This window comes from Triplophysa rosa, linkage group LG16, assembly GCF_024868665.1.
Source record: "Triplophysa rosa linkage group LG16, Trosa_1v2, whole genome shotgun sequence".
NCBI classification, from domain to species: Eukaryota; Metazoa; Chordata; class Actinopteri; order Cypriniformes; family Nemacheilidae; genus Triplophysa; species Triplophysa rosa.
This window is the reverse complement of record NC_079905.1, coordinates 17,252,164-17,529,988: the sequence shown is the minus strand read 5'-3', so window position 1 is coordinate 17,529,988 and position 277,825 is coordinate 17,252,164. Positions and strand designations below refer to the sequence as shown.

The window sequence follows — 277,825 nt, the reverse complement described above, 5'->3', positions numbered from 1 at the left end:
GCTCTCTCTCTCTCTCTCTCTCTCTCTCTCTCTCTCTCTCTCTCTCTCTCTCTCTCTCTCTCTCTCTCTCTCTCTCTCTCTCTCTCTCTCTCTCTCACTGTAGGCGAGAAGGCAATCTGTGGAAGTAATGTTTTTTAGTAGAGCAGAGTGCATCAGTTTAAATCAGACAGATCATTTTTATGTTAAGTCGAGACATCTTTTCATCCTTGGTCTCAACCGTACTCAGGGGAACAATGAACAATGAAATGCCTACATCAGGATGACTAACACGCACACGTAACATAAGGAATTCCTAAACACCAACTCTTAAAACACATCGACATCTTGCAGCAGATGTCGGTTCATTATATTTAAAGTGTGGCAAAATGGCATTGCAAAAATAATGATTCACTTTATTCAATGTAAAATGCTCAGTGTTCATGGTCTAAATTCTGATGGACAATTAAGAAAAAAAGACAAATTAAGAAAAAAGGGTTATAGTGTCCTTTCCTTTCAATACTGGATTGCAAATTTCCCATCATGCAACTGCACAAATAATACAAAATTGGTACAATAGTGACCACTGAATAAATCAAAACTAATAGAAAATAAGACCGCCATAAGAATTGAATCACACCATTTCAAATGAGCTCTCAAAAGTATTTCATGCACATCAACAATAAATCATTCGCTAAACAAAGACAAAAAAAACGTGCAGTCTGTCTAGGGCATTAAAGAGCAGGGAGAGAAAAATGTGTTAAACTATAAACGCATGCTGTTGAAACAAGTCCTAGTGTACATGACAGTTCTAGCGGGCTAAATATAGCCTTCTGGGCTATCCGCTCACTGAGAGCACAGAATCACTGTTCCCCCTCATTATTTACAAGTCTGTGCTTGTGTCCTCTCTCGATCTTTGTTTCTCTCCGTAGCCATTTCCATCCACATCTCTCTTTCTGCCTCGCACATACCTTTCCTCTCACGTTGTAGTCTCCATCAACCTCCATCCCGCTGGCGTGTCCTCAGGTTAACCAAACACCCCGTAACGTGAAATCAAGCACGAGACCCCTTTCGCGTTTTTCAATGCGAGCATTCTTGCATGCCAGGGTGGAGGTTTATTGAAGCGCGGGCAGATATAAAAATGAAGAGGTCGACTGAACTCACCATGATGTAGTGCCTCTGCATTTCGGTCTTCTCGCTGGCCAGCTTCTCACACTCCAGTTTCAGACTACAAAAGAATAAAATTGTGATCACATCGGTACATTTTAGTCGTATATGTGTCAAATGTTTTAATTGCATTTGTTGTCTAATTATATTGTTTTATTAAAAATATTTCAAAATAAATTTGTATTATTTATTTTATATATATATATATATATATATATATATATGGTTGTATAGTAGTAGTACTTTTTACTTGTTTTAAAATGAAGTATTCATTATTATCTGGAGGAGAAAATAGAGAACACAAAACAGGTTTAAGAAGGGAGACATGGAAAGTGGGATTTATTCGGAGGGACCTAGGTAAGTGTAGCCGGTAAGTGACAGGGTTTACTTTCCTAGCTATTTTGAAGGGACCAATGAATCTTTGGGACAACTTCCGGGACTCGACTCTGAGGGGAAGGTTCTTGGTCGAGAGCCATACTTTTTGTCCCTGACGCAGACTCGGGGCAAGACGGCGCCTGCGGTTAGCTTGCCTCTGGTACTGCTGCGCCACCTTGAGTAGCCCCTGACGGGCCCTTGACCACGTTTGGCGGCAGCGTCGAACAAACCTCTGGGCAGAGGGGACCCCAACATCGACCTCTTGGTCGGGAAACAGTGCGGGAGAGTAGCCGAACTGGCACTCGAAAGGAGAAACGCCAGTCGCAGAGCTACGCAGGGTGTTATAGGCATATTCAGCCCACATGATGTATAGAGCCCAGGAGGAGGGATTCTTAATGGTCATGCACCTCAGCATCGTCTCAAGGTCTTGGTTTACCCTTTCCGTCTGACCGTTGGACTCTGGGTGGAAGCCTGATGAAAGGCTCACAGCAACTCCTAACAGTTGGCAGAACGCCCGCCAGAAGCGGGAGGAGAACTGAGGCCCTCGGTCAGAGATGATGTCCAGTGGGATGCCAAACACTCGGAAGACGTGGGTGCTGATCAATTCTGCAGTCTCTCGGGCAGTGGGCAACTTGGGTAATGGGATGAATCTAGCAGCTTTGGAGAACCTGTCCACAATCACCATAATGGTGGTGTTGCCTTGGGAGGGGGGGAGTCCGGTTACAAAGTCCATGGACAGGTGGGACCAAGGTCTCTTAGGGGTGGGTAAAGGGTGTAGCAGGCCATGCGGCGCCTGGTGCGAAACCTTCCCCTGATTACATGTGGCACAAGCGCTGACAAAACCCTTTACGTCCTGCTTGATGGTAGGCCACCAAAACCTCCTTTGGAGGAACTCGAGGGTGCGTCTTGTGCCCGGGTGACAGGTCAGGCGAGAGGAGTGAGAACTTGAGCCCGGAGAACTGGAGAACTTGAGCCCGGACTCTTTTAGGCACAAACAGGCGATTGGCCGGACCTCCTCCTGGGTCTGGTTCTCGGGTCTGGGCCTGCCTGACCAATCCCTCGATCTCCCACCGTAATGGGGCCACAATCTTGGAGCTCGGAATTATAGGAGTCACAGGTTCCTCTTGGTGACTGCTAGCATACACTCAGGACAGAGCATCCGGCTTGAGGTTCTTGGAACCTGGACGGTAGGACAGAGTAAACTGGAAGCGGTTGAAGAACAACGACCAGCGTGCTTGTCGAGAGTTAAGACGTTTGGCCTGCTGAATATACTCCAGGTTTTTATGGTCAGTGTGGACTTGGAACGGGTATTTAGCTCCCTCAAGCCTGTGCCTCCACTCCTCCAGGGCCAGCTTAACGGTCAACAGCTCCCTGTCTCCCACATGATAGTTCCTTTCCGCCGGGGAGAGGCGACGAGAGAAGAACGCACATGGGTGAAGCTTGTTGTCCTTGCTATTCTGGGAAAGTATGGCCCCTACGCCCACGTCAGAGGCATCCACCTCCACTACAAAAGGCTTGTCTGGGTCCGGGAGCGTGAGAACAGGTGCTGAGGTGAACCGGTGCTTGAGTTCCTTGAAGGCCCCCTCAGCCTCAGAGCTCCAACGGAATCTAGCGTTTCCTTCCTTGGTGAGAGCTGTCAAAGGAGCCACCACTGAGCTGAAGCTACGGATAAACCGGCGATAAAAATTTGCGAAGCCCAGGAACCTCTGTGTCTCCTTAACTGACTTGGGAGCAGGCCAATCCTTCACAGCCCTGATCTTCTGAGGATCCATCTGTATGTGAGCCGGCTTGACGATGTACCCTAGGAACTGAACTTGAGTGGCATGAAACTCACATTTCTCCGGCTTGACATAGAGATGGTTCTCTAAAAGGCGGCTGAGGACCCTACGAACATGGACAATGTGCTCATCTAGAGACCTCGAAAAAATCAGAATGTCGTCCAGGTAGACGAAGACGAACAGGTTAAGCATCTCCCTTAGGACGTCATTGATAAGGGCCTGAAACACAGCAGGGGCATTAGTAAGCCCGAACGGCATCACCCTGTATTCATAATGCCCCGTTGGCGTGTTGAAGGCAGTCTTCCATTCATCACCCTGTTTGATCCGCACGAGATGGTAAGCGTTGCGTAGATCCAGTTTTGTGAAGATGGAAGCTCCTTGCAGAAGCTCGAAAGCCGTGGTCATGAGGGGCAGAGGGTACCGATTCTGAATGGTAATCTTGTTAAGTCCCCTGTAGTCAATGCAGGGGCGCAACCCTCCGTCTCTCTTCCCCACGAAGAAAAATCCAGCGCCTGCTGGAGAAGTTGAAGACCGGATGATTCCGGCAGCAAGGGCATCCTCGATGTATGAAGTCATGGCCTCCCGTTCGGGAGGAGACAGTGAGAAGATGCGGCCTCGAGGAGGACAGGTGCCTGGAAGCAGCTCAATGGCACAATCATAAGGCCGGTGAGGAGGTAAGGTAGTGGCCCTTCTCTTACTGAAGACCATCTTGAGATGATGATAAGGGGACTTGAGACAGATCTAGGGACTCGAGATCAGGAGCAGAGGGGACGTAAGAGAAGCAAGAAGGTTGACAATTGGATCCCCAGTCAGAGACTGTGCTAGAGATCCAGTCCAGACGTGGGTTGTGCTTGAGAAGCCAGGGGTATCCCAGGATAACCGGAAATTCGGGTGACATAATCAGGTGGAGACATAACTCCTCCTGGTGCTGGTAAATGGACAGGTGGAGCGGAATGGTAAGGTGAGTAACTGCGCCAGGACCCAGAGGTCTCCCATCCACCGCCGTAACGACCAGAGGTGAGGGGAGAAGCTCGGCAGGGATCTTACGCTCCTTGGCCAAGTTAAGGTCCATAAAGTTGCCAGCAGCGCCCGAGTCCACTAGGGCCTTTACCTGGTGTTTCTGATCGCCCCAAGCGAGGGTGATGGGTAAGAATAGTCCAGTGTTTGAAGGAGAGTGAGTATAGCCTATTCCCGAGACAGTCCCCTTCTTTCTGCTCGACAGCGAACGTTTCCCAAAAGTTCCGGGCAGGCATCTCGGAAGTGTCCATGTTGACCACAGTAGAGACAGGAATGCTCTCTCATGCGGTGGTCACATTCAGTGGGAGAGATACGGGTATTACCCAACTGCATGGGTTCCGTAGGCTCTGCAGGTGGTGGTGACTGCTCTACCTGGGACTGAACACCCACTCTCCTTGGAGGGGGTATCTCTGACTCCTCTCCCTCATACGGTTGTCCAGCCGAACCGCTAGATCAAAGAGGGACTCGAGATCGCAGGGTGAGTCACCTGGAGCAAGCTCGTCCTGGAGAGCCTCGGAGAGTCCATTGAGGAAGCAGGTCATGAGAGCCTCTTGGTTCCATCCACTCCCTGCAGCAATGGTTCGAAACTCAATGGCGTAGTCAGCGGCACTGCGACTGCCCTGGTGGAGAACCAGCAGCCGCTTTGCCACTTCACGTCCACTGGCGGGATGGTCGAAGTCTCTCCTGAACTCCTTCTCGAAGGTCGGGTAACTAGAGCAAAATGGACTTTGTGCCTCCCAAATGGCTGAAGCCCAGGCAAGGGCCTTACCAGACAGGAGAGTTATCAGGTAAGCAATCCTGGCCCGATCCGAGGGAAATGAGGATGGCTGGAGCTCGAAGGTAAGGGAACACTGGGTGAGGAACCCCCGACAGGCAGCAGAATCCCCAGCAAACCGCTGAGGAGGGGGTAAACGAGGCTCAGCATGTGGAGCAAGCACTTGAGAACTGGTGGTGGGAACCGATTTGGCAGCCTGGAGAGCCTCCGTAGTAGGAAACAGCTTGTCGAAGATCTGCCGAATGGATGAGGAGAGATCTGACAACAGCTGGGAATGCTTCTCCATCACGGTCTCCAGTTGGGCAAGTGCCGCTTCATGGCGTCGAACAGAGCTTTCATGCTGAGCGATAGTGGGTAGCAGGTCTCGAGCCGTAGGCGTCTCCGGGTCCATATTGGCTCGGTCTTTCTGTCAAGGCCGAGACTCGAACTCGGGTCTCTGGTGTCGAGGGCGAACACTCTACACCGATGCCACTGAGGAATGGAGGAACCCAGAGGAAGACGCACACACAGAGGCTTGAGTAGAATCAAAATAATCCTTTTTATTAACGCCCCAGAAGGCAAGGTACTCCACAAGGCTCCCGAAGGTAGGGAAACAAAAACAACTCCGAAGAGGCCAAGCAAAAATCTTTAGAATCCAAACAAAACTCAGGTAATCCACACACAAAAAAAGGAACAGGAAAAAGGGAAAAAAAAAGCTCTTTAAAGAAATCCAAAACAAGAGATCACGAGGCACACACAAACTAAATACTCTAGACTGGATACAACGGGGGTGACTGGCTGCAATAACATTAAAGACCGAGCAACGAGACAGGGAACAGAGAACAACTTAAATACACAGGGGACAAATAAGGCACAGGTGAAAACAATGACACTAAGGACACCACCTGTGGAGACAGTGACATCCAGTGGCTGGAGCCAGGAACTACCACCCCGAATCCTGACAATGACATCAACCATTTATTTAGAGCAAATAGTATACTGAACTTTTCATTCCCTCGTCGGTAGGTAGGAAGCGGCCCTGATACGATGATCCTCGCCGTGGGCGATGCGTTGCGTACCGTCTCGATCAGACTCCTGAAGTCCCTCTTCAGAATCTCCGACTGCCTCATCCTGACGTCATTCACCCCCGCGTGCAGCACGACAGCTCCGACGTTAGCATCGCCCTTCAGGATCGCAGGTACCTGCGCAGAGACATCAAGAACACGGGCGCCAGGAAAACAATGAGTGCGCACCTTACCTTTAGTGGAGGAAGCGCGTACGTTCCGGACGATTGAGTCTCCGATGACCACAGCGTTGCATTCCGTCTTGCAGAGGGCGGCAAAGCGGTTCCTGGTCGGGATCTCGAAGACCGGTGGCGGCGTTTGGGTCATCGCTCCAGTCCTGGCTCGCGCCTTTCGCCGTGGGTGTGCTGGTGCAGGAGTGAAGTTCATTTGGGCTGACCGTGTTCTCGAAGCCTGGGCTCTGTGCAGAGAAATACGCGGAGTAGAAGTGGAAGGAGTATTAAAATCGCGATGAAAACTTACCGCGGATTTGCGAGCGTCAGCTCGGGATGTTTCCAGCGCCGTTTTTCGTTCTCGCAGGCGTGTCTGCTTCTCTAGTAGATCCTGGATCTGCTTCTCCACAGCCTCCAGTTCCGACTGAAGTGCGATCGTTTCCTCATCTGCACACAGAGGTACAAACACATCTGAAACATTAGCCATCAGTGATGTAATAATGAGAACAGTGTGTTAAGCAGTGAGCAGGCAGGCTGGGAATGCTAACAGCCTGAGGCTAATAGCGAGTGATCCGATAAAAATAAATTATCGGTGCGTTTAAGGACGATTTTTGGTATGGGATATACTTAAGGATATGTTTTACCCTCGGTGAATAACAATTTAAAACAAGTCTTAAGATATAACAAGAATAAACGATGTATTAAGAATAAGTTTGAAAGAGCTCCGACTCAAACCACGCGCTCTCAGCAAACAGGAAGTGACTGCACCCACCATGCTCATCATTTGATTACAGCTAATAAGATTAAATTACATTTTAATTTCAGATCAGCATCAGATGCTAAACTTGTGAAAGCGAAACAAATGTTTGTAGCCATTTTCTTTCTGCAGCCAATGTAATTTGTTTAAAGCATTAAACAATGTTCCATAGTCACTTTACAGTAAATACTTAAACATGCTACACCATATGGTAATAGGTATATGATCACATCTGTCATATACAACATTGTCCCATAAAATGACAATGTAAAAAACGTTATGCCTCAAACTCTGATAAAGCACCTGCTGTTTGGGTGATGAGAGTTTAGCTTTTCAATTCATGCCAAAGGTGTTCAGTTGTGTTCAGGTTTTGAGGCTGGCTTTGAGCAGGTCAGTCAGCCAGTCAAGTTTTTCCAGATATGTTGGAATAGCAATGATCCCTGTCCAAACTTGTCATGATCGTGGTGAGACATGGACAGAGGACCCAGGTGCAGACATATAATAGCATGACAAGACAGGACTAAGACTAACTACACTTAAACAAGACTAAAATTAACTTTTGACATGAACTAGACTAGACTAGACTAGACTGTCAAGGCCCAAGAACTCACCAAACAAATCACAATGAACCAGCACAGGACAGAAAACACAAGGGCATTATAAAGGGATCAAATCAAGAGGGGGACAACTGTGGGGCATGAAATAATTAACAATCAATAATGAGGAAACGAGGGGGCGGGGACAAAGACGAGACCGGAGAGAGTGTATGGCAAGCCAAAAATGCCTCTCTCCACATTAAGTGCTCAGCATACTACATTCAAAATCGAAAAACGACCGTCTGTGACCTGATTTCGAACAAACTCTGGTCCAAACGTCAATTCGTTTCACTAGTTCGCAGCAGTAAACCAAACAGAACTCTCCGGGAAAGTTCGTGTTGGCCGGTAAACACCCTCGAGCCACCATTGGTCCATGGCCATTACGTAATAGGTGGGTGTGTTGTTTGTGTGGCCACGTGCGCAGAGGCTATTTGGATACGTCATGTAAACCCCGCCTCCAGAAACAAAGGGGTGTTGGATTGTTCGAAAACACTATACCGTCTCTCAACGTTTTCGAGCTTCGTTTTATCCCCAAACGCAGAACGAAAGTGCAATTCGCATGGACTATGCCGAGCCCTTTAAACATGAGGTTCTGTCATGATTCTGCCTCCTCATGTCATGTCTTTCTTGGTCTGGTGGCAGAACCATGACAAAACTGGTGTGTTTTGAAACATTGGAAATTTAGAATTCTCTCTAAAATTGGAACCATACAAATCATCAAATACGGTAGCATTGACTTTATGTGCTAAATTAGTTACTTAAAATAGCCAAACCTGATCATTAGAACACTAAAATAATTCAAGCCTTAATGGTTTTGCAATGAGGGAAAAACAGTTTGTTCCATAACTTTACAGAAATGTACAGAACTTTAACTGAGCCAATTGAAAAATTTTGAGTTTAATTTCTTTCATTTATTTTTTTACAGTGAAGTGAGCATCCACATACATGGACATATAAGTTAAAGGACTTTAATCATTTCAAGCATGTTTCAGAACACATTCGATTCACAAGGGTGGCTTTAGTTTAAACACATTTCTAATATGAAATGCATTAACCAAACAGGTTGCATTGATTCACTAAGATTTTGAATAAGATGAGACATAAAAGAGTATAGCCTATGATTGTTAAAACTAATGCTGAAGTACAGTACATTTAGGGGGATAACTCACATAGTATTAAGGTCTATGTTTTATCCCTGTCTGGGGCAAAATGTACAGAGCCACCATCACCACATACCTAGACATTTTTGGGATTTTTGTCTGCTTGGAAAATATGTCCTTTTTGATTTGGCCAAATATGCAGTTTGTAACAAAGCACACTGTGCAGAATACTGTAACAATGCAATGCACTCAATCTATGTCACCATTCCGAGTGTGATGAATGAACCACAATACAATATAAGCAACATATTTTAAAGAGTAAATATTTTGTGATTTTTTGGTTTATGGAGTGTCCAACAACAAGTTTATGTACATACACTGTATAAAAACACTTTCCTTTTCTAATAATGTGCAGTTATTATTACCTTACTGCTTGACTGACTCTCAAATTATTCATTTGGTGATTCATCTGTCTAATCCCCTCCTTTCTGTCAGCCTACTCTGATCTGATTGGTCGGTCTAGTCTGCTATGATTGGTTTACTGCGTGCAGTGTCACAAATGGATCGTAGGCGGGCATTACACGGAGTGATGCAAATCTGACCCGGGATTGAAATTCAAACGACAGACGACTTGTTCGCGTGATTCAGAGTCGACTCCTTTTTTTCCCAAGCCAATAATATTGTTATTTGTTCACTTTAGGCTTTACAACTTGGCAGACTGCTTTCTATTTACACACAGCAACATTACACACTGCATGAAATGTAATTTTAAGGACATTGTAATTGTTACTCTTTAACATCTCTTTCATGACTTTTTTAATTGGACTTCCGAAAGTTGAGATATATTTGTAACAAAAGGATAAAAACAAGCATTTTTTCAGAATTGCAGGATGACAACTGGAAGCTATTCACTGAATGTGCAATTTAATGAGGTATTGTGACAACAATGTGGCATAGTACTGTATGAAATGATTACGTTTGTAGGCTAGTGTACGGTTTCACACAAATATATAAAATAAGAGGCATAATGTATATTATACATATGTGGTGAGCAGAACACCATAATTACATTTCAAACACAAGTTCTTATGAGAGTTGTGTATCTAACAACTCATGTATCATAATCTGATTTGTCAATAAAATAAATGCAATATTGAGCCACAAAGATGGTAAAAATTTCTAGTAACTTCATATCAACTGTGACAAAATATATACTGTATGACCATGACTTAATATTGCAACAAATCTCTATAATTTTGAGAAATTAAATTGAATGTCTTGCATTTGGAACCCGTATGAAAACTGTAATATTGCGGCAGCTGGGGCGTAAAGTAATGACAGGTTTTTAAAGGGATAGTTCACCCCAAAATAAAAATTCTGTGATCATTTACAGTACTTACCCTCTTGTCATTTCAAACCTGTTTGACTTTCTTCTCCAAAACACAAAATATTATATTTTGAAGAATGTTGGTGAACAAGAACTGTTGGTGCCCATTCACTTCTATTGTATGGGCCCAAAAGCAATGCAAGTCAATGGGGACCAATGGTTTTCTGTTACCAACGTTTATGGAAGTATTTCAATGCCATTAGTCTTTGAAGCAAAAAAGCATGTTGAATTACCACTAATCAAAAATAAAGCTGTTGCATTACCAGTGCTTGCATTTTTAGAGTCTGCAATTCAATATGGTTGTATATTTAAGCTGTGAATATTTCAAATTGAAACATTTCACGCACAATTTCACCGTTAAAAAGTTCAATAATCAAAATTCGCCTTTTAAATTTCACTTAAAAAATTCAACTTGTTATAAAATACAACCTTTAATTTTCGACAGACAATTTTCAGTCCATATTATTTCGGTTTAAAAATTCGCTTCCACAAATTCAGTGGTTCAAATTCGACTTGAAATTCAAAGTTTCACATCCGGGAATCCCAGGAGAAGCAATAGAGCGCCGATTCCGCCAATGCATGATCTCTACCTGCTGCCTGACCGCTTCACCAGCAGGTGGTGCAAGTCGCTTCTGACGAAGACCAAAGCAAGAAATGCAGATACTTTTTATATGTTTGCAGCACAGTCCACTCATCTGCTCGATTAAGTGAATTTATTTGATCTCATAGATCTCTTATGCATCATCAAGAAAAAAATAATTGTTTCTTGTACTGGCAGCTTAGCTCACCACTATCAGCCCTGGAACGGACATGGAGCACGGGGACAATTCCAGGTGGCCTGGAATCAGTGGACTATTCATACATTTATAATATTAATTTAATTATTTAAATATCCTACCCGATCTACTAGTACTGCCTATCTATAGTAAGAGTTTATGTTTGTATTTGGCTTGCTATTTATACGCATTCATTACTTTTTACGTGCATATGATTACCCCCTTGGTTAATATGGTGTGGGTTAAGTCGGTATGTACATAAAAAGTGCACGCAAAACACATGCGTATCATATGCACGCAAAATATAATTTCTGTAGCTCGCCAAATGCAAACATAAAATCGTGCTTTTGATAAGCACGATCTTAAGTCATCAAATAATGGTTTGAGTTTCGAGGATGAGAAAATTGTATGTTACAGTCAATTACTGAATCATACTGTGTTTGAATAAAATAAGCTAATTGCATGAAGCTATTTGAATGACACATGCAATGGTATCTGATTAAATGTGCCAGAAAACAAGACAACAAGTTTTTAAATCATTACATTAGTTACATAACACCATCACAATAAACTTAACATTTAAATTCAAATAAAACATTTTATTTCGGTTTAAAACTAAATAGGAAAAATAGCAATAATTATACATTTTAAACAGACAATAGTAGTAGGCTAACTGAAATAGTAATGAAAACAGATGTAAGAACAAGCCATGAACAATTTTTCATCAGAACGTAAAATAATCTACAATATAAATAACAGTCTTTTCTTAAAAACGTAATTGTAAAATATTTAGTAAATGTAGGATATAAATGTAACTTAAACAAAGGAATAACTACACCACTTAAAAGAGAAATATCAATGGAAATAATTATGCCTATACTTTTCATCTGAAATCTGAGAACGCAAACAAAATAAAGCCAATTATAACCTATTGTATGAACGAATGAATAAAAAAACAAACTGAAATACTGCAACAATAAAGACACCTATACCTAGTTCTGGTATTATGTGAGAAATACGGGGGGACATGCTAAAATTCTCATTGTGTCATTTTGTGCTTTTTGCATTCATATTTAGGGCTCTTCCGCATTTCTGTAGCCTACGGTTATTAAAAAGGTGTAGGCTATACTAATCATCTGGTCTGAAGATTAAGCAACATTAAGCGTTTTAGCATGGTACACCGGCCGTGATGGCGTGGTCCGTGGACGCTAAAGGGGCATAGTAGGCCCTTAGCAAATCTTGCAAGCTTATAACGTTTTTGTTCCACCATGCCACCATACATGTTGTGGATATTCAGCTAAATGTTTAGCGTAAGTTTAAAGAGGGTAAATTTGATAATTTAACTGAACTGTACACATACATTTTAGACACGTACATTACGTGTTTCTCCAACGTGGTTTCAGTGTATTTCTGTGATTTAAAATGCATAAATTTAACAATATGTTGACTTATTATGTGAGCATATAGATTAAAAATTATTATAACATCTGTAGATGTTGCCAAACAGCAACATCTACAGATAGTTGTGTATATTGCCATGGAGCACTCATATTGTTTTCTGACCAGTAATTAAATATATTTTTCACTGCTCGGCCATGCAAACTGACTTGCGTTGAGGTGTATGTTAGAGAGGTCCTCGTGTGTCCCAGCGGCTTCGGGTCTAAAACATTGACAAAATATGCCTTGGGCACAGGTCGTGTCCGATATGGCATCGGGTCTCTGGTAATTTATAATGAATGTGCTTTTACCAATCGCCCCGAAAGACACAAATTAATTACATTTTATGGTTAGGTAAACAACAAATATGTGTTACGCCAAACTTTACAAGACATAATTAGGTTAATATACCGTGAGTGATTGACATTTTAGCATTTAATGAACAGACAGCAACTCAAGCAATTAGCGTGTAGTCATACTCGCATGTTCGTGTGTGGCACATTATGTAGGAAACGCACACAGCATGCAACAAAAGTTTTTATCTTTGCGCGTATAGATCCATAACGCCGTGAGGTATCTTGCTTGGCTGCAGGCTGCACAAGACGTTTCGGGTCTAGTCGGGTTCTAAAGAAAGTGCTGACTATTTTTATCTGGTCTATTTTATCTGGCCTGCTCAAGAAGTTCGCTTGGCTAAAATATCAGTTTTTCTGTCTCGTATTAACAAACGAACGTTTCCACAATTCCACAACATCCAGCATGTTCTGAGAGTCTCAAATTAAAACAAGATCACGCAAGGAAAATAAAAAGAATGTTTATTGAGATTGCAGCTACTTCATATAAACAGAAGCACATGGGAGAGTACGGGTCAATAAGCTCCTAGTTGAGATCTCAGTTATTTGACCGCTTCAAACACAATACATGTCCTGTAAATGCTGATGATGCATAGTATTTATGTGAACACGATGTGCTGAAGTAAAAAATAACTTAATTCCTTCGAGCCAGAGCAGGAAACCTAAAATTTCTGATGTTGATGATGCATAAGAAGAGATCTATGAGATCAAATAAATTCACTTAATCGAGCAGATGAGTGGACTGTGCTGCAAACATATAAAAAGTATCTGCATTTCTTGCTTTGGTCTTCGTCAGAAGCGACTTGCACCACCTGCTGGTGAAGCGGTCAGGCAGCAGGTAGAGATCATGCATTGGCGGAATCGGCGCTCTATTGCTTCTCCTGGGATTCCCGGATGTGAAACTTTGAATTTCAAGTCGAATTTGAACCACTGAATTTGTGGAAGCGAATTTTTAAACCGAAATAATATGGACTGAAAATTGTCTGTCGAAAATTAAAGGTTGTATTTTATAACAAGTTGAATTTTTTAAGTGAAATTTAAAAGGCGAATTTTGATTATTGAACTTTTTAACGGTGAAATTGTGCGTGAAATGTTTCAATTTGAAATATTCACAGCTTAAATATACAACCATATTGAATTGCAGACTCTAAAAATGCAAGCACTGGTAATGCAACAGCTTTATTTTTGATTAGTGGTAATTCAACATGCTTTTTGCTTCAAAGACTAATGGCATTGAAATACTTCCATAAACGTTCTTCAAAATATCTTTTTTGTGTGTTTTCTGCAGAAGGAATAAAGTCATGTTAGGGTGAGTGAATGATGACAGAATTTTCATTTTGGGGTGAACTATCCCTTTAATATTATTTTACACCTAACTTGTAAATTTGCTCCTATTTCTGTAATTTGACATTTTACCGCATTTTAAAAATATGTGAAAATTATGTCAGTTCCTTGAAATTACAGTTTTTTTTACATCACTGGTTGAATGAAAACTGTGCTTATATATTTTCTCAAATGTTTATCTTTCTAAATGTCTAACATCGTTTTTCTCTTACAAATCCCAAAGCCATAAAGAAGCGTGACTTGTCAGGATCGTGCAGTTAACTGGAGCTCTTGGCGTCATATTTGTAACCTTTTCCTCAAATAACCAATTCTCAGGGTATTTTCAATGGGTTTGCTGGGTTTCAATGGGTTTGCTCAGGTTGGCTGGGGAAACACAGACAGGGGGTTTATGTAGCTGGCATCATAAATGATTAAAATGGCATGCAGCTAAAACACCAGTCCTCTTCTTATTATGTAAGAGTGACCAATGACATGTCACAGCTTGTGATTTTGAAATTTAGCAGAATGTCCAGAAGCCAGATTTATTTTTAAGCCCATTACATAATCATTTGTCCTATAATAAACACTCAAGGTGAGGAAGGATGTGGCATTCTTTCCAGGATTTAGGTAAGCTAGTGATGAGCAAAAAACTAATCTGCTTTAAAACGAATACTGTGCATTATTATTATCTAATTGTCTTGTATGTATGTACATATACAGTATGTATGTATACACTCATGTTCAAAAGTTTAGAGTCACTAACACTCTCTCTTGCTGTTTTTCACATTTTGATTTCCACATAATAGTAAACACATCAACAACACCACTAAAACAATGGAACATAAACACAATTTTGTGACCCAAAAAATACAATTTTAGCATATTAGTGTAACCACACTAAGGATGTTTTTATCAACATTGATGTCTTACCCTGAGATGTTTTTTAAATGTGTTCTTTGTTACCTTGTCATGCATTTAAAAAACTTTTTCATTTTAATTTTGTAAAGAAAACTAATTAATTATGTTGGCACAAATGTATTTTTGTCTACAAAATAAATGAAATACATTTAAGCATATGCCTTAAGATGAAATAAGATAAAGATAAGGGATATTTCATATTTTTTGAGAGAGGATTTAATAGAGATTTCTTATTTAGTATTTTGAATGTAACCAGGTTGTACATTATACTGTACTGTATCTAAGTGTATACATTTTATTGGAACTCTGCCATGATCCTCTTTTGGATGCTGGATGGTGAATTATCTGAGATCCATCTACATTAATCCCTCTTGTCTTTGTCCTCAGCTGCTTCTGCGCTCAGCAGAAAACTTTGCTGCACATTCAGGGTTTTCACAGTGTCCATGTGCAGGTGAGTCTTTGTGTTAAGACACACAACACAACTCCACAATAGTGATGATGTGGCTTAATAGTGCTGAGCCTGACCACTAAATATAGCACACAAATCACAAAAACTATAACTTTTGTCTGGGACATATCAGGACTGTAGCCTTTAACCAGTTCTCATTAAGCTAAAAACATTTACCTCTGTAAACTACAACACACAAGTGTGACAATGTTTTTACTGTATTTAACATGTTGCTTTGTGCGTTACAGATTTTTGTATTTACAGTACATGGCTTTACCCAAAGTGAGTCTTATTATTTTGAAAGTAGCCTACATTATTGCAGGGTTTTACACAAAACTGTTCATAGCAGTGGGCATTTACTTATACAAGGGCTTGAATGTGAAACATCTGTTACAACAGCATCTCTTAAAGAGCGAGTCAAACCAAGACCAAAACAGTCTATTACTTCAGAATAATTATGTTTTTTATGTTCAAATTTTGCTAACAGAGAACATTATACTCTAAAAAATGCAACTGATGACATCTTTAATATAAGGCTTTTACAGAAGCCACTGAAAAAAAACTTTTACAGTATTACATGCAGTAAATTGCTCTGGATAAAAGCATTTCTGACAACTACTGTGAGTCTTTTTTTCCCAAAATAAATACACTGCCAACAGAGGTATATCTCTTTCTAGCTAAGGTAACAATTGACATTTTCAGAGGCAGACGGTACATAAGCAACCTAATTACATTTCTGAATCATAATGCTTTATGAACTGTTTGCGGTTTCAGAGACTGGCTGCTTTATAAATTTAATTATTTTCACAATTAGCGTTCAATTTTCTAACAGACAACCAGACAACTCACCAGGGAACCACAACTTCATCAAACCGAGAGTTTGAAGGTGATAGCAGCCATTTCAATGCTGATGTTGGACAGTAACTGTGATTACCAAATAAACTGGATGGCAAAAACTGACGTGACCTTAAATTAGCATAAACTGGGGCATTCGCGGTGGCAAATATTTTACAACAGATGAAATCAACTTTAAATAGCAATTAATCCTAAAATGTTTGTATGTTTGTATTCTGTAGGGTAAACACAATTTATGTTCACTGTAACAAGTTACATTTTTGTTTTATAAATACTATGCCTATTTGAATGCTTATTTGAAGAATGACCCAACTGTTATGAGATCTGTAGTTGAATATCTGCATGTATTTACTGAAATAATGCTCGGAAGGTTCCTGTTGATCTCGTAGATCACCATAAGCTAAAGTATGCACATTCTCTTAAAAATAAAAGGTGCTTAAAAGGTTCTTCACAGTGATGCCATGGAAGAAACATTTTTGGTTCCACAAAGTCAAAGATTCTTTATAGAACCGTCTCTTTCTTATTTTTTTATAATCAGAAGGATGTTTTTTGCCCACAAAGAACCTTTTGTGAAACAGATGTTAAAGGTTCTTTGTGGAACCAACTTTTTTTAAGAGTGTAGAAATGAAAGCATTAGCGCAAGCTCTGCCAGGAAGACTCTAATGCTACATCACTCGTCATTACCTATAGTTCTAGCCCATCACCATCTAACACTTGGAGTATATAAGATCCGTACTTACTCAACATGTGTCTTTGCAGATACTGACGTCAAAATTAAATGCGCATAATGTTTGGAAGCTATTACACAGATTAAAGATTACACGTTGAACCTTTGAAATGTACTCCCTGGACTCATCCCCCCATTCCCAGCCCCAGTAAGGATCTCATGAAAAAAAAATCTTTCTGAGAATACAACCACAGTCTGTCAGGAGGGGGGAACCCAGATACAGGCAGCGGTGCACAAAAACTAAAACTTTATTAAATTACAGACAAAAAGCCTACAATGCGGAGTAAAACAGGAAAATAACTAAAATACAAAACTAGAAACAAAATACTTCCCACGAGGGGGCAAAAAACAGGAGAACAGGAAACTTAACTATGCTTATAAATTTAGACGAGAGTCACACACACACACACATGCACACACACACGCACACACGCACGCACGCACACACACACACGCACGCACAACGAAACCGCACAGGACAGCAAACACAAGGGCATTGAATAGGGTAACTAACAAGGGAACATAACAATGGGCAGGTGTGGGTAATGAAACACTGAAGGGAAGCTAAACGAGAGGATGAGAGGGTCGGGGCCAAAGACGAGACCGGAGAGAACGCATATGTCGTGACCGACAATAATATGTTTCTCTCCACACAAAACACGAGGCTCTGCCATGATTCTGCCACGATTCAGCCACAAGACATGACATGATGAGGCAGAATCATGACAAAGGCCGGCTGAGTCGTCAGCTGGAGGGCCGGCTGATTCGCCGGCTGAAAGGCCGGCTGAGTCATCGGCTGGAGGGCCGGCTGAGTCGCCGGCTGGAAGGCCGGCTGGGGTGCCGGCTGGACAGGACTGGGTGTCGGCGGGATAGGACAGGGTGTCAACTGGACAGGACTGGGTATCGGCTGGACAGGGCAGGATGTCGGTGGCTGAGCAGCGCTCTCCGATGGCTGGGCAGCGGACTGGGTCACCAGCTGGATCGCTGGTGGGCTCGCAGGTTGGGGTGCCGGCTGGACAGGAGGGAGTGCCAACTGGACAGGACAGGATGCCGGCTGGACAGGGCCGAGCGCCGGCTGGATTACCGGCTGGACTTCCCGGCTGCGGAACCGGAACTGACGCCGGCAGCTGTGCCTGGACTGGATGCCGGCTGGACTGGAGGCTGCGACCCCCTCCTCGAGTTCCACCTCCCCAAAGACAATCTCCTCTGCAGCCTCCAGGAACCTGTCAACATAGTCCATGAGGTCAGAGTTCCCCTGGCGAAGACCACAGAGGAGGTGAGCCTGGCAAGATCGTGCTGTGGCCATAGCTGCCTGCTGGGTTCAGTTAATTCTGTCAGGAACGGGGAGGGGGGGAGAACCCAGATGCAGGCAGCGGTGCACAAAAACTTTATTAAATTACAAACAAAAAGCCTACAATGGGGAGTAAAACAGGAACATAACTAAAATACAAAACTAGAAACAAAAGACTTCCCACGAGGGGGCAAAAAACAGGAGAACAGGAAACTTAACTATACTTATAAATTTAGACGAGACAAGGACTACAAAGCATCAAGACACAACTATCACAGGCAAGGTATAAATCCAGAGCAGGATACACACAAGGTATGCCGGGAAGCAAACACACACACACACACACACACACACACACACACGTACGTACACAGACAAGTACGCACACACACACACGCTCAGTGAGAGCACACATTTAGGATAAAGGAGAGAGAAGCACAGGTCAAATATAACAGATAATAAATTCCTATATGCAATATTAATTAAGTAAAACTTTAAGATTCTAAAGCAGCCCCCCCGGTCAGGCAGATAGTGCAAAAACAGTATGCAAACGGTGGCGAGGAACCCAAAACTCTAATCGAGAAAAAAAACCTCAGGAGAACCCAGGCCCAACCAGGGGATTCCAGTTCCCCTCTGGCAAAAGCTGCTGCCTCTGCACAAGCTCCAGAGAACTTGCACAACAAGGCTAAATAAAATAAATAAACTTAATAATAAAATAAATTATAGTTTAAGATTATCATTAATAATCTAATAGCATTTGAAATTTTGTGGTGAAGACATGTCAAGAGACCGCGTCCTTCTTTATCCAGCTCTATCATCTCAGCTCTTGTCAGGTCCCCACTTCCCATTCTCCGCTCTACCATCAGGTCAGGCCATGAACTGCATCCTGCTCGCTGTGGTAACCTTGGAACAATGAGACAAGACTGGCTGAGAGTAGAGTACTGTTCTGTACTCTTTGATGCAACAAGTACATCAGTTGTGTTTTTGGTTCCGGTTGATCTAACTAATGCAGCCTAAACCCTCTGAAGATTTATATTATGGAAGAGTAGTGTATGCAAGATTAAAAAGATGCGTCTTTAGTCTAGATTTAAACTGACAGAGTGTGTCTGCCTCCCGGACAGTGCAGGGAAGACTATTCCAAAGTTTAGGCGCTAGATAGGAAAAGGATCTACCACCTGCACTTGATTTTGAAATTCTAGGTATTACCAACTGACAGGACGCCTGAGAGCGTAATGCACGTGAAGGACTGTAATACAAAAGGAGTTCATTCAAGTACTGAGGAGCTAAACCATGTAAGGCTTTATAGGTAATAAGCAAGATTTTAAAGTTAACGCGATGCTTTATAGGTAACCAGTGCAAGGTTGACAGAACCGGGCTAATATGTTCATACTTTTTTGTACGTGTAAGAACTCGAGCTGCCGCGTTTTGGACCAATTGGAGTTTTTGTAATAAGCCTGCAGGGCAACCACCTAACAGTGCATTACAGTAATCTAGTCTTGATGTCATGAATGCATGAATTAACTTCTCTGCATCTGAGATTGACAGCATATGACGTAGTTTAGATATATTCTTAAGATGGAAAAACGCAATTTTACAGGTGTTGGCGACGTGGCTCTCAAATGACAGATTACTATCGAATAGAACGCCAAGATTCTTTGCTGACGACGAGGGTTTTATGGAACATCCGTCAATAGTTAAACAGTATTCTTGGTTGTTACTTATAGCAGTTTTCGGTCCAATAAGTAACACTTCCGTTTTGTCCGAGTTCAGTAATAAAAAGTTGTTACTCATCCAGTTTTTTATATCGACTATGCATTCCATTATTCGATGGAACTGCTGTGTTTCATGAGGCTTCGAGGAAATATAAAGTTGAGTATCATCAGCATAACAGTGAAAGCTAACTCCGTGTCGCTTTATTATATCTCCTAGAGGTAGCATGTATAATGCGAAGAGCAGAGGCCCTAAGACTGAGCCCTGTGGTACACCGTACTGGACTTGCGATTTGCGTGACACCTCATTGTTTATTGCTACAAATTGAAAACGGTCGGATAAATAAGATTTAAACCATTTCAAAGCTATTCCCTTAATGCCAACATAATTTTCGAGTCTATGTAGGAGTGTGCTGTGGTCAATGGTATCGAATGCAGCACTAAGGTCTAGCAGCACCAATAACGAGATACAACCTCGGTCAGACGCCAATAGCAGATCATTTGTAACTCTGATCAAAGCAGTCTCTGTACTGTGACATGCTCTAAATCCAGACTGGAATTCTTCATTGATGTCATTCCTTTGGAGGAAGGAGCATAATTGAGTTGAAACTACTTTTTCCAGAACTTTAGATATGAAAGGTAGATTCGATATAGGCCTGTAGTTCCTTAGTTCTCTAGGGTCGAGTTGGGGTTTTTTGACAAGGGGCCTTATAACAGCCACCTTATATGCTTTAGGCACATGTCCTAATGTCAGAGATGAGTTAATAATACCAAGAAGAGGATCTATAATTTCTGGGAGCATCTCTTTCAGTAGATTTGTAGGTATAGGGTCTAGTATGCATGTTGTTGATTTAGATGATCTAATAATTTTAGACAGCTCATCTTGATCTACGGTATAAAATAATTGCATTTTCTCCTTAAGGGCGCTGTAGTTAGTTTGTTCAGCGGGTTTCACTTCTGATTGCATTGTTATAATTTTTTCTCTAATATCTTGGATTTTATATGTGAAGTAGTTCATAAATTCATCACTGCTATGCTGATATACAGGATCAGAAGTCACTGACGATTTATTTTTTGTTAATTTAGCCACCGTGTTAAATAAAAACCTAGGGTTGTGCTGGTTTTCTTCTATTAGTGATGAAAAGTAGGCGGATCTAGAAGTTATTAGGGCTTTCCTGTATTTTCGAATACTATCCTTCCATGCTGTACGAAATACCTCTAATTTAGTTTTCTTAAAGTTGCGCTCCATTTTTCGGGCCGCTTTCTTTAGAGCCTGAGTGTGTTCATTATACCACGGTGTGGGGCTGCCATTTTTAATCTTCTTTAAACGTAGTGGAGCAACTTTGTCTAGCGTTACCGAGAAGGTGGAATTAAAATTTTCAGTGGTAATGTCAAGATCTTCAACGTTATTTCTCATGATTTGAGACAATTCGGGCAGATTATCGAGAAACGCATCTTTGGTAGTTGAAGTTATTGTTCTACCATATTTGTAACAATGAGTTTTATTTGTAGCCGTAGGCCAGTGAAGCAAACATAATACCAGATAATGATCCGAAATGTCTTCACTCTGCTGAAGGATTTTAACGTCGTCCACATTTATACCGTAAGACAGTATTAAATCTAAAGTATGATTACGAAGGTGAGTGGGTCCTGACACATGTTGACTAATGCCCATGGAGTTAAGAGTGTCTTTGAAAGCCATTCCTAAGGCATCTGTAACGTTATCTACGTGGATGTTAAAGTCACCAACGACAAGGAGTCTATCTGCGGCCAGTACTAGTTCTGATAAGAACCCACCAAATTCTTTAATAAAATCTGTGTGGTGCCCTGGAGGCCTATATACAATAGCTAGAATCAATTTAAAAAGAGTTTTATCTTTAGTATTAGGTGTTGAAACATGAAGAACCATGACTTCAAAAGAATTATATTTAGAGTTCGACTTCTGGGAAATGCTAAGAGAGTTATTGTAAAGTGCTGCGACACCTCCCCCTCTGCCTTTTAGACGAGGCTCGTGTTTATAATAATAATCTTGGGGGACAGATTCATTTAAAGCAATATAATCATCTGGTTTTAGCCATGTTTCTGTCAAACAGAGCATGTCTATTTTATGATCTGTTATCATATCGTTAACAAAAAGTGCTTTATTAGAGAGAGATCTAATATTTAGCAATCCGAGTCGTAACAGTTGATTATCTGTATTTTGTTCATGTTTAGTTTGTTTAACGTTTATTAAATTACTTTCAAGAGGTTTACGCATTATTTTATGTTTGCTAATCCGGGGGACAGACACAGTCTCTATTTTGTGATGTTTGGGAGAACGGATTACTACATGTTGTACATTTTGTGTATTCTGCGACGTGAGACAGCAAGCAGACAGTTGGTTAAGCCATACTGTCTGCTCCCTGACCTGGGCCCCAGCGAGTCAAGTTTTAGCATTAGCATTAAGACTTTTTGCCATATTTCTAGACAGGATGGAAGTCCCAGCCCAGGAGGGATGGAGACCATCTCGTTTCAACAGGTCAGGTCTGCCCTCAAAACTCTTCCAGTTATTTATAAAAACTATATCATTCTGCAGGCACCACTCAGACAACCAGCCATTTAGTGAATATAATCTGCTATAAATCTCATCACCACGATAAGCATTGAGGGGGCCAGAGAATATTACAGTGTCTGACATCATGCTTGCGAGCTCACACACCTCTTTAATGTTATCTTTTGTGATCTCCGATTGACGGAGTCGAACATCATTTGTGCCGACGTGAATGACAATCTTACTGAATTTACGATTAGCCTTAGCCAGCACATTTAAATTTGACTTGATGTCAGGCGCTCTGGCTCCCGGTAAACATTGGACTATGGTGGCTGGTGCCTCTATGTTAACGTTCCGAACAATAGAATCACCGATAACTAGGGCACTTTCAGCAGGTTTCTCAGTCGGTGCGTCACTGAGCGGGGCAAACCTGTTCGAGACTGTAATCGGAACGGTCGAGTGATGTTTTGTCCTGCGACTACGCCGTCTCACAGTCACGAAGTTTCCCAGCTGCGTTCTGTGTTAGTTGATCCTGAATGCAGGAGATATAGCCAGTGATTCATCTCTTCCTTATCAACTTATTACTGACGCTTATGAGTTGAAATAAATGCTTGTATGTTGTGCTGTTTAGACAGATCAAAAAAGTTCTTTGGTAAACCAAGCATTTAATTGACCAATATTGTCTTGTGTAACATGATGCGAGTGTTATGCCTCTTCATTTACAAGCGGTGTCAGAAAATAACAAAACTGCTCGGACAGTTGCCAATAATCCTACTGGCTCTTGTTTGTGTGGGGATTGAAAACCAACACCTGAGTCATGGAAAGTTAAATGAACCGGTCTTACTCACCAGTTAACAAAAATAAGTGTTCGGTAAATAGTAAACCTGACACTAAACACAGATGTGTTACAGAAAAAGTGACCCCTCAAGAGATTAAAAAGTGTAATATCTGCTACCACCAACAGGTGGCCAAGTGAGAGCCAAGGTGTCTCAAAAACCTTCTTTTGGCTAAACTTTTGGTTAAAAAAATAAAATTATTCCAGATAGCCATCCAAACAGCATCTGGTACTGATACTGCAACAGTGTTTATGTGTATAGCATCATTTGAGTAAGTAAACATTTGGCAAGAAAATACATTTTAAACATCTGCTTTATTGCTACTGTGCACAACGTCTGGCAACGTATTGTAAAAACAAGGACAATTTTTCTCTCCACTAATGACAAAGTGTTTTTTTATCATTTTGAGCGGTGTTCCCAGAATGCCAGAGTGGCTGTGCCACGCAGGTACTGTCCAAAAACATCACTTCATATCTAACTCAGCTAGGCACGGTGCCCACTGCTCTCCCTAACTGTGCCTGAGGGAACCATACATGTGTTTGATCTGTATTTAATGAACTGGAACTCTCCCTCTCTCTGCTCAACTTTATAAAAGTCATAAAATTATCTAATCCACACGTTGGCTAGAATTGCACTATAAGGAATATATTTTTTTTATACAATGTCCAATGTGAGCACCAGGCTTAGATGTCTCCTCTTCTGTCTCACCGCTCTAGCAGGTGTCTGCCAGACGTAGATATCTGTACGACGCAACTCTGCAGTTTAAGGTTTATTTTTAGCGTCACCAGTAGCAACAAGTATCTTCATTATTGCTTTATACTGTATGCTTCAATTTCATGTTGTTTTCTTCTGTAGAACACAAAAGGAGAACAGTAGCAAAAAAAAGCATTGCTCCTTTTTCACATGAAGAAAGTAAATGGGCTCATATGGGTTAAATTTAAGTAGCTTGAGATCGTTTTATACATTGAAAAAATTTTAAACATATGTACGTATGTGTAAATGTGTAATTTACATATGTAATATGTAAAATATGACTGTGTTACTTTTAGTGTGATAAGCTTACTTTGATAAAAAAATATGTTTTGTTAAGATATGCAGCCCAAACAATAACAACTCTCAATCATATTAAGATTTGCGTTGGAAACATGTTGTTGTTTCTAGGTCAGTGAAACAAATGTCCATTCAAGATGAACAAAATCCTAATGTTCGTCTGCCTGGCTGAGCAGGTCACATATTCTTAATCTGAATTTCACAGACTTTGTATAGCTAAAATGCATCTATTTATTCAAATTCACATCATTTCTCATTTATCACAATTAAATTAGCTAAAAGCTGGCAGACAGCTAAATTGTGTTCCCTTAACACAAGAGTGTACATTCAAATATTGAATGAGGAAATACGCTGGTTATTATTGTTAAGACAAAAACAGATTCAGAGCTGAGGGAACAGACCGCTGAGAAATGATTTGAGCAGATGGTATAATTTACACTTTAATAAACTGCCTTTAAAAATGCTGTCTGTGGCATAGAGCTATTATTGAATTTGCTCTCTCAGTGCATTGACCTGGAATTTTATCATGCATATGAAAAGTTATTTAAGCACAAAATCATTTTAAGGTTCTATTCAAAAAGGCAAATGTATTATTTTTCTTTAAAACAATTCTCTTTATTATCTTTAAAAGAAAAAGGTACAAACCAGCAGGAGACTTTTGTCACAATTTGGCTTATTTATGGCTAAATTGTGCAAATTGTGGTTTTATATTATAATTGTTACAGAATCAAACGAATTGTTGTTCTTATTAAATAGCCTGCAGGTAAATAGACTCAACGGTATTTGAATGTAGCGGCCCCTTTTAGGAACATCTTTGCAAATTCACAATATGTACAAGTAACTAGGGATGTAACAATGTCAAAATCTCACTGTACGATAACACCTCAGTATGACGTCCATAATACGGTATTTATTGCAATATTTAAAATGACAATTGATGACTTGGAAACGTGCTATAAGCGTCCTCTTTTCTTTATCCTCTAATCATAACTGTGGCTTAGAGGTATGAGTTATAGTATGCGATGGGTCAAATGACCTAAAAATCCCTTTTATAAAATAGAATAATTGCACCAGTTGGACTTTGCCAAAGGTAACATCTATTCTTTTTTCTAACATTCTCTGTTAGGCCCGAAAGACCTATCGTTTCATGCAGTCATGTGACCACGATAATATTGAGACAATTTTGCTATTGCGATGACACGATATCGATAATATTGTTACATCCCTACAAGTAACCCTTAAAAACGTTAATTCTTTGTATACATGTTTGTCTATAAAAATCAGTGTAGGGACACCTGAGTGTATGCTGCCCTCATCTGGTAAACAATGTGAGAACAACGAGCAGCTTTTGAGGAGGTTATAAAAATGTTCTACTGTACCAAGATTGCTTTTTATTTTCATGCATTAAGACATAACAATTCGAATAATAGATGGATAGGCAAAGTAAGGTAATTGTACCCACACTGAATTTGGCTACAAAAGATTCTCACTATGTTCAAATGTAATTTGCCTTTTGCAATGACATTATAATAAAAGTTATGGGATTTATACTAGGAGTCAGACTTTATGAATTTGCATTACATGAAATTCCATTACTCCCATTATTCTCTTTATTTCAAATTTCCATGAGCAATTTCTGACCCATCTCAGCAGACTACTGGACCTTTTGAGAGAGCTCAAATGTGTCACACCTCTGAATGCTTTGCTCTGTTAAGAATAAGGGTGTTTTTTATAGATCATGTGAACTTCTTTACAGACCTTCAATATGGCTTTTAATTAGTCAGTATAAATTGGTGACTTTTATTAGTTTAACTTCTGTTTAGAGTCACCTCACAGACATGTTTCTTATGATCTTACCCAGCACATTGATTTAATGTTGCATTGATTTAACATTAAATCTGCTATCTTTGCTATCTGGGAACCTTCTGATCTGAAGCTGTACGCATGTATATTATATGGTTGAAATTAGTTTTTAAGGAAAAATATTTAAACTAATATTTCGTTTTATTTACTTATTTATTTACTTACAAAATTTATTGTGTTGTATTGTAAGAAATAGACCGCTTAAAACAATTGTAATGAGAAATATCAACTAATAAAAGCCAAGTGTAGATGAGAACCCATTTAATACTGTTTAAAAAAATTGTTAGCCTACTTTAAAATCAAAGATCAACCAATCATTTCAATCTTTATCTTCCATCTTGCAATCATTGAACTTTACTAATTTGACCGCTAGATGTCGCAGAAGGCTCTAAAATGTGGTGTTATTCTCTGCCGGCTACAGCCTCGCGTTTTAACTGTACTCGCATACCGCGTTATTCACACTCGATTGTCTCTCATTTTTGGTCTTGTCATGTGCTGCTGACAGTCATAAAGTCTATCCCAAATAGATCCAGCAGTGTGTGAGTACATAATAATGTCTTCTTGTTCTAAACAATGTTTCTCAGTGTTATCTAATCAGGCCCATAATAAACACTACACGTGTTGGTTATGCCACATTAAATTCTGAGCGTCAGATCGAAAAACACAGTGGAAGAGGTTAAAAGTGAACTAACTGTATTTATTTACTTATTTACAGTGTCCCTGATGCTTAAATAGGTAGAGCATTGCATTAGAAACGCAGAGGTTGTGAATTTAATGCAGGGAACAAATGTATCCCTTAAATGCACATTAAGCAGCTTTGGATAAAAGCATCAGCCAAATCATGTGTAGTGCAATTTATTGAAGATATTCAAGTGAGTGTTTTTGTAGAAATATTGCATTCAGAAGTGTGGCCTGGCTGTTTGTTTCTAAGGAGTGGGTGGAATCGTGGTCATTTGCAAAGAGATCTGTGTAACCAAAACCAGACATGATAACAAGAAACCGTCATTTATTTTCCACTATGGATGGATCTATATACATAGGCCTATATCTCTGTGAAATAAGAAACCGAGACAATGTCAATGTAAATATTTTTACAGGACAAACACCTGTGCTGTGCTTGTGTGCCTTTGAGAAAATAACTTTATCTGCAGTTGTGGCATATTTATATCCCAACCCTGAAAGATTTGACTGCATGAGAAAACAAGAATTACCAGTGGGGTACTGTGGGGAAACCATCACTTATTGTATTGTATTGTTCATAAAAATGTTTTAGACATGGACATCCCATGTATTTGGTACTTGTATACAGTATGTTTATTATACTACCTTAACGTAACACTTAAATGGTATATGAATAGTGTATATCAAAGTTATATCATCACTAAGGTGATACCATCACTAAAATGAAATTCAGTAATGTCTTACAGGTCCAAACATTGGTGTAACATTTGTGTGGGCAATATAAGTGGTGCATTACAGGTCAGAAGTCTCCATGTTCTGTGGGCCGTGTTCTTGTTTATGAAGTATGTGTTTGCAGGGGCAGAGATAATCTGCCTCTAATCCTCTAATTGAGTCAGTTCATCCACCGCTGCCTCAGACCTTCAAAAAAGCACACTCACACAAAACATGCACACACGCACACACAGTGAGGCAATGCACTCTTTTTAAAATGCAGTTTGCAGTCATTTGTATCTCTCTGTCTCTCTAATAGTCACTTTTCTTCATGCACATGCCTGTTTCTCCCCACAATCCCTCTCCACTTTCTCCTTCAGTTCTAGGCTTTTCCTTTTCTTGCAACATTTCAGTCTCACTGTCTGCCAGACAGTGAGCAAATTCCAAACATTCCAAACAAATTCCAAACAAAGAACAAATTCCAAACATCACCCAGTGTCCACTAACTCTTGTATTTGCACTTACAGGCACACAGTATGTAAATGTTGCTGGTAGAGGTGTCGCTAGATGGCGCTGTAAAGGAGTATGGAATGATGGGAGTTGTAGTCTTAACTTCCACTGCCGACAGAAATTGATCTAACAGGACTCAAAAATCACGTTCGGAGGGACGTTACAATTGATTAAAATGGCGAATTTCTTTGGATACAAACATTGAGAAACATTTGAGATAACATAAGTAGCCTACACAGGTGAACAAAATATATAGGCTAACACTAGTCTAGCGTAGTCTTCATTCTGAAGGTCTGGGAACTTTCGCCGCTTTCTTCCGTGGGCTTGACGTATGAGACTAGACTAACACTAGTGGATTTTGAATATTTGAATGTAAAAATCGTTCATATTGACCTTTAAATTTTATTAAAACAGCGGGAACCTATGACAATGAAACAACAAGAGCTAATTTGACCCTGGACATCAAATCATATGGGTCAATTTTTCTAAATTGAGATTTTACATCATCTGAAAGCTGAATAAATAAGTTTGATGTATGGTTTGTTAGGATAGGACAATACATGGCCCGAGATACTACTATATGAAAATCTGAAATCTGTGGGTGAAAAAAATCCAAATATTAAGAAAAATGCCTTTAAAGTTGTTCATCAGAGGTGCTGTAGCAGGCCGTTGCTAAGAAGAAAGAGGTTGTTTTAACGTTCTTTATTGGCTTACTGCTGTAATGACGTTGAGGAGAGCAGATGAACCCAAAAGCTGAAATTCTTTTCATTTTTGTTCGCGATTGTGCTGCATCCACTCACAAAAATAAAGTTTTGATATATTTACGGTAGGAAATTTATAACATATCTTCATGGAACATAATCTTTACTTAATATCCAAATGATTTTTGGCATAAAAGAAAGATAGATAATTTTGACCCAATGTATTTTTGGCTATTACTAGAAATTTTCCTGTGCTACTTATGTTTTGTGGTCCAGGGTCACAAATGTTCCAAATTTTTTGGTAAACTACTCCTTAAGGCATGCCTGTATCACACTTTTTTCAGCAGCATCTCTGTTGTTCTTCTTTACACCTCTTGTTGCCGTGGTGATTCATCAAGGAGCTTGAAATGCCAGTCATCCATCGTTCATTGATATAACAGTTTAGGTTCCATTCTGAATGATGCAGGTGAGCCGTTTCTGATGTATAAGAGTTGTGTTGTGATCTCTGCTCTGGCAATCCAGTTACAGGCTGAGATTTGATCATGTCCGGCCATCAAAGGCCGAGCTGTGTTCTGAGATCTGTGTGCTGTCAGGCTGAAAATTAAGTCTGTTGCTCATGTGGATCTATATCTGTCTCATCATCACTGCATGCATCTTCACTCTACTGTCAAAGAACGCTTTGTTGTTTATGACTGTGCACATGCACATAACAACTGTGATTTTTTACGTCTTGGTTATGTATGTAACCTCAGTTCCCTGATGGAGGGAACGAGACGTTGTGTCGAACCGACAGAATGGGGTTTGATCTTGAGAACCTATCATCTCTGATTGTTCTTTTAAAAGGCCAATGAAGTTGACGAATAGCATGGCATGCCAGTCTCCGCCCAGTACATACGGGTATAAAAGGAAGATGGCATGCCCATTCATTCACCTTTGGGCTGAAGAACCTGAGAGGCATTCCCGGTCGCTGCAGCAGAAGGCGAAGCGTTGTGGCATGAAGGACACAATGTCTCGTTCCCTCCATCAGGGAACTGAGGTTACATACGTAACCAAGATGTTCCCTTTCTGTTGGAAGCTCGACATTGTGTCGAACCGACAGAATGGGGTTCCTATACGAAATGCCACGGCGCTGTGCTGCGTTGCGTCTCGAGTTCCAGCGGAGCGACACTGACCGGCCTGGGCGAGTCACAAGTGAGTGCAACCGCGAATCGTAACCTTCCAGTGGTGTAGACTTCACATCAAGGTCCCAAGAGGGTACGGAGCACGGTCGGGGAGGATTCATCCTCCTCGTGCCCCTCAGGAATCTGATGACCAGGTCGGTCTGACCGAGAGACTTACCTGCCACAAGATCGTGATGTGCAGCAATGGCAGCGACATAGACCTTGAGAGTGGAGGGAGAGAGGTTGCTCTCTAACCTTTCTTGAAGGAAGGACAGCACGACACTGACTGCACAGCTCTGTGGGTCTTCAAGTCGCCCGGAGAGCGACGTCAGTGGCGGGGCACAGTTCCTGCATAAACGCTGGGTCACGCTTTCCCTCGTCCAGCTGCTTCAATGACTTAGCCTGCAGGATGGCCATGGCATGAAGTGCGGAGGCAGCTTGACCCGCAGCAGTGTAAGCTTTCAACATCAGAGATGAAGAAAATTTACACGCTTTGGAAGAGAGCCTTGGTTGGTCCCACCAGGGGAGGCGGTCTGCAGATGGCACGCTCAACCTGGGGTACATCGACGTAGCCTTTAGCTGCTCCGGTGTCAAGGGAAATCAGAGCAACAGAGCTAGATGAAAAAGGGGGCGTTCCCGGTCTTCGCGAGATAAACTTCTGGTATAAAAGGTATCGGGGCGAAACGCAGTTGCCACCGCGCTCCGTATCCGAGTACCAAGAATCCAGCTGTGAGCCCTGTGGGAAAGGCAGTGCTGTGCTCTGCAACCAGAGGCTCACGGCGGCTCGGGCAAGCACGGCTGACATCTCCGAGTCAGACTCGTCCTGAGCTTGACCGACCGAAGCCGGGAGCACTAGGGAGACATCAGCGTCTGATGTCAGAAAGTCGCCATCCGATACTGTGATGGAAATCTCATCCTCTGCATGCTGATGTGTGGATCCGCTATAGGATGGTCAATTGCCGCCCATCGGAGTGAGTGTAACGGAGCCTGGACAGTCATTGCTGCGATGGGTTAACGTCCATGGGAACCCCCATATCACCATCGCCGCTCACCGCTGCAGATGGCTTTGCAGCCGCCGCAGAACGGGAAGCAAACGATGTTGTGGCTGTGTCCAAAAAGAACACAGCCAACCGTGACCGCAAAACCTTGATAGACATGTCTCGCAGTGCGGACATGCCGTATCCACGAACGCTACTTCAGCATGCTGGTGACCCAAACATGTGATGCAGGTATCGTGCCTGTCAGACTCGAGGACAAGGCGGTCACATCCAAGATTAGAGCGGCGACAAGTGCACGCTGTGAGAAATTTACTCTTTTAGGAAATTTGCTCTAATAAACACCTTCGGCTCGCTACCGAAACGCCCAGGGGAAAACGCACACACCAGGACGAATCCTCTGCTCTGCGTCGTAGAATCCAGTAGATAAGAAGTAGATAATGCGCTCAGCATTATAGCTTAGCAGGTTCAGAAGAACAAAAGGTGAATGAATGGGCACGCCATCTTCCTTTTATACCCGTATGTACGGGGCGGAAACTGGCATGCCATGCCATTCGCCAACTTCATTGGCCTTTTAAAAGTACAATCAGAGATGATAGGTTCTCAATATCAAACCCCATTCTGTCGGTTCGACACAACGTTGAGAGACCGACAGAAAGGGAACCATACACATTTGCTTCTGGGTTACTGTCATCCGTGCATTCACAAGAGAGTTGAATTTGGACTTCATGGTGACCTGTTACTCATCCAAATCTCCTCACTGTCAAGAATAAACTGTGGGCACGGGCAGCATGGGGTTTAACAGAGACTAAGACAAATCATAGACCTCGCAGAAGTTCTAGACATGTTATGAATATTTAATTTCAAAGTGTACGGCTGCAGCTGTATTTGAAGGAGCAATTAGGGCGTTGGCACACCGCAGCGTTTGATCACCCTTATGTCCGCCGCCAGCTTAATGTGACAATCTTCATGGTGAATGTAAGTTCATGCGGGTAGACAGCTTTGCTTTCTATGTAACTCCAGCTCATCTGTACTAATTAAAAGATCTAAAATGTGCAAAGTCTGTGATTATTTTAACTCTTGTGGTGTAAATGTGTTTCATATGAGTTCATTACCAACACAATGAATTGTGGGTAGGCCTAACCGGGGTGAATGTTAAACATTCATGAAGCCTGTACTGAGACTGAGTGCAATTTAAATTTTGTAACTGCATTTTCACATGTCGGGGTAATTTGCTCAGTTTCATAACACCTGAACAAATGTTTCATGAAACAAGCTCTTTTATTTCCCCTGTTTGTGGGTTTTATTGCCCCCTTGTTGACCTGATCTCCTACATATTATTAATATTCTCATGTTGCTTCTGTCAGGCAAACAGTGTTTGTTCCTGTGGAGCGATATTGAAAATTGCAGGCTGTCGCGCCACAGAGCCATTAGTGTTTATAATTTCCACCGAGTAAATGAGATGAATCTAATAAAAGACACCGTGTGCTGGTTTGTTAGCAGAATGTTTATTGCTTTGCTTTATTCCTGTAGTGTAGTGTATTTCCTTACTGAAGAGATTATACAATACAGCTAATAGCAGCTGACAGTGTGTCTTATGTTGTCGTCTGTGTTGTTACACAAAGATAGTAATAACGTTCATTATTATTTATAACAGCATGGTTTATTGGTTTGTTGTAATCATGAGTGATATTTCAGGCTAGTGAGAAAGGTTATGTTGCGACATTCACTGGTTCATATAATCTTATGGTACATTTGGCAATTTTGCTTATTCTTGAAGATCCCCCTTAGTGTTATGGTAAGGTATTAAAAATATTGATTTAAAAAATAATCAAACCTTCAGCGTAATAATGCAGAAGGCAAACTGAAGGTGAAGATGGAGACATCACTGAAGTGAATCCTTAATCATGATTGACAACTTTATGAACACGCTTCTCCCAAACTCAGCCTTAGAACTTAAAAAGAGAGTGTGAGAGAGATAACTTTTAGAAATCCAGGTCACAAGTTAACGAAATGAGTATTAGAGCCCATCCACATGGAAACGCATTTACTGTAGCTGTATACGTAAAGATTTCGTATCATATCGGCATTTCAATTTAACTGTTACGAGTTTGTTAGACGAAGCCCAGTGGTATTTTATGAATGACAGTTTTCTTCAACCTAAATCTTTGCCTGTATGCGAGAAGATTATAGAGGCAGTTCGCCAGATGTCACAGGATTAAATAGGGGTGATCCCCATGACATTCCGGGTCATGTATGACGTTGTTGCTATTAGACTACCTGTGCATGAGCAAAGAGAGATAAAATCCAGTATGAATCACTGCCTCTGGCGGTCAGTAAGAACTAAATAGAACCGGCGTTTTGGGAGCCTGAAACCGCTATTTTTTTTACTGGGTCCCAGAGTGGATAAATCTGAAAACGCCACCGTTGCATTTTCGTGTGTACAGCCGATCCTTACGTTTTATTGAAACGATGATGTCTTCACCCCAGCGAGCAAAGTTTATGCGCATGCTCCAAGTCTTCTCCATTTTTAGTGTCTCTATCTCTGTGGCAGAATTACAGCGCCACATACTGATTTAGCGGTTTGTGTGTACGCAGATATTTCTTGAGAAAAAATAATAGGGAAAGCACTGGCTACATCTTCATGGATGTGGCCTTAGAAAGATACTCTACCCTTGTATATAAACATAAAGACTTATCAAATTATTTTTTATAAAGTACACTTAAAAGGTTTCTGCTGACTGTTATTATCTGCACAATGACCACTCTTAATCTCCCTAAAAGTAATTTGGAAAGTATGAACTGTGAAAGATTGAAGTCCAATCCAATTACATGGACTTCAGCATGATGCATATCTGAGTCTAGAGATACAGAGAGCAAGAGTTGTGTTACAGACTGTGACGAGGGAGGCGTGACGAGAGCCGTGGGAGGAGGAAGCGAGGCCGGGACTCGATTGATAATGACCAGGTCAGCTGGGCGTCACACTGGCCTCGTATCTCTCACGGAGGAGATTGGAAGTATGAAAGGACGAACGGCAGGAGAATACGGCGAGAGAGGACCGGGCCACATACATTATAGTTTTGTTTATGTTCGTGTTCTGTTTTGCTGCTGTTTATTGTTTATTTATTTTTGATTAAAATGTTTGAATGTTCGCCGGTTCCCGCCTCCTTCCTTCCGTTTTATTGAGCTTTATTACACAGACCATTCACAGATCATTTAAAGTGGGGTAATTCTCTTTAATGTTTTCCCTTACATTTGAGGTCATTTAAAATGTCATGAATTAATTGATAATTTAATGCATACAATAATTAGCCCTTATGAGCACATTTATAGCATTATTTTACAGGTGAGAGGCCATTTTAATGAATTCAAATTAATGTTGATGTGGGTAATAGTTCCCATGTTAAAATACTTTTGACTATCCGAGCTTCATATGCAACTGTCAGTAAGTCATTTATCTAGAATAGATGAATTCTCTAAAATGCCAATTCTAAACCTGTGTAAAAGATATGTGGTGTTTCACAAACATTACTCAAACAAGGATAACATTTTATGGTGCCCGTAAAATACCATATAATAACAGTTTTTTTTAGGGATGTAATGATTCACCGTGAGCTGGTTGAAAATCAATTATAATATGTGACGATTCAAGTCGGTTGAGATAAAATTTATTGTAATACATGTTTTGAACAGCAGAGGCCGCTGTGTTTACTGCAAACTTGGAAAACGTCTCGGTTACGACTGTAAGCTCCGTTCCCTGATGGAGGGAACGAGACGTTGTGTTGAGAGACAGACTGGGGTTTGATTTTGAGAACCTATGATCTCTGAGAGAAATTTAAAACGCCAATGCAGCTGTAGCGGGACGGCGAAGCATTGTGGCATGAAGGCACAACGTCTTGTTCCCTCCATCAGGGAATGGAGGTTCCAGTCGTAACCGAGACGTTCCCCTTCAGTCGGTCTCTCGACGTTGTGTTGAGAGACAGACTGGGGACCTATCCTTACACACCACGGCGCTGAGCTGTATCACGACCTCAAGCTGAGCGACACTAACTAGACTAGCGAGTCACAAGTAAGTGCTACTGCGAGACGTAATCTTCCAGTGGGATCAGTACTTAGCAGCATACCCCGAGGCCACATCCTACCACAAGGGGAGGTTACATGTGGAGACACCAACATGGTCTCACCGGTGGGGAGAACAACATGTGAAAAAATGTGCTAGCCCGAGTAGGGGGGAAAGAACCCAGGTGGGGTAGCCCACCGGAGGAGAGGTCACAGGTTCACCGACAGGGGAAACAAGAAAGAGGGATTCAACATACGGAACGACCCTGCAGGGGAGTCACTACGTATGGGGCAACAGTCCGAGCTTAGGGGTCCACCTGAACAGGGCGACTCTACCAGTAGTACTTGACTTGGTTAAAACAGACCGCTCCGCCCGGTCTGTTACCACAATTGCCAATGCTTAGTGATGGAATACCTGTACTTTGCCCAAAGGGGGGAAGTAGGAAGGCTAAAATAGCCCGCTAGACTCGCCTGGAGAGGGGAGAAGGCGCTTTCGCTGGCGTACACCCAACCGAGTTGCCGACCTTACACGCCAGTGGTGTGTAAGACACGGGCTGACACTGGTTCCACGTGGAGGTTGTAAAACCTTGTGAAGGTACTGGGCGTAGTCCAACCCGCAGCACTACATATGTCTGCCAGAGAGGTGTCCTGAGCCAGTGCCCACGAGGGGGCCATACCCCGAATGGAGTGGGCTCTCACTGCAAATGGGCACGGGCGATCTTGGGACCGGTATGCCAAAGCAATGACATCCACGATCCAGAGCGCCAATCTCTGCTTGGAGACAGCCCTCCCCTTGTGCTGTCCCCCAAAACAGACAAAAAGCTGCTCAGAGCTTCTAAGGCTCTGCGTGCAGTTCAAGTAGAGGTTCAAAGTTCAATGTGCGTACTGGATACAACACGTTGGAGGTTGGGTCTTCCTCCCCAGAGGGGAGTGCCTGCAGGTTCACCACCTGGTCCCGAAAGGGAGTGGTGGGAACCTTGGGCACGTATCCTGGCCGGGGTCTCAGGATAACGTGAGAACTACCGGGCCCGAATTCTAGGCACCCATGGGACACAGAGAATGCCTGGAGGTCCCCTACCCTCTTGATGGAAGGGAGCGCCAGCAAGACTGCGTCTTCATTGTCAGATGAGAAAGACTGGCGTCTCTGAGGGGCTCGAAAGGGGCCATACAAAGGCTCTGTAGGACCATATTAAGGTCCCAAGAGGGTACGGAGCGTGGTCGAGGTGGATTCACCCTTCTCACGCCCCTAAGGAACCTGGTGACCAGGTCATGTTGGCCGAAGGACTTACCCTCCACGAGATAGTGATGAATGGCAATAGCGGCTATATACGCTTTCAGCGTGAAAGGGAAGAGGTTGCTCTCGAGTCTCTCTTGTAGGAAGGCCAACGCTGACCCGATCGGGCAACTCTGTGGGTTCTCCCCTCGGGAAGAACACCAGGACGAGAAGAGACGGCACTTATAAGCGTATAAACACCTAGTGGCGGGGGCTATAGCCTGCAGGACGGTCTCCCTAACTGGTGGCGGCAAGCCACTCAAGGTCTCCTCGTCCCGTCCAGGGGCCAGACGTGGAGATTCCTGAGGCCTGGCTTGGGGTGCCAGTGCACACCATGCCCTTCCCCTGCGACAGAAGGTCCTTCACCAGGGGAATCGGCCAGGGGGGAACTGTCGTCAGAGCCACCAGGTCTGAGAACCAAATCTGGTTGGGCCAGTAAGGCGCAACTAAAAGTACTTGGTGTCCCTCTTGCCTGACCTTGCACAGGACCTGTGCAAGGAGGCTCACTGGGGGGAAGGCGTACTTCCGCTTGTCCCGCGGCCAGCTGTGTGCTAAGGCATCTGTGCCGAGGGGCCCTCGGTCAGGGCGTACCAAAGCGGGAAATGGGTGGAGTCCGGGAGGCAAACAGGTCCACCTGCTCCTGGCTGAACCGCTCGTGATTGATGTACGCCACAGCAGTAGTGCTGTCCGACTGGACCAGCATGTGTTTGTCCTGCATGAGGGCTTGGAACCTCCTCAGTGCCAAGAAGACAGCCAACAACTCTAGGCAGTTGATGTGCCACCGCAGCCGGGGACCCGTCCACTGCCCCGATACTGCGTGAACGTTGCACACGGCACCCCACCCCTGCAGGGAGTCGTCTGTCGTAACCACGACGCACCTCGAAACCTGCCCGAGTGGAACCCCTGCTCGGAGAGAGGCCAAGTCTGACCAAGGGAGAGAGAGCTTGCTCTTCCCTCGGTTGACCCGAAGGCCCAGACGGTCTAGGTGCCGGAGCACAAGGTCCCTGTGCGTACACAACATATCTCCCGAGTGAGCCAAGATAAGCCAGTCGTCGATATAGTTGAGTATTCGCACGCCTTGCTCCCTGAGGGGAGCTAAGGCAGCCTCTATGAGTTTGGTAAAAACCCGGGGAGACAGGGCCAGACCGAAGGGCAGGACCTTGTACTGATACGCTTGTCCCTCGAACGCGAACCGCAGGCGAGGGAGGATGGAGACGTGAAAGTACGTGTCCTTCAGGTCGATTGCCACGAACCAATCTATGTGACGAACTGAGCCCAAGATGCGCTTCTGCGTCAGCATCCTGAACGACAGCTTGTGTGGGTGCTTGTTCAGGAGGCGCAGATCCGGAATGGGGCACAGCCCCTCACCTTTTTTGGGCACTATGAAGTACGGGCTGTAAAACCGGAAGACATCTCGGTTAGAGGGACGGGTTCGATTGTACCTTTTCCAGAAGGGCGGCAACCTCGGGCCGAAGCACGGGAGCATTCTCCCCTCGAATCAAGGTGTGGAGAATGCTCCGAAACCTGGGCGGGCACCTGGCGAACTGGATCGCATAACCAAGATGGATCGTCCTCTCTAGCCAGCGTGACGGGCTGGCTAGATCACTGTTACTCTCAATCCCCCTGGCTCATCCCGTCAGGGCCGCTCTGTCTCCTAGGCGGGTTCCCAACAGGGTAGAAGTCCTCTCCCGCTGGGCTCTGCATCTCTGGCGGGCCGTCGCTTGGAGGGCCCCTGTACCAGAGGGGCCACCACGGGGGGGCTGGGCTGCTGGGGGACAGGCTGCGCTCGGGACCTCGATGACCGTTAGGTGTCGGGGCCACGGCAGAGCAGTCTGCTTCTTCACCACGGAGAACCCCCACGGAGTCACCACACAGCCTCGCCAAGTGGCAGCATCTGCAGTGCACCGCGACTGCACATTCCACCTGGGGGACGTCAACATATTCCTTAGCTGCCCCACCGTACAGGGAAGTAACAGCTCCTGAGCCCAGTCGAACACAACGTCGAGAGACCGACTGAAGGGGAACGTGGATATGCTGATATTTTTAAATGTACAGTAGATATAGAAATACTATGCATTGTATGTAGATGTATATTATAAATGTAGATGTAGATATAATAAGAAAAGCACATACAAAGTCTTAGTTTGTTTATATTAAAGAGACTAATCATTAATCATTTTTTATTTTATTTGGAATTTGTTTTAAAATTGCAGTTCAGTCTTGTTTTGACATGAAATATATTTGTTTTTTACAAAGAAATGTGCAGCATTTGAGAAATAATACAATGACAGTGTTCATTTTTAATTTGTCTCATCTCATTTTCTAAAAAGAAATTGTATCGTGAGATCAATATGGTGAATCGCATCACATCGTGAGCTGAGTTAATCGTTACATCCCTAGTTTTGTTACATAAAATTACATGTTTTCTTTGCAGTCTTTTTCTGTAATTTGACAGAAAATCGAAAATTTCAAAAATCTGAATTTTTTCCCCGACAGCTGGTATGCCAGTAAAATACTGTAAAATAGCAGTGTTGTTACATACAATTACATGGTTTACGAATTTGTCTTGAAAATTTTCAGTTTTATTTTCTGTAATTTGATGGTTTTCACAGTATTTCAAAAATCTTTAAAATTCTGCAAAATTACAGCTTTTTCTGTAATTTGACGTTTTTACAGTATTTCAAAAATCTAGCAGTTTTTTAGCAGTGAAAAATGTATTTTAGCATTAATAACTGGCAAAATGACAGGCTCAGCTAATAGTGTGGGATCTGTTTGTCTGATGACATCACACAGGTGTTGTGAACACAGCTTATCAATAAAGTATTGATCCAAGAACATTCTTCAGTATGGTTAAAATATCCTGTCACTCTCTTGGTAATATGCAAGAGGTTTGAAAAAAAAGCGGACACAATTCTGGCTTCTATAACTTTGACACAGGCTTTTTGGATGAGATAAGTCCTTCTGAATTTTCCCCATCTCATTTCCATCTGAAAGATTGAACTACTGTGATACATGTAGGTGGCATATTGCATCTCTGAAAATAAGAAACCTGCCTCTTCAAGACTGAAGAATGAACAGATGGCTTGCAAGAGATACTGCAACAACGATGAGTGTGTAATGTATGTGTGTGTCCTGTTTCATGGCACAAAACACCTGCTGAGGCGTGTTTGACACAGGTATGAACTTACTCCACCACCTGCTGTTGCGGACAAGTAGATATTTTCTGTATTTATTCTAGACTACGGTTATTTGACAGATGGGTCGCAAAATACATCGACCACTCCTGCAAGATTGACAGAGCACCTGCCAAAATGTTTCAGAACTTACATATGCACCACCTCATACACACATCTCATACTGTACATACTGAAAAATGAAATGATTAAAATCTTTTGATTTAATTCCATTTTCATTTTTCCAGCATCTTGTTTTCAGAGTAAGTCTTTCTGTTACAGATATATTTCTGCTTCTACAGTGCGATATTCTTAAATATATCTGATTTTCTTCTGGCGGTGAGCCTGTACACACACTTACTCTGATTCTTAGGAGGAGCCAAAGGGAGCTATGATTCAAAAATTGAGAGTTGCCCCGAGCATACTGTCGCCTAGCAACCGCCTCCCACATTCACAGTCATGTAGCCAGTAGCAGGCTTCTGATTAGTTAACTCCAGTCCTGGACACTTGTGAAATCAGTTGGGACACTCATGCCTCAGTGCCTTATTATTTCACGAAGATTCTCCGTTTTCTTTTGTTTCTTGCCTGAGCTACAAGTATCATATGGAAAGGGATAGTTCACCTACAAATGAAATTCTTTCATCATTTAACCACCCTTGTGTCATTCCAAACCTGTAGGACTTTCTGTCTTCTGCAGAACACAGAGGAAGATATTTTGAAGAATGCTGGTAAACAACACTGGCCCCGTCGACTTCCATTAAATGGACACAAAACCACTGGGACATTTCTCAAAATATCCTTTTTTTGTGTTCCACAAAAGAGAGAGTCATAAACAGTTTTTGAATGACATGAGGGGGTGAATAGCTATTGACAGATTTTTTCTTTTTGTGGGAACTCTCCACTTTAAGGTTTTGTATGATTTTGAATTTGTTTTCCTGGGCGTCTGCGCATACAGGGTGCCCAACAAGTATCTCCATGCATATTACACAATGACCATGCATGTTTAAACATACAGTATATACCACAGAGAGCATGTCCTTAAAGGACATACTTAAAGACCATCCATCAGTAAACAAATATTAAGGTAAAGGCATGTTTCATAAATGTTCTGTTGACAGTTTCTGGGTAGACTGTGGGTGGTGTATGCCTGTGCAAAGAAAGATGGTTTGTGGCTGGTTGCCAGGGTGCAGCTATGCGGTGAAGCACCACTAATTACACAAATATTACACGAAGAACAGTCATTTAAAGTAATTCAATTGTGAGATCATGTGACAATTCATGTGTTTTAGCCAGTGGCCCGTATGGAAAGAATTACTGCTTTAATATAAAAACTACCTCAGGTTTTAATGCAAAATTATGAGTGTGGTCCCTCAACTAAAACATTTTGACGTAAAACAAATCCAAAGGTCTGTGATGTTAAACTATAGCCCTTAAATTCACAATTTAAATGTCAAGAATAAGGCTTTTCGGTAACGCTTTAGATTACGGCCCACAATGCACCGCATAATTAAACAGGATTTATAGCGTAACTAATAACAATAATGTACCTCTACAGTACATATCTGTAGGTAAAGGGGAACAATATGCAAAGTTCGGGGAATAATGTCATGAACGTGGTGAGACATGGACAGAGAACCCAAGTGCAGACAGCGGGTAAGGGTTTAACAAGACGTTTAATAATAACAAAGACAAAACCAAAAACCCACAAGGGGGTAAAAAAACAAAACAGGGGAATATAATACATGACAAGACAGGACTAAGATTAACTACACTTAAACAAGACTAAAGTTACATATGACATGAACTACAAGTGACGTGACGTGACGTGACGTGACGTGACTAGACTAGACTAGACTAGACTAGACTATGACAAGACACAGAACTCACCATACAATCACATGAATCGAAATGAACCAGCACAGGACAGAAAACACAGGGGCATTATAAAGAGATCAAATAAAGAGGGGGACAGCTGTGGGGCATGAAATAATTAACAATCAATAATGAGGAAACGAGGGGGCGGGGACAAAGATGAGACCGGAAAGAGTGTATGGCAAGCCATGAGGGCCAAAAATGCCTCTCTCCACATTAAACATGAGGTTCTGTCATGATTCTGCCTCCTAATGTCATGTCTTTCTCGGTCTGGTGGCAGAACCATGACAAATAAAGGGGTAAGAGTTAGGAAAACTACAAAAAATTATTTATGAGGGAACTGCATGCCATATGAACATCCAAATCAAACCGCTCTTAAAATACTTGATTATAGTGTCAAAAGATCAACATAGATTTTGCACATTTTACATTATTAAACTACTCATCATTATAACTCATAATTAAAAGAAATTATTTGTGACCAACAATACTAAAATCAATCAAATAAAAATGAATCCTAAAATCAAAGCTCAAATTTGAGGGCTTGAGCCCAGGCCCATTTTCTTCCTCTTGAGAAAGTGCCGTTTTTCTGGGATTTTTTATAATTGGATATATGAATGTGCACGCGTATGTGTTTCTGTTTGCGCACGGCTTTCCTTGTTAACAATTAGAACATGTCAGGTCAGGTCGGGAAATGTTGAGAGTTCCGATGCCTTTCTCGTATCCGCGCAGGCGCACAGCCGCACATTGCGTGCACGCGCAGCACAGCTGTGTGTGTAGCACGTTTGGCACATCAGGCAGAGAGCCACAGAAGTGAAGACCTCCCTCCTTTCCAGTAGCGTTTGTCTTGGTGTGGAGGTGAGTGGTGATGAACAGACTAGCTACATGTGCTTTCGAATTCACACCTAATTATCCAAAAGACAAACTGCAAATATTGTTATGCTAACATCAATCACTTATGAGCTAATGAGTAAGCTAAAGTTTCGCTAAGGCAGTATATTATTGGCATACATGCTAACTTGATGGAGAAACGACTGCTGAACACAGTCAAATTAATAACGTCATCTGAATCGCCTCATTGATATGTAAACCAGGCATTAAGTAATTAAAATGTGCGAACTTGCATACGTTTGTCAGGCAATTAAGATGAACAGGATAAACAAAATAACTAAAGCATACCACCAGTTATTAGTTAATATGACTTACATCAAGAGTCTTTTCCCTTGAAATGTTATGTTTACATATGCAGATATACAGTATATGCAGCTTGTTTTGGGTAATTTAGAAGAAATCTACAGAAGCAAACAAACGAGGAAGGCTTAAAACAAACAACTTCATGTGTATTTTGGAAATTTCCTTTCCATTAGAGCAAAAGTAGACACGAAAGCAAAATAGATCAACATCTCAAACTTGAACAGTACATTAAGTGTCCTGCCTTAAACAATAACTTGATAAGTTTGATGTCAGACTCCTCATCTAATAACTATCCATTTTAAATGTTGTGTATGCGCTGATAGATCTAAAATGCCCTCCCTCAAATGTGAAACAAAGTTCTTGTCACCATCAGTGTGTGTGTGCGCGTGCGTGGTACAGTAAGTGTAATTATAGCAACAATAATAGTATTAATAATAATAATAATAATTAGTTAAGCTGCTGTATTTTTGTATTTTGTCAATCATTTTTTGCAGTGTGTTTTAATTATTTTTGCAGGTTTTTGTCCTGTAAAATAACAAATTAGCACCTACTGCCTTTTTCAGTTTAGTGTGAAGTTCATTGTTGGTGTCCCAATAACACCAAAATAATTAAAACAGTTTATTGTCTTGTGCAAAATAAATTATATTATATATATAAATTATTAGTGAAAATATGTCATTTTCCTTTGTGCAGTCATTTACCCTAAATATATACTTGAAACTTTAGCGTAGAAAACATACCCATTGTGGCTTAATTTCCTTTGTTGTTGCCTGTTCTTGTGATAAAATTTGTGAATTCTACAGAAGACCATTGTTGGAAAATGAAACAACATGAAACAATTTGGTGAGTGTGAGGGATTTTAAAAAATAGTTATTTTAATATATTTAACATTTTGTTTGGAAAAAATTTAAACAAATATGAGAAGTGCCCTTTTTTCCACTTGAGCCCATGCCCCTCAAAATGTCTGTGCACGTCCCTACTGTAGAGGTACATTATTGTTACAATTAGTTACGCTGTAAATTCTGTTGAAATATGCGGTACATTACGGGTCGTAATCTAAAGCGTTACCAGCTTTTCTCCTGCTTGATTGTTCTAGTAGAGGAATAAAGAAGAGATAAAGGTAAAGGAGGCCTGAGGCTTTTTAAACTCTTCTTTCTGATAAAGCGTACAGTTGTTAATATCATCGGCTCCGTTGATGAACTGTATGCGAACTGAGGACACAGGCTGAGTAAATGGATGGATTATAATGGATGCCACACTCAGATAATAGTGACACACACACAGAGTTTTTTTTGTATACATGTGTGTACTGTAGGTATCATGTAAATGCCATGGGGGAGCTGAATGAGTTAATTATTGCCTGAAAGTCAGCGTATGTTCAGCCGAGGGCTCTGTGGTTCATTCCCATTAGTGAAATTTTCAAAGACAAACAGTATTATGCCTCATTAGGTACAGAATGTACACTTGTCAGCCTTCATTTTAATGGGAAAAGGAAAAATGTAATCCAGTTTGTTGATCCGGCACATGTGTAGACCTGCAAAATGAGTCTCTTTGAAAAGGCACAGCACCTCTGTGATGAGATTCAAATTTGCTCTCATCCATGTATTATTTGGATGCAAATCATACACGATTCCTATACTGTACCGCCATACAGGTTGAGTTGTTTTTGATGTTCCAGTTAAAATGTAGTGTGACTCCCATCAATGATGGAACAATGACAGACTTGTGCTACATGTTTACTCTTTCTTAAACAATTGAAAACTTAATATGTCATCTCCAATGACTAAGGTTCATGATACATTTGACACACACTCATATAGACAGTTTCAGCGGTAACAACAGAAACAAATGTTATGCAGCGCAAACTTAACCTCCGGTAGACCTTTGCAAAGAATCTATAACTGCTGAGTAGTTTTAATCTCATTTAATACAATACAATATTAATATAAATTAATAATAATATCAATTAAATTCTGTATGAAATAAATTGTAATATTATAACCAAACACAGACTGGAAATTAACTTCGGGCCAGCCGTGTGTGTCCGATAAAACCGTCTAGAGGCTGTATTCATGATAAATATACAGCAAACTATTTGTTTTGATGATTTAATAAATCTTCGTTTCATATGTCGTATCATTTTCTATTATTAAATGTGTTTGTTTATTTGTTATTTTAATGTCTACATTATTGCTAAATTTGATTATTAATCACATTCAGTAATATCGTCTTGCTCATACTCTGGATGTTCCTAGAATTATGGCAATAGTGGATTTTGTGTTTGAACCTTTTTAATCATTTTTGCATCTAGATGTAATTCAAAATCCACTTTTGCCTAACTTCCGTGAATTTAAGAGTATGCGCAATATTATTGAATATGATTAATAATAGATTTAGACATAATGTTTAAGCACATAAGGGTAAAGTTTATTCAGTACTTGACTCTGAGGTAAGATTCAGGCCAAAAATGTTTGTCAATATCCATCCTGAGGCCTAATGTCTAGAAACTTGAATGGCCGCCAGCTCCTCTGTCTCCAGTGTGTCTAACTCTAGGCTCTCTAAAGAATGGGCAGCAATATAAAATAATGAAAATCCAGTTATTCTGTGAGAGATGGCTGTTTGCAGCAGGCCTGTGATCAGAAAGCGCAGTGAAATAAAGATGAGTGGCAAATCATTAGACATTCATAACATCTGACTGAATCAAAATGGCAATTTGTTCATTTCAGAGAGCAGCACTTGCCAGGAAATGTTTTATTATATTTGCAATGTGAATAACAGGTTTGCAAACTAAGCAGCTTGTCAACACAATTATCTTGATCTACTGTATACACTAAATCAAGTTGACATAGTAAAATGGCTGTTTTACATTGTATGACGTTACCCTCAGCTTAGAAACAAAATGTATAGCATAATGCAATGTAAGTCGCTTTGGATAAAAGCGTCTGCCAAATGAATAAATGTAAATGTTAAAATAGATTAGTAGATGTAGTAGAGGGTATGCATTGACGTCATTTTCCCACGTGAACATGCCGGGACACGCTCCCTTGAGTGGCAAAACACGCAGCAAAATAGCTTCTTTTAATAGGAGAAACAAAGAAACCGGGACTAAAACGCAATTATTTGCTGAAATTACAAGCAGCTGGACTCGACGGTGATCCTTACGACTACCTTACGACTTACAAAGGAATCAGGTGTTCTTGGACACTCAAATGTTGTGCGGAATTGCGTTTCCTGATATTTGCCACTCAAGCGGGCGCGTTCCGACGTGTTCATGTGGTGTTCATGTGGGAAAGTGACGACATGTGCATACCCTCTATTCTGCAGTATTTGTAACACAACTGATGAAAATGCTGCAGACCTAAAGGCTATTGGTCAATATTGACGTTATGATGATTGAGAGCCATTGGTTTGGCCTGAAGTACAGCATTCCTGCGGACGTGGTTATTTTCACAGCTGCAGGGATTACATTAAGTAGAATTGAAATGTATAGTATATTGCAATGTAAGTCACTTTGGATAAAAGCGTCTGCCAAATGCGTAAATGTAAAGGGATAGTTCATGCAAAAATGCAAAATCTTTGCAAATGCAATTTATACAGGTATGAAATTACATGAGCGTGACTAAATGATGACCGAATTTTCATTTTTGGATGAACTATCCCTTTAAAGATGTTTGTTTGTTATTTAATTAGTGTTTTTAAATACATAAATTTACATGCTTTCTATTATTCAAATTGACTATAAAAATATATCCAAGACTGGATTTAACAAGAGTTGCCATGATGCTGTGAATTTTGTGACTGGTTGCTGAGATGTTGCTAGTTGCGTTGGTAATAGCGTTTTGGGTGGTTGCTAGGTGGTTACTTGTAATAGGAAATAATTTTCACACCAACAATGTAATAATTTCTTTATCACTACTGTGCATCACATACAGGGCAGACTTGTATTTGGCTGTGCAAATCTACTGTAATCTGCTTCTTGAGATCTGAAATAATGCATGCTGGGATGGCGCTACCGCTCCATCTAATCACTTTGTGAAGCAATGAAGAGAAGCTGTAGCTCCCTGCCTCTCAAACCAATTACATGCCTTCCTTATGATATCTAATTAGCTTTTTATTGACTGCCAAGGTGTATCATTTATGTCAGCTGAAAAACAATAGCCAATCCATCTAGCACTGGCAGCTGCCATTATTCATATAGTGATTCTGTTGTTAATCACCAGATGAAGCAGGAGTCTTTTGTTCCCTTGACAAATTAATTCAACAGCTGAAGATGTGCACAGGTGATTGACAGGCGACAGGTGATTTATGAATGCAAATTTGAAAGGTTGTGTATAGAAACAATGAAAAAGTGATGGTAATTATATGATTATGATTATGTGTTGCTGTCATGGAATTATGCAATTATTTAATATAATTGGTCAGAAAGGTAAATGGCCTGGTGGGTATAATAGTTTGGACGCATTATTTATTCAGTGAGATCACTTTTAAAGTTAACCAAAATAATGAAAATGTTGTCACCCTTATGTTTTTCAGAGACAGTTCGTTTACACGACAACGATTGACTAAAAGGAAGAACTAAATGGAAATGTTTTGTTGCAACATACAGTATTTCCACCTTATCAAGCTACAGTAAATGGATTCAAAGAATTTGAAAAGCAAAAGATCAATCCCTTCCTCCTTCTCAAAAGACCAACGGCTATTCACTTACACATATTACGTATGAAATTGATAAAAACATAAAAAATAGACATTAATACACAAAATATTATCACATATATATAGGGCTGGGCGATAAAACGATAACAATATTTATTGCGATATAATTTTCCTCGATAAAACTATAACAAAAGTTCGATAAATGTTCGATATAATGTAAGCAACGCGGAAGAAATGCTGCGCATGCGTGGTAAAGACCAGGCTCTGGAAAGAGAATATGCAAAGTAAAGCTCGTGGGAGACAGGCGAAGAGCGGAGTAAGAAAAATGACAGATTTTCGAAGATAATGCCTCGACCAGCGAAAACATTGCCGACAGGAAAGGTCACACAATCTCAGTCGTTTGGAAATACTTTGGCTATTTGCAGTCCGACAAAAAACAGAGCAGTGTGCATTGCAAACTCTGCCGAAGATATGTTCCAGCAAAGTCTGGTAATACCACAAACTTATTTCACCACTTGAAACAATATCACCCATTAGAAAACGCAGAAACTAAGAAATTGCAGTAGTGTTAGTGGGCGAGGGACATCTCAAAGTTCAACTTCCAAGCAGAAAACCATAATATCAGCATTCTCCAGCGCCGTGCCGTACGACAGAAACAGTAAACGGTACGAAGACATCACAAATGCAGTGGCATACTACATTGCCAAAGACATGCTTCCCATTAACGCTGTCGAAAATGATGGATTTAGGAAGCTTATTAAAGTCCTTGACCCCAGATACGAGCTACCTGGCCGGAAACATTTTTCAGTGACTGCACTTCCCCGGCTGTATGCGGAGCGTAGTGAACAGTTGGAGCAGGAGCTGCAAAATGTAGCGTATTTCGCCTCTACATCCGATATGTGGTCTAGTCGGACATCTGAACCTTATCTCAGCCTCACAATTCATTTTATTGACAAAGACTGGAAACTTCAGAGCAAGTGCCTCCAAACGGCTTACTTCCCCGAAGACCACACAGGTGAAGTTATTGCCCCAGGAATGGTTGAAGCGCTTGCCTCGTGGGGGCTGAGTGAGGAGCGTCAAGTATGCATAACAACGGACAGCGGTTCAAATATGTTAAAAGCCGCTTCCTTGAACCACTGGACACGGCTTCAGTGTTTTGGGCATCGCCTACACTCAGCTATTGGTAAGTTTAATTAGCTAGTCTTTACTTTCATAAAATTCTATACTATATTAGTAACAAAACAGCTGTAGTAATAATGATAATAAAAAGGAAAGAACGATCAAAGCTATACATTTTAAGTTGAATTGTTCTTAATGTTAGTGATTATTATTACTATTGTTGTTTTATTGTTATTATTATTGTTTTATTATGTTTGTGTACTAAAAATGCATGCAGCAGATTAAAACATTTGATAACACTTTAATGATTAATAACATTTTTCAGCATTTATTTATCTTCATTAATATTAGTTAATGGCAATACAATTGTTCATGTTTGTCAATATTTTCTGTAAACTAATATTAACATCTAACTTATTACTAAATTATAACCATTAATAAAATAAATAATAACTACTGCTGTATAAGCTGTGTTATTTCATATTAGCTAATCAACTAATCATATTTTATGATATGTATACATGTTATTAATCATATTGTAAAGTGTTACTAATTATTTAACATATTCTCATTTTTCATTATTTTTACTTGTGTATTTAGAACAGATATACTTTTTGGTCATATTTTGTCTTTTCTCAAAAGTATACAAATCTTTTTTTCCTTTCTTTTTATCCTTAGAGAAAGTTGGAAAGGACAAGAGGGTGGAACGAGCCATCGGGGTGTGTAAAAATGTAGTGTCTGCCTTCTCCTTTTCCTGGAAAAAGAAGAGAGACCTTGCAACTGCTCAAGAAGAATTTAACCTACCCAAGCACAAGCTTACTACAGAATCACCTACCAGGTGGGGCTCACGGCAAAAGATGGTGTCAAGAGTGATAGAGCAGCACAAAGCTATCTCTCAGGTACTCGCTGCTGACAAGAAAACCAGACACTTGGTCCCCACCTGGCAAGACATGGATGTGCTAGAGTCAGTGAACGAGGCCTTAAAGCCACTCCTTGAGTTCACAGATTCACTCTCAGGTGAAACATACGTGAGCGTGTCCTACCTTAAACCTGTGTTGCACCTCTTCAGAACAGAGGTGCTGAAACACTCTGATGATGACACACAGCTCACAAAGGACATAAAGGCAATGGTCATGGACTATCTTGATGAAAAGTATGATGACGACGGGACAGACAGTCTGCTTGACATGGCATCCTTGGTTGACCCGCGCTTTAAGACCCATTACATAAAGCCAGACAAGATAGAGACTATCAAAACAAGAGCAGTGTCTGAGATTATGAACATGGAGGAAGACCAAGGCCCATCTACTTCACAGGCTTCACACCAAACAGAAGAAGAAGAGGCAGAGGGGGAAGCTGCTGCAGCTTTACCTGCCAAAAAGCAGAGAAAGACACTGGGCAGTCTTTTTAAGAAGCTGTGCCCCAGCAACACAGGACTCACATACATGCAGACAGTGGAGGGAGAGCTGGAAAACTACCTCATGGCTCCAGATGCAGACAGTGAAACTGAACCCCTGGATTGGTGGAAGATGCATGAGAAAACCTTTCCAAGAGTGAGCAAACTAGCACAGCAGTACTTGTGCATCCCTGCCACCAGCTCTCCCTCTGAGAGGATTTTTAGCACGGGAGGAAACATTGTGACCTGTCACAGGGCAGCTCTAAAACCTGAGACTGTAGACAGACTTGTCTTTCTCGCTCGTAACCTGTAATTGTTGAAAACTTGAAAATGTATACTGTGGTCAAAAAAACTGTCTGTTTTGCACATTTAAAATATTATTTTGTCTATTTAGTTTGCTTGCACTGTCAGCTAAAACATAAATAGTTATCAATGTTTCAGGCCATCCATATAAATAGTTTGGCAAGCTGACTAGAATTGATATTATTTATTTATTTATCAATTTATTTTATTTACACTGTAAGCTAAAACAAAATGTTTACAAAAGTTCCAAGCCATCTATTCAAATGGCATGCTGACCAGAATTAATATTTTTTGTCTATTTCTTTAAAAACTTTAAATTTTGCCGTCTGATCTATGTTACATGCGTGTTGTGTCACAGTGTGTTCTGTGACTATACAGTTGTTAATTTTTCAATGAGAATATTTATTTTGTTGAGGAAAAAGTGCTTGATCTAGATTTTTTTATTATTCTGTAAATTCTACCTCACATTTTTTAAATGTTCAGCTTTTTGGCAAGTGTTTGTCATGTTCTGGCAATACACAGTTGTTTAATAACACGGTTAACTGTCTGGTTTTCACAAATTTCATACAGGAGCTAAAATCTGCCTTAAACTAAAAAGAAATAAAGATTTAAATTTTTCGTGATAATTATCGTTATCGACTGATATGGAAAATTTTATTGTGATAATTTTTTCAGCCATATCGCCCAGGCCTATGCCAGACCCAACAATGCAGAAGAGCTGAAGGCCACTATCAGAGCAACCTGAGCCAGAGCCAACCAGAGCCTCTCATAACACCTGAGCAGTGCCACAGACTGATCGACTCCATGCCACGCCGCATTGCTGCAGTAATTCAGGCAAAAGGAGCCCCAACTAAGTATTGAGTGCTGTACATGCTCATACTTTTCAGTTGGCCAAGATTTCTAAAAATCCTTTCTTAGTATTGGTCTTAAGTAATATTCTAATTTTCTGAGATACTGAATTTGGGATTTTCATTAGTTGTCAGTTATAATCATCAAATTAAAAGAAATAAACATTTGAAATATATCAGTCTGTGTGTAATGAATGAATATAATATACAAGTTTCACTTTTTGAATGGAATTAGTGAAATAAATCAACTTTTTGATGATATTCTAATTATATGACCAGCACCTGTATNGTGCGTGTTGTGTGTGTGGAGTGTTTTGTGTGTGGGTGTGTCTGTCTTCTGTGTTTTCAACCTTTTCTTGTTTTTGCAGGTACAACTTTGATTGTTTTGCTTGTAGTCAATGTGTCTCATGTGCAGCTGCTTTGTAACAATGAAAATTGTAAAAGCGCTATATAAATAAAGTTGAGTTGAGTTGAGTTAATTATTTAACATATTCTCATTTTTCTTTATTTTTACTTGTGTATTTAGAACAGATATACTTTTTGGTCATATTTTGTCTTTTCTCAAAAGTATACAAATTTTTTTTTCATTTCTTTTTATCCTTAGAGGAAGTTGGAAAGGACAAGAGGGTGGAACGAGCCATCGGGGTGTGTAAAAAAGTAGTGTCTGCATTCTCCTTTTCCTGGAAAAAGAAGAGAGACCTTGCAACTGCTCAAGAAGAATTTAACCTACCCAAGCACAAGCTTACTACAGAATCACCTACCAGGTGGGGCTCACGGCAAAAGATGGTGTCAAGAGTGATAGAGCAGCACTAAGCTATCTCTCAGGTACTCGCTGCTGACAAGAAAACCAGACACTTGGTCCCCACCTGGCAAGACATGGATGTGCTAGAGTCAGTGAACGAGGCCTTAAAGCCACTCCTTGAGTTCACAGATTCACTCTCAGGTGAAACATATGTGAGCGTGTCCTACCTTAAACCTGTGTTGCACCTCTTCAGAACAGAGGTGCTGAAACACTCTGATGATGACACACAGCTCACAAAGGACATAAAGGCAATGGTCATGGACTATCTTAATGAGAAGTATGATGACGACGGGACAGACAGTCTGCTTGACATGGCATCCTTGGTTGACCCGCGCTTTAAGACCCATTACATAAAGCCAGACAAGATAGAGACTATCAAAACAAGAGCAGTGTCTGAGATTATGAACATGGAGGAAGACCAAGGCCCATCTACTTCACAGGCTTCACACCAAACAGAAGTAGAAGAGGCAGAGGGGGATGCTGCTGCAGCTTTACCTGCCAAAAAGCAGAGAAAGACACTGGGCAGTTTTTTTAAGAAGCTGTGCCCCAGCAACACAGGACTCACATACATGCAGACAGTGGAGGGAGAGCTGGAAAACTACCTCATGGCTCCAGATGCAGACAGTGAAACTGAACCCCTGGATTGGTGGAAGATGCATGAGAAAACCTTTCCAAGAGTGAGCAAACTAGCACAGCTGTACTTGTGCATCCCTGCCACCAGCTCTCCCTCTGAGAGGATTTTTAGCACGGGAGGAAACATTGTGACCTGTCACAGGGCAGCTCTAAAACCTGAGACTGTAGACAGACTTGTCTTTCTCGCTCGTAACCTGTAATTGTTGAAAACTTGAAAATGTATACTGTGGTCAAAAAAACTGTCTGTTTTGCACATTTAAGATATTATTTTGTCTATTTAGTTTGCTTGCACTGTCAGCTAAAACATAAATAGTTATCAATGTTTCAAGCCATCCGTATAAATAGTTTGGCAAGCTGACTAGAATTGATATTTATTTATTTATCAATTTATTTTATTTACACTGTAAGCTAAAACAAAATGTTTACAAAAGTTCCAAGCCATCTATTCAAATGGCATACTGACCAGAATTAATATTTTTTGTCTATTTCTTTAAAAACTTTAAATTTTGCAGTCTGATCTATGTTACATGCGTGTTGTGTCACTGTGTGTTCTGTGACTATACAGTTGTTCATTTTTCAATGAGAATATTTATTTTGTTGAGGAAAAAGTGTTTGATCTAGATTTTTTTATTCTGTAAATTCTACCTCACATTTGTTAAATGTTCAGCTTTTTGGCAAGTGTTTGTCATGTTCTGGCAATAAACAGTTGTTTAATAACACGTTAACTGTCTGGTTTTCACAAATTTCATACAGGAGCTAAAATCTGCCTTAAACTAAAAAGAAATAAAGATTTACATTTTTCGTGATAATTATCGTTATCGACTGATATGGAAAATTTTATAATTTTTTCAGCCATATCGCCCAGGCCTACATATATACAGTATATACTGTGTATATATATATATATATATATATATACATATATTAATAATTGGTATTCATGGCTCTAACAGACATGTTATTCTAAACATATGGGATTCCCTGACCACGCCCCTTCAGTTCAGAACTGATAATCTACAATATGCATGCAAAAATACAATTGATGTTGTCTCTTAACCGTCACAGGTCATTCAAAAGATTTTGATAACTAGGCACAAAAATGTGACTCTCATTAATAATTCTGTTTCCTTTTCTTCTACCTCTCTACCCATCAATGCTCTTTCTCTGAGCGGTTCCCCTCCTTAGATGTCGAGTGGTACATTCCTATGTACTACTCACCGCTGCTCTGCCTCCAGTCCGTCAGACAGCCGAGTGCTTCGTGCACGCAGCATCACCTCCGTACATCACATTGAAACGTAATTGGCCGCGTATAGCTGTGTGAACACCAGATTCCCTGTGGCTGACAGTGAGACTGTGTCTGTGACTCTGACCCTCCAACGTTTTCCGTCTGGTCGTTCAGGATGTGTGTCGGTTGGTCTTTGCTGTAAACGGACCCCCCCACCCAATTTCCACAGCACCCCCTGCTCACTCCAGCACCCCTACTGTAAGACCCCCGGTCAGACCCAGCAGCCAGCTCCGGGATGTCTTCCCCGGGATCCTCCAGTGGCAGCAAAAGGAATTCCTGTAAGTATCGACGGTCTCGATTTCTTTTATTGATTGTGGTTGAAGTGTGTGTGATCAGCGCTGACCCGCAGTGCTTCTGTGCCTCTGCATGAGTTGCTTACAGATGAGTGCTGGAACAGGGCAGCTGTTGATCCGGATTTCAGATGTGTACTGGACTTTACTGGTTTTATTACAGTTTAGAGGGTCTGGATGGAGTGCTAGATTGTCTTATCTTTCTGTTTGAATGACAGAATGCTTTGATAAATATGATCATTTCTGATGTATTATTCAAGAAGAGAAGATAAAAGCGAGCGAGATCTAGGGGAGGAAACTATCTTTTGTTATATTTTCTGAACATGGCTATAAAACACTTTTGCTGCTGTCTCTGATCCACAGATTTTATGGCTACGTCCAGGTCTGTATTTCACAAGAACTTTTGTTAATATTTCATGTGTGTGACAATTTTGGTGCATCAGTAAATGGAGTGATAGCACCATCCATGAATTGTTAAAGAGAGAGAGAAACCTCCGAGAGGGAAACCTCAGGGGACAAACTTGAATACCGAGCATTGATGGAGCCCTGAGACACATTATGATATCGCACACATAATAGTAAACAAAACCTTGTCTACACACGAACGTGAGCTTGCAGGTTTCTCTGTGTATTTATTAGGGTTTTCATGTTGATCAGTAGTGCTTGAGCTGTTGTGTTTGTAAGAACCTCACCCATCCCCCAGTCTTGACTCGGGATGTGATTTACAGTCAGGACTCACTTACACCCAGGAAACCTCATCCCAGAATACCTTTAATTACCCATCCAACCTGCTCTCAGTGACCCTCAACCCATTTGACTTTCAAAACATCACAGTAACGGCTTGCTATTTTGTCTCGGCTATGTTCGGAAAGTAAGTGGGTTTGCTGTTATCTCAGGACGTTAATTCGTTCAATTTCTTGTAGAATTTGTCTTTACAGTCTGTGAAAATCTTGAATGTTCGAATAGATTTTTTTAATTTTTGTGTAGAATTGGGATTTCCTGTTTAGTTTACATCACAGCCGTACAAAATCAAAATTCACTAATTGGTGTGGCTAGTCTGTAACATGTGGAATGTTTCATTTAAAGGGACAGTTCACCCAAAAATTACAATTCTGTCATCATTTACTCTCTCTCTCAAACTCTCTCTTTACTCACTCTCTCCCTGGTTTTGTACCCATATACAGTAGAAGTGTATGGGTACCGCAGTTGTTCGAAATGTTTCAAATGAAAATGGTAAATGATGACAGAATTAAAATTTTGGGGTGAACTAGGTAAGGGGATCTCTTGCGAAATGTAGCTATTTTACAAAGTGTACAAAAATCTTCTCTTATTAGAAAAAAAGCAAGCATGAAGATCCACTCCAACCCATGTCACTGGGGCCAAAAGCAAATTCATGCATAATGTATTAGCCACCAGTTCGCCAAAACGTAAATAGTTACGAAATGCCATGAGATTGTGTTGGAAGAGTTCTTGAGAACATTTCATTGGAAAGAACATTTGTATTCGTCCCTGTGAACAAAACGAGTCATCATATCAACTTTATTTTACGATAATAAAGTTAGTCATTTTATCCCATGTATGGCCATTGTTGCATAAAAAAATCAAAGAATAGATCTGATTTTATGATTTGAGAATAGACTGAATGGTATAGTAGCCCTGTGGCTTTCCTGTGGTAAGAGCATGGCGCTAGCAACACCAAGGTCATGGGTTCGATCCCACGGGATTGCACATAGTTAGAAACACATGTATAGTACAATGCAATGTAAGTCACTTTGGATAAAAGTGTCAGAGGCAGAAAATATAAGAGCAAATGATTCCGTTTTGATGCTATATTACGAAATCAGATCTCTGATGAATTATTCCCAATAGGACCTAAAACATGTATTAAAATGATATTTCGCCAAAAGTTAAAATGGATACCGCTGTAGTTCCGTTACCAAAATTCTTCAAAATATCATGTTTTGTGTTCTGCGGAAGAAAGAAAGTCATACAGGTTTGAAATGACGAGAGAGTGAGTAAATCATTGATTTGGGCTAACTAACTATCCCTTTAAGGTAAATGGGATTTGTTTAAATTTCATGTTGATTTGAAATGTGTTTATGTCATAGCATAATATGTAGCGTGATATGTACATTTGCTCAAGAATAAGGCTTTATATTGATGGGTCATGAGCCATAGACAAAATTTCAGTGTTTAATGAATGCACAAAAGGCTTTTTTTGTTGCTGTGAGAGTTCTTGGATAATCTTGTGTTGGATTTGGTGACAGCTCAAGTCCAGTGAGTCAGTGGGACGACAGAGGAGCTCATTAAAGACTACTGAACAGAATTCAACAGTGAGTTCTCATCTCTGTGTTTACGCTTCACACTTCACACAGCCTTTCATTTACTTTCATATATGTGTGTGTGTGTGTGTGTGTGTCAGGACCACTTTCTTTTACATTAAATAATAGTTTAATTTAAATCAGCCTGTGACAGATGATTACTGTCTTTGTACCAGGTTAATGTGGGACAGTGCTGTACAGCATTGCTCATCTCTCTCTCTCTCTCTCTCTCTCTCTCTCTCTCTCTCTCTCCCCCTCCCTCCCTCCCTCTCTCTCTCTCTCTCTTGCTCAGACACTGCAATTATTTCATAAGGTTGACAGTTGGAGACATGGATTGAATTTGGAAGCTTGTGTGTGTGTTTGTGGGGTTGACTGAAGGAGGTGAGGCAGAGTCATGTTTCCATCAGTAGAACGTGTTAGGACGTTGAAATATGCAGGTCAGATAGTCCAAGGTTTTTCTTTTATACATGTATTGTTAACTGTAGTCTATTGTATGCCTTTGGGATATGTGACTGAATAAATCTAGACATTGCACCTATGGCTGAATTGCACATCTATAGGGCACATCTGTGGCTATATCTTCTTTATCCAGAGCAAATATCCTCTGTAGCCTCCTGTATAATTTTCTGAGTCACACACTGTATAGTGTGTTCTGTAAGTGATTGTCTGTAAGTCACAGAGCAGAGCTGACTCAGATTGGCGGGTTGCCAGATATCCACTGCTATAATCCATCATATTGTGGCGTAGAGTGGTGGAAGTGAAACTTCCTTATCAGTGAAGCTTTCTAGAATGCAAGCATGCTACACAACTCAACTAAAATGTATTCATCCATTTCGATAAACAGCCGTTAGTGTACATGTTGGCTATGTTTAGAATGGAATGCTAGCGTGATTACAGCATGTTGTATAATGCTGCATACTTCCCAGACTTGTGCTAGTATTTAGTGATGTGCTATATAATAAATAATTTGCAGAATATTGTTACGGTGGGTAAATCAAAATATCATGCATAAAGAAATTGATAATATCACATGGCATCCCGTTATCATCTATGGAGTACTTTTTTGTTTTGCATTTCAATCAGATTTGGGGTAAAATATCTTAACAGTTGAATAGTGAGTATGCACTACAGTATATACTATCCTCAACTGCATGCTTTAGTAAATGAGGTAAGTCGAATCTGGGTATTCAATGTATACCTAGTATACTGTGGACCACACACACTGCAAAAATAGCATAGCAAGGTAACATGCTTATCTTGCAAATCATTGATGTGACAAGACTAGAATGCTCCTTGTATACTCAACAAAGCTTTCTACCTCAAGCGTGCTACATTACAAAAGGGGACGGCACAGGAAAGATGTCTTAATTGGTTCGTATGTTGCCCTTTATTCTCGACATGAAGGCAAGCGAAGTTCCTGTTCAACATTGTAATAGACCGGAATTGTGAGGGGAATTCAGCGCCCGCCGCCCTGTGCCATGCTGCATTACAAGTGTACTGTAAGCGGTCTAGGGAGGCTGGCACGGCAGTACGCTCACATTCGAAGAGCACCTGGTTGAACAGGTGCAGGAACGGAAATCAAGCTGGTGATGCTCAAAACACTTAACCTCAGTGTGAGCAGTGAAGTGTGGTGATGGTGATGGAGGTTGAAGGGTGTGTAAACAGTTGAGGATAATAGGCATGGATGCTCTGAACAAGAGCTGGAAATAAAGAAGGAAAACTTTAATGGGGACAGTGTGTCTAGAGGACGTAAAAAATAATGCAAGGGTTTATAAAAGTGATGCAAATACTACAATGCGCTCTGATGCATTGTAGTCGCTCATCATTTGCATAAAGTTGAGTCAATCTCAACTTTGTCGAGTTGCTAGACACTAAAGCTGGGGACGTTTATCTCGATTCACACTAATTATACCTGTCTAGAATCGATTCTGAATCGCAAAGGCTTCGAATGTGTGTTTTATGCACAGCTCTTCCGTGAACTAAGGCTCTTTGATCAGTAGGAAGTACTATTCGATCTAAAATCTCCACGAGATTGAATTGTTTATAACGTGCATTTGAAAAAGGAACACTCGTCAAACATCATCATTATAAATATACTTTATTATCATGAAAATATCTGAAAAGGTTTGAAGAACAGCGATAGAATATGACCACTGGCATTTCCTGGAACTACAGCTGTCTGAAACCACTCCCTATCTTCTATATAGTGCACTTTATCGGGTGTCCGCCATTTTGTAGTGGTGTCCGAAACTTCTTCATTCCCTACATTCGTTTACTCTTTTTTTACCCACAATGCACTCTGATTTTGAGGGTACATTCAATGTGCACTCTTTCACTCACTATTTCCCATGATACAACACGAGACCGCTTCATTAGAATCAGCTGGAGGACACTGTCCGTTAATGCCACGAATGTAGGTTTATACAGTACACACTTATGTTTGTTCTTGTTGACAGTTATTTTCCACTTTTAAAGAATAAGCAGATTAAAGTAATGTGATAAACAGTAGTGTTTTATTTTAAATATATCAAATAATTGTATTAAACTTGATGAATAAGCATGCCTGCAAATAAATGTGATGGGTGTTTTGTTCTCTTTTCTATTAAACTAATACAATCCACGTGACAACTAAAGTGAAAATGAATTTGGGTATTTTATAAAACAATCCACAAAGCCACACTGGTGTAATATAAGATAATCGTTATGTTTATGACGAACGTCTGCAACAGTATTGCCAGATGCAGGCTATATACGTCAGTGTCCGAAATCACTCACTCATTTTCATTCACTTCTTAGTGGACTCAAGTGTTATGCGCTATATAGGGAATAGTGAACAAGGCAGCGGTTTCAGACACAGCATACCTGTGTAAATCATTTCTTCTTCTGTGTCCCATATTCGGAGTTTCTGCGTGAGAGCGCCCTCTGGCTTTTGGATGTGGCTGCATTAAACCGTAATTCATTGCAACACTGAGCATAAAAAATATGTCCTACTAGACACTCCCACTTCCTGTCGCCAACGGTCACTGTCGCTCGGCTACCATTGAAATGAATGACATCGCCTCGCTTTGTCGTTGGGTGTCGCTGGCGGTGTGAACGGGGCTTTAGATTGAGCAATTACTATTTACTATACCAATATTTATTTTTGAATACCCCTAAATGACTGAATTCCATGACTTTGTTTGTAAAATGAAAATGGAACGATTCAATAATTAGCTTCTTACTGCGTTAAGAACAGCATTCAGTATTTTACAGTTGCCTGTTATTGTGGGAAGTAAATCTGTTTTTAATGTTGCTATCAATCAGGTCCAGACACGATTCTTACACGTAAACTCTACACATGGCCAAATGTGTTGTTCTAAATATCATTTCAGACTGATTGAATTCTTTTGTCTCTGCAAGCATGTGATGCTTTCCCAACAAATCACTGCACATCGCCCATCTAAACTAACCCAGCTGCTGGGCTGTCAGGAAATGACTTATTTCAACGTATTATCTGCAGTCAAGTCAACTGAGATATGAAGTTAAAATCGGAAGTATATAGCAAGTGATGTTTTCCTCAGAAATACGGCTCGATTCAATTCCAGGCAGATGAAATTCTGACTAAGCCAGAGACTCCTTTACAGAGGTTCAAAGGAGAGACATTTGTGATTTCTCTTGAGATGTTTCCAATGTCTCGCTTGACCTTCATGTTCTGTTTAGAGTCTAAGAGGCCCTAAGGCCCCAAGACAAACCAAACATTGATTCTGTTGTAGTCTCAGCCCTGAAAATATGATGAATAATAGATGAGTCATCTCGAAAGATGAATAAATAAAAGAGTTTTTACATATTCTCTGATTGGTGTATACAGCGTTACATGATTTGCTTTTTGCGAAGGTCAAATTGACTTGAACGTGGATTACAATTCGTTTCTGATGCAACAGCGTGTTGAAAATGAGTTTGGGTTAACTCTGAGAAACTTTAAACACATTTGAAAGGTATATAATAGATTAATATTAAAATTATGTTTTACTATACACATGGGAGTTGACACTTGACAGAAGTTAATCTGAGCAGAACATAAGAAATTATGCTGCATTTCATTTAAAGTCAGATGTGGTATATTCCTATATACAAAAAGCTAAACATACATAAAGAAACAAAATGACAACTTTTAAATCTGAACACCTCAGGCAGGTGTCTGCGCAGGGCCGTAGCCAGAACTTTTTTTTAGAGGTGGCCAGGTAAGATCCAGTGATTTTATTAGGGTGACCAAAAAATCCTTACAGACAGAAATTCTTGTAACTTCTGTAATTTACACCAATTCTTCATTACACATATTTTGCTGGTCAAAAACATACACAAAGAACTTAAAGTAAACAATTTATTTGCAATGCTTTCATGTGCAAACATTATTTTAAAATAATTTGCCAGCTATCGTTTGCAGTAAGTTAGCACTTTTTATAGAAAATAAACATTGCAGTACCCCAACTTAAACTTTCACGAAAATGTAATTAATGAATGAAATCCAGTTAAAAAAGACTGATTTTACTGACCTGATCCTTCTGCTCGCGATGAACTTCCATGGTACACAGACAGTACACTGTCACGAAGCGGTTAGCAGCTGTTCAGCTATAGCGCTCAGACTGTTTGCGTCAGTGCGTCAGCGTATGACATCATATTAACGCGAGAGTAATGTTCTCACGTTACTTTCAGTGCATACGCTAAATGATCTGCGCAGCACTCCGTAAACTCCGACACACATTTTAAAACTGCTTCACACAACAGAGGTGGCCAGATAGGTGGCCATTTATCATCCAGGGGTAGCCGTGGCCACCCATGGCCACCATGTAGCTACGCCCCTGTGTCTGCGGTTCTCAAACAGTTACTCACTAGCACAGCCTCGAACTCGACTGAAGACAAGAGGGGACCGTGCGTTTGCCATTGTTGGACCTAGGCTCTGGAATACTCTTCCATTTTATCTGAGATCTCTGGCCCTCGGTACATGAGTTTAAATCAAAATTAAAGTCTTATCTTCTGGCCCGAGCTTTTAGCAATTCTTAAGTATGTCTTATTGCTCCTTTTCTTCCTTTTTTTGTCTGTTTAAATTAGCTAATAAAATATTTCAAAATCACATTTCATGTCCTGTTTTTTTCTCATGTGGCCATGAGTAGCCATGTAATAAGTGGGATAATGTACAAGCAGCCAACTGTTATCGCGAAATAAGTCCCTTCAGTGTGATACAAGAAGTTGTGCATTTCAGCATACGTTTTATAGTACAAAGACATTTTCAAGTGGGCTTCAAACGATTCCACTTTGTTGCAAAAGGGGCGATCCTGAGGATGGGCACCCACAGATGAAAACATAAATTGCCAGCAATGTTTTGTTGAATAGAATGCTACATCAATTCCACTGCAAACATGTTAACATACAGTTGTAGGATTATCATAATTCGTCTTAGTTAACAGTAATGCAAAGACTTTTGTTCTTGATAGTCTACAACCGTGAGTTAATCGAGAGATAATCAAACAGACACACACACACACACACACACACACACACGCACGCACACACACACACACACACACACACACACACACACGCACACAAAAGATAAAGAGAGAGGGAGGGAGTCAGGGAAAGCAAGCTGTCAGTTTGTTGTAAACAACCTTTTAAGCAAATGAGATGAGTTGTTTGAGTTGAACGCTAAGCAGATGATAGCAGAGTTAATGTCCCTTATGCAGGTTTCTGTATCATGATGGCAACTTTACATTGTTGAGCTAATGACTGAGCTTATGTTTGCTATTCCAGTAATAACACCAACACAATAAACCCAATAAAGGATTCATACGTGTGTTACACATACACACACTTTTCACTCTACGTCTTCTGTAAATCTTATCTGTGTGAGCCAAATCTGGACGGATCATACTGTAGTCCTACACTGTAAAAAATTCCTGTTAATTTACACGGAAATTTAACAGCAAAATGCTGTTTTCGTTTAATAGCAGTATGTTACTGTTTTATACAGTGCATTGTGGGAAGACTTGTTCACTTCAGGTTACTGGTCGAACAACCACAGTATGTCACTGTTATTTAACAGCATTATACCATATTTTCCTATCTGCGCCATTTTGGGTTATCAGCATGCGGTACGTCTGCACCTTTATCTATGGTTGTAATATCTTCAAATTAAATGTTATATCTTAAATATCCAGTGAAGTTTTTATTATTTAATAACATTTACTGTTTTAATCAGGCAAAGTATTTCTGAAAACAACACTAAGATATGCTGGTTAGCAGAAAACTTCTGAAACAGTGACTGGGTAGCGTTAGCTTAAACAGGAGATTCAAATGCTCGTGACTGAAAGGTAAGAATTACCCTAAATTTAATCCAACCAGTACGTTTTACTAATATCTGTGTAAAAGATGAATCGGGAACGATCTAAATCAATTATTGTTTTTGTGTAGTTACACTTTTAATGTGCGCTTTCTGTCCATGTTGGTGAGAAATATTTTATATTGTCTGCAAATTCGCCTGATTTTTCGTGTTATCTTAAAATCCATTTAATATAGTATGTTACCCACTGATTTATTATAGATCAGTGATGCTATCAAGTATAGTAAAAATACCGCTAAGTTATAAAGATTCGGTCAAGCCGTTGTAATACATGCTGGTAAGCTTTCCGTGTGCATGCATTGATGGTAAGATACATTAAACAGTTAACTCAACTCAACTCAACTTTATTTATATAGCGCTTTTACAATTTTCATTGTTACAAAGCAGCTGCACATGAGACACATTGACTACAAGCAAAACAATCAAAGTTGTACCTGCAAAAACAAGAAAAGGTTGAAAACACAGAAGACAGACATACCCACACACAAAGCACCAACACACACAGACACAGAGACACACACACACACACGGATGCGCACGCACACACACACAACACACACACACACACACACACACACGTACGTACATAGACAAGTACGCACACACACACACGCTCAGTGAGAGCACACATTTAGGATAAAGGAGAGAGAAGCACAGGTCAAATATAACAGATAATAAATTCCTATATGCAATATTAATTAAGTAAAACTTTAAGATTCTAAAGCAGCCCCCCCGGTCAGGCAGATAGTGCAAAAACAGTATGCAAACGGTGGCGAGGAACCCAAAACTCTAATCGAGAAAAAAAACCTCAGGAGAACCCAGGCCCAACCAGGGGATTCCAGTTCCCCTCTGGCAAAAGCTGCTGCCTCTGCACAAGCTCCAGAGAACTTGCACAACAAGGCTAAATAAAATAAATAAACTTAATAATAAAATAAATTATAGTTTAAGATTATCATTAATAATCTAATAGCATTTGAAATTTTGTGGTGAAGACATGTCAAGAGACCGCGTCCTTCTTTATCCAGCTCTATCATCTCAGCTCTTGTCAGGTCCCCACTTCCCATTCTCCGCTCTACCATCAGGTCAGGCCATGAACTGCATCCTGCTCGCTGTGGTAACCTTGGAACAATGAGACAAGACTGGCTGAGAGTAGAGTACTGTTCTGTACTCTTTGATGCAACAAGTACATCAGTTGTGTTTTTGGTTCCGGTTGATCTAACTAATGCAGCCTAAACCCTCTGAAGATTTATATTATGGAAGAGTAGTGTATGCAAGATTAAAAAGATGCGTCTTTAGTCTAGATTTAAACTGACAGAGTGTGTCTGCCTCCCGGACAGTGCAGGGAAGACTATTCCAAAGTTTAGGCGCTAGATAGGAAAAGGATCTACCACCTGCACTTGATTTTGAAATTCTAGGTATTACCAACTGACAGGACGCCTGAGAGCGTAATGCACGTGAAGGACTGTAATACAAAAGGAGTTCATTCAAGTACTGAGGAGCTAAACCATGTAAGGCTTTATAGGTAATAAGCAAGATTTTAAAGTTAACGCGATGCTTTATAGGTAACCAGTGCAAGGTTGACAGAACCGGGCTAATATGTTCATACTTTTTTGTACGTGTAAGAACTCGAGCTGCCGCGTTTTGGACCAATTGGAGTTTTTGTAATAAGCCTGCAGGGCAACCACCTAACAGTGCATTACAGTAATCTAGTCTTGATGTCATGAATGCATGAATTAACTTCTCTGCATCTGAGATTGACAGCATATGACGTAGTTTAGATATATTCTTAAGATGGAAAAACGCAATTTTACAGGTGTTGGCGACGTGGCTCTCAAATGACAGATTACTATCGAATAGAACGCCAAGATTCTTTGCTGACGACGAGGGTTTTATGGAACATCCGTCAATAGTTAAACAGTATTCTTGGTTGTTACTTATAGCAGTTTTCGGTCCAATAAGTAACACTTCCGTTTTGTCCGAGTTCAGTAATAAAAAGTTGTTACTCATCCAGTTTTTTATATCGACTATGCATTCCATTATTCGATGGAACTGCTGTGTTTCATGAGGCTTCGAGGAAATATAAAGTTGAGTATCATCAGCATAACAGTGAAAGCTAACTCCGTGTCGCTTTATTATATCTCCTAGAGGTAGCATGTATAATGCGAAGAGCAGAGGCCCTAAGACTGAGCCCTGTGGTACACCGTACTGGACTTGCGATTTGCGTGACACCTCATTGTTTATTGCTACAAATTGAAAACGGTCGGATAAATAAGATTTAAACCATTTCAAAGCTATTCCCTTAATGCCGACATAATTTTCGAGTCTATGTAGGAGTGTGCTGTGGTCAATGGTATCGAATGCAGCACTAAGGTCTAGCAGCACCAATAACGAGATACAACCTCGGTCAGACGCCAATAGCAGATCATTTGTAACTCTGATCAAAGCAGTCTCTGTACTGTGACATGCTCTAAATCCAGACTGGAATTCTTCATTGATGTCATTCCTTTGGAGGAAGGAGCATAATTGAGTTGAAACTACTTTTTCCAGAACTTTAGATATGAAAGGTAGATTCGATATAGGCCTGTAGTTCCTTAGTTCTCTAGGGTCGAGTTGGGGTTTTTTGACAAGGGGCCTTATAACAGCCACCTTATATGCTTTAGGCACATGTCCTAATGTCAGAGATGAGTTAATAATACCAAGAAGAGGATCTATAATTTCTGGGAGCATCTCTTTCAGTAGATTTGTAGGTATAGGGTCTAGTATGCATGTTGTTGATTTAGATGATCTAATAATTTTAGACAGCTCATCTTGATCTACGGTATAAAATAATTGCATTTTCTCCTTAAGGGCGCTGTAGTTAGTTTGTTCAGCGGGTTTCACTTCTGATTGCATTGTTATAATTTTTTCTCTAATATCTTGGATTTTATATGTGAAGTAGTTCATAAATTCATCACTGCTATGCTGATATACAGGATCAGAAGTCACTGACGATTTATTTTTTGTTAATTTAGCCACCGTGTTAAATAAAAACCTAGGATTGTGCTGGTTTTCTTCTATTAGTGATGAAAAGTAGGCGGATCTAGAAGTTATTAGGGCTTTCCTGTATTTTCGAATACTATCCTTCCATGCTGTACGAAATACCTCTAATTTAGTTTTCTTAAAGTTGCGCTCCATTTTTCGGGCCGCTTTCTTTAGAGCCTGAGTGTGTTCATTATACCACGGTGTGGGGCTGCCATTTTTAATCTTCTTTAAACGTAGTGGAGCAACTTTGTCTAGCGTTACCGAGAAGGTGGAATTAAAATTTTCAGTGGTAATGTCAAGATCTTCAACGTTATTTCTCATGATTTGAGACAATTCGGGCAGATTATCGAGAAACGCATCTTTGGTAGTTGAAGTTATTGTTCTACCATATTTGTAACAATGAGTTTTATTTGCAGCCGTAGGCCAGTGAAGCAAACATAATACCAGATAATGATCCGAAATGTCTTCACTCTGCTGAAGGATTTTAACGTCGTCCACATTTATACCGTAAGACAGTATTAAATCTAAAGTATGATTACGAAGGTGAGTGGGTCCTGACACATGTTGACTAATGCCCATGGAGTTAAGAGTGTCTTTGAAAGCCATTCCTAAGGCATCTGTAACGTTATCTACGTGGATGTTAAAGTCACCAACGACAAGGAGTCTATCTGCGGCCAGTACTAGTTCTGATAAGAACCCACCAAATTCTTTAATAAAATCTGTGTGGTGCCCTGGAGGCCTATATACAATAGCTAGAATCAATTTAAAAAGTGTTTTATCTTTAGTATTAGGTGTTGAAACATGAAGAACCATGACTTCAAAAGAATTATATTTAGAGTTCGACTTCTGGGAAATGCTAAGAGAGTTATTGTAAAGTGCTGCGACACCTCCCCCTCTGCCTTTTAGACGAGGCTCGTGTTTATAATAATAATCTTGGGGGACAGATTCATTTAAAGCAATATAATCATCTGGTTTTAGCCATGTTTCTGTCAAACAGAGCATGTCTATTTTATGATCTGTTATCATATCGTTAACAAAAAGTGCTTTATTAGAGAGAGATCTAATATTTAGCAATCCGAGTCGTAACAGTTGATTATCTGTATTTTGTTCATGTTTAGTTTGTTTAACGTTTATTAAATTACTTTCAAGAGGTTTACGCATTATTTTATGTTTGCTAATCCGGGGGACAGACACAGTCTCTATTTTGTGATGTTTGGGAGAACGGATTACTACATGTTGTACATTTTGTGTATTCTGCGACGTGAGACGGCAAGCAGACAGTTGGTTAAGCCATACTGTCTGCTCCCTGACCTGGGCCCCAGCGAGTCAAGTTTTAGCATTAGCATTAAGACTTTTTGCCATATTTCTAGACAGGATGGAAGTCCCAGCCCAGGAGGGATGGAGACCATCTCGTTTCAACAGGTCAGGTCTGCCCTCAAAACTCTTCCAGTTATTTATAAAAACTATATCATTCTGCAGGCAGCACTCAGACAACCAGCCATTTAGTGATGATAATCTGCTATAAATCTCATCACCACGATAAGCAGTGAGGGGGCCAGAGAATATTACAGTGTCTGACATCATGCTTGCGAGCTCACACACCTCTTTAATGTTATCTTTTGTGATCTCCGATTGACGGAGTCGAACATCATTTGTGCCGACGTGAATGACAATCTTACTGAATTTACGATTAGCCTTAGCCAGCACATTTAAATTTGACTTGATGTCAGGCGCTCTGGCTCCCGGTAAACATTTGACTATGGTGGCTTGTGCCTCTATGTTAACGTTCCGAACAATAAAATCACCGATAACTAGGGCACTTTCAGCAGGTTTCTCAGTCGGTGCGTCACTGAGCGGGGCAAACCTGTTCGAGACTGTAATCGGAACGGTCGAGTGATGTTTTGTCCTGCGACTACGCCGTCTCACAGTCACGAAGTTTCCCAGCTGCGGAGGATTTTCAACCGGAACCGAGCTGTGTGCGCTAATGTTGCTCGCATCCAACGTGTTTTCTATCGTCGTTAAACTCTTACTATCCTCAGATAAAGATTGGATGCGAGACTCTAATTCTAAGATCTTCTCTGTCAGCCTAACTATTTCCCTGCATTTATCGCATATAAAGCCCTCGCAGCTGACAGAGAAGGCTAAGCTAAACATATGACATGAGGTGCAAGTAACAATAATAGGAATAGAAGCCATAACTCACCGGATTTGAAGTGCAATTCCAATTTACCAAGGTTGCTCGATGGATCGTAGTATACTCGCTTAAAAAGAGAAAGTTAGTTTATTTAATATTTATGTTTTGGTAACTGGGTAGGCCTATATAAGTAAAATTCCTAATTATTGTCTGATTACTGTGCATGTGTCAATTTCAAAACCACTGCTGGCTTGATTGCCACCTATGTGACCAAAATATATATTTCTTTCCAAGGAGGAAGTCTAATGGCTCACTTTGCAGAGAAGCAAGAAAAAATTATTCTAAAAAATGTAAGTTTTTCTTTAAATTAATTGTGGTTGTTAGTTCTAATATGAACAAATGTGTAGGAATGCTTCAATCAAATATGACATATTTATTACTCATATGATTCGTATGACCATGGTTCTAATTCTAATTTTTATTTTAATGGAGAAATGATGTCTGTTTGTTTCGTCAACACAAGCAGGGTACCTTAAAACTCTAAAAAGGACACAAGTGAAACCATTAGGTTAAGACTCTGGTGATTTTTTTGGTCCAAAAGCAATCTGATTCCATTTACAGAGGTGGCCAAAATTATAAGAACACTAGTTTTTTTACCAGCTAAAAAATGGTTTTAAGTCATTTATTTCTATCTTTCGCTGTAGTCTGTCAGTAGGAAATATCAGTTTACTAAAAGTATTCATTTTGCCATTAATTGTAATAATCCAGTGAGATTTTTGTTTGCACAAGGAGTCTGACAACAGCCAGTGCTCCACATAGAGATCTGATCTCATCATCATCATCATCATCATCATCCAGTCTGTCTGAAATGACATGAAGAACCAGAACAAACTGAGACAAAGTAAATCCAGAAGACCTGTGGCAACGTCTCCGAGATGCTTCAAGAAACCTACCTTTTAACAGTTGTTTAACCGGCTTGTATGTTGTAAACCATGTTTTCATTTGTTTGTTAAAGTGATAGTTCACCCAAAAATGAAAATTCTGTCATCATTTACTCACCCTCTTGTCATTGTAAACCTGTTTAACTTTCTTTTTTTCTGCAGAACACACAGGAAGACATTTTGAATAATGTTGGTAACCGGCCCCCATTCACCTGCATTGGTTTTTTGTCCATACAATAGATGTGATTGGGTGTCGGCGCTGTTCGGTTACCAACTTTCTTCAAAATATCTTCTTTTGTATTCTACAGAAGAAAGTCATAAAAGTTTGAAATAACCAGAGGGTGAGTTAATGATGACAGAATAATTTTTTTGGCGAACTATCACTTTAAACCTTTTTTGTTTTTTAATTGAATGATATTTTATTATTTTTTTCGTTTTAGGTTAGTGACATTGATTTGAAGCTACATTTGTATTTTATGTTAAGGCATTTATAATGCCTTATTGTATCTTATTTGTTTTTGTTTAGTTGCTTTACGAAAGCCATTTTTGTATTTTTATACGTTATGGGTGCTTTTTTGTTGCACCATAGTTTGTGCATTAAATATTTTAATGATGGCTTGTATTTTTGCCCATTTTATGGCGTAACAAATAAAGCATATAAAATCTGATGTTGAATAGGAATAAAGAAAAGATGAAAAAAGAATAAGTTGGCTTCATTTGTTTTTTATCCACAAATATAAAATGCAGGGTATAATTGCATTACAATTAAAATAAGTATTCTAGTATGTAAATTAACAGCTGTATGCTGCTAAGTAACATTAGTATGCTGTTCTTAAAACAGTATCAGGCTGCTAAATAACAGTTGTATGCTGTAGCTAATAAAACAGTATCATTCTGTTAATTCAAATAACAGTAACCCGCTGTTATTTAACAGTATAAAGCTGGCAACCACAGCTGCCAGTAGATTACCATTTTTTACAGGATATTTTTTTACAGTGTAGTAAAGCATCCCAGAGTAACCCCGTGTAAGTTTGTATCTATGTGTGCTTTGAGAGAAAGTTTTTACTCTTCAAGCACTCTAGTAAGTTGCAGACCTTCACTGTCAGTACAGCATTTCTGGAGCATTACAATTTACTAACCTGTAAAAATGAAATAAGAGTTAGAATATGACTTTCGTAGTGCAGCGTGTTTTGGTGTTATAGCGCCTCAGTCCATTCAACCCATATCATAGGGAACATAAAGATCCTGACAGCCAGAAGGAACAGCAAGTGTATTCCAAAGGTGCACAATAAAAGGAAATGTCAATAAAGGGGGATGGTACATTAAGATTGCTGAGCCCTGCTTTTCACAGCCAGCGGATGAGCTACAATCAAATTCCCTAGGCTTGAAAAGACCCCAGTCTGCTTAACCGTATCAGTGTCTTTTAATAATTTAACTACGACTCACACTTAAGCACACCGCTGTGACGGCTGTCTGGGACACACAGAGAGCACAATGGGTCCCATACTATAAAAACTGATGAGGGAGCCATGAAGCCTCTTAAAATAGAACATTTAGGAGTCGTGCAGTTTTTAAACCTCACAAATTACAGAGCTGCTTTAACTCCTAATTTTTTACGACTATTAGGAAAAAGCAATAAAGAAGTACAGACTCTTTAGTAGTGAAGGGTGTGTGTGTGTGTATTTATGTACCGTAAGATGCTTTGTATTTGTTTTTAGAGTGACATTTTACCATTCTGTGAAGGGTCTACAGATTTTTTGGCTAATTCTGGCACATTTACAGTCACGTTTTAATGTGCACTACCCCTGTCAACAAATAAACATAAACAAGACTTTTTCATTTGTGACCAGATTTATATATAAGACCATATTACACTGAACATGTTGGGTTATTTCTTAAATTAACCCAATGTTAATATTTCACCCAACAAGGGGTTAAAGCAACCCAGCATTTGGGTTGAAACAACCAAGCACAGGTTGATTTATGACCCAACGGTTGGGTTTTTTTACCCAAAGTAAAAGTCTTTAGTGTAGACTGTCGGCCTATTATACAACCCTCTTCAGCCACGCATTTTTAGCCTAATCCTTTTATAGCAAATAGTAATGTTTACAGAACCTTAAAAACTTATAGTAAACAAAATAATACACTTCAGCAAACACTTTCTTACTGTCACTGATGTGAGAAGGGATTATGGGTTCAGCGGGGGTAATGCTTTTCCAATTAAAGATAGTCAAATTGGCCTGTGCCACACTGAATCTCTCCATGTTGTGGCCCCTCCAGATGCAATGCAACCTCTGTCAGCCCATTCACAAATCCAAACTAACAATCAGGTTGTCAACAGCCCTGAGCCTGTCGCTCTTTTTCAGACATGCTACTCTTTTCATTTCTGACATGTTGTCCTGTCATCCAGCCCGCTAATGTTACAGCTAATAGGACATGATAGGATCACGTTTTCAGGTCAGCAAGTAGCTGTTTAATGTGGAATAAAACAATTCTTATGATGTCTGTACACTGTAAAACTTTGCTGTAGTTTTGCAGCAGGTTTGCCAGTAACTTACTGTATATTTAATTACTTTCCTATTAGCAGTGTTTTCAATTTGAGTTAAACTTTACTTTTACCAAAATTAAAACACTTTGACTTTTGAGATTCAAAATGAGTAAGAGACTTGCATTAGCATAGCAACACTGGAAAAATGACATTCTTCCTAAGAATTTTTGTCTTGTTTTCTAGTAAAAATATTTAAAACCTCTTAAATTACGATACACTTACAAAACAAGAAAAGTGACCAAAGATGTTTAGTAAGTTTATGTTTAAAACAAAATTGTAAATTAAATCTACAGTAAGTTACTGGCAAACCTGCTGCAAAACTACAGCAAAGTGTTACAGTGTACTGCAGTAATTCCATAATAATATAAGCTAAGGCTTTAAGGTCCTTTTGATTTAGTAGCAAGAAAGAAATGACGTAGTGAAACTATAAAAACATAGGTTTGAGTCTCATTCAACCTGGCAATTCTTTCATCTGTGTCCACAAATATATTGCCCTTCCTATACTTACAGCCTCATAAATAAAGCAGTAATGGGTTCAAATGGCCAGCACTGTCACTTTATTTAACATTGTGTATTACGCTGGTAATTCTCGTTCTTTACTCCATTGTTTCCATTTAAATGGCAGTTTTTGACTGAGTGAGCAGTTTAATGGATTTCTGCTGGCTGTGCTATTTGTTATCAGGCACATGTTATATTATGATCTTGGACTTTATAGGTGTAATGAACAGTCCATTTGCACAGTAGCTTGTGCATTCTGAATCTGTAGAGAACAACAGGCTGAGAAAATCAAAGCTTATCCATTCGTACACTACAGTATCATTAAATGAATGGTTAACCTTAAAATTAACATTCAATGCAAGCTCATATCTTTTTACAGCTTGTACAGACTCCGAAAGGAGAAAGAATTCACAATAATGATATTACAGTTACATCTATTGGAATGTCTTTTATGTGTTGGCCAAATGTTACGTACAATATTTGCATTTAAAGGGATACTCCACCCCAAAATTTTAATTCTCTCACGAATTACTCCCCCAACCCCCCATCCCCTCCCCACCACCAAGTTGTTCCAAACCTGTATACATTTCTTTGTTCTGTTGAACACAACGAAATATATTTGGAAGAATGTTAGCAACTTAGATTTCTGGGACATCATGGGGGGGGGGGATTTAAATGGTAGTCAAATGTGTCCTAGAATTTTTGGCTTTATTAAAATCGAAATTTTTCCTACTATGGATAGTTTGTAACCCTTCTGGCGCTTGAGACAAAATGTTGAATGGTTACAAAAGCACCACCTCCTATGTTGGAGCATCAACCAGTATAATCAACGGGTAAAAATACATGACTCAGACACACTCAGACCTGCAGAGGAGTGACAAAAAAGAGCCATTTAATCAAATGAAGGGAACGGTCTATGTTTAGAGGCCTCTTATATCTAGTAATCTCCTTGTCAGGGTGCCTAGTCCTTTTTGACAGGCTATCATTGTACCGTGACTACTTTAGGATTATCCTATCATATTACTGAGTTAAAGTAGTATTTATAGCTTTAATGATACTAGGATACATTACTTCGTATCTTAGTATACATAAGAATGCAGATAATAGTAAGTGATATTCTACCTATGCATGTGCTTTGGCCAGTAGTTGTACTGCTAGCCTCATTCCAGTAGCAAATCTTTAAAGGGGTCAAATGACACGGCTAAAACGAATATTATCGTTTGTTTTAGATGTAAGGCAATGTGTATACACGATTTAAGGTTCAAAAACGCTGTATTTTCCACATACCGTGCATGTGTATATCTCTTCTTTGCCCCACCTCTCTGAAACATGCAAATTTTTTACAAAGCTCATCGCTCTGAAAAGCGAGGTGTGCTATGATTGGCCAGTTAACCAGTGTGTAGTGATTGGTCGAATACTGCAAGCGTGTGACGGAAATGTAACGCCTCTTACCATATTTGGAACATCAGGTTCCAAAGCAATTGTACTGACAATCTTGCTTGCGTATACATTTGGGCGGTCTTAGTCAATTCATACCACGAACTGACGTTGATTTGTGGGGGTGTGGTTACACGAGGCGTTTCAGGCAGGTCTGGGTGAGCATTCGCTTTTAGATAGAACGCATCTTTTGTTCCCACACATAAATGTTTGCAATTTTTCGTGTCTAATACATGCATGGGCAACTTTTAACACGCCAAAGACACAGAAAAGCGTGTGTTCGCGCCATATGCAGCTTTGCTGGTTTCAAATTTCTTACAAAATGGTGCACCAGTCCTTGAGTCTGACATTTTTAAATAATTTGCTAATTACAATTTGCATAGGAAGGCCAACAGCACAAAGGCATCCTCTTGTACAATCCCCAGGTCTTTATTACAGCCTTAATTTGCATCAGCTCATTTGCTTGGTGACCTTGATACGTTGGTAGACTTGCAGTTTCCTCCAAAACACATCTCGCGATCACCCTGGGAAATGTGTGGGTTGGCATGAGGATGGCACACATGTACCATAGCAACATTTGCCTCTATCAAAGGGCAAAACTCCTCTACAAGCCCATTGAGTCAACTTAAATCAACCTTGACATAAGATGCACAAATCTGGAGGGGTTAGAAAACACGACCCGGGGCACACACTTACATAAACACATCTATCTATTTTTGTCCAAGTGTCTTCCATCAGCCTCACTAACTTGTGCCTCATTCTTGTAGCCACAGGCACATCTTCTTATGCATAGTGGTGGCATTTATTCACAACCTATAGTTTTTAGCTCAGAGCAGAAAAAAAAAACATTGCAAAAGAAACACTTGTGCATACTGGACAGTGCAAACAAATGAATAATTACCTAATACCTACTATGAAAAAATATTCAGATTACCGTCAGACACATTAAAGGTCATTAATCTGAGGTTTATGGGCAAAGCTGATGTCTCTCAAAGGCTTGCTTTACTCAAAAGTGTCCATTTATGCAGTAGTATAGGGTAAAAAGTAAAGCTAATCTTGTGGCCAGCTAATACTGTGCTATGCACAACCTGTACCAAAAATACTATGCAATGCGCTATCTGTGCAAAAATAATTTGATAAAATACTGTACTGTGTTTTCTGTGCTAATTTTGCTAAAATATTGTACTATGCGGCCAGTATCTGTGCTGAAATACTGTGCTATGTGTTTTCTGTGCTAACTTTGCTAAAATACTGTTCTATGCGCTACCTGTACCAAATGCAATGCATTATCTGTGCTAAACTACTCTGCTATGCAAACTTTGCTAAAATACTGTGCGATGCGCTATTTTTGCTACAATTAAAATACTGTGCTATGTGTTATCTGTACTATCTGTGCTAAAATATTGTGCTATGTGCTAACTGTGCCACAATACTGTGCTTTGCAAATTTAAAATACTGTGCTATGTGCTGTCTCTGCTAAAAAAATGTTCTAAAATATGGTGTTATGTGTTAACTGTGCCAGATTAATGTGCCTTGCAGTATATGCGCTATAATACTGTGCTACATGCTAGTGTAGCCATCATTTTAGAAATAAGGGAGACAGACTACTCACTTCCCCAATAAAGTATGGGGGACTGATTTTCATTTTATTAAAAATTAACATTTTGTGCACCCATGCTATGTGCTATCGTTGCCATGCGCCATAATGGACTACCTCCATATTACAGATAGTATGATCTAATCCTTTTGGGCTTCCCAGAGCTACCTCTGATTTTTCCCATGTGCGTGCTGGATCAAAAGCTTTACTGGTCATCACTTGCATGATTGATTGACAATGTAATGTCATTTTCACAGTATTACACATTAGATCCTGTCACTAGATTTTCACAGAGTATGAAGTGAAAATCCATACTCGTCTTTTCTTCTAATCTAAGCGATCATACTTAACATATCTAATTAACATGTTTTAGGGAAACATTCAATATTACCCCTTTACAGTGCACTCATTGAAATACTTAGAAATTCAAAATTTCAACCCTGAAAAGATTTTTTATGTTGAAAATCAAGGTCACTGAAGTTACCATATACAGTATGGTTCCTCGCTGGTCTAGTCATTTTATCCCAAAAAGTATATATATTTAAAATGTAAGACACATATATAAAATATAAATAAATGCATAAAACATACATAAACTTCATTGAATATTTATTTAGGAACATTTTACATTTATTTAAGTTTTTATTTTATTTAGGAACATTTAGAAAGATTATTGACATATACATTGTAAATATAAAATAAGAAGTGAAAAATAGCACTAAGTTCTGCTGGTGCCACTTATTTTAGCTCACAGTAAAAATAAACAAATTTGTCCCATTTAGGTATAATAAAAACTGTTATAAGTTTAAGTTTCCCACTGGATCACGGTATAATGTTATACAAACCTGTGTTGAAATCCAATGCACTAATAAACACTATTGCACTATGTTATAATTAATTATTAGTAAAAGTATGACTCACTAGACGCATCGGGCGTTTGTCACTTACATGAACGGGGCTCAAATATGATCACACCATTTTTCAGCAACAATTTACACTAATTTCTAGAAATCCTACGCAAACAACATCTATCTCAACATTAAACACAACTAATCAACCATATTGTCAGGGAATTGCATGGACAGAGACCCCAGATGCAGGACCAGGACTGGATGCCGGCACTGCGACCTGACCGGGACTGGAAGCCTGCACAGTCAGTTCCCCCTTCCTCGGCTTCTTCTTCTTGGGCCGGACCACTGGGCTGGTGGCTGACTGCAAATGACAGGCGGGGGCCATGGGAAGCTCCGTGCCGGAGGAGTCCGAAGACGTCCCCCATGAAATTGTCCTCCCCGCTTGCCACGGAGGCTGGCAGGAGGACCAGGGACCGTGGAGCTTGAGGCGAATGGTGCTGAGTCCCCCAGGGTCACAGTGGCCAGGATGCGGTTCTCCGGGACGGCCGACAAAGGTTGAGAGACCCAGGATGGGACAGTGGGCCAGGGCTCGTCCCGGTTCTCCACGTACCTGACCATATCCCCGAAGTACAGGGAACTCAGCATCCTGGTCTCCGCCGGCTCGAGGGGCTCAGTGAGGCAGCAGTTGAAGACCACCTTGAGTTCTGCCTCACTGAACTCCGAGTCCCTTGCCTTGAACTCCCGGGCAAAGACCCACACGCTGCGATCACCCTGACGCATGCCGAACAGGACATGTGCCTGGCGAGATCGCAGCGGAGACTGCACACAATCCATGGCTGCCTGATGGGTTCTGTTGTGGCTAGTTCGTTCTGTCAGGGAATTGCACAGACAGAGAACCCAGATGCAGGCAGCGGGTAAGGGGTTAACAAAACAAATATTTATTAGACAAGGAAACGAGAGGAGCGGGGCCAAAGACGAGACCGGAGCGAACGCACATTATGTTGTGACCGACAATAATATGTTTCTCTCCACAAAACATGAGGCTCTGCCATAAGACCAATAAAGACATGACATGATGAGGCAGAATCATGACACATATAATGAGTTAGTTTCATTAACTTATCATTGTTCGTTTCAATGCTATTTACGTATTTGTGTGAGTAGGTAGGAGCCACTGAACTATATAAATGACTGAATTGCGCCTAGAATGCTAAACCAACGACAGGAGGTGAAGCCACCGGAAGAGATCGCGTCGCCATCTTGGTATGCCCAACTGATAGAGAGCGCCCTTGACTTGCAGTCAAAATGACGATCTAAAATAACCTGTTTTTCGGCTTATTAGGCACGAGATAAGACAGGAAAATTCCGACTTTAAATAATAAAACCAATTACATGCTTAAGACATTTGCGCTGTAAGAATGTACTGTAAGACTTTAGATATAGCAATGTGGACTTGTGCATTACTGTTTTATCATTAATATGTGATAACTCCCTTTTAATTTAATAGAACATTTGGGCATACCAATATGGCGGCGCTGTAGCTTCAGTGTAATGACGTCATGAGCAATCCAGTCATTTATATAGATCATTGGTAGGAGCGCAGATCCATGTTTCACAAATTCTGGAATTATGCTGAAGTTTGAAATGCCCCAGCAACTCCTGATTGGTCAGATGCCATGGTGTCACTATTTGTGACGTAGACTGATCTCCATTGATTGGCTGGGAGACAACCATGTGCCTACACGAGCTCACGGAGAGGCATGGAAATGCCGTTGTGATTGGTCGATTAAGTTACCAAATATTTTTTTTGCCCGATAAAGGGTTAAAATATATAAAATATAAAATCAAGCGAAAACACGGAATGGAGTTTCATTCATTAGGCATTCCTCAAGTGGAATGGATTTGACTAACAGTGCTGTGATATGTGAACAACACATGCAATAAAATAGGTACAGTAAAAGTGACTGGGTCAAATATCATTGGTCTTAAAAAGTGGGCGGGTCCTGTCTCACCCACATACAATGGTTCCGAAGCCCACGTAAGGGTCACGAACTGACCCAAAATTGAGAATTCTTCTTTATAATCCCACTCCCTCTTTAAGATCACAGTATCCTTTCCAAGACTCTAAACGCCCAACGCATGTCACTCTGCTGTAAAATTTCACCGCTAAATGTTCTAAGAGAGAGGCATTCTGTGATCTCTGTGTGCTTGAGTGTTCAGCCATTTGTGTGCACATGCAGTGCTGCTCTAATAAGCTCATGAGGATGTGATGAAGTGGGCGAGAGTAGAGGGCAGCTCGTGTTTACGGCATTTTGTTGTTTGCTCGTTGCTTGGTTGCCTGTTGAACATTGTGCCGCTTCGTTGGGTGTACCTTTCTCCCACTCAAACCTACAGAATACTCCTCGCCAGCCTTGAAAACAAACAAAAGAAAAATACAATCTCAAGTCAAGGAAGCCAATGCACTGCCAACATAATGCTCTTGAGAAATGTCAATTAGTAAAAAAGTTGCTTGGGTGAAATTCACAACTGGTAAGTATCTTAATTAAACATGACTCAGCTCAGGTCTTCAATGCATCTGTTACTGCAAGTGTCATGCGCCGGTTTGACCTCCAAATCTAAAGGCAGATTTCACGAGGTTGCTAGGTAGCAAGATAGGAGAAAAGTGTACACTGTAAACCCGAATGTTCAAAGAAATTAAACAGTTTAAGTAGTGTAAACTTAATTTTATATAAAAAAAATCCTAACTTAAATGTTTTGAGTTCCTGTAACTAATTCTTACTTTTGAGTTAGTTTAACTTAATTTCAACAAGTTAATTCAAGATGATTTGTTGAGAATGAAATTCAGTTCCCAGCATGCTTTGCGTGAGACTGCATTAGGAAAGTAAATTTTGAAATGAAGTGTTATTTTATGAGTTTTTAGAAAGGAAAAAGCCTTGTTAATGATGAATGTTCAATTATCTTGGATATTTAGAAGAGTTTGTTGTGTTTTTGACTTTTGGGGTTACCATCGTTCAGAAGAGTGGTGCTTATGCTTAGGTTGTGGGAGGTGCAATAGCAGTCGTGTGTGTGTTGCATCACTCTCTGTGAAGGCTGTTTGTTAATTGTTGATGCAGCTGAACTGTTTAGGTTGTCTTAAGACCTTTCATTTATTTAGCTGTAAATAAAAAAAGTTACTTTGCTAAATGTTCAAAATTAGAAGGAGTCAACAACAGTACAACAAACTCAAAACTGACTAGTTTTGCTTACTTAAAATTGTTCAAAATTAAAAGGAGTCAACAACAGTACAACAAACTCAAAACTTACTAGTTTTGCTTACTTAAAATTGGGAACATCATAACTCAAAAAATTTGATGTAACTGATTACCTCAAATTTTTTGAGTATTCCCAACTTATTCGGGTTTACAGTGTATACAGTGAAACTGAAAGAACGTCTTCTCTTTCATTTACATCTCACTCAGATATTTACTAAATGGTTGAAATTTGGAATCGAAGGCAATAGAATGAGTAATGAAGAGAACAAGGAGGCTAAATTGACCAAAATAACATTATTTTATGCATCAGTGATACCATTTCACCCAGTAATCAAGAACCCCTTGAAAAAGCCACATAAAGTTGGTGTATGACATGTCTCATGGTTCACGAAGGGAGATGAGGTTTTCAGTTCAACTCTGCCTTCGATGGTGTAGTACAACTCAGTGTATCTATTTTTTCTCAGGATCACTCTTCCATCATGCAATGTGTCCGGCAGCCATTGGCATAGACGAACAGAGACAAACAGGGTTAACGTTGAAGTTGTTTTTGTCTTACGTAATAGCCCCACGTTCCATTTCAGTCTGCAACGCAGGTCAAGCTGTTAACAGTCCATAACATCGTAGCTTGATGCTTCTCTTCATAGACTTCATAAACAAAATTGAGGCAAACGTGAAATGGTCTTGATGGCTGTGCCATCAATATATCATATCAATATATATACCTCATAATGCTTTGTAATGTGAAAGCAGTGCTTACAGTCAATGGTCGTCTGATGAAAAGTGTAACACATGGTAATTTTGAGGGTGGGAAAGCAGTCATTCCAGATGTAAGAAACATGACTTGTTTCATTCTTGTTTCTCTTGAACAGCCTGATATCTGCTGGCTGTGGAATCATGCCTCCATTACGCATTAATATATAACATGCACACGGTGGGAGCAGCGCTGATCTCTCTGACAGAAAGCTTCAGTAATAGTCTCATGCACTCCTTTGATCCCGGGTGGAGCGTCTTCAGTTGCAGACCGCGGATAATGTGTTCTCTCAGAATGGCACATTAAATAACGCTGATCGAAGCTCTGGGCTGTTAAAGTTGTATACTCGCTGACTGAAGCGAGGGGAGAATGGGTTTAACTGTTGGTTAAGATGTCATAAGTCATGTTCTTGCTATGAAAGATTGATTTCATGCGTCGTTGTTTTAGAATATATCTGTCATAGTTTAATAGACAGAAATGCTGATGCTTTAGCAGTCATTTTGATTGATTTATTGATGGACCAACCTGGTATGAACATCTTACATTTAACTTTATGCATTTGACCTTAATTAACATATACATTCTGTTTGCACGCTATGGTATTATTGCAAATACGTTTTTTGTTAGTTACAAGTTTCCTGTACTGACAATAATTGAATTTTATTAACCATGTTTACTGATATAACTAACCAAGTGTCAGTCATTGTAATATTACTAATCGTGATGACTAATATTATTTTTTTCAGTGCTTGATTCTGATTGATCAACAACAACAAAAAAAACTATGACCGCTTCAACGAAACCGCCTACTTCCAAACTACATAGTACCAGAAATTAAGTAAGAAATCTCAGTATGCACTGTTTTTTACAGCAGAAGGAAGGCTTTATGTGATTTTACTTCATGAAAGTTGCATACCTATTTTTCGTCTTTAATATTTCTATTGTGTAAATGTAACCATTTTACAAAAGCATTAAGGTACCCAAGGCTAGTGCTTTCCTGCTTTATTGCTTACGTAAATTACTCGTACATTATAACTCTTTAAATAACCCAGCATCACTAACTGTGATATTATTAACCATGATTTATTTTTATTTTTTATGGATATATTATATTTGTTTTTCATTCTTTTTAAATTGCCTGTGTTTTTGTTGTAAAGCACATTGGTCAACTGCTGTTGTGTTTATTTGTGCTATAGAAATAAATTGACATTGACATGATTACAGATATCATGTAAATTGCACACTATAATATTGCAAAAGTGACCATAATGATGAATACTGATATTGGCTTAATACTGTGCATTCTGTAATACTGCAAATAAACAATTCAACAGCTTTTGGTTGACAATCCAACACAGTATTTATTTCAGTTCGTATCAAGAAAATGTAGATATGACCATGTATTATATACGATATATTGCGTCTTTAAAATGTATTTTTTTATACTTTTTATTTACTTATTTTCTTTACTACAGTAACCTCTGTCTAATTGTATGTGAAGCTGCTTTGAAACAGTGCAAAACTGAGAAATGAGAAATAAATAAAATTGAATATCACAGAAAAAACTTAGGTCATAAGGCTGCCATTTTGTATGAATTCACACAATGCGAACCGCAAAAAAACCTTTCAATTCACATTTTTAAGATTTATGTTGTACATGGTTTGTACATCATTCTCATTAATAATCAATCATTTAGCAGCGGTAAATTGTGTTTTTTTGTGCCGTGATAAGTCAAGCTTTTTATCCAAAAAGAAGCTAAGAATTTTGAAGTGGATTAATATAACCTATTTCTAAGCAGTGGATGGATAGCGGTCCAGACAAGAGCAAGCGTGACTCGTTCGCTCGGAGGTTCACACTCCTACGCTCCTATGCTGAAGTGTGTTGGCACGCAGGAATGCTGGGACACAAGAACACACTTATCAGGCAACATGAACAATAGCAGGATGATATAACACAGCCTGTGGACTTTCTTCTGTGTGGATCTAATAAAACCTGTGCCATTTTGCTGGCCCTTCATTGGTGAAAATCTTCTCACTTTGTGACACAGCAGAAAAAAAAGGCTTGTAAAAGTCGCTGCTGGCTTTAGATGAAATGTGGTTTATTGATGTGTGAAAGAATCCAGTCACGATGTTCGTATAGCGTACTGGGCAACTACAGACAGAAAATCAGTACGGTTCCGCAGATCTCCGGGGAACACTTCAGTCAAATTCTCTCTGCAAAGCTTTCATTTATTAAACATCTTCTACCTCCGCCTGGAACCATTCATAATGACAAGAGTAACTCTGGTGCAGGACTCATGAATAACATGCATTTTCATTTTCTTCATAAGCGTTCATCAGTTTGTCTTCTAGAATTTGTAATAACTCCCTATATGCATCAATTAATGTCATACACATTCGAATCACAAAGAAAGTGAAATCAAGCAGGAACGATCATCCAGAGGCCAGAAGAGAACGAGAATGCAAGGCCCAAAAAAAGATATATAGATCCAAATATCCTAAACTAACACAAATGAGCTTGTATTCGCTAACTGATTTGGTTGCGCAAGGACAAACCTTGAGAGATTGTGCCCCAGACATTACTAACAAAAACGCCTTGAAAAATTGATCCCATACTTACAAAATAACTCACATGCTGCCGACATGAGGTTACACTTTCACAGCATATGCATCTTGTTTAATCGAACGTCTTTCATGAACTCGCTACCTCACCAGCATCAATCCTGACCACTTCAAACCACTCACGCGATCTCACAGCGAGAAGTTACGGAGAACTGATCGAGACTGAATTGGCGTGCACCATCGTCAGAGACGCAGGTGTCGCCACACAAAAGAGTGAGATGTGAACTAAAGCCGGTATGAATGAGTCTTTACAACAGCCCATATGGCAAAGCAAGCACGTCATCTTCCCCTCAATAGCGCCTGTGTGCTCGCTGCACGCGTCTCTGTTGTTGCTATATTCCTACAATCTGTCAATCCAATTACATACAAATGAAGCCATCACAAGAACACAAACCAAGATAGATGAAGTGTGTGTCGGGTATTCTGCGGGCAATCATTCATTCGCTCATTGTGGGATGACGCAGTCAATAAGTGGATCCAATTAATCGCCATGAAATCACAGAGCCAGATGAATGTAATCATAGCTACGCTTATTAAGCATCTTTTCCCCTCAATCTCTCTCGGGATCATCTTATTAAGTGCCTTTAGGTCAGCAGACTCAGCACCTGCTCTCCAGTATCTATGTCCCATCATTAGGGCTTTACCAAGCGTCCAAACAAGCCAATAAACAGACAAGCGATGGTACAGAATTTCTGGGCACAAGACATTTACAAAGTATTTGTGCCAGTAAAGTCATGATCTTAGATAAGGCCTAGACACACAAGACCAACTCTGCCTAGTTTGCTTAGCAAAGATGTGTTTTTCTAAACAGATGAGAAGGGGCCAGTACTTTTTCATCAGTGTTGTGTGTTTGTTTTATACTGTTTAAAGTCAAGACATTTTTCTGCACCCAATGGATAAAGCAAATGCATTTTTTTATTCATACTTCAACATAGTCAGATATTCAATTTACACCATGATTACCACACATCAAGGCATACACTGTAAAAAGTACGTAATTTTGCAAAATTGTTATTTTTTTTCAGAATTTTTGAAATACGTTTAAAAAACCATAAAACTACAAAAAAGACAGCAAGTTTACAAGAAAAATGGTGAAACCGTGTAATTTTACAGGGAAAAACTGTTATTTTGCAGTCATAGGATGAAGTCTTCAAATGTCATTTTACAGTTTACTTTTTAATATGGTCAAAAAACATAAAAATACAGAAAAAGGCTGCAAATTTACAAGAAACATCCTGTAATTTTGCAAGAAAAAATATTTAATGGTACATTTCTGTCACTCCAGCTGACAGACTTTCTGTTTTTTTCCCCGTATTTTTTTTACAGTGTATGTCAGGTAGACATGCTTTGACAAGTATGTGTGAGAGTGGACGTTTAACTAATGAAATATTCTAAAATTGAATTTAGAGAGCAAGAAGGATAGAAATGCACACATCATCATGTCAAGCTCCCAGCCGTTTCTGTATAAGAAAGATCTACACATCAACTTATTTAAAACTTTTGAAAGTGAAAGTTAACAGTAGAAAAAAACCGAGTTGACAATGATTGACGTTTAATTATTCAGAGTTCTGAGAAAGGATCAAACAGACTTTGCTCAGCACCAGAAGATTAAACCAGTAAATTTAACCTTCTGGAGACATCTTTGTCTGATAATAAAATTCCTATCAAACGTACGAATAGATCACCTTAACAACTGGCAGCCATTTTGCATAAATAGCATTTTAGTCTTGACATTCTCTAGTCTTAAAAAAACGATTGAGATCTATATTCTTTTGTCTTTGACAGTGTGTATAGAAGCTTGAGAAAAGCATGAGGTTCATTTGCGGAGGTCTCAGGTCAGTGCATCTGAACAGCAGCAGGGAAAGAGGATCCTCTCGAGAGAAAGAACAGTCTGGAGGAATTCTAGACCATGACACAATGTGAACTGTCTTTCTAAACAGCGAAGACTCACAGGTAACTCTCTCAGACAACGCTTTAGGAGCAGAATCTGTCTGGACAGGGAGAGAACACACAGTACATGAATAACAGCACGCGTCTCTGTGCTGCACTGTCACATGCTTGCTCATCCACATCTCTTAGTCATAATCAAATAATGACATTATCCAATACATTTATATAATAATAATGTGCATTACTGTGCGTTCAGACCGCCAGCGACTCTGTCGTTGTGTGTTGCTAGTCTCTTGCTACGAGGTCGTTAGAAGGCGTTCCTAGCTTTGGTTGCTCTACATTTATAACTCAAGTCAACTCAACTTTATTTATATAGCGCTTTTACAATTTTCATTGTTACAAAGCAGCTGTACATGAGACATATTGACTATAAGCAAAATAATTAAAGTTGTACCTGCATAAACAAGAAAAGGTTGAAAACACAGAAGACAGACATACCCACATACAAAACACTCCACACACACAATATGCACACGTACTAACACACATAGACATAGAGACACACATACACACACGGATGTGCACGCACACACACACACAACACACACACACACACACACACACACACACGTACGTACACAGACAAGTATGCACACACACACACACGCTCAGTGAGAGCACACATTTAGGATAAAGGAGAGAGAAGCACAGGTCAAATATAACAGACTATAAATTCCTATATGCAATATTAATTAATTAAAACTTTAAAATTCTAAAGCAGCCCCCCGGTCAGGCAAACAGTATGCAAACGGTGGCGAGGAACCCAAAACTCTAATGGAGAAAAAAAAACTCAGGAGAACCCAGGCCCAACCAGGGGATTCCAGTTCCCCTCTGGCAAAAGCTGCTGCCTCTGCACAAGCTCCAGAGAACTTGCACAACAAGGCTAAATAAAATAAATAAACTTAATAATAAAATAAATTATAGTTTAAGATTATCATTAATAATCTAATAGCATTTGAAATTTTGTGGTGAAGACATGTCAAGAGACCGCGTCCTTCTTTATCCAGCTCTATCATCTCAGCTCTTGTCAGGTCCCCACTTCCCATTCTCCGCTCTACCATCAGGTCAGGCCATGAACTGCATCCTGCTCGCTGTGGTAACCTTGGAACAATGAGACAAGACTGGCTGAGAGTAGAGTACTGTTCTGTACTCTTTGATGCAACAAGTACATCAGTTGTGTTTTTGGTTCCGGTTGATCTAACTAATGCAGCCTAAACCCTCTGAAGATTTATATTATGGAAGAGTAGTGTATGCAAGATTAAAAAGATGCGTCTTTAGTCTAGATTTAAACTGACAGAGTGTGTCTGCCTCCCGGACAGTGCAGGGAAGACTATTCCAAAGTTTAGGCGCTAGATAGGAAAAGGATCTACCACCTGCACTTGATTTTGAAATTCTAGGTATTACCAACTGACAGGACGCCTGAGAGCGTAATGCACGTGAAGGACTGTAATACAAAAGGAGTTCATTCAAGTACTGAGGAGCTAAACCATGTAAGGCTTTATAGGTAATAAGCAAGATTTTAAAGTTAACGCGATGCTTTATAGGTAACCAGTGCAAGGTTGACAGAACCGGGCTAATATGTTCATACTTTTTTGTACGTGTAAGAACTCGAGCTGCCGCGTTTTGGACCAATTGGAGTTTTTGTAATAAGCCTGCAGGGCAACCACCTAACAGTGCATTACAGTAATCTAGTCTTGATGTCATGAATGCATGAATTAACTTCTCTGCATCTGAGATTGACAGCATATGACGTAGTTTAGATATATTCTTAAGATGGAAAAACGCAATTTTACAGGTGTTGGCGACGTGGCTCTCAAATGACAGATTACTATCGAATAGAACGCCAAGATTCTTTGCTGACGACGAGGGTTTTATGGAACATCCGTCAATAGTTAAACAGTATTCTTGGTTGTTACTTATAGCAGTTTTCGGTCCAATAAGTAACACTTCCGTTTTGTCCGAGTTCAGTAATAAAAAGTTGTTACTCATCCAGTTTTTTATATCGACTATGCATTCCATTATTCGATGGAACTGCTGTGTTTCATGAGGCTTCGAGGAAATATAAAGTTGAGTATCATCAGCATAACAGTGAAAGCTAACTCCGTGTCGCTTTATTATATCTCCTAGAGGTAGCATGTATAATGCGAAGAGCAGAGGCCCTAAGACTGAGCCCTGTGGTACACCGTACTGGACTTGCGATTTGCGTGACACCTCATTGTTTATTGCTACAAATTGAAAACGGTCGGATAAATAAGATTTAAACCATTTCAAAGCTATTCCCTTAATGCCGACATAATTTTCGAGTCTATGTAGGAGTGTGCTGTGGTCAATGGTATCGAATGCAGCACTAAGGTCTAGCAGCACCAATAACGAGATACAACCTCGGTCAGACGCCAATAGCAGATCATTTGTAACTCTGATCAAAGCAGTCTCTGTACTGTGACATGCTCTAAATCCAGACTGGAATTCTTCATTGATGTCATTCCTTTGGAGGAAGGAGCATAATTGAGTTGAAACTACTTTTTCCAGAACTTTAGATATGAAAGGTAGATTCGATATAGGCCTGTAGTTCCTTAGTTCTCTAGGGTCGAGTTGGGGTTTTTTGACAAGGGGCCTTATAACAGCCACCTTATATGCTTTAGGCACATGTCCTAATGTCAGAGATGAGTTAATAATACCAAGAAGAGGATCTATAATTTCTGGGAGCATCTCTTTCAGTAGATTTGTAGGTATAGGGTCTAGTATGCATGTTGTTGATTTAGATGATCTAATAATTTTAGACAGCTCATCTTGATCTACGGTATAAAATAATTGCATTTTCTCCTTAAGGGCGCTGTAGTTAGTTTGTTCAGCGGGTTTCACTTCTGATTGCATTGTTATAATTTTTTCTCTAATATCTTGGATTTTATATGTGAAGTAGTTCATAAATTCATCACTGCTATGCTGATATACAGGATCAGAAGTCACTGACGATTTATTTTTTGTTAATTTAGCCACCGTGTTAAATAAAAACCTAGGGTTGTGCTGGTTTTCTTCTATTAGTGATGAAAAGTAGGCGGATCTAGAAGTTATTAGGGCTTTCCTGTATTTTCGAATACTATCCTTCCATGCTGTACGAAATACCTCTAATTTAGTTTTCTTAAAGTTGCGCTCCATTTTTCGGGCCGCTTTCTTTAGAGCCTGAGTGTGTTCATTATACCACGGTGTGGGGCTGCCATTTTTAATCTTCTTTAAACGTAGTGGAGCAACTTTGTCTAGCGTTACCGAGAAGGTGGAATTAAAATTTTCAGTGGTAATGTCAAGATCTTCAACGTTATTTCTCATGATTTGAGACAATTCGGGCAGATTATCGAGAAACGCATCTTTGGTAGTTGAAGTTATTGTTCTACCATATTTGTAACAATGAGTTTTATTTGCAGCCGTAGGCCAGTGAAGCAAACATAATACCAGATAATGATCCGAAATGTCTTCACTCTGCTGAAGGATTTTAACGTCGTCCACATTTATACCGTAAGACAGTATTAAATCTAAAGTATGATTACGAAGGTGAGTGGGTCCTGACACATGTTGACTAATGCCCATGGAGTTAAGAGTGTCTTTGAAAGCCATTCCTAAGGCATCTGTAACGTTATCTACGTGGATGTTAAAGTCACCAACGACAAGGAGTCTATCTGCGGCCAGTACTAGTTCTGATAAGAACCCACCAAATTCTTTAATAAAATCTGTGTGGTGCCCTGGAGGCCTATATACAATAGCTAGAATCAATTTAAAAAGAGTTTTATCTTTAGTATTAGGTGTTGAAACATGAAGAACCATGACTTCAAAAGAATTATATTTAGAGTTCGACTTCTGGGAAATGCTAAGAGAGTTATTGTAAAGTGCTGCGACACCTCCCCCTCTGCCTTTTAGACGAGGCTCGTGTTTATAATAATAATCTTGGGGGACAGATTCATTTAAAGCAATATAATCATCTGGTTTTAGCCATGTTTCTGTCAAACAGAGCATGTCTATTTTATGATCTGTTATCATATCGTTAACAAAAAGTGCTTTATTAGAGAGAGATCTAATATTTAGCAATCCGAGTCGTAACAGTTGATTATCTGTATTTTGTTCATGTTTAGTTTGTTTAACGTTTATTAAATTACTTTCAAGAGGTTTACGCATTATTTTATGTTTGCTAATCCGGGGGACAGACACAGTCTCTATTTTGTGATGTTTTGGAGAACGGATTATTACATGTCGTACATTTTGTGTATTCTGCGACGTGAGACGGCAAGCAGACAGTTGGTTAAGCCATACTGTCTGCTCCCTGACCTGGGCCCCAGCGAGTCAAGTTTTAGCATTAGCATTAAGACTTTTTGCCATATTTCTAGACAGGATGGAAGTCCCAGCCCAGGAGGGATGGAGACCATCTCGTTTCAACAGGTCAGGTCTGCCCTCAAAACTCTTCCAGTTATTTATAAAAACTATAAATATGTTTATAAACAAACCCTGCAGTAACTGACGAGAGACGGATGACATGAGCTCCGCTGCTTTACTCCTCTACTGGTAGTTGCTCCGGAAAGTCGCTCATCATTTGCATAAAGTTGAGCAAATCTCAACTTTGTCGCGTCGCTAGACACACCCACTTCCTGTTGCCAACGGTCACTGTTGCTAGTGTCGCCGGAAGTCGCCAGCTCTTCATTGAAATGAATGGAATCATGTCACTTTGTCGCTGTGTGTCGCTGGAGGTCTGAACGGGGCGTTATTAGGCATGTGTGAATTCATGTATAGTTATTAAACAATCTCAAACAAGGAACATTGGTGGATGGACATGTAAGATATTATATGGACGACCCTGTTAAAGTCCCAGTGACATTAAAAATTACAATGCCTATTTTTTCATGAAATATTGCAGCGTTTATTGTAAACAGTTTATTAATGTGGGTCATTCTTTTTTTTAAATCATGTGCCCTCATAATCTTCAGTTAAAATCTGAAAATGCAGTTCCGCCCTGTAATGATTATCCATCTTAGATATCGTATGTTAGACGGCTTGGGCGGAGCATCCGTTAACTCCTCCCCTTTAACTGTCAGTCTGCTGCCGGTTCCATTTAAAATGCAACGGCTGTTTTTATACATCCAATCAAATCGCAGAGAAAGATTAAAACCACGGCCACTATTTTTCTCATTTCACTCTAAAATGCGTCAAAATACGGAAGTAAAAACGTTCTCAACTTCCCATTCACGGAAGGGTATATGATATAGTGCGATGCAAACAGTGAGTCTAAATTGTTTAAAGTCCCCGTGTGGTTGATAATTTTATCCCTTTAAAGTCTAAATTACATGTTTAAACATTTTTTTACTGTGAAACTAATTGTTCCTGCTTTAAAATAGCTTGAATGTAACTCTACACATCAGCTTCATTAAGTATCAAAGATACATGAACATGCAAATTAGTTTTTGTTTGGATTATTCAAGGTTGAGGTTGTCCAGCAGCTTGGGTCTTTCATCAAAGAGTTGAGCTCCAGTTCACATGTGTCCTCCCTTCAACTCAACAAAGCCCTGCTCACAACATATGTTTATGTGGTGTTTTTAATGTGCTTTAGGAAAAGCCATGTGCAAATTTATCTTTTTAAACCATTGCTGTGTATTTTCACCATAAAACTGCAGTTTACCAAAGACAGTTTAAAATGCAATTTGATTAGTCCCAACTGATGGGTCGAAAGTAACAATGTGCAACTTGTGTTCAAAGTGAAATTATACAGAAGTCGTTCAACATTTGTACAGAATATCACCTTCCATTGATAGACCACACTTGTGAGTTATTGACCACAGCAAAAGTATATCTCGATCTGAAAAATCTTTTAAAATCAAAATTTTCAGAAAAATGGTACTTTCTGTCCTGCTCTCCCCTATTTGACCGAATTATGAGCCTTTTTATTTAGTTAGGACCAGCAAAATCTCCTCACAAGTCGGTTGTAAAGATAATTCAGTGTATTGCTGAAGACATTTGGCCCTCACAAATATAAATAAACCTGTACACACACGTCTCTTCTCTGTGCTTCCTTCAAATCAAAATATTATAAGATTTAAGGGGTGTTCACAATAGGGTTGCACGGTGTACCGGTGCTACGGTAGCATCGCGATGCTAAAGCTTCAAAATACCTGCAATACCGCTCTATCAAATTTTTAAACCGTAGCATCGTAGTGCCGTAAGGAATGTTACATGCGCATTAACGTTCATATGAACACTTACATCTCCCTTTTTGATGTGTTTCTCTCCTAAATGAATCCGTGTTTTGAACGACTCGGTCGAGATAATGATTCAGTGAGTTATTCATCAAGTCACTTGTTTCGTTTATGAAAAAATCAGCCGTGACACAGTAAAAATGTACCTACTGGCCATTTTAGTTTGAAATTTAAAGCAATTCTAACATTTCCCTTTAATTAAATTTCTCGCTCATATGCATTAGTTCCCACGTAAAAAAATGTTCTAGTGTACTTTAGTATTTACTACAGTAAACTTTAGTAAAATTCCTAGACACTCGTGTTTTTTAATCTTACCATAGTAAATATTTGTGTGAATCGAATTATAATAACGAATTATCTGTCGTTCGTTATACTCTGGTTAAACACTGAAATGTTTATTGTGTAAATGTGTACAAGAAAATGTCTATTGTAAAGTATTGTAATTTTTTGTAACTTGTAATCTACAATTCTGTCTCATATCCGTCATACTGCCATGTTGGTCGAAACTGCACCCAAGTTTTTCACCTACTGTTGCACATATGGTTGAGTGACAATAAAGGGATTTGATTTGATATTACCATAGTAAAGTATACTTCAGTATTTGATAAACTTATCCCATTTCTATAGTTAATAATAGAAAACATCGTAGTGTACAGCATAATACAGCTCACTATAGTAAATACAAAATGTTTAGTTTAAATCTGTGTATTTAGGAAATTTGATTTATATTGTAGATTTAAATTATAAAACATGACACAGCACCATGATACTACTTGGTACCGTGATACTTCGACAGGTACAATATCGTAAGATATGTTTATGGTACCGTGACAACCCTAGTTCACACTATGACGATAACTGATAAATATAACTACATGTACATTAGCGAAAGGATGATAATACTGTTATGTTAATTCTAAGCTTGCGCTCTGCACTGTTACAGTCACAAAAATGGATGTAGATGACCTACTGCTGCTTTACGTTTTTACAGCTTAACGTCTTTCCTCTAAAAAGGTCATTCTACGTGATTGAAGAACCCTTTGAAGCACCTTTATTTTTAAGAGTGTAGGAGATAAACTTTCAACAAACGTTTTCTTCTCTTCTGTCTATTTCTTATCCAATCACAGCGGAGCTGGAGCATGCTCAAAGAGTACCGGAGGTGGAGCCTGTCCAGCCGCAGGTAAAACTAAAGGACAGGCAGAAGTTTTTTGAGGAGGCTTTTCAGCAGGACATGGAGCACTACCTGTCCACAGGATACCTACAGATCGCAGAGAGGAGAGGTGAGCTATGTTCACACCCCCTGCTTACACCTCAGCCAGACCCAAATAATACTGTACCTACTTTCGGTTTATAAATAACAAAATGCTAATATTTATTTCTGTGCCAAATAAACACTTTTACATTTCAGAGAAATGCTTAAAGTAGACTTTTATTATTACGAATGAGAGTGCCTGGTCCTCAACATCCAACACATCTAATACGGGACTACTGAACCCTGAACCAGATCAACTCAGTGCCCCTTTAACCGTCCTCCTCCTCAGCTTGTTTGCAATGACCCAGGAGACTCCTGGTGCATAAAGAATGTGTCAATGAGCAGATAAAGAGACTTTTTGTACAATGGAAGTGTTCTGTAGTGAGCCAAAAGCTTGTAGTACTCAGGGATAGGCATTCAGAGGGTGGGGCTAGGATCAGCCAACAGGTCATTTGAAGGCATGGCTTGACATTAAGAAGGTGTGGCAATAATCAGCAAGTACTGTATGTGTTGTTTAGGTGTGTTCGACCCCATGCACCGCTTTGCAGCACAATCAGCGAGATTAGCCGCTTGCAGTCGAGGGAGGAGTTGAACAAGTCGGACACCTGACAAAAAAGTCGGACACCTGCTGCTTGCCGTAGTGACGTTCACGCTGTGTTTCCTTTTCAAAGTGCAAATGAAGTGGATTATATAGTGGATTTGTCCAATAAACAAACGTTTAAATTAAAAAGTAACCACCATAAACACTTCATATTGCATATGTTATGTGCTGCTTAACACAGTGTGCCTAAAAATCATGGTAAACATAAGCATTTATTATTAAATTATCTACGGAGTTGAATCAGTATTTGTTTCATTTTTATTTTATTAAATGACACAAAATAACATATTATGATTATACGAACAGATTTTTAGTTGTTTTAAAAACAAGAATTAATAAGGTGTTTACTGAAGGTGTAAGAATAAACCCGAAACGCACGTGATCGTTGTCATGAGGTGTATCTAGCCAATCATGAAAACTTGTGTCGTCATCACAGCCTTGTGCAGCCGCTCCTGAGATGCTGCACCAGCTGAGCTAGCCGGTACTTTGATGCCCCACATGAAAGTCACGTGGCATCAGCGTCGGTTCAAGTTGGACAAAATTTCTAACCGGCATGCACTGCTTCAAGTTAGTCGTCGATCGGTCTGAAGTCAAACACACTTTTTGACTTCATGCAACGCAAGCAGAGTGATCTGCAGCTGACTTGAAGCATTGTTGGGCCAGTTAGAAATGTTGTCCAACTTGAGCGGCAACATAGCCAGGATTGGCTAATCGGGAGGACCTGGAAGATTCCGGTGGGCCGGTCTGCTTTTTGGCCACGAGGGTTGGTGGTGTTAGTCCACTGCAGGGGCGGACTGGCCATCTGGCATACCGGAACGAAACGCAAACGCATGGGCCGAAAAACAAATGCAAATGCAGACAGATGGACGGATTAGAAACACGAATGGAGGGCCGTTCTTGGTCAAGAATGCCAGGGCCGATTTTAAGTCCCAAGCCACCCCTTGCCAGTTTTTCTGCTGTTAAATTTTAAGTAAACATAAACATAATTGTAAAAGTAAATGTTTATTTGTTTGACAAATATTACATTTAATTCACTTCATCTGCAACTAAAAAAGCAAATACGATACAAACGTGACTATGGCACCTAGAAAGTGTCCAACATTACATATGAATAAATCCTTTAATGGAAAGAAGAGCTGTATTTTGATGTGAGTGACAGTTAATGCCCACAATGTTGTCTAGGCAACAACGGCCACTTCCATTTCCAGTTATTATGGCCCAGTGCGTGCATATATTTTTGCTACACACCAAAATGTATATACTGTACTTTTTCATAGTATAAGTTGGCGAATTGGGACGCAGAACTACTGTTCATTTAAAGGGTGCGGCTAGGATCAGCCAATAGATCATACAAAGGCATGTCTTGTCATTAAGAGGGTGTGGCTCGGATCAGCCAACAGGCTATAGACTGTTTCATCGGACACATGCGCGCCTGACCCCAGTTAACTTCCGGTTTGTGTTTGGCTACTGTCTAATAATATAACTATTTATATTTAATTAATTAATTAATTAATTTGTATTATTATTTTACTGTATAATCATTTTATTAAATACGATTTGTTGAATTTTGGCAATTTGTTGGCAATTAAGAGTGTTGGGCTAGGATCAGCCAACAGTCACGTCATTAGGAGGGTGGAGCTATAATTAGCCTGTAGGTCAGTAAGAGGGTGGGGCTATGGTTTGTCAGACATATTAAAAGGATTGGGAGCACCTCAAAATGGTTTGGAGCATAGACTGGCCTTAAAACAGTATTTTGATGTGATTTTTTTCCAAAAAGTGACACACAGACTGTGTGTAGTTTTGTTTTTACTGTATCTCAGCTCTGTAAAAGGGGAGCTAACATCTCTCTCTCTCTGCTGTCCACCTCCCTGTGCCGCTGCGCTCTTACGCAACCTTGAGGTACGCAGTTCACCGCTCTGCTTACTGATGTCACGCTCACACACGCACACGTGACGGGCATGTCTCACGCCGCAGTTTGTGTTTGTGAAGCATGCGCTAAAGAGATATCAGAGCCAACATGACAGCAAGGTGACGAATCCAGGAAATAGCCCAGTAGATCATATCATATCTGACAACCAAATTTAATCGTTTTGTGTTCACAGAGATGGGAACTCCATGTGTTAATATTCATCCTGGACTCAAATCCTTGATATAGCTCGGTGGTTGGGGTGTGAGGTTACAGAAAGTGATGCTGTTGCTCTTCCTTTGGTACACAGAGACAATAGGAAGCATGTCTTCAATGGAGGTGAATGTAGACATGCTGGAACAAATGGACCTGATGGACATGTCTGACCATGAGGCTTTGGACGTCTTCCTCAACTCTGGGGGAGAGGACAATAGCGTGGCTTCACCAATGTTGGGTATGCATGCACATAATGACATTTCCCATTCATGAGTTCTTGCCACTCTTTAAATGTGAATCCTTGCATCTTTTTCAAGTGGAGCTCAATTTATTTTTATAGATCACACTCAGCTAATGACGAAAGTGGTTTCCTAGTGTTTCCCCTCCTTGTGTTAAAAGAACTCTCTAGCTCCACTAATGCCGAGATGCCTTTAAATTAGTACTGACATTTACCGCTAATCACGCTGAGATTATGTCTGTGCTCTTTGACTGGACCCAGAGAAGAACAAACAGGTTTTACAATTATCACTAATTACATTGAGCTGGAGTGAAAGCTGATGTCTCTGGATTATGAACTCCCAGTTTCACTACCTAGTAGGATTGCACGGTGTACCGGTGCTACTGTAGCATCGCTATGCTAAAGCTTCGCTCTATTTTTCAAACAGTAGCATCGTAGTGCTGTAAGGAATGTTACATGCGCATTAACGTTCATATGAACACTTACATCTCCCTTTTTGATGTGTTTCTCTCCTAAATGAATCCGTGTTTTGAACGATTCATGCGAGATAATCATTCAGTGAGTTATTCATCAAGTCACTTGCTTCGTTCTTGAATAAATCAGCAGCGACTCAGTAAAAAAAATGCCGCCACCTACTGGCCATTTTTGGCCATTATGTGTCGTTCGTTATACTGTGGTTAAACACTGAAATGTTTAAGTATATATATATATATATATATATATATATATATATATGTGTGTATATGTATATATATATATATATATATATATATATGTGTGTATTAGTAAAGTATACTTCAGTATTTGCTACAACTTATCCCATTTCTTTAGTTAATAATACAAAACATCGTAGTGTACAGCATAATACAGTTCACTATAGTAAATACACAATTTTTCATTTAAATCTGTGTATTTAGGAAATTTGATTTATTTTGTAGATTTCAATCATGAACATAAAGCACCGCGATACCACTTGGTCCATGATACTTCGGCTGGTATAGTATCATAAGATATGTTTATGTTACCGTGACAACCCTAATACCTAGTGACCGGCCTCTCTGTCTGCTGTTTACATAAGCTGCTACTGTACATTTAAAAGCAGCATCCCAATTGAAAACAAACCTCATTATTGATATGAATTGCTTTATGTAGACAGCAAACACATTAACAGTCACTTATGGAAGCCAGACAACTCGTCTATCACTCACAGCTGATTCAAACATAGATTGATGTTAGAATGGCATAAATCAACACTGAGGATTAACTAACTAAAACTAATGAATTATACTGCTGACAATATCACCATTTTTTTATACACTTTTTGCATTACGTGCATTTTTTTTCACATTTTGTCACATTATGCATCCAGCACTACCATTAGGCAAACTGAACAATAAACACACACTACAGGCACACAAACATGTTGTCTTTATCTTAAACAATCGATTAGTGATTTTCATTTATTTTCAGTTCAGCAAGTCCAATATATATCAAGGTTAGATAAATTAATTTTAAAAATAATAATAATTAAATGAAACAAATTGTCACCCTTAGACAAGAATGCTGGGTTCTTGCAGCACATGGTTTGGCCAAATATGGACAGACCTACTGTAACTGCTGGTTGACATTTTTGTATTGTGTCATGGGTTATTCAAAAAGAGGAAACTTTAGTTTGGATGTGCAGCAGTTTGTTAGGATGGCAGGTTGGGTAGAGGTTTTATTTATAGATGATTCGTTTCTTTTTTCAGACTTACATTTTAATGATTTCAAGTTTAATAATAAACTTTTAAATTGACTTTTGTCATTTATCCTTGTCTAATATGTTATTTGCAGAAAAGCTTTAATATTTTGTTCTTTTTAAATCTGTAATAGGTAATATATTATTATTAGATTATTAATTATAATCTATGATTTACTGTAAGAAGTACTGTAACTGTGCTTACAGTGTTAGGTATAAAGTAATGCACTAGTATTATTGACAAACAACTATCGTGATTAGTTTTCCTGTGTAGAAACTTTGCAGTATTTTAAAATACAGCAAAAAAATATTTAATGTATAATATAAATATACAGTTTTTATACGGTATGCTGTAAACTACTGTAGTTATTTTGACAGTAATTTGACTGTGGTTTAAAATACAGAAGCTTGCTGGCTATTTTGTTTGTTTGTTTGTTTTTACGTGTATTTTACGTTGTTTTTTTACAGTGTGGTTGTGACTGATGATCACAACTGTGACTGAAGCGGTTTCACCCAAAAATGAAATTCTGTCATACCTCCTGTCATTTCAAACCTGTATGACTTTCTTTCTTCTGCAGAATACAAAAGAAGATATTTTGAAGAATGTTGCTAACTTGACCCCATTCACTTGCATTGGTTTTGTGTCCATACAATAGAAGTGAATGGGGTCCAGTGCTGTTCGGTTACCAACTTTCTTCAAAATATCTTCTTTTGTGTTCTGCAGAAGAAAGAAAGTCATAAAGGTTTGAAATGACAAGAGGACGAGTAAATGATGAGTAAATGGCTAAATTAGTTTTATTTTTATTTCCATAGTTTCCATAGTTTAGATGTCTTGTATTTTTAATCTTTCATGTGGCTGAGGTTTGTGCCTCACTGGGCTAATGTGGCCCTTCTGCAGTATTCGTAACCTTTGATTTTCACTGACACATACAGTACCTGTATACAGTAAGGGAATATTTTAAAAAGGTCAGACATTCTGCTCTCTGAAGATAAAGACCAGAAAGATAGCACAGAATTGTTTTGTTCAGTTCTGTAATTTACAATTTTGTTGTAACCAAGTTATCAAGTATAACCTGATTCATGCATAACGTGCTTATACATATTCAATATAATGTCCAACTCTCAAGACTTTTAAAGAAATCAGCATTCATAAATCATCATCACTGTTTTTTTCTTGTCTTGAATCTGTTTCAGGGCCAGATGTAGAGTCGTTCACTTCTGAGATCACACTTCAGGTGCCCACGCAGGCAGATCTGAGACACAAACTCGCCTCTCTTTCCTCCACGTGCACAGACTCGGTAAGCCAGGACACAGAAGCAGGGGAAGAGGAAGACGAGGATGAAGAAGATGAAAGGAAACAAACAGGAAACCGCCGCTCTCTGCTTGTCCAACCAGATCAGGAAGAGGTTGAAGTGGATTCCACGTTACCCGAACTTAACCAGAAAATAAAGAACTGTGAGAGCAACAGCTCATCCTGAACATGTGGAGGATAAGCAACAGACTGTAACAGGAAGTGATGTAATTAGGAGTGTGCTATGCACTTTTGTCCAAAGGAAGAGTGTGCAATTGTCCTCGGTCACGCTAGACTTTCATTCAACTGACTTCCATTCATACGCATGTGAACGCGACCTGCGCATCAATGGAAGATGATATTATTGCTAATAATAATGAAATTTTACAATCCAATTTTGTACATTACAGCCTTAAAATAATGAAAAACAATAACAGTGCAAATACGTCAGAATCCATTATGTGTCAATGAAAACCCTTTTTTTTGTGTGTGTTGTTGCTGCCCATACGCAGGGCTCTGTGTAGAACTTGTCCAGTGTGACCGCATCATTAAACCCTTTTGGTTTTTGTATTTTTTTTGTTTTGGTGCTGTGCAGTATACGCCTGATCTTGTGCCTGCCCTCTAAATCAATAAATATCTTTTTTTCTGTTTGACATTCATTGACTACAGCTCATAGCTATACTGTTGTACAGACACATCGGTAATGATTTTGGGGTTTTGTTTTCCCCTCGGTACCATTGTTGTCATGAACAAAGGCATAAAAATACAATCATTCCTTTTTTATTTGTCATGATTTTTGCTTTGTTTGTATTCAGTTCGATTTGTAGCTTGTATACAAGCTCTGGAGTACTCTTAATGTTTTCACTAACTTCAGATAATAAAAGAAAGGTTTTGTTGATGTTTTGAAATAAGATGAAAGGCGTGAGCTACGTCTCTCGTGTGGATAAAATCAATATTGTTTCACTGGCTTACAAGAGTAACGTTATGATAATTATGATCAATGCATCTCGATTAGGCTTTGGGCCATGTTTTAATATTTAACAACAGATTCAATATAACACAAAATATACAGCAGTCCCAAAAACTATTGACAACTCAGCCACAATGTTTGAATTATAAAATGTCAGACTAAGCATTGACATCTATAAACAAATGATGCAAGATTTGTTCTCAGAATTAATTTCACTTCTTTTGGATCTACTTTCAGCTTTGTAAAGCATTGTTCATCACAGGGAATATGAATTGTGTTGCTATCTGGTGACCAGAAAACATTCAAATTTATTGTCACTTTTTTAACCGTCACCTTTATTTTAGAACAGAATCCAAAATCTGTTTACCATTAAAACCTAATAAATCTTTCTTTATTATGTGTTTATGCTATTTTACTTCAGAAATGTTCACATTTTAAAGGGATACTTCACCCAAAAATGTAAATTCTGTCATCGTTTACTCACCTTCGAGTTGTTCAAAATCTGTATAAATTTCTTTGTTCTGTTGAACACGGAGAAAGATATTTGGAAGAATGCTTATAACCTCCCCATTGACTCCCATAGTAGGAAAAAATACAAATGGTGGTCAAAAGTGCCCCAGAACTGTTTGCTGTCCTACATTCTTCAAAATGTCTTATTTTGTGTTCAACAGAACAAAACAATGATAAAGTAATTTTTCCTACTATGGGAGTCAATGGGGGGGCAAAATCTGTTTGGTTATAAGCATTCTTCCAAATATCTTTCTCCGTGTTCAACAGAACAAAGAAATTTATACAGATTTGGAACATGGAAATGATGACAGAATTTTCTCTTTTGGGTGAAGTATCCCTTTAATGTATTTCTCCGAATATGGTCATTGTATTATACCAGCATGTTTGTGCAAAACAAAAAAAAGTTTAAATTTTATCAGCATTTAGTGGAATTAATTGGCAAATTGTGGTAAAAAATGACAAATATACACTCTTAAGAAAAATGGTTCTAAATAGTACCAAAAAAGGGTTCTTCGGCTTCGGCAACAGCAGAACCCTTTTGGTGCTATATAGAACCCTTTTTATGAGGTTCCACAAAGAATCCTGCCTTGAAAAGTTCTACATAGAACTTCAGTGGTGCTATAAAGAACCCTATCTTTATCAGAAAACAGGAGGGGTTTTAATTTAGGTATTTTTATTCATTCATTCATTTATTTTTTATAGATTTTATGATTTTCTATTTCTGTTTTACCTTGTAAAAACAATAAGCAAGACATGGAAATCAAGTAATACTTTTATTTCCTACTGGTCACATCATTAAATGCAACATTTTGTACATATTAATACCTTTCACAATTTTGCATTGTTGCAAAGCAGCTTTACAGAAAAAAAACATATTAGCCCTAAACAGAGACATAGGAAAAAGTAAAGAAATAAGTTTTAGCCCATTTTAGCACAAAATCAGTAGAAATGTGAGAACAAAAAATGTATAGAAATAAAAGTATATATATAACCAGGAAATTTATAAAAATACATGATTACTATTTAAAGTTAACTGGTCAGCAAGATTATACAGCAAGCAGTGCAGCCAAGAGTGCAGCCAAGAAGTCAGACAGGCAATAAAATGAGTTAATCTTTTATTGTTTTCTGTGTTAAGTGGCAGATAATTACATCCATTATTTTTAGTTTTGGAGTTTCTGGCCAAACAAAAGTAAGGTCTGGCATGGGGCTCAAATTTGCAGGCCATGATCATCACAGATTCCCACCACTTTCCATCTATGGCTGTGGTCATGGCCGTACCCACCATTGAGGTCCCCGAGGTCCAGACCTCGGTAGTTTTTATCGTGAAAAAAACTGTATTTAGTACTGCCAATTTTGTAGAAAACGCCTAGATCTAGATCTACCTCAGCTGTTTAACAGCGCTCTTTTAAGTGTCAATCTGATTGAGTTGGCCAATCAAACGAAGAAAGGCGAGGATTACTGTCCAATCACATGAAAGAAGACGTGAGTTGCTATTGACAGAAGTCAAGCTCGAGTTCAGTTTCTACTGTGAAAGAGCGCGATGTACGTAGCTAACTGTTTAATGTTTTATCATTGAAATGTTAGCGGCCATTCACATGTCGCGTCTAAAAATGCGTGCAAAACGCTGACTGCGTCGCTTTCTCCCTCTTTTCAGAGCGCCCGGGAGTTTGCGCTCACGTTATGAGCGTGCTTGACGCGCGTCAACATTTAAACAACAAACCTGAGTAAACGACCGATTGTAATATCCAGTAATCTAAACTACAAAACATATCATTTACGTGTTTAATGTCAGTTTGACGCGACAAAAACATTACCAGACCTTCACTAGTTCATGCTAAACTGCGTGGCTTTGACTCAGGTGTGTTTATAGGTTGCTGTTAGCCTATTAAAACAACTATACGATAAGCAAATAATTCAAATGCATCACTTTTAGACAAATTCTCGTTCTTTAATTCTGTTTCTATATTATTTTAAGTTGTTTTTATTATAAAAAACACTATTTTTAATAAAAACCTAAGTGTCTGCAACTTCTGTAGCTACACAAAAAGTTAAAGGGACAGTTCACTCAAAAATGGAAACATCTTACCTTTATGTAATTTCAAACCCAAATGCATTATGCTCCTTTATGAAAGACAGGTTGTATTTCAATCTGGTAGTATTTGTATAAAAATATCAATTGACCGTGTGTTTACTTTCATTACTGATAAACATGAAAAGATAGAGATGGTTTTAGCAATTGTTATGTAATTTGCACTCCAAGCATTTTAAAATGCACATACTGTATGTAGATCAAGAAAGTCAATTTTTTTGTTTGGGACAAATTCAGTTTTTGGACCTCGGTATTTCCAAAATCCTGCGTACTTCTTTGGCTGTGGTCATCATCCTTGAGCATCAGGCCGAACCAGAGCTGTGTCTGTCAGTCTCAGGTGATTTCAGGAGCCTGTAGATGAGACATGGAGACAAAACAAGCTGATGTTAGTGTAGAGGTCACTCTCATATGTAAAAATGATGTCATGGCAGAAGTTTGGTTGAGCTGACTCCTGCAGTATAAACGTGTTTTTGGTAATAAAGATAATGTTTGGCTAAAGATTCATTCGTAAATTTTGATTACTTACCTTTGAATGTGTCACTGAATTTGCCTCAACCGTCAAAGTCAGACCTGCAGTGGTCTAGAGCTTGGCTTATGATTCACCTGAAACAGAGACATGTACATATAAGCACTATTAGAACACACGAAACTTCATTTCCAAAATTATTTTAACTGTAAATTGCTATCGTTTTAATGTGGAAAGGATATCAACTTTAAAAGAAACATGAATATATCACCTTTAAAACATTAAGTATGACACAGTTGTCAGACTTCTGAGCTGAACTGATACTTGGTTAGCACTGCGAGAAATACCCGTCTCTTCCAAGTTCACTCCCAGGACAAGGTCACATACGAAACTCTGAAATATCAATAAATAAACCTAAATACATGTTGTACAACATACTGTTGAAGAAACATCAAGATAATGTGCATGAAAATACTTCAGAAAAATGGTTTATGGAAGTTCAGCCAGTAGAAGTAAATAATGATTGATGCTAGGATAATATTGTTAATGTAATACATTTTTTAAATATTAAGTAGAGTATATACATTTTAACTATCCTAAATAATTGGTAAAGAAGATTCCCATAAATTAAATAACCATAGAATATCTTAAATTATGGAAAAAAACTATATGATTAAAAACAGTCTGAAGCTTACCTGTGTGGTGTGTCAGTCTGCAGGCACCTCAGCAGGACTGTGAAATCAGGACTTTGATTCAGGACAAACAACCAATCAGGAGGCAGCTTCTAAATAACTGATTTACTTTAAACCAAAAAAGGCGGGAATAAAGAACCCTTTCCCAATACAAAGAACCATTTCAGCTGAAAAGGGGTTCTTCAGAAGACATGGTTCTATACAGAACCTTTACCATCATTAAAGAACCTTATTTTTTTTAGAGTGTATAACCTGTGCATCCGTTAACATGCTATAAAGAAATCCCCTGGGAATCCATGAAGGTACTGCTGCAGGTCTCCAGACTGATGTGTAGAATATCATTTATTTGAATATTGTTTTTTTTCTGTAATGTGTTGTTTTAAACCTTTTTATTATTTATAATCGCAAGTCAACCTCATGTATCATGTTTGTTGAATCAGTTACTTGTATACAACCATACCATTAAACAAATGGTCTATCTCCCTGTCAGAGAATACAGTGGAAATCAGTATATGATAAAGGATGTAGTTAGTTAAATGAGAAACTAGATCAGGGGCCTCATTTATAAAATGTTGCTTAGAAACCGTCCTAAATGTGATTGTACGACCATTTCTTAAAGTGCGTACGTGTGATTCATAGAACGAATGTACGCACAGAAAACGCGTGTACGCCTCTCTATCAGATGTGAAATCTGCAAATGATCGTGAAATTGCGCGCAGCTCAACAATTTCAGATTTCCGCCTTTAAATGATGTCTAATTAATTTCATTGATATATGAAAGAGCACCTAACATCCAAATCCTATACGAGCGGCGAGAATGATTTATATTTCAAAAAACCTTCAGCACTCGGACAAGCTAAAGTGCGTACGTCTGCTCAGACCCTGACGTGGCGCAAAGCACTTTTCCACGTCAAAGACCGTTTTTATGCATATGAACGTTGCCGTGGGTTTTTGCGTACGCACGTTTTACGATCACATCTGTGCATATGCACGTTTTATAAATGAGGTCACAGCATTTGTGTTTTTTATGTTTATGGTGTTATATTTCTATATTAGCATGTATGAAAATCTTGCGAAGACACCTTTATAGCAGTAGAAAGAGCAGTAACAAACACACAGTCTGACAGTGAACTGTCCATGAGTTTTTATTAAACCTTAAGTACAAATTGAAAAAGTAAAAAATAAAATTAAACTGGCATTATAACCAACATGAACTCTTTCCTCATGGGAGGAAAAGCTGAGACGCAGTGCTAATAAATTAACTTCGCCTGACAGTGAGCATATCTCTCTCATATTGTAGAAAAAAGGAACCAAAAAACAGAAACACCAAAATATTCTGAATAAAATACATCGTAAGGCCATAAAAACTTGACAACCACCGTTGTTGTTGAAAACACCCGACTCGGTTTTCATTAAATACTCCTAAAACAGTTCAGTCTTCTGTTAAGAACATCAACCAACAAACTGGATTATAGTTTTTCCTTGACAGTCCCCACTGGCAAGCTCAGTGCAACATGAGTAGCTACTACAATGTTGAATTTTCAGTAATGAAAATGTAAAAACCTTTTTTTTGTGAAAGCATTTTCCCTTTTCTTTAAAAAAGTAAACCTAAAAAATAACTAGGGGGAATTCGCGACTCCGTATCGTAGTCCTCAGTGATGTAAGCAGCACTTCAAATTTATACACATTACCAGAGCAACCCTGTACGTGCCTCCCACAGCTGAAGAAACTGAAAATGTAAGGCTTTTCTTCATCTGCCATCACTCCATCCATCAATCTGCTTCTTCCGTTACTCCAACAAAGGCTCAAGTATTAAAGACATTTACAGGATTATGTACACAAAAGGAGATTTTCTTTCTTTAAATCAACTCATGATACTTCTGCAAAAGGGAAAACCAAAAAGAACAAAACTCGGACTTGTATTTCACATTTTACACCCTCTGAATAGTGGCTCTAACTTGATATCGTATCGGATTAAGAGAAAAAAAAGTCAAAACACAAAATAGAATAATTACAATAATATAATATAATAATTAATGTTAACTGGTACAGATGAATCAATAAGTCTGGAAGTGGAATGTTGACACGATTGCACATCTAGAAGCGGAAAACCTCCGGGCTTTTCCGCCGTGTGGGATTAGAAGGCTACAGCACATAGCGCTTCTGTTTTTATTACCATTTTGTACTGATATACATAAAAAAAAAACAGCACCAAAAATAAAAGAAAGATCTCCCCGCTAAACATCAGGCACAGTTATCACTCGTAAGCATCAACGTGGGAGTAAGAATCCCTCTTACTACGGGGACGGGACCCACACCCTTTCATTCTGTAACCCGCCCGCTTCCTCAAGTACATCCCGGACCCGCTGCCATGGAAACCAGTGTTCCCCAAATCCCCAGAGGAAAGCATGAAATGAAAACCGAACTAAAACATAATACTTCCTCTTAAAAACAAGCTAAATTTCAAGTGATTACCTTCTTTAGAGCTGCGTTTTTTTCCGCAGAGGAGCTGCATGGGGGCTGAATGAATTCAAATCATAAAACAACAAGATCTCGGCAGCTCCGCCAACATTCAAAGGAAGGGGGCCGTAAAAACGAGGAGAGAAGCACCCATATGTCCCAGGTTTCACAGTTCAGGCGAGCGCGTGTGCAGTCAAAGTGGCCGGAGATGACGCGGGAGGATGATCCAGGATGATGTCATACTCGCACATGCCAGTGAAATGCACACCTGGGACCGTATCTCTTAATGCTATCAAACATCCGGAGAATACAACAAACAAATAAAACGAAAAACTAGTGCACTAGTGCAAAAAAGGCAGCCTGTTTTCAACACAGGGAATTCTGCTCTGCTATGAGGGCGGGGTTGATACGAGACAGAAATGACATGGAGGGAAATGGATTGGTTGGAGTAGGTGAGGACACGGCCCCCCCAAACCCGCCCCCCATCTCATGAGACTGCAGCAGTGGCACTTTTGGACAGGTGGTTGGGCAGGTGGGTGAGCGTCCCCTCTACGGCGGAGCTCTTGCGAGGGCGGCGCTTGGCTGGGGATTTGGTGGGGCTGGAGCCTTTGCAGACGTCTGATGTGTTTCTCAGCAGGGCTTTACCGCACACCTGACTCACCAAACTGTTGATCTGCTCCTGAGAGATCAGAGGGAGAAAGACAATGAGAAGATCTTCAGATGAGAAGATTTTCAGAAAATGAAATAATAACAGACGGAGAACAACACGTGCTATGTCACAAGCAAATCTATCTTTAAAGCATGTGGTTTTGTGCGATGTTTGGTGATTGTTTGCCACTAGGGTTCTAGAATGCTGTGCAAGCATAGGCATCTCAACAGCTCCCCCTGCAGGTGTGTTTTCGATCATGTTTTGAGCCAGCATCTTACCTCATCATAGCGGTACATCATCTTGAGTCCCCGACAGCTTTTGTTTTTCTCCACATGGTTCAACGCACACTCCAGACAGAAGACAACGTTTTCATTCTCCTGCACCACCTACCAAACAAACTACAGCTCAATTGAGATCATAAACACTCTGGTAGTCATTCTAATGTTTATGATGAATCGAAGTAAATCATTTGGTTAAAAATTAAAGTGATTATTTGGTATATTATTATATGTTTTGTATACATTTCTTTGTTTTTGATACTTTAGGTTTAATCGATATTTTTCTGTTTTGCATTTAAATTTGCATTAAAGTACTTTTAGTTAAAAGTACTATAACGCTACAATAGTTTAACTATAGCATTAAGGAACTGAACGGTGAAGTCACATCTACCTGAGAAGAAAAATGACATTTTTTTCTGAAAAAAATCAAGCTTTTACTTAAAACAAGAAAAACTATCAACCAGTAAGGTAAGAAGGAACTTCATGGGGAAAACAATATTATTTTATTGACACCACTGACCAATGTTTTCCCCCTGTTTTCAGCATAAGCGAAATTGTTTAAGATTTATTTTGGGCGTCTTTGCCTTTATTTGTAGAGTTCAGTGAGAGAGAGGACAGGAAGCGAAGTGGGAGAGAGAAGGAGGCGGGATCGGGAAAGGTTCATGAGACGTGAATGGATCCCGGGTCGACCGATGAACAACCGCGTCAAATGTCGGAGCGCTGCAATGAGGCTAACGGCTCTAACAAGCATCAACTTCATTTGAATTTTTCTTTTATTTTCCTAAAGTCATTTTACTTTTTAAATAAGTGTGTCCTGATTTAGGAATGTTACTGTTATATGTTGTATATGTTAGTGTGTGTTGTAATTTTATAACGTATTGTTATATTGTATAATAATAATAATATTGAAATCTCACCATAGACAAGTAACAGAGATGCTGGCACGTTTGGCAGCGTCTCTCCGATGACTCCAGCGCCAGCCACTTGCGCGGTTTCTTCCGGGCGTCTGCAGGTGATTGGTTGTTGTCGTGAGTGCAGTATCGCGCAGAAGAGAGCAGCCCTGCTTCATACAGCTCCTGCCTTTGCTTCATTTCTATGTTCCTGTAGGAGACCATCACACCCGTTCAGTCCTCATGAAAACCGCTTTACTACTGTTCATAATGTTTTCCTTCCACAGCAGTGACTTTATTTAAATGATTCAATGACCACCTCTTATGCATCCTCATAGACAAATCCAACATGATAAAACTACAAACTTTCTGCAGTGCTCACCTGAGATCTTTAAGAAGAGAAGAGATTGTACTGAGTACAAGTCTGTTTTCTCGTTTGGCCTCGGCGGTGGCGATCTGGTAGAGGAGCTTCTCCATGGAGAAGGGTTTGGCTATGCGCCTGCATTTCAGGTCCTGCGGGGAAAAAAACAGGTGGAATTTATTTTATATTTTAATAGCATTACCTGTTAGCCAATATCTCTGAAGTGTCCTCTCTTCTATGCTTTAAACAAACACAAGACAGTCTTTTGTAAAACGAACGTGATCGCTTACCTTCGCAGCCTCGTAGCCAAGGTTCATCCAATGCGGGGTGGCAAAGTGCACAGTCTCAGATACACTGTAGCCACAGCACACCCTGGACACGAACGCTCCGGGGAAGACCACCACAAACTGCCCGCTCTGCTGGACCGTACGGTAGACCTTTATCCCCTCGCGACACAGCACCTCTGGAGAAATCTGGATTGTAGAAACACATCTCTTTAAACTCCAAGAATTAGTCCATCACATTCACATCGCATGCTTGTGCATTTTTTGTGTTGTTTTTTTTGCAACAGTGTCATACCATAATATTCTTCTCCAGCATTTCCAGTCCTGGTGTACCATTGGCCTGTAGCAGCGTGTGCACCACTTTATCAAGCTTTGTCTTTTCCTCAGCAGGAATAGAATACCTGTAACAGGATGGGAGGAGCTGTCTGTCAGTGTTTGTTTAGATGACGTAAGACAACAGTGCTGTCTGACTGCATCTGAACCAGCTGTGTTGCCATGGCAACAGGATTTGGCTTTATTATGATGAGTCACGCACATACAACACAAACAAACAGCTGACGCTGGCATGAGCAAACTGCAAACTAATTAAATGTGTTTCACAGAGTACTGCGCCCTCTAGAGGTGAAGCCTGACAATGCCGTTACATTATAATAAAAATGTACATTATGGAGTCATATGACTCATATAATATTATTGTGATCTGAATAACAATTCCAAATACAAACACATAAAAAACTGAGTGTATAAGAATCAAAAATACATTCCTTTTTTATATTAGGTAAAAACGTATAATGTACATATAATGTTACATGATTTACATATCCAAATATTCTGTAGTATGTACATACAAAGAAACTATGTAGAAATATGTAATGTATGAATATATAATTACTAAAAATCAATATAATGTTATTAAAATATACAAATATTATTTTAATATATGTAAAACAAACCTTATAATAAATGTGTAATAAAATATTGATAATAAGAAGTGCTGTTAAATGATTAATCGCTATTAATCACATTCAGAATAAACGTTTGTGTCTGTGTACTGTGCATATAAACACAATAATTTAGTAAATATTTACATGTAGTTTTTATATTTACCAATAATTTAAATGATATATAAATAATACATTTATTTATGCAGATACGCATGTATGTTTTTATAAATGACAAAGTAATATATGCACAGTACACAGACATATATTATGTAAACACAAACTTTTATTCTGGGTTCGATTAATCACGATTAATCGTTTGACAGCCCTAATAATAACATTACATATCGTATAATAACTTATCATTTAATGTTGACATATTATTAGCCATTTAAACATCTAAATTATTTAAACATACATTTATTCGATACATAACATTATAACATACACGAAACAATACCAAGTTAGGTAAATCACTACTACATCATTATGAATTATCTATAATAATGAATGAAAAATGAAAGTAGAAGGAATGCTCACCAAATGCAATCAGCACCAGTGTGTAAGTAATCCATGTATGGAAGGCGGTTTTGGTCTTGTGACCAGCATGAGGTAGAAAAGACCATGCCAATGTTCAGCCAGGGAATAGTCACCCCTGTGTATAGGAGAACAAGAGAAAGAGAGAGAGAAATGAGGACATATTCAACAAAGAAACTTTACAGTCAAGAGAGGAATGTCTTTTCTGCCGCTGAGGACAACAATAGCCGACTCACCGGGCACAGCACCAAGATGGCGCAGAATGGATCCAGAGTTATTGGGAAGGACAGTGAGGTTCCATCCATGCCTGCAGAGAGTGACACAGAGACAAAACAAACACATTTTTGTATCATCATTCATCGCTGGCAATAAATCTTCCCATCATGCTTTTAATTGAGAAGAAGCAATTACTTGGAGAAGGGTTCAGTCTTGGCCACAGGGAATCCACTTCCATGTGTGTTTGTGTCCACTTTCCCATAATGCACTGCTACATGGCAGTCCCTCTGCTCCACTGTCCGCCAGTAATCTTGCTGTAAAGTAAGAGAAGCAGGAGAGATGGAGATACCCAGAAAAACGTTAGAAAACAGGAACACAACCTTCAAGGGATACAGTCATAAAATATGCAACACAGAGCAACCATGCAACTAAATGTACGTTCTACTACTGTGCATTTAAAAAAATCATGTACAGCTACTAAAATACTAGCTTTGTAGTAGACTGCATTTATTGTTAGCTCATTGGCAAAATGCTGAAAGCTCTATCTTTTGTAAGTCGCTCTGGATGAATGAGTATGCTAGAAGAATCAATTTCCTAAAAAATATATATAATCTTATATCAACTTATAAGTTTATATTTGCTTGTTTTTTTTTTTTACCATAAAAGTAGTAAATTCTTATATTTTTATTTATAAAACAAGACTAAATATCTTTGGTCAGTTGAAAAGTAAATGTATCTAATATTAAGCATTTTTAGATATTTGTACTACAATCATAAGACAAAATTGCTTCGTAAGAAATCAATTTCTTTTTGCAGTGCAAATGTAAATACAATATTTAACAGCACACTAAAATGCAGTTTTTTCAAGTATAGTATGATACCGTACTTTTAGCATTGCACATATTGGTCACTAGAGGGATCATTGCGTAAAATACCATAAGTTGTGTACGTGTACCTCAACTTCAGCAGCCCCAGGCTCCTTGTTGAAGCACATCAACATAGAATTTCTTGCTATTCTGTAAAAGGTGGTCAAAGATACTGATCTCCCCTGAAAAAAATCAAACAGTAAGAACATGACAAAGCAATCCAAACAAACTTTACAGTGTCTGATGTACAGTCAACTGTCGAATTGTTGAATTAGCAAGAGGAAGTGTTTAATAAACTTTACATTTCAATGAGATCAAATATACTATAACTAACAATTTTTTTTACAAATCTTGCTTCTTTATCTCAAAACCACCAACATCGTTTCTCATTTCAGCCCAGCTAATGTGCATTTAAATGCTAGAATACACACCCTTATGATCAACTGTTCAATGAATCAACGGGAAAGTAAAACGTAAGATTTTCATTCCTACAGTGCTATATCTACTTTCATTTTTGGCTTGTATCTTCTACACACTCTTAATAACAAAGCTGCTTAAAAGATTCTTTCGATGCCACAGAGGAACCATTTTGGTTCCACAAAGAACCATTTAATCAAGGGGTCTTTAAAGAACCATCTCTTTCTTACCTTTTTATTATCTGAAGCACAGAAAAACAGAAAGGTTCTTTTGATGTTAAAAGTTCTTTATGGAACCATTTAGACATTTTATGGCATTGTGAAGCAATCTTATTTTTAAGAGTGTACCAGTGGTTCTCAAAAGGGGGCCCGTGGCCCACAAGGGGGCCTAAAAGTGACTAATAAGTTAGACAAAATGACCACTGAAAACAATCTAAAAACCACAATATTTCTTATTATTTGGCCATTTTTTATGAATAAACATGTATATGTCAAGCTCTAAAAAATTTTATTGGGTAGAAATTGTGAAATTTTTTGAGTGGGGGGGGCATTGAATATTGTTGAATATAATGTGGGCCTTGGTGTAGTGAAATTTTGCGAGTGGGGGGGACATTGAATATTGTTGAATATAATGTGGGCCTTGGTGTAGTGAAATTTTGTGAGTGGGGGGGGGCATTGAATATTGTTGAATATAATGGGGGCCTTGGTGTAGTAGGGGTTTCTCAATCTTTTTAACTCCATCTCGGAGTGGTTTTAATTAGTGCATGTCCGTTTAAGTCCGGTCTTCAACAGCGTGACAGCATAGATTGCAATAGACTGGCAGCAGGCAGATATTGTGCTGGTGTTGAGTATGTGAGAAGCTGAGCTGAGACGTGACCAATATTCAGGCACCACTCGGTGAGGAGGCTCAATCTCAACACACAGATCAGGAGAGAGAGTTACTTCAGACTACAACACACACACAGACAGACGGGGTGCTATAAGAGCCTGTGCTGTATTTTTATGAGGCTGGTAAAGGAGACGGAGTCATCTTACCTAGACTATAGCTAAGAGTTCAGCCTCACGTACATGAGCAGCCCAGGGCCTGGGAACAAGCCCTTTAACATAACAGCCTCTCTTTCTCTACTCTCTCACCTATACACACTCACCCACCCACATACACAGGTCACACAATTCCCTCTACCCCCCTTCCTTCTCTTAAAGGACCAATATCACACAAGCTCTGTTCATTCTTTAAGTGAGCTTCTCTTATGTCATGAGTGACTGAAACAGAAACTAAACACATATTGTACCGAAGAGCTACTGAATGATCTGCCTGAAGAATAAATAGATTCTTATCCCGGAAACATAGCAAGTCAAGAGAATACAGAGCAGGGAAATCGAAGCTCAGATCTGAGATGCGTAACACAGCATATAAAGACGCATCCATCAAGCACCGCAGAGCAAACCCCATCAGCATGGAAAGCCAAAACACATCCCGATTAAGCTTTTATTCCCCGACCAGCTCAACTCCGTCCCCAGCTGTGTGGCTCTGTGTTCAGCGTGAAGGGGAACACAGTCATCTCGCTTGATATTCTGGCAAGCGGTTTGGCAGCTCAGTGGCGAGCCCTCTCCGCGTTCCCTAAACACTTCATTACCTGAGGAAATGACACATCTGCCAGGCTGACTGACTGAATGAAGTCAGTGAAACTAGTTTGACACATAATACTGCCATTGCAGAAAAGAATCCCAAAAATCATTGGCTAAGCTGAACCCCAGAGTTTTAAAATCATTCCTAACCTTGTATATACATTTGTGCTGGTCACTGAGAACACCATCTTCCGCCTCATCTGCCTTTTCACCGTCCGCCACCACCGTCCCTTTCTTTTCCTGAGCAAACAGTCTGCGGCGGCCAACCTGCCGCTGGGTGTCTGGCTCTTTGCCGTGGTTCCGGAAGCCGTTGCGGTGGTTGAGGCCGGTGAGCCCTTTCTTGGGCTCGTAGCGGGGCAAAGAGAGGGACTGCTGGCAGCTATCCGTGTGACCCTCCAGGGGCCCCCACTTGCGTTCCACAGCCTCTTTTTCTGCCAACACCTCCTGCTCTAGTCGCCGGTGCTCCTCGGGAGAGAGAAGGTCGTAGGAAAGCAGGTATTGCAGGTAGGCTTCCTGGAGCTTGGCCAGACGGTCCTGTGCTGATTTGGGAATGCGGAGCAGGTCGGCCAGCCGGCTCCACTTTTTCAAGTCCATAACCTGCTGCATTCCGCCCATGTCGCTGACCAGCTCGGAAAAGCGAGCCAGGTCTACTTCACAGCCACCTGGAAGGACAAATGGTAGTAGTGCTAAATCCACAAATTTCAGAGTCAAGTATGCCATTTTTGCCCCATTAGCCTTGCTAAAATAAACAGCATTACTTCCAGCTTTTTATAGGCCACTCAAACAGATCCCACCCTAATTTCACACCTTTATAGAAAAACCTACTTTCAAATGGTTTACTTGCAGCCATCCTAAAACATTATAACATCACCTTTAATAGTCATTTTTTATGTTCCAAACATAACTCTGCTAAACCGTAACAACAGCAAAGCTTTTCACCATCTGCCGCAGAATAAGTATTGACAGGTCCAGAATTGAAATTCATTACATTTCACACCTCATTAATTCTCTAAATATGGGAGTGTAAAATGTTGTGGCATCTTTATTTGTCTGTTGAAACATAAAGGCTGAAGTGTTGCTGGAGAAACGGAGCAGAGGAACAGAGAGACAGAGCACCAACAAAGGTCAATGACCAGGAGTTTAAATCTCTCGCAGGAATCACTCCAGCACACCAGCGGCATTCTACAAGGCTCAATAAACATTTATTTCAACCGTATATCCTGACTGGACTCTTAAGTGCGCACAGCTTTCTAGCCCAAAGCAACGGTTCCATCTGCTTTATGAACCCGTAATGCTGTTGGGGGAAATTTAAAAGATGTGCAGGAGGTGAGAAATAGTTTCCAAATCTCGGCAGACAACCGACATGACAACATGTGGCAATCGGCATTTGTGAACTGCCCTCACTGGACTGTGAAGCAGTTTGTTGGTCAGTTTATAGACCGATTCTTTCATACCCCTTTACGACTGAATTAAGAGAATGTTAAAATGCTCAAACTGATACTTAATTATGCATAGGGCATAACCGCCACCATTGCTGTGATTCATCCAATTCAATACACAATTGCTAGTGTCTAGTGCAAACATACAAAACACAATGCTTATACAAGTATTCAACTCAAGAAGGATGTTAAGCCCCTGGTCATAACGCACGTTCATTGTATGCCAACATCTTACCCAACAATTCCGGGTTTCTTTGGAAGCTTGGAATGTAATCAAGGTGCATAACTGATGACATACTTTTGAATCTTTTGGGAAAAACTTGACATTTGAGATACCAGCAAACTGGTTTAGCACCAAAATTGATTTCTATACCATGGTTTTACCAAAACTCACCTATAAGTGGCAGCTCATCCATTGAGATGCCCTGAGATTTGAGGTGCTTCTTTATGCAGGCCAGTTTCTGAACATTCGGACCCCAGCGCCGACCCAGTTTGTGGATGCGCTGAACCTGCGTCACAAAACGCATCTCATCATTCAGTTTGCACTCCGGCCTCCAGTCAGAAGGCGGCAGCACTCTGCACATTCCACACGTCTCTGCCCGTTCCCGAACTGAATCGAGGTACACCAAAGGGTCCTGAAACTCCCTTGAGTTGGGCTTCAAAATGGGCACATCGCCCAGGGCCGCCCACCCCGCCCTGCTCCTCTCCCGTTCCCGCTCCCTTTCCAGCCGCGGCGGGGGTGTGGCTGTGAGCTCTGCTGGTTTGAAGGACTTGCTGGCTGAGGTAGTGGATGTGGTCCGGTTGAGGGTGGGGTTAGTATGGGCCCTCTGCTGTGCTTGCCTGATGAACATCAGCTTGCCAGCAGAAGCACGTCTGGGCCGTTGACGTGCCGGCTCAGGGGTTGCAGGGTTTTGGGGCATGGCGGGGGAGGCCGGAGCAGCGGGGGAAGAGGGAGGAGGTGCGGGACCCGTTTTCTGCATGGGGGAAGCGGCCATTTCAGTGATACTGTGTGCAATAGTAACATTGCCCGAGGCTTTGAACTGGCCAAGGGCTTTTTTGCTGCGTGTTTCCAAAGGACTGGACTGCAATTTGGGTTTCTTAGCGTCAGTAAGAGGCTGTTTGATTTTAGCCTCATCACACTCCGTGACAATCGCGATGGCCGCCTCACTCCTGCGTTTGGAGTTCCGCAGACCCTGTCGCACCTTTCGGACATCGTCCTCTTCTTCCCTGGCACTGTGGCGTCCGTTAATTCTGCCATTAAGCCGGCCCCCGTTAGTAACCTTATGCACCCCGTTCGACAATAGCACCTGGTTGCGGGTTTTTGCACTGATACTTTGGGCTTTTCCTGAGTGAGAGAGCTGGGGCCGGCCGTGGCCATTGCTGGTTGGATGATAAGAATGATGGTGGTGGTTGTTGCTGTAAGCACGGAGGCCAGCGGACCCAGCGTGCTTGCTGTGGTTGAGTTTGGCTTTCTTCACCAGTTCTCGTTTTGCTTTGGTGTAGGTGACGTGGCCCTTGGTCACGGTGGCTGTGTAGTTCACAGTTTTGGACGGCAGGCGGAAGTCTTTCGACTTTTTGGCACCGACTGATGATGCCCGTGTGAGTCCGTTTACTTTTGGGACCTGTGGAGGACAGAGAAAGGAGATGTCATGTGATGTTGTCATGTTACAGTTCAGATTGTGACTGATCATTTTTGATATATGACAGTGTCTATATTTTTACAGTAATTACAAAATGGCAACAGACGTGATTATGAATGGATGCATTACTCTTTCAAACCGGCTGTTTGTTGAAAAGATCTGCCTATTTTAGAGCTCAACCAATTATCATATGCATTGTTTAAGAACCTGATATCCAATAAACGATCATTTGCTGTTTTAAAGGTGATTCGCAGTGATGTGTATCATCAGGACAGGGCCCAAAATGACAGGCATCTACAGGCATCTGCCATAGACTGTCACTGGGTCACAACTGTTGTGGGATTCTATCACCACTGTGCAAGACCTTTCAATATGAATGTTAATAAGCCCATAATATCTACGTGCGTGCTTCCTGTAGACAGTCACAATGCACGTATTCCTCACACAACAATACGGACCACAACAGAGCTCCAAAAACCCCAAACCAGAGAAAAAAAAGCAGGAAAGGAGGAGGGAAAAGAAATGCACTGGAGAGGAGAATCGTTTTCATTCGGTGCCAATAGCTGCAAAATATCCTTAGAAGTGTAGTTTAATCATAAAACCCATTCAAGAACCAATTCATAGCCTGTTTTATGCTGCACACTACACTAAAGTTCTGCAAATTTGGCTTTAATGCCCCAAATAAAAAGGAGTCGTGCTTTCAGCTGATCTGAGGCCCTGTATACTTCAAGCAAAGCAGATGCTGCTTGGGTTACGCCTGGCCTCTCATTGTTTAACAGCCGCCATGGGAATTAAGACTATGCCAGGCTACAAACAAAGTCAGACCCGACTTCTCTCCTCACACTGTTTTCTTTGGCTCAAATTTTTGTGGCATCACATAAAGGATTTGATTTCTTATTTGCGTGTCCTCACAGAGCCAAGAAAAGAAGCAGCTGGGGGACTAAAACTCCAGGTGAAACAAAAACCACTTTTGAGGCATCTCAGTGGACTGGAGGGATGAGTGCTAACATTTGGTTTAAAGGCCTCGACAAGCCTTTATTGGGAACAATGGACGTGGATGTGATCAGGTATTCGAAAGTATAATAGAGACCACACATGCGGAGAATATCTGGTTCACCCATTCAGGATCTACCCACCCTCATGTCATGTCACGCTAAAGTTTTTTAAATCTAAATATCAAAGCGGCACATCACAATCACAATAAAAATGCACATCACTGCCTGTCGAGGTAAGCTGTATTTTTGCTTGATTAAAAAAAACTGGTAAATCAGGTAGAGAATTCAAAAGTGTTTTTGTTTTTGCTTTGAGAATGTGCTTGAATACTAGTCCTCTTCAAAAAGTATAAACAAAACAAATAACAACAACAACTAATCTAATAATATTTATTAATATTAACAATAATAATACAACAACAGCTATTACTACTGTTATTATTTATATATACTACTATATATACACTACAAAACAAGAACGATTTTAAAGACCTTATGGGAAAGTTGCCTTGTCACAAGGGCACGCCTGGTAATAAAAGGGTCCATTCAAATACATTTTATTTAAATTTTCGTTTTGACACACTCTTAAACCTCCCCTCCCAAGCCATCTCTCACACCAAAAGTCACCGGACGCTGTCAATGCAAAGCAGTTTTGTAAAAACTATGTGCAGACTGCAGTGATCTTTGGACCACAAGCGAGGAGATTGCCGAGTGTCTTTGAAGTGAGACGTTGGCTGCATTGTATTCCTATCAGGTGCAGCCCAACAACAAAGAGAGGCTATTAAAAGATAAGGGGAGTGAAATGTGACCTCTTTCATCAATCGTTTCCCCTTGTCGGCGGTGAAAAAACCAGCAGGAGGGAAATATAAAAGAAAGAGACAGACTCCAGCCCCAGAGGCAGGCATGATGGATGCTCTCTGCAGGTAGAGTAAGCAAATGTAGAATGATGTCAGTGCCTTTGTAGCCCCCCCACCCCAGTCGTCTCCGGCACGCCCCACCCCATCTGCGCAGCTCTGAGAGCGCAGAATGTGATTGTAATCCCAGTCAGCAAAACGGCCGAGCGTGGCGGATGCTGAGTTGAGCTCGCGGGGCAGAAATCACGTCTCCGTGCCCGCCTGTATTGAGCGCTGCGGCCACTAGAGGGCTCAATGAATCCAGAACACAGCCTGAGGCTGCACGGCTCGCTGCCAGCTATTATTTAGACTGCCTGAAGCTCAGTAGGCGAGGAATGCAGGTCACTGGCCTGGCCCCAGCGGGCAACCCCTTTAACACCGACGGAAACACAGAGCGAGACGAAGGAAATAAGGGAGGAAGCAGAGAAAGGGAAGGATGAGGGAGAGAAAGATGGGATAGTAAACGGCTGGCTGGCCTGACATGAGATTAAACCTGTTCAACAGCCGGAGCGACAGAAACAGGAAGGAAAGCAAAACAAGAGCAGAGAACACACACAGACAGAACAAGGCCAGCTCTCTGAAGTGGATTCTGGTCGCACGTGAGCGCAAGGGAGGAGAAATGACATCATGTGTTGCTATAGGGCAGCTGCAGCATGGCAGGAAGATTTAACTGAGAACATCTGCAGCACTGCAGCTCATACCAAACACACACACACACGCACGTCTATCTATCTGTTATGATCTTAACCCTTACACAGACACATCTGGCCAAGAAACACTGTCTCTTTCCATTTTTACATTAGTGCAACAGTTCAAAAATAAATGAATAATAGCACAAATAGAGGAAAAAGTATACTACCTAAGCAATATTTATTGAAGGCTTAACCCCTTCACAGCTGGTCAGAATATCATCCTATTCTTACATTCCTACACTGTTAAAAAACCCTGTAATTTTACAGAATTTTACTGGTTTTACATATTTTTACGTATTTATGAAATACTCACATTAGAGAAAGACCGCAAATTTACAATAAAACATAATTTAACATCAAACAAATTATTTTACGATTTTTACTGGTGCCACTGCTGCCGGAATTTTTTTTTTTTTTTACAGATTTTTTTACAGTATATGCTTAATGCTTAAGATGCATTATGAAGTGATTGGTGTTAACATACTAGTTTAACACAACACATAAATTTGTTTTTCCTCTTTTGAGACGTTTTTGGCCAAGCACTTAACTCGGCTGAAAGCTTTCAAGACAAAAAATGTAAACTGGTTCAATACAGCTGCTTAACTCCATCTTGCGCTCGGTAAGAGAATGTGAATGTTTTACTTCAACACCAAGTATACATCATGAATAAACACAGTTACTGAAATACTTTACAAACACTGTACATAATTCACAAATAAACAGTTTGTGTGATGACAGTTTATGACATCAAGCCATGTCAGCGGTGTTTTACGTTCTACATCACATGTCCAATGTTTTACATGCCATTTACACATTTATCAGGTTCTTTTATCAGGTGCAACTTGTACTGAATGGAAGATAAAGATCTTGTCATTTCTAGCGTAATGCTTTAGTATGCTTAACATACTTGTTATTAATTTGTAAAATCATACTTTATTTATATTTTACACAGTTTGGAATAATACTAAACTCGCCAAAATTATTATTGGAATTCCTGTACGTTGTAACTAAAAAGAAATTAAAACGTATCAATTATATTTCAGCATCTTCAGTGTACTCACCTTTTGCCTAGAATTTGCAGAAAAAAAATCTTTCATTTTATGAAGCACCTCCTTTGAGATTGGGATACTTTTTACAAAATATTAAAGGAGTTCCCATCTATTATGTCCTTATACTGACAGTTCTTTCTTCATTCTTCATTATTGCACTTCAAAAACATCATTTTAGTAAAAACATCTATGTTTGCAAAAATTTATTTTGTCAATCTAACTAAATTTAAACCTTCAGATCATTTTACTGAAACTTCTCGGTGCTCAGTCTGACGCATGAAGATGCATTAGCTCACATGAATCCACTGCAGTTATTAAAGGGATACTTCTCTGAAAAATGAAAATTTACTCACCTTCGAGTTGTTCCAAATCTGTATAAATTACTTTGTTCTGATGAACACAGAGAAAGATATTTGGAAGAATGCTTATAACCAGACAGATTTTGCCCCCCAATGACTCCCATAGTAGAAAAAACTACTTTATCATTTTTTGTTGTTCTGATGAACACAAAAGAAGACATTTTGAAGAATGTAGGACAGCAAACAGTTCTGGGGCACTTTTGACTACCATTGTTTTTTTCCTACTATGGTTGTCAATGGGGGGCAAAATCTGTCTGGTTATAAGCATTCTTCCAAATATCTTTCTCTGTGTTCATCAGAACAAAGAAATGTATACAGATCTGGAACAACTCGAAGGTGAGTAAATGATGACAGAGTTTTCATTCTCGGGTGAAGTATCCCTTTAATCTTGCATTTAAATATTGTCACTGACTGTATAAAAACAGTCTCTGCAACAGAAATAAGGGTTTGTCACGGTTAAAATCGAAGCGAACAGTAGCTTGGCATAAACACAACATCTGACCATGCACAAACAGTCTGAAAACACACCGCACGTTGACCGAGCCCTGTGAAACAGCAGAACGCAGTGTGATAAACATTCAGCTCGTGTGTGCTGGGTCACGCTCACACCATAGCTCTTCAGAACACGAACGCTCTTCAGCAAATTGGCTTTTAAAGAGTGCCCGAGCGAGCGAGCGAGCGAGCGAGCGAGCGAGCGAGCGAGCGAGAGAGAGAGAGAGAGAGAGAGAGAGAGAGAGAGAGAGAGAGAGAGAGAGAGAGAGAGAGAGAGAGCTGTCTGATAGATTCCCACAGTATTCTCACCCCTGCTGCATCTCTCAGCGCGGTTTATTGTTTTGAGTACAGAAGACGAGTGGTCGTGTGTTTATGAGTGTGTCTGTTTGATAACATGCTTGAATCTGTCGAGGGTTTAACGTTTAGTCAGTCATCGTGGTTAAACGTCTAACTCGCTTACAGTAACAACATGATTAACGGGTCGCGTGAGGTCACCAGAGATGCATCACACTGTATAAAGTTTTATTACACGGAGCATCAGTTTAACAGCCATAGGTCAGACCTACAGTATAAAAAAATGTGCAGCTTCTCTTGGAAATAAAATGTGTACTACAAAGGGTAAATATGCCGTGTCACTGACAGAAGAATGAATTCAATTGTAATGTTTTGGACTAACAAGAGGGGCCGTACCTGCTTGCGTAGTTCATCTCTTCTGTACTGGCCATTGGTGTTGTGCCTCTTGGTCATGGCTTCTGTTTGCTTATGGGAGATCACAGCCGATGCGTCACACGTCTCGCCACGATCTCTGCTCACTGATGACTCTCTGCCTCTGGATCTGGTTGCAAACTCTTTCTCCTTGTGTACCTTATGACCATTCAACACTGGGGAAAGAAAACACAAGTTATTGAAAGGGAAACATTATTCTTTATTCATTTTCAAAAGACATTAAATACAACCAAATATACACTAGCAGGCTGCCGCTGCGCTTTACTTAGTACTTAAAAGTGAAGCATTTACTTTAACATTGCCAGCACAGTGTGTACTTCTTGTTCTTAGAAGTAGGCGAATTGGCATTCAGCTTTTGTCCATGCATAGCGTTGCCTCTAGCTAAGCCTTTATGTTTATTCAGATCTTAAACTTCTCTTTAATTGTTTATGATCCATAATACATGAAAAACCGTATATAAAGACACCCCAGAGACACACAAAGCTTGAAAGTCATAAAATGTGCAAAGAGAAAGTAAAAACTCTTGCTTTGTTCAGACAGGCAGCATAAGTCAGGTTTCAATGCAAGTCAAATCTGTTCGGTTGAAATGCTAAATGCGATGTTTAAAACCGGGTACAAATTATTCTCTCATGCAATTTGAAATTAAAATAAGATATAATGCGTGTCTGATTCTTACGTCATTCTAGACCAGTGGTTCTCAAACTGGGGGCCCCAAGATGGATCGGGGGGCCACAGATTTTGTGGTATTATATAAAACTTATTCATTTCATGCAATCAAACATCAGAAAATAAGACCGCCAACCAAAATAATTGATAATCGAGCATTGTCTAACTGAAGATCTTTTTGAATTAATTTAAATTCTAAGTTTCATTTAGTAAGTCTTCTTTTGGGAGGGGGGGTTCGGGGCGCAAAGCAATGCACCCTACACAAAGCGGGCCTTACAACGAAAAAGTTGTAAAGTTGTAAAGTGAGAACCACTGTTCTAGACTATGCAGAGCGTCCATTTCGTCATACAAAGTGAGCAATATTGTCTGGATCCAGGTCCGCTATAGTAATTCCCTCATACAGCAAAGTATGTACTATTAAGTATGTAGTGAAATGTGACTTATTGAGTAAGTCAGTGATTTTGAACAAGGTGCAAGTATGTCTGCATTAAATGTCTCTGTCGCTTATGTTCTCCTGTGTGCCGCGCGAGATGAGAACCGTGACGGGATCTCGTGATAGCAGTCAAAATATAGTCTCGTGAGAAAACATTTCCCCTTTTTTCCATCCTTTCTTTCCACACTGACAGCTACTCTCAGTTGTCCGAGAAAGTCTCCTGACGGCGCAGTCGGTCAGCTCTCCTGTTTTTGCCAAGTGGTTGATATCCTTAGGACAACATCATGTTGACCCTGAGACAACATTTAAATCAACCAATCAGATTTCAGAAATAAGTTTACAGTTTATTTTAAGTTTAATCTTCCAACCAGGATTGGGTGCTTCTAGACCATTGTTTTTCACTTATCATTTCCCTCTGATTTTAGGGGTAAGTTATGGTTAGGGTTGCGGTTTGGTGTGGGTTTAGGTTTTATTTATAAAAATGTTGTCCTTAGGTCACCAAAATATGTTGCCCTGAGGACATCAACCACTTGGCAAAATCAGGTCGTGCGCAGTCGGTCAGTCCTAAACACTGAATTTGAAAAGCAAATGAGATTTGGGTGCAGTGTGAACAGAAAAAGTGCGGCCAAAGAAAATAAGAGACAGCACTTTCATCGACACGTTGCATGTTCTGAGCATGTTAATCACGCATGGACACTTACAGTACTCCAAGTCTAAGCGATTATTTCAATGAGTCTGGAGATAACGCAGTAAAGTTTAAGCACAATCCAAAGCAGCGTTTTCTCTGTCTATTATCGAGTGTCTAGATGGCTCTAATTAACACGTTTTAAAACTGCTCTCTACATTTACGACGGTGCACTTTATTTTTACTGCATTCGAATATCAACAGGCAACGGCGCATGTGAGTGAGAGGGAAAGGGTTGCTCTAAGCGGAGCGCTTGGAACAGCTACTGACAGCTGAACTCAATAAAAGGTGTTTAATTTAGAAATGTAAACATGCCTCTGGGTAACTGAGGTTCAGCGAATGAAAGCTGAGCAGTGTGGTTTTCTATCTCTCGAAAAGTAGAGGGGGGGGCATGGAGAGACAGAAGAGGTGGGACAAGAGGGTTTCAGGTACATGACTATTTGGTCTATGGTTTTCATCTATCATCATCCGAATGCAAACCATTTTTCTAAGCAGGAAAGTTCATCTTTATAGTTGGCTACCTGTATAACAACACATACAGTGAACTTTGAAATTAACTCGATCAATCTTGTGTGACATTAAGCACACAACGGCATGTTGAAATACGTTGCATTCACATCTGCATACTTACAGAGTGTGTGTTTCTGGTCTTACATACACAAGAACAAGGAACACATTCCTGAACATGAGCCAACCTGGATGAATCGGGTTCAATTAAAGGTGACTGAGAACTGGCTAGGAAGTAAAATGGAGCTAATTCATGCAGTGCTGAGTGAACAAGAATATACAACTAGACTAGACTGCTGTGAGAAGCAGTGAAGCGGCATTGTGTGTTTCTATTGTAGTGTAAAACTACAGAAGGAAACCCAGCCCTGTTTTATAGGTGAAGGTCTGGCTATTTAAACAAAAGGTACACCATTAATGAACCGTTCTATGATGTGAGGGTGGGCAACATACCAAAAATAATACACTGGTAGAAACGTGTTGTTGCTACTCTGTCACGCTTTTCTATAACATTGTAACATCCTCAGCGACCGAAATGCAACTTGATGCCCCACCACAGAACCATTGCAAATCAATTCTCTTGGGTGGTGCAAGGAATTGTGGGTAGTAGTAGAAATAAAGAATGGACGGAAAATCCACCAAAAATAAATAAGGCACTTTTGACATATCGTTTTCAACGTACTATGAAAGGGAATGCACAAATACTAATCTGGCATGCTACAGTAGACACCAAAAGTGATGTTCAGCTTTGAAAAATGGACGTCTTTGCCCTTTAGTCACACATGTTAATATGTATATATTGTAATATGTACATGTTAAGAAAAAGGTATAAAACAATTGTGACAAGAGTGCAAACTGAAGCTCAGATCTGAATTTAGGGAGGCTTGGCAAAGAGCGAAGAATAATGCTGTAGTCAAAAACAAGAGATGACCGACAAAATATGAATATCTAATGAAATAATAGTCAATGTATGCTTTGTTTTTCTATGCATTTTTGTATATTAGAATAAAACCCATATTGTCTGATACTCTGTATTTTTATAATATACTGTACTGTATTAACTAACCAAAAATAGAGTTTTCTCCATTTTGTACAATATATAACTCTGATATGGTTTGAACAAACCTGATGGGGTCATTAAAAGCAAAAATTGTGCAAATATGCCATCCAGACATCACTTTTGGTCACTACTGAATATAGCATGAACTGTTTATAACTTAACCAGATGTCTACAGACCTTGGAAACACAGAGAGAAAAGGCAGGGGATCCACAGCTAAAGATCCCACCGTGCTTCTTTGAATGCAGTTAAAAGACACTTCACAATGACAGCCACATCCCTGAAAGCTAAATTACACACTGTTAATTACCGCTGACAGAGTATTTTGTTTTTAACATGACATGTTTCATTAAAAGATAATCTCCCACGATATCTTGCTCCCCTCTTATCAAACACGCACAGAGAATCTACAGCGTCCTTAAAATTTCTCCCTCTCATTTGTCTGGAGAGAGCGTGTGCGAGTCTGTGTGTAGCGTACGGAGACGTGTTGCCCACCACTACCTCGCACAGCTGTGAGCTGAATGCATAAACACCTTGTTACCGTCTTTCCAACTAAAGTGATAATTGGAGGGGAAGATGGAAGCGTCATGTGCCATTCAAACAAGACTCCCGTTTGAACGGAACAAGCTGTGCTATTGTATATCTATCTTTACACGTGCAGCGTTAATACGTATACATACCGAGGTGGACTGATAGATCAATATATCAGACAAGACAATCAATTGGTTTATAGATGAAATTTTGAGATTGCTGACAACAAGAATGGCCAGTCTGACTGATAAACAGAGTCCTGAAGATCACATTGCACATTTCCAGGGTTCTTTTAAATACGATTTACATTGGAAAAACTGTAATTTAAAGGAACTGTTTTCTTTTACAGAACTTCACGTATTTTTTAAATGCAAACAATTACAGGAACTGACTGTAATTTACATGACGGGTATAAAACGACATTTAAACGTACATTTTATTATATTATTTTATTATAGATTCTGGACAAACCTATTTATTGATTATCACTATTTCACACATTTAAGTTTTTTTTAGTACATTTAACAAAACTATTTAAAAAACGCAAAACCTTGTATCTCCATACTTTGTGATTTAAATTTTTTGGCCATGAAAAATGATTATTAGTCGCCCTTGTGTTTGTCACTGGGTTTTACAAAAATGTTACTAATAAAAAGTATTAAAAAGTGCTTGTCAACTTTGACACTACATTCTTAAAAATAAAGGTGCTTTATAGGTGCTTCACAGCGACGCCATAGAAGAGCCATTTTTGGTTCCACAAAGAACCATTCAGTCAAAGGTTCTTTAAAGAACCATCTCTTTCTTTCTTTTTTACAATCTGAAGAACCTTTTTTCGCCACGAAGAACCTTTTGTGAAGCAGAAAGTTTCTTCAGATGTTAAAGGTTCTTTATGGAACCAAAAGGTTCTTCAGATGTTAAAGGTTCTTTATGGAACCAAAAGGTTCATCTATGGCATCGAAGAACCTTCTGAAGCACCTTTATTAAGAGAGTACGTAATCATTTAAAAAGTCCAGTGTTTTTCCATTTCCTGAAAAACTGCAAATTTGTACATCCAAGGTTTCGGAAGGACAGCGACGATATAAGAGTGAGTCAAATCAACTCTCTTTTAGTTTATAACTATTATACTCTGTAGCTTCTTCAAAGCTGCCACCCTTTGCATTCAATTCAATGAAATGCTCTTACCGAATCCATTGATCTTGCCGGTCGGTTTGCCCTTCTTGGGTGTAGACTGACATGATGTGGATGCCACACTGGGCGGTTTCTCCTCTTCAATCTCATCTTCGTCATCCAGATCCTCCTCATCCTGGGAACTCCCAAAGTAGGCCACGTTACCAGGTAATGCCGACGAGCCTTAAAAAGAGAGAGGGAGGTTTTTATATCAAGTCACAGGTCTAGCACATTTAAAGCGGAGAAGAAAATGGGATAAAACTGCAACAACTCTGTAATCTGTGTTTCTATTGTATCTGTAATCCTCTCAAAATCAGCAGCTTCCAAACTGTGGATGAGATTAGGGATGGTCCCTGCTGTTGGATTGCTCCTCGGGAGCCAGAGGACATTACAGTCTTCTCTTTCTGGGCACTGAGTGGAGGTTTGTCGCCACGACAGACAGCATGACTGACTGAAGGGCTGGATCTCTTTTAGGGAAGCTTTGCTTTAAAACACTCAAACTGATAACCCGCAACATACTGCAAGATTACAACCTCATGTGAAGAACCACATAATGCACTCGGATCAAGCAGAGCCAAGCGAGGATTAGTTGGAGGTTAAGCGCGGTCGCTATTGGGCAAAACATACAGTCTGAGGAAATATAAAAAAATGAATATACTTCAACTATTAACAAGCGCTTAGTGTCACATTGCTATTGGCACAGATTTATAAATGCAATTCAAGGCCACACGTATAGCGAATTTACCTCGATTTAAGGTATTCTAGATGCACATCATGCGAAAAAGCCAAAAATGTATGACGCACTAAACCTAAGGTCGCGATGTTGATTTTCTCATACACACAGCACAGGTGACGCATGTCAAATGCCTGTTGCCCATTAGCTGCTAAAGATGCCCCTCCAGGCCTCTCAGCTCCATAAACGTAACTACCGTTCGCCCGCCGTACTCTCACACTACACTACACCGTGCAACAATTATCATTATCTAGTGTAGTGCTCTGCCAGACTCATGAATGAAACATGAGCGAGTCGGCCCCGCAAATGTGCCCTCATTAGATCTCTATTAACATGGAGCACATAGCTGTAGCGGCGGTGATGTCACTGCATGCCCGCTCCGCACACACGAAGCATTTGACATCATGCCACATTAAAGCTCGCGGTCTATGTGTTTGAGGGACACATATAATGACTGAATGAAGTACAGAACTTAACAACGTGCGATCAAACGGATTTCCTAAAAGGCACGAGAGATTCTGCGTCACTAGTTCCGTTCTGCAGAGCTGTGCAACACTTGCATTCTTGTTTGAGAACATTTTCAGCTGGCGTTTAGAGGTTGGAGAGAGGAATACTGTACGTTAGGGAATGAGTTTTAGGGTTATATTGTGAGGTTAAATGAGGTTGGCTTGAGCTCAAATGCATTAAACAAAAAACTATAGTAGGGCTGTACAACAATTGCATCCAGAATAAAGTGTTACAAAATAAGTGTTTACATAATATATGTCCGTGTACTATGCATATTAATTTTGTATTTATATACATATTTTATATTTTTTATATATAATTTGAATTATATATAACCATTTATTGATTTTTATATTTTATATTTTTCTTTAAAAATTTTGTTTACAAAATTCAACATTAATTAAACGATTTAATGTTAATGCTGAGACGCTTCTCACTGCAGTTGTGGTAACAGGTCAGATTCAGATGACTTTAGTCATCTCTAACACTATTCACCTCAACTTTATTTTTTTTACTGTGTACTTAGATATGAACTTATGTAACTTTGAAAGAATGAGTAATTTATAAAATAATTTTCTGGGTAAAAATTATTTGGGTAAACTATAGATAAGGGATAAAATGAAAATTCTGTCATCATTTTCTGTTGTCATTTCAAAATATATGACTTTCTTCTGCAGAACACAAAAGAAGATATTTTGAAAAATGTTGGTAACAGAACAGCAGAGCCCAACGCAAGTGAATGGGGGGGGGTTGTTAAAAGCGTTCTTCAAAATATCTTCTTTTGTGTTCTGCGGAAGGAAGAAAGAAAGTCATACATTTTGAAATGACAAGAGGGTGAGTAAACGATGACAGAATTTTTATTTTGAAGGTGAACTACTCTAAGTCACAACCCTAAGAAAGAAAAGAGGTCACTTAATGTCACCTTAGCCAATTAAAAAAATTGCCACTATTATCATTATTTTGCACTTGTAAACTGGGGCAGGAAAAGGTCAAAGAGCCAATCACTCACAGACCTACAGGTCAGCAGGGGTCAAGTATGAGGGATGGAAACTGATGGCACGGTAGGTTAGCAATCTTTCTTCCAGCCCGAAGGTCTGCAGAAACAGGATGCTGTGGTCTCCATCAGTTTCAGATGCCTCCCTGGTTTGGGCTCTCCCTGCTACGGTGTTTACCAAGTTACCCCAGGGAATGCTGGGTAGGGAGCAGCACAGCTATAGCATTGGAGTCAGAGAAGCAGAAACTGGATTTATGATCAAAATCATGCACCATCTATCTCGCCTTCTGGCCCTCTCAGCTTCTTTCTCTGGAGCTGAATCTAAATCTGTCATCTCCCAGAGAAATAAAGAAAATAAAAACCAGACCTTTCCCAGTTCCCAATTATGTGAGCTCTCATAGTCTTTAGAGGCTGACACAAATCATAATTAAGGATGAAGGCGTCCATTACAATTGTCATTTTTAATTCAAGTGCAGACATAATTACAAGTGAAGTTCTACTTTTTTCTTTTGTCCTTTTTTACGAGGAAAAAGAGGTTCAAGTGAAACTCTGGGAGAGCCAATAAAAACCAGCAAACCTGCAGTGTTTGCTCCGATTGGACGGCTGGTTGCCGTGCGGACTGTAATAAGCAGACAGATGGTTAAAGTAGAAGTATCCTGCACTTGTTAAATGAATACAATGCAAAAATTCATGCAAAAGTCACATTCACATGTTTTTGAAAAGAGACGACCGCTTTACAGTATTGTGCTATTCTAAATGTATTGATTTTTTTATTTGGTGGCTCCTTGGCTCCCAAGGCCTCATGGGACAGAATAGTGTCCACCCAAATCATACTCTTAAATCCCTTCAGGTATTGCCTATTTGTTTTGCATACTAAGATTTCAAACTTCAAAACATACCCTGCGAAGTGATCATCCCTATGCCCTACTCCCTTCGAGGAGTAAAGCTTGATGCGTCGACTCTATAGGGAAAAACGCAATTGAATCTCTTAATGTGTCAGTTTAAAATTCACTTGGCAAAAGGGGAAATAAAAACAACGTAATTTACTCTTTATTTGGAGCGACGTCACGAAGGGCCCTTCGGAGGGCAATATATCTCGTTTGGAACACACCGACAGTGATTTTTGCATATTATGGAAGTAGGACCCTAAAGCGATCTTATGGCCGGTTTCATGGACTGGAGTTAACTTCCGGACTGTGTTTGGTTATTGGTCTGGCTAGCTCCCTGTTGAAAAAATAACCAGCTAAGGAAACATACCAAACAAGCATGCTGGTTTTTCCAACAGGGTAGTGGTAGTATTATAATATAACAATTTATTTTATATTTAACTTGTATCAATAGTCATTTATATTAATCTTTTATTGTAGGCTATATTTATTGTATTAAATATACAATGTGTGCAGCATGCAAGCTAGCAAATTAGCCGACTAGCATATAAATCGCTGACTAGCTTGCTAATTTAGCATAAACCCTATACAGAAACCTTAAATTACTCTAAAAAATCTTTAGTGGGATATTGTCTTTAGTGGCAAGATTGTAAATGTAGAAGTAGGCATTACAAAACCCAGGTCGGACTGGAATTCCCCGTGGCCGAGGTTGAGAATCCAGTCAGGGTAACAGGTTTTCAAACAGGTCGAGATGCATGGCAGTTGAGTAGAGAGATGTTGGGCAGTTCTAAGTGTCAGTATATATCATCCCCCCACCTGACACCGTGTCCCCTCTATCTGACAGCATATGTTCATCACAGCACAATACAGAGCGTTGTTCAGTGAGGGGGGCATTAATAAACACGGTCTCTGGGCTGTGGCAAGAATACGAGAGGATTATGGATTATATCTTCTCTAATTTACATTCCTGAATGTCCGCAAATCCATTAACCCCGTTTGGCCTCCGCTTGAGGAGTCGCTGGAAGAATTTAATCAGGCTGTCGGCCCACCGCCACGTCAGGATACTTAATTGAATTGAAATCCGCTATCTCTGTGCTTTCAGAGCGTGGCAGGCGGGCAACACGCACAGGTTAGCGCGTCGTTGTAGTCATGTGCCATAAACTTTGAGGGACTTTGAAACGATCAATAGTTAAAGTCGCAGCACAGGACACGGTACAAAAATAGTTACAACAGTCTGTTATGTAACACAGGGGTAATAGAGCAGGTTATTCTTTCACTGTTATCTCATCACCTACTAGAGTTTACTTTATGAGGTGTGTGTTTGTGTGTGTGGGCAGTACAAGGACATTAATGTGCTTTTCAGCGATCACTTCTACAGATGGTTAAATCGGACTACCCCAGTGTTTCACAACATGCAGGTCAAGACCCAAAGATACCTTGCAGGTCTGTTCTGGTCGGGTCATGGAGGGTAGGGAAAAACAATCGAGAATGAAAATAATAAAATGCAGCTGAACTTAGATGGTGTTGTTGACGCCAAAGGCTGTGACTAAAATCAAACTCTATGGTTCTTCGGCAGAAATGTATCAGTCACTTGATAAAAGAGAGTTTGATCCACATCCTTAAAGACAGGCGCCATACACTAGGACAAGGTCAAAGAAAACAAAAGTCAGACATTAAAGGGACAGTTCATAAAAAAGTTGTTTACATATTCTCATGTCATTCCTGTATTCATTCTTTGGCAGAACACAAAAGATATTGTCAAGAACGTTGGTAACTAAACAACATTGACTTTCATTGTATGGACACAAAACCACTGAGACCACAGGTTTTGAACCACAGGATGGTCAATGAATGCTGACAGAATTTTATTTTTGGGTGAACTGTCTCTTTAAATACAGACTGCAATGAGGTTGAACATAGTTTGGAAAGGTACATTATTGGCACACGAAACCATACAGAATCCCAAAAATAAACCAATGAATATAGCCAATGAATTTTGATGTTACAGATTTAAAATGGTAAATTAGCATGATAAAAACGTGTCAAACGTGTCCCAAAACCAGACGGGAAACACAGATCTAAGCGTTCATACGTGTCTGTATAAAAGATTTGACAAACAAACTTATAGTGTGAAAAGCATTTCTCCACATATTTAAACACTCATCTGTACATGGATTCAAAGTGGCATGTACCGTGAAAAGCAGCCTTATGTCGCAGTGTGATTCCTGTTTTGTCTCATGAGAATGTTACTTTATATTGCATCAGAACATGCATCTAACGCAACACGGATGCTAAAATTCCATGTTAAGAAACCTCTTAATTGTTCTTTTGAGATCTGAGAAGGCTGAACCCCAGAGATTACAGTTTGTTCAAGACAAAGACGAAAAACTTCTATTGAGAAGACTGTCAGAGATATTAAGAGTAACCGCCTGCATTTTACTGCACAGTCACACACGGTGGTTAAATACTTTCTATGTTAGATAAGAATGACATCCCGTTGGCAGTCAGCCATATCTGAGCTATTGTAAGACTGGCCATTTGACCCGGGCTATATTTACCCAGATTTTATTGATTTTGTAATTACCCGTCCGTCCTCTCTGTACTGCCCCTCCCCAGAAAGATCAACATTCACAAACTGCATTTGTTGAACAGACACGCCAAAGTAAAGAGGAAGATATTGAATATCAGAGCTTCTTTAAAAGACAAAGCCACACACACAGCATGATGACAACTTTCAATCTCTCAACACCTGTGTATTTTATACAAATTTGGTTATATTATGCCACACACACACATAAACACACATGTACCCTGGTTAAAACTCAATAGGGCTGCACTGAAAAAAAAACCTTGTAGAATTTACTTAATAAAAAACAATTGCACGAATATTTTTTAAGTAAAATGTGCTGCTATAATATCAAGTACAACTTGCTAACCAGAATAATGTACATTCTACTTATTTACTCAATATTTTAACAAATACTAAATGTATTTAATATTACTCAAGTAAACAAAAAAGATTACATTGAACAAAAACATGTGCCTAACACAGACTTCATGGTTCACTAACGTTCATATTGAAATATACTATTTTTTCAACATAGATGGTCAAGTGAGAAGAGAATGGCGGTCTCTGTACTGGCATAAGCACAGTTACTGCTCAATAACACACTTCATGTCTAAAATTGTGCCTCCCTCAGCCTGGGCACAAGCACCGCTCTTCTGAACAACGGTAACCACTTAAAAAAACCCAACTTAAAATAATACCAAAACTCTCCTAAATCTCAAAGATAAATCAACATAAAACACGAGCAAGTCTTTCTTTTTACTGAAAAGCACCCAAAATGACATTTAATCTGAAAAATTAATCTCCTAATGCAGTCAGATGCAAAGCATGCTGGGAACTACGGATCAACCGCCGAGGTAGTTACATCTACACAAATTATTTATGCAGTCTCAACACAAAATAAATAAGTAAACTTAATTTTACCCATTTAAATGGGTTTAGCATAATAAAATTGAGTTGGATATACTTCATAATTTGATCAATTAAAATTACTCAAACAAAATAATTAAAATCTTAACAATCAAAAGTAGTAGATTTTATTCCTAAGATTTTTACGCTATTTTAATTTAACTTAAATATTTTAACTAATAATTTAAAACTTTTTTTGTTAAAACAGGAACATAATTCTATTAATTATATTTTAATAGTTTCTTTTCAGAAAATCTACTCTAGGCACATAATATTTTGTTTCAGTGTGGATCATCTATAAATAATAGCATGTTGGTATACAGTTATTGGGGAGCGACCAATCATCTAATTGCCCCGGTGGCAAAAAGTTGCTAAACATGTCAATGAAAGACGAGCCTGACATGCAACACCCACAATGCATGGAGAGCACACATTTGTCCTCTCTGTAACCTCATACCAAGTTTAGGTAAGGCCAAAAACGAGAACACCTTGCTTGGTCTGACCCCACAACCAGCTAACTCTTAAATCACATCATGAATGTGGATTCTAAGTGCGCATGTATGCAGTACTTTTATTTCATTTTTATATAGGCAGTAAGGGGTTCATAACAACAATGTTGTCATAAAAGCAGTCTTGGTTTTCACAAAGCAGATTTGTGACGGGATCTTTCTGGGCTGCTTTTCTGAAATCCTGGTTAGGAAGTACAGTTTATAGTGACACCGGGCAGTCAAAACTCTCTCCCGCAAGGTTTAAGTATTATGTCGTAAAAATTCCAGCCAAAGAATGAATTCTAAGTCCAAGAACAGCCGTTTTAAAACCATTCAAAAAGGCATATTCAGCTTTCACCCAACCTTCAGGTTTTACACATCTCGGCACATGCATGAAACAGGAGAGAACTTAAATCTCCAGGTGAAACTTCTGATTCTAGTAAATGAAATCGAATAGAAAAATATATAATCATGTAAAATAAAAATGGGCACACTTGAAATCTAAATATCTACAGGCAAATGTCAGTTTTGAGCTCGATCAATTTCGATTCTAGACCTTTGTAAATGTGATCACTCAAATTCTGTGAAAACCAGGGCCGGAATTTTTCTTGGGCCACTCCAAAAATATCCAGCAGATGATTAAAATAATAAAAGAATTATGGCTTATTATTAAATACTAACTAGATATGTTTTATTTGTATTATCTATTGCATACTTATCTGTCAATTTAATAACAGAAAAATGTAAAAATGATGTAAAAATAATAAATCCGCCCAACCAGAGTATGTCGAGCCAGCCTAGTGAAAATCTGTAGAGACATCTGTGAACACATTCTGATGGGCCTGGCTGTGAAGCTCTATGGTATGCCCAAGCTTTCAGTTTGACCGGTTCTGTGGTTAAATATTTGATTTACAATGTTTACTGACCTTGAAAGCAGGAGGTACCCACAATCCCCAGTGTGAAAGGCTGGTTCACAGAGATGTGGGATGTAGTGTGTATTTGTAAATGTGATAAGTCATGCTGATAACAAAACATTAAAAGGTTGGTGCGATACCTCCTAGCTCAATGGTTTTCTGTTTGAACAGCAAGTGCACCATGGTTCAGGTGCCATGTAAGGCCACCTCCCCATTGTCATGAGATATCTGTGATACGTTTCGGCTTGCATACCAGGCCACCAGGTGAGCTGCACACCAAGCGTTAGGGTTGCCAAAGCAAGAAAACCACAAGTGGAATACAAACAGTTATTAAAAGATGAGGCACTACCTCGAAGGCATATGAAGGTGAGGAAATCCTCCGTCTTGGGCCTGCGTCTGGAGAGGAATGTGATGTGCGTGAGCGGCGTGGGCAGAGAGGGGTCGGCCATCTTCACTGGGGTGGTGCTGGGAGAGTTGGGTTGAGACTGGGCGAACTTCCTCTGCGCATGCAGTCTGGGCCTGAAAGAGAATGAAAACAATAGCTGTTTAATACACTTGCTTTCTAACATATGAGAGCCTTTATGGACACATTAGAAAACTTTTTCTTCTGAAAATCCCCACTTGGCACTGGGCCTTGGATAACGTTGCCCAAAGCAATAAATTCCTCTTAACGCATTTGCTGTTGTGACGGTAAAGCTCCTCTCGGGGCTTCGCTGTTGCCATGACTAATTCAGTCAATCTGGATCTCATTCAGACACGTTTTTGGTCCGATTAGCACACAAGAGCTGCTATTTCTGATAGTCATCCAAACATTCTTGGAGAGAAATGACCTGACGGGGAGAAACTATGCTAGCGGACACTTGGGGAGGCCCATCAACACCTGCGGGAGGTCGTTTAACTCAACTCTCGAATGCCGATTCACATCAAGGCTTCGGAAAGTTCGCTACTTCACGCCGTCAAAACCTACTGATAAATAGTACTAAGGATACATCAAATTGGCAAATGTCAAGGCCAGCGTCCTTCATAACAAAATCATCCGTCATGCTCGCTACAGCTTTTCTCTTTCAAGACGTGAAAGCCACCGAGTCTGCATTTCAACTCTCTCCGCAGGAAGGCTAACGGCACAGAATACGAAAAACAGTGGAAACCCGTCTTAATAGCTCTTCCACCCTCCCCGGACCGCCAGAAGAGACGTGCCGCACTTTCCATTTCAGCAGCGTTTCATCATTTTACCCGCATTTACTCCCCTCGGCTTCGCCTGATGTTTGCTGCCAAACATGTTCTCCTGCATAGAATGACGGGGTGGGTGGTTAGGGGTACGATGACAAACATCATTCTCTCTTGTTCAAATTAATCTCATATTCAATCAGAGGCCTGTTCCTGAGACTTCTCGCCACCCTCCGGCAGCTTTGTTGAAAGCATCGCTAATCAATTCTCGCCGGCAGACGAATTTTCTCTTTTCCACATTTCTCATGGCTGTGACTGATGGAATGGCACCTTTGTCATGCCACAAAAAAGGAGGAAAACTTCAGCATGGTGATGAATGTACACTACACAAAACTGAATTAGTCTGGAATGAAAGTCATAGCTAAATCAGATCGCGCCATGTAAAACTTATACAACGAGTTTCAAGGTGTGAAGTCAATGTTTATTATAAAAACTCCTTTGAGGTTTCCGTCACTGGGCTCAGGGCCTTTAGAAGACAAACTGGGGCTTGTGAAGATGAAAGGTTAACTATTTTAAAGCCTGTTTAATCCCATAAATCTATGGGAAAGTGAGTACTAACGGTTTATGGATACCATTAAACAGCTTTCTTTTGCAATGTTTGCATTTCTGAGGCCAGCTGAAGTTCACAAGCAAATTTTCAACATCAAACTTGTGTGATATGGACACCAATAATTCTGCAGGTATATATATACTGTACATATATTTTTTTAAAGTAGGGCTGTCAAACGATTAATCGTGATTAATCCCATCCCGAATAAATGTTTACATAATATATGTCTGTGTATTGTGCATATTAATTTTGTATTTATAAACACATACACATACATGCATATATTTAATAAAAATAAAAATAGATAAATTAATAAACATATACAAGTATACTTTCAATTATTGGTAAACAGTGTTGGGGGTAACGCATTACAAGTAACGTGCGTTACGTAATCATATTACTTTAAGTAACGAGTAATGTAATGCAGTTACTTTATAAATTTACACATCAATACTCGAGTTACTTTGTTTTTCAAGTAACTCGAGTTACTTTTCAGTCTAATCATTGATTTATATGAAAAATTTTTAAACTGCAGAAGTGAAATTCTGAATTAAAAGTAGTGTAGACATGATCGCTCATGCTTGCGCAGAAACAGTCGCTAGTCAGACATAAGCAGTGTTGCCATGTCTGCAGTGCTGCAGTGTTCCGGCTTCATTTTGTTACGCAAATCTGGCAATCCTTGACACAGCGATGGGAGGCCAGAGCTCAGATGTGGAGCTATAGTGTGGCCGCACTCGCCACCATAGACAAAATGCCTGCAAATGCCGGTCATGCTCAATAGACAACTTTCAGATCGCGAAATTAGCGCGAGTCACGAGTCGCAACAGCATCAATTGTCCTGCAAATGCCGGTCATGTTTGGAAGATAACTTTCAGATCGCGAAATTAGTGCAAGTCATGACACGCAAAAGCAATCAATGGTCTCATGCATCGTGTATGTAAACATAAGCTGTGTTCGACTGTTTGTGGCGCTGCACGCACAGACAGATCTGCAGATTTAAATGGGCATGGTCGCTGTTAGAAGAAGGGTTGGGGAGCACGGGAGAAAGAGAGGAAACAACTGTCATCTGTTAGTCTCCTCACCAAATACCAGCATATATACAACATAATATTTTAAATGTCATTTTCCCCTCAAAATAATATTATATTTATTAGTAATATATAATATATTAGATTAATCATAATTTCGTATAACACTATCGAGTTGTTTTGGCTCAAAGAAGTGCTCAGCAATGCAAAGAGGATCTGTCATTTCCCTTATATATTGCTTTATTAAATCTAAAAAAAAACACCCATATTTGCCGGCCAAAAATCCTCCTTTTCCCACACAGTGTTATACGACTGGAAACTCTGCCGTCCCAAAAGCTCTTGTGCAACTAGCCGCGCTGTCAAAACACAATAAATATGGAGAGTGACACCGAAGTTAGCAGTGTCAACAGTAGGTAGAGCTCTGATGAGGTGGAAGACTACTGGTCAGGAAATATTTGAAATGTGTTTTAAAATAAAGGTGTGTTATAGGCCATATAGGATTGTTAAATGTTAAAATAAAGGTGTGTTATAGACTATATAGGATTGTTAAATGCATTACAGTGTTAAACACTAAAGAACAGCAAAGTCTGGAAAAGCATGATCATCAGTTAGGTGAGAAAAAGTAACGCAAAAGTACCGCAAAAGTACTTTCAGTTACTTTCCACAAAAAAGTACCCAAGTACCGTATTTAGTTACTTTTTTATAGAGTAACTCAATATTGTAACTAGTTACTTTTAAATGTAACTTTCCCCAACACTGTTGGTAAATATAAATATACTGTATACATCTAAATTTCCTAAATATACATACATGTATGTGTATGTCTAGACAAAATTTATACTGTATGCACAGTACACAGACATATACTATGTAAACACAAACATTTATTCTGGGTGCGATTAATCGTTTGACAGCCCTCATTTTAAGTGACTTGCTGTAAATAACTGCTTAAAAGGGCTAATCTAAGCAAAAATTTAAATTCAGTCATTTGTTCATCCTCATGTCACTCAAAACCTGTATGTGATATGAAGATATTTTGAGAAATCAAAAACAATGGAAGTCAATGGAGGCCAGTGTTGTTTGGTTACCAACGTAAAATATCTTTGTGTTCTGCAAAAAGTTACACTGGTTAAGAATGAAGCAAGGGTGAATAAATGGTTAAAGAATTGTCATTTTTGGGTGATTATCCCTTTAAATTGCACACAAAGCTACCACGTGGCTTCAGAATACGTAGTTGCCATGCACTACAATGTCCGAATCCAAATTTAGAAAGAGTGGCCAGTACAATTCTTCAAAATCCTCAGTTTATGTTCCACTGAGATTGGGAAGTCATACAGGATTGGATCTACTTGAGTAGTAAATGATGACAAATATTTACTTTTTGGATAAACCGTTCCTTTAAAATGTTACATTCTGGAAAAAACAACACTGAGGAAACGGAACTCCTCACAGATGAGGAAAAATACTAGCATACAAGATTAAAAACATTACATTTTTCAAAAATGAAATATATTCACCCTCTAACCCTGCACAATCTTTTTAAATGGGGCCTGTAGCTCCACACCCAAACACTGACATGAATCAGTGGATATTACACAGGCAAAAAGTTCACGGTAAAGTAGATCGCCAGGGGACCTACTCATAGCCGAGTGGAGAATTCAGCCAATAAACACAAACGCAAAAAACGACCCTTACAACATTGCTGCTAGAAATACAACAAGGTGCGTACAAGCTATCCAGCTGCCCTATTATTTATTGATTGCTAAAGTGTTGCAGGCAGAGGTTTAACCTCATTTACACTGTCCAGAGGAGGATTCGTACTTTATAAAATAAATAAAGAAAATAATTTTCCTTGCCGTGGTAGTCATAACAAACCTAAACATTATTAGGAACTGTGAATTGCTACTTTTAAATGTGTTAGCACAGCTAAATGAGAGTAATTTTGCTGCAGCTGTGCGAATAAAGGATCCAGTAAAACAGAGGGATCTCACGGTTCATAGAGTCAGTCTAGACTGCTCTGAATCTCAAAGACTTTTATTGGACTATTTATTCTATCTGTTCCGTATTAGAACCCATGATGCCCAACTGTTTGACATGAACATATCCAGCAGCTTAGATATAGAGGTGCATTCTGGTATAGCCTGCACAACACGTTAACAATTCCTAAACAGAGCAATTTTCATATTTTGAGTTTAGAAATTGTTACATCACATTTGAAAGTCAACTCAACAGTACACTTGATTACTTCGAAATTCATTGGTTCTTGTGCGTCCTCAGAACTTGGGTTGTTCCAGTGGCTGTCCCAGCTAGTCTTTCCAAATGACTTGAGCACTCAAAATCAAGTTGTCTATAAATGAAATTCAAACTAAGCTTCCAACATCAACCAAGGAAGTTGGGTACATTTCATACCTTCTGCATTTCTCTAAGAGTCCGCAAACTGCAACATGAGTGATGGAGATTGCACATGGGATCCAACCACATCCTTCCGGACCGGATGGGTAAAGAGGAGCCATGAGATTGACTAATCTGGTACTGCCGGTCTTGCTCTACCTCGATGGGCGAGAGACGTTGCAATAATATAGCCCCATGGAGCATCCCAAGCTGTGCACTTCTTAATGGGACAGATATGGGTTCTTTTACAATGCCAGTCTTTTAACAAGAAGCTCATGAATAATTTACAGCTGATAAGTATCACAATGGGGTAAGGTCATTTCAGGAACTAGGACTCTGATCCAGTTACCATTCAGCTAATGCTTGCCAAAAAAGTGATGAGCAGTGACTAAGGTCAAGTTTAAAAGGTACACCTTGGATTGATTTCTGTTAAACCTCAGAGATCAAACCAGAAGTCATCAACAAGTTTCTGTCTTTAGTGTCAATGGATCTTCCTCCAGTTTCTCCAATGTGTTTATCTCCAGATTGCAATGAATCTGCATCTGCCTCAGTTTCTTTCTCTCTGTCTCCATCTACCCTCCACCACTGTAACGGTTGAGGGACAAGAGGAGGTCAAAGAGTGAATTAGGCTTTCTGGAGATCAGCCCAGCTGGCCAAGATCTAGAGAGAGTGAAAAAGTGAAGGGGCAGTGAATGAAAAAGAAAACTGTGAGCGTCCAGCACCTGCCGGGGAGGCACGGAGGGAGGGATTATAGCAGGATGTCCCGATGTATCCTTTTCTAATCCTTCTGTCTCACCCTTCAAAGAACACCTCTCTCTGATGTTACATATACTCTGGTCATTGGTGAGCTTTTGGGACATGAGCAAGAGTGAGAAGCGTAGACACCACATGGAAAAGAAACAGCAGCTGGATCCCGGGGGCTTGATGGGGGGTTGGAGAAGAGATGAAGACCAAATGCTTTAGTAACCTTTGCTTTACTTCGCTTTACAAGCAACAGCTGCTGGGAGCTGGAGTAAACCAGACCATGCATAGTGTATGTCACTGGAACACATCCATGAAGTCTAATGTGATGGAGGCATGTGGGAACACACACATGCACGCTAATGTTTGGAAGTTAGGTTTGCTTGCTTGGATAAAGCAACGTTAAACAACCAAAGCTGTCTCAAATACATAACTCATATTCACAGCCTGTGAGCGCCCAGTCATGTTCTGTGATCTCTGTTGGTGTGAAGTGAAATCTTCGGTAACCAGATGCCTTTCCATATCCACCGGAGCCCAGCGTTGAGATAAATCAATGTATGTACCACAAGCTTCGGGCCTCCAGTGAGTGCTTCACGTTCTCTAGCGTGTGTGATTGTTTTGAAAGATGGCTGATGTTCCTCTAAGAGCACCAAACCGTGCAGAACAGGAGGAGGAGTCAGAGGGCTTCCGCAAACAAAAGCACATTGCCGGCGCCAGAAGTAAACGGGGCGACCCCTTTGGAGTCGGCACCTCCCCCTCAGCGCCCGGAGCATCAAAGCATTCCACAGCGGCTGGAGTCACTCCTAATCTCAGCAGCAGACTCTGGCCCTCTCCGGATCAGATGAGTGAAGCAGAGGAGATGCTCGCGGGGAGGGAGAGAGATGAATGATCGCAGGAGTGAGATAGATGGAGCCGTGAGGAGAGGGCAGGCACTGATAGACCTCAAGGGCAGAGATGTGTGAGTTTCAGGAGGGAAGAAATGGGAGGTGGCATATGAAAAACCTTAGTGTTCCATGCTGAGTCAAAGGGACCTGTTTTTTGTCACGTGCAGATCTACGGAGGCAACTCTAGGATAAGAGGCTCGCTGTGAGGGGTGAGCAAACAATATACAGCAAACCACTGTGAAACTGTAAGACACAATAGATCTGTATGTTGGAAACAACAGTCTCAACAAAGCCCATAACAGTTTTCCTCACCAAAACTATTCAGACTAAGCGAGATGATTTTAACAGCAGAGAATACACAGAGAAGTGTGGTTCCATTTAAACATTGTGCTGTGTGTAATATTTTGCCCTTAAAAGTTGGACCAGGCCTTAAACGTTACTGAATTGACAAATCCTATAATCTTTAAAATTCTAATCCCGTGTCAACCGTTCCGTCATGCAATGGCCATACTATGATAGGGCTGCAGAACACAGCTTCATAATGCTCAGCATACGCCGGGCTGCTCCGCTCTGTTTGTGTAGCATGCCATCTATTTGATTTGTGTTTTCAGAGCTAAACAAGCTCTGGAGATTGACTGTAATCTCTAATGTAGTTTACTTTGAGTCTGCTCGCTAAAGTCTGCTCAGTACACATTCTGTAATCAGTAAATCCATCTTCCTTCACATGCAGCTGCTCTGAGCTATAAACTTCACCAAAACTGTTAAGACAGGAACACAAATCACCTATCAATCAAAAACATGAAAAAACATTAAAGCACAGATAAAAGCATGCCATAAATAAATCCAAGCCTCTGATGGACAACAACTCCTGGATTAAATTCAAGTAATCAATTTACTCCAATCATTTTTGAACAATTCTTATTCTGTTCCTAGACAATGATGATTAATAAAAGAGAATAGCCTGTTCTTCAGTAAAGTCAACCGTCTTTCTGTTGTTGGCTTGCTGTGTTTCTCGTACACAATCGGACTCCCTCACTTCTCTTTCGCCGCTAAAGCTAACCAGCTCCAGATGGGCCACATGGTCCTGATAAACTCTCCCAGCAGCCCCTGCCAGCACGGAGCAGTTGGCTCTGAGAGGACCGTGAGGAGCCAGCCGCACATGTGCCGAGCAGCTAACAGCAGCCAAAACAGCTCAGGGAGAAGCCTGACTCTGGGTCATTCATGACAATGATCTAATAAACAGTTCTGAAATGATAATCGCTAAAAACGGTGACGATGCAAAAACACTGAGTCTGACTTTGGTTAGAACGTCAATAAATAAGCAGGGAAAAGTTCAAAGAATATATCAATTTAAACATGAAAGGTTAAACAAGGCACACTAAGAATTACTGATGCTCAATACTGTCCAACAGTGGTTCTCAAACCAAGGTCCCCAACATGGATCCGGGGGGGCACAGATTTTGTGGCGTTATATGAAATATAGAAATGTATCATTAAAATTCTGTAATCAAACATCAGAAAAATAATTATTTTATATTTTATAATTTATTTTAGGTTTAATTAAAATTCTAAGTTTAAGATTTTATGTTTTTATTTGGGGGGGCAGCAAAGTGATGCACTCGACACAAAAGGGGGCCTTACAACAAAAACGTTTGAGGACTACTATTGTACAACACAAATTTAGTTCTATAGCAAATTTACAAATAACATACGTTAAAGAAAAAGCCCTTTCCAGGTTAAATACAAGTACACAACTCATAAAGTAAACGATTAAAAAATAAATAAGTCGAGCTTTAATTCAATCACATGCAACAAATTCAATGAGACAACACCACGACCAAAACTATTAAAAAATAAAAAATAAAACTAAAAAGATTGATAAATTGTATTATATGTAGTATAATTGTATTGTAGATTTTAATATTAGTAATAGAATTGTTTTAGAGTTTTCTAATAACCAGAACCTAAAGGACTCTATTAAACATCTTCACAATGCATTTAACGTCTGTTGTAAACATCATTTTCAGTAAATATCAAGCAAAAACAAAAATGTAAGGTGGAACATGAGTCTATCCATCAAGATTTGACTAGATACAGAAATGTTCACGAGATATTAACATCCTTTTCATTTCAGAGGCACAGAAAGTTATTACATTTTAATGGATTATGAAAACAAACATTTTTATTTAAAACAATGTGCTCCTATAAATAAGTCCAGGCACATTTATTAAAAAATAGGCTCTGTTTTGATGCCATGTTGCTTTCAGCATTAAATCAGATCCAGTTTCTAAACTGTTTGTCTGTTGAGTCTTCAGGGAGATTACAGAGAGCAAAGACACTCTGATTCAGTAAACACTGTTGAGAGATACTATCGGACCCTGATATGAAGAATAAATGAATGGGATTTCAACATCCCTCCCTAAGGAGAGCTTTTCTTCAGATATTTGGAATCAACTTTTGGCCTACAGATACACTGCAGCTAATTTCTTATTGCTTCTATGTCTGTTTGAGTTAGCGTCTCTGGGCAGGATGTAAGGAAGACGTTCGATACTATACTGACCTTTAACCCTTTTGCCCCACCACTCTGTACTTGTATACAAGATCATTAGTCAGGTGAACACAGGGCTGTGAGGTTAATCATCTTATAAATACAATCCTGAAGTCTCAGAATTCACCTACTAATGCCAACCGTAAGAAACTGCCTTTAGAAAATACACACAGGAACACACATATTATCGAGTGGCTAACACACACAAGGTCTGAAAAAAGGCTGTGAAAAGAACAGGTGTGATTTCCAAAAAAACCTATTTAAAATAACACTAGATAAAATGTTATTGTTGAAACATTTCTACTAATTTAAATTAAATAAAATGTAGGCATGAATATTATTTGAAACTATTTCAACCTATACAATAGTATTAAAACAATGACAGAAGCACATTATATAAGCTCATATAAATTATTAAATTGCTAAAACTAAAAATATATCAAATAAAAGCTTGTTAAAAGCTTGTTACAACTACAATAAAACTAAAAACAAAATGATAAAAACCTACCCTACATGTTTTCTTGTTGTTCATCAGTTTCACTGGGAAATGCAAGTTACAGTAGCATCACATTTTAAACTGTGAATAAACGAGAGCTGAATGTAACGATAAGTGTAATGAATTATGTCATTTATACCAGAAAACCAAAACTACAGCATTTTCATTTCTGCTGTAAACTCGTATTTACGGGTTCTTGTTTGGCTCGCCATAGCTTTAAATCTAAGCTCGAGTGCGTTTACATGACTTTGGGGGTCCAGAAAAAACGTATAAACTATGCTGCCTTCACATTCACTCTGGGAGTTTTGACTATAAAGTTCCTGCAGGATGACGGCTATCCAGAACCTAAACGATACCAACGTGGCAGTCTACACGCTTAATCCAATTTGGACTTGATTTCATTAAAGGCAACCAAAGGCTTTTCGTTACGTAATGGAAAGCTTGTGCTGCTGAGACTGTAGAGGTCTGAGAGTAAGCGAGAGCAGCACTCCTTTAAAAAAAGTCCTTGTCCAAATCCCGTGTCTCTATTTAAGACGTCCGTCACTCTTTATAAAGGACTGCAACTTAACCCAGCCGGTGTGGTTTAACAATAGAGCAGCCAGGCTGAGCTCAGACAGGTGGTCTAGACTGGCACTGAGCCAGATGCTGAGAACCCACGCCATCCTCCCGTCTGTCTTGACACATAAGTCTGCTGCTCAAGCGCGAGAATAAACAAACCGAAAGACAAAAAAGACTCGCAACACACTAACAGTGCGCATCTAATAGAAAGTGACGAGCGATTAAGACCTACAGTACAGACTCCATGAACACCAGTTTATAACACCAGTCATACACATGCATTCTCATTGTTTGTGCATATATTCTTCATCTTCATACTTAATTGTCATACATATTGTCTATCTTCCCACTGTATACATATGATATAGCCTAGAAGATAAATATGAATAAATCTGATATCTTCCGTGCATTTTCATTACTTGCCTACATTATAACTATGGTGAACATTTAAATGAATTGTAATAAATAACCAAAATAAAATTAAATCAATCTAAGAAAGAGGAAGTATAAGATATATAATTATAATAGGAGATTGCCACCGTGAAATAACATTACTCATTCCACCCACCCCTAGGGGCAGGTGAATCTAAAATGGATGACATTAAAGAAACCATCATGCAACAACATGGTATCAAAACCAACTACTGTATTTAATATGGATGAGCCTAAAAATAAATATAATATAGAGCATAAGAGACAAAAGAGCCATTGACGTCTACTTCTAGCGCTCATTTTGGCATGCTGGTACCAGACTGACCCGTGTCTTCTGTAAACTAGCCTACATAAAGCCAGCCAATCAGACTACAGCTTGTAATAAAAAGCTTTTTGCCATGTGTGTAGTTAACATTCATCATAATCGTAAATTCAGTAAGATTGTCATTCACGTCGGCACAAATGATGTTCGACTCCGTCAATCGGAGATCACAAAAGATAACATTAAAGAGGTGTGTGAGCTCGCAAGCATGATGTCAGACACTGTAATATTCTCTGGCCCCCTCAATGCTTATCGTGGTGATGAGATTTATAGCAGATTATTTTCACTAAATGGCTGGTTGTCTGAGTGGTGCCTGCAGAATGATATAGTTTTTATAAATAACTGGAAGAGTCAGACCTGACCTGTTGAAACGAGATGGTCTCCATCCCTCCTGGACTGGGATTTCCATCCTGTCTAGAAATATGGCAAAAAGTCTTAATGCTAATGCTAAAATTTGACTCGCTGGGGCCCAGGTCAGGGAGCAGACAGTATGGCTTAACCAACTGTCTGCTTGCCGTCTCACGTCGCAGAATACACAAAATGTACAACATGTAGTAATCCGTTCTCCCAAACATCACAAAATAGAGACTGTGTCTGTCCCCCGGATTAGCAAACATAAAATAATGCGTAAACCTCTTGAAAGTAATTTAATAAACGTTAAACAAACTAAACATGAACAAAATACAGATAATCAACTGTTACGACTCGGATTGCTAAATATTAGATCTCTCTCTAATAAAGCACTTTTTGTTAACGATATGATAACAGATCATAAAATAGACATGCTCTGTTTGACAGAAACATGGCTAAAACCAGATGATTATATTGCTTTAAATGAATCTGTCCCCCAAGATTATTATTATAAACACGAGCCTCGTCTAAAAGGCAGAGGGGGAGGTGTCGCAGCACTTTACAATAACTCTCTTAGCATTTCCCAGAAGTCGAACTCTAAATATAATTCTTTTGAAGTCATGGTTCTTCATGTTTCAACACCTAATACTAAAGATAAAACACTTTTTAAATTGATTCTAGCTATTGTATATAGGCCTCCAGGGCACCACACAGATTTTATTAAAGAATTTGGTGGGTTCTTATCAGAACTAGTACTGGCCGCAGATAGACTCCTTGTCGTTGGTGACTTTAACATCCACGTAGATAACGTTACAGATGCCTTAGGAATGGCTTTCAAAGACACTCTTAACTCCATGGGCATTAGTCAACATGTGTCAGGACCCACTCACCTTCGTAATCATACTTTAGATTTAATACTGTCTTACGGTATAAATGTGGACGACGTTAAAATCCTTCAGCAGAGTGAAGACATTTCGGATCATTATCTGGTATTATGTTTGCTTCACTGGCCTACGGCTGCAAATAAAACTCATTGTTACAAATATGGTAGAACAATAACTTCAACTACCAAAGATGCGTTTCTCGATAATCTGCCCGAATTGTCTCAAATCATGAGAAATAACGTTGAAGATCTTGACATTACCACTGAAAATTTTAATTCCACCTTCTCGGTAACGCTAGACAAAGTTGCTCCACTACGTTTAAAGAAGATTAAAAATGGCAGCCCCACACCGTGGTATAATGAACACACTCAGGCTCTAAAGAAAGCGGCCCGAAAAATGGAGCGCAACTTTAAGAAAACTAAATTAGAGGTATTTCGTACAGCATGGAAGGATAGTATTCGAAAATACAGGAAAGCCCTAATAACTTCTAGATCCGCCTACTTTTCATCACTAATAGAAGAAAACCAGCACAACCCTAGGTTTTTATTTAACACGGTGGCTAAATTAACAAAAAATAAATCGTCAGTGACTTCTGATCCTGTATATCAGCATAGCAGTGATGAATTTATGAACTACTTCACATATAAAATCCAAGATATTAGAGAAAAAATTATAACAATGCAATCAGAAGTGAAACCCGCTGAACAAACTAACTACAGCGCCCTTAAGGAGAAAATGCAATTATTTTATACCGTAGATCAAGATGAGCTGTCTAAAATTATTAGATCATCTAAATCAACAACATGCATACTAGACCCTATACCTACAAATCTACTGAAAGAGATGCTCCCAGAAATTATAGATCCTCTTCTTGGTATTATTAACTCATCTCTGACATTAGGACATGTGCCTAAAGCATATAAGGTGGCTGTTATAAGGCCCCTTGTCAAAAAACCCCAACTCGACCCTAGAGAACTAAGGAACTACAGGCCTATATCGAATCTACCTTTCATATCTAAAGTTCTGGAAAAAGTAGTTTCAACTCAATTATGCTCCTTCCTCCAAAGGAATGACATCAATGAAGAATTCCAGTCTGGATTTAGAGCATGTCACAGTACAGAGACTGCTTTGATCAGAGTTACAAATGATCTGCTATTGGCGTCTGACCGAGGTTGTATCTCGTTATTGGTGCTGCTAGACCTTAGTGCTGCATTCGATACCATTGACCACAGCACACTCCTACATAGACTCGAAAATTATGTCGGCATTAAGGGAATAGCTTTGAAATGGTTTAAATCTTATTTATCCGACCGTTTTCAATTTGTAGCAATAAACAATGAGGTGTCACGCAAATCGCAAGTCCAGTACGGTGTACCACAGGGCTCAGTCTTAGGGCCTCTGCTCTTCGCATTATACATGCTACCTCTAGGAGATATAATAAAGCGACACGGAGTTAGCTTTCACTGTTATGCTGATGATACTCAACTTTATATCTCCTCGAAGCCTCATGAAACACAGCAGTTCCATCGAATAATGGAATGCATAGTCGATATAAAAAACTGGATGAGTAACAACTTTTTATTACTGAACTCGGACAAAACGGAAGTGTTACTTATTGGACCGAAAACTGCTATAAGTAACAACCAAGAATACTGTTTAACTATTGACGGATGTTCCATAAAACCCTCGTCGTCAGCAAAGAATCTTGGCGTTCTATTCGATAGTAATCTGTCATTTGAGAGCCACGTCGCCAACACCTGTAAAATTGCGTTTTTCCATTTTAAGAATATATCTAAACTACGTCATATGCTGTCAATCTCAGATGCAGAGAAGTTAATTCATGCATTCATGACATCAAGACTAGATTACTGTAATGCACTGTTAGGTGGTTGCCCTGCAGGCTTATTACAAAAACTCCAATTGGTCCAAAACGCGGCAGCTCGAGTTCTTACACGTACAAAAAAGTATGAACATATTAGCCCGGTTCTGTCAACCTTGCACTGGTTACCTATAAAGCATCGCGTTAACTTTAAAATCTTGCTTATTACCTATAAAGCCTTACATGGTTTAGCTCCTCAGTACTTGAATGAACTCCTTTTGTATTACAGTCCTTCACGTGCATTACGCTCTCAGGCGTCCTGTCAGTTGGTAATACCTAGAATTTCAAAATCAAGTGCAGGTGGTAGATCCTTTTCCTATCTAGCGCCTAAACTTTGGAATAGTCTTCCCTGCACTGTCCGGGAGGCAGACACACTCTGTCAGTTTAAATCTAGACTAAAGACGCATCTTTTTAATCTTGCATACACTACTCTTCCATAATATAAATCTTCAGAGGGTTTAGGCTGCATTAGTTAGATCAACCGGAACCAAAAACACAACTGATGTACTTGTTGCATCAAAGAGTACAGAACAGTACTCTACTCTCAGCCAGTCTTGTCTCATTGTTCCAAGGTTACCACAGCGAGCAGGATGCAGTTCATGGCCTGACCTGATGGTAGAGCGGAGAATGGGAAGTGGGGACCTGACAAGAGCTGAGATGATAGAGCTGGATAAAGAAGGACGCGGTCTCTTGACATGTCTTCACCACAAAACTTCAAATGCTATTAGATTATTAATGATAATCTTAAACTATAATTTATTTTATTATTAAGTTTATTTATTTTATTTAGCCTTGTTGTGCAAGTTCTCTGGAGCTTGTGCAGAGGCAGCAGCTTTTGCCAGAGGGGAACTGGAATCCCCTGGTTGGGCCTGGGTTCTCCTGAGGTTTTTTTTCTCGATTAGAGTTTTGGGTTCCTCGCCACCGTTTGCATACTGTTTTTGCACTATCTGCCTGACCGGGGGGGCTGCTTTAGAATCTTAAAGTTTTACTTAATTAATATTGCATATAGGAATTTATTATCTGTTATATTTGACCTGTGCTTCTCTCTCCTTTATCCTAAATGTGTGCTCTCACTGAGCGTGTGTGTGTGTGCGTACTTGTCTGTGTACGTACGTGTGTGTGTGTGTGTGTGTCTCTGTGTCTGTGTGTGTTGGTGCGTGTGCCTGTTGTGTGTGTGGAGTGTTTTGTGTGTGGGTGTGTCTGTCTTCTGTGTTTTCAACCTTTTCTTGTTTTTGCAGGTACAACTTTGATTGTTTTGCTTGTAGTCAATGTGTCTCATGTACAGCTGCTTTGTAACAATGAAAATTGTAAAAGCGCTATATAAATAAAGTTGAGTTGAGTTGAGTTGATAAGGTTCAATAGCAGGTCTTCTCACCAATGTAAGGAACCACAAAGGGTGTTAGAAGTGGATTGGAAAGCAGGGATTGTCATTTGATTCTGTATAAAAACTTAAAACAAGAAAACTGTCTCTTTAGCCCTTTCTTACAGGGACTGAAGTCTGTACACACCCACAGCCTATATGCGCACTGTTGAGGAGACACTTGTTGGCATGAGTCAAAAAACAGACTGTGAGGTGTCAAGGCCATAAGCAAACTTCCTCTGCAACACACCCACAAACACATATTTATGACAGTGTAAAGAATTGAAGTCTATATCATTGAACATCAATGGCCTACAGTCTACAGCAATCTATCTATTGTAGACAAATGTCTACTTATCCATGCATAGACAACTGTATTTCGTCGACATCTTGAAATCTTAAAGTGCTGTGTCTTCAAGAAGCTGTGTCAAGTAGTTCAATAGTAAAAAGCATGCATCAAGATCTTATATTTGGGTTTGTTTCATTTTTGACGGATACTATGTGAATACTTGCTTGTTCCATGCAGTCTGCTCTCTACATGTCATCATGCAGCATCAAAACCACTTTTTAAGTCAGGGGCATTTAAAAAATAAATAAATACATAATTGTACTAATTAATGTGCTAAACTGACAAGCCTGATAAAAGGGGTTAAGAGCACCAGACATAACTCAGAGGCCCAAACTCAGCTAATGGATCATGGCTGCCATTCAACACCGCTTCCACTGTTGGCAAAGAGTTTAAGAGCGATAAGAGTATTAGAGCATAAACAGAACAAGCATTAAAGGGATCATGCGTATACGCGGATGTATCAACACCGAGGTGAACTTACTTATCAAGCGTTATCGGTAACAAATATGACATGTCCGAACATACCTGGGCACAACAGCAGAGATTACAACCCACTGTTCCCACTCATCCAGGCACAACCAATCGGCAGCCGCGATTGTGTGGTGAGCAAATACCTCAGCCCGGCTCCTCAAACACAGGACATTCCTGCCCTGTGAATCAGACAGAGAATGGAGCCAAGCGGCCTACCTGAGAACCCTCTTCTCACGCTACACCGCTGCGTACGGCTCCCAAAACATGAGTCACGGCTCCAATCATGTTAAATCAGCGACATGGATCTGCAGTAACTTCAAAGCGGATTGTGCGGTATGTAGGGCTGCCAGCATATTCAGAGGAAAATCAATTTGACTGTTATACAGTATAGCCATATGCATAGATGTTGCAATCGTCATGTGTCTTTATGAATAGGGCGTACTTTAAAGTGGAGAGAAGAGAAAGACTTTATTAAGGGGATAGTTGTTCCACAGAAGTGTAATGACATGAGGGTGAATAAATGATGAACATTTTTATTTTGGGGTGAACTATCCCTTTAAAGTAAGATTGATCAAACTAAATGCACAACGAATTGCTTTAGACTGTGGACCAGTAATGTAACCTACTGCATGTTGATTTCTACCGAAATAAAACTAGCAAAATATTTTTAAGTAGTTTGCAGTGTGTATAACGTGATATTATGCAAACAATGTATCCCATAATGCAATGCTCTCAACTTGACATTTAAAAAAATGATTCATATTCCATTAAGATCGCATCCCAACAGATGCGTTGTAACGCGTAAGAGCAGCATTGGCCAAACACAAAAGATCTGGTGGTAACTGCGCAGTCACTATAGACAAACAATTCCAATGATGGTCTCTGTAAGAGTGGATCTCAACCAAGTAAACACACAAACACATAAAGAAAGCCCTTTTCAGGGTCTGCCACATTTGGTGCCTCCTTGTGTTCTCTGGGTGTATTTAGGGAGCCTGGCAGCTGCGTTGCTAAATGAGGGGTGGGATGTTACCAGACTGACATTTGGCACTCAGAAACTCGGAGCAGGCCCTTTCTGCATCCCGATCCTGGGAATGCAAACAGCAGTCTACTCCCAACAGCTTTCCACATCGCTCCCCCTGCAACCTGGCCCAGCCCCCGCACCTGTGCCCTGTGTTTTTCTCTTTGCCTCTTATTCTTCCTGGGTGTATTGGAGACCAGGTGTGAGAGACGTTGGCACCGCCTCAATCGGACTCATAGTTACAGTCGATTGAGTGTTGGTACCAGATGCCCAAAAAGTTGCCCAGCACTATCCTTTTAAGACCAGGCCTCTCCTGAACGGGGGAAAACTGCCCACAATGCTTTGCGGTTGCAATGCTTCTCTTTTCTTCTCAGTTTCTCTTTATTTTCCTTCACACTTCCGTCTCTAAATGCAGAGCTGTTTTAAAGATGATTGATTCACAATTATAAAAGGGTTTTAAATGACAGACCAATTCCACAAGAATTTTCAACAAGAGAAAGATGTTTCGTGGAAGCCATTGAGCTGCATTAAAGGAACAGTTCACCCAAAAATGACAATTCTGTCATTGTTTACTCACAATCGGGTTGTTTCAGAACTGTATAACATTCTTTATTCTGCTGAACACAAAATATGGTATTTTGAAGAATGTGGGAAACTAAACAGTTCTGGGGCACCACTGACTTTTCCCTACAATGGAAGTCAATAGTGCCCCAGAACTGTTTGGTTTCAAACATTCTTCTAAATATCGTTCTTTGTGTTTAGCAGAACAATTTACACAGGATTATAACAACTCGAGGGTGTGAAAATGATTATGACAGAATTTTCATGTTTTGGTGAACTGTACCCAAATGAACGGACATGTATCCTACTAAACAAAAACCTGAAAAGACACAAATTATTCTAATCAATAGTGCAAACTTTACAAGTTCGCATTATTATGCATTTAAAAGATAATCTAAAAATATTGCCAGGCGGCTAAAATAAATAAAAAGGAATATTCAGCAGATTTTGCAATAAGACCAGGCCTCTCCTGAACAGGGGAAACTGCCCACAATGCTTTGCGGTTGCAATGCTTCGCGGTTGCAATGCTTCTCTTTACTTAAATCTTTTCTTCTCAGTTTCTCTTTATTTTCCTTCACACTATTTCAGCATCTTTTTGTCTCATTCCGTCTCTAAATGCAGAGCTGTTTTAAAGATGATCGATTCACAATTATAACAGGGTATTAAATGACAGGTAGACCAGAGGCAGGTGCTGCACGTCATATCTCTCTCAAAACTCAATGCACAGAAGGACTCTGGCTGAATGGTTTTTCATGAGGGGGTTGAAACGGACATCTGCTGGGGTCTGGTCGCAGCCGTGCGGCATTCCCGCGTCGCTTGGTGGGCGCTGGGCAGCGTCGCCTTTGAAGCGGCGTCTGTGCTCAGAGGTGTTTTGTTTCTCTGAAGCCGGTGGTGGGATTAATTCAGAGGAAGAAAAGCCTCTTCAGCGGGCCTAGGCAAGCGTGCTTGTGAGGGGGTTTATGGCACGCCATGAAAGTTGTGTCATTAAACATTGAGCCTGATGAATAGGTGTTCCATAGCGGCAATGCCTCCCATCTTTGTGAATACTGTGGGATTGAGCATTGAGTGCAACCATACATGCAGATCAAAGTCAAAGCCTGTTTGAGAGATGATGGGGGACTTAAGAATTTGTAACCTACGGCAAAGGGATAGACTCGAACATTGGGTCGTGTATGGATTAAGACATCAACAATAATACATCAGGACTCTTCCAAAACCTAGTGAGCTGCCGCAGTTGTCCGCTGTCTATAAAAGCATCTTCAATTCAATTCTCCAGCCTACCCTTTACATTGGGAGCATGCCTTTGATGTCTTAACATTGCACGGAACTCTCGGATGTGTCTGAGAAGCAGCTAACATGGCAAAGTACCCAGAAAAGATCCTGCAATGCATTTTGAGATGCTCGAGAGTCTTTTTGCAAGCTTGCAGCTTAATGCACCATAGCTTTAATGTATACATGCCGTTCCTTATCAGGACTGCTTCTATCACAGAGCCGTTCATCTTAATCATTAAAAAAATAAACAGGACATTTATTTTCAGTACATAGCTCCAGCCCCAGACCCTAACTGAGTTTGAAGTATATAGTAGGAACATTTTCAAAGGCATTCAATACAAGCAATCTGACCATTGCTTTAACAATAGAATGGAATAGCAAGACACAAAACCAAAAAATAAGCACAATCAAGTATAAAGACAGTGAGTTTGCTCCTTTGTGTTTGAAATACTAAAAATGAAAATTGTGTGTGTACTTTTTGACTGAAAACGTCATTTTAAGGCTGTTTTATAAATTACTGATTGGCTTCAGAAGACCTGGATTGTGTTGTAAATTACAGCGAATCCCTTTATAATGCATTTATAGTATTTTTACATCCCGTTGGAAGCTTGAAAGTCTCCATTCATTATAATTGCATGATAAAAAACAAGCAACTTTTCAAAGCATTTACATGAAATGTAAGCATGTCACACAAGGTTGAAAAACCATGAAGGTAAGTAAACAGATTGTGATTTTTAGGCAAGCTATTCCTATTCCTAACCATTTAAATCTTCCATCTTCAATTAATATTATGCAAAACACACGATTGTTTGCATCACTTGCATCCAAACCCAATTGAAGGTCAATTGAAGAATGATGGAGGCCCTTAAAATGCACCATGTGGCCCCTATGCACTACTTATTTTTGAGGATCTTATTTTTTCAGATCCACTTCCTCCTTCTCATACCATTTTCAGGTCTTAAAGGTACGGCCGCAGAAAGCCACTTTTTCCCTCTGTCCATTTAGATTTTTCTTCAGAGCCATTACAATTTGACGATTACAAAATCTGAAATTACAAGAGCTAATTGAGTACTGTGACTTAATAGCACTCATTCCTCTTCAAATTTATTAGAAAATGTTTCAGTGCGTCTTAGGGCATTTTCACACATAAGGGTTTGTTTCGGAACCTGGTGCGTTTTCTCTCTTGGTTCGATTCGTTTAGGCATATGTGAACACGGCAATCGCGCTAGGATCCGCCCCAAAACAATCGCTCCGAGACCGCCTGAACAAGGTGGTCTCGACCCGATTGCAAGCGAACTCTGGAGCGGTTCGGTAGACGTGTGAATGCCATCCGACCCAACGGACCAACGAACCAGACTGTATCACAATGTATGATGGGTAATTATGTAAAGTTGCGTGACGCAAAAGGGATTGTTTTGCTAATGGCTCCCTGTAACAATGTTCAAAGTAAGGAGGGAAGGAGGCGAGAACCGGCGAACGTTAAACCAAACTTTTAATAAAATAAACAAACAACAAAACGAAAGTAAAGTGCTGACAGCTCCTTCACAGTCGACTGCCGGCCACACAAAAACAATAAAACATAACATAAAATCCAGGCCTGGTTCTCTCTCGTCCTTCTCCTCCTTTTATGCTTCCCGAACTCCGCCGTGAGAAACGCGCAACGCGCAGCTGACGCTCATTATCACTCGCATTACCGACCGGAAAATAAACAGATGCACTCTGACCAATCGAAGGAGAGTTTACTCGCACGTGACTTTTATTAACAAAGTTTGGTCCGTTTGGAAATATTGCCTTGTGAATGCAAACCGAACTAAAATAAATTTCAATATTGTAGCGATTTAACCCCCGGTTTCGGAACAAAGCAATCGATACATAGGTGTGAAAACGCCCTTAAAGTGACAACCGTGACGGAACATTAATTACCACTTGTAATAAGGTCTTCAGACTCCTTTCAATTAAGCTACATTTTTCTTACTACAGATATGGCCATGCGTCATTTTCTGCTAAATAAAGCCAGAAACGAGAGGAAACAAGCTAAGTCAAAAACAGCCCAGCTGACATCACGAGACAGCCACAACTTTCTCAGAATAACGCCGTCCTGTTTCATACTCACTTTTTCAGCTTGAGAAAATTGCTACCTCAGCTTTCCTCAGCTTGAGTTATCCACCAGGGAACCAACCAAATCTTTAACACTGACCTCTGAGAGAGAGAGAGAAAGAGAGGGGAAAAGAGAGATCACTCACCTCTTTTTGGCCGGGTAGTCCTCAGAATACTCACTGCCTCCATCTGTACTCTGAGAGCGTGACCCGTCCTCCTTATGTCCTCCTTTAGACCCACATCCATTCAGCTGCCCTTTTGACAAGGAAGCTGTACAGACAGAGAGAGAAACATCAGAAACTGAGAAGGAGCAACAGTCTCCAGATGTGACGCGTCAAGTAATCGAATTTAGCGTGAAATATCATCACTCGGGTGCACTTTCAATGTAATAATGCACCAAGCAGAACTGTAATGGATCACTTGTGTAAAATGGAAAGGGAGGAGGGGGATTCATCTGAAGTTTAGTACACGGAGTAAAACCAAAGGAAAAAAGGCCTAAGTGAGAATTTTTGGACAAGTGATGAAAATCACTTTAGGCAAGCAGAAGTGAAACAAACTTTGGTGAAACAAACAACTTCTAAACTCACTTAACTCACTCATTAGGATCAATATTTTTACTAGTAAGCTTGCAGTAGAAAACCTCTAAAGAATTTATTTTGGTTTAACTCCCACTGACACTTTTCACATTCATTGATCTCGACTGTGTAGCTCTGCTTGTGTATCTGCTCGACAACGCTAGTATTAACTTATATAAAACGCTTTCACACTACATAAACAATGAGAGAGAATGGGTGCTAGATGTGGTCGATATCAAAAGCAGCTTTATTTAAATTAATAACAGCCCCAAAAAGACAAGAAAGGATGCTAGAAGGAAAACAAGCCTGGACAGCCAGCTGTGAGAGAGATAAACCGCAGTATGTCATAGCGAATCTTCAAATGAACTCTGGAGCTCTGCGGTAGGTTAAACTTTGCTTCTTCATCTGAGAAAGACTTTAAAGTCAAAAACTGTCATTATTCATGTTATTCACCAAAGTTTTGTCACCATTGTTGTTGTTGTTCACATAACTTTTGTAGTACATGTCATGACATCATCTGAAGGAAAGATTATCAGTAAATACCAACTTAAAGGTGCAATGTGTAAGATTAAGCAGTATCTATTGACAGAAATGCAATACAGTATATAATAGACATAACTATGTCTTCAGAGGTGTATAAAGACCTTACATAATGAAGTGTTATGTTTTTACCATCTTAAAATGAGCTATTTCCATCTACATACACCGCGGGTCCCCTTGCATCAAATTCACCATGTTGTTTCTATAGTAGCCCTAAACGGACAAACTGTTCTACAGAGCGCGTTTGATAAATATATAGTCTTCTTCGACACGAAAAAGATGCGAAAACATGACGACAGCTTAAGCATGTGTCAGCCACCGTAGCGCTTCGAAAGGGAGGGGTGAGCGGTGGAGTGAGCGTAGGTTGTAATTCGCAACCTCACCACTAGATGGCGGTAAATTTCATACACTGGGCCTTTACATTTTAGTGGTTAGCCTTCAGAAGATGTCCAATACAGTCATAATGACTTTTAAAGAACTGGTTACTATAAACTGTTGTTGTATGAACATCCTGATGAGGAATATTAAAGCCTGATGTAAGGGTGACAAGGATATTTGGGTGAACTAGTCCCGGAATCGACAACCATTCCCAGAGCTGTGGCTCAAATCTCTAAACAGCTGGAGAACAAAGAAACTACAATGAAGTCGCTCTCAAACACATATACGAAAAGCTATAAAACATGTTTTTTCCTGTGCGCAGGCCACCATGGCTGGACTTCAAAGAGTGCGAGTCGAGTCTTAAGTGGTTCGTTCTCGTGGGACCAAACGCTGCATTTGAGAATGCTGAAAATTGGGACGGTTTGCAAATCCGCAAAAAAGCACCCGTGTCCTATATTTCAAACGAGTCGCGAGCTCACGAACGGCCGCCTTCCTCCAGCCAAAACTCCAGAGAGCCGGCCAAGCCGAGCCATCGTGGGCGGAGAGGGATCAGATGTAAACAGCTCAACGCGAGCTGCTCGCTTTCCTCGACGTGCTTTACATATGTTGGTCTCACTTGAGTGCCTGTGTGAAAGACAGTCTGAGTCTCGCGGAGCCAAACGTCCCGTATCTCTCTCACGCTTGTGATGAGAGCACGATGGTTTATCCACCGTCTGTCCTAATCATATTTATACGTGTTTAACTAAGCCAATCGACTCACTGCGTTCCCCCCCTGGTTTCCAGAGAGAAGGATGGTGTGTGTGTGTGTGAGCGGTGCCGTACGAGGCTATGATGTGAGACCCATTAGTTAATGTTGTGTAATGACCGAGTCGGAACGAATGGCGAACTGCGGTGAGGGAGCATCATGTCACGGGCCTGATGCTCGGAGCATAATTACAACACCAAACACAGTTCTAGACTAATCACGCCGACATTTTTAATGGAACACCAGTTTTCGGCTCTAGGTCGGTGTATCCAACCGAATCCTAAACGGATGGAATGATGGGCTTCAGGAACACAACAGCCGGCCAGCATCTGTCTAGATCTGTCATCACTAGGGTTGGGAACCGAGAACCGGTTCCTATCCAGAACCGGGTCTGTAAAAAGAACTGGAACCGTGAGCAATTTACAAGTTCCTTGCCCCACCGTTTCCCATAAAGGATGTCACAAAGCAAACAGAAACGCAGCGCCGCTTCTTTAATCACTGAAAAGATCATTTTCAATGACTGTACACGCACTCCACAGACGCGTCACGCCTTTCACTGACGAACATAACAGTTTCCATGGTTGTACGCGCACCCCACAGACACGTAGCACCACGTCGTTGCCGAACACATCGTTGACTGTATGCGCACTCCACAGACTCGTCGCGCCTCGTCTTGCCGAACACAACGTTTTCCAGTATGTGCACTCACGTCCTTGATAACTCTGCACGTTGTTTTGTTTGAATGTACACATACTGTCAGCGCGCAGCTCCTGCTACCACTAAATTACATTATACTTGTTTCATGTTGTCATTTACATACTGATCAATCGGTATGTACCACAAAATAAGTACACTGCTGTTGTTATGTACATGGGAGGGTTAGATTATTTAATGTACATGTCATTTCAAGAGAGATAAACAAAGTGATAGAAAAAACTTATTTTAATGCATTTGAAATGTTAAAAATGTGGAAAGGACTCACTGCATCTCACCCTCTCCTGGACTGCATTTATTATTTGTGAAATAGAGATCAATGTGTGCATACATCGAATGTGTATGACAGTTAACATTTAAAAACAAAATGTTATTCATTTTGTTTAATATGTCATTACTTTAGGGAAATGAGCAACTGTTTAGCCCTCATCAGACTATTTGGATGTTATTGATAGTGTAAAAACATCAACTTTAAAGCACATGTGATTGATGGATTAGCATTACTCAACATTACTTACTACCTTACAATGAGCAACACTACATTCAATTAAGATAAAATAGTTAAAAAATAATACTTAATTTAAATGGAACCGGAATCGGAACCAGGAATCGTTAGGCAAAAATGGAACCGGAATTGGAAAATTTCTTATGAAACCCAACCCTAGTCATCACATGTGGCTGGACGTGTGGAGACTCTCCATCACTGGCTAACTCAAAAGTGATTGTGATTGTTGCGTATGTGTGGTTTGGATTTGTGCATTGACCACAAACAAGATATGCTTGGGCTGAGATGTTCTACGTTTCCCAGCATCCCACTTTAAAGGGGTCATATGACATGGCTAAAACGAATATTATCGTTTGTTTTAGATGTAATGCAATGTGTATACACAATTTAAGGTTAAAAACGCCGTATTTTCCACATACCATGCATGTTTGTATCTCCTCTTTGCCCCGCCTCTCTGAAACACGCAGATTTTGTACAAAGCTCATCGCTCTGAAAAGCGAGGTGTGCTATGATTGGCCAGTTAACCAGTGCGTAGTGATTGGTCAAATACTGCAAGCGTGTGACGGAAATGTAACGCCTCTTACCATATTTGGAACATCAGGTTCCAAAGCAATTGTACTGACAGGTACGCCCACCTTACTTGCGTATACATTTGGGGGGTCTTAGTCAAATCATACCACGAACTGATGTAGATTCGCCGGGGTGTGGTTACACGAGGCGTTTCAGGCAGGTCTGGGTGAGCATTCGCTTTTAGATAGAATGCATCTTTTGTTCCAACACTTTCATTTTTGCAATTTTACGTGTCTAATACATGCATGGGCAACTTATAACACACCAAAGACACAGAAAAACACGTGTTCACGCCATATGACCCTTTAAAAAGAACTGCAGTGAAGCAACCACAGAAATCAAATTTACACAAGTATTGCTCTGATGTATTGTGGACTGGAAAAGTGTCTCTGAAAAACAGAAAGAGCTTGCAAAATGTTGCAATAAAACGTGCCAAGTGTCACAGTTAGGCAGGAAGTTCAGAGTGGTAGGCTGACAGTGAAAAGTCACAGAAAGTGGACAGAAATGTTGGCCACAGGAAGCACAGTGACAGAGATGTGAAGATAGACAGTTGGTATGGCCGCTCTCCAATCTGCATTTCTCTGCTACACACTAAAAGCGTGAAGGCCAAAACTGGGATATTGTAAAAATGAAATACTGGGGTATTAAAAAAAACACAGACTGTTTTGTTGCAAACTGTTTGTATGTCCACGCACTGTAAAGGTTAGAATTGAATTAATCTGGTTAACCAAAACATCATTAAAGGGATCGTTGATTTCCAAAAATGAAAACTCTGTCATCATTTACTCACCTTCGAGTTGTCCTAAATGTGTATACATTTCTTTGTTCTGTTAAACACAAAATAAGATATTTTGAAGAATGTAGAACAGCAAACAGTTCTGGGGCACGTTTGACTACCATTGTAACTTTTCCTAATATGGTAGTCAATGGGGTCGAAGAACTGTTTGGTTACAAGCATTCTTCCAAATATCTTTCTCTGTGTTCAACCAAACAAAGACATTTATACAGGTTTGGAACAACTACAGAGGGAGTAATTCATGACAGAATTTTCATTTTTGGGTGAACTGGTATTTTAGATAATCTCAATGCTATTGTATATCAGATGTATTGAATTAAATTAAAACTACTCGACAGTTATTGATTCTTTGGGGATGCCTAGCAAAAGTTAAGTTGGGCCACATAGCGTTTGTTTATGTTACATTTCTGGCTATACCACACTAAAAGACAACCAAACTCGCTGTATCAGATGTGAACATGCAAGTCTTCCACATCAACCTGCATTAAAGGACCAGTCAGTGAAAACTAGTGGCGAGGTTGCAAATTGCAATCAACGGCTCACTCCGCCCCTCCCTTTGGAAGCAGTACGTCGGCTGATACAACTTGGCGAATTACAAGGGATAACGTATATCATCCAAAAAAATGACACACTGGAGCTTTAAACACTCTCTGCATACAGGGGGATTACCACTACATTATTGTGGTAATACAACAACAAGATTAAGAGCTATTTTGATAAAAGAGTGTTTGGCGAGTTTATTCAGTAACCCCTCAGCATGAGACTCGCTCTGAATGTTTACATTTGGAGTGTGGGGTTTGTCTTTAAACTGCTGTGGTTAGTCTCGCCGGGCAGCGCTGTGGACTACAATGAAAAGCTTTATCTGTCAACAGCTGAGCTGACAACAACTCTATTACAACTTTGCTGAATATTATAAACTATTGTCAGAGTAGACGACACAAACGAGACCGACACAAGGATTAAGAAATCTGTACAGCATGCTGTATGTTTGTTTGAAATGTTTTACTTCCATAATCAGGAATAGTTAAGATCATAAACGTGGGCATCACATACAGGAACACACCAGGTGGATCGAGGGAAAAGGAAAAATACGAGGGCTCAGTGAAATCACCTGAATTAAAAAGTCCTTTCAGAGGCCTTTATACTTTTGAAAACAGTTTTAATGTTTTACTTACGAAAACAATACACAATGACTCACGCGCAACACCACCAGCAGCACATATTAAGTAAACAATGAAGTAAACCTCTTTGTTTGCATCACACCAATACTGTGACTAACGTCCATAAGAATAGTCAACTGACAGAAGCTCGCAACTTGTAAAAGGGGATACAGTATCGCTTCGATTTTATTCCTTTCATTTTGCTTTCTTTTTCCCAATTGAGAGATAAAAAGGTTTAGCCCCGGATCAAGAGAAATATTTCCCCCGGTCTCCATCTCGCTGTTCAAACGTATACGTATGAGGTCTGTTCTTTGTTCCCTTCAGAGCCTCTGAGCTCTTTCTAGTGAAAGCTCTGACTTTCTGAGGCCCGTGTGAAGTGAAGTCCCAGAGTGCCGAGCTGTAGCGTCAGACACGCTGCTATCAGACAACTTCCAAAGCTCTAAAGTAAACTGGATCATATGACACTTTTACTCTCTGACACATACACTCGCTGGAAATTTCCTAAGGAGATTCATTTAAACAGACACTGGGAGATTAAACCAAACTTTTTCATCACAGCTTTATCTTTAACCTAAACTCGAAGCCTTTTAGAACCCATTTAGTCATTTATAAGGATTTATTATAATATAAAAATGGATTATTATTACACACTACATCCATTTATCAAGGCAATATGAAACTCTTTTTAACAAACTTCTGTGCAGATGGCATTTGCCTGCTGGTTGCTTACATTCCTAAGCCAAAAGATAGAAAGACCTTAAAGTCTTTATAATAGTTTGAATATGGCTTTCATAATAAAAGACTGGAATTTTTGTCAGATGAAAAGGGGGCTGTGAAGTCGTGGCTCACCGTTGGGGCTTTTTCCATTGCTGAGGCCGTCACAGATCTGCCGCTTCTGTGCGCTCTTAAACTCCTTCAGCGAGAGATAAAGCACCTTCCGCACCACCCGCTCCTCCGACCAGGGCATCCCATCATTATCATCCTGCAAAAAGAGAGAAAGAGGGGGAAGATCAGCACAACAATAGCGTAACCATACAAGGAATTGACAAATATTAGTGTCAATAAAACCATTTAACTAGAAAAACCAATGATGTTCTAATATAAACAAAAAACACTCAAATACACAAACTATTTGATGCTATATTAGTGTATTTGTGCTACAGAAATGGTCTAATCACTCGAGTAATGTAAGTTAATAAGAGCGTTCTGTAATCAATTAGGAAATGGCTTTGTTACAAAGCTACATGTACAGAAATGATGACCTGGCACAAAACGAAATTTGAATTAATTCATGTAAATGTAAAAGGTAACTGAATCAAGACAACAGGACCTGAATAAATTAACTCCGTTTTAATACTAATTATGCACTGGTTTTATGACTGGAAAACCATTCACAAGACAAGTCATATAATAACAAGAATCTTACAAAATACTAGAAAAGTATTTTCTAGGGCTGTCAAACGATTAATCGCATCCAGAATAAAAGTTTGTGTTTACATACGTCTGTGTACTGTATATATATATATATATATATATATATACATAGGCGTAATTTGCGGGTGGATGGGTGGGTCATGTCCCCACCACTTTTTGCCAAAGTCAGTTTTGTCCCCACCACTTATTGTAAGAAATAAAAAATACGGAGCGTCTATTTACCGTGCAAGTAGCCCGCTTTGTAAGCAGAGGCTATTTATACTAACCCCGCCCATCAGTTTCAGACTGGAATAGACAAAATGTAAGAAAGGCGCATGAAGCTTAACTGCTCCGGTGGCGTAGAGCGCAAAGCAAGTGTCACCTGCTTCATGTCGTCGTGGGTTCGCGACTGCTGTTTGCTGAACTTTTTCCCTATCACATATCAAATTGTAAAGGTATTAATTTTTAATAAAATGATGAAAATATTTGAAAATGTCTGTTCAAGTCATACATGTACCAAACATTTTGCGCTTAATTGCACTTTGGTGCTATATATTCGTCCTTATTGTTCTCGACATGCGGTTGCTATCGCCTATTGCAAGATTAATTACATTTTGATACTTGATAGAAAACTCCAATAAATGGAAAAAGTCACAACTTTGTAGTTTCATGAGTTCAAAACAAAATTTAGAAAGTTTGTTGTATATTTGTAGCCTATCAGGCAATTTCCCCTGTATACTTGAATGTTTGTCCTTATTAGCAGGGGGTTGTCAGACACCAAATCTTTAACATGGGGAAAACACACATTCGTTTCAGTAGTTTTTGTTTCATCACGAATTAATACGTTTAATTACGTACGGCAACAGCCATCCTTACATAATAGTTTACAAAACAAATGGAAGCAGATCTGATATGTGATGTGAAAATTTAGAATAGTGAGATCAGCGGATTCGAACCTGCTTCATCACAGTGTCAATATTACTTGTCACACGTCTTTCGCACTAACGTTACGCAACTGAAGCCGTCGATAAAGCGCGCAGCTTTTATACTGTTTTCTAGAGGAGTCACCTACATGTTTCACGCTTGTGACGTCCATGAATATTCCCAACGAGTTCTTACAGAAACAATTGATTAAAGTATTGTTTGTGTCGTCTTTGTCCCCACCACATTTCAAAACAAAGTTACGCCACTGTAATAATATCATATATATATATATATATATATATATATATATAATACAATATCATATATTTGTATTTATAAACACATACACATGCATACAATATTTTCATGTGTTTATTAATATTTACCAATCATTTAAATAACAAATGTTTATTTTTTTATATTTTTCTTAAATGCATGTATCTGTATGCGTTTATAAATACAAAATTAACATGCGCAATACACAGACATGTATCATATAAACACAAACTTTTATTCTGTATGTGATTAATCGTGAATTCATCGTTTGACAGCCCTAGTATTTTCTGAAAGAAATATCAGTGTAAAAAAGCAAATAGGAAATTGTCAAGATGAATTGAGGTTTTAGGCTTCGAGTCTGCCTAAATAAAAAAGCACCATTAGAGCCGTTTTGATGTCGTGAAACTGTCAGCTAAACACAAGAATAAAGACGTGTCACCGTTATTGTTGTGTAGAAAAATCACGATTCAGCATGCAAATAAGTACCAGAAAGCAACCAAATGCAATTCTCTTTGCACACATTGCAGTGACATCATTGCTGTCACTTGACATCATTGCTTTCACTTTAAAATGAAAAAATGATCTATGAAAGGCCCAAACAAAAAGCTCCAAACAGATGCAAGTTATACAATTCAAATAACTTGAGGAAGTAAACAATAAAACGTTACCACTCTCACAGACAACGACTGCATTTTCCTCTATTCTCTCAGTCATCTTGAGAGGAAGACTTTCCTGTGTCATGAAGGCGGGGGAAATACAGTACTTACAGTAACGGTACAATACTGAGGGGAAATACGTCAGCTAAAAATCTAATCAGATAGACAGTTGAAGCAACATGCAAGGAGGTGTGACAATCCAGTCAAGCGACCACAACCAGGCAGTGTTATGACCCAGTGTCTCACCTTGGTAAATCCTGTAAAGAGCTGTGTGTAAAGATTTGTTAAACTACCGAAACTACACGTTTTACACATCCAGAAGAAAACATGAATGATGCCTGGCTGACAATGTTGTCAACACCGCAATGCCACCATGTTAGCGGTGGCTGCTGACTGGTTCAATTCACTCCCCTTATAACCGTGATATGATGAGTATAATGAATTACTTAAAGTTATCTCATTACACGTGAGATGCATTGCACAATGACTCTGAATTTGCTCCTCTGAATCATTAAATTCACAAGGAAATTCCGACAACTGGACGAATTTGTAGAAAAGGCCCAATTAAAAGTGTTAGTTTCGAGCGGTGCCATTGTTTCCTGTGGGGTTAAGCTGAAGGCGGGGCTGAGGGAAACAAAAGGCATATGAGTGTGTGTAGGTTCCTGTGCGGGGGCTGACACTGACAGGTGAACATCACATCTCCCAGCAGACACGTCAACAAACACACACACATCTCGAGACTGCTCCACGCACTGATGCACTGCAGAAGGCTGACAGCAGCTGATTGGGCGTGTGGTGTGTGAAACCGCCAGAGCACCTCGTTAGTGCGCGCACACACACTTTTACACACCTGCAGACGCGCAACACACACACACACACACACACACATGTATATGCAGACAGAGCTCGGCTCAAAATAGTCTGCATACAAAGCCGCAGCTCAACCACACTGCTGCTCTCTCAGACACCAGAATTAGCAAACGATACAAAGTGTCACTTTTAGAATTAACTACATGTTATTGCTCTAATATGCCACCGCAGGGTCCTTTGCCAAGAGACGCAATAATATTCATGCGTGTGTGTTTGTAGAGAACGCTCCACACAGACGGCGTGTTGGGCTGAAGTGCGTGATGCTGTCACTGGATCCCAGGAGCACAATCCAGCAGGCTGCTGGGTAGGCAGCAATTACCCTACGCTTGCTATCACCTCGCGGTCTGGCGCCAAGCCAGCACTACTCTCTCAATAGTATTACTGCTCCGAGCGCACACACCTCACCCTTCTGAAAAACTCTTCTCTAAACTCCGAGTCGACCGCGATCGCTTGTACTTCGAGTCTGTGTTTTCTTTTTCTTTTCCACCCTCCTCTCTGTCCCCCTTCCCTTAAAACTTGGCAAGCCGCCACGCTTATTTCCTACTCGCGCTACATATTGCATTCCTGCTCAGGAAAATGCTGAGCTGGATATCGACGTTTACAGAGTCACAGAAGTTCAGCGCGGCTCACTACTCTGAAAAAGGAGAATGAGGACCGGTCCTGTTTGAGCGACGTCAAGGCACAGAGGCTGTGCGTAAATGCACATTTTCAACATTAGTTTGCGCTTTGGGGACGTTTAACTGGCAGGAGGCTTTCTGGAGTTAGCGTGACCGTTATTGCACAGATAAAATGTGGAGACGATTTAATACACCATTCCTCTAAACTCAATGCTTTTAATCACAACAAACTGACCTGAACAGACATCTCTTGGGAATGTTACATATATGAGAAAACACGACTATCAAAGAGTTGGCGACAGCAGTTTTATGTCAAATTTGGCAAAAAATGACTTCAGGAGATCAAATAAAATACATTTAAATTGCTTTAATAACATGCACAATTTAATAATATAGTCGAATTTAATACTTGACATGAACGCAAGTGCTTTAAGCTACACATACTCAATTTCACAGTTTGCTTTGAAAAAAACTTTGCTGAACAAGTTTGTTAAAGAGTACATAACATGAGATCATAAAAATTACATTTCATGCAGTGTGTCATGTTGCCGTGTTTGAAAGTAAGCAGTCTGCCAAGTTGTAAATCCGAAGGTGAATGAATAACAAAGTTATTGGCTTGGAAAAAAGGGAGTCGACTCTGAATCACACAAACGAGTCGTCCCTAGTCTGATTCTCGAACCGCTGTGATTTACATCACTACAGATAGTCCCCGCATACGTTTTGCTAGGACTGCCCGCGAACTTCACTCTTCTCCCCCAAACACTGTAGCTCGTGAGCCTCATTCGCGGTAGACCGATCACAGCAGACTAGACCATCTGACCAATCACATCAGACTAGGCTAGCGGAAAGGAGGGGATTAGACAGATGAATCGCGGAACGAATCATTTGAGAGTCAGTCAAGAAGTAAGTTAAGAATAACTACCTATTATAACGAAATAATAGTGTTTTTACACCTTCTATCTATGTACATAAACTTGTTGTTGGACACTCCATAAACCAAAGCAAGACCTTAAAAATGCCTAGTTATGTACTCTGTTGACATGTTATATGTTCCTAGTTATTAACAACAAATTTGGTTCTGGTTTAAAGGTGCAGTGTGTCATTTTTTTAGAGGATCTATTGACAGTTATGCAATATAATATACATAACTATGTCTTCACTGAGGTTTGTAACTGCCACATTAAGACAAAAACATGTTATGTTATGTACAACAAAACTGCGCACGTACAATGTGTTGGCCAAACATCAGCGTTTATGTACCCGTGTAAAGCATGTTTTTGGTTTTATGGTCACTATATATACAGCATGAGAGTAGGCCTCCAGTACGAGCACACAGAGGACAGTCTTCTGTCAAACAAAACTTGTCACGAAGACAGGTCCTGGCAGTTGCCGCGATGATCCCAGGCTCATTTAGGAGACGGAGATCTGGCACTTGCTAAGAGACGCCACTTACCCGCGGAGCACGTATGAACACCCACCCAGCCTCCCTAAAACCCCCTCTGCCCCATCCCGGAGGAGCTCGGAGCCTAGTTAATGAGTGCCAGGGTGTGCGACAGAGCGAGAAGCGTCCCTCATACACACACACCCCATCAGGCAGACAACCCAAGCGAGGCTCAGAACTCCCAGCATGCTTAGTGCTTCAATAAGTGCATATGCAATGACGACTCGAGAACCTGCAAGACAGATCATGTGACATCACGACTGTGCATTTTAACAGGCAAATGTAACCATACTGGGGCTGCACGATTAATCGTAAAGAAACCGCATGCGATTTGGTGGTTGGGTGCGATGTTTTATGCACAGTTTGTCAGTGAAGTACGGTTAAATGCAGATATAGCTGCATCCGAAAGCCAGAGGGCGCTCTCACGCAGAAACGCCAATGCTCCACAGAAGAACCACCACGCGTATAACCCGGAGATTTAGTCTTCCTATCTGCATCTGGCATCTTTCTATCACTATTTTTCAAGCCTCCTCAGGTATTTTCATGATAATAAAAAGGATATTTATAATGATGATGATGCTTTTTTAATGCACGTTATAAGCGACTCAAATGCGTAGTTCTTTCAGATGGAGCAGCACTTCCTGCTCATCACAGAGCCGTGCTTCACGAACAGCCGTGCATAAAACTTAATCGCAGTCTTTGCGATTTCACAACCACATCGATTTAATCGCGATTTGAATGGGACTTGCGAATAATCGTGCAGCCCTAAACCATACCTTTTCAAAAGGTTAAAGAAACGTGTATTTAATTAAGCAACAGATGTGAACTGAATGAAGCAACAGATGTGAACTGAACGAAGAATTTGTTTGTAACCGCCATTGAGCATGCATTTCCTGAACAGCCTTTGAAACTTCCCTTTTAATAGAAGTCGCTCTGCAAACATCCCCTCCAGAATGCCTGTTCAGAAGCGTTAGCAGACCATGTGTGTGAATGAACCATCCAAGACACACAAACACACCCCACGCAATGAATAAAGTTGATCTCTGAAATCTCAAGATGATCAACTGGTTGATTAAAATAGACTAGTCTAGTGACATTATCTAGATGGGTAATTCAATGCAAATGTCAACCTTAAGATGAATACGCCCTTTTCACAATGACGTCACTTAACTTCCGCCTTTTTGCAAAGCAGTGTATCATAACATCCGTCTTGCAACAAATAAGAAGAACAAGAAGAAGAAGAACTTCCGTTTTGCCGTCGCGCTGGAATTTAACAACAGTGAGAAAAAAAACTGACAGAACACGTATTCAAGTACTTATCCTAGCACCTTCGCTAACACAAAAAGAAAACAAAACCCTTACCTTCATAATCAAACAGGTACTGTTCAACGAAGAATTTGTATCCTTTCTCTAGCTTTGATCTTGTCGTTAGCAAAAATTTGTCTGCAAGACGTTGTACATCATACGTATTTGTGGCCACTTGGTAAACTCCATTCTGAGGCGCTAGCGGAAGTAACTTCTTCTTCTTGAGTTTTACTGGCGGTTGGCAAATCAGCTTATAGGTGCATTACCGCCACCTTATGAACTGGAGTGCTAGCGGAAGTAATGATACACTGCTTCGCGGCAGAACGGAAGATGCGTGACGTCATGTGAAAAGGGCGTATAAGGTAGCTCAGATGTAAATATTGGGTAGGTTAAATACGTAAAGTCACGTAAAGTCTCAAAGTTTTTAAACAATAGTTTTCCACAGTCAGATAAGTCACATCCACAATGGAATTGTCCATGACACAAAAATAAAGAAAGCCCATAAATATCGAACATATCTTAACATGTAATCATAATACATTTTAAAGCTGGCGGGAGGGGCGGGGGTCATACAATCTGGTAAGGGGGTGCTTTAAAACAGACTGAAAGCCTGTTCATATGAACACTGCTAAATATAGCAGCAAGGACCTGGATCTCATCAACAAAGAATGTGGGCCAAGCCCCAATCGAGATCGCTCTTTAAACATGCAGAAATTTGTTATAACATGAATGACTTAAAAGACAAAAAGAGAGAGAGGAAAAAAACAAGGCGAGTATTAAAGGACAAAATATTAAAACGCCTCCTTCCTCTATCCACACATGTACTCCAGATGCTGAAGAACCATCTGAGGAGAAAAAGAAACAAGCGCACTCCGATATTTGCTTGAGATTTGGGTCAGCACTGTTGTACGCACATCTGTGCTTACAGGGACTACTTTAAATGGATCCAAGGTGATTAGTCGATGACAAACAAGTCAGCCATAACCACAAAAAAACTAAAGAGCGTCTATGGGACGTATGATGTTTCTTTATGCTCAAAGCAAAAGCCACAGGAGCTGCTGAAGACTCAAAGGGGGTTGGTGATGAACCGTGACACCTCATTACAACTCCATACCTCACTACACTTGAATGTCCACAAAACACACGGACATCGAGGGTCCTCAAGGTGCATAAACAAGTAGCACTCTTAGCAGTGATCTTATATAAAATTTTCCACAAATACGAATCCAAAGCTGCCTCCAGGTTTTGTCCCTGCATGCTGAAGAATCGTCCGTAAAAACTTACCCTGAATAGCACCTTAAACCTGCTTATCTCAAATTAGAACCCACTAACATTTTAGGCTGGTTGTCGTGACAGTGTCCCTAGCCAGCATAGCCAGCAGGCTAGTTAGCGGATCCAAACAAGAACCAGAGCCACTGCGGCACAAATGAGCCCATGTAACCAGACGCTCCTATCTGCTCAAATTCCCTACGCTTCCGACGGGACTCCGGGTGCGCTTGCAGGAGCCCTGCGGGGTGGCGAAAGTGAGTCAGTGTCAAGGGACAGAAGCACAGTCATCATTTCCTCTCCGCTCTGTTAATCAGCTCAGCTCTAGCTCTGTGCCGCCGGGCAGCCTTGCTAAAGGCCGAAACCAGACACGCTTCAGTGACAAACTGCCAACGCGACGGCAACGGCCGACACGGGCGTTTTTAAGAGAGCCGCACGTTGGGTTTTTACGAAAAATAAATAAACGTCAGGCTGAGTTATGGGAGAGCGCAGGCTACCTTTAGAGTTACAGCTGGCCTAATAAAGAGAGGCTTTGTCAACAAAAGCTCCATGCACAACAACGGACCCTGACTGGGGCCCCACAGTCACTTCTGCTAGAGATCAAGAGTTAAAGGCTGGCCAGCTTTATGCTGACACATTAACAAAACAGATCTGTAACTCGGCAGTCTTTGAAAAAGCGAGCGAGACAAACAAGACGTCGTGACCCACAATGAGTGAAGGACTACAGTGGTGGTTCAGAAGCCATGTCAGTCATAGACAGTTCACCAAAAAGCAAAAATTTGGCTTGATCAAAATGAAGTAATTTCCTGCTTAGACAGGAAGAGGAGCTCAATTCGAAAAACAAAGACATCCACATTTCTCAGAGACTGAGCTCTCTTAAATGTTCTTGACCTGAATGCTATCTTCGTATTCTGAAGGGAGTTTTATTTTTAAGACAAATGTCACAGCACATATCTTACCAAAGACCACTAGCTCAAAAAACACTGTAATTACAGACACATGAAGAACAAGCCCAGATGACTTTTCCACACAGGCATGTTTTAAGAACCTCTAAATCCACCCCAAAGGTCCCAAGAACCCAGATCACGTTAACTTGATCCATTTAAATAGCTCATGATCTTTTAAGACACTTAACATCCTGTAGCCTGGCCAGAGGAAAGCGGTGTTAAAAAAACAGACATGATTTTCCACACTCACGTCGGGAGGACATCGAAGAAATGTATGATATTGTGCACACAGGAACTGGGCTCGGTCTACAAGCAATGCATCATTTACATTCGAGGCTGCGTACCGAAAAGATTTGACTATTCTATCTGACCACGAGGAGAACGAGACTGGCCCCGTTGAGCTGCCTTTCAATACAGCAGATATAGGTCAAGCTCGCACAAACCACACGGGGTGTATGTGGCCTAGTGTGCTTAAAGCGTGAGGAGAAACCATGAGAATGTCTGACACGCATATACACAACAAATGATTGGAGGAAGAGTGTGGGAGCTCCAGACAGAGGCAGTGATGTGTGACTGGGTGGAAACCACGCACGCACGCACAGCCAGAAACATGCACTTACAGCATGAGAGCTCTCCTGAGACCGGTCCTACTGGATCAGGGCTGCCAACCCTCACGCATTCGCCTTGAGACTCACGCAATTGACTGTTTTCTCACACTCTCACGCCAAACATTTTCTCACGCAGGAGTCGCACCCACCATTTTTTCTGTGGTGTGAAATAAAATTTGTTATAGAAATGCCTAAAAGCCTATTTGTAGTTTTTGGTGCTGCAAACTTTTTTCCTGAGCGGTCTAGCAGTGGTCCTCAATGTTAAAATAATGTGGCCATTGGCCAATCAAATGTAAGTAGGCGGGGGAGTTACTGTTTCCAGAGCCGGTGTGGTGACCAATCAAATCAAAGAAGACAGCTAAGGTTCGAGTGCAACGCACAACGTTCGAGGCTGAACATTCAACATCTTACCATATTTTAACAATAGAAATGTTTAGCGGTAGTATCCACTGATGCAAACGCCGTTTTAAATGGAAAATATGTCATTTACACGATTCATGTAATGTACACATATGTCATGTACACACACACATCATTATTTCTGGTTTTATTTCAGAAAGGCCTTTTACCGTTACATTTCAAGGTAAGAATGAAATTACAATGATTACGTCTTAAGAGAAACAAATGTTCATTTATAATGGTTTTAACTAAAATGAGACAACCTCGATGACGTATGCTGTAGGCAAATGTGACCTCCGGAGGGCACAGCTCTTGTCTGGTCTGTGCTCAGGGACAGTTCATGTAAAAATAATGAAAGTGATGAAATTGTTATCACAATACTTCTAATGCAAGGTTTTTGTGTTTTTATACAATTTTCCGCCATCCCATGCCCTCTGCAGTTTCTAGGCCCCTCCCGCAGGCCTAGAAATCTCACTCCAAGCTTATCTCAAAAGTTGGCAGCCCTGTACTGGATCAAAACACACAAAACCAACAGAATAAAAGGACGTTATCATTTAGCTTTCACTGACAATTTTAACACACACACTTCTATTCTTTAGTCTAGAGACATATATAATTACGCATTGCAGATGTAAATTCTTAGTTAAGTCATTGCAAGCATTCCTTAAACGGAAACCTCTGTACCTCGGTTTCCCCATGTGGTAACCGGAGGGAGTTAAAGTGTGTGTGTAATGACATTTGGAGAGAACGCCGTGTGGAGTCAAGTCTTATGAAACCAGAGAGTTTCGGCCGGCTCTGTGTGAAGTCCCAACACTGCTCTGCTGAACACGTTTACAGCACTACGATGCAACCAAGCACTCCGAGAGCCCCATCTCCCCATCACTTTAACACTCTTCCAGAAATGAAAAAAGCTCTCTCCGCATATCTTTTTGTTTGATGACAAATTCTCCAATGCATCTGACAGATCCCCCCACAGCTTTAAAGAAATAAATGAAGATATTTCTCCGGAGCAGCAACGGTTGGGGAGAAAGAGAAGAACAAAGCTGAAATCAAAGACTGTAATCACCACGGAGGGATTTAAGAGGAAATGCAGAAGTCTTGCTTCTCATGGGTGGCACAGGAAGATGTGTACAAACCCACAACAGGCATGCCACCCACCCCTACACAAACACACAGATGGAGGTTAAGCAGAGTCTGAAGTGCCTACGATTCGTGATGGAGATGCTGGAGATGGGGCTTATTTGAATGGTCACTGTCATTTTTGATGGACAAAATTTATTTAGAAAAAAATATTTGCTATATATAAGAATGTGCATTAGACGTACCCATTTTCAGAACAGTTGCTAGTAAGGGTTGTTTGCGTTTATGTTCTGCCATGGTGGTTGGGACATCATTTTAAGTCACATTTAAGACTACCTTGAATAACCAAAAATACTGTTCCAGAAACTAACTAGCATTTCCAAACATCACTACTTCCAACGCTGTCAGATGCATTCTCCCTCACCACCTCGTATCACAGAGTTCCTTGTTCAGTATGGCCCGGTCAGCTTTGCTGTGGAAGCTCAAACACACACTCACAGACAAACATGACCCCCACAGCGCACAAGTTTGAGTCATATGTAAGAGTTTAAGCTGGCGGTTGTGGGTTTAGAGAATCTTTGTATGGAAAAACCTGGTTTGGCTAACATGAAGGGAGCAATGAGGAGTCCAAACAAATAAACACGGCACGCTCATTACCACTTAGCAAAAGTCAGCTGTTTAAACACATCTCCACTCACGTAATGCACCAACCAACCCTTTTATATCCACATAAAGAAAATCCTAAATCCACCTCGAGGCTCTTAAACAACACTGTATTCCGACACAAAACGAACTGTCGCCTTCTCAAACAACTGGTGTCTTAACGACAAGAAATGAACTAGCAGCCAGACAATTGGACAAAAAAGCTCAGTGAAAGCATTGGCTCAATTCGGGCACCCGAAGGACTCTCGGCACTCAAAAAACAATCCATATCATGTACAATCAATACATTCATGCTGGACTGCATATGTTATGCTAAGTGCAGCCATAACGTGCACCAGACGACAAATAACGTTCAGTTTAAGTGGACAACGGGGAGCGCTACCGGTTAAAAGCGATATCAGAGGCTTCCCTCGTAGCACACGAATTTGACCAAGACGTGTAGTTGACGCAGGCTAATTTGAGCAGTTGCTCATCTGCAACACGTCATTATAAGAGTTCTCTGACAGAACGGCATTCGGCAGATATTTTAGCAACGCAGTTCACGCAAGTCAGCTTATTAGACGCTTATATCAAACAAAGCTTTCCAGACAACGCATACAATTCTTGCAGCACAGTCAAGACAATGTACAGATGCTTACAAAACAGTCTTACACATTGACGCTAAATATAGACAGTCTGCTTTTATACTTTGCGAAAACATAGGTGCATTAATATGGAATTCAGCTGATGTGCAGCCACAGGTGTGCATATATCTGACATTGTCAAATTTCATTTTAAACAAAGTTCCAAGTCTGAATGTACAAAGTTAAAATTTCTGGAACAAAAAATATATTTAAACATTTATTATACAATTACCTAACATCTATCCAAGCAGACGCAGGATGGGAGATGAGTCATACGCTGTTATAAATACACACAACACTGTGCTGTACAGGACAGCAGACTGCATGCTGAGAATTTGCTTAGGGATGCGTCATGCAGATATCAATTTTTAATAAATTCTTCATAGCTTCTTGCTCATTTTTTTCTTTGTTACATTTTCTTTGTCCTGCAGCTCTTAGACATACAGTCTTGCGATACAAGATTTTGGACCACGCTAATGTTCAGAGAGCAAGAAAGAAAAACAGGAAAAAGTTTAAATATTCATTTTCCTCCCAATTTTAAATGACATCTCTGCTGGAAAAGTAATTGAGCTGCCAGTGCCCTGCTGAAAGCAGCATGTGTCTTACATGTGCGTCTCCGTGGCCCTGACCTCTCCTTCCCTCCATCTCCACAACCCTCCCTCACATTTGCTCTTTGTGACTCGGGTGTAATTGACCAAGGTTAGCCTGTTACCTCAGTACTAGCGGCTGCCAACTGGAGAAGGGCCAAGAGCTATGTGCCGTGCGTGTGTGCGTTAGCGTAAGGACGTGAGAGGACAGTAAAGCAGGTTTCCACTGACGCTGGGCAACAATGACAAAGGCAGTCAGAACTCGACATCTCTCTCACATTTACAGAGTCATAACAAAGAGAACTGGACCTTTCAGTCTATAAACCACAGTTATAAACATGAAATATACTCATAAACGCATAACAACCTAAAATCTACAGCCCTGGTTATTGTTTCTAACAGTTAAAATACCACAGTTCCTCTTTAAAATGAATTCAAACTTGAAGGATTTGCCATCAATGACAGTGTTAGCAAGATCGGAAGTACACAAAACAACAAAAATCTCTAGATTCTTGTCATTCTAGTCAAGCTTTTGCATAGCGGCCTTCCAAAAACACAACTTTTCTGAGAAAAGAGAAGGAGAAAGCATGGGCACAGTGTGCAGTCAGGATATACAACATGTTTAAAGGGCGCACACAAGCCACAAATCTCACATCTGAGCCAAGCCTGAGAGACATTGTACACCCGCAAAGACAACACTAAAACACATCCATTTATTGTCAACAGACTGCGAACAGCAACCAAACTTACATAAAACAATACATTTCGCGCTGGGAGCTCTGAAAAAAACCCCGCTACAAAACACTAGCCTCGGCTTGCTAGCTTGAGTCGCTCAGGGTCACAACGCGCCAGCTGGCATATCTCAGGCCATAACTTACACTACAGAAAACAAACGACTTCATCTGACAAACAGACTAGGAACTTGCAAAAAGCAAAACTATTAGCAAAGCCGTTTTATATCTGATTGGAGAAAGCGAACTTCGGTTTTACTATAAAGGAGACACAAACAGAGGACAAATGCGAGCCCTGTATGAGGCTGAGAGATGCTTGCGAGCGTGGCAAGGTGTTAGAGAATTAGCTCCTCATCTCACAGCTGCTGTAAATATTTCCCAAAGCATTGGCAAGAAAACAGCAACTGCAACGTAGCGAGGGAGATCTAGCTAACACCACAATGTCGTCCAGTGAGGACTTTAGCGCACTGGGACAAACAAAGCTTGCGTCCTGGGATGCCCTCATGAGGTTGGCACGATCTCGCTAAATTTCTCACATGGAGACACATGGAGGTGTTTATGCCAGGCCACACTCCTGACTCATGTGCTGGGGAGACAGATTGGACAGCTGGGTACTGAATGTTGAGAGACGTTAAGCTCTGTAGGTTAAGACAAAGAATAGGACTGAATTGAGATTTTGGACGTGCAATAAAACAGAACATAAATAAACAGACCTTAAAAGTAATAGTTCACCCAAAAATAAAAATTCGTTCATCATTTACTCATATTTGAAAGAATGTTGTTAACTTGACCCCATTCACTTGTACTGGTTTTGTCAATATCTGAACACAAAAGAAGATATTTTAAAGAATGTTGTTAACTGGACCCCATTCACTTGAACGGGGGCCAGTGCTGGTCGGTTACCAGCTTTCTTCAAAATATCTTCTTTTGTGTTTTGCGGAAGAAAGAAAGTCATACAAACGACATGAGGGTGAGTAAATGAAGACAGAATTTTCAGTTTTGGGTGAACTATCACTTTAAGGCATGACCTTATGATATTCTTTTTATTTTCCCCACAAACACAACTGTGATTACATCAAGGAAAAATAATAGCTAATAAAATGATTATACACAACAAAACCATATTTATCAAATATTGACTTTGTATTACAGACCATTGTGGAAAATCTTAAAGTGAACTGACGGATGCTGTGCACGTGAATAAAATTGTGATTCACAAATGAGATCGAAAACAGCAGCGGGTCTATTTGCTCAACCATAAACATAAAAGATGCACTATAAAGTCCTGGCCAACCCCAGAGAAACATTACGCCTGCCTTCCAACCCCTCTCTGAACAGACTCTAGCTCTCTCGCTCCACCATTTTCTCTCTCACTCCACCTCTAACAAGCTTCATAAATATACATCAGCTCTGTTATTTGGACACCTTGGCAGAACGAGTGGTTCTTTAACTGTCAGGGAGTAACAAGCGCTCCCTTCAGGAGTGTTTCCCCGCTTCATTACCTACACGCCTGGCACGCCGTATCACACCAGGCCACATGTCAATCACAGGACAAAGAAGATGGTGACTCGGGCCGGCGTCAGAACTCTGATCATGGAGACGCCACCAGCACCCGGCTGTTTATGGGGGAAACCATTATGCATCGGAGAGACATGGCAATCATACAGGAGATTTGCAAATGAAACGAGAGCTGCGTTTCAAATGACGAACTGTATGCTGTGCACTTACACTAGATGGATGTGTACATAGTGTGTAGTGTGAATGTTCGAAGGGTACTGCAGTCTCAAATGGAACACTAATGTTTTAGCTACAAAGAGACAAGTTGATGATTTGTTTCTTGTCAATTTTTCAAATAAAATGTCATCTTGTTGTAACTAGCATGTTAGCTTCGCTAGCGATACATCAATACAAAAGCATATTATCTCACAGACCTATGGACAGTTTTGTGCATATTAGAGAGCATTTTGCAATACGTAAACAATACTGGTCGAGAAGCAGTTCCTGTTTATGTTCAGTTATAAATGTTTTGTTGGTTGCATTGTTGTGTATTGAAATTTAAACAAATCTGTAAGAGCACTAAATACGTATATGTTGACACATTGATAACTTTAAATCTCATTGGTTAAAACCGCTGTTGTTCGGTTACAAACATTCTTCAAAATGTCTTATTTTGTGTTCTGCAAAAGAAAGAAATTCATACAGATTTGAAGTGACGAGAGGGAGAGCAAATGATGACAGAAATTAGTGTAAATACAACATTTTTCAGTGTGTACCAAAGAAAGAACGGTTATTACGCCGTAATAAAAACAGGATAGATGCTTTGCGCAAATATTACCTCGCTGACATCCTAATTACTCGATTAGCCTTACCAATAATTACCTCAGGATAGTCTCCGCTCTACGACCCCTGTTTTTAAATGCTAATGAGTCGATTTTATGTACTGGGAGTAATAGTTACAAATGTCACAGACAGGTTCTGGTGTGGTTGAACACCACAAATAGCACACAATGAGTTCAACGACCGTTATGATAACTTCTAATAGATACTAGTCATTGAGACAACTGAAGACCAATGACCTTGTTCCCTTTATTTAACCTTGGAGAGTACAGTTATTGAATCCATCGCGCACACACTCCATTATAAACACCTATGCGTTCCATTCTATCCCGTATGAGTGATTCAATTCTCTCCCATCCCATCGACCCTGTTTGCAGCACATGCACAGATGTGAAGCATTTCCTGACTAAAACATGCTAGCAGCTTCTATTATCTACCCTGGATACATATGGGCTAGCATTAATTGAGAGCAACGGGGGTGGAGGTAAACATATGTCGACCGCAAAACGCACACACCCAACCACACGCTAACAAGAGCCATTGCTAATAGGCATTTTTTATAAAACAAACAATCTGAGGAAAGATAAAGCTCTACACATTAAAACCAGTTGTAAAGCCATTCCTAGCAATAAGCACACATGTTCGAACACACATTTTGGTGCTTATATGAGGAGTGCAAGTTTAAATCTAGTGGTCGCACATGCAGAAGATCAGCTATGATGCTAATGTTTGCCTTGTGAGTGATCGATCCAGTAAGATGTTTTAGGTGTTTTTAGTGCATCGCATTGTTGTTGCGGTTTCGGATAGTTGTTATGATGTTTATACAACGTTTATGTGCACTTGCTTCAATTTGGAAAAGCCTTCGCTAATCTGCACAGATTAACGTAACATACGTGTTTATGGCTCGCTCGAGTGTGCAGTGAGTAACACATCAACTCAAGTACAAAGCATTGGTAATAGTAATGCTTGCCTTAAACGAAAAAAATAAAATAAATCAAGACTAAAAATACATTTTACAGAGAATTAAATTAATAATGGGCAACTGAACAAAGAAACATACAAACATAAAAAGGCTGACATGGGTGACTGAGGACATATAACAGCAGCAGCTGTGCGGTTTATATTGCCGTTGTGGCCACTTTATTATCACAAACCAAAAGATGGCTTCATTCTGTCTGACATAACAACCCAATTTCAGCCCGATAGGAAATGAAATCTGCCTCTACAGTATTGCCGCTTTTCCCTTCATCTATTAAATTGTCACAGTAAGCGGCCAGTTACAAGATGTGACAAAACAAATTCACAGCCCACCAAGGGGCAGAAGATATTACTGTATGCTATTTGGAAAATACATGCGGGGAGATGGTTTTAAAAACAAGGGATGGGAAAGAAACGGACAGAGAGGGCTGTCGTCAGTAAGACGACAGTTACAGTAAAGCTATGGTGCCTGTTAAAACTTGTGACATACTTCTGACAGTAACTAAATATTTAGCGGAAACTAATGTGGGACGGGTAAATATGGTCATTTTTATTTTCGTGTTTCTTTTCAGAGCATGAGAGGGTTAATACCGGGTGTTTCCTGCTCATTCATTCACTTGAAAACATATCAGTACATTTACATAAGCAAATGTCTTCTGTAACAAAGCAGTATAAAGCAGAGAGGAAGCAGCAGTCGCGCTCGTGTTGGGGTGTCCAGGGGTCCGTGCGTGGGTGTGAGGGGTCAGGGTGACCAGGTGGCCCGGGTGTTAGAGGTCTCGCCCACCAGACAGCTTGCAGCGAATGGCTAAGCTTTACTGCTCAAAAGGCCTGTCAATCAAGATTGATTATTAGGACTGGGTGAATTTGTCCCTCCCTTAGGGCTGATCCCACCCCCCCACTAACAAAGAGCCTTTGCATGACAAAGTAGCACAGATTTCCCGAAGAAAGTGAGAATCAAATAAACAATCCCTTTGGCCTCCCAGAACGCATCACGCATCCCAAAAGGAAAGACTTTTGAAACAAAGAAACGTTTTGAAAAAGTTATCCCACAGTGCCCTTTATTCTATGCACATCCTTTAAAACATTTCTAAAATGCATTGCATGGATTCATTCATCTTAAAAAAAGTCAAATCACTATTTTCTAATGATTACAAAAACGTTGTATGTTTAATTCCAGTTGTAAAACAGACCCAACAGTCTCAGTGGTGGTGAGATCGACGGCACTGTGGGTGTTAAGTTGTTGCAAGTACACGGTGAAGGAGGAAATCATCACCTTTCATAAAACAACTAAGGTGACAAACTGTGGTGCAAACGTCTGATTAGCATATGACACACACACACACACACACACACACACACACACACGCACGCACGCACGCACGCACGCACGCACGCACGCACGCACGCACGCACGCACGCACGCACGCACGCACACACACGCGCACACACACACACACACACACACACACACACACACACACACACACATTACTGGGCCCCATCACACTCTACTACTGATCCAATTACAAAGTGTCTGTGAAATAACAGATTTAGCGTCATGCCAAAGTCTCCCCGACAAGAGCGATTACGCTCACCTTGTTTAAACAACGCCGCTTAATTAAAACCAACGTGCGAGGGCGCGTTGTATATTCCATTATCCTTTTCACTGCTAGCAAAAGAAACAACCGTACTGGGAAAGACACAATTCAGTTCAACATGTTTTCACTAAAGACTCGTCATTGTACATACTCTTGAGAACACATTTTAAGTGGTGCAAACTCACCAACATGACAGTGGTGTTGTGGGTGGTTGCCATGCTGTTGCTAGGTCAAGGCTAAGTGTTTACTTGAAAGTTTAAATACAGTTAATCATTATAGGTGACTCTGCTAACTCCTTCAATGCCTGATAGCACACACACATCAGGGAGACGTCTATTTGATGCCTGCATTTACATCTAAGACATATTTTTTGGTCGTTTGCTCATCTGCAATACGTCTCTGGGGTGTCTCCAGTCAGATAGACATCTTGAAGATGTCTGTAAGATGTTTATGATCTCTTTCTCTTTATGAGATGTTTTCATATAGCAGCTGTTTTCCAGATGTCCAGGGCTGCGTTTCCCAAAAGCATTGCATCCTTAAGTTGATCTTAGAACCATTGTCACCAATGGAGCTACGATCAACGTAGGCTTACGATGCTTTTGGGAAACGCAGCCCTGATCTTTGGCAGAGATCTTACAGATGTACCTGTGCTATTTGGGTCGATTCTTTGGGATACACATCAGTTGAAAATAGCAGGACACTTAGAAACAGCAGTAAAATCACTTGGAGTAATAAGAGAACGACTAAAATCTACACACAAATCATTTATGTCCTCAAGTTTCCCTGACACTCCAAATATGGTCAACACGAGGTTGCTTTAACAATTAAAATCACTTTTGAAAAACCTACAGAAACAATTACATTTTTTTATTTTTATTTTCTCTGAAAAACAATTTCATTTCCCAACATGTGACACAACAGGCCGTTGAGCATAAAAGAGAGATGTCAGCAATGAGCAGAATGTGTCAGACCTCTTCTTTCATTACATTTTTATTCCTTGTTTTCTCGCTCTCTTTCCTCAAGGGTGTAAGAGGAGACGTTTCCCGTGTCACCCTAGCTCGGGCGACCTTTGACCCTTCTTATCGCGGGCTGAGTGTTGAGTGATGATGCATGTCAGAGCTTAAATATTCCACATTAAAACAGCTTACACACCCTATGCGTGTGTTTGTTAAATAATTTATTTAAAAAGTGATTAATCCATTGCATTGTAGCTGTCAGAAGCGGAACATCCCAACTAACCTCTCCATAACCTCATCTAATCTCCTCAGGGAGAGGCTATATAACACGTTGTCTCTTACGACTTTATACACTTACATTCACATGCATTTGGCAGACGCTTTTATCCAAAGCGACTTACATTGCATTGTACTATACAATTGTTTCTAAGTCTGTGCAATCCCTGGGATCGAACCCATGACCTTGGCGTTGCTAGCGCCATGCTGAGCTACAGGAAATATGACACTTTACACTTTAAAATCTTATGAAGGTGGAGTTATTACTATGATTTGGCTGACAACTCGGCCAAAAACAACCTGGCAACCACCTAGCAATAACCAAGAAAACACCCAGATCACCGTAGCAACAACGTAACACCCTGGCAATCCCACACAACACCCAAGCATCAAGTTGTAAACAGGCAAACTATCAGTCTGTGTATCAGTCGGTGTAAGTCTCTCTCTCTCTCTCTTTGCGTCTTTGTCCCTTTCTCTCAGTTTCACACTGGCAGTGTTCCACAGCAGCGGCTGTTGGCAGCAGGTCAGAGCCAGCAGTAAGATAATCAGTCCACAGTCGTACCAGTGTGCTTCCCACTAGCTCAAAGGTGCCCAGCACGGCTGCCATCTTTTTCACCGTGGGGGGCTGAAGGGGCCGCGGTGTTCCATGGTTTTAAGGGAAAATGAGACCTTCAATATCTGGACCGGAGTTCTGTCACATGTCCAGGTCTCCTCTGAGCCTTGCAGACTCCAATGAGAATGTTTATTTAGACTTGTCGGCTTTGATTCACATGCTAAATTACTATAATGATTTCTCAGAGAACCCTTAAAGGAACCAGTCCTCTAGAGATGTCCAATTTGATTCTTTTGATTTCTTTCCTATTAAGCTTAACGGTGTCGCCTAATAAACTCTGGACATATTAATGTCTGTATACACAGTAACAACATCAGTATGTATAACCTCAAAGGTTGGTCACTTCTTTCCTATTTAGCAACAAGACACAGTCTGTCAGAGAATGTGTGCACATTTGGCTGGCCCGGACCAAACTGGGACCTGCTGAGCAGGCAGAACTTCAAAGCACCGGGCCACGTGCTTGCGCAGCTGCTGATTCTTCGGCTTTAACTTAAAACCAAAGTATTAGATCCTGCCAAACTCCAACAGCAGGACCTCAAAAGAACACCATATCTGCCAAACACTGTGGAAATCTAGAAGCAGGTGACTGAAAAGAAAGCACAACCAGGACCTGTACTGACTTTGTAAGTTTAGCGTTTCATATCGGAGGTGATCTTGAATACATCATTATACAGGTTCAGCTGGAGTGAGGAGACCAGCAGACAATTAACGCATCACCATCATTGTTTTAACAACCTGTCAAACCAGTCCACACACAGGCTCAAAGCCAAAGGAAACTGGGAAAACGGAGTTTGTGGAATGTCTAGCATTAGCCGATTATCTAAATTACTGATAACTAACGATTTAAAAGTGTGATAGGATTTTATCAAGAAACAAAAGAGTAATGGATTAGATTTATGTAACATTTACTGTATGTCCTTCTCAGTTTACGTGTGACATTTCTTGCACTTCAGATCATTTGACTGTCAACAGATTAATCTGCTGGCATTACAAAATCACCCTCTATAAATACACGTAAACACACATCAGTGAGTTATATAACTGTATTATCACTTAAACTGGCCAAACCAGTACAGCTTTTTCCAATGTAGTAAAACTGTCCCTTATTACAACAAGTGTGCAACATCATAAACCACAAACAAGTGGCAGAGGAGTACGTGTCATTCTCATTAAATTCACACGAAGCAAAAGATGCATGCGCAACTCATACCTATAAAGTTAACTTTATCGCTATATTTGCGCCCACACCAGCAGACGATAACAATAACGCTATGTTTAATTTAAGCTCACACGCTGCATTGTTCCCAATCTCTAAAATGAGTGTAGATGACACTGCTGATGCTTTCATTTTCATTCCCGGACGTCTTTTTCCCAAAATATGAAATCAAAGCACAGCAAAGACTCTCTCTGGAGGCCGAAGGTGTGTGACAGCCAAATCCTCAAAAATGCTTTTTGTGCTGGATGGAAGTTCACAAATAAAGGACCAATCATCCGTAGCTTTTAATGGCGCAGTCACAGTCCTGGTTAACTACTGTCTTACCATACTAACAAGCAAATGTATTCAATTTAATTCAATACTTGTGTACATGTGCAAGCTCCTCCCCTTCCAACAATGCTCCTATGCGCCAGACATCCCACAGGGATCATGTGGGACACTTGACACCCAGATTTCCTGTCTACAATTAAGGCAGCCAATAATGTGGCCGCCGCCTGCCTGGACCGAAGTCTCTCCCTCTCTCCTGCCAGTCTTGACTGAGTGCTGTTATGCTGATGGTGCATTGGGGTGAGGGGAGGGTGCTTTGGAAAAACAGCCATCCATTCAGCCTAGCCAGGAGACAAGGTCTAATGAGTTTACAGAGACCAGGAGAAACACACATAACTCAGCATAGGCATCTCCTCTGAACAGGAAGTGGCAGACGAGCAGGCAGTGACGGGGGTTGGAGACACAATTCTGTTATAGGGAGGAAAGCTGCCTGCTGCCTAGTATGACATGGCATATTTCAGCCTCACATGCTCTGCTGTGGCATATTCTCTGTTAGAAATGACAGAGGCCGTAAATCCCGAACGACAATACATTCGTCAAATGGAGAAACTGTCACTTGGGTTTTGAGAGTTAGACAAATGCTTGAATGCGGTAACAAAAAAATACACACTCACTATAACACCTCAGTCAATGTCAATATATTCCCAGAATGCTCCACTCTCCACTCCAAATGAGTAGGGATGTAACGATTCACCGTGAGCCGGTTGAAAATCGGTTATAATGAGTGACGATTCAAATCGGTTGAGGTGTGAACTGAATCGCAATACATTTTTTGAACAGCAGGGGCCGCTATTTTCACTGCAAATCTAAACGTGGACATGCTGATATCTTAAATGCAAAAAAATCCAAGAAAAGCACAGACAGTATTAGTTTATTTATATTAAAGAGACTTTTTCTATTATTAATTTGTTATAAAATTGCAGTTTAGTTTTGTTATTTGAAATAAAACATTATTTTATTATACAAAGAAACGTGAAGCATTTAAGAAATAATGCAAGGGAAGTTGTTCATTTCTAATTTGTTTCAACTCATTTTGTAAAAATAAATCGTGAGTAAATCGTGAATAAATCACATCGTGAGATCAGAATCGTGACTCGCATCGCATCGTGAGCTGAGTGAATCGTTACATCCCTACAAATGAGGCTTGTGCAGACTATTTCATTTTCTTCTGCCTAAAACCATCTTTGCTGGGAAAACGAATGGAGCGCCAAAGAAAGCCAAAGCAGACGCACTTTTCATGTTAACATTCAAGACACGCCACAAATACAGAAGTATTCACCATGTGCACACAGGTGAGCTACAAATAAAGCTTGTGCAGATTAATACAAGCGAGGACAAAGAGTTCAGTCTTGGTGGACTTGAGAACAACACCATCCTTATGCATTGAGTGAGCGAGTAAAGGCGAAATGTGTAATTTTCCTTTTATTAAAATAGTTTTCCAATCCCGACTTAATATGCAGAGACGACTATAAGTATGCCATTTGTACGTTGATTCTAGGGCTGCATGATAAATTGCGATTAACACCAAGTATTGCGTAAATCGACCTGTCTAGAGCAAGTATGATATCGCAAAGTTTGTCTGTAAAGCACAGCTCTGGAAATGCTGCTTGATCTGAAAGCATCGCAAGTTTGAGTGACTTATAATGTGCATTTGAAAAAGCAACATCTGTCAAACATCATCATTATAAATATACTTTATTGTCATGAAAATAGCTGCGGAGACTTGAAGAACAGCGATAGAATCATGCCCATAGGCATTTCCTGGAACTAAGGCCGTTTCTCAATATGCGTTCTTCAGCGGTCTTGTGTCCTCGTGTTCTCGGTCTACGTCATCAATAACCGTCAAAGTCCGGTTCCAATACTCAAGAACACAAGAACAGAGAACGCATTAAAGTACCCGGATGTGTTCTTGATATCAAGGACGCATTGAATGCAGACTTGCACGTACCAAACCCGCTTGAAGTCCCATAAGTCATTGCGGCGCGTCCATCCGAGTTCGTTCTTCCGAGGCTGCCTCGCAAAACTGGTCTCCGCGAGAACACAAGTCCGTTCTTTGCATTCTTGGAATTGAGAAATGGCTTGTGTAATAATGTGTTATGGTACTACTTCTGCAGCATATATTTGGAGTTTCTGCATGAGAGCGCCCTCTGGCTTTCAGATGCAGCAGCATTTAACTGTCCTTCACTGACAAACTGCGCAAAAAAACTGTGTATTATTTTCGATTTATCGTGGTGGCCTAGTTGATTCCCCTGCAAAGTGGAAACATGCTGAAAGACAGGAAGATTCTCGTTGATTTTGATATTTCATTTGGGGAGGTTAAGGGAGCAGAAATTGCACACTTCACCATTGAATGGAAGCAAGACACAGGGTGTCCCTGAGCTTCAAATGGAGAGTTAACACGGAGACAAGGTCAGAGAAGGTCAGACTGGAACACATCATCTCAAATACACAGAGTCATGTAGCCTAATCAAAGCCTCTTTAAATAGCTGCAGTTGTTTTAGAGAAAGAGTCTGGCATCCTTTTCATCCACACTTGCATTACAAACAAGCCCTTAAAATGAAAAGCATTTGCATGCAGTACTGGAGAAGCACACAATGACGGGCTATAGCTGATCAATGGCGCCGATATGCGAACAGGATTAAAGTCTGTCCCTTAAACCCAAAGGTCAACGCGAATAATCGGCCATCGATTATTCTTCATATCCTGGCTGAGCCGACGGCAACAGTAGTGCTAATGTCAGCTGATTAAGGTGCAGCGACATGTTCCGCCCTGCGCCACTCGATATGCAATCGGCATGAATCAACAACCTCTCTCGACGCCCGCATCTCGTGCAGATCTTCACTCACTCAGCTCCACTTGCAAGAGAGTGAAAAAACATACAAGATTGAGTGAGATTGTGATATTACATAAATGAATGCTGGCAAGAGAATCAGATGCGTTGACGATTACACCTGCGCTGCTTGTGCAGACATAACGTACGTCTTAACACAGCAAAATTAATGGACAGCTTTGAGGAAGGCTTCAAGCACTCTTTCAAAGCCTTCTATAGTAAGCCCTGTAATTACAATAATAACAGTTTAGAAGACACACTTAATGTACAAACTCACAAAGTATTAATAATAACCGTTCACTGGAACAGTCAGCTTTTGATTATTTTCACACACTTTACTGTAAAGCAGCAATTAAAGGGACAATATGCATTTTTTGCATTAAAATCCCCTAAAACCACTAGCACAGTATTATACATTTTGTGTTACTGTGTAATGACCTTATCCCAGATGTTTACAATGACGTTTAAATCCACTGAAATGTGAATTTTTAACCAGTACATAGTCATTGCATCGGCTCATTGACGTGCTATGTTTAGTTTCAGCTTTTAGCGGCGCTACGCAGACCGTTGGCATATAAATTGATGAATCACAAGCTTTGTTATTGTTTTGCAACCTCTAGAGGCACAAATACCATGTGCCTACAATTTCATAGCTTTTCAAAGAAATCAACTTGTGTTTTAATGCAATGCTTCAAAAGATCCTACAGCCCTACAAATTCATTCATGTCAAAAAGCTTTAGGTTTGACGTCATTTGGTGCCAGTTGACATTGGTTCTTAGGCGCGTCGCAGTTAAAGCTGCAATCTGTAAGTTTTGAGACTATATCGGCATCTTTGTTTGAACCATAAAATTGCAGGTTATTTATCTTTATGTGAGTTTAAACCAAATGACAACACAGTTTGTTATGTACTTTCCAAATAACTGGGAATAATATTTTTTTGTAAACCAAAGAAAATGACCAGTTGCGGCTTTAATGTGACGGGCCAAAATCTATAATATTTGCTTAAAATATTCCTTCAACGTGCAACACACTTTACGCAAACACACACACACAGCTCCATTAGTTTTCAGTGTTTTAATAACCTGTGTCAGAGATCGTCTTCACAACACAAACACTATCACATAAACCTGCTGTAACTCAATCCGCCCCTGCTAATCATACAGAAATCCTGCAGCACAACCCATTGAAAACGTAGAGCTACAATGTTTGTCAAGGTGAATCGAAAGCATGTAATTATGTTCTCTGCTTCTGTTTGGAATATCTGCTTTGATTACACTCAAATATATGGGAGGGGTGTGTCCCCAATTACACAAACGTACACAAACACACTTCATACACTCAAACACTGCCTGGCATGAGTCTGCCAGTATGCGTGCATGAAGACACGTGCATCCATGTGTGTGTGTGTGTGTGTGTGTGTGTGTGTGTGCGTGTGTGTGTGTGTGTGTGTGTGTGTGTGTGTGTGTGTGTGCGTGTGTGTGAGAATGAGAGAGATTTTACAGACATGCCGATACAGGCAGCGCTGTGTTCTTGATGCTCAGCCAGGAGGCTCACAAACACACACAGACACACACACAAAGTAGCATTGTGAATTATGGAAGCATCTGATAGCTCCACCATTATAAGATTGAACGATGCGAGCTGGCATCGACCACTTCCTCTCCCCCTGACCTACATTACACAAACACACACTGCCAAGTGTCTCTCACACCCGCTCTTACCTGGGACCCATAAAGCACCACTTCAAAATCTGCCAATCAGGCTTAAAATATTAACCACTTCCTGTGTGTCGCACAGTCAATCCCCATGCAGGGCTAAGAGCGCGCAGAATGATGCTCCATTTCGCCCATGAGTGGCTGCCGTATGGACCACACTACTGATCTCAGAGCAGCCCGAGCACTGAACTCAACCAATAACGCACTCCGACTTCAAATCAGCCCTTGGAGAAAATATCTGGCTCCAGCACTAAAAGGCAGATGCTCTGGAAACTGCAATTCACTGAGTGTCTAATGGAGGGAGAAATGTCCTTTGAGAGGGCGAATACTGGCCTAATGCATTAGAACCAGTTGCCCTTACACACCCAAAGAACTTACAAGTGCATTGTTTTTGTGCCTATGGACTTGAAAGAATATGTTGCATAATAATGAGATTATAAAAATGTGTTTGCGACTATAAATGTATTTGTGTAACCAGTTAAATTCCAATAGCTCAAGTCACCCCAGTTTATTATGATGTAATGTTGTAAATCCGTTTCAACTCCTCATGACAAGTGTTAATACGTTGAAGGTCTGTTTGCCATTTCTCTCACACACAGACACATTTGAAACCGTGCCATGATGTCCTTCAGCTCAAGCGACTGCAACAAGAGTTGTGTGTAAACAAGTGGTCAGAGTCGGTTTTTTTCACATAGTTATAATAGCTTCTTCTGTCAAGAATCTCTCCTCTTCAGATGTTTGAGATAAAGACAACTGGTGAGGTTTTAGGGTTTACCACACATACAGAAATAATGTAGAGAACGCACTCTCACATTACCCAGCAGTTTGTGGTCTTCAGCTGGACCATACAAATGGGCCTAGAAGAAAATGAGAAACATCAAGGAAGCAGAAAATGGAGGAGGAAAAACTAAGAATTGGGAGAATTAAGGAGAACTCTTCGTAGAGCTGGTCCTTAACCTCATACTTGCACTCCAATTTGTAGATCCAGTCTGAGCATTAGAACATCCTTCCCATTTCTATAAACATATGAAGCTGCTCCGCTCGTGAAGGTAGTCCCTTGGACAAGCTCCTGAAGATGCACTGGATGCACTTTCTAAAATACCAATTTCTAAAACATTCTCTGTTCGCTTTTCACTGAACATGAACCCACTGGTTAGCCCACGAGTCAGCCAAACTGCGCCACTACTGTTTGGAGTTGGCATAGAGAAAGCACTGTGTGTGCATAAATACACATTTACTCTTCCCAGGGGGCCTTTTTCCTGTCTGGAAGGTAAATAAATGACTGTGATTAAGGGGAGCGATGTCTCCAGGTGGCCGTGGGTGACTCACCTAGTCATGTTGCTCATGATAAGTACAGTGTTAGCGTGACATTTCGCCATTCAAGACTTGTCAGCCTTTTTGTCTAATTAATCCAATGTCTGACAAAGTTCTTCGAGTGAGATGACCACTCGAATTATAGAGTTTGGACAACCACGGCGCCATTAGAACCTGAGACCAAGCCACCCAGGGACGGCATATGGGAGGTCTCTCCGGGTACTTCTTGCAGACTTCCCCCTTATAAACTGGAGACACTGGCAGTAATGATATCATAGCCTCAAACCCCGAAACCACATCATAAAGCTCATTTCTGTTCTACTAATGAGTCATATCAGTAAAGCAGACATAAAAAGAAACATGTTTTGAGATGAGTCAAAGAATGGTAGCGAGAATCCAGGTCTGTTTGTGCAGTAAACATCCTCCACTTTATGATGTCACAGAGCAGTAAATGACATCAGAAAGAACGGCATCTGGAAAGAGTGACAATTTCCAGTTTTTTGCGAATGGGTAGACACACGGGAATCAACTCCAAATGAATCGAGTGGAGACTCTGAGAGCTCTGTTTGAGAGAGGTTGAATAATTGAGAATGAAAAGAAAGTCGGAAATGATTCAAAATGACTAATATAATAGCTAAAAGAAGTTAAAGAGGCTTATTGCATCTGATTCACAACCACTAATTTACAATTCTGCCTCATAATCGAACCCAACCGCTCAATGTGCACACAACTGTACAGCTATGCGCCAAGTACATCTGATCCAATTATATGATCTTGAAGTCATGTGGGTTTCATTTGTAAAATTTGTCATTTTATGCCCTTTTGTGGCCCCTGCACTGGTGTGGACTTTACAACAGACAACTACCCAACAGTCTATCCCAAAATGACTACAAAGGATGGCACTTAAGAAAAGATCATTAAGGCTTGCGATTCAATTGCATCCTTTTGTGTGTTGTTTTGGAGACGGTTCACATATAAAAAACTCTGAAAATAAACAAAATGCAGATCAGTTATATGAACTCAAGGAAGTTTTATGAACTCAAGCAACCACAAATCATTGTTCTGCAAAGTCTCAGATAAATATCCATTACACTACATATCAAGTGTTCATGCTCTCAGAGACAGTTTTAGAGTCTCCAGTTGATAGACATGCATCAGTTTTCATGCTTCAAAGGTTTGATGTTTGTTTGGATCCAGTTATTCCATTGCTCCAGTTAAGTCCAAACAGCAGCCTTATCTCCAAACAGCAGGAGCAGCAGTAAAGATCTGTAAACAGAACTACATCCCTGCAGGTTCACAGTCTCCATGCCTACAGAAAGTTGTAAGACTGGTGGTCAAAGCTGGACTGATGCACCACCGTAGATCTTCGCACGTGTCTTTCAAACGGTCTCTGAAAAATAAGTAAAGTATTTTTACATTAGGGTTTAAAACCTTGCTCTGGCCACTAAAACATGATCTAACCCTTTCAGACTATCGGAACAATAAAAGCAGCCTATTAAGAGGCTTGTACTGTCTAGCAAGTGAAATGGTTTGTGTTTACTTACTACTCCGCTAAAAATAAGCCACGTACCACTGAAGGGGTTCCAGCAATCTATTTTTAAAATCATTCATGAGGTCATGGGTAACATTGTGAGGTATACTTAAGGTTGGCTGGCACACTCCTAGCCTTCATTCCAGACATTCCTGTAGCCTTTGAACAAGCGTCAAATACCAAAGAGCAAAAAGAACGCAGAACGACGTGAGACAGACACATTCACCGCAACATACGTTGACACAATGACGCTGGAGGTGCGATAAGATTCAGTTGAGGAAATGACACAAACACTGTAGTGTCTCGACTAATTGGATTATTTTCCCACAAGCTCTATTCTCACTCTCTCCTTCCCCCACACATTTATAAGAACCAGACAGTCTTGTGTTGGGGCAAACTGAGCACGAGAGCTCTATTACACATCGAATAAAGAAACAGGAGAAGTTCTTTGCTTCAAACAGCAATTTCCACAATGTGATGGATCCTGAACTGCCTTCCTGAACCGGGTCTGTATATTTCACTGCTATATAATCCAACAACAGAGAGGTTAACTATATCAGAATCCAGCCTATGGCTAGACTCTGTCCAGACTTGTCATTTTAAGAGCGTTCATTGATCTCTGCCACTGTTTTACAGGAACCAGAGAACACAGCATGAGATTTCAGACATCAAGATATGCTGTTCATATGCGACGCGTGCACACACAGCACTCTTATATTTATAGTACTGGCTGTCTGCTTTCAAGTCCCAGAAATTCTCCAACCCTAAAATGCCTTTTTTCCGGTCTGTAATGCAACTCAAGCTTGCATTATAAGTGAGAAAAGATTAAGATTTAGAAAGACATTCCTTATCAACAAGTCACAACGCGTGACTTATGGCTCAGTTTTCAGGGAGAAGACATGAGCTGCATTAGTCTTAGAAGAGAATAGGTCTATTGTCACTTTCGACAACACAAACACAACGCAACACAAAATCCTGAAACGGTGAGCCGGCCCAGCTTTCTCACCGCAGACACTGCACTATTCAGAGGGCCGAGCCATGGGAGGAACGTATCACACGTATCAGCACAGCCTTCCCACCCAAGTCTCTCCCTCCTCCAGCGGCAGGATCCGCTGACTTCTCTGCTAGGAAACAAGCCTACAGTGCTCCCATTGTAATAGCCTGACTCCCACACGTGATCAAGGGAGAAACTCAACACAAATGCTCCCATTCTACAAGGACGTGGAAAGAAAAGAATGATGGGACGGGGATGAGAAAGGGGGTAGACGGATGCGGCGTCACCGCTGGTTGAACCTCTGAACCTTGAGTGGGAGAGAGCTGGCCAAGGTATGAGTGGGATTGTGGGAAAAAGAATGCGGCAAGGGGATCCGGCAAAGCAGCTGGAATAGACAGAGCATGATAACATCACCTCTGATCACCCTGGGGTGGAAGACATGTCATGGAATAGCACGGAAAACTTGGGACAGAAACAGGAAAATTGCTCAAGTGGGATATCCTATTTCCACGAAAAGGTTACAGCCCTTGGCATTTAAAACCAGAAGTTTACCCAACCTCGGTTGGAAACTGCATTACGCATCAGGAGATCCATTTAGATATTCCCCCCAACGCAGGGCTCCAAGAAATCAATGAAACTCCAGGAAGCAAAGCTGATTAGATTCAGCGATTCAGCTGCATGCATTGAGCCTTTCATCATGTTTACTCCTACTCGCTTCCATATAAACATGTGTAACTGTACTTTTTAATAAGCTAATACACAGCGGGCTTCAGCGCAGCAATAAAAGCTTCCATGAGACTTTGTGAAACCTTCACAAGCCACTTACAATTGTCAAAGCAAACAACAGCCAAAAAATTATGCAAAGTAAAAAATAATACAAACTGCGTGACTTGACAGTTAACATGCTGCTTTCTAGTTTATGCCAAAAATTTATTCGATTCAATGAGAACAGATTTCTTTGTTCACTAGAACTGATGCACATATTTGTTTCGCCTTGGTCAACTTGTGTTTCTGAGCTACAGCCAGCTAAAATCTCTGAGCCAGCCTGACGCAAAAAATGATTTCCTTCAATGCTTCGCCTTGTGTATATTTACAGTCCCTACGCAACAAGTCAACCTGAAACTGATCGACCTGAAACAGAAGTCACATTTGATTTCCTCTCAAATGTCACAGGCCAGGGAAACACAGAGGGAAACCCCATTTCCCTAGCATGGCTAACTTAAATATCACCAAACTACAGTTCACACACTCACAACTTCTTTTTACACTCACAACTAATTTTAACCAAGTCAACCTTACCAAAGATCTTCCCTTCCACCCTAAAGCACAATTGTTTGCATTTCTATAAGCCATAGATGACTTGGTTAACATGAGACAATCCACTAGCTCTGGTTCACAACATCCATCATTATTACAATGAGGTGATGGCACATTTCAAGAGAACATGGAGAAAAGGTGGGAGGTTTGCATGACATTCCTCCCATACAACAGGCAATCGCTGATTCTGATGTACATGAGCTTTCATTCCGGCGCGACACTTTCACTAAGAGGAAATGATGACTGTACTACAAAACAGAAAAAAACAGAAAAACAGTGGGAGGGGAAAACACAGTTTGAGATAGCTCAAAGAATGTAGGATGGCCAGCGTGTGAATTCTCTTTCACAGTAGTGTTGGGTCATGACACAGACCAAATGACTTGGGTTTTTAGATTAACATTGTTTATGGATGTTTGAACAGGGCTAGCCAAAGAGCTAGACAAAACAAGAAAAATGAACTGACGTCAATTGGAATCAAAATGACTGGTTTACACTTCTAGTGTTCTTGTGAAGGGTTTGTCTTTGTTATCTTTCAATTTAAATGGCTTGAAAACCCTGTTTTATTACCAATTTAGGCATGCACCAAGTGATTTCTGAGAAACACTGTTGCTATTTGAATTTGATTCCCAAAGAAACACACCTTACATAAAAGAAAGAGCCACGGCTTCATTGCTCCGCCCTCAAAATAACAAATGCTTGGTCACTCTCTCTCATCCCCCATCATGAGTGTATTGCCCCGTATAACTGATTGGCTATAAACGTTTTAGACCATGTCGACATTAATACATTTTCATTTAAAAACTGAGTTTTCGTTTCAAAAATGCTCCTCGTCCACATTCGTGTTTTCAAGCGTTTTCTAAGTGCTGCCAATCCACACTGAAGCGTCCTGAAAACGCTTACATCCATGTACTGTGCATGAGCAAAACGTAAGACACTTCAATCTGTGTCATTCCTGTCAGGCATTTATTTACTTTATGCCTTAATGTGTATCGGCAATGTGGAGCATTTTTTTGTAACTGGACCAACAATGAGGTAGGGATGTTGCTGCAGGTAACAAGACTGTACAGTTGTAAAAGCGAAACTATCCTCGCACTCCGCTGCCAAACACTAAGTGAGTAATTAAATATTCTTCTAAAGTGTGCATGAACTGACATCAATGCTATCAAACTGGAGAGCAGCCAAAACAACTGTGTCACATGACGAAAAAAGCATCATTGACAAAAACGCTGTCCCAGTGTGGACAGAAGGCCAAAACGAAGATAAAAAGATGCGAATTCATATCACGTGATGACACGCAAGTAGATGAATACGCCTCAGTTTGACCTTTCAGTTGGAGGAAATGCTTATATTACACAATCCAATTTTGTACAATGCAGTTTTAAAACAACGCAAATAAAAATAAAACCGCAAAAACGTCGGAATGCATGATGTAAAAATAAAAATACCCAACGGTTTTTTATCAATGGTTTTTCTGGTTGCTACCCCACAGGCAGGGCACTGCATAAAAATTCGGCATGCTCAAACTCCAACGTGACCGCGTATTTAGTGTGGACTGGGCATTAGCGTTGTGTAAATCCGTCCTCGCTGCCTACCCTCACACTACACTCAATCTACAAACAGAGTCTTTGATTTGGCTGCTATTGTAGGGTCTATTACCACAACATGAAGAAAAGCATTCTAAACGGAGACAAACTAACTGAATGAACTGTGTTTACGGCTGTTTGAAGAAAATTTCAACGATGACAGATGACTCGGCACAGGGTAATAAAAAGTGTTGCTTGTCCAAATAAGCAAAATAGATTTTTTTAAGCTGCTAACAGTGCAAGCAATACACATGCTTTTTAAATATAATAATTGGTTATTTATACTTATAAAAGTGCATCATTTTACAGAAACACATATAGTACACTAGCATTATTAAAATCCTCTGTGTATGTTTCGGTGCAGTGGCAGGACAATGCCCCCCTCCGAGCCCTATTAGACCTGGGGATGTGCAGGCCATGGTACCCGTCAAAAGCACTTTGTTCTCCTATCGCAGTGCCAGCCAATCAGAGGCCATCGAGAGTCGGCAAGCGACCATAGACTTGGCCAGCAGCTTCATAGCTCCGCCCACCTTTCCCTGTCCCACTCCCTGACAACAGCAGCATGCTGCTCTCTTTCACAGCCACTCATTTGCTCACTCGCGTGCTCTCTCTTGCTCTCTGCTGCGCGAGCGGTTAACCCTTTCCCTGCACAGGTCGAGCATGCAGATCAGGGGAGACGGCTTTCTTTTAACCTCTCTGAGCTTTCAGTTTACTTACAAGGTCATCAGCTGCGAGTGGCAACAGAAATACACAAACTTGGTAACGTCTGAATAAGAGCCTGAGGGACTGGTGAATGAATTGCCCTGAATGCACACAAGCTCACACAAAACCCACATACGCTCACACGCACAGCCTCCTGGGCCTCTGGGTAACGTGGCGGCAACAGTGGAAGGTCAGGCTGCTTTATAACACGCAGTTTCTTTTAACGACTGAACAAGCCCCAAATTGCTCTTATGACTCTCAAAAACTGAACAGCAGAAAATAGTGTGTAAATATTCTGTGCACACCAGGCATATCAAAAGTAGCCATTTTAAAAAGGTCAGGACAAAATAAAAACTATACCAGTCAAGGTACCAAGTTTATTTTTGGTACCTTTTGCATCATGGATTAGGGTTAGCGACCGATGATAAAACCTGGCTACACATGTGAATGGATTAACAGACGTCATGAAGCATCGCAGATGTTGTGCAAGTTGTCGTATACTATGACTATATGGGATGAAATGATCACACTTTGCATCCCAACACCCCAAGTCAAATTACTACGACGCCTTACGACACTCAAATCGTGCCCAAATCGGGCTGGAATTAGGTTTGCATTGTGAAGAGTCTAGAGGCCTCTTCACACCAAGAACAATAACTAGTTTTAAAAATCATTCTTAACCATTTTTGAAGAGAATAAATCACACCACAGCAGAAATATTTTATTTGAATGGTATTGGTTTAAACTATTGATTTTTTAGGTATCGTGACAACACTCTTATATAAACATATGGGGCAAAAAGAGGGAAAAAAATATTACTTCCACGATGTTGGACATGAGCCTATGTATCATTCTGTAGAAGTGTGGGTTTGGTTAGAGTGATGGGCCTGTCAACACGCCTGTTAACGCTTTGGGCTCTGTATTCTCCTTCCTCTATTTCTCTTTCTCATGGTGAGCAGCAACAAAGACAGCCACCCCCCCACAAACACACCCCGTAAGCAGGGGAGAAGAGTTAACAGTAGCTTGACAGGAAGACAGCCTTCAGAGGCCATGCTAAAGCCTTCCTCTCATAAAAGGAAGGCTACACAACTATCTGTTTATGACTGTAGGTAAATTGTTCCTTCATTACATCCATTCTTGCATTTATCTTCAATAACACTATTGTCTCCATTTCCTTTTTTGTGTAATGCAATACTCCAACCCCAGGCATTTGTTTATAAAATTGAAATTGTTTATGGCAAAGCTGCGCAACAGCTTCTGGTATTTTCAGACTAAAATAGACCTCTAAGAGCATGAACTTATCGTCCCAAAAGAAGAGCAAGAACACGTCCCAGTCAAGAGGAAAAAATAGCCACGGAAAACTCCAACCATCCAGAAACTTATGCAATTATTTTCAAGACGCGTAACGAAATTGAATTTCACACCAACGGCTAGCAAAATTCAAGGTACTCTCCAACCCAAGAACATGATCTGTCTAGGGAACAGATTCCTTGTCGATACCCATGTCGCCGGCAAACTGATAGCCGTTAACGTCTATGATGTTAAGCACGGTAATTTCCACCAGGACAGACAGGTGAAGATTTCCAATGCTAACTGGATGTTAGCGGTTAGTGTGTTGTAGAATGTCTCTACACAGTCAAAGTTGACCTGACATTTGAATCCGATCCACCTGCTATCCCAGACACCAACATTTACACTTTCAACCGAACACCAATGAAGACACAGGAAACAACCCTAGAGATGCTTTAGAGAATGTACTTCATTCGACAAGTCATGAGAAAGTTTCATGAATTAGAGCAATATGTTATATCATTCCCTGAGAAACAAAAAATAAATAAATAAATAAAAAGCAACTGGGCCCTGAAAGTGTGCCAGTGATCTCCCAAAAGAGTCAATCAACTAAAACCTCAAAACCTCCACACTCCATTTTCTTCTTCTGTAAGCCTCAATTTAGCCATTACTAAAAATGCACGAAAGGAAAAGATGTTATAACTAATGAAAATAGACATTCAGCCTACCATTTTTGATCTGGTCCGTTGCCAAGTTAAAGGGATAGTTCACCCAAAAACTCCAATTTGCTGTTTATTTACTCACCCCCAGGCCATCCGAGATGTAGGTGACATTTTTTGAGTAGAACCATAAAGAAGATTGTTTGGTAAATCCAAAGCCCTCTTTGCTTCATATAATGGGAGTCTATGGGGTCCACCTGTCTAAGGGCGTTTTCACACATAAGGGTTTGTTTCGGAACCTGGTGCGTTTTCTCTCTTGGTTCGATTCGTTTAGGCATATGTGAACATGGCAATCGCGCTAGGATCCGCCCCAAAACAATCGCTCCGAGTCTGCCTGAACAAGGTGTTCTCGTCCCGATTGCAAACGAACTCTGGAGCGGTTCGGTAGACGTGTGAAAGCCATCCGACCCAACGGACCAACGAACCAGACTGTATCACAATGTATGATGGGTAATTATGTAAAGTTGCGTGAAGCAAAAGGGATTGTTTTGCTAATGGCTCCCTGTAACAATGTTCAAAGTAAGAAAGGAAGGAGGCGGGAACCGGCCGAAGTTAAACCAAACTTTTAATAAAATAAACCAACAACAAAACGAAAGTAAAGTGCTGACAGCTCCCTCACGGTCAACTGCCGGCCACACAAACACAATAAAACATAGCATAAAATCCAGGCCTGGTTCTCTCTCGTCCTTCTCCTCCTTTTATGCTTCCCGAGCTCCGCCGTGAGAGATGCAAGACTGGTGCATCGCGCAGCTGACGCTCATTATCACTCGCGTCACCGACCGGAAAATAAACACATGCACTCTGACCAATCGAAGGAGAGTTTACTCGCACGTGACTTTTATTAACAAAGTTTCGTCCGTTTGGAAATATTGCCTTGTGAATGCGAACCGAACTAAAATAAATTTCAATATTGTAGCGATTTAACCCCCGGTTTCGGAACAAAGCAATCGATACACAGGGGTGAAAACGCCCTAAGAGTTCCTAAAGCACATAATTCTAAAAAAGCGGCTCCTGGCTGACATCTTGTGAAGTGAATCGTTCGATATTTTCATAAAACTGAATGTCATTTTTAATAATATTAGCCACAGTGTGCAGCCTCTGCACACGTCCTGATCGCAATCTTCTTGTAGATTGGATAGACTCCTTGTCGTTGGTGACTTTAACATCCACGTAGATAACGTTACAGATGCCTTAGGAATGGCTTTCAAAGACACTCTTAACTCCATGGGCATTAGTCAACATGTGTCAGGACCCACTCACCTTCGTAATCATACTTTAGATTTAATACTGTCTTACGGTATAAATGTGGACGACGTTAAAATCCTTCAGCAGAGTGAAGACATTTCGGATCATTATCTGGTATTATGTTTGCTTCACTGGCCTACGGCTGCAAATAAAACTCATTGTTACAAATATGGTAGAACAATAACTTCAACTACCAAAGATGCGTTTCTCGATAATCTGCCCGAATTGTCTCAAATCATGAGAAATAACGTTGAAGATCTTGACATTACCACTGAAAATTTTAATTCCACCTTCTCGGTAACGCTAGACAAAGTTGCTCCACTACGTTTAAAGAAGATTAAAAATGGCAGCCCCACACCGTGGTATAATGAACACACTCAGGCTCTAAAGAAAGCGGCCCGAAAAATGGAGCGCAACTTTAAGAAAACTAAATTAGAGGTATTTCGTACAGCATGGAAGGATAGTATTCGAAAATACAGGAAAGCCCTAATAACTTCTAGATCCGCCTACTTTTCATCACTAATAGAAGAAAACCAGCACAACCCTAGGTTTTTATTTAACACGGTGGCTAAATTAACAAAAAATAAATCGTCAGTGACTTCTGATCCTGTATATCAGCATAGCAGTGATGAATTTATGAACTACTTCACATATAAAATCCAAGATATTAGAGAAAAAATTATAACAATGCAATCAGAAGTGAAACCCGCTGAACAAACTAACTACAGCGCCCTTAAGGAGAAAATGCAATTATTTTATACCGTAGATCAAGATGAGCTGTCTAAAATTATTAGATCATCTAAATCAACAACATGCATACTAGACCCTATACCTACAAATCTACTGAAAGAGATGCTCCCAGAAATTATAGATCCTCTTCTTGGTATTATTAACTCATCTCTGACATTAGGACATGTGCCTAAAGCATATAAGGTGGCTGTTATAAGGCCCCTTGTCAAAAAACCCCAACTCGACCCTAGAGAACTAAGGAACTACAGGCCTATATCGAATCTACCTTTCATATCTAAAGTTCTGGAAAAAGTAGTTTCAACTCAATTATGCTCCTTCCTCCAAAGGAATGACATCAATGAAGAATTCCAGTCTGGATTTAGAGCATGTCACAGTACAGAGACTGCTTTGATCAGAGTTACAAATGATCTGCTATTGGCGTCTGACCGAGGTTGTATCTCGTTATTGGTGCTGCTAGACCTTAGTGCTGCATTCGATACCATTGACCACAGCACACTCCTACATAGACTCGAAAATTATGTCGGCATTAAGGGAATAGCTTTGAAATGGTTTAAATCTTATTTATCCGACCGTTTTCAATTTGTAGCAATAAACAATGAGGTGTCACGCAAATCGCAAGTCCAGTACGGTGTACCACAGGGCTCAGTCTTAGGGCCTCTGCTCTTCGCATTATACATGCTACCTCTAGGAGATATAATAAAGCGACACGGAGTTAGCTTTCACTGTTATGCTGATGATACTCAACTTTATATTTCCTCGAAGCCTCATGAAACACAGCAGTTCCATCGAATAATGGAATGCATAGTCGATATAAAAAACTGGATGAGTAACAACTTTTTATTACTGAACTCGGACAAAACGGAAGTGTTACTTATTGGACCGAAAACTGCTATAAGTAACAACCAAGAATACTGTTTAACTATTGACGGATGTTCCATAAAACCCTCGTCGTCAGCAAAGAATCTTGGCGTTCTATTCGATAGTAATCTGTCATTTGAGAGCCACGTCGCCAACACCTGTAAAATTGCGTTTTTCCATTTTAAGAATATATCTAAACTACGTCATATGCTGTCAATCTCAGATGCAGAGAAGTTAATTCATGCATTCATGACATCAAGACTAGATTACTGTAATGCACTGTTAGGTGGTTGCCCTGCAGGCTTATTACAAAAACTCCAATTGGTCCAAAACGCGGCAGCTCGAGTTCTTACACGTACAAAAAAGTATGAACATATTAGCCCGGTTCTGTCAACCTTGCACTGGTTACCTATAAAGCATCGCGTTAACTTTAAAATCTTGCTTATTACCTATAAAGCCTTACATGGTTTAGCTCCTCAGTACTTGAATGAACTCCTTTTGTATTACAGTCCTTCACGTGCATTACGCTCTCAGGCGTCCTGTCAGTTGGTAATACCTAGAATTTCAAAATCAAGTGCAGGTGGTAGATCCTTTTCCTATCTAGCGCCTAAACTTTGGAATAGTCTTCCCTGCACTGTCCGGGAGGCAGACACACTCTGTCAGTTTAAATCTAGACTAAAGACGCATCTTTTTAATCTTGCATACACTACTCTTCCATAATATAAATCTTCAGAGGGTTTAGGCTGCATTAGTTAGATCAACCGGAACCAAAAACACAACTGATGTACTTGTTGCATCAAAGAGTACAGAACAGTACTCTACTCTCAGCCAGTCTTGTCTCATTGTTCCAAGGTTACCACAGCGAGCAGGATGCAGTTCATGGCCTGACCTGATGGTAGAGCGGAGAATGGGAAGTGGGGACCTGACAAGAGCTGAGATGATAGAGCTGGATAAAGAAGGACGCGGTCTCTTGACATGTCTTCACCACAAAACTTCAAATGCTATTAGATTATTAATGATAATCTTAAACTATAATTTATTTTATTATTAAGTTTATTTATTTTATTTAGCCTTGTTGTGCAAGTTCTCTGGAGCTTGTGCAGAGGCAGCAGCTTTTGCCAGAGGGGAACTGGAATCCCCTGGTTGGGCCTGGGTTCTCCTGAGGTTTTTTTTCTCGATTAGAGTTTTGGGTTCCTCGCCACCGTTTGCATACTGTTTTTGCACTATCTGCCTGACCGGGGGGGCTGCTTTAGAATTTTAAAGTTTTACTTAATTAATATTGCATATAGGAATTTATAGTCTGTTATATTTGACCTGTGCTTCTCTCTCCTTTATCCTAAATGTGTGCTCTCACTGAGCGTGTGTGCGTACTTGTCCGTGTACGTACGTGTGTGTGTGTGTTGTGTGTGTGTGTGTGTGTGTGTGTGTGTGTGTGTGTGTGTGTGTGTGTGCGTGTGTCTCTGTGTCTGTGTGTGTTGGTGCGTGTTGTGTGTGTGGAGTGTTTTGTGTGTGGGTGTGTCTGTCTTCTGTGTTTTCAACCTTTTCTTGTTTTTGCAGGTACAACTTTGATTGTTTTTCTTGTAGTCAATGTGTCTCATGTACAGCTGCTTTGTAACAATGAAAATTGTAAAAGCGCTATATAAATAAAGTTGAGTTGAGTTGAGTAGTATTGGGTGGCGGATGGCATACCAGCGTCTGGTGCGTTTAGCACCACCTGCAGAAAGGGAAAACCTGCAGTCGGTCAACACTCCCTTTCTGCAGGTGGCACTAAACGCACCGGAAAAAGTCACCTACATTAGAGCTGAAGATCTTTGCCGGAACCAGACGGTTTCGGGCTTAATTTCTATCATTTTACACAGGCTCGGGCCGGGCTCGGGCTTGCGCGGTAAATGAGCGGTCATGTGATGCGTTCCAATTAGCGCGAGAAAAATGCGAAAATGGATGCTGAGGAGGTGAAACGGAGGCTTGCCTCTGGCGATTACGTTTTGGATGCACCAGCAAGGGCAGCAACTAAAGCAAAGTCTGAGGTGAGGAAAAGTTTTGACCATGTGCATAATGAGAATAATGAGCCAGTGGGAAATGTGAGATGTTACGATGTTACAGAGGACTTATTTTATTTCTTTGTTCCAACTTCCAAGTGGCCTATAGCCTACGTTAGTCATTACTAAATTATGTTAAAACATGTATAAATGACGCATTCTTGACAAAAACTGTGTGCGTGCGCACATTTGAATAGTCTAATGTCGGGCTGTAAACGGGTTCAGGCTTTTAAAAAGCTGTCAATCAAAATGTACTTGTCGGGCTCAGGCCGAATTCTGTCGGGCTCGGACCCTGTCGGGCCTAACTTTTAAGGCCCGATTACAGCTCTAACCTACATCTCGGATGGCCTGGGGGTGAGTAAATAAACAGCAAATTTGAGTTTTGGTGTGAACTATCCCTTTAAGGCAATTGTAGATAAATATAGAATAAGGAATCCGTTCAAATTTACAGAGCTCTTTAAAACATCTCATCTGAGGTAAATTTTTAAGAATATTCAGTCTAATTATAAATAGTACGGTTGCCAATGCATGCAACACTGTTACTGTTGTTTATACTCCGTGTTAGGGGGTTTGCTGAGAACCCTACCCCAAAACTTTGGTGTACAAACCACGGCCAGTAAGTAAGACAAGAGCATGCCTCTATCTAAACTGCTTTGTTCTCAAGAGGTTAAAAGGATAGTTCACCAGAAAAAAAAAAAAAACATTATTTATTTTCTGTCGTGTCATTTAAACATGTATGACTTCATTCTGTGAAACACAAAAGAAGATATTTTGAGTAATGTGGTGTGATATTTTGAGTAATTCCGTACAATGGAAGTCAATGGGCCTTGTTGTTTGGTTACCAACCTTCTTCAAAACATCTTTTGTGTTCTACAGAAGACAAAAACAGGTTTGCAATGACATGAGGGTATATGCAAATGACAGAACTTTTATTTTTGGGTGAACTATGCCTTGTACCAGTTAAAAGGCTCTCAACCCGTTGCTTTTCCAGGAACATGAACGCTCGGCACAAATTCGATTTACTCTTTACAGGCACTTCGTCAAGCATGAAAGATCGAGTCATTGTGACCATCGTGTCACCATTGTGTCACCACAGCGCCCAGTTGATTTACGGTCTTTTCCCCACGAGAGGGGTTGACAGTTAACGCACTGCGCACGTTACACAACATCAAGGGGACGGCTCGTGACAACAGACGCTGCACGCATGAGCAAACTGCATTTACCATGTAATCACAGTCATTCCCCCAAAACCAGGCATGGTAAGCTAACCGGTCTCGCTGAGACAACATTATTACGTTACATCATATTACAGTGCATTAGCTGGAGGAAGAGGACAATCTGGCAGGATAATACAGAGCCAAAAAGAGTTAGGGCTGAAAACCGATCCCGGGATTGGACGGCCTGCTCCTATGGGAGTCTATGGTATTGCAACAGCACTGGTCTGTGGCTGACAAACCACCAGACATTAGCTTGCCTGCTATTAGCTGACCACCTTTATTTAAACGATGGTAAAAATACATGCGGACAATTGAAAAAAGAAATAGCCACAGACGGAATGTTTAACTCCAGAAATAACCTCAGAGGGATATTATATTTGGTTTTTTATTCTGGGTGATAAATATAAGCAGTTGTTAAAAGATTTGTACTAGTGAGTGCAAACATGCAGGGTTAAAGTCATAGTTAAGCGGAGTCAACTTTAAGCTTAACATGCTTACTTCGTGCCTAACGCTACTCCTTTAATAAGCAATATCACATGCGCACAAGGACTACTGTTCAGTCCAGCTAGATTTAACCGTATATAGTCTGTCGAAGAATAACAAGGTAAGATCAGAGAGTTCAGCATACATTCACATTGTCAAGGACAGCTCTTAACACCGTGGCTACACCGGACGCGACTGCATCCAATGTGGACAAAATGTTAAATGAATGGGTTCTAATGCGTTTCTAATGTCTTTTGTCGTGTCTCGTCGCGCCAGTCGTGTCCGGTGTAGACACGGTTTAAGACTGAGCTCAGGGGGTTAACAGGGGCGCAGAAGGCAGGTAGAGAGTAAGACAAACTGACAGGGAGATAACATTACCAGTGACTGTGGTGGTGAAGGATGCAACCACAGCAGAAATTGACGGTTGACAGGAGCACAGCGGCCAGCTGACCACAGATAGGCACTGCGCAAGACCCGCTGTCTTTCCACCAAACCGAAATAGAAATCGAGCAGCAAGCAAATAAAAAAAGAGCTTTAACTTTGTGTATTAGGCTTGTCCAATTCAATTACTACTCATTTCATGCCCTTTCATGCTCTTCAAGCATGTGCTCACACAGACGCCGGTCCAAAAAAGCCAATTGGAAAAAAATAAAACATGACAAAATGTGAATAAAAACGTATAATAAAGTAGTTAGTAACTGACTGCAGGTTGCTTATTTCACGGCAACACAAACACCAAAGCAAGTTCTGAAAATCACAAGATTTATTAAAAAGTTTTACAGCTATCGTGATAAAATGGGCTGTCAAGCTCAAAATAATTTTCTTCACAAAAGGTTATTATGTGACTTCAGAAGAAATGGAATATAGCACATGCGTTCTGCATTTTCAGCCCTTGTTTCCTTTCATTTCCATTGTATAGAGAAAGCTTCACATGATTCTCCATAATCTATTTTTGTAAAAACAGGTTTAAAATGGCACGAAGGGCAAGTAAATAATGAAAAAAATTCCTTTCTAGGAGAATTCTTCCTTTAAGAGAAGATAAATTAATGGCAAAAACTGCGACTTCTTCACATTAGTCATTAATTATCACACCGCACATAAAAAATCTGCGTCTCCATACTTGTCTAAGGAAAACAGATAATAATGGGCGAGCCCCCTTGCACACGCTACCGCCAAACAAAGCATGCGCTGTTCCCCCCACCAAATTCTTTGTAGCTTTTTTCAGCCGCATCAGGCTCACGAGGGCCTCAGACAGATAGCCAGGTGTTAGAAGCTCACTCGGGGCATTTTACAGATCAAACTAAACCCATTCTCACAAGCAGGTCACTGCCCAAATCGTAGCAATTAAGAAATGATTTTCACCTCACGAATTGCCGTTACTTCCTCACAGATGATTGTCTTTCCAGCTTGTCAGCGGGGAGACACTGGAAAGCAGCTACAACGCGCGGAAATGAAAAAAGGCAAGAACAATAAAGGGAAAAAATGACAAAAGCAGTAAAATAGGCTAGTGGAGCAATCAGAGCATTACTGAAGAAAAATAAATGATAGTTGAGGGAAAAATGAAAATAAATTCGTAGTGGTGGGAGGGGGACTTCTTGTATGGTATGGTATGGTACTACAATAATTAAACTGAATAAAAATGGCATTTTAAACAGAAAACAAATAGCTGCTGAGTGCTGACTCAAAAAAACGGGTGATTCCCCACGTGTGCATGAATGAGGAGGCATAAAAGCATAAGTCGCTCTTTTTCTCCTCACGCTTGTGTCACAGAGACTTTCCACAGGAAGAAGCCATGCGGAGAATCTCTGGTCCTTCACAGACACTAAATATGAGACCATGACTAATTTGACGCTTCAGTGAAATATTCGCTAGAAAATGTGACACCGTTCGTTCCAGCTAAATTACAGGATTTGAAATAAAAGGCTGACTAAATCTGTAAATTCTACCCTGTGTGTGTACATTAAAACACGCTTACTGGAAACATAACGCTGTCACTCAATAGTACTGCAATTCTCGTGTCAGGAGTGACATACAATAATATGCGTTTGCTCATAAATCTGTCAGCACACTGACTTTTAAGGCTGTTCACTTTCTTTTAGGAATTTCTATAGATTATTTCAGTGTATGCAATCTGTTGCGGTGCATCTCACGCAACCCACATTGTTTTTGGCACCATAAGCACAACTTTTTGTTATATGTAAATACCGTAATAAATATAGCAATAACAGCAAGAAAAAAAATGTAATAAAGTTCTTTTGCAGCCTACTTTTGTCATTAACCTCAGGAGAATGTGGCTTATGTATGCAGTTTTGATTGGGTGCCAGCATAAATCTAATCTAACTTCATGTACTACAAGGTTATTTAAAAACACTTTAACATATCCTTCCTCACGTCATTGCCAAAAGATTGGGATCACTTGACAAAAATGTTTCTCATGATGTTTAAAGGGGTCATATGGCACGAATATGTGTTTTTCTGTGTGAATATGTGTCTCTGGTGTGTTATAAGTTGCCCATGCATGTATTAGCCACGTAAAATTGCAAAAATGAAAGTGTCGGAACGAAACATGCATTCTATCTAAAAGCGAATGCTCACCCAGACCTGACAGAAACGACTCGTGTAACCACACCCCCACAAATCTACATCAACTTTTTGTATTTATAATATTTGTTTTAGCCGTGTCATATGACCCCTTTAAAAATCTTTTATGGTGTATGTCTCAATGCTTCAAAATGTTCTTCTAGACAAAAATAATTGTGCCAACATATTAATTTCTTTCATAAGAAAACTTTTAGTTTAGAAAATGGAAATGGATTAATCAAATAATAAAAAAGCAGCCAATAAGAGTCCAGCACAGATTGAAGGTTTTTAAACGGTAATAAAGGAATTTCCAAGGGTGAGACCTCAAGAAGCTGGATGATAAACTTCCAAGTGTATGATTTTGTAAATTCCTTTGGAGATGCTAACCTATAACTGAATTCATTTTTGGATGCTTTTCTCACAACATAATCCCCACAGTTACAATTGGATCAGTATTATTCTAAAATGTGAAAAACTATAAAGAAAGAATGAGTAAGTGCTCCTAAATTTTTGAGCTGGAGTGTACGTTTCTTTCATTTTTACAATCACTGTAATTCGCAACTTTACCGTTAGGTAGCTACCGAAATGCTGCATTTATCAAATGCAGTGTGCAAGTCGCCTCGGCATGTACATGAAAATCCAATCATAGCCTGCCAAAGGACACATCCTCTGAAACCCTTACTTTCAAGTGATGCTCTCAGAGGCCAGTAGAGCAACAGATGATGAAGACTACACAGAAAGAGAAAAGGTGCTTGCAGAACGTACTGTCTGCACACAGACAGACAGAAAACCAAGAGACGCTGCCATTAAAACTACCAGACTGAACAACGGTATGACTTATCAACAAACCAAGTCAATATAAGCCCATTCGTTCTGTTGAGTACCTGCATAAACACATAATGCCATTATGCACACTAACCCTGCTGATCTAGTGTGAGCGATGTGCGCGTAAAAATGACAGTCAGCGGGTCAGCCGAACGCTCTGGCTTTGAGACTACGATTGTTCTTTAAAAGCCTGGTTATGAGCTTTTTGCTTCGTTTGTGTTTTCCTAAAAAAGCACTTGTGGATTTGTTGAGAATATCTGATTCATGAGTGAGCAGTTAAGAAGCCTGCTCGGCCTCGGCAGAGCAGCCGGAGCTCATTATGAGCTCTCAGCGTCCGCCGAACACTGCTACTTTCAGACACTCAAGTGGCGATTCAAAAAAGGCAAAGAGACGTCGTGTTCTGGCTCCGGGGTGGTTACTATGGAAACATAGTGGCTAGACCCCTGTGATGGCATAGTGCATGTGTGTTCCAATGTTCCTTCTTACCCGAAGACAGTTTTGTAGTCACTATGGTAACGTTAAATCCAACTTTAAATTACATTTACTCCTGAAATAATTGTTTGTTCTGCGTTAATTAATTTGAAACTTCTGTCTTAAATGAACATTAAATAGCTTGTTTAGAAAAGCTCACTTTCAACTTGACAGTAAATGTGAGAAATGGGCTTGTAGCTCGTAAACAATGTTTACAGGGCCGCGTGCCAAGAGGACCGTAGCCGGTGACTTTGACGGGCTTATTGTAGTGTAAAAAGTGATTTAAACTCAGATCACTTTACAAAGCTAACAGCACCATTAGCCAACACGGCTGAAACTGAATCTGGAATCGGATTTAATGATATTATCAGGATCTTGTCGAATTTGTCCTCGAGTGTCAGAAGGTTGTGGGGGTTAAACAAGAGACTGTCATACGATCCATGAGGCAGGTTGCACTTGATTGGCCAAAACCGTGTTAAACAGAAATACGATCCCTCACCATTAGGGTTAGCTTATGTTTAAAGATCATTTCAACACATGACACACAAATGTGTTAACGTTACTTTAATAATAAACATATGAAACTATGACACACTTTATTATATACGCATTATTCAATATTAATATTGATTTACGAGACTAAACAAACCTTCCAGTTGGACATTTCACAACAATTGAACATTCCACAAGTTACACCAATAGGTTCCCAGTTACGTCTGTTAAAGATCTGGAGATCTGGAAAACATCTGCTGTGCAAAAGCATCTGCTAAACATCTTAGAAATGTTGTACATACGGGCAGTTGTACATACATTGTAAATAATAAACATCCTACAGCCATCTAGATGTCTATATGACATCTGACAGAAGACGTCTCAGAGACGTATTGCAGATCAACAATAAAAAAATAATAATATTAATAATATGTGTAGACATCAAATAGACATCTCCCATGTGTGCTATCAGGGATTTAACATCAGTTGCTGGGAAGATTTTAACAAAGTTTTCTTTGTAACAAAATAACCGAACTATAAAAACGGTCAGAATCCGCTGGACCAAAAGAGCCTTAAGGTCTGGAGAGTCCAATGAGCCACCAAACAAATGATTAATGCTGTATACACAGAACAAAGACACAGTGTAAATATTTCAGAGACAAAGATCCTCTGCTGAACAATGACTTTGGTCTCTTATCCGCATTATTTACACAAATAAAAACACATGCACTAATAAACAACACTACTATCATAGCAGGTCAAACCCTACAAGAGTGCATGTCATGCTATGGCCCTCAAAGCTAAACAAAACAACTAACCCCAATGTCAGGCCCATGACAGGCCCCACTGGCCTCTGCTCAGTCAGCTCAACATGCACAAAAGCGGCCGCATGGCTCCCAGCAGCACGCATCTCACCCACTAATGAGAGATGCAGCACTGAATTACAAATCTTCTAGCGCACCACACTTCCATTACATCGCTCTAAGGAGGAGGTCTTCCATCTAAAAACACTCTCTCTCACACGCGCACTCGCATGAAAACCACAGAGGATGATTTTAAAAAGCCTGAAACGATTACGGTATAAGCCACTTCCTCATTACAGTAAATGTTCGCAGTATGGCTGTTTTCACAACGTACAATTGATTTCAAACTATACATGATCATTTCAGTATTCCTGCATTTCCCAATCCTGGTCTTGTATCTATTTGGATGTCTCCCTAATCTAACACACCAGATTTGATTCATTAGTTTGTTAGCAGAGACCTAAATTGGGTGTTGAGAAAAGGAAGACACTAAAAATATGCAGGGTTGCAGGCACTCCAGGAATTACCTAGTGAGCTTCATACAGTAGGACAGTAGTTTCAGGCTCCACATGTAAAAGGTGTTCCAAAAGGTAGGCAACCTAATTTTGAATTTGGCCAAACTCCCTAGAATTTGGCCAAAAGATGAAATTAAGCAGCTTAACACGTATTCTTTTAAGAGAAAGCAATCTCAGAATACATTGAATTAAAAATAGGGCTGAACAATATGTTAAAATTATTGAAATATTGCAAGTGTGCATATCAGAACAGTTTGCGAAAACAGTGTGAGATTTGTTTTATGTAGAGCAACAATAAAACATGCCTGTTAACTTAAGAGTAATATTTTCTTATCGCAGAAAAATTATGAAACATGTATGTTGGTTATAATTTTTGTTTAAATATTTTATATAATTTAAATCGCATCATACATCGCACATCATACATTATTTAAATATCTTGCAGACCTAAGGAAAAATGTAAGATGGCAGAAGTGGAAGAAATGCAGATTATAAACACAATTCATTCCATACAGAGACAAAAGAGAATATTGTGAGAATTGTCACCATTTTCTGTTCATGCAATGGAAGTCAATAGGGTCCAATGTTGTGTGCTAACCAACGTTCTTCAAAACATCTTAAGTGTTATTCAAAAAGTTATACAGCTTTGGAATGACATGATGGTTAGTAAAAGATTGTTTTGCATGCCATGTATATGTATGTATATACACATTTATGTATTGCGTCTTTCCTGTATCAAGATTAACTGAAAGTCTCACAAGAAGCGCCAAGTCGCTGCCTTTGTAAAGCATTTCAAATCACGAATTACGATGCTGTCATAAGACAGTAGGCCACGAGGCAGCTCTCTACATTTTAGAATGGAGCTCGCGTGTCCTTAGCATCTCAGAGGACATTCTGCAATTTTGAAGACTTATGGCACAATGATTCATAAAAGCAGACAGCGGAAGAGACGCGAGCACCACCAGAGAACAGAACAGTCTGTCAGAGTCACAGAGAGGAACACAGTTGTGAAAGGGAAGTACGCAGCCAAAAGTTCTGCCTGTTGCTGCCACGTCTTGGCCACATGTCAGCATTAACGACAAAATCAGTGAGGTTACCCAGCCTTGAGCCAAGTGCATGCAACACAAAAGGAACCGAGAAAGCATGTCTGGAAATACAACTCAAAGAGGAAAACATTTATGTGCATCTAGATGTACCAATTCTGGCATTACAAAGTTATAAGGATGGAACGAAGCCCAATACTGAAGAACACGTCTCTCGAACCTCAAGAATTCATTATTAAAACTACCTCTGTGGCTACGGCAGTTTTTTTTTTTTTGAGGGATATAGTTATCACTTAACAACTGTGGTATTCAGAAACTAGATGTCTACAAGAAATTCAACTTGCAAAAAGCAAATTGTAGGCTTATGAAGTTGTACTCAAAATGTTATTGGTTCACTTCACCCCATCCACCATTACAGAAATCCGTCATCTAATGTGAAACTAAACCAAACAGTTGATTCGGCTTGCAGCCCTAATGTCCGCACCACAGGAACATCATTTAATGAGTGGTAGAGTAAGGACCAGACCCTAAAACACCAGGAAAACCCAAACCACTTGAGGTCAACAGGCAGGCTAAGACCTTAACCTTAGGACCAGAACGTGACCAAGTCCAAGAACCAGACTGTCCATTAAAGTGAACTGAAAAGAAGAAAACAACAGTGAATTGAAAGCTCTGCGAGAGCTTTTGTCTTTAATAATATGGAAATTGGTTGTGGTCATGTCTGAGATCGTAAATTTAGATCTAAATGTTGACCAAGACAGGCTTTGACTCTCAGACCAACACAAAGTAACGAGGCCCAGACCAGAACAAAGTTTGTGTGGTCTTGAGGTCTCAAGATCAGGATGACATAATAATAACTCTCATTCTGCTTCATACGTTGGCCTAACAGCTCCAAGCCCACAGTTTCATGATACATACATGTCTACCACACAGAGAAACTATCTTAATCTGATATTCTGTTCTCTTATATCATCATGAACCAAAGTACAAGACAGAGGAATGGTGGCAGGGAGGGAGAACATTCTTTTCAAGGGCAACACTTATGCCGTAACACTTCTCAAAACATTACTGCACCTGTTTTTATGTCAGCGGACCAAATTCCTTGTGTGACGTAGGTGCGTCCACGTACGTAACCAGCTGTGCATGTTTGTCTTTGTGGGAGTGTGTCCTGTGCAAGCATTCACACATCGACCAAGGGGCCTGGTGTTTATGCATGTCAAATCGCTTATGGCAGCAAAGGCCAATAAGCAAAAGGTCACATTGCATAATGTGCCAAACCTGTGATGCAAAGGCCATAAAGGAAAACAAAAAGAGCGGCACACTCAACTACAACTGCACCAGGCCAAAATTACACAATTGTGTTGTAAGGCGGAGCTTTGTCTTGACTGTGAACTGCAGAAAACTGCTTCAAGAAATATTCCACGAGAGAAACAAAGAAAAAATGAATAAAGTGCCACTACTGCCAGCATCTCGCTGGCTAAGTGATTTGGGCATTTTATATTCAGAGTACATTAAGAAGCCACCGATAAAACTACATTCGGTTTTGCGAAAATACGCCACGTAACTGTGCTTATATTTTGAAAGTATATTACAGTACATTAAATTCCTGAAGCTGTCAATTCTGAGTAAATATGACATTTGTGTTTGTTTTTAAAAGCATAAAATCAAACCATTTTCCAAATTGTGGTGAACATTAAAATTGACTATGATAAGACAATGGCTATATTCACATAACAGGTCTGCTGGTTCGGTTAAATTTTTTGCTTTGACTGTTCAAACTCAGGTTTGTTATCGATATAAACAGACTGCCACCATAACACACCCACATGGCCACAACATAAACAAACATAACACATAACAAAGGAAAAGCATATTAATCGCAAAGTACAAAGCTACTGTATTGCTAAAAATAAATAAATGCGATGCTCTCAAATTTATTATACTCTTGCAAAAACTAACTGTGGCAAAAACAGTTTGACAGAACTGATTTGTTTACATTGTTTCCTTTACTTTTTTTATTTCGGGCCATTCCAATATAATAGAATAATTGTTACAATTTAGAAGAAAATACATTTCTGTGATGATAACATCTAGTGTAAGGCCAATAGAGATCTCATCCAATGTTCGTTTTATGTTGATAATGCCATCTCTGAGATAGTCAAGTCTTCTAGATGTTAGCTCAATACAACCCCTCACTACCTCACTAAATTAAATCAGCCCTTTTACAACAGCTGGCATCCTGAGGTCTGCTCCATGAATTTTGCCATGTCACACGCTTGAAAATAAAAGAACATTATGAAAAAACATTTGCATTAAAACGCTGAGTTAAATGAAGCGCAGTGGTGCTAACGGCAGGCGCTAAAACACAAACATTCAATCTCACACACACACACACACACACACACACACACACACACAATGGACGAGGTGCCCACATTTACATTGTAAAGCTGGAGGACTTGGAGCGGGGGAAGGGGTCATAGGGAGGGCTCGGTGAGCCTTGGCCCTTCTCTCTATTTTTGTTTCCAGGTTTTTTTGTGCGCCACACACTGCAGTGGATTTTTCAAACTTGGTCCTCATCAGTTGTAAGCCTGATGAAACAAACACTGACAGCTTCTTTACATTTGTAAAGGCCCCTACAGCAGCTGTGCCTATCCCACCACACATCTATGAATCAGGGCCCGACCCCAGCTGGGCCCACAGTGAGTGCGAGAGCGAGAGCGAGAGCGAGAGAGAGAGAGAGAGAGAGAGAGAGATTGGGGGTTAAGGAAAACTAGGGAGAAAGAATAGCCACAGCCAACCCCCTGTCCCCCCCGCACCATGTGCCATGTTCATTTCAACAGGACAAGAACACAAATGAGAGCACTGACTGCATTCATTAGCCAAAGTTCAATAACAAACTGGCATAACTCTTTACTTTAAAAACATGCCTCAAAAATAATGATACAGAGAAGTTCTCACATCTTGTCAGAACCATCTTGTTGAGAAAAGCCATTATAGGAGTTTGTCTGAAAAACTACTTCACACACGTCTATCAATCAGGGGTCTAATTGCATTCCCTTATTTGCTCTTATTAACATCTATTATCATATTTTTTTCTCCAACTCATTTTCAACTAAATGAATTTTAATAATATTCACATCACATGTTAAGGAGAATGAAGAGAAAAAAAACAAAAGGCAAATGAATATGCCTTGCACTTCCTCATGTTCCAGGGGATATGGTTAAGCCAAGCATATATAATTGTTATACGCTAATTAAGGGTAGCCTGAATCCAAAGGGCCAAGAGTTGTGTAGGCCTGGGGGACGGATCCTTCAGGTTGTTTTTGTTGTTTGCCTGACCAGATTTACCACAGCCGCCCCCACAGCACAGATGTGACATGAACAGTTCAGTTCAGGTCCACTTCACACACCATAGAAACTTAAACTCTGATACTAAGAGCATACGGAGGTGTGGTCACGACACTATGAAGCAGTACCATACACAATCCAAATTTAACATGTTCTCGTGTTCACTTCCAGTAGATAAATGTATATTCTGATTTCGAAACAGATAAGATCAAAGCATACAGGGTTCCCATACAAATGGCTAAAACTTTAGTGTTGAGCGCAGAATAAGAAATGTAAAAAATATATTGATATAGCAATCTACATAGAGCATAGAAACCAATTAAATTTTTTAAGCAAAGCATATATAGCTAAAATATTGTATTGTTCTAACAATTTCTACTACTCTGGATTTGTTACTTTCCAGGATTCTTTGATAAAGAAGATGAATATCAATGACAAAATACAAATAAAACATTGTTTCACACCATTCTGGTCTACTGCTCATCGAGACATTACAATGTAGCCACCACAGACCAAATGTACAGACATACAATTTCCAAAACCCTGTGCGGAAAACGGCATGTCAAGGAGCTGGAGCACTGCAGATAATGCGCGTGGAAACTGTCCCCGTATTGCGTCGTCATAACCTATGCCCTAGCAGCTTCGTTTCGCTTATTTTAACCTGTTGGTGACGAGCTAAAACACAGCCAAATAGCTTTAAACGTACATTTAAACTGAAACACGGATACTCCTAGAAGAAACTCTTCTCAAATGTGGCTCTTGCAAAAAGTTAAATATGGGGGCACGTGACGAGGCTGCTTCACGCTGCACTCGGCAGACAAAATTGGCTGCACGAGCTAACCCTTTCGCTCACCAGCGGCGGGAAATTATTTCTCAGGGATGGCTTCGTTTGAGAAGAAACGAAATCAAGATCACGACTGGTCAAAGAAACAACAACAGTAGTGTAAAGTACGGTCAAAACTCCACGTCAATCACAGGTAAAGACCCTGGCAAAGTCGCGTTGAGAGTCAGACAGTTCTTGAGGGGTTAAACTGATACGAGGTTCGTCTCCTCTCTCTGAGGAGACTCGGGGTTTTGTTATGCTAGCCTTGCTTAATTCAACTCCCGAGGAGAGTAAATCACCAGCCAGAAAAGTTCAAGATGTGTTGTCCCTCATCTCCGCTATATTACAAGTTCGCCGGTTCAGTGACACATCGTAGCCGAGACAGTAAAATGGTCGCTTTATTTCGCAGGCGAACCTCTGCAATGCGACTGGATATATATGGCCCTTTAAAACGACATACAATGCGCTTAATCTAATTTGTCATGCAATATTGTACGTGGTTCAAATGCAGGGCATTTAGTCTGTTCAGGTAATAAACGCTCAGATCCTCCTCAAGCTGAAGAAAGGTAAAAAGAGAAACGGGTTAAATACAAGCATAGCATAACGCCAATGCAAAATGTTTTCCTTCGCGTAGAGACGACACAAAAATGTAAACAAAGGAATGACAATCTACTTTCTTTAAAGTAAACGAACTTAACATGCGCTAGTAATATAGAGCCTTTCAGTCGTCACTGGCAAGGAAATGCTTTGCATATCCAGTTGATTTGAAAACATAAGAGTCCTGTGCTCACACTTGCTTTACGCCACAAGAAGAACGAGTTACATTAAAGATAAAAAAAATCAAAGATGCCAAAAGAGTTTGGATAGTTACGGTAAATGACCCGTATTCTTGCAGCAGTACGTGGTATTCAGTTTGGAAAACGAAATTCCGGAATAAAAGAAAGGACGATATGGCTGTCCTCGCGTTTTTTGGGACAGAAAGCACTTAAGAGCCAACAAAGCCATTCTAAATCACAATATTATTTTACCACTTTCAGTTTGCCCAAAACAACAGTCCACACACGTCCAGTGTTACGATGTAAAAGATTTCGTCGAGTTCTATCCACCAACATCTGAACACTACCTTTAATAAGGATACTAAGAAAATCGAAGAAATGTAATGTATATGGAACTATATAGAAAATCCTTTAAGATCTCATCAAAGGCTTTTGGGTCTAATACAGTGCAACTAAGCGATGCTTTTAAAAACCTAGTCTACAGACAACACGAGCCATTCGCGATCAAAGTTTAAGCATTTACATCGACACAAGCGCAGACATTGAACAAACTTAAGGTCACCTGCAAACGATCAATACTCACGTATTTCTTCTGAATGATATTCCTCTTAGGTCTTTCCTTGCTCATTCTGCAATCCCAAATGTTTTAATGTTAAGGAGAGAATCGCAACATGAATTTTCTTCCTGCTTCTCTTCTTCTCCCGGAGCAAAGCGATTTAAATCCCCTGTAGTTTGCTTTGCTGTGCAAAATTCCCCCTTCGATCGTCGCCGATTCCTTCTAAAACCTTGGAATTGCCGATATTCCTAAAATCATGGATCCATAACCAAGGGTAAAGGATAAAATAAAAGATCACATCGGCATACCATAGTTAAAACCATTCGCCACAATAACTTCCATCAGTAAAACAGCCATCTGGTGTTCATCCCGGCTCTTTAAAACATGAAGGCTTATTGAAGTAAGGGTGATAATGTAACGTTCGGCGATGAGTTACATCTTGTTTGGAAGAATGTTTATCCGATGATTGGATGAAATAAATAAAATTCAAAAAAATGAAAAGGTTCGTGGTCCGTTTTGGCTGGAGCTTGCAAGCGATGAGTGAACTCTCCAGCAGCACCACGGGCACATCTGAACATAAGGCGAAGCTTCTTTCTTTAAACAGCCTATCGCACCCGACAGCACGCTCAGCGGTAACTTTAAAAGGACTGCCGCTTTAGGGATCGTCTCAAAATGACCATCTATGCATGGATACGAAACACATTACTGTAAAGTTACAGAAGCAAAAAAAGATCAATTTGACTATGTCTATTCCACCGTGAGATAGCAATGACGTCTATTCTGCCAGTTTTGAGGAATATGAGATGGCTCACAAATTCAGTTGTTTCGAGCAGTTTTAAATAGTTTTTGGAGTTCTCACTGCACCCCTTGTAAAGATACTCATCTGCTCTCTAGAAATGTTTGTGTTCATCGTGGGGGAAAAGGCACGCGGTACGATTTTTTCCTCCACTGGCAGGCCTATTTTCCAACAAACTCGCACAGTTTTTACTGTTTGTTACAAGAATTATACGAGAATTATATTTTTGATTCGGATGGTCTGTTAACTTACTAATAAGGTTAAAACTACACTTTGACTATTAAACTCCTGTTAAACCTGTGCAGGGCAAGTTTTTGAAGCATAGGCCTACGTGTTTGATCTTTTTCCATGTCATTTACTCGTTATCCTTTATTTTACTTTAAACCATTTGTTGACATATTTTACTTGAAACTTGTCTTTTTAGGTTACAATATATTCGTTTAGGGAAGCAAATTTCTTGCTGTGAACTATTATTGTTTTCATACACATTTCATTTTCAAATACATAGAATTTATAAGAGTTTATAAAGACTGAGATTTAATAATTACATATTGGGAATTAAAAAAGGTTTCATCACCGTTTCAGCTAGCTTAGTTTGTTTTAGAAGAATTGACACATTCTGCCACTGCTTGACATTTTTACTTATATGTCTATGCTCTTTAAGTCACTTCTGGTAATTGGATCAACATGAACTGAATCTCTCGAAATGAGTCACAATCAGATCTTGAAACAATGACAGGAATATGTAAGGGTTGTTTAAGAGATTCACAAAAACAGTTTGTCACACCAAACAGACTATTCTTCTTTTTCATCATTATGGGTGATTTTGGAATAACCCAGTGCCAGGGAACAAAAAACATGAGTTTGTTAATGCAAGACACCAGCCTGCATCCTTAAAAGTACATCCTTAAAGCGACTTTTGATAGATCAGTTTTGAACTGAAACTTTTTTTGGTATAGTTTTAGGCCTGACTGAGCCTGTTGAATGTTTTGTCGGATGGTTTAATTTTTCTTAACATACTAATGTATATAATATTTCTGCATTAGTATAGTTCTGTCTTCCATCTGACAACAATAAAATAATTTGTCTTACGAATGTCATGATCAACCATCAGCTTGCTCATGAATTGCAGGAACAGGAATCATGGTGGATCAATATACAGTATTAAAGATTAATCATTTAATTGCAGCCTGTTGTTGGCAGGTACAGTATCACATTACATTTTCTGGCCACTAAAATACAGTGGATCTTTAATGGTGTCGGCAACACACCAGTATGTTAGATCAATAAAGAATTGAAGGAACATAAAAAAAGGAAATTCATTATAGAAGTTTCAGGAAGTTAGAAAAAAGAAATACAAGTAGTTTCTGTTTTTTCAGCAGCTGAATTTCTATTATTCAGTTTCAATAACTGAATAGGTTTGTATAATTTTTTATCTGTATATTCATAGGCTATAAAATATATCAAATAAATGAGGGTAAGATGGTAAGACCACATTTTGTTGACATTTGAGCTTTAATTCAAGCAAGGTTGTTCTTAATTTGATAAAAGTTTTAATGTAGGTAAATAAATTATTAAATTAAAACTTAAAGTGGAAGTTCCCCCAAAAATCAACTTTGTGTGATTTTTTACTCACCCGCATGACGTTAAACATGTTTAGAGAACTTCCGGCATCTTCGGAGCACAAATAGAGATATTTAGGAGACATCCGAGAGATTTCCAGGCCTCCTCATAGACAACATCATGGTGTCAGTTTTTGCCAAGGTCCAGAAAAGTAGTAAAGACAGTTAAATTGGTCCATCCGTGCGTAGTGGCTCAGTTGAATTTCTTTGAAGCGACGAGAATGCTTTATGTGCGAAAAACAAAACAAAATACAGACTTTAATCGATATATTCTCCTCTGTCTTGTTAGTGTATGGCGCTTTCACGAGAGCACTTCTTCGTCTTCTTCTTGGACGAGAGCAAAAGTCTTTAGTACTTTTCTGGACCTTGGCAAAAACTGACACCATGATGTCTATGAGGAGGCCTGGAAATCTCTGGGATGTCACCTAAATATCTCTATTTGTGCTCCGAAGACGCCGGAAGTTCTCTAAACATGTTGATTTTTGGGTGAAATTCCCCTTTAAGTTTCGATGGGTGTTTGCATCCTCAATGATGATGACATTTTTAGAGAAGAGTCTTTGTAATGTTAGAAATCATCAATTTTACTGACTCCCATATACAAATCTTGTTGTGTGTTGAAGAACTCCTCTTTTGTCCAGCTATGCACAATAGGGCAAAATCGCTCAAGGGTAGGCTCTCCTGAAAATATGATACTTGCTGACTACAGGCAATCAACTGTGACACTCAACTGGATTTACTTACTCCAAAGGTCAAATCTTTTGTTTATCTGTTACAACCCACCATGGGAAAATTTGTTGCTAAATGTTATATGATTATAATTCTTCCAATTGAAAATGCAATAAAAAGAAGTTTCTATAAAAATAGCAACTTGTTTTGAAGATACAGTTTCATGAGATTTAATTTGGTATGGTAGCATTAGTAGCGTAACTTGTGACTATGTGACTAGGAATATTTGGCTTATGATCTAAATCTTTTTAATAGGGCTGTCAAATGATTAATCGCAATTAATCGCATCCAGAATAAAAGTTTGTGTTTACATAACATATGTCTATGTACTGTGCATATTAATTTTGTATTTATAAATACAAACACATACACAAGTATACATATTTAGGAAATATTTACATGTATTTATTTATATTTACCAATAATTGAATATTCATTGAATTGAATGATATATAAATGTTTATTAATATTTAAATTTTTCTTAAATATATGCATGGATGTGTATGTGTTAATAAATACAAAATTATTATGCACAGTACACAGATATATATTATGTAAACACAAACTTTTATTCTGGATGCGATTAATTGCAATTAATCTTTTGACAGCCCTACTTTTTAACAATACTTAATACACTTAATTTTATAAATAATTATTTATTTATTTTGACATGTAGTTAGCCCTTAAAGTTAATTCAGCCATTTTAAAGAGCAAAAAGGAAAAACCTGAGATAAAATTGCTTCATAAATTCATCTGACATCTAGGTCACTTTTAAAAATAGATGCTTGGGAGTTTGTTGGCCAAATGTTTCAGTTAATGAAAATAAAATTAACATGCTACAGGTTATCCATTTACAACAGCTGTGAAGCAAAAAAATATTATTTATAATAAATAATTTAAATTAAAGTATTAGGTTGTGAATATCTGCATATTACATGCTTTGATTGACAGAAAAACAGAAAATTATTAGAATACAACAATTTTGCTTATTGTAAAGAACTACCAAAATTCCCTTGAGATAGTAAACATTAAATTTTAATTTGTGAATGATGACCACATTTTAGCATAATTCAGTTTGATAGCTGGGAATGTGTGTTATTGATTAAAAGGCATGTAGGGTAAAATTAGACAACTAAATAAGGTATTGACAAACTGTAAAGTTTTCATTTTGATAAGGGGTTGTATCTAAATTGAAGAAACAGCGTGCAGTCTTCATGGCATATATATTTAAACTCAAGCCTTTAGACACATCTGTTGACAGCTCATAAGTAAATTGTATAGGCTAATTTATGTTGGATTACAACATAAAGTGAATTGATTTTCAAACATATTCTGCTCTACTCCCCTCTTTGTCACAGCAGAGTGAACGGTTGTTTTCGAGGAACACCAATGTCATTTTCCTCCCCTATTGTTGCTTGGAGTTTGCGGCAGTCTCTAGGGCTGCCAAGACTCTGTTGTGAGTGACATTTAAGCCCAACTGAATCAATGAGACAGACTGCTTTGGGGCTCCCAGGTACTGCTACGACAGAGCCAGCTACACACACACATACGCTACAGTCACGCCCAGAGGAGTTGGCTACCGGCTTTCTGTTTGCAGCACATTGCACATTGGCCACTGTGTATTTTTGTCTTATCAAAAGTTGCCACTTGGATAATGCGCAGGCCTGGTAAGCCGCAGTTAAAGAATGGTGTTGCATCCAACAGCATATGCGTACGTTCATGTAGGCCGTCTGAGCTGTAGCCACAGGGCTCTGTGAAGGACAAGCCAGCCATTGATTAAAGCTTTCATTCTTGATAGAACTAATTGTGCGGTGAGGCTGAGCAGACTAATTCAGGTTGATGTTCGCAGACCGGTAGCAGGGCGGATTACGGCGACTGAATCAAGATTGATTTATGAGCTAAGCATTAAATCCATATTCATGTTAAGAGATGAAATAGAAATAAATTGCGACATAAATCAGGCTCACTTTGAAGCACAACTTTTCGGAGGGAAATTCACCATCAGTTATTATTAGAAAGGCAAAATCTGACAGTGTGTAATTAGTCAGTAATTTCTGATTTTGGAAAATGTCAAATTCTAAGGCTTTGACAAAGAAATTCAACATCCAGTGAAGTGGAGAATGATAAGGCTCATTTTAAGCGTGGCTCTGAGGTAACTCCAGCAGACTGAAATTACGCTGGGTTCGCAGGGGGCTGTTTGTTACTATTTAAAGTCAACATGAATTTGTGCTCGCTACCAAAGACAAACTCACTTTCCCTCAATTATGTAAATCAAAACAACCACAAGATGTTGTTTTGACAGGAAATAACCTGCAAGTGTGTAAGAAGGTCAAAGTTGTGACTATCCAGTGCTAAGACTGAAGTCTCATAGCCTTTTATTAAAGTGGTGTAACCCCTTCCCCCTTTTCCCAGCCCCTTCGCTCCACCCAGACCAGTCAAGATCACAAACATGCTGGGTTTTTACGACAGCCCCCCCTGCACGAGGGACTCCGTCACACTCTCTCATAATTGGATAGCTTGAGTAAGAAAATCCCCCCTGGAAATAAACTCACCTTGGGTAATTGCATCAGGTAAATGAAATGTAAACATCTGTAATGGTGAGATGAGGTAGCACAGCCAAACAAAAGGGTCTTTATGGGGAAGTGTGCACATTGTCAATAGTTTAAAACATGACATGCGATATTAAATGTACTTTTACTCTACATGTGCTGCTTAAAGTTATCTAGAAATTAGGGCTTGTTATGGTTGCTGTAGTGCTTCATAAAACAGTTCATTTGCTGTGCAAGTACATTATTGACAGAAGCTTAAATCACTGTTTGCATTTGCAGATTTAATGCATGATGGCTTTGACTTGTCATATCAGTAAAGCAGGGCACAGTACCAGTAATGTCTCCGTCTAGACCCTCTGAGAAAACACAGCTTGAACTGCTGGTACTGTCACTTAGAAACAGGACACACCTTTTGTGAAAATAATTCTTCGTAAGGTGTTAAAACAGCAGAATTGTCATATTCTTTTAATTTTCAGTTAATTGCACTAATCAAATTAGGGATGTCAAACCATCCAGAATAAAAGTTTGTGGTTGCATAATATACAGTATGTCTGTGTACTGTGCATATTAATTTGGTATTTATCAACACATACACATGCATATACTTGAGTAAAAACGTTTATATATCATTTTAATTATTGGTAAATATAAATAAACACATCAAAATAATTCTGAAATATACAGTATATACTACATGTATGTGTGTGTTTGTGTTTATTAATACAACATTAATTATGTGAACACAAACTTTTATTCTGGATGCGAATAATCACGATTAATCGTTTGACATCCCTAAATCAAATACAAAGGGAATCTGTTGAGTGAAGACGTCAATGTACCTTATTTTGTGATGCCACACATTTCCGAGGGACTAGTAAAATTTATGTCAAAAATGAAACCTTGTAGAGCTACACAAACCAGGATTTTGGAGATTTCTGAGTTCGTGGGGCTACCCAGCTCAACGCTGCTGATTTACTGTATCACAATGTGCCTGGATGACATGCTGTTAGAACCAAGAATGAAGTTGTAATACTTCAGTACCATCTGTGACCTTTTAACTTCGGCCACTCTTCTCCAACAGAAGCCCCACCAAATCATCGCCGCCAGCTAAATGAACGCATTCCTCCCTCACAAGCATCATCAATGAAACCAGCTGACAGTCAGAAAGCGTTTATAAACTCATACGAGTGACTCATCTGGGTCAGGCTTCTACTACAGGTGGGTGTTTGGGTGAATGGACCCCTCTCCCAGCCTGAGTCCTTTCATGGCCCTGGACACCTGCATCAGGCACAAAGGCCATCTTGAGCCTTTGTTGAATAGTTACTGGAGAGAGTTACAGGGAAAAGGAGAGAGAAGAAAAAGGGGGTTGGGGGTATTTCTGACCTCAGCCACAAAGAAACAAAGTAACACAAATGGGCAGGCCACAGCTGGAGAGAAGAGTGATAGACAGCATGGTGGGTGGTCTAAGAGAAAGGCAGAGAGAGGGTAAAGAGAGGACTAATGACTGGAACAGCCAGAAAAACCTTAAAGTACCTGATTCTTTAATGCTGGGTTCAGAGTACACACTATTTTTTTGTCTCTTTTGATAGTCCGTGTGTCCATATTGTGATTTTGATTCAAATTTTTGTTGTGTCATGGATGAGAAACACGTCAGACTACACATACGCTTCCTGTCCAGTCTAGTTGTCTTTAATGTATGATGTCATTAAGAAGGGTGGAACTATAGGGACTGACTTCTGGAAACAAGAGCATTAAAACAATTTTTAGTGAATAGAATTGCTAAAGGAGGAGTGTTTTTTTCTACTAGCTGTGTTGTCAAAAATTGATTTGCTATCTTCATGCTGATTCCATTACTGGTTGCTAAAGTCAAGTGCCTTCACTATTGTTCACTAGCCTTTATCTTTTTTCATGTTAGTTCCTCAAGGAAACAAAAGCAGGAGTATTATTGCCATAGTTCCACAAGCCTTTCCTGGATTGCTAAATTCCACCCAGCGGCATAAATACCATCTCTTTTGTTTTGCCATGTTTGTAATATTGCTTCTATTGTACTTCTGTACTTCTAGGTAATATCACAGATGTCACCGAACCCGTCGTGGAGGTCCATAAAAAATAAAGTGCTAGTCTTTCTATCACAGGCATGGTGTTGGTTGTTGTGTTCACTTCATGCATTTTCTTAGATGCTAATTGTTTTAAGGGGCTGTTTACATGTTGTTTCTGAAATTCATTATTATAAGTCATTTTATTTAAAGCACTTTGAATTACCTTGTATATGAAATGTGCTATGTAAATAAACTTGCCTTGCCTTGCCTAAATGTAGTTGCAATGCTTAGGTGTTGCGGTGCGCTCGTTTTATACAGGCGTGTCTACACCACGAGATAATACGCTCAAAAATGGATGAATAGCTGACTCTAGCGTCAACAAATCTAGTAGCCGAGCTATTGCAAGAGAATTTTGGTACTGGAGATTTTTTTATTTTTTGATGAAATCTCGTCATGCTGGAGAACATGGATTGTGGTTTTCTTAGCAATGGAAGACGGCACGAAAGCAAAGCTCTGGAACGCTTTTGAATGAAAGAGAAAGCGGTGCGATCTGCATTTTCCATGCATTTGTGGATGCAACTGCGTTGGCAAAACCAAATAATGCAGAATAGTAATGCCCCTTTCAGTTTGGCCGAAATAAAGAATAATGAATTTGCATTTTTCTGAATTTAAATAAGCATTTTTTGGAATAGAAGATCGAATTTATATCGGAGTAGCCAAGATGCAGCATGGCCAAGTGTAAATTGAACAGTTTCCACAAGTCGGATAGCTATCCAATCAGAAAAAACGCATGGAGTGGCTAGGTGTAAAAAACCACCATGACACCATACGTAAAATTGATCGTGCTAAAATCAGGCTGAAATTGTGTATTGTGAATCTGGCTTCAGCTCAAAGGAAGCTTGGGCAAAATAGACTTCAGTTACAACATGCTACATATCAGAGGTAAGGGCAATACTACATTTCATGCTTTCAAAATACTTCGTTAGGCTCAGACAAAACCAGCTGACTCTGCATTTAAATGTTAGCCAATGGTAGAAACATGCATAGCTTTTTGTGTTTCTTTAGTACTAAACATAGCACTTGATACTCTATTTAACTCAGTCAAGCAGCATCAGGTGTGGGATGGCCATTAACGGTAAGATCAGGTTATGTCAAGGTTTGACTGGCGAGCAAGGTAAGACTAGCGCACACCTCTCCTGTTCCGAGTGGACTATTTAAAAAGATGTTTGAATTCAACTGTTGTCTTCAACCATTGAGAGGAGCCATGTTAATTAATCCTCCAGGATTATTAATGGTGGGTCAATTGAGTGCGTTCTCCGAGAAGAATACTTTATAACTCTACAGGGGAATAGGGGCATTGACACGGAGGTCAATCTTCCCGGTGTTTCTTCCACACAGAGCTTATCTGAGCAGCTTGGTTTGCATAAGAAAAAAGGTGATTCTTGTGGGAGGTCCATCTCATTTGCATATCCTCGGGGCCCTTGTAATTTAGCTACATATGTCCTTTTTCTTATAAGCTGTTTTTCCCCCTCTTTCTTTCACTACAGTAAGACTTGCCCTTTTTATATGCGCTCTGTTTGTCTCGTCCACGGCTGTACCATGCTGATTTGCAATTGAAAAGGCTTGATTGTACTTGAACTAACTGAATAAGCACAGGGTTGGTTTGAAGAGAGGACAGCGGAGAGGAAAGGTGGTTTTGTGTGTCTGCCTGAAGCTTGTCAGCACTGAGAGCTGTCTGTGCCGTTGGGTTTGGGATTCTTGGGTCTCGTTGTGACTGTCGCGAGCATTCGCTGAGCAAAATGGTGGAATTTGTGCCTCAGGTGTCGGCCCTGATTGGCTGTTCCCTGCAGACTTCGCACTGTCTATATTCATTTGAGCTCGACTTTTATGAGCATCTGTTTTGGGACTCTGTTGATGGTGCTGTAAAAATAATTCATGTATTTGATCAATGCCATTTATTTAGTGAAATAAACTTTATGACTGATTTATGTGGGGACAATCTGTGGAATAGAAATAGAAAAATGGTGACGTGTAAAATGTTAGTTAACCTAAAACCAAAGATTGTACAAATTGTAACAAACATGTGAAACACAAGGAGACATTTTGAACAATCTTGACGATGTTAGGACACATCTCACATCTGCTTTAGTGTCCTATAAATGAAAGAATTGTAAGAAGTTTGGTCATAATATCAGATTTTCATGGACATAATTATAACGACCAAAAAGTTCAGAAGGAAAGCTTGTAACCATTGTGGCTCTTATGGCAAAATGTTAAAAGGATGATAAACCACCACTATGTCAACTAGACACTGGCGCTGAATTATTTACGATATCGTATGTGCAGTTAACACTAATCATGGTTCATTTTAATATTGATAATATTGTAACACCCCTGTTTGGAAAGTGAATCAGTTTTTCACTTCATCGTTGTCGTGACCAAAATAATTCACTGTAACAATATTAGCATGATATCTATTTAAATGTTTTTTTTTAATTAAAAAACAATTAAATCGGTCCAATTCATCTTTAATGTTGTTTATTTTGTGTTTTATCCTTTTTTAGGCCAACAAATCACACTTAAAAACTTTAAACAGGTGCTAAATTATTACAATATTATCATATGTGATGTGTAGAAGTAACCTGGTATCATATAATCACGGCTTTATTGTCAATACCAGTATATTGTGACACCCCTAATTCTATGAAGCACTATCAATATGTAAACTCTGTTAACCCTGTTTAACATTCAACATGAGCCAACATCTCTAGCAAGTTTAACAGAGGTCATAGGTATTGCTCTCTGAAGTTCTGAATCTCTTTAACACTTCCTATCAGTTACAAGCGGAACATGAGGGTGATTTGCCTGTCAAATGCAGTTTTGACATGCTATCAATCCCCATGAGCGCATGTTCAGCGATATCGACTTTTTCCTTTGCTCCAAAGCATTTCCATGTTTTCAGAGCGTATTTTAATTCAAGCTCATTAAAGTGGATATCAACCACAATTTATCAGGATTTATCTTTGTCACACCACCCCAAAGAGAGAAGACGGCGCTGAATGCAAATTACCACCTTACACTTTACTCACAGTACAGCTAGTGTGAGATAGTTTCTTTGCTAAGCACCAGATTTTAAATGATTATGCTGTAAGCTAAAAGGTTAAAAAGAGACATTTTATGAAGTGCTTCTTAATTTTTCTGCCACAAAAAGCCCATAAATTTCCTCAACAACAAACTGTGATTATGATGATATTAATTATCATTACTTTCAATTATAATGTGGCGAGCAAACCCATTCATTCTGAGGCGATGCTCCCTGTGGAGAAGAAAGGTCTACGGAGCGTTATTAGGCATGGCGTGATTGCACGGAGCTCCACCTCACACACATTTACAACTAATCAGAATCTCAAGTCTATTACTGCCAGCAGCACTAAATATAAAGTCTACATTTACATTTAGTCATTTAGCAGACGCTTTTATCCAAAGCGGTTTACAGAGAGTTCAGGGAGCAATAAGCGAGTTTAATCTAGCAGAGCACTTCTCAACATGGGGAGTGTAGTTTTTGGATGTGTTGTTTGGCCGGGGTTGGTGAATGCAGGTAGTCTGTCAAAGTTCCTACATATAAATATATGATTTAATTATGTCACAATGTGCATTCAAGTGACGTTGAGAGAACTGGACGTGTTGGTTAATTTAATATTTCTCTCCATTCACTTTTGAAACGAGAGAATGCAGTTTCCCAAGCCAACAAAAATGTTCTAAGATAGTTGATGTTCCAAGGATGTTCAACGTTCTACCAACAATGTAAGAATCCTGTTTTTTGTTTAGCAATTACATATAATGTTGATGAAATGTTTTGCTCTATTCACACCGCAAGCCTTAAAAGGATAGGTCACCCAAAAATAAAAATTCTGTCATCATTTATTCTGTAAAAACCGAGCAGATCTCATCCATCATTGACTCCCAAAGTATTTATTTTCCCTACTATATAGTAAATGGGGGATGAGATCTGCTCGGTTACTGACATTCTTTCAAATATCTTTCTCTGTGTTCATCAGAACAAATACATTTATACAGGTTTGGAACAATCTAAGGGTGAGTAAATGATGACAGAATTTTCATTTTTGGGTGAACGATCACTTTCATGTGCGATTGTGGATAATGTGGCCAATATCAGATTCCAGTGTAAACTGGTCATGGTCCTGAACTGAATCGCATGCGCAAAAGTTTCATTTAAAACAGATCTGGGTTACATTTGGAAAGAAAAACAGTATTTGAGTGCAATGTGAATGTAGCCAATGTTACTGCAAGAACATTTTTTGATAACTTTTAGAGAACGTTATCCAAAGTTCTAAGAATGATCCTTGTTAGCTGGGCCTGCTTGCAAGACAAAAATTGTATTGTTCTTTGTTAAAGCGGCAATCTGCAATAATTTGGGATTTAAAATAATCAGAAATTAATTTTTGAGTAAATACATAGACAGATCTATGTTCAAAAGGATTGTCTTATCTTACCCTGATTCACAACGGTAGGCTTATAATAATGATTTATAATTTGCGCTGTGGGGTCGCCACATGCAAGAAATTTGAATATGGAGAGTACCTCTTTGCGTCATTACATCATGTCCGTAAACACAAAGGAAAGGAACCGTCTAGTTTATTACGTGCGTGTGGATGGCGCTGCAGCGGTGACAGAATTTTGTTCATTCTTATAACAGTCGCTTGGAATTAAAATCTTTAATTCTTTAAAAGTTTTTAAAAGCGATCATCTGGGGAATGTCATGTAAACATCTTAACATCTTTAAGTTATGACGCTGATTACATATGGGGAATCATCTGTTGTTATTAACAAAGTAACCTTGCGCTCCGGAGAGCTAAAGTGAGAGCTTCATGCTAAAGCAAAAGCTAATATCCACAGGGATTTTGAGAGTTGGCTCCGACATCTGAAAGGATTGCATTAACAAGTAAGACGTCACTATCGTGATTTTTTTTAAGTCTTTGTTTCGTGTAGTCAGAACAAAAGCGGCAGATATTGTATGTGTTCAGACGACATGTTTCAGATACAGACATGTTATTTAGAGTTTTTGTCTACAGCAGGTGTGACGCTACAATTTATTCTATATTAGTCAGTCAGTCATTTAGCACAGAGCTTGGATTCATCCACGCAGAGCAGCAGTGCCGAAGGACAACCTACTTGAAGGAAATAACTCTGCATATAACTGACATTTTATGTTTCAAAATGAGATGGTGACAAAGAGGCCAAAGTTAAGGACTGCAGCTTTAACATTAGGCCTACACATAATTTGCATACAAGCTAAATTGAAAAGTTAACCATCACAATTGTAACTCTTGGTTAAAAGTAGTTACCCACAAAATAAAAATCCTGCTATTTTGTATAAAACAAAAAGGCGAGTTAAAATTTTAGGTTATAGGCTAATTCTAGAAAACTTTCCCTCCACGGCATCTCTCTTTGCATTTCACAAATTCAAACTGGCAAATCACATTTGCTTACAATGCTGTCATTGGAACACAGTACAGAGGTCATATGGACCAGTTTTTGTGTATATTTGCATGGAGAAATGCTGCATAGAGTTTTAGCATACAGACTTAGCTTGACATTAGGGAATTGAATGGGGACAGACATTTTTATTTGTATTAGTAATCCTTTTAAACCATTTAGCTTTATTGATACTTTAATGGACATGCCCCCAACTTGAATAGGTGGATTTAAAGTTCCCACTATGGTCTATTTTTAAGTGTCCTAATATTGTTTTCGAGTCCCCAACAACAGGTTTAAATGCATCCGAGGTCAAAAAACGCTGTATTTTTTCTCAAAATATGCATTTAATATCACCCCATTTCTCAAAGATCTCTAAATGGTTCCCTCCAAGCAGTTCGAAGATTCAGTTTCTCTAAACCCCCCCTTCCACAAGCCCACTGTGCTCCGATTGGCCGGCTACCCCAGTCTGTTGTGATTGATCTCTCTGCATACTAAGGTTACAAAAATGGCATCGATTTGTGTTATAAAGATAATGACACTTATGTAAGTGAAAGGACCCACAGCTAAACAGTAAACACAGCACAGTAAAGCAACGTTAATGCGTTAGCCACAATGCTAACGTAACTGACTTGAAACATTACGGCATATAAACGAAATCTATCCAAATCCTTTATCATGAATCCAATTAATAAAAACGACAGACACTCTACATTAAACGACACATTTTTACACTTATGGAAGCGAATTGGACCCACAGCTAACCAGAAAAAAGATTGTAACTGTTATATGCGTTAGCCGCAATGCTAACGTGACTGACTTGAAACATTACGGCATATAAACGAAATCTATCCAAATCCTTTATCATGAATCCAAGTAATAAAAACGACAGACACTCTACATTAAACGACACATTTTTACACTTATGGAAGCGAATTGGACCCACAGCTAACCAGAAAAAAGATTGTAACTGTTATATGCGTTAGCCGCAATGCTAACGTGACTGACTTGAAACATTACGGCATATAAACGAAATCTATCCAAATCCTTTATCATGAATCCAAGTAATAAAAACGACAGACACTCTACATTAAACGACACATTTTTACACTGTAAACCCGAATGTTCAAAGAAATTAAACAGTTTAAGTAGTGTAAACTTAATTTTATATAAAAAATTCCTAACTTAAATGTTTTGAGTTCCTGTAACTAATTAGTTTAACTTAATTTCAACAAGTTAATTCAAGACGATTTGTTGAGAATGAAATTCAGTTCCCAGCATGCTTTGCGTGAGACTGCATTAGGAAAGTAAATTTTGAAATGAAGTGTTATTTTATGAGTTTTTAGAAAGGAAAAAGCCTTGTTAATGATGAATGTTCATTTATCTTGGATATTTAGAAGAGTTTGTTGTATTTTTGACTTTTGGGGTTACCATTGTTCAGAAGAGTGGTGCTTATGCTTAGGTTGTGGGAGGTGCAATAGCAGTTGTGTGTGTTGCATCACTCTCTGTGAAGGCTGTTTGTTAATTGTTGATGCAGCTGAACTGTTTAGGTTGTCTTAAGACCTTTCATTTATTTAGCTGCAAATAAAAAAAGTTACTTTGCTAAATGTTCAAAACTACAAGGAGTCAACAACAGTACAACACACTCAAAACTTACTAGTTCCCTTTCTGTAGGTCTCTTGACGTTGTGTCGAACCGACAGAATGGGGTTTGTCTTGAGAACCTATCAACTTCTGAGTATTTAGAAAAGGCCAGTGAAAATTGGCGAATGAAATTTGCATGCCGGGCTCCTCCCCGGATGTCCGGGTATAAGAGGGAAGCCGGCGTGCTCATTCATTCACCTTTTGTTCTTCAGAGCCTGCGCATCTGATGAGCTTCTCTACGATCTGGTGATCATTCTTTCTGCTGGAATCTACGACGTGGACAGCGGACGGTCCCTTCCTGCAGTGACTCTCCCCTGGGCGTCTCGGCAGTTCCGGAGGTGTTCGAGCAAATTTCCTTTCTAAAAGAGCAGATTTCTCCAGCGTGGCATGTCCCGCTGTTCTCATGGGTGCAACACACTCATCGAGGAGGGGGACGGACACTATGCCTGCTTCCAGTACGCTGGGGCAGACGTTGTGGATACGTCCTGCCCGCACTGCGGGTGGTGATGATTCAGACGTTGTGTCACGGGTGGCTGTGTTCCCACGGGACTCAGTCACCACCTCGTTTGCTCCCCGTTCCGTGGCGGCAGGACTACGGCCCTGCCGTCCGCTACGGCAAGCAGCGAGGGTGATATGAGGATTACTGTAAGCGATAATCCGCCAGCCACTGGCTCACGGACCGTTCACACCTCGTCTCGCTCGTCTGACCGTTCCCCAGGAGACGGTCCGCCGTCTTATTCCTCAATCACGTATTCGGACACGATGCGTGATGATGAGATGTCTCTTGCAGCATCGGGGGGTGATGTACTGCCATCCGACTCCGACGATTCCTCGGGCTCCCTCCCTCGGGGGGTCGAGCCCAGGAAGAAGCGGACGTCGAAGTGTCAGCCATGCTTTCCCGGGCCGCCATGAGTGTTGGGTTGCAGTGCCCGCACTGCCTCTCCCAGCACTCGCGGCTGGCTACATGGCGCCTCGGGTTTGAGCGCGGCTCCAAGCCGCGCCCGCCCCCAGTGCCGTGTTTACCGGAATTGCATGAGGAACTTAGTAAGACCTGGAACACCCCCTTTCCGGCACGTTTCACGTCAAACAAAGTTCTGTCACCCTCTCTTCCCTCGAGGTTGATACAGCTGGAGGATACGTCGTTCTCCCCCAGGTGGAGTATGCCCGTAGGCGGCAGCCACCTGGGGGGGGGGCTCGACCTAGACACCCGTCCAAAGCATGTGGTGTCTCGGCATCTCTGGTGTCGAGAGCTTACATTGCGGCGGACCAAGCTGCCTCCTCTCTCCATGCTATGGCTCCTGCCAGGCCAGGGCGTTGAGAGAGCTCCACGAGGGTAAGACCGACCCAGCGCTTATGCAGGAACTCCGCGCCGCCACCGACCTCGCTCTACGGGCGATCAAGGTGACCACGCGGGCCCTGGGTCGGACGATGTCCACACTTGTGGTCCATGAGAAACTCCTCTGGCCGATCCTTGCGCAGATGAGTAACGCTGAGAAGGTCCGCTTTCTCGATGCACCCGTCTCGCAAGGGGGGGCTGGTTGGTGTTACTGTCAAGGCGCAGCGGCCCCGCTCACCCCCTGCCCGTCGGGGGGCGCGAGACCCGCACGCGGCCTCCCCCGGAGGGTTCTCGACAGTAAAGAAGCAGTCCTCCGTGCCGCGACTTGGCCGCCTCGGCTGTCGAGTCCTGTGCACTGTCTGCTTCCCAGCAGCCCTGGTCCTCTTCGACGCCCTCCAGCTCTGGGCCCCCCACTCAGGCGGCCCCCCCTGGAGGAGACAGCGAAGAGGAGACCATTGCCCCATCAGCAGCCGCGGCGATGCGGCCCTCATGGGAAGACCTCAGGGGGATCGAGGCTACCATTGGCCCGACCCCAGCCACATCGCTGGGAAGTCGGATAGGGACGGATCCTGCCCCGTCTCTCCACTTGCTGGCCCCCTCCGGGGGGCTAGCGCCCACTTACTCTCAAAAGAGAGTTTCCTCTCTCTCTGGGTTATCACAGCCGCTCCCACCCTCTGCACAACGGTGAACGGCAAACTCGACGTTGCGTCACGGCAAAGCGCAATGTCGAGTATAAACACCAGCCCTCAGCACTCTCAGTCAGACTCTCAGCACAGTCGCCAGGCAGGAAAAGCAGCAGAGCCGATCTCCTCCCCGGGGGACCTCCCCCGCCAAGGAATCCGTACTGCTAGCCATCGAACCACCCCCCGGGGGGATGATGAAAAAGATTGTACCTTTAGTCCCCGTCTCATTTCTGGGAGCCTGTCCGGCTTCCCAGGCTGTCAGGCTGGCTAGGGAAGACGATCTGTCTCGGCTACGCAATCCAGTCGCCTCACGCCCGCCAAGTTTCAGGGCATCCGATATACCTCAGTCAGAGGCTAGGATGTTCCCGTACTTCGGGCCGAGGTCGCCACCCTTCTGGTGAAGGGAGTGATCGAGCCCGTCTCACCAACCGAGATGTTCAACGGGTTTTACAGCCTGTACTTCATTGTCCCCAAGAAAGGCGGGGGGTTGCGCCCTATCTTGGGTCTGTGAGTTCTGAACAGGCACCTACACAATAGCTGCCTTTCAGTTTGATCACGCAGAAGCGCATCCTGACGTCCGTCAGGTCGTGGAAGCCGCCCTCCTTCCCCTTAGGGAAGGAGGTGTGCGGGTACTAAACTATCTCGATGACTGGCTGAGTTTGGCGCACTCTCGAGATCTGTTGTGTACACACAGGGACCTGGCTACAGGTCAACTGAGAAGAGCAAGCTCTCCCCGGTGCAGAGCGTCCTCTTTCTCGGTATGGAACTCGACTCTGTTCTCATGAGCGGCCCCGCTCACCCCCGCGGGGGGCGCGAGACCCGCGACGAGGAAGCCCGCACCCACGCGGCCTCCCAGAGGCAGTGCGACTGACTACAGAGCGCGCCCGATCAGTGTTGAACTGCCTGAAGCTCTCAGACAGTCAGCGGTCCCCCTGAAACAATTTCAGAGGCTCCTGGGATACATGGCATCCTCGGCGGGGGTGGTCCCCCTCGGGTCGATGCACATACGACCGCTCCAACACTGGCTACAGAGTCAAGTTCCTTGGAGAGCGGCACACCGGCAGCAGGCGTATGGTCATCATGCTTTTCTGCCGACACACCCTAACCCCCTGGTCTCCATGACCTTCTTGCGGACAGGGGTCCCCTTTGGGATGCCTCCCTGCAGGGTTGGGGTGCCGTGTGCAACGGGCAAGCAGTGTCGGGGCGGTGGACGGGCCCCCACCTGCGTTGGCATTTCAACTGCCTAGAGTTGTCGGTTGTGCTACTTGCATTGAGGAGGCTATTACCTCTCGTGCAGGGCAAGCACGTGCTGGTCCGGTCAGACAGCACAGCTGCTGTGGCGTATATCATTGCATTCGCTCACGGCAGCTAACATGACTCGCCCGGTGCCTCCTCCTTTGGAATCAGCAGGTGATCAGTTCCCTGCGAGCCACACACATCCCAGGCGTCCTGAACTAGACAGCCGATGCGCTCTCTCGTCAGTCGACGCCTCGCGGAGAGTGGCGACTCCATCCCCGCGCAGCCGGCTCATTTGGGAGAGGTTCGGCCAGGCACAGGTGGTCCTGTTGCCTCCCCGGACTCCACCCATTGTCCGCTTTGGTACTCCCTGTCCGAGGCAACCCTTGGTACGGATGCCCTTGCGCACAGCTGGCCGCGGGACAAGCGGAAGTACGCTTCCCCCCAATGAGCCTCAGTGCACAGGTCCTGTGCAAGGCCAGGGAAGAGGAGCATCAAGTGGTACTAGTTACGCCCCTTTTGGCCTAACCAGGACTTGGTTCTCGGAGCTAAGGCTCTGACAACAACTCCCCCCTGGCCGCTCCCCCTGGCGAACTGCTTCCCCAGGGGAAGAGGCACGTTACGGCATCCCAGGCAAAACCTGGTCTCCATGTCTGGACGGGACGAGGAGATCCTGAGTGACCCACCCCCGGTCTGGTTGGGACGTCACTCAGGCTAGGGCTTCGGCCACTGGGCGGCTATACGCCCATAGGTGGCACCTCTTCTCATCCTGGGGCTCTTCTCGGCGAGAAGACCCGCAGAGTTGCTCGGTCGGGTACGAGCTGTCCCTTCCTCAAGAGAGACTGGGGAGTAACCTCTCCTCCTCCACACTGGGAATGTATGTAGCCGCTACGGCCGCTCATCATGACCCAAGTGCTGGGTAGCCTCTGGGACAGCACGACCTGGTCATTAGGTTCCTAAGGGGCGCGAGAGGGTGACCACCTTATCCGCGCTCCGTACCCTCTTGCGACCTAGGTGGCGGGCCTCAAGAGGCCCCGCCCCCTTTGAGCCTCTCGGGGTTGCCGCTCTTTCTCAGTCTTGATAAAGACGGCTTTCCGCATGGCGCTCACTTCCAAGAGGGTAGGGAATCTGCAAGCACCCTCCGTGTCCACAGATTGCCTAGAAATCGGGACCGGGATTCTCACGTTATCTTGAGACCCCGCCCCGGCTACGTGCCCAAAGTTCCCACCACTCTTCCGAGAGACCAGGTGGTGAACCTGCAGGCGCTCCCCACCGGGGAGGAAGACCCAACCTTTCCGTGTTGTGTCCAGTACGCGCACTGCGCCTCTACTTGGACCGCACGCATAGCCCAGAAGCTCTGAGCAGTTCTTTGTCTGTTTCGGAGGTCAGCAGAAGGGAGGGCTGTCTCCAAACAGAGGCTGGCGCACTGGATCGTGGATGCCCTCGTTAGGGCATACCGATCTCATTTCGCCCTTGCCCGTTGGGAGTGAGGCACACCCCTCATGGGCACTGGCTCAGGGCGCCTCTCTGGCAGACATCTGCAGAGCTGCGGGTTGGGCTATGCCCAACAACTCCGTGAGGTTCTAATACCTACGCGCGGAACCGGTGTCAGCCCGCATCCTGGCAAGGTGTGGGACCGGCAGCTGGTAGGGCGTACGCCTGCGAAAGCCCTTCCCCCTTCCTTGGGGGGATCAGCGGCTTTTACGCCTCCCCTCTTTCCCCCACTTTGTAAAGAATAGGCATTCCATCCATCACTAAGCACCCTTCCAGGGGACAGGCTGGGCAGAGCAGCCCTGCCCCCTTAGGCCGGGGAACAGTTGAGTTATCTCCCAGATGGCTCTAACCGGACCTAATGCTCCAGACGTGGTAACCCCCCCCCCTCCGTGGGCTGTTCCGTCTGATGCATCCTCATGAATGGTTCCCACCTTGGCAACCCATGACCTCCCCAGGTGGTTAACTCCTGCAGTCCGCACATTCTTCCCATGAGTTCTCCCCTGATGGTGAGACCATGTGGTGTCTCCACTAATTCCTCCCTACGGTAGGTAGTGGCCTCTGCAGCGTTTTTCCCCTGGGGGGGAATAATGCTTACCCAGTGGCCCATATGGTGCCGGGCGGCTTCTCGCCATTTAGAGAACTAGGCCTCCGCCCGTGACGGCCGGTGACAGGGGCTTCCCAACTTTGTGTAAAGCTCTGGGTCCCCCTTCCTCTCCACTGGAGGGTCATAATTTCGCGTTAGCGTGTTCGTCTCACTCGCCCAGGCCAGTCAACGTCGCTCCGCAGAGATTGTGACGCGGCTCAGTGCTGTGGCCTTTTCCATAGGAACCCCATTCTGTCGGTTCGAGGTGTCCCTCATGCCACAACACTGGCCGCCCACCCCAGCGGTCGGGGGAGGATGCTTTAGGCTCCTCAGACCAAAGGTGAATGAATGAGCATCCGGGGAGGAGCCCGGCATGCAAATTTCATTCGCCAATTTTCATTGGCCTTTTCTAAATACTCAGAAGATGATAGGTTCTCAAGACAAACCCCATTCTGTCGGTTCGACACAACGTCTCGTTCCCTCCATCAGGGAACCGAGGTTACATCCATAACCAAGACGTTTTGCTTACTTAAAATTGTTCAAAATTAAAAGGAGTCAACAACAGTACAACAAAATCAAAACTTGCTCACACCTGATTATCAGAACTATTTCAGTAGGACAGTAATAGATGCTGTAAGTGTACACCACATACAGTAACTCACAAAATGAGAGATTTTAAACATCAATAGAAGATATAACTTAGACGTCTTATTAATCACACTTACATGTTGTGATTCAGAGATGTTTATTGTTCCAAATAATAATCTTTCATGGACAAGCATTTAGCAAATCCCACACTGAACTCACCAAGGTTGGAGAAAAAGTTGTCAGTAAAATGACAAAAGGTTTGGATTATACTGCTGTGCAATCGTGGGGAAAATATTTTTTATCCTCTGGTTCTTTACATCATCATCTTTTGGATTTGGAAGTAAAAACAACTACATGCTTGCTTTTGCAGCACAGAACACAGCGTCTCCGCTACAGGATGTAAACGAACAAACTATCAGAAGTGTTTGTGGGCAGGTCAGAGTGTTCGTGTTTTGCAAGCAGGCGGTATTTTGCAGATGTGTTCATTCGTGACGTGTAAAGGTTACACTCAAAAGACTCGAAAAACGAAATGACTCGTTTGGGCGGTTTGGAGTCGACTCCTTATTTTGTGAGACAATATCTTTATTTATCATGGACAACTTTGCAGATCTTAAATATTGAAGGAAAGCTACGTTACACACTGAAATACTGTCAATTTTAGGACATCCAGGTAATGTGCTCTTTAAGAACAACTTGAGTTATGTCACTGTGGTGCCGTTCATCTTCACTTATTTCAAGCTATCATTTCAACATGACCTGAATGAAGCTCTCTCTCTCTCTCTCTCTCTCTCTCTCTCTCTCTCTCTCTCTCTCTCTCTCTCTCTCTCTCTCTCTCTCTCTCTCTCTCTCTCTCTCTTTCATTTGCTTTGTCACTGATTTTATTTGTTCCACTGGAATATTCAAAGCTGATTATGTGCCCCTCTCTCTCCCTCTCCTTCTCTCTGTCCGTCTGTCTCGTCCTCTTTGCATCATATCCTGCCCCTACATGAAACATCCATCTCCGCGCATGAAAAATGGAGGGCTCATGAATAGTTTACAGGTCTGTGGTGGGGTTTGTGTCAGTGGGTTCAGCTTTGAGCACTCCAGCAGGGAGCTGCTCTTAAGCTCGACACAAAGAGAGGTGAGAGGAAACGTTAATCTCAAAGCTGCCTTTAACACAGCTGAGCATTAATGGGCACACACGCCGCTCGCCGTCTGCCTCATTACGAACCGGCGAGAGCAGAATAGAAGGAAGCCACACTGTACTGAAATACTGAATTTGTGATGTCTACGGATTGACACAGCAGGGGCTTGCCGTAGTTTTTCGGTGTCCACTGAGAACTTGCTAGCATCCATGGTTGATCGAAGCACCACAGTTGCAGGCTGAATTGGTACGATGTGGAGGATTTTCATCCTCTTGACACAAAACCATGAGAGAGAAAGGCTTTGACGAAAGATGAGCATTTTGATGTTTCTGAGTACCATTTCTGTGAATGGCTGTGAGTGGATCAGGATCTGAGTCACAAGCTGTCTGCGTGCAGCGTAAGCTCTTGCCCACTGCAGTGTGTGGTGCGCTGCATGACTTGTTCATGAGAAAGCTCCCACCTGCTTGATCTGATCAATATTCTGCTCAAGAAGCCGGAACACCCACTTACCAGAACACTCGCTAACACACTCACGGTACATTTGCCTGCACTTTAAAAGTTCTGAGCTGAAGCAATCATTTGACTCATGACATTTGACGTAAATGCTTTTCCTTATAAAAATAACAGATGAGATATCTTCAATATCTCACAAATGTATTTCAGAGTTTCAGAACAGATCTCAACAATGTCACAGACTGTCACAGAATGCCAAGTCTGCAATTGAAAGTCAATATTATCAAAGATTTCATCATTAACTCAAACATGAAATATACCCAAATCTGGATTATTTTACATATCGCTGGTGTCCTTCTGAAACCTCCAGATTAGTTATTTATCTTTTTTTTTGCCATAAATCATTGTTATTAGTCACATGTTTGTCACTGTGTTTTGCAAATATCCAACCAATAAAAAGTATTTAAAAACTGCTTGTCAACTTTGACAGGAACCTGAGAGGCATCTCCCGGTCGCTGCAGCGGGTCGGTGAAGCGTTGTGGCATGAAGACACAACGTCTCGTTCCCTCCATCAGGGAATGGGGGTTACAGTCTAAACCGAGACGTTCCCCTTCAGTCAGTCTCTCGATGTTGTGTTGAGAGACAGACTGGGGACCTATCTTTACATGCCATGGCGCTGAACCATATCACGACCTCCAGCGGAGCGACACTGACTGGACTAGCGAGTCACAAGTGAGCGCTACTGCGAGACGTAATCTTCCAGTGGGATCAGTACCTAGTAGCATACCCTGAGAGGCTCATACTGACAGCCATCACGGACAGTGGCGTTCGTCTCTATTAGCGAGATGCCGTCCGGCGCCGTAAGAACACTGGGGAAACACTGCTCTCCTCATTGAAGAGTGTGTTACGGAGGCCACATCCTACCACAAGGGGAGGTTACATGTGGAGACACCAACATGGTCTCACCAGTGGGGAGAACAACATGCGAAAAAATTGCCCCAGCCTGAATAGGGGGGGCAGAACCCAGGTGGAGTAACCCGGAGGCGAGGTCACAGGTTCACCGACAGGGGTGAGGAATTCATCATACGGGACGACCCTGCAGGGGAGTCACTACGTATGGGGCAACAGTCCGAGTATAGGGGTCCACCTGAGCAGGGGTGACTCTACCAATACTGAACTTGGTTTCAACAGACCGCTCCGCCCAGTCTGTTACCATAATTGCGAATGCTTAGTGATGAATGGCATGCTTGTACTTCACCCTAAGGGGGGGATGTAGGGAGGCTGAAATAGCGTACTATACTCGCCTGGAAAGGGGAACCTTGGGCACGTAATCTGGCCGGGGTCTCAGGATAACGTGAGAACTACCGGGCCCGAATTCTAGGCACCCATGAGACACAGAGAATGCTTGGAGGTCCCCCACCCTCTTGATAGAATTGAGCACCATCAAGAGTGCCGTCTTCATCGTTAGATGAGGGAGACTGGCATCTCTGAGGGGCTCGAAAGGGGCCGTACAAAGGCCCTGAAGGAACACATTAAGGTCCCAAGACGGTACGGAGCGCGGTCGATGTAGATTCACCCTTCTTGCGCCCCTAAGGAACCTGGTGACCAGGTCATGTTGGCCGAGAGACTTACCCTCGAGCGGCAATAGCGGCTACATACACTTTCAACTTTCACAGGATCTGTGCAAGGAGGCTCACTGGGGGGAAGGCTTGTCCCGCGGCTGGCTGTGTGCTAAGGCATCCGTGCCGAGGGGTCCAAAGCAGGCAATGGGTGGAGTTCGGGGAGGCAAACAGGTCCACTTGCGCCTGGCCGAACCGCTCCCATATGAGCCGGACTGCGCAGGGATGGAGTCGCCACTCTTTGTGGGGCGTCCCCTGAAGAGAGAGCGCATCGGCTGTCTGGTTCAGGTCGCCCGGAATGAAAGTGGCTCGCAGGAACTTGATCACCTGCTGACTCCAGAGGAGGAGGCCGTGAGCGTATGCCGCCTTGGTGATTGATGTATGCCACGGCAGCCGTGTTTGTCCTGCACGAGGGGCCGGAGCCTCCTCAGTGCCAAAAGGACAGTCAGCAACTCCAGGCAGTTGATGTGCCACCGCAGCTGGGGACCCATCCACTGCCCCCATACTGCGTGCTCGTTGCACACGGCACCCCACCCCTGCAGGGAGGCATCTGTCATGACCACGACGCTCCTCGAAACCTGCCCGAGTGGAACCCCCGCTCGGAGAAAGGTCAGGTCTGACCAGGGGGTGAGGGTGCGAAGGCACCGAGGCGTTACTGTAATGCGCTTGGTGCCGGTGTGCCACGCCATCCAGGGAACACGACTCTGAAGCTAGTACTGAAGCGGCCGCATGTGCATCAACCCGAGAGGGATTACCCCTGTCGAGCACGCCATGTGCCCCAGGAGCCTCTGAAAATGTTTCAGCGGGACCGCTGGAGTCCGCCTGACAAGTTTCAGACAGTTCAGCACCGACTGCGCACGCTCGTTGGTGAGACACGCTGACATACGGACAGAGTCTAGTTCCATACCGACATAAGAGGAGCTCAGCGGTGGGGAGAGCTTGCTCTTTTCTCGGTTGACCCGTAGGCCCAGACGGTCTAGGTGCCGGAGCACAAGGTCCCTATGCGTACACAAGACAGTGTGCCAAGATAAGCCTGTCGTCGAGATAGTTGAGTATCCGCACGCCTTGCTCCCTGAGGGGTGCTAAGGCAGCCTCTATGAGTTTGGTAAAAACCCGAGGAGACAGGGCCAGACCGAAGGGCGGGACCTTGTACTGATACGCTCTTCCCTCGAACCGCAAGAATGGTCGGTGCCGAGGGAGGATGGAGACGTGAAAGTACGAGTCCTTCAGGTCGATTGCCACGAACCAATTTTGGTGACAAACTGAGCCCAAGATGCGCTTCTGCCTCAGCATCCTGAACGGCAGCTTGTGTAGGTGCTTGTTCAGGAGGCGCTGATCCAGAATGGAGGCACAGATCCACCTTTTTTGGGCACTATGAAGTACGGGCTGTAAAACCCGGAAGACATCTCGGTTATAGGGACAGGTTCGATCGCAGCTTTCGCCAGAAGGACGGCAACCTTGTCCCGAAGCATGGAAGCGTTCTCCCCTCGAACCGAGGTGTGGAGAATGCCCCGAAACTTGGGCGGATGCCTGGCGAACTGGATCGCATAACCGAGACGGATCGTCCTCTCTAGCCAGCGTGACGGGCTGGTGCACTCTTGCCAAGCACCCAAGAACCATGACAGCGGAACCAGAGGAACGATCTGCTTCACCGTGCCATGGGAGGCTGGTTCGGTGACTGACAGAGCAGTCACCTCACACGGGATGGAACCCCGGGGAGGTCGACGGCTCTGTTGACTTACCTCCTTGTTGTCGCTGACCGACGGAGGCAGCTTGGTCCGTCCAAGACACCGTCGAGTCGAGGGTGCTGTGGAGAAAGAAAACCCAGGGAGAAACACTCTTTCCATGATAATGTGGGTGCCGGGCCCTGATAAGGCCTCTCCGACCCATGAGCACTGGTATGGCCAGGGTCGGGCCCGATGTTGAACTCCCTGGGTTCTTGCAGCCGTGACCGCAACACCTTGATCGCCATGTTCTCACACACAAAACATGCCGGATCGACAAATCCTGCCTCAGCATGCTTGACCCCCAAGCATGTGACGCAGGTGTCATGCCCATCTGACTCAGGGATGAGTCTGTCACACCCAAGGACACAGTTAGCGAGACATGCTCGCAACTGTGAGAAATTTGCTCTTTTAGGTCTGTAGCTCGCTGCCAAGACGCCTAGGGGAAGTCCGCTCTCAGGAGGGAGAAGTCCGCTGCTCTGCGTTGTAAATCCAGCAGTAGAAATCGTGAAGAGTCTCGAAGAGATAATGCTTGACATAAGCCACGCAGGTTCCGAAGAACAAAGGATGAGTGAATGGCCGCCGCCATCTCCCTTTTATACCCATATGCACGGGGCGGGGACTGCCGTGCGTGTGCCATTCGCCAAGCCCATTGGCATTTTAAAATTCCTCTCGGAGATGATAGGTTCTCAAGATCAAACCCCAGTCTGTCTCTCAACACAACGTCGAGAGACCGACTGAAGGGGAACTGCTATTTTATGACATATTTTTTTACACCCCAGCTGCCAGAATTTTTTTATTTTTTACGGGATTTTTTTAGTCTACTTTTGAAATACGGTCAAAAGACCACAAATTTACAGTGCATAGAATCTTCTGAGCTATGAAAGAGCATCTCTGAGCAATACAGTTTACCTCTGGATTGTACCAAATAAATTCATACTAGTTCCTTTTTTGTGAAGTGGCCTAACAGACCCGAACAATGCTTTTCCAGGCATTCCCAATGTTATCTGGCATATATACATTGAATAAAAACTTTAACATAAACCTTCTTTCTTCTTTAACAAATCCTGCAAGTTATTTTCTTGAATCTTACTGTTGAATTGAAAGAGTACATTTTTCTCCAGTTCTTGCTCTTTTGGAGTCCTTCCGAAGTGCAATCATGGCAGAATATTCAGTGATCTTCACTCGCAGGGCACTTACGGTCATATTGAACAAACCTCTGAACGGAATAAGTGAAACATACAAAAAGTCCAGAGCGGGGGGTCGCGAGGACCAGAGTTAAGAACCGCTGGTCTGTAGGCTTGCTGTCTGAAGCTAAACCTACTGCATATAAACACAAGGACCCTTCCTTAAAGCATATATTTTCTCTTGGTTGGTTATTTTTACTGTGTATTTGATTTCCTTATTTTTAAATGGTTATGATGTATGTTTTCTACATTTGTTTCTTAATATTTTTAGGTCAGTGTTTTTGTCATTTTTGTTTCATTCTGTTACCTACTAACAATATTTCTACCAAATTTCAAATAAAAATATTTTTTCTATTTGCATTTCCATTGGAAACTGGAGAAACGTCAAAATAACAGAAAAGATGCTCTGTTTTTTTTCAGACTTTAAAAAAAAAAAACCTGGAATTTATAACCTGAAATAAAAACAATGCTTTTTTTCAAAGTTTCATGTGTCTTGTCATGCTGTCTGTCTTTTACATTGCTGTTGGATGACTTTGTCACTCCTGAGGTTTGATTTAGTTAAAATTCAACAGATACTGGACTGGGATGGCTACAATACATCTAAAAATGCTGATTAAATGAAGATTTGATATGTCCTCTTAATTTTCTCTGAGATAAAAAACAACTTCTCTTATTCAAGGGTCCAAAGCTCCCATCATGTTCACGTTTTTTCAAGATTTTGGTCAGAAGTGCATTTCAACCCTAGCCACATATTTCATCATTGCAGCAGGCCATCATTAGTATTCCACGCTGTCCGCCTGCATGTGTCTGACTCGTCAGTCTTTGGCAGGCGGGCTCAGAACCGTTTGCGTTCTGGATGAGTCAGATTATCTAACACTACTCATCTGTTTTTCAGGCCTAATGTGAGTTGGCAGTGTTTGCTGATGTTCACTGTTGGTAGAACATCAGTGGTGAATGAAAGGCTCGGATTGGAGCAATAGCTGTTGTGAATGATCTGAATCATGCTGCTATCAACAATGTCCTAAATTCTGATAATGCTGTGAGACCATTCCAAGAGATGTGAATCATGTCATTACTGACTCAGCAATGCGTCCATGAACAGCAGTTATGCCAGACAGTTTTTCATAAGTGTGCGTATTCACTGACCCATCACTGTTTTGCACCTACAGGCCTGATAAATCCTGCTGTTGACTCATTATGTCCTTCCTCTTAAGTTTTTTAAGTATGGAACAAGTGTACGTGTTTTCATGACCATGAATATGATCTACAGTATAGTTGTTCACATAAGAAAAAAATCACAGATGAGATCTCTATAATATCTCAATTATTTCTACTGAACATCAATGAGATTAAATGGAGACTGGAAACTTTTGATTAAGTCTATTGTGTGTCAAATGTATGTCTCTCCTGAGAAAGAGACCCAGAAATCTCACAAATGTCTCCATTAGAGTTTCGTAGGAGATCTCAACAATGTCTCAAACTGAGCTCAGATTTACCAAGTCTGCAATTAAAAGTCAATCTTTTTGAAGATCTCAATATGAACTCAAACATTTCTCCTGAAATTGACCCAAACCAGATTATTTTACCTACACGCATAATTTTACACCTACACACAAACAGAGGCTTAAATGAAACATAACTGAGAAATTAGTCAATTTAAATGTAAATCTAAATGAGACATCCATCTAATTTCTACTCTACATCTACCAATCCATAAAACATTTGAAAATGGTGATTTTTGTTGACAAAAACATAGTCTCATGTGCGGATAGAAGGCCAAAACTGGGAGAAAAGGTATTTGCAATATTGTATTTGTAAACAATAAATTAATGAGTTAATAAAGTTCATGAAAATTAGCTAATATTAATCCTAGTTCATGTTAAGGAGTAGCTCACCTTCAAAATGAAAATTCTGTCATCATTTACACGCCCTCTTGTCATTTCAAACCTGTATGACTTTCTTTCTTCTGCAGAACACAAAAGAAGATATTTAAAAAAATGTTGGTAACAGACCAGCACAGCCCCCGTTCACTTCTATTGTAACCAATGCAAGTGAATGGGGGGGTGTCTTCAAAATATCTTCTTTTGTGTTCTGTGGAAGAAAGAAAGTCATACAGGTTTGAAATAACGAGGGCGTGTAAAATGATGACACGATTTTCATTTTAAAGGTGAACTACTCCTTTAATTTCAACATTTACTAATACATTTTTTTAATTACTTTTTACATTTACTGTTAGAGTTTACTTTAACAAAGATTAATACATGCTAAAAAACTGTAGTTCATGTTAGTTGATGCATTTACTAACGTTAACAAATAACACCTTATTGTACAGTGTTACCTATGCATTGCAAACCTATGTATACAAAAACGTATTAGTGTGAACAGGGTCTGAGATCTTTTTCCAGGAGTAGCATGCAGTGTGTCCAAAACAGAAACTGGGTGTACACTGATTGCAACAGACACTCCCAGTCTAGACAACTATATACTCGAGGTTATAATGGTAGTTTTGTAACTTTTATATAGACAGGAGCTGTGTCTGAATGAAATCACTCCATATTTCCCATACAGTGCACTATTGGGCACACACAAGAGGCTATAGGAGTAAACTAGTGAAAGCGATTAGTCACACACGCACATAACCCCATACAGGCCTGTTTTTTCATCACCTAGGCTACAACAGTGTTTACATTCACTTTAGGCCTGTATTAGGCCAAGTGGAAAAATATTCATGTCAGACTATACTGTGTAACAAACTAAAGGATATCATTAAAGGTCAAACCAAAATGAACATTGATTCGTTGGCCATATTGTCGGATAAACAATTAACACAATTAAAAACTTTTTCATAGACTGACTATAGGCGAGCAGTTTGAGATACCTTTAAATGAAGTAATGGCAAAAAAAATGTATGTTCTTAAACTTTACTTCACGTGGAAAAATCGATTATTTGAGGTTTATTGAGCCTATGAATACAGCTTGGAAGAATGCATGGGAAAAAGATGTGAGAATCAAGGGAAGAGTTGTCTCTTGAGTGTGACTTTTGTGAAACATGGAAAATGGTTGTGTTTGAGTAAAGTGGCATGTACACTGACAGTGATTTGCAGTGACACGTTGACTGGTAGCCATACATTTTCAATCTCAAACGATTAAAGGTGACATGAAAAGACATTGACAGGTGATGTTTAAGCACAGGATAACGTTGTACAGATTTAAAGAGGCACAATGCGTGACTCCCGATGAGTCAATGTGAACATATTTTCAGATTTTCATGTTGTAGATGTGCTGAGCTGACATGTTTGGATGCAGTGTTGGGAATAATGTACTTGATGTCTGGAATTATGTGTGTGTTTTGGGTGATGTGTGGTGTTTTGTGGTTTCCGGTGTGACTGGACGGGTGTTAGCCCGTAACATCCCAAACCTCCACCCAACATAGCTGCTGCCTGGAGATTAACTCCACCACATGGTACGAGTCCACATGGCTCAACACACACACACATGCACGCACACACATCCTGTCCTGCCCTAACTCATGCATTCATTTATCTGTGACATGCAGACCAAACGTTTCTTAACATTCTGAAAGCGTTGTGCTCAAGCCTGAAAGCCAGCTCATTGTTTTGTGACCACAAAGGGATTTTTAAGAGAACAATTGTCACTCTACAGGTCCACTGATAAAATCTGAGCAGAAAACACTGCCTTAATATGGTTAAGTCTGTGATAACAATAATTCATCAATTTCCTTTGACAATTCACAGTTATCCATTGTTTTTCTCTACAGAGATCTTGAGAGTTGTGATCACATCTGGATTTACAGGCTTTGTGAGGGTCTTAGTTCTACTCTTTATTTCTTTTCGTCTTTCTCTCTCTGGAAGCGATTAAACCCGAGGGGCAGCCTGAAACGATTACAGATAACATTGATGAAGTCCTGGCGTTTGAAGTGCAGCGTTTTTTCTGGGTCTCATATACTCGCACAAATGTTTCCTCTCTCTCCTCTGGCTACGTTCGCTCAAATTCTCAATAGTGCACGGTAAGGAACTCGAAATAAATGCAAGGGCTTTGAAGATGGTTGTGTTTTAGCTCAAACCATGAGGGTCATAGTATGTACGTATGTCATCAACAACGACTATAAAAGACTTCCTTTCACAGACATTTTGCAATGGTGTAAACCCTCACGCTTTGACATGATAATACAACTATTTTTCTTGTCCCTGACATATTTTTGCCTCAGAATATCAGACAGTCAGAGTACTTTCTTCTCCGTGAGATTTGACTACGATTTTTGATGACACAACCTGCCAAAACCGTAAGCCATGTCTAGCTTCTGAATAATATACAGAATCAGGGTTGGGCTTTAACAACACATTTCTTAATACTATATCATTAAAGAGAAACAGTTGCATTGCGATTTGTATTTGTGTGTACCACTAACATTTAAAAATAAATCAATACTTAAACTAAAACTGGTTTTAGTGTAATTCTTAAATGAATTGCTACAAACACGCTTTGGTATGCTGCAAATGTTTTCCTAATTAAAATAAAAAATCTAAAAAAAGATCATAGATTTGTTGATATATCTAACTCATTACTACACATTAAAATGGTTCTGCTTTAATTTTTTAAGTACAATCAAACTGGTGTTTAAATGTATGATTTAAAATTTTGACCGGTGGTGAGTTGCTGTAACTTTTAAAAATAAGTTGAAATTACTCAGTTACATTAAATTAAATTTTAAAACTTTAACTTGAAACAACCATATATAGCCAACTTAAAAAACCTAAAGAAATACTAGAGAAATACAAGTGTCATAGCAAGTAACTATAAACATTCAACCTAATATTCTATAATCCCCAAATATGATTATCCTGCTAATGTAAATAACCTCTTTCAGAACATGCAGTGTTTTATACCTATTAGTCAGTGTTAAAAAGAAATATTGTCTACAAAAGATCTTTGTGTGAATAAATGGCTGAAACATAGTTCTGGATATTATTATTATAACGTAGCAAAAGCTACAAGCAAGTGTAAGGTAGACCAAACTGGAAGGAATAATTAGCTGTGGTTTAGTGTTATGACCTCATACCTATTGTGGATAATTCATCCTCTAACAACGGGAATAAAAGAGAGAGAGAGAAATAGAGAGGTTATTTAAAATAGAGCAAAGAACTTCCAGCGAATTACCGCCACTATCTCAGCCCACTCTTCTGCTCTATTTAAACATGGGCTCTTCTGTTTGCGAGACTTCCTGTCTTGACACCAGAGGTTTTCTTGTTATTTTAAGAAGCATTCATCCTAACTCACAGCGGCTGACACGCATGGCCTTAACTACAGTAATTTAAGATAGTGCTGCTACCAAATGAGCGCTGAAAATAAAAGTAACACTACAAATGCCTTGACCCCATTGAATCATTTCTGATGCCACTGAGAGCCGTCTGTAGACTCACATAGGGGAGCTTATGAAATAATGAGCGATGTTCTTACACATATATTTGATTTTAAGTTTGAGAGTGATATCTCCGTATTATCAGTGTAGAAAAAGCATTAGTGTGAACCTCCCTTGAGTTTATAAGCGTGGGACGGTGGCACCGACTGTATTGAGTCATCTCTCACCTTGTAAAGGTGACAGGGTCAACGTGCACTTTGGCTGCACATTTTTGCAACAACACTGTAAGATTAAAGTTAACTGCTTATAGGAGAAACGAAGAAATGAAATACCCCACCTTGTTTCTCGCAGAGAGAAGATTAAATGGAAAGCCATTGGAGACTTGCTTAACTCTGCCGCTCAGATGTTTTTCTTGGGAAAAGAAACCCTGTGGTTTCTTTCGATAAAAATTCTGCCACACATTCTGTGCTGACAGGTTTATTGGTCTTTAGTTGGGAATCATGGGACATCTTAGTTTGCAGTGATGCATCCATACGCTGATGTCATGATGTGACAGCATGTGAGAACAGTCATTTTGTGTTCGTCCAAAGACTTCCCAAAAAACCCACAACAAACCTCCACGCTAAATCCTGTGACTCGTCTTAGCTGGCCCAGGAGACGTGGTGTGATTTGCAAATGATAGCTTGCTACACAGCCCAGGGTGAATCAAGCTTGCTGTTTAAACCAAGTAAAAGCTGCCACTTAACCCCCTTCCCACCTCCTGCTGCTAGCCTCAAGATTGCCTGCATTTTTATGCTAATCACAGGGTACGTCACGTATCCCAGGAGCCTCCTGTGCGTCGGCCTTAAACGCCTGTCCGCGGTCCCCACCGCCCCCTCCTTTTAAATCTCTCTTTGTCAAAATCCCTCCCCCTTCATCTCTTCGCACCCTCTCTTTGGAGTGAATAGCAGTGACTCCACTGGGCTCACTGAATTATTTGCAGTGTATAAGATAAGTCCTGGCCAGGTCAGTGGCCTTACAGGGCGTAAAAGGCCCTGCATTTGTTGGCCGTGTCATTAAACAAGTCAATTTGTCTGCGGTGACCCAGTAAGAGTCACTCATCCACAGGCGGCACATTACTTTACCTCCCATCCTCTCATTTCCAAGGTCTTTGTGAAGTTGAAGATTACCTCAAGGCCTGTAAACCAAGAGGCTTACAAACGCACTGAAGCTAATGTCATTGACACCCATGCTGGGTTATGAAAGCAGTCAAGGTTTTCGAATGAATGAGTGATACAAGTAACACTATTAAAATTGAACAAATACAGTTACAGTAAAACCACTAAGTACTTAGTTACGCTGATTGACCCAAGTTTAATGTTGCATTGCTACAACTTGCTCAACCTAATTTGTTTTTATCCTCTTTGTTTTTGTCATCAAGTTTTGAAATACACTAATGTCTCAGATGATGTCTCGAGGCCCTAAACGTTTACACAAGGTTTGGAAGTGCTCCTCCACATGGCCGCAGGGCTTGGGTGGGTCCACCTTCCACCTATCTTTCTATTCACGATCTCTCAAGGGGAACACGTGTTGAGTTTTCCCAAACTTTAGATAATCTCACCTAACCTCTCCCCATATTCCATCTCTTGTTGTAGTTCTGTGTCTGTGTGGAGGCATGTAAAGATCCACGATCCTTAAAAGTTGCTTTGAAGGCTTGACAGCAAGCATGTGCAGGGTTGACAAGGATTGATTAATGGGCGGGGCCGGATACAGGTGAGCAAGGCTGAGGAAATGGGGTGAAGTGAATGGATTGACAGGCAGGAAGAGTCGGGTGAGTTTGAGTTACAAGTACAATGAGGCTTTGAACCTTCGTGTATATTTAAGAGATGCAAATTTGAATTTACAAGACTCAATTCTGCTCTACTTCCTTAGATAAATAGAAGTAGAAGATTATACAAGTAAACTGGTCAAGGTCAATTGTTTTTGAAATACAGTTGTTATTGCTCATACGTAGGGTTAGGTAAACCATCCTGCACTCTTTAGGTACACTCTTAAAAATAAAGGTGCTTAAAAGGTTTTCACAGCGATGCCATAGAAGAACCATTTCTGGTTCCACAAAGAACCATTCAGTCGGAGGTTCTTTAAAGAACCATCTCTACCTTTTTATAATTTGAAGAACCTTTTTTCACCACAAAGAACCTTTTGTGAAACAAATTCTTTATGGAACCTTTTAGACAAAAAAGGTTCGATTACACTTTATTTTAAGGTCCAATTCTCACAATTAACAAATCGTTAACTATGACTTTTGCCTCATTAAACTCTTAATTTGTTGCTTATTAATAGTTAGTTAGGTAGTGGTTAGATTTAGGTATTTGGTAGGATTAGGGATGTAGAATATGGTCATGCAGAATATGCGCTTTATAAGTACTAGTAAACAGCCTCTATGCTAATAATATGCATGCTAATAAGCAACTAATTGATATTGAGAATTGGTCCCTACACTGAAGTGTTACCAAAGGTTCTTCTTGTCACGCCCCCAGTCTGATCCGCCGGTCTTTTCCCGCTTTTCCCTTTGTGTTTGTTTTTTGACAGCTCCCATTGCTATTACCAGCAGTTGCTGCATGGGACTCTTACCTGGCACGGTTCGCCTCTGGTGGGGCTGCTCATTGACTGTCTTTTCTGTGTGTGCACTCTCTGGCTTAATAAAGCTCGTTTGTGAACCCCCGCAGTTGAGTCCGGTCCAGTTCATGACAGACCGATCTGACCACGCAATGGATTCAGCGGGGGCGGATCCCCTCCGGTCTGCACTGCAGCAACAGGGCGTGATGCTGGGCCAGCAGTCCTCTCGGCTCAACGCCGCTGCCCATGAGATTGGGACTCTTAATTCTCAAGTCGCAGCACTTCTAGATCGTGTGGAACAACTCCAGCTCGAAGCCGCAGCTCGCAGGACCACCTTTCCGTCCCACGAGCCTGAACCCCATGCCAAAAATCCGCCAGTTTATGATGGAGACCCCAATTTCTGTGATGCTTTTCTCTCACAATGTGCTCTTGTTTTTTCTCTTCAGCCACGCCACTATGTCATGGTGGAGGCGAGGGAGGCTTATGTCCTGACTCTTCTGACCGGTAGAGCCCGGGAAAGGGGGTTGGCCGTGTGGAATTCCGAGGCTCCGTGTTGCGTCTCTTTTGATGCCTTCTGGCAGGAGATGTCGAGACTTTTCGACCGTTCAGCCGGGAGACGAGTCGGCAGCTTGACTCTCACGCCTTTCACAAGGCAGGACTTCCGTAACGGATTTTGCCATTCACTTCCGCACGTTGAGTGTATTGAGCTGTACATCCTCGAGTCCCCCAATAACCCCATCATTTTAGGGCATCCTTGGTCTAATAATTCTTGGAGTCTTTCTTGTCATGTTTCGTGTGTTGGCCATGCCCCGTCTCCTGTCTTGCAGGTGGAGTCTGCCGATCTGGCGGGGGTTCCGGCGGAGTCACGACCTTTGTGCCGTGTTCAGCAAGTCACGAGCCACATCGCTGCCTCCGCATCGCCCTTACGACTGCGCTGTCGACCTTCTGCCAGGCACTTCTCAACTCAACTCAACTCAACTTTATTTATATAGCGCTTTTACAATTTTCATTGTTACAAAGCAGCTGTACATGAGACACATTGACTACAAGCAAAACAATCAAAGTTGTACCTGCAAAAACAAGAAAAGGTTGAAAACACAGAAGACAGACACACCCACACACAAAACACTCCACACACACAACACGCACACACACCAACACACACAGACACAGAGACACACACACACACACACACACACACACACGTACGTACACAGACAAGTACGCACACACACACACGCTCAGTGAGAGCACACATTTAGGATAAAGGAGAGAGAAGCACAGGTCAAATATAACAGATAATAAATTCCTATATGCAATATTAATTAAGTAAAACTTTAAGATTCTAAAGCAGCCCCCCCGGTCAGGCAGATAGTGCAAAAACAGTATGCAAACGGTGGCGAGGAACCCAAAACTCTAATCGAGAAAAAAAACCTCAGGAGAACCCAGGCCCAACCAGGGGATTCCAGTTCCCCTCTGGCAAAAGCTGCTGCCTCTGCACAAGCTCCAGAGAGCTTGCACAACAAGGCTAAATAAAATAAATAAACTTAATAATAAAATAAATTGTAGTTTAAGATTATCATTAATAATCTAATAGCATTTGAAGTTTTGTGGTGAAGACATGTCAAGAGACCGCGTCCTTCTTTATCCAGCTCTATCATCTCAGCTCTTGTCAGGTCCCCACTTCCCATTCTCCGCTCTACCATCAGGTCAGGCCATGAACTGCATCCTGCTCGCTGTGGTAACCTTGGAACAATGAGACAAGACTGGCTGAGAGTAGAGTACTGTTCTGTACTCTTTGATGCAACAAGTACATCAGTTGTGTTTTTGGTTCCGGTTGATCTAACTAATGCAGCCTAAACCCTCAGAAGATTTATATTATGGAAGAGTAGTGTATGCAAGATTAAAAAGATGCGTCTTTAGTCTAGATTTAAACTGACAGAGTGTGTCTGCCTCCCGGACAGTGCAGGGAAGACTATTCCAAAGTTTAGGCGCTAGATAGGAAAAGGATCTACCACCTGCACTTGATTTTGAAATTCTAGGTATTACCAACTGACAGGACGCCTGAGAGCGTAATGCACGTGAAGGACTGTAATACAAAAGGAGTTCATTCAAGTACTGAGGAGCTAAACCATGTAAGGCTTTATAGGTAATAAGCAAGATTTTAAAGTTAACGCGATGCTTTATAGGTAACCAGTGCAAGGTTGACAGAACCGGGCTAATATGTTCATACTTTTTTGTACGTGTAAGAACTCGAGCTGCCGCGTTTTGGACCAATTGGAGTTTTTGTAATAAGCCTGCAGGGCAACCACCTAACAGTGCATTACAGTAATCTAGTCTTGATGTCATGAATGCATGAATTAACTTCTCTGCATCTGAGATTGACAGCATATGACGTAGTTTAGATATATTCTTAAGATGGAAAAACGCAATTTTACAGGTGTTGGCGACGTGGCTCTCAAATGACAGATTACTATCGAATAGAACGCCAAGATTCTTTGCTGACGACGAGGGTTTTATGGAACATCCGTCAATAGTTAAACAGTATTCTTGGTTGTTACTTATAGCAGTTTTCGGTCCAATAAGTAACACTTCCGTTTTGTCCGAGTTCAGTAATAAAAAGTTGTTACTCATCCAGTTTTTTATATCGACTATGCATTCCATTATTCGATGGAACTGCTGTGTTTCATGAGGCTTCGAGGAAATATAAAGTTGAGTATCATCAGCATAACAGTGAAAGCTAACTCCGTGTCGCTTTATTATATCTCCTAGAGGTAGCATGTATAATGCGAAGAGCAGAGGCCCTAAGACTGAGCCCTGTGGTACACCGTACTGGACTTGCGATTTGCGTGACACCTCATTGTTTATTGCTACAAATTGAAAACGGTCGGATAAATAAGATTTAAACCATTTCAAAGCTATTCCCTTAATGCCGACATAATTTTCGAGTCTATGTAGGAGTGTGCTGTGGTCAATGGTATCGAATGCAGCACTAAGGTCTAGCAGCACCAATAACGAGATACAACCTCGGTCAGACGCCAATAGCAGATCATTTGTAACTCTGATCAAAGCAGTCTCTGTACTGTGACATGCTCTAAATCCAGACTGGAATTCTTCATTGATGTCATTCCTTTGGAGGAAGGAGCATAATTGAGTTGAAACTACTTTTTCCAGAACTTTAGATATGAAAGGTAGATTCGATATAGGCCTGTAGTTCCTTAGTTCTCTAGGGTCGAGTTGGGGTTTTTTGACAAGGGGCCTTATAACAGCCACCTTATATGCTTTAGGCACATGTCCTAATGTCAGAGATGAGTTAATAATACCAAGAAGAGGATCTATAATTTCTGGGAGCATCTCTTTCAGTAGATTTGTAGGTATAGGGTCTAGTATGCATGTTGTTGATTTAGATGATCTAATAATTTTAGACAGCTCATCTTGATCTACGGTATAAAATAATTGCATTTTCTCCTTAAGGGCGCTGTAGTTAGTTTGTTCAGCGGGTTTCACTTCTGATTGCATTGTTATAATTTTTTCTCTAATATCTTGGATTTTATATGTGAAGTAGTTCATAAATTCATCACTGCTATGCTGATATACAGGATCAGAAGTCACTGACGATTTATTTTTTGTTAATTTAGCCACCGTGTTAAATAAAAACCTAGGGTTGTGCTGGTTTTCTTCTATTAGTGATGAAAAGTAGGCGGATCTAGAAGTTATTAGGGCTTTCCTGTATTTTCGAATACTATCCTTCCATGCTGTACGAAATACCTCTAATTTAGTTTTCTTAAAGTTGCGCTCCATTTTTCGGGCCGCTTTCTTTAGAGCCTGAGTGTGTTCATTATACCACGGTGTGGGGCTGCCATTTTTAATCTTCTTTAAACGTAGTGGAGCAACTTTGTCTAGCGTTACCGAGAAGGTGGAATTAAAATTTTCAGTGGTAATGTCAAGATCTTCAACGTTATTTCTCATGATTTGAGACAATTCGGGCAGATTATCGAGAAACGCATCTTTGGTAGTTGAAGTTATTGTTCTACCATATTTGTAACAATGAGTTTTATTTGCAGCCGTAGGCCAGTGAAGCAAACATAATACCAGATAATGATCCGAAATGTCTTCACTCTGCTGAAGGATTTTAACGTCGTCCACATTTATACCGTAAGACAGTATTAAATCTAAAGTATGATTACGAAGGTGAGTGGGTCCTGACACATGTTGACTAATGCCCATGGAGTTAAGAGTGTCTTTGAAAGCCATTCCTAAGGCATCTGTAACGTTATCTACGTGGATGTTAAAGTCACCAACGACAAGGAGTCTATCTGCGGCCAGTACTAGTTCTGATAAGAACCCACCAAATTCTTTAATAAAATCTGTGTGGTGCCCTGGAGGCCTATATACAATAGCTAGAATCAATTTAAAAAGTGTTTTATCTTTAGTATTAGGTGTTGAAACATGAAGAACCATGACTTCAAAAGAATTATATTTAGAGTTCGACTTCTGGGAAATGCTAAGAGAGTTATTGTAAAGTGCTGCGACACCTCCCCCTCTGCCTTTTAGACGAGGCTCGTGTTTATAATAATAATCTTGGGGGACAGATTCATTTAAAGCAATATAATCATCTGGTTTTAGCCATGTTTCTGTCAAACAGAGCATGTCTATTTTATGATCTGTTATCATATCGTTAACAAAAAGTGCTTTATTAGAGAGAGATCTAATATTTAGCAATCCGAGTCGTAACAGTTGATTATCTGTATTTTGTTCATGTTTAGTTTGTTTAACGTTTATTAAATTACTTTCAAGAGGTTTACGCATTATTTTATGTTTGCTAATCCGGGGGACAGACACAGTCTCTATTTTGTGATGTTTGGGAGAACGGATTACTACATGTTGTACATTTTGTGTATTCTGCGACGTGAGACGGCAAGCAGACAGTTGGTTAAGCCATACTGTCTGCTCCCTGACCTGGGCCCCAGCGAGTCAAGTTTTAGCATTAGCATTAAGACTTTTTGCCATATTTCTAGACAGGATGGAAGTCCCAGCCCAGGAGGGATGGAGACCATCTCGTTTCAACAGGTCAGGTCTGCCCTCAAAACTCTTCCAGTTATTTATAAAAACTATATCATTCTGCAGGCACCACTCAGACAACCAGCCATTTAGTGATGATAATCTGCTATAAATCTCATCACCACGATAAGCATTGAGGGGGCCAGAGAATATTACAGTGTCTGACATCATGCTTGCGAGCTCACACACCTCTTTAATGTTATCTTTTGTGATCTCCGATTGACGGAGTCGAACATCATTTGTGCCGACGTGAATGACAATCTTACTGAATTTACGATTAGCCTTAGCCAGCACATTTAAATTTGACTTGATGTCAGGCGCTCTGGCTCCCGGTAAACATTTGACTATGGTGGCTGGTGCCTCTATGTTAACGTTCCGAACAATAGAATCACCGATAACTAGGGCACTTTCAGCAGGTTTCTCAGTCGGTGCGTCACTGAGCGGGGCAAACCTGTTCGAGACTGTAATCGGAACGGTCGAGTGATGTTTTGTCCTGCAACTACGCCGTCTCACAGTCACGAAGTTTCCCAGCTGCGGAGGATTTTCAACCGGAACCGAGCTGTGTGCGCTAATGTTGCTCGCATCCAAAGTGTTTTCTATCGTCGTTAAACTCTTACTATCCTCAGATAAAGATTGGATGCGAGACTCTAATTCTAATATCTTCTCTGTCAGCCTAACTATTTCCCTGCATTTATCGCATATAAATCCCTCGCAGCTGACAGAGAAGGCTAAGCTAAACATATGACATGAGGTGCAAGTAACAATAATAGGAATAGAAGCCATAACTCACCGGATTTGAAGTGCAATTCCAACTTACCAAGGTTGCTCGATGGATCGTAGTATACTCGCTTAAAAAGAGAAACGGTTAGCACACAAGACAAACCAGAGGCAAGATGATATTCCACAGTGTGAACAGAAAGCAAGCTAACGCTATTGCTATGCTAACGGCGTTAAGTTAACTATCACTTTTTGTTTAGACTCTTCCAAGTAAATAACAGGAACAGGGTTATTGAGATATCAGGATAAGTTAGCAACGACAATAATAATTAATGAAAATAAAATACACTAATATTAGAGCGAAGTGATAAGAGCACTGATACAAACAAGCTGCCGGCAGCGATGCAGGAAACAGGAACCAATGCGCAGGAAACAGGAACCCCTGTTTCCAGGAACTTCTCCGCCCAAAGGTCGTTTATTTTCCATTTCTGCTCCTGAAAGAGAGGCCATGGACACTTTCATCCGCGAGTCACTCCAAGCTGGACTCATTTGCCACTCTTCCTCGCCGGCCGGTGCAGGTTTCTTCTTCGTCCAGAAGAAGGACGGTTCCCTGCGCCCCATGTATTGATTTTTGAGGGTTGAATGACATAACTGTGAAGAATAGATACCCCTTGCCTTTAATGTCATCTGCCTTTGAATGATTTCTTTACTAAACTAGACCTCCGTAACGCCTACCACCTGGTTAGCATCCGTGATGGGGGAGATGAATGGAAGATGGCCTTCAACACTCCCACGGGACACTATGAGTATTTGGTACTCCCTTTCGGTTTGACCAATGCTCCTGCCGTCTTCCAGGGTCTTGTCAATGCCGTGCTGGGTGACATGTTGAATCGCTGTTTCTTTGTGTACCTGGACGACATATTATTTTTTCCCCCCTCTCTCCAGGAACACACTCAGCACGTCAGGCAAGTCCTTCAGCGCCTTTTGGTTAACCAACTTTTCGTCAAGGCGGAGAAGTGCGAATTCCACGCCGAGTCAATTACGTTCTTTGGCCATATCTTGTCCCCCGAAGGCATCAAACCAGATCCCGCTAAGATCAAAGCCATCCCCAAATGGCCGGTCCCTGACTCCCGTAAGGTTTTACAGTGCTTCCTGGGTTTCGCCAACTTCTATAGGAAATTCATCAGGGGGTTCGGGCAAATTGCAGCCCCGCTTACGGCTCTCACCTCCAATAAAGTGCACTTCAAGTGGAATCCCAAAGCTCAGGTAGCCTTTGAAAACCTCAAGTCCCATTTTGTCTCTGCACCTGTACTTTGTCTTCCAAATCCGAAGTGTCAGTTCATTGTCGAGGTGGACGCATCGGATGTCGGGGTAAGCGCGGTTTTGTGTCAGCGCTCCCTACATGATGGGAAGGTGCATCCCTGCGCCTTTTATTCACATTGTCTTAGCCTTGCTGAACGTAATTATGACATCGGCAACAGAGAGCTTTTGGCGGTCCGACTGGCTTTGGGTGAGTGGCGCTATTGGTTGGAGGGGTCAGCGCAGCCCTTGGTCTGGCCGGACCACAAAAACCTTGAATACGTCCGTTAGGCCAAGAGGCTGAGTGCATGCCAGGCCCGCTGGGCACTTTTATTTGGCCGGTTTAACTTCACCCTCTCGTACCGGCCTGGGTCAAAGAACACTAAGCCCGACTCACTCTCACGGCTGTTCGAGGCTCTGTAGAGAAAGCTTGCCGCCGAGGCCATCCTCACTAAGGGGGTGGTGGTCGGGGCTCTCTCCTGGGGTATCGAGCGGCGAGTTGAGATGGCCGGTCGAGGGGTGCAAGTGCAAGAATTGTGCCCAGAGGGTCGGTTGTTGTACCGGCTGCCCTGCGCTCTGATGTCCTTCGGTGGGGTCATTCATCCAGGTTCGTCGCCCATCCAGGAATCAGGGGAATGCTGGCAGCCATTCATCAGCGTTTCTGGTGGCCGACCTTAGCCACCGATGTCAGACAGTTTGTATTAGCCTGCTCCACTTGCGCTCAATGCAAACCCACCCATAGTCACCCATCTGGTCTGCTCCGTCCCCTTCCCATCCCTTCTCGCCCCTAGTCTCACATAGCCTTAGATTTTGTTACCGGGCTTCCCCCTCTAACGGCCACACCGTCATTCTCCACCTCTGGAGGGGCTGCTCATTGACCGTCTTTTCTGTGTGTGCACTCTCTGGCTTAATAAAGCTTGTTTTTGAACCCCCGGCGGATGAGTTTGGTCCAGTTCATGACACTTCTATGGCACCGTGAAGCATCTTAGCAAATGCACAACAACACCCAGGCAGTCCCCTTCGACACCTTAGCGTTGTGGCAGTGGGTTTGGGCTTGGTTTAGGTAACAAAGAATCTCCCAATCTCCCAGTTTGAACTTACAATAGTGCGACGATGCAGCTGTTAAAATCATCTTGCTTTGATTTGTTCCAGAGTGTGATCAAAATAGCTATTAAAGGTTAAACCCTTCCATTTCCTTGGCTTGTTTTGATCATTCACGTGCCACAGTTCCCTTTAATCAGTGGCAGACAGTAGGGCATTGGGTCCATATTAATGACTCCAAATCATAAACATTACATCTTCCAAGATGTCAGTTTCCTGTTTTCCCAGGCACACAGGTCGTGGAGTGAGCACAGGGAGTCACTGCAAGGTCAGCCTTCCTTGCAGATAACTCTTTCCCCCCTCCAGGCACAGAGAGAGAGAGATACCGGTACACTAAATCACGTTCTATTGCCACCAAGCTCTCATTGTTCAAAACAGCTACTCACACAGATATCTTTGTAAGGAGTCACCAACGCCGGAAACGTGATTTATACCAGAGGTGCCAAAGGTGTAAAATGCCTTCAACTATGCTTGTGAACACACCCACACGTGCAATTTCCTGTGTAAGTCTCACAATAGCACATACTTTAATGCACAAATGAAACCAGTGTCAGCGTGCCTTCTGAAGTTCCTTTTAGTAATCCATTACAACACACAAATGTGCGTAGAATACGTTGACTTGGGCCAGACCTTGTAACCATACTAGCAAAGTTCTACCAACCACCCAGAATGTCCTAACTACCACTTAGTCAAGGTACACTCACAGCATAGAAACACCCTGACAACCACCCACAACATCATAGCATCACGTGGTGACTTTGGCACGAGCAAGAACATTCATATTTTGTTTAGCAAATGTAAAAATATGCAAATGTTTACTGTCTCATGGGTTTCCATACCTGCGACAGAGGACATGAGAAAGTGTGATTGTCTTTCAAGGAATAGTTCATCCAAAAATAAAAAGCCTGGCATCATGTGTTGATCCTCATGTCGTTCAAAACCTGTATATGTGGAACACAAAAGAAGCTATTTTGAGAAATGCTTCAGTGGTTTTATGTCCATACAATAGCAGCAGTGGAATAAAATGTCTTTTGCATTCTGCAGAGGTTTGGGATGACGTGAGGGGGAGTAAATGATAAAACATTTTTTTTAAACTATCACATCTCCCGTGCTTAATTGTATGTCTTGGCATGACATCTAAATGCGTGTTGGGACTGTAAGAGATTTCCATGCACTTTAAAATAAGTGTTCCTTGTTTTTAAATAGCAAAAGCGCTCTCGCTTTTTCTTGGCACGTTTCTGACCTCTGATTGGTCTTTTCTTCTCTTTCCTGGCTCTTGAAGTTGTCATGGAGATGCAACCTTTGCCAAAGAAAGTCCATGTGATCCCATGGAAGTCAGATCAGTATCATTGCACACTTTTGGAAAATTACAACATGGCTTCTAAAAGGATTCATTTGTTATTCAAATTAAATATGAATTTGCACCAGGTACTTTGCATTAGCTGCAAATATATTCAATTTTGAGTTTGATTAGCAAGAGGAAAATGGATTGGACAACCTGTAAGTGCTGGGCTTCATGTGCTTTAGGTTTGTATTGAAAGATCACTCTTCAAGTATGTTTTGCTTTCTAAGGTGATATTTACTGTATACTGTATATAGTTTACACATTTGCACACATGTGTATGACGTTCAGTGAGTGACATTTCCTGTTCTTCGGTCTTCTTGTTGGTTTTATAGAAAGTCGCCTCTACCTGACACTTGCCGTCTCCATTACTCTCTGCTTGTCTCTCTGGATTCTCTGTCTCTTCAAGCGTTTGTTCACAGCTGTCACTCTCTTTTTTGTCACACGTCAAACAGTTTGCCACCATAAAGGTAGAAAGCAGAAGGCAAAAATATCCAGACAGGAAAAGTATACTTTGCATTTTGCCAAATAAAATAATGTAGAGGGAGGATAAATAATGTATGGGAAACAGGACATTCCCGAACACAATCCTATGAAGGTAATGGCTTGTACAAACGCATGCACAAACCACTGCACCCCAGCTTTGGCTAATTCAATAAATTAGAAAATAATTGAAAAATGTAATATAATAAGATATGAAGTTAATATACTAAAATAAAATAAAAACATGAGCTACAGAAAATCCCCAAATGTGACCCTGAACCACAAAACCAGTCTTAAGTAGCACGGGTATATTTGTAGCAATAGTCAACAATACATTGTATGGGTCAGAACGATCGATTTTTCTTTTATGCCAAAAAGCATTCAGATATTAAATAAAATCATGTTCCATAAATATATTTTTTAAATATATCAAAACTTTATTTTTGTGGATGCAGAAAAATCGCAAACAAAAATGGTCATGAAACACGTCTACAAACTTCGCTCGCTGCTGTCCGCTATTTGGTAATTGCCAACTCAAGTTTGGTATCTATGTAAAGCTTAGAATTTCTGCTTTCTGATTCATCTACTCTTCACAACCTCATTAACCTCAGCGATACGCCCATAGAGAGATTTAAAATAAACCTGTTTTTACTTAGCCACGACCTGCTACAGTGCCTCTGATGGACAACTTTAAAGGCAATTTTCTCAATATTCAGATTTTTTTGCACCCTCAGATTCCAGATTTTCAAATAGTTGTATCTCAGCCAAATACTGTACTATCCTAACAATCCATACACCGATGCAAAGCTTATTTATTCAGCTGTCAGTTGGTGTATAAATCTCAATTTCGAAAAATTGACCCTTATGACTGGTTTTGTGGTCCAGGGTCACAAATGTTCAGCATTTTACAAACAGTATAGCAACCCTGTTAGTTTAAGGAATAACAATTGCTTGCCCTTGTGTCATTTCATATTTCTCTTTTCAAGATGCTTTGTACCAGTTTTGATGACAGTGCCTTGACCTTGGGTTCCTTTGTGTGTCATTACCAATTACTATGTGTTAAATTTAAACAGGAAGTGAAATGTGATTTGAGGATTACAGAAGAGGTCAGTTGTTTAGAATGATAAACGATTTACAACTATTTCTTTCAACTTTTACAAGTATGATTTTAAAGAAGACATGGACTAAACACAACAAAACTCAAATTTTGATTCAATAGGGTGTTTAAGAATTTTTATATAACTCACACAAACACTGTATGCTAGTATGCTATGCTAGTTGCCTGGACTATTTTCAAAACCGACAAATCTAATTAAACACTAAATCTGAGAGAAGAACAACGTGAGTTTGGTTGTAAGGAATTTCTTGTATGTATGTAGAAAAACAGAGAGGTGCGCAGAACAAGTTTTCTCCCCGTCTCTCTCTTTCTCTGTTTACAGTCTGTCATTTTGGGCTGTAATGGACAGGAAGCTGCAGGAGTTGGCCTGGTGACAACCACCACAAGAGCACTGACCCCCCCAAACACACACACACCCTTCTGTCAGGCCGGGCCAGGAAGAAAGCACTTCACAGAAAACAAGAAGAAGGAAGACACAGAAAGAGTGAGTTAGATAAAGCAAGCCCAGCTGTAAGAACACAATGCCAACAAGCGCTTGGCTGAAGCTCAAGGCTGCTCCAAACGAGTGCCTACATTTTTCCCCCTCTTTCTCTTTTTTCCTTCCCCAAATTGAAAGCGGGTTGCACGGCGGAGGTGAGGGGGGCACGCAGAGGGGGATTAGACATTAATACATTTCTTCACCGGCTTAATCCTTATGATTAAACCACAAATAAATACAACTTAGGCCTATTTTATCTTCTCAATTTAATTCAGCGAGCACTTGCCAGCAAGGTTGCGTGGAAATGAGGGTGTAAATACTAGCAAATATTTACGACAAACAAGTTAGTCCCTGTCATGCATGTACAATGTAAAAAAATCCCATCCCTTGTATTGTGTTCGTAAGAAGCATTAATGTCAAGATGAATTTTCAGCATTACTATGGAGCTTTTGTATGTGATGTTGAGTGCTTGTGTGTGTGCAATTAGACAGAGAAGATCAGAACATGAGGGGCTGCACATGACATGTTTTGGAAAAGAATACTACTATATATACCGTAGCATACTAATTCTACATTATCTATGCGTCAAATGCCAACTGCTTTTACCAAATGTTATATTATAAACCAATGCACACTGTAGTATCCAGTAAAAATATGTGCCAACCTGACGTTCCATTTTGAGTGTCAAAAATGACCCATACGTAATATTAAACAAGCTTTTTAACATATTAAAATACTTACTGTTAAATACGAGAATTTGTAATACAAAATTGGATAGAAAATTGTAAGTTATAACTAAATTCACTGAAAATCATGTTTGTTGCATAGGCCTACTACTGTTTGAGCTTTTATTGTCCGATAGTATTTTATTCCAAACACAGCAATGGTGGCCGGTCCGATGAGCACTGTATTGTGTGTCGCAGAGAGTTTTGGGTAATAAAAACTACTGGATTGTTTATTATAACGTTATAAAGTTTACAGAAGTGAAATGCAGCCAAACATGTTGCAATGAGCACTATTAAGACCAGGGTACACTATTAAGTCCACTGCTACCTCTGAAAGACTGAGCAATTGATTTAAAGACTACCAGTGCATATCTTTTGCTGTCTTTATATTAATAATTTATGATGTTTCATCCCTTCCCTTTTGGCTCCGCAGAGCCGTAAATTGTCAGGGGTGGGGTTTCGGCGAGTTGCCGACAAGTGTACAAAAGCGTGAAGTCACAATCGATTTCTGCTTTGTAGTTGTTGTTATTTGTGATGCGCGCAGCCGTCTGATAGTAATCATGGCTATATTAGAGCAGTCAGAGCATTCCCTCAGCCCCAAGGAGAATGCGCATTCTCCACGCACACGCCTGCCTGTCTGAAGCCCCACGTAAACATGCTTGGTGTTTACAGAATTATTCATCGCGTCTCCCGTAACTCTTTACATACTCTCATCTGTGTACACTTTCGGATTGATTTGCGTGGCAGGCGCTGCGCTTTGTTGGTCTTGGTGGGTTATTCGCCGAGACAGTTTTACCGCGGAAAGAAATGCTGAACAACAGGCTGGATGTGTTCCAGAGGTTGATGTTATTAATAGCATTCCAGTTAAATAGTTTCCTTTCTAACGGGGAAAACGTCAACATTCTCTCTTTCTGCAGATGTCCTATGTCGTTGGAGAAAACGACAGGCAGCAATGTGTTTCCGTATGTTCTGAATTGAAAACGTCTGATAACAGTGGGATTGTGTACGTTGGTGGCAGTGCCGGGACTTTTTGCAGCTCTTAGGTTCAGATCTACCACGATTGTAACATGAAGACATACGTATTTGTCATGTTCAAGAAGATATTTGCTAAACAGCTACTAGTCCACAAATCATCATTTTCTTTACAATTGATTTACCATGAGCTGGCAGCTGAGGTAGCTGAAACAATTCCCATAAATACTGAAAAGACCAAAAGAGGTTTTCTTCCCAATAAATGAAACCAGACAATGAAAGAAATCTTCTGTCCTCTGGATTTGTAAGATCATGGAATCAACAGACCTTAAGCAGAAACATATGGATTTTCATTACATGAATTCTGTCATGTTTACGTGTTATTGTTTGATTCATTGTGATAAGTACCTTCTGTGAAAAACAACAGAATGAGGGGTCAAAATAGCATCCCTTTCCTGAATTGAATTTAGCTCATTCCCAGGTCTCTTAGTTTTCACCGTACCTTGTCTCTTCTCATTTGTCCTTTCACCCTATTTTTCTCTCTCTTTCTCATTTAGCCTTTTCCTCATCCAGCATGGGCAGTGTAACTGTATATCCGGCTGGCTCGTGCAACCAGAGCTGGATTCGTGTCACTGCGTGTGACATGCTGTTTCCTCCTGCCAACACAGTCTAGCGCAGGCCTCAAGTTTCCAATGCACGAAACCTGCCTCAGTCGTCATCAAACCTTTTAGCCGCAGGAGATGCTTGTCAATCCAGAACTTTCTTGATTGAGCTCCCGGCTCCACTCCTTCCCTCCGTTATAAAGAGCATCTCAGATGTACAATAGACATCCTTGACGTTCTGATTAAAAATAGACACTCATTTCAGCCACAACTGGCAGAGACTCTTTTGGGGTGGTGTGCACACTGTGTTTTGGGTTTATTTGACCCCTGCAGGTGGTGACTGGTATCCGCTTACCTCTCTGAGCTGTTTTGTCTAGCATACAGAAGCATAAGTGGACATTAGTGACATTGGGGGCTATAGATATATACACACAATTCCCACAGTGGGTTGAGAAATGCTTGCAGTTCTTTGTCTTATTGTGTGTCATAGCTCTGCTTCACTTAGTCATGATTTTCTTGGTCCTGTAGCAGAGCCATGACAAAGCCTTATGTTTTATGTGAGAAAACCATGAGTTGTCCCCGCCCCTCTCGTTTCATGTATTGCTTTCCTTCCGTGTCTAATGTTTCCCACCTGCCCTCGCTCGTTATCCTTCGTTTGTCTTACCTATTTAATGCCCTCATGTTTCATTGTCCTGTGTTCGGTCAGTGTGTGTGCTGTATGTGCCTTGTGCTCGGTCAGTGTGTGTGCTGTATGTGCCTTGTGCTCGGTCAGTGTGTGTGCTGTATGTGCCTTGTGCTCGGTCAGTGTGTGTGCGCTGTATGTGCCTTGTGCTGCGTTCAGTGTCCTGATGTTCCCTGTATTGCCTGAGCCTATTGTTGCTGGTTTCTCCTGTTATAGTAAGTGTTTAGTTTAGTCTATGTCAAGTGTTGTTTAGTTTAGTGTTTAGTTAGTTTACGTCCCTTTTACTTATATTATTATCCTGTTCTTGTTTACACCCGATCATGGGTTTTTGTTTTGTGTTTGTTATTTAATAAATATTCTCCTGTCTTGTTAACCCCTTCATCCCCGCTGCCTGTGACTGGGTTCTTTCCTGCTTTCCTTGACATTGTGCTTTTCATGGCTTCCTCTGTTTAAAGGGATAGTTCACCCAAAAATGAAAACGATGTCATTTACTCACCCTCTTGTCATTTCAAACCTGTAGGACTTTCTTCGGCAGAACACGAAAGAAGATATTTTGAAGAAAGTTGGTAACCAAACAGCACTGGCCCCCATTCCATGTAATTGTATGGACACAAAAACGATATAAGTGAATGGGGGCCAGTTAACAACATTCTTCAAAATATCTTCTTTTGCGTTCTGCGGAAGAAAGTCATACAAGTTTGAGATGACAAGAGGGCGAGCAAATGATGACAGAATGTTTATTTTCGGGTGAACTATCACTTTTGCTGGTCTTTTACAAGCTCTTAAACAACTCTGAGCATGGCATTTACCAAGTAGGACAAAGTAGATGTATGTGATCAATGAACTTGTTTGCTTTCTGAAAGATTTTTGGGTTAAGTTGAGGGTTATTGTTATAGGGCTTTTTCTTTGCCAGGACTAACAAAGAAGCTGGTATAGTCACACTTTCTTTGCAAAGTCAGGGTGACCATGCCAAAAAAATGCATTCTAACCTGTGCTCACCATGCTGCACGATTATTAAAGCTCATTTTATCCCTCCTCCTCCCCAGCTCCAACTGTAGAGATCTGCTATGGGGATTCTACATTCTTGCAGCAGCCTTCCTTTGCTATTTTTGACTAAGCTGAACTATTTTTGTATTATCGCAGTAGCGTAGCAGCTCTCGTCTGCCAAAATCAAGCTTATGTACATTTCATGTCCATGCTAATAAATGCTGGTTGAAATCATCCCTCCGAGAGTTGTCATGACTGAAGTAGATTTATATAGTAACAAAATCGAACTCTGAAATAAATAAGATAAAGTGTGAATAAGATAAAGTTAGCTCTAACCTATCCCAACCCTAAACTTCTCAAAAAACAGAGGGAAATAATAGGTTGATAATATTATTAAAGCCCCAGCCTCTTATCTAAGCCTTACCCTAAAATATGATTGGTTGAAAGGAATGTTATTTTAGGACCAACAAGGATGTTGATCCAAGAACATGACCTACTTAAGCGTCAGTACGCAGAAGAAACCAGTGATCTAAAAGAGACACAAGGTCGGAATCTGTGTTTTCCGATACTCATAATGAGGATGTGATAATGATAAGCCTTCTCTTGACCCGTTGGGGAGATTGAATTGAGCTTCATTTGCTGCATGTCACCTTGAACAAATCCAGAAGATTAGTGACAACTGTTCCCATAAGCCAGCCTTATTTCCCAAGAAACTCAAGCATCCCGTGCCCTCCAAATTGCGAACACGAATTCGAACTGCAGCTGTTGAAATTCCCCTGCCCAGCCCCAATCTCTTTCTTTTAGTCGCTGTAATTGGATTCCTTAATTAGTTCCCATAATAATTGTTAGCGCGATTGACGCGGTAGTGAGAAATGTTCTCTTGCTTGTCTGGTCTCTGATGCCCACTGTTAAATTGGGTCATTAACGAAATCCTTCCAGCTCCAGCTGTCACTCAGATCAACAATGACGTCGGTAAGACTCCCGATTCCAACTTCGCTACCTCACATTCTTCTGCAGAAGAAGAGCCAGAGGAGGGAAGATTCATGTTAAGGCCCTCACAAAGAGCAAGAGGAGGAGTATGCAAATGTTAGGGGAACGGAGGCAGACAGTTTTAATTACCTTGTTAAGAATGCCCGTGAAGCCTGCAGCAGTCAGGGGGATTTGGGAGATTTGTTTCAGTAGCTGCAGAAAGCAAACTGATATGACATCCCACAAAACAATTCCAGTTTAACCACAGTGATCTTCCTCTTCATTGAGCTGTCATGGTTGCTGTCTGCACTGCGTGTGCACCTCCGCGTACAGACTACAGTTCACTTCCTGCAGTCTGGTCATGGTTCATGTGCACAGATCCACACAATCAATAGTCCAGTTGAGTCGTGGTTAATTAGCGCTGCTTACGAAGTTCATATTAAATGTTAAACTTCCGCACATAACTTGTCCTACAGAAAATCTCAAATTATGCGGTTTGCAGGGAAGAGAGATCTGAATTGAGAGAGATTTCTTGCCTGGTTGATGTTCAAATGGATGAAAGACCCATAGACGCTGAAGAAGGGAAACCAAAATAGGGACCCATACATCATTGAGATTAAGGGATTAGGCTCTGGGCAATTTCACGCAAATGTCAACCTTAAAATAAAAAAAATCTAGTTTTTAACCAAAGGTTTTCACCATATAGTTCAGATGTCAAATATTTGGTGGTTTAAATACCCATGTGAAGTTCTTAAAGTTTTTGAAAGCATTTTCTTTATGGCAGCGGCTATTTACACTAACCAAAAATAGCTGTATTTTCTTTGGATTAAGTAGAAATAGTAGCTAGATGCTATTTACTTATAAATAGTGGCAGATAACGTTACTATTTGCACCTCAGTATGGTTGTGCATTAAACATTATGCAATAATAACAGAGTGTAAATCATTATATTTATAAAAATTATTAAAATGATGGCAATTTATTGAGATATTAAAAAGCCCTACACCTAATCCTAACCTTACCCTAAACCTAAACTTTATGAATAAAAATGAATTTTAAGTCTTAAATCAATTTAATTGAAAACAAATGCCTTTATGATCTGTAAGGTGATAGAAAAAAGTTTAAAGAGCATTTTCAGCAAGAGGTGGATTAGAACCTGGTCTATATCTAGAAATAAAGCTATATTGACTTTACACTTTAGGCCACTGAAGTCACCATTTGATTTTCACAGTTTGGTGGGCGGAGCTAGTGCAAAAAAGTCTCTGCCAACAAGGTGGGCTATTTTACTCATAGACACTTCCTTTTTTTCATTTTTTGTCACATCCGTAACCGTCCATATTCCTCATAAATGGGAACATGAAGATTAAAATAAAAGAATATTTTTTTGGTCTGTGACTACTAGTCATCTCTTCTCCATTTGTGGCTATTATTGCTTCTGGTTTGTACGTTTTAATTCACAGAAATCCTGCAAAGTATGCCGTCACTCAAAAACTTGCTTTCTTGTCTGTCACATCCATAACATCCAGATTTTTCTCTCTTTAAAAATAGAAAACTTTATCAGGGGTTTCGGAAAATACAAACAGGTGATTCAATATTTTGGTTATAAATACATTCTATAAATACATTGAATAAATTCAAGTTTTGACTGAAAACGCTGTAATTGCCGCATAACACCTTAGTATTATAAGTGCCAATTTTTGCATGGAGACCACTCTAACATTTGTTTGTTACCCTTTTAAATACCCAATACCAGTAGGTGATAAACAAAAAGAAATTGTGTTGCATTCTTACGTTATGCAGGCAAGGTTTTCAGCAGATACAATACGATACATGCACTTTTCCTCATATGATTGATGCAAATGGATGCACTTTTGGGACACCTCTGAGGTGCTGTCATATTTGTCATGCCCACGTCCCAAAACGGCTTTACAGAGACACACCGCACTGCCATGAGACTGAAGATTTATGAGCCAATAATGGTCGACAACATGCAACGCTTGCTTGCGCTCACATTCACTCTAATTCATTTATCATACACTTAGTTGACCACACGAAACGTGTTTATTTCACTTTCTGGAGCCGTATCCACCAACCGGCTCTTAATGTAGTGCTAATATCATCTCTTACTGTGTTGGACCTGTGTAGTGTATTGGGTTACAGCTGTTTGTGCTGTGGATCATTGCTACTCTGAGAAACCAGGTGCTCTATAATGAAAAGTAAAATGGACGGATTTACATGTCAAGTGGATGATAGGTTGTGTTTTTCGAAGTAAGATCAGGTTGAGGTACAGCATTCCAGAGTCAGATGCCCTTCAGACACCTGCTAATGCATCTAAATGAACTGCATCTGATCTTTTTGAACTACCTGCATTTTGCATGCACCTGGAGATTGCACAAAGCCGAGATCTGATCTATAGAAAGGAAATTGAGAAAGAGGGAAAGGTAGAGAATGAAAAGGCGACCAAGGTCTTTGCACTTAGCTCGAAACCTCAACGGCTCATGGAAATATTTCCTTGATCTACAACATTGACTCACATTGACGCAAATCAGGGTCCATCATGTCTGTCACACAGAAAATGTACTACTTCTTTTCTCGCGTTTCATTTTTTGTACGATTCATTGCAAATGGCTGAAATATAAATTTTTGTGTACCCTCATGGTTTTCAGTGAGAAAACTAGACGCTGTGCTGCTCGTAAACAGCTGCCAGTCTGTGCTTGATGATGTCTGTATAGTTGGTGATTGTGGAAGGCCTGGACCACGGCCCGTAGCCTCCTGGGGGTGTTTGAGGGCAATGAGTCAGGCCTACCCCCCTGACTGGGCCCCTGCTGGCTGTTATCAATTAGAGAGCTGGCGAGCGGAGCCCGGCCACAGCAGTTAAGGGCTAACAGAGGGGAAATGGGACAGGATGGGGGGTGAAAAGAGACAGACTGCTTAGAATATACCTGGAGACTGCAGTCAGAGTAGCCACTTGAGGCATCAAGAAACGCTTTAAAAGAAAGAAAACAGCTATCTGTCTATAACAAGTATTTGGCAAAGGTGATCATGTCCACTTTCGTGTGCGTCTGCTTTCTTTCATATGCCCAGATTTGTGTGTAGTCAGCTGGCACTGATGTGTTTTAATGGCAAGATAGAAGTGCCACCGTGGATATTACGATGGCAACAGATGATATTTAGGTATTTTCGCTCTTTTGATACATGTTTTTCTTCACTGCTATAGGACAGCTTCAGTTCACAGGAGAGTTCACAGCCTGTTGCAAATAGCTGCCATCTGTAGAGCTGTAATTTCAGGCCAACCCGAAATTCATGGCCAATACATTTGCACTTCTTGTGCAGCTGAGTGTAAATGTGAATTAGCCAATCAATGATCTCAGTTTGGAATCCTAAACTTGATTCTGTTTACACAAACAAATGTGTACATTTTAAAGCTGTGAAATAAATGAAATGTTTAAAATTTATATTAAAAATATGTAAGTTAAAAAATTAAGTAAATATTTCTATTAGAATTCACCAAAAATATTAAGTGTATATTAAAAATAATTTGTTAATTGAATAGTTATTTTTTCGTTTCATCAAATACATTTTTGTATGTCCCACTGAAAACATCACAAAAAGATTTTATTAAGTTAATATAACTGTTTATTTTTGTGATACTTACTAAGCCACATGAATTATTTTTTAGAGTGTAGAAAATGCAATTATTGTTGCATTGTGTTTTGGCATGTTTTCCAGTACAAACATATCTAACCATTCTTAAATTAAGATATATTTACTTGTGAAGCAAAATGACCTAAAATATTAAGCCTTGTTTTCAGAAAATTGAGTGACTCCGTGCTTAAAACAAGAAAAATATCTGCCAATATGGCAGAAAAATAAACTTAAGTTTAACTTTATTATTAGGTACTTGGTTCAAGTTTTTTTTATCCCATTGGCAGATGTTCTCTATGGTTTTAAACATAAACTTGATTAATTTTCTTTCTTTTTTTTCTTTGAGAAAACAAGACTATGTATTTTTTTATTCATTTTTTATATTTTTATATTCTAAGTAAGAAACTTAACTTTTGTACTTGTTGTCATAAGTGTTCAGATTTATTAAGCTTTAAATAAATTAAAATGTAATACAAAACAGGTATTACACCAAGCTAAAACTGCTAAAAATAATAAGATATTACTTATCTTATTTTGTTATTTTTATAACAAATATACAGTTTTCAAGCTATGCCAAGCTGTAGAATATTTTTCAGGGGAAATTTGAGAGTAAGTGGCCAAATAATGCTGTGGACAGTTAAAGGGCCTTGATATAAAAGAGTATAAGATCAACTGGTTTAGATGTACGTCTATGTCATGCAGTTATACACACACACTGACTGGGAATGCCGGCCTTTTCCCATCTCTTTATAGAGCGAGGTGTGAGTGTGTGTGCAGTTGTGTGTCTCCTGGCAGGGGATGAGACGAGCGTGGCCAAACCTTCCCCTCACCACAGCTCATTGAGCTGCATGACAAACCAGGCGGAGCAGCGTGGCCCACTGCCATAATATTCTGCCTTTATCTGTCCAGACATTACGGGTGGCTTTGTGTGTGTGAGAGAGAGAGAAGGAGTCAGTCCGAGTCAGTTCTCCATCGTCGCCGTCCGCCCTGTGTTCCGTGTGTAATGTTAAACTGCATTGGGGGGGGGCTGTGGGAGCCAAGCAGACAATGCGTCCGGGCATGTGGCACTTTTCTCCGCTCTAGATGACGTCTTTGGGGGAAACATGATGTAGGGCATCTGGCTTCTTGGCATTCAGGGCCCATTTCAGCCTTTGTGTGCTGTAAGGAGAGTAAAAAAATTGAGGTTAATTTTACAGCTCTTTGTGCTCTTTGTACATAATGAGTGTTTTGTCATGAGGTATGTCAAAGTCCAGACGCGTCACAATGTTGAGAATATTACGGCCAACTAGCGAACAAATATTATCATCAGATTATCATATAATTAAAGAGCAATTAAGACAGAATTAATGAATAGACTGCCAATATCTGCTGGATCGTGGCGGCAGTCATTCATTTAGCATAATGGACGTTTGTGGTACAAATGGGGATTACAGTGTGATGCTTGAAACCTTATAAATAAAGGATGTTTGTAAGTGTGAGGAGTGCCAAGTACTTAAGTTTTTCTTTAATTAGCACCTTCAGCTGAGGCGTGAGAGTCTCATGAAAGAGTGACTCCTTCCTGTTGGAAACCACTCTGACAACATCTGTTCTGTTGGCAAATCTCTCATTTCGAATGGAATGTAAAGTTTTTTCGTTGGTTTTTGATCTTTGAAGAGCTTCATTTTAAGGTTCATCGATTTTCTTAGCTTTGCACTACATACAGTATAATCATGACAATGAGCATGACAATCTCTTGAAATGAAAAGATTGCTTAAGTAAAGAGAGAAATGATCATGCCCCCTCCTTTCCATGAAGCAACAAAATCTAGTCTTTTTCATGACTTAGGATAATGTTTCCCAAACAATGCATATGATTATAATCTAACAACATTTAAAAAAATTTAGCACTAATTAGGATTTTTCTTCACAACAAAGGAAACTTTTTTGGTTACATACTCGTTTTATTTTGGTCAGACAGCTGTTCAGCATTAGTGCCTTTTCAAAAATCATTTAACTCGTTTTTTCTGAAAGCCACATTTAGACATTTTTTAAACTCTTTACGAGTTTGGTAACTTCGCAAGTATAATCCAAGCCTGTTGTGTTGTGAATTTAAAAGCTTGAGCAATTTAGCCCTCGTGTTTACAAGAGCTCATTCATGGCAAACGTTGCATCAATGGCACCTAAAGGCATGGTACACCCAAATATGAAAATTGTGTTATGAATTACTCACCCTCAAGTTGTTCCAAACCTGTAGAAATAGTAAACTAGAGATGCACAGACACTAAATTTCTCCACTGATACTGATAGCCAAATATTCACAGTGATATCTGCACATACCAGTTCTTAATGTTATTAATTCATATAATGACTATTAATATTGAACATCAAACTGGTGATATACACAGATCACAAATTCATTGCATTTGATCATCTGCTGTTTTTAAACATTGGCTTTTTATCAGCCGATAGCCAAAAATGTGAAAAAATGCTTTTTAGAGCCGATACCGGTTATTGGCTGGTATATTGGTGCATCACTACTATAAACTAAAATAAATTTCCACCTGCACTCTACTCACACTCACACATGATTTTTTTCAACCCAGCATTGGGTCAAAAAGGGACAAACCCAACCATTGGGTAGTTTTAAACCATTGTTGGGTCATATTTAAACATTTTCTGGGTTAATTTAGCTCATAAGGGTTTGTCCGTTTTTGAACCAAAGTGTCAAATTTTTAGAGTGTGAACTAAAATGAGTCCCTCAGTTCCTGTCCTATAGTCACGCCGCTCCTTTGAAAACAGGTTGTTGCACACCCACGGGGAAACTTTAAGCACTCTTAGTGAGGAACAATGTCTTATGCCTTGGCTTATCATTCTGTTTCTTTGCTAATGCCACTTCAATGTAGTTAGCATTTAGGTAGTGTTAGCATGTGACGTTTAGAGATAAAAACAGTCCGTTGCGCTTTGTCTTGTAGTCACGCCCCTTTTCAAACCTACTGGTGCATTAATTCCTCAAAAGAGAAAGACACAAAGCTGTTGAGAGATATTTAAAGGTGTTATATAAACTATTGGATTATGTTACTATGCGAGCATTTGTTGCATTCGCATGCAAAGCTACCAGATCCATTTTTTGATAAATGTGAGTTGGGTCTTTACCAAGACATGTCAGATGCATGTATGTTGTGATGAATGATCTCTGACCTTCTAACCTTTTGTTGGAGCCCATGCAGCCAGATTCTAAAGGACTAAAGGGAAGCTCTGGAGTTCTCCTGAAGACTGGTGTTATCTGATACGCCCTTCCCTCATTTGAGTATGAAATGATGGTCTGTAAAGCGTGACCTGAGGGCCAAGCCCCTTTTTCATGGCCCACGGTCTGTACCCTGATCACTCCACTGACCATAATCCCCCAGGCCTGCCCTTTCTGAAGTGAAAAATAAGCTTTTCTTTCAACTCGGCGCTGCTAAATCACACGTGTCAAAAGCGATCAGTTCAGAGCAGACTGTACTGCTCAGTCCATTGATCCTTAAGCTGAGATCTCTTCTAGCTCTCCTCTGTGAGGAACTAGATAAGATCTCAAACACGTAAGACAAAAGCAAATGGATATCTTAACCTTCATACAAACAGCTGGAGCTTTGTGTTATCTACAGCCTGTCATCATTTGCGTACTCTCATGTTGTTCCAAATCCATTCTTCCCAGTCATATGTTATCATCAAAAGGAGTTTCCGGTTTTGGCCAGTGTCAAGTTTGGTTTGTACTTTATGTCTGAATAAAACTACTAATTCTGTCAAATAGCATCTAAAATGGTTTCTTAGAAATGGTTAAAGGGGTCATATGGCGCGAATATGTGTTTTTCTGTGTCTTTGGTGTGTTATAAGTTGCCCATGTATGTATTAGACACAAAATATGCATTCTATCTAAAAGCGAATGCTCACCCAGACCTGCCTGAAACACCTCGTGTAACCACACCCCGGCGAATGTACGTCACTTCGTAACATGACTTAACTAAGACCTCCCAAATCTAAACGCAAGTAAGGTGGGCGTACCTGAAAATATCATTGTATCGCCGCCGCCATGTCGCGGAGACGCTGTGTGTTTCATTGCAAAAGGAAAGACTCTTTGTTTGCCCCGCCAAAAGATGAGACAACTAAAAACGAATGGTTACATTTTATTTACAACACTGTTCCAGAAAAGTACAATCCGAAGTTTGTGCAGTGCATTTCACATATGATTGCTTCATGAACCTGGGAGAGATCAAGACCGCCTATGCACGAAAGCTTTGGTTAAAAAGTGGGGCCATTACAACCATTACAACTTCGTAAGGCGCTTCAGATTCGCAGCCTGTAAATATATTTTCATTGTTAAAGACTTTGTTACGGACTAACGCGAGTTGAGTTTGTCGTGTGTTTGTAGCGCATGTTGTTTCTTTGTGTGATCTGCAAATGCAGACACGCACGCAACGTGAAAAAAGACAACATAAGTCCTAATAATCAGTAATAATGTTCCAAGTAGAGGCAACCAATGTCGTGTTTAAATGGGGTTTATTGTCTTTGTTGAGTCGCGACGAGACGTGGCGTAACACTGGTTGATCAGGGCCAAAGCGCTCATGTTATTTATTATGTTACCATTCCCTGCTGTAATGCGAGCTTGTTTCTATCTCAGATAAACTCTGTATGCTGTATATGGTTGTTTGTTTATAGTCTTTATAACCTCGCATATAAAATGTACAACAGTTAGCTATAGTTTTAAACTATTTAACATAATATTTTTTTAATAAAACCTTGCACTGGCAAAGTTGATGTATCAGCTTGATCATCTTCATTTTCCGTATCAGATTCGGGCTCGAATTGATATAAGGAAGTACCGATGACATTTTGTCACCTGTCAATACAATTGCTTTGGAACCTATTGTTCCAAATATGGTAAGAGGCATTACATTTCTGTCACACGCTTGCAGTATTCGACCAATCACTACGCACTGGTTAACTGGCCAATCATAGCACACCTCGCTTTTCAGAGCGATGAACTTTGTAAAAAATCTGTGCGTTTCAGAGAGGCGGAGCAAAGTGGAGATACAAACATGCATGGTATGTGGAAAATACAGCGTTTTTGAACCTTAAATCATGTATACACATTGAATTACATCTAAAACAAATGATAATATTCATTTTAGCCGTGTCATATGACCCTTTTAATAACAGCTGTTGTACTGTAAATGATTATATCTTGGCAGGGGTTTGAAGAAGAAGCATAGCAACTACATCATTAGAAAGCTGAGATTTTTCTCTTTCCTTCACTGTATAATATGGATCAATGATGGAGCAGCTCAGCATATTTTTCCATGCAATTACAAACAATGGGGACTAGTGAACAACTTTATAAAGGATGCCAAAAGATCATAAAAGAATCCTTAAGTTGTCTTCTTAAGCCATGCAAGCCATATCTTTGTGATAAACAAGGTGAATTTTATTTCCTCCCTGACAATAAACTGTTAACCTAAAACTGGTTCAACGAATCTGTGAGAGAATCCAAGAACTGAATCACTTCAGAATGAAAGAATCATTCAGACACATCAGGTTCTGAAGCAATTGTACTGACAGGTACGCCCACCTGACTTGCGTATACATTTGGGGGCTCTTAGTCAAATCATACCACGAACTGACGTAGATTTGTGGGGGTGTGGTTACACGAGGCGTTTCAGGCAGGTCTGGGTTCGCATTCGCTTTTAGATAGAATGCATCTTTTCTTCCGACACTTTAATTTTAGCAATTTTATGTGTCTAATAGATGCATGGGCAACTTATAACACACCAAGGACACAGAAAAACACATGTGCGCGCCATATGACCCCTTTAATTCAACTTAAAAAAAATGTAGTTAACATAACAATTTTGCATCAAATTCATGTAATATTTTTACATTGAATTAACTTAAAATTTAAGGCAGCCGGGTAACTCAATTTTTCCTGTGAATTTCAGTAAATAACGACTCAAATACCAGACTTTTTCTGGTCATCATATGGGATCAGAGGAGTGACGAACACAAATAAATATAATTCTCTCTATTATATATTAATATATATTCAAGATTCATCATATATACTATACTGTATATACTGTATGTATAAATATAGTTCTGCCCATTTTTACAAACAACCAATATCTTAAAAAGATCTCCTCTTATGTTCTATGAAGGAAAGAAGCCACACAGGCTTGGAACGACATGAAGGCAAGTAACTAATGAAAGATTTTGTATATTTTTGGGTGAGCTATTTATCTAAGGAATAGAAATCAGTGTAATCTAATATGCTGCTGCCTAGTGGGAAATTGAGTCGAGTTCTACAGATTAGAGCCCGTTGAAGGATACGCTCACTGGACTGTTTCTGTGTTCGACGGCGGTGTTTCCTCTATACGGCCGAGACCATGGCCATTCGTGGAGGCTCCCTGAATGAGAACAGTTTTAGGTGTAATCCAATCTTCGGTCCCTCAGGGTGAAACTCTCACAACTCGTAACTGAAATGGCCTTGTTTGGATAAGCCCGCCGGAGAATCTCATGAACTGAAAACAAAGTTTGTGATGTCGGTGTGATTTTTTCTCCTCATTT

At 40.6% G+C, this 277,825-nt stretch overlaps 3 protein-coding genes and 1 long non-coding RNA gene across 5 annotated transcripts; 2 read left to right on the top strand and 2 right to left on the bottom strand.

Annotated features, from left to right (window-relative positions):
* The first annotated feature begins 47,950 nt into the window (after positions 1 to 47,950).
* LOC130566955 (E3 SUMO-protein ligase ZBED1-like) lies at positions 47,951 to 50,067 on the top strand. Its single transcript, XM_057354788.1, has 2 exons — positions 47,951 to 48,254; positions 49,037 to 50,067. The coding sequence occupies exons 1-2, from the start codon at positions 47,951 to 47,953 to the stop codon at positions 50,065 to 50,067; spliced, it is 1,335 nt and encodes a 444-aa protein (XP_057210771.1).
* Positions 50,068 to 53,563: 3,496 nt separating this feature from the next.
* Positions 53,564 to 98,338, top strand: dtnbp1b (dystrobrevin binding protein 1b). 2 transcript variants are annotated; one of them, XM_057354168.1, is made up of 4 exons: positions 53,564 to 53,903; positions 91,571 to 91,723; positions 94,522 to 94,656; positions 97,589 to 98,338. In XM_057354168.1, the coding sequence occupies exons 1-4, from the start codon at positions 53,861 to 53,863 to the stop codon at positions 97,870 to 97,872; spliced, it is 615 nt and encodes a 204-aa protein (XP_057210151.1). In that variant the 5' UTR covers positions 53,564 to 53,860; the 3' UTR covers positions 97,873 to 98,338. The 2 variants fall into 2 exon arrangements, with proteins under 2 accessions (XP_057210151.1, XP_057210150.1); XM_057354167.1 differs by having other exon boundaries at positions 94,513 to 94,656.
* Positions 98,339 to 99,628: 1,290 nt separating this feature from the next.
* Positions 99,629 to 102,187, bottom strand: LOC130566595 (uncharacterized). Its single transcript, XR_008964497.1, has 3 exons — positions 101,992 to 102,187; positions 101,781 to 101,857; positions 99,629 to 101,605 (listed from the first exon to the last, which is right to left on the bottom strand). It is a non-coding gene; the product is annotated as an uncharacterized LOC130566595 (long non-coding RNA).
* Positions 102,188 to 103,541: 1,354 nt separating this feature from the next.
* On the bottom strand, positions 103,542 to 216,776 carry jarid2b (jumonji, AT rich interactive domain 2b). Its single transcript, XM_057354174.1, has 18 exons — positions 216,222 to 216,776; positions 161,515 to 161,647; positions 154,829 to 154,952; positions 133,613 to 133,782; positions 125,281 to 125,448; positions 120,186 to 120,376; positions 113,773 to 115,000; positions 112,090 to 112,601; positions 109,984 to 110,076; positions 109,224 to 109,342; positions 109,049 to 109,119; positions 108,816 to 108,930; positions 107,630 to 107,735; positions 107,341 to 107,523; positions 107,072 to 107,202; positions 106,717 to 106,900; positions 105,800 to 105,907; positions 103,542 to 105,551 (listed from the first exon to the last, which is right to left on the bottom strand). The coding sequence occupies exons 1-18, from the start codon at positions 216,264 to 216,266 to the stop codon at positions 105,360 to 105,362; spliced, it is 3,873 nt and encodes a 1,290-aa protein (XP_057210157.1). The 5' UTR covers positions 216,267 to 216,776; the 3' UTR covers positions 103,542 to 105,359.
* Between the last annotated feature and the right edge of the window lie 61,049 nt (positions 216,777 to 277,825).

Excerpts from the sequence above, each read along its gene's own strand:
- LOC130566955 (XM_057354788.1), top strand. The coding sequence starts at position 47,951 with ATGCTTCCCATTAACGCTGTCGAAAATGATGGATTTAGGAAGCTTATT. Across the intron at positions 48,255-49,036 it reads CTTCCCCGAAGACCACACAG|AGAAAGTTGGAAAGGACAAG; the intron begins GTGAAGTTATTG and ends TTTTATCCTTAG.
- dtnbp1b (XM_057354167.1), top strand. The coding sequence starts at position 53,861 with ATGTCTTCCCCGGGATCCTCCAGTGGCAGCAAAAGGAATTCCT. Across the intron at positions 53,904-91,570 it reads TGGCAGCAAAAGGAATTCCT|CGGAGCTGGAGCATGCTCAA; the intron begins GTAAGTATCGAC and ends ATCCAATCACAG. Across the intron at positions 94,657-97,588 it reads CGTGGCTTCACCAATGTTGG|GGCCAGATGTAGAGTCGTTC; the intron begins GTATGCATGCAC and ends AATCTGTTTCAG.
- jarid2b (XM_057354174.1), bottom strand. The coding sequence starts at position 216,266 with ATGAGCAAGGAAAGACCTAAGAGGAATATCATTCAGAAGAAATAC. Across the intron at positions 109,120-109,223 it reads AAGACTGAACCCTTCTCCAA|GCATGGATGGAACCTCACTG; the intron begins GTAATTGCTTCT and ends CACTCTCTGCAG. Across the intron at positions 105,552-105,799 it reads TGATGTACCGCTATGATGAG|GAGCAGATCAACAGTTTGGT; the intron begins GTAAGATGCTGG and ends CTGATCTCTCAG.